General features: G+C 44.3%; 1 protein-coding gene and 1 long non-coding RNA gene across 8 annotated transcripts; one reads left to right on the top strand and one right to left on the bottom strand.

The window, feature by feature from the left end:
* Positions 1–51,816: 51,816 nt before the first annotated feature.
* Positions 51,817–226,181, top strand: LOC130283381 (alpha-2-macroglobulin-like protein 1). 6 transcript variants are annotated; one of them, XM_056532786.1, is made up of 32 exons: positions 51,817–51,939; positions 56,601–56,621; positions 57,389–57,548; positions 58,205–58,289; positions 59,300–59,399; positions 70,918–71,035; positions 96,532–96,641; positions 100,484–100,648; positions 112,310–112,507; positions 143,112–143,175; positions 146,356–146,501; positions 160,841–160,990; positions 182,477–182,593; positions 182,982–183,075; positions 188,423–188,543; positions 189,393–189,618; positions 195,157–195,283; positions 197,638–197,759; positions 197,916–197,967; positions 200,105–200,194; positions 201,504–201,680; positions 201,956–202,037; positions 205,781–205,937; positions 207,578–207,652; positions 208,010–208,172; positions 211,780–211,964; positions 212,035–212,250; positions 212,537–212,649; positions 214,413–214,503; positions 214,780–214,848; positions 224,798–224,900; positions 226,029–226,181. In XM_056532786.1, exons 3-32 carry the CDS (start codon positions 57,437–57,439, stop codon positions 226,064–226,066), a joined length of 3,666 nt encoding a protein of 1,221 aa, XP_056388761.1. In that variant the 5' UTR covers positions 51,817–51,939; positions 56,601–56,621; positions 57,389–57,436; the 3' UTR covers positions 226,067–226,181. The 6 variants fall into 6 exon arrangements, with proteins under 6 accessions (XP_056388761.1, XP_056388759.1, XP_056388765.1 ...); XM_056532784.1 differs by lacking the exons at positions 51,817–51,939; positions 56,601–56,621; positions 57,389–57,548; ... (1 more) ...; positions 59,300–59,399; positions 70,918–71,035 and adding exons at positions 79,820–81,067; positions 89,651–89,765; XM_056532788.1 differs by lacking the exons at positions 51,817–51,939; positions 56,601–56,621; positions 57,389–57,548; ... (1 more) ...; positions 59,300–59,399; positions 70,918–71,035 and adding an exon at positions 79,822–81,044.
* LOC130283383 (uncharacterized) lies at positions 147,289–268,451 on the bottom strand. Of its 2 annotated transcripts, XR_008846678.1 has the most exons (5): positions 268,325–268,375; positions 162,375–162,481; positions 160,819–160,934; positions 160,533–160,602; positions 147,289–147,948 (listed from the first exon to the last, which is right to left on the bottom strand). It is a non-coding gene; the product is annotated as an uncharacterized LOC130283383 (long non-coding RNA). The 2 variants fall into 2 exon arrangements; XR_008846677.1 differs by lacking the exon at positions 162,375–162,481 and having other exon boundaries at positions 268,325–268,451.
* Positions 268,452–288,358: the final 19,907 nt, after the last annotated feature.

Raw genomic sequence — 288,358 nt, 5'->3', positions numbered from 1 at the left:
CCCATTATTATAGCTCCACGGATCGTATCTCCATTATGCGCCCCTTTATTCATACGCAGTGGTATGCGCTAGAATCGCTTGCTGGAGCCTTAGGGGCCCTGAAAGTTCCTTGACAGTGGGCATAGAGGATTTGCCTCCCCTTGTATCAGATTCTCTGTGAAATACGAGATTATCTCACTACTTTGGAATTTTCCTTTCGGTCGTGTGTGGTCTGTGCGGAGCCAGTGGATCTATGTTATGGTTTATTGTTATTTTTAGTAAGTTTATTTGTTCTATATGATTTATACTATAGTATTCTGGATACTACTATGATTATCTAGATAGTCTGGGCTGCTTAGTGGCTGTATCTTGCTACCATTAGGAGGTCCTTTCACAGAAAGAACCCAACTACAGGCTATGTCGCACACATGGGATGTCAGACTGAATGTAATCAAAGTCCATTGACTTGTAGGAATTGCCTATAATGTATGACATGTCATATCCTATTTCTTTTTACTGTACTGTCATTATATGCTTCCACAATTTGTATTTTATTGGAAAAACTAATAAAAACTGTTTAAAAAAAATAATTCAAAGAGTGGGGTAGAGGATCTATATACCGTATTTATCGGCGTATAATACGCACTTTTTAGGCTTACATTTTTAGCCTAAAGTCTATGTGCGTGTTATACGCCGATACACCCCCAGGAAAGGCAGGGGGAGAGAGGCAGTCGCTGCCCGCTTCTCTCCCCCTGCCTTTCCTGGGGTCTAGAGCCCTGCTGCCGGCCCTTCTCTCCCCCTGGCTATCGGCGCCGCTGCCCGTTCTGTCCCCCTGACTATCGGTGCTGGCGCCCCATTGCCGGCACCGATAGCCAGGGGGAGAGAAACGGCGCCAACAGCCAGGGGGAGAGAAGGGGCAGCGGCACCCATTGCCGGCGCCGCTGCCCCGTTGCCTCCTCCCGGTTGCATAATTACCTGTTGCTGGGGTCAGGTCCGCGCTGCTTCAGGCCTCCGGTGTGCGTCCCCTGCGTCGTTGCTATGCGCTGCACGGCGCGGCGCACTGACATCATGCGCCGCGCCGTGCAGCGCATAGCAACGACGCAGGGGATGCACACCGGAGGCCTGAAGCAGCGCGGACCCGACCCCGTCAACAGGTAATTATGCAACCGGGGATGGGGGGAGGTAACGGGGCAGCGGTGCCGGCAATGGGTGCCACTGCCCCTTCTCTCCCCCTGGCTGTCGGCACCGCTTCTTGCCCCCTGGCTATTGGCGCCGGCAATGGGGCGCCGGCACAGAAAGTCAGGGGGACAGAACGGGCAGCGGCGCCGATAGCCAGGGGGACAGAAGGGCCGGCAGCAGGGCTCTAGACCCCAGGAAAGGCAGGGGGAGAGAAGCCGGCAACGACGGCCTCTCTCCCCCTGCCTTTCCTGGGGGTGTATCGGGGTAAACACGCGCACACACGCACCCTCATTTTACCATGGATATTTGGGTAAAAAACTTTAATTACCCAAATATCCTTGGTAAAATGAGGGTGCGTGTTATATGCCGATGCGTGGTATACCCCGATAAATACGGTACTTAACCCCTTAAGGACCATGGACGTACCGGTTCGTCCTTGGTCCTGCTCTCCTGATATAACGCGGGGTTACACAGTAACATAGTGAAGCCGGGACCCGCCTCTAATAGCGCGCAGCGCCGATCGCGGCGCTGATCGCGGCGCCGCGCGCTTTTAACCCTTTAGCCGCGCGCTCAGAGCTGAGCCGCGCGGCTAAAAGCCAAACCGAAAGTGGCCGGCTAGCTCAGTCGGGCTGTTCGGGATAGCCGCGGCTAATCGCGGCATCCCGAACAGCTGACAGGAAAGCGGGAGGGCCCCTACCTGCCTCCTCACTGTCCGATCGCCGAATGACAGCTCAGTGCCTGAGATCCAGGCATGAGCAGTCATGCGGCAGAATCGTTGATCACTGGTTTCTTATGAGAAACCAGTGATCAATGATGAAGATCAGTGTGTGCAGTGTTATAGGTCCCTATGGATTCCCTTTTGGGAATCCAAAATAACCCTAATTTCCCATATACTACTTATTGTGATTAAAATTCCCATAAGCTTTATTAGTTTCTACACATATGTATTAAAATCAAACAGCGCTGTTTGCTCCAATTATCCTTTTGATTGTTAGATTTTCAATGCAGACTTCTCTGCTAATTTCCTCCTTGTTTGTGAGTAAACTATCCTGTATGCCTGCAGGTCATACAGGGTTATTGCTTAGGAGCAGAAGCGCTGCCAGCGTTAAAATATCCACTCTGCCCCCCTCAACATGTTTCGCTACGACGTAGCGTTATCAAGAGGTAGCGGGCAAATGAGCGTGGATGCGATGTCGGTCATGTTTATAACCTACGTTTGTAACGTCACTGATAGACAGCAGGATGTGTTACACAACCAATGAGCTGCAATTGTCAAAATGCAGGCAGCTCATTGGATCAGCCCTTTTGATTGATGGGCTCTGGCTCCATTTAGAGTCCTGCTCCAAGGTCAGCCCTAATTTGTGACATCCTTCTCAGGTCCGTTAGCCAATCAATTCTTTTGTTTACTTACTACGTCAGTACATGACGTGAGTGGCGTAGTCTCGGCTGCGCGAACTCTTGATCTCTTTTCCTCGTCCCTGGGCTTATCATCACGTGTGCGCACTCTCGTGTGCGCGAACTGTTAGATGTCTTAAACACTGTATGCGCAAACTAGTGTGCGCAAACTCTTAGAGTCTTTTAGAGGTATATTACTCCATTATTCCATCTCTGCATTATGATCCTATGCTTTGATATTTAAATAGGATTACATTTTTTTTCCTTTTTTAATTATTTTATTGGATAGTTCTTGTCCAGAGTTATGTAATATCTTTCCAAATTTGGAAGGAGAAAGGGGAAGGGGAAAGGGGGGGGGGAGGGAAAAGAAGGAGAGGGGAGAGGAGGAGGGGGGGGTTGGTTTGTTTGTTATATAGGTGGGGGAAATTTCTTGATGTTTCCTTAGGTTTTTAATTTGATGACTGAATATTTTATTAAACTAGTTACCAAACAGGAAGATGAATTTTTTTGACTTATTCACTATTCTTTTACGAATTAGACTTCCTCTATCACCCTCCTCCACCATGGGGGCAAGGCACACCACCCTCATCGGACACCCCCATCAAGCTTAGGTGAGTAACTTGGGGGGGAGGGGGGTGGGAGGGAAATTGAGTAACAATATTTTTGTCTTTGTGTTACCTTTAACTAGATTGAACCTGCTCATCAACCAACCTCCAAGGAGAATATCGCACTCGAATCTATCCTCCCCACAGGTGAGTATTGAATCGGCTAGAATCATATTTTTTGTATATGCATATACACACACAACTAAGTACACATTCTGGACGAGAACGAGACAGCAGTCCGGTCGGCGGTGCTTCCACCTTTCTCTACTCTAAAACCTAAATGTAAAACAACACCAACATTCAATCAATTTAATAATATAGACACCTTTGTTAAAATGGTATGTTCGGAAATCGAAAAGATAACACCTAGTAGACACAATAGTAATCTCACTAAGAAAGAAAACCAAGCTCTTCAAGAACTAGAGAAAAATGACCAAATAGTCATTAAGCCCTCCGATAAGGGGGGCAACATAGTAATAATGATGAGAGATGACTATAAAAATATGGTGTTAAGACTCTTAAAAGATCAAAGTACCTATAGAAGGTTAGATTCAAATCCCACAAACAGATATGTCATAGAGTTAAAAAACATCCTAGTGGATGGTAAATTAAAAGGCATGATTACAGAAGATGAATACAAAGCAATGATGAATGAAAAACCTACATTGGCAACGTTTTATGCGTTGCCAAAAATTCATAAACAAAAGGATCCGATACCAGGACGCCCGATAGTATCGGGAAATGACAATCTAACAGAAGGGATAAGCCTCTATGTAGATCAGATATTATCACCTTTTGTGGCTTCCTTGCCCTCATATATAAAGGATACCAGAGACGCTGTCGCCAGGCTTGAAGAGATCACATTCCCATCTGGCACACAGATTGCGAGCCTCAATGTAGAGGCCTTGTACACAAATATTGAACATAATTTGGGAATAAAAGCAGTTGAACACTTCCTCACCACTAGAGGTACACAGTTCACTGATCACAATAAATTTGTTATCACTCTTCTTCACTTTCTACTTACACATAACTATTTCACATTCGATAGTCACTTTTATTTACAACACAAAGGCACGGCAATGGGCACGGCATGTGCACCTAATTTTGCAAATTTATTTTTAGGGTGGTGGGAGGACACGGTAGTTTTTTCAGATGAGCACGACGAGTTCACTAAGCACATTTTATTTTGGGGGCGTTATATAGACGATGTTCTTTTATTTTGGGATGGCACCACCACTTTATTTCACAAGTTTGTACAAAACCTCAATAACAACCAGATTGGTATGCACTTCACATCAGAAATTCATTCTCACTCACTATATTTTTTGGACCTAGAGATCTCTTTTGAACCTGGTGGCAGCGTCGAGACAAAAGTATACAGAAAAACCACATCTACCAACAGTTTCCTTAACTGGAAAAGTTTCCATCCGAGACCTCTGAAAAGCGGTATACCTTTAGGCCAATACCTTAGGGCAAAACGTAATAGCTCCAATGAAGTTGCTTTCTTGGAGGAGAGCAAACTTCTATACCATCGATTTATAGCTAGGGGCTACCCTAAAAAGATTCTGCATCGTGCGTTTGCGAGGGCTAGAGACACCCCAAGGGCGGACCTATTGAGACCGAAAAAGATTGGAGAACAATCACGAATAGTGAGATGTATAGGAACCTTTGATCAAAGCAACAAGCAGGTTCTAGAGATTCTCAAAAAATACTGGCCGATCCTCTTAGAGGACAATGACCTTAAGGAGGTACTTACCGTGGGTCCTAGTGTGACCTATCGCAGAGGCAGAAATGTGAGAGAGTGCCTGGTACACAGTCACTATAAAGAAGAAAAAACGGAAACAATGTGGTTAAAATCAAAAGTAAAAGGATCTTATCCATGTGGAGGATGCAATTTCTGTAAATTTATGCCCAAAAAAAAAAAGGAATTTGTTAACGTAACAGACGGACGTAAATATGAAATAAGAGATTTTATTAACTGCCAGACGACTGGAGTAGTTTATATAGTGGAATGCGGATGCCCTAAGATGTACGTAGGGAAGACTACGCAACAGCTGAGAAGGAGAATTTCTAAACACCTTAGTACAATTAGAACGGGTGTTGATACTCCTCTAGCTAGACACACCCGTGAGGTACATAGAGGTGATTTGTCAAATCTAAAATTTTGGGGTTTTCTTAAACCCAGTCTGGGCCCGAGAGGTGGTAACTTAGACAAAAAATTGTTAAGAGAGGAGGCTACATGGAGATATAGACTAAAAACCCTTAGCCCATATGGACTTAACGAAGGGTTTACTTTCTCCGCCTTCCTCTAAAATTGCCTGCCTATCATTCTATCAATATATATTTTTAACAATTAGTTTATAAATTCAACACTAGTCTACACAAGAGCAGATGTCGTGTTATGAGTAGAAAAAAGAAGAAGAAAAAGAACGATCAGAAAGCAGGTTGTGCCTATATCAATTTAATGTAGGTTCTGTTGGAATTAAACAAGTAAGCGCCCTGTAAACCTAAACATCATAATAACTATGTAATACTAATACCATTTAACAACGCCTAATAGAGATCCTTAGAGCATGGTTTATATATATATATATATATATATATATATATATATATATATATGTGTGTGTGTACTTAGTTGTGTGTGTATATGCATATACAAAAAATATGATTCTAGCCGATTCAATACTCACCTGTGGGGAGGATAGATTCGAGTGCGATATTCTCCTTGGAGGTTGGTTGATGAGCAGGTTCAATCTAGTTAAAGGTAACACAAAGACAAAAATATTGTTACTCAATTTCCCTCCCACCCCCCCCCCCCCCCCAAGATACTCAGCTAAGCTTGATGGGGGTGTCCGATGAGGGTGGTGTGCCTTGCCCCCATGGTGGAGGAGGGTGATAGAGGAAGTCTAATTCGTAAAAGAATAGTGAATAAGTCAAAAAATTCATCTTCCTGTTTGGTAACTAGTTTAATAAAATATTCAGTCATCAAATTAATAACCTAAGGAAACATCAAGAAATTTCCCCCACCTATATAACAAACAAACCAACCCCCCCCCCCCCCTTTCCCCTTCCCCTCTCTCCTTCCAAATTTGGAAAGATATTACATAACTCTGGACAAGAACTATCCAATAAAAAAATAAAAAAAGGAAAAAAAATGTAATCCTATTTAAATATCAAAGCATAGGATCATAATGCAGAGATGGAATAATGGAGTAATATACCTCTAAAAGACTCTAAGAGTTTGCGCACACTAGTTTGCGCATACAGTGTTTAAGACATCTAACAGTTCGCGCACACGAGAGTGCGCACATGTGATGATAAGCCCAGGGACGAGGAAAAGAGATCAAGAGTTCGCGCAGCCGAGACTACGCCACTCACGTCATGTACTGACGTAGTAAGTAAACAAAAGAATTGATTGGCTAACGGACCTGAGAAGGATGTCACAAATTAGGGCTGACCTTGGAGCAGGACTCTAAATGGAGCCAGAGCCCATCAATCAAAAGGGCTGATCCAATGAGCTGCCTGCATTTTGACAATTGCAGCTCATTGGTTGTGCAACACAACCTGCTGTCTATCAGTGACGTTACAAACGTAGGTTATAAACATGACCGACATCGCATCCACGCTCATTTGCCCGCTACCTCTTGATAACGCTACGTCGTAGCGAAACATGTTGAGGGGGCAGAGTGGATATTTTAACCATGGCAGCGCTTCTGCTCCTAAGCAATAACCCTGTATGACCTGCAGGCATACAGGATAGTTTACTCACAAACAAGGAGGAAATTAGCAGAGAAGTCTGCATTGAAAATCTAACAATCAAAAGGATAATTGGAGCAAACAGCGCTGTTTGATTTTAATACATATGTGTAGAAACTAATAAAGCTTATGGGAATTTTAATCACAATAAGTAGTATATGGGAAATTAGGGTTTTTTTGGATTCCCAAAGGGGAATCTATTGGAAATAAACATACAAATTTAACCCTCCATATGCTGGTCTTACCAGGTATGGTGAATAGGTCCCTATGGGACCTATAACACTGCAAAAAAAAAAAAGTGAAACAAAAAAGTGAATAAAGATCATTTAACTCCTCCCCTATTAAAAGTTTGAATCACCCCCCTTTTCCAATAAAAAAAAAAAAAACACAGTGTAAATAAAAATAGAAATAAACATATATGGTATCACCGTGTGCGGAAATGTCCGAATTATAAAAATATATCATTAATTAAACCGCGCGGTCAATGGCGTGCGTGCAAAAAAATTCCAAAGTCCAAAATAGTGCATTTTTGGTCACTTTTTATATAATTTAAAAATGAATAAAAAGCGATCAATAATTCCTATCAATACAAAAATGGTACCGTAAAAAACTTCAGATCACGGCGCAAAGAATGAGCCCTCATACCGCCCCATACACGGAAAAATAAAAAAGTTATAGGGGTCAGAAGATGACAATTTTAAACGTATTAATTTTCCTGCATGTAGTTATGATTTTTTCCAGAAGTCCGACAAAATCAAACCTATATAAGTAGGGGATCATTTTAATCGTATGGACCTACAGAATAAAGATAAGGTGTCATTTTTACCGAAAAATTTACTACGTAGAAACGGAAGCCCCCAAAATTGACAAAACTGCATTTTTTTTTTCAATTTTGTCGCACAATGATTTTTATTCCGTTTCACCGTAGATTTTTGGTCAAAATGACTGATGTCCTTACAAAGTAGAATTGGTGGTGCAAAAAATAAGCCATCATATGGATTTTTAGGTGCAAAATTGAAAGAGTTATGATTTTTTAAAGGCAAGGAGCAAAAAACCAAAATGCAAAAACGGAAAAACCCCCAGTCCTTAAGGGGTTAAAGGGGTACTCCGGTGGAATTTTTTGTTTTGTTTAAATCAACTGGTTCCAGAAAGCTAAACAGATTTGTAAATGACTTCTATATAAAAACCTTACTCCTTCCAGTACTTATCAGTTGCTGTCTAATACAGAAGAAGTTCTTTTACTTTTGAATTTCTTTTCTGTCTGACCACAGTGCTCTCTGCTGACACCTATGTCCATGTCAGCAACTGTTCAGAGCAGAAGCAAATCCCCATAGCAAACCTATCCTACTCTGGACAGTTCCTGACATGGACAGAGGTGTCAGCAGAGAGCACTGTGGTCAGACAGAAAAGAACGACACAACTTCCTTTGAAGTATACAGCAGCTGATAAGTACGCAAAGGATTAAAATGTTTAAATAGAAGTAATTTACAAATCGGTTTAACTTTCTGGCACCAGTTGATTTAAAAAAAAGTAATGTTTTCTACCGAAGTATCCCTTTAAAGGAGATCTGCAACCCTAGACACTTATCCCATATTCACAGGATAGGGGGAAAAGTGTCTGATCGAGAGGGGTCCAAATGCTGGTCCTGTGATCTCTTGTACAGGCCCAGACTCTGCCGCAGCCCTCCTGTGCAGGAGGCGTGTCGCCCCCTCCATGTATCTCTATGGCAGAGGCGGAGAAGCAGCGTTTGTGCATCCCCGCCTCTCCCATAGAGCTGTAAGGAGGGTGTGTGCCATTGACCTCAGTGAGGTCGACGACATGGGCATTTCCTATACGGGAAATCACAGGGGGGTCTCAGCGGTTGGACCCCCAGCGATCAGATACTTATTCCCTATCCTGTGGATAAGGGATAAGTGTCTAAGACTGCAGTACTGCTTAAAGACTTTTACATCTCATGGATTAAATATCAATTTTGAGATAACATATTTTTTGTACTAACTCTATTGGGTTTTATTTGCCTTCCTTGTGAGAAAGTGTTTAGTATTATAGTATAAGAGTTAGGAATGATGCTATTGGACAGAATGATCACGTGATCTTGTCAGTCTGCACATGCTCTATTACTTTGGTTGTGCTGCGGCATGTTGACCACTCTGACCAGATCCTGGGATCAGATTTGTTCTCTATGAAACTGTCATACATAGAGACCGAGGTGGCATCGTATTTATTGTTATACATTTGGGTTGAATATGTGATCGTTTTATTGCACAAAAAGGTTTTAAGTATTGTGACATGAATGAAAATTGTTTGACACTGATCTTTTAGGGCTCAATGAATATGTATAAAAGGGTGGGAGGTGACCGCATACAGACCAGGGCCCAGAAGAAGCCGACAAAGGGTAAAACCCCGGGTCAGCTGCTGTGTATGTGGATTTACATTTTATAATTTCTTGATATACGCAGATAATTGTGATGTTTGGGACTATATGAATAAAATGTAAACTATATTTCCCAGCTGACTGATCAATGCTATATCTGGCTGCTAATTTATTTTAAAGATTTTAGCTATGTTTCAAGCAGTACTGTACAGTATTCAGAAGATCCTATAGGAAATGCATTAAAGGGGTACTCCGGTTGAAATTTTTTATTTAAATAAACTGACTCCAGAAATTTAAACAGATTTGTAAATTACTTCTGTTTAAAAATCTTAATCCTTCCAGTACTTATCAGCTGCTCTTTACAAAGAGGAAATTAATTTATTTACAAATTTCTTTTCTGTCTGACCACAGTGCTCTCTGCTGACACCTCTGAACATGGCAGGAACTGTCCAGCGTAGGAGCAAATCCCCATAGCAAACCTATCCTACTCTGCTGACACCTCTGTGCATGTCAGGAATTGTCCAGAGAGCACTGTGGCCAGACAGAAAATAAATTCAAAATGAAAAGAACTTCCTGTGGAGCATACAGCAGCTGATAAGTACTGGAAGGATTAAAAAATTTTTTAATAGAAGTGATTTACAAATCTGTTTAACTTTCAAGCACCAATTGATAAAAAAAAAAAAAAAAACAACAACAACAACCTTGTTTTCCACTGGATTACCCCTTTAACTTGAATGTGGCATGCTATTTACGTGGATTACAAGTGCAGAAAAATGCAAATATCTTCTTATCTAGTGTGAACTAAGTTATAAATCGATAACTAAATCATTGTAAAGCTTTGGGCTGGCATATTATTAGCTGTATGCATTTCTGTTTTTTTTTTTTTTGTTCTTTTGGTCAGGTTGTCTATCCCGTGGACAACTTGCTTATCAGGTGTGTGTGGAGGTTTTGCATTTGTATTATTAATATATATTCATCTCTCTATTGTAGAAATTACATGCTACTAATCCCAGCTGAGCTGCACTATCCATCTACAGAGAAAGCCTGCCTGCTGCTGGACGGGAACATTCAAAGTTTGGTCTTTACGGTGACTGTAACCTTGGAAGTAACAGGGCAGAACATAATATTGTTCCAGAAACAGCCCAAGAGTGGTTTTCTTTGCAATAGCTTCATGGTAAGAGTTACTGTGTATAAACATTACATTACTTATCCTTTACTGATCCTTTGTTATATCCTGTATTATACCCCAGAGCTGTACTCACTATTCTGCTGGTGGGGTCACTGTGTACATACATTGCATTACTTATCCTGTACTGATCCTGAGTTATATCCTGTATTATACTCCAGAGCTGTACTCACTATTCTGCTGGTGAGGTCACTGTGTACATACATTACATTACTAATCCTGTACTGATCCAGAGTTATATCCTGTATTATACTCCAGAGCTGTACTCACTATTCTGCTGGGGAGGTCACTGTGTACATACATTACATTACTTATCCTGTACTGATCCTGAGTTATATCCTGTATTATACCCCAGAGCTGTACTCACTATTTTGCTGGTGGGGTCACTTTGTACATACATTACATTACTTATCCTTTACTGATCCTTTGTTATATCCTGTATTACACCCCAGAGCTGTAATCACTATTCTGCTGGTGAGGTCACTGTGTACATACCGTATATACTCGAGTATTAGCCGTTCCGAATATAAGCCGAGGCCCCTAATTTCATCCCAAAAACCTAGGAAAAGTTATTGACTCGACTATAAGCCTAGGGTGGGAAATACATCATTCCCCCCCCATGTCATCATCCCCCCCCCTGTCATCATCCAGACCCCGGTCATTAACACTGCCGTCATCATCCCCCCCCCCTTCATCATCACCACCTGTCAATCCCTTTCTGTGGTCTTCAACCAGCGGACCTCCAGATGTTGCAAAACTACAACTCCCAGCATGCTTTGACAGCCATCGGCTGTCCGGGCATGCTGGGAGTTGTAGTTTTGAAACATCTGGAGGTCCGGAGGTTAAAGACCACTGCGGCCATCGTCATCATCCAGACCCCCCTTTTGTTTTCTACTCACCACCCCAGTTTCTCGGTGGGAAGGAAGGGTGAGTTGGTCCGGGCCGTCCATCTTTGGCCATTTATGCTGCAGGGACTGTCCAGTGGGGAGGGTTAGTCGTTCTGGACTGTCCATCTTCACCGGGAGGCCCTCTTCTCCGCCCCGGGCCAGTCACGGACTAGTGACATTGCCTTGATGCTGCCACGCAGTGATGTCCCTGCGCATGAACGTGCCTGCGCGGTGGCGTCAATGCAGCATCACTAGTTCGGGGCCGGCCCGGAGCGGAGAAGAGGGCCTCCCGGTGAAGATGGACAGCCCGGAACGACTAACCCTCCCACCGGACGGTCCCTGCAGCATAGATGGCCAAAGATGGCTGGCCCGGACCATCCCCTCACAGCCAAGCCACACCTCACAGTTCACTCGAGTATAAGCCGAGGGAGGCGTTTTCAGCATGAAAAATCGTGCTGAAAAACTCGGCTTATACTCGAGTATATACGGTACATTACATTAATTATCCTGTACTGATCCTGAGTTATATCCTGTATTATACCCCAGAGCTGTACTCACTATTTTGCTGGTGGGGTCACTTTGTACATACATTACATTACTTATCCTTTACTGATCCTTTGTTATATCCTGTATTAGACCCCAGAGCTGTAATCACTATTCTGCTGCTGAGGTCACTGTGTACATACATTACATTAATTATCCTGTACTGATCCTGAGTTATATCCTGTATTATACCCCAAAGCTGTACTCACTATTTTGCTGGTGGGGTCACTTTGTACACACATTACATTACTTATCCTTTACTGATCCTTTGTTATATCCTGTATTACACCCCAGAGCTGTAATCACTATTCTGCTGGTGAGCTCACTGTGTACATACATTAAATTACTTATCCTGTACTGATCCTGAGTTATATCCTGTATTTTCCCCTAGAGTTGTACTCACTATTCTGCTGGTGTAGTCATTTTGTACATACATTACATTAGTTATCCTGTACTGATCCTGAGTTATATCCTGTATTATACCCCAGAGCTGCATTCACTATTCTGCTGGTGGAGTCACTGTGTACATACATTACATTACTTATCCTGTACTGATTCTGAGTTATATCCTGTAAATCTTTTATTGGAAAAATATAAATCATAACAAACACAAAACCAGCACAACTTTGCCATAACTGAAAACAACAACATGATGTCCCTGCGTGCGTCCCGCGTCCCAGCGCCACTTACCCCTGCCCACTCCGGCCCTCTCCTCTGCTTCCCGCTCACGTGACTCCCGTCGCGTGCGTCCCTGCACTATAGGGCGCGCGCGCGCCGGCAGTTTAAGGTTTAAAGGGCCAGTTTAAAGGGCATTGATTGGTGCCTGACCCAATTCGTTCTTTGTCCCTCCTATAAAGGTGTCCTGCCCCTTCCTGCCCTTGCCGGATCTTTGTTGCCTCAGTGCCCTAGAGTAAGCATTTTGTGTATATCCTTGCCTGTTGCCGATCCCGTTGCTAACGACTACCGCCTGAGAACCCGTGCTGCCTGCCCTGACCTTTGCTACGTCTGACTACGCCATTGCCTGCCCCTTCTGTACTTCGCCTGTCTCAGCTGCCAGTGAGGTAGAGCCGCTATCGGAGGATACGACCTGGTAGTTACCGCCACAGAAAGTCCATCCCGCTTTGCGGCGGGCTCTGGTGAAAACCAGTAACTGCTTAGAACCGATCCTCCGGTACGGTCCACGCCAATCCCTCTCTGGCATAGAGGATCCACCACCTGTACGGCTTCCTGCTATTAGTTCGGATCCTGACAATAAGATCCGGCCATGGATCCCGTTGAGGTGCCTTTGCCAAGTGTCACGGACCTTTCTACGATTGTGGCCCAGCAGTCGCAGCAGATCGCCCAGCAAGGCCAACAACTGGCACAGTTGACCGCCATGTTGCAGCAACTACTACCTGCGCAGCAGCAGCCGCTACCTCCGCCTGCACCAACTTCACCCCCGCAGCCTGCGGCCGCCTCCTCTTCTAGAGTCCGTTTGTCCATGCCGGCCAAGTACGACGGTGATCCCAAGTTGTGCAGTGGATTTCTGTCTCAATGCTCTCTCCATCTTGAGATGTTGGCGGACCAGTTCCCCTCTGAACGAGCCAAGGTGGCCTTCGTTGTTAGCCTGCTTTCTGGGAAGGCCCTGGCCTGGGCTACACCGATTTGGGACCGCAACGATCCTGCCACTGCCAGTGTCCAGAGTTTCTTCCAGGAATTCCGGAGTGTCTTTGAGGAGCCAGCCCGGGCTTCCTCTGCTAAGACTGCTTTACTGAACTTGTCCCAGGGGAGCTCATCTGTGGGAGACTACACTATTTGTTTCTGTACCCTTGCTTCAGAACTCTCCTGGAATAACGAGGCGCTCTGTGCTACTTTGAAGAAAGGCTTGTCCAGCGCCATAAAGGATGTCCTGGCCGCACGAGATGTGCCTTCCAACCTGAGTGACCTCATCCACTTGGCCACCAGGATTGACCTGCGTTTTGCTGAGAGACGAGAGGAACTGCTGCAGGAAAAGGGAAGTGCTCGCCCCAGATGTTTTCCTCGTCTGGCTCCTATCTTCCAGCATCCACCTCAACCCTCTACTGGGCCTCCCGCTGAGGAAGCCATGCAGGTGGATCGGTCTCGCCTGACCACGCAAGAAAGGAACCGCCGTAGAGACAAGAATCTCTGTATGTACTGCGCTAGTACTGAGCATTTCCTAAGGGACTGTCCTCTTCGTCCACCACGTCAGGGAAATGCCCGCACCTAGTCAACGTTGGAGAAGCGTTACTAGGTGTGAATATCTCTTCTCCACGCATTACAGTATCCGTGCGGATCTCTGTACCCGCCAAGACATCCTTTGCTGCCACAGCTTTTCTGGATTCCGGTTCTGCTGGTAATTTCATCGACGCCTCGTTGGTAAACAAGTTCAACCTCCCTGTGGTTCGCCTGCAAAAGTCCTTCTTCATCTCCACAGTCAACGGAGAGAGACTCGACGGCAAGGTGCAGTTCCGCACGCACCCCCTCCAGATGGACATCGGAGCTCTGCATTCCGAGCGATTGGAGTTTTTTGTGTTACCCCATTGCACCTCTGAACTCCTCTTGGGTCTGCCCTGGCTCCAGCGCCATTGTCCGGATCTGGATTGGACCTCCGGAGAGATCCGAAGCTGGGGCTCGGCTTGTCTTGGCAGATGCCTCAAGCCGGTACAAGTCAAGTCTGCACCAGTCGTCCTTCCTCCTCCTCCTCCCGGTCTGCCTGAACCTTATGTGGATTTTTCAGACATTTTTTGCAGGAAACAAGCGGAGGTGTTGCCTCCACATAGGCCATATGACTGCCCCATTGACTTGCAACCTGGTTCTTCGCCACCTAGAGGAAGAATCTACCCTCTGTCTCCTCCAGAGACTCTTGCCATGTCGGAGTATATCCAGGAGAATCTGCAGAGAGGGTTTATCAGGAAATCCTCTTCCCCTGCTGGAGCAGGATTCTTCTTTGTTTCTAAAAAGGACGGCACCCTCAGACCTTGCATTGACTATCGAGGACTTAACAGCATTACTATTAAGAACCGTTACCCTCTTCCCCTGATTGCTGAACTCTTTGACCGCTTACAAGGCGCCAAGTATTTTACCAAGTTGGATCTCAGGGGAGCCTATAATCTCATTCGCATCCGAGAGGGGGATGAGTGGAAGACGGCTTTTAATACCCGTGACGGTCATTTCGAATACTTAGTCATGCCCTTTGGACTCTGTAACGCCCCAGCAGTCTTCCAGGAGTTCGTAAATGACATTTTCAGAGACCTGCTCTATACCTGTGTCGTAGTCTATTTGGACGACATCCTCATCTTCTCTTCTAACTTGGATCAACACCGAAATAATGTCCGCTTGGTGCTCTCCCGTCTCAGGAAGAACCGCCTCTATGCCAAATTCGAAAAGTGCTTATTCGACCGCACCAGTCTCCCCTTCTTGGGCTACATCATCTCCGCCAAGGGGCTTCAAATGGACCCTACCAAACTTTCTGCCATCCTGGAATGGCCTCGTCCTTCTGGCCTCAAGGCCATTCAGCGATTTCTCGGATTCGCTAATTACTATAGACAGTTTATCCCGCATTATTCCACCCTTGTGGCACCAATTGTGGCCCTAACCAAGAGGGGGGCTAATCGGAAATCCTGGCCTCCTCAGGCAGGCTCCGGTTCCAGTTCTGTCCAGGCCGGACCCCACAAAGCCTTTCTACCTGGAGGTTGATGCCTCCTCTGTGGGTGCTGGTGCTCTGCTCATGCAAAGGACTCCGAAAGGCAAATCTAAAAACTTGTGGGTTTTTCTCTAAAACTTTCTCTCCCGCTGAGAGAAATTATTCCATTGGGGATAGAGAATTACTCGCCATCAAGTTGGCTTTGGAGGAGTAGCGGCATTTACTAGAAGGTTCTGTACATCCCGTGAACATCTACACAGATCATAAAAATCTTTCATACCTTCAGTCTGCTCAGAGATTAAAACCCCGCCAAGCTTGCTGGTCTCTAATTTTTGACAGATTTAATTTCCTAATCCACTTTCGTCCAGCGAGTAAGAACTTCAGGGATGATGCCCTCTCTCGTTCCTCTGATGTCTCAGGAGATGAGGCCAAGCCACGACACATTGTGCCGCCGGAATGTCTTGTCACCGTGGCGCCTGTAGACTTGCGCAATCTCCCTCCAGGGAAGACCTATGTTTCTCCCTGTCTTCGTCTAAAAATTCTTAAGTGGGGGCATTCTTCTCTACTCGCAGGGCATTCTGGCATCCGAAAAACGGTACAACTTATCTCCAGAAGATATTGGTGGCCGTCCTTAGAAAAGGACATCTCTGAGTTTGTGCAGTCCTGTTCTGTGTGCGCTAGAGACAAGACCCCTCGCCAGAGACGCGCCGGCTTTCTCCAGCCACTTCCTGTACCAGAGACCCCTTGGTCCCATATCGCTATGGACTTCGTTACTGATCCACCACCCTCTCACGGAAAAACTGTTATTTGGGTCGTCATGGACCTCTTCTCTAAGATGGCGCACTTCATCCCATTGCCAGCCTCACCATCTGCGCCACAGTTGGCCAAGCATTTTTTGCGACACATCTTCCTGTTACAAGGCCTCCCTTCGCATATTGTCTCCGACAGAGGGGTCCAATTTGTGTCCAAATTCTGGAGGGCCCTTTGTGGACGGCTTAAAATCAAGCTGGACTTCTCTTCATCTTACCACCCCCAAACCAACTGTCAAGTGGAGCGGGTAAATCAAATTTTGGGCGACTACCTTCGCCACTTCATCTCCTCCCGCCAAGATGACTGGGTCGACCTCCCCCCGTGGGTGGAGTTCTCGTATAACCACAAGGACTCTTCCGCCACCAACAAGTCTCCCTTCTTCGTGGTTTACGGTCGTCATCCTCTACCTTCTCTGCCTTTATCCTCCTCCTCCAAGAGTCTTCCTCCCACACCTGTTTCCGGTACCTCTGATGTCTTCTCCGTCCGGGAGATATTGGCCTCTAAGTTGGTCAGGGGGAGAAGATTTTTTCTGGTTGACTGGGAGGGTTGCGGTCCTGAGGAGAGATCATGGGAGCCAGAGGAGAACATCTTGGATCGCAACCTCATCCTCAGGTTCCTGGTTACCAAGAGGAGGGGGAGACCAAAAGGGTCCGGGTTACTGTAACGCTGAGCGCTCCGGTCCCTGTTCCTGGACCGGAGCGCTCGCAACGTCTGCCCCGGCGGGGTGCCCCGGTCGGACTCTCTGACCGGGGACACTCCGTCTCTGCTCCCGTCGGGGACGCGGTCCGCGCTGCGGGATGTCCCGCGTCCCAGCGCCACTTACCCGTGCCCACTCCAGCCCTCTCCTCTGCTTCCCGCTCACGTGACTCCCGGCGTGCGCGTCCCTGCACTATAGGCGCCATTGATTGGTGCCTGGCCCAATTCATTCTTTGTCCCTCCTATAAAGGTGTCCTGCCCCTTCCTGCCCTTGCCGGATCTTTGTTGCCTCAGTGCCCTAGAGAAAGCGTTTTGTGTATATCCTTGCCTGTTGCCGATCCCATTGCTAACGACTACCGCCTGAGAACCCGTGCTGCCTGCCCTGACCTTTGCTACGTCTGACTACGCCACTCCCTGCCCCTTCTGTACTTCGCCTGTCTCACCTGCCAGTGAGGTAGAGCTGCTATCGGAGGATACGACCTGGTAGTTACCGGCGCAGCAAGTCCATCCTGCTTTGCGGCGGGCTCTGGTGAAAACCAGTAACTGCTTAGAACCGATCCTCCGGTACGGTCCACGCCAATCTCTCTCTGGCATAGAGGATCCACCACCTGTACCACTTCCTGCTATTAGTCCGGATCCTGACAATGAAATAACATAAACCCAAACTTTACATTTAAAATAAAAAAAAAACATAAATCCTGCCTAACCGGCCAGCCCACTTTTCCTGAAAATCCTATGAACACACCTTACATAACCAAAATATCTAACAATACACTCACATGCATACTCAACTTGCATTACCAAAAAAGAAACATAAAAATGGCACTATTTAGTTGTAACTCAAAAACACCCAGGCTTAGGAAAATCACACATTGCAAATGCAAACAGAAAATACAACAAGCACTCCCACTACCCACCATTATTTATTTATTTATTTTTAATAATAATACTAATACTATGCCACACACATATCCATATCTATACCTAGACAGAAAGAAAATTTAATCTACAACTCAAGACTAATGTTTTAAAATCACGCATACAAACAGAAAACGCAAAAAGCACTCCCCCTACACACCATTTAAAAAAATATATAAATAATATTAATAATACTATACCACACGCACACACACACACACATATACATATCTTAACTATATTTTACCTACGGGACCAAGACCAAAGCAAACTAAATCCACAATGGGATACAAAAATACCAAAGAAAAACTACTACAAAAATAACAACTGGTTCGCCTGCCATATCTATCTCTACTATAAACACTATATAAAATAAACCAAAATATTAAATAAACAAAAATATAACATATTATACATACTATATACTGTGACGATCCGTCTTGGGGATTAGCTCTGGGATCGTCCTGGACCACGCCACAGGATGCGTTTCTTCTCAATAAACCAGCAAACAAACGCTTATAATGCAAATCTGGCACCTTGCCAGTTTTATTAGACAGGTTGCAGGGAAAGAAATAAACAAAAAAGCAGGAACAAACAAAATCCTAGACCGTCTGGTCACTGACTAAACAGATCAGCTTGTCCTGACTAACAACCGCTGAGCTTCCCTCAGCCGGTTAAACAGATGTCCCCTGCAACCTTCTATTCACACTTCATGTCACTCTCTTTGAGCCCCTCATAGCTCGGGCTGTGTACTCCTCAGCAGGCTCTGTCTCTTCCCTACAGCCCACATGCTGTCTCCTAGGAAGAGCCTAGATTAGACTGAGTCTCCATCTCATATACACTTCCCTTCCTTCCTGCCTCATTACCTAAGAAGCAGGTGAGAGCTTCTGCAGGGTGAGCCAAGGAAATACACCCTTTCCTTGCCACACTGCCACAATACCTATAAATTATATACATCTATAAATATACAGAAAACACACCTACAAATACAATAAAACAACCTACTCTAAACTGTCCCTTTACCCACAACACCCGCCCTCCTGTACATGGGTCAGAGTCCATACAGTTCATAGTCCTCAATGTCCAGTCCACAACTGACCCATGCCAGGTCCACCAAAAGAAACAATCACCACCACCCACAAATACACACAACCTAGAACCCCTCCCAACCAACTTTACCATTATCAGCTTTGTAACATACACAAACAAACAATACAACCCACTTTAGGCCCAAGTTCGCTGCCTGTAAGCCCTTCATAACCTTAACATCTGAAAACAAAACAAAAAGCTATGGTGCACATGCATTAGCCCACCACCAGGAAGGAGGATGGCAATCCTAATACATACAAAATTTACATTCTTTCCCTAACTCCACCCTACCTCTCACCCTAACATTATCCTTAAAAATAAACTGACCCTACTATCACCCTAACACCAACAACCAAAACAAGGGTACTGTACCCAAAAGGTTTAATACCTAGGGCATATCAAAACAAAACCCTCTCCATAGGAGTGAAGCCCTAATAGTACCAAGACTCCAAAGACCTGATTTTCCCGAGGTCACCGGTGATATTCCTACAGACCTCCACCTCGGAGAGGACTTTCCGCTGTGCAGACACTAAACACTGTGCGTTCCACGTGTAGTATCTAACCACTAAGATAACTAAGAATAATGTGCCCCGATCACGGCCACCCAGGCTCCTGAATGCCCCATAAGCCCACTCTGGATAGGTAAGGCTGGCAAGCTGACTCCAGCTAATGGAAGCGCCCACCCGGTTGTAAACCCCTATATTAAAGGGACAATGAAGCAGGAAGTGGTCCATGCTTTCCAGCATGTCCACACACTCTTCTCTGCGACATCCCCGGTCATCAGATCTCCCACACTTGAAATTGTCCCTCACATATAGCTTCCCTTGAAAGCAGTGCCAGGCCAAGTGATCTTTTTCATGTTTAAAAGATGCAACCCCACCCTCAGATCCCCACCTGGGCAGTCCCTGAGCGCCAGAGGCTTCTGGAAGTTCCTTCACTCGCCCTCTTGTCTCCCATTCCTGGAAGAAAAGCCTAAACCTCTCCCTGCAGGAGAGTGCCCATGGAGAAGCCCTCTCTGACCAGAGGTTAGCGATGTTAGCTTTCAAAAAGGTGTTCGTTAAGAACACCGCCGGGTTTACCATAGATAAACCCCCTAGTCTCCTCATGCGGTACATAACCTACCTCTTGACTACAGTTGGAAAAACACACTGTAGGTCCTAGTGTAGTAAGCCTCTGGCAAGATACATACACTGCCCAGAACGATAAGCAAGGGAAGCAGGTACGATTTGATCAGGTGTACCCTTTCCCTGAGGGTCATAGACCAATCCTTCCACTGGTCCACCTTCTGAGTGTCATCCTAGAGCTTACCATCCCAGTTTTTGGTGGGATAATCATCCCTGCCGAATGTGATGCCTAACACTTTTGCTGATTCTTGGGACCCTGGAAGGGTGTCCGGAAGATCAAACGTGGGATCTCCCCCTCCCAGCCAGAGACATTCACACTTATCCCGGTTGATCTTAGACCCGGATGCCTGCTAGTAGCGTTCCACCTCCACCATCAACACATCGACCTCCTCTCTCGAGGACACGAAAATGGTGACTTCATCAGCATAAGCCACTACGCTCTGGGCGACATCCAGCTCCGCCAGATTTATCCTGACTCCCGCCAACGGCCCACAATCTACCCTCTGGACGAAGGGATCGAGCACGAACACATATAAAAGCGAGCTCAAAGGACAACCCTGACAGACTCCAGACCCCTTCTCAAAAGAGCGGCCTGACCAACCGTTCACCAACGGGAAACTCTCTGCCCCTGCATACAAGATCTTAAGCCAATTAACAAAAGTACTCGGTAAGCTTTGGCCTAATCCAAGGACTGCATTTACCCCTTCCAGAGACCTGCCCTACTCCGCTCCACTGCCTCTCGGACACCGAGAACAGCACTTAAGGTGCTGCGGCTTGGAACAGTGCAGTGCTGGGCCTTCGAAAGGAGCCGGGGTGCAAACTTCACCAGCCGATTAAACAGTGTCTTGACCAGAAGCTTTCTATCTGTATTGAGAAGAGCTATGGGCCTCCAATTCTCAATACGACTCGGATCTTTACCCTTTGAGAGAAGAATCAGGGCTGACCTTCTCATTTACTTCGACAGAGTGCCCGATGAGAAACACTCATTGAATACCTCAGTCAAGAGGGGAGCTAAAGACTCCTCAACCCCTTGAGGACTCAAGACGTACTGCTACGTCATGAGTCTGATCCCGATCTATAACGCGGGGCCACGGACTCCGCGGCGTCCGATCGTTGAGCTACAGGCTTGAGCAATCGACCACCTATCTGACTGATCCCTACAAACTATGGCTTAGCAGGGATCAGCACAGAAGATCAGTGTGTGCAGTGTTATAGGTCCCTATGGGAGCTATAACACTGCAAAAAAAAGTGAAAAAAAAAAAGTTAACAAAGGTCATTTAACCCCTTCCCTATTAAAAGTTTGAATCACCCCCCTTTTCCCATAAAAAAAAAAACTGTGTAAATAAAAATAAACATATGTGGTATCACCGCGTGCGAAAATGTCCAAAGTATAAAAATATATCATCAATTAAATCGCACGGTCAATGGCGTGTGGGCAAAAAAATTCCAAAGTCCAAAATATTGTATTTTTGGTCACTTTTTATCGCATGAAAAAATGAATGAAAAGCGATCATAAAGTCCGATCAATACAAAAATGGTACCGATAAAAACTTCAGAACACGGCGCAAAAAATTCGTCCTCATACCGGCCCGAATGCGGAAAAAAAAAGTTATAGGGGTTACAAGATGAGAATTTTTAACATATAAATTTTCCTGCATGTAGTTATGATTTTTTTCCGAAGTACGACAATATCCAACCTATATAAGTAGGGTATCATTTTAACAGTATGGACCTACAGAATAAAGATAAGGTGTTATTTTTACCAAAAAATGCACTGCGTAGAAACGGAAGCTCCCAAAAGTTACAAAATGAAATCTTTTGTCGCACAATGATTTTTTTTTTTCATTTCGCCGGAGATATTTTGGTAAAATTACTAATGTTACTGCAAAGTAGAATTGGTGGCGCAAAAAATAAGCCATAATATGGATTTTTAGGTGCAAAATTGAAAGCGTTATGATTTTTGGAAGGTGATGAGGAAAAAATGAAAATGCAAAAACGGAAAAACGCTGAGTCCTTAAGGGGTTAAAGGTCCTGTACCATCGGATGTTAAGTCATCCGGACCTGGCGACTTCTTAGGGGCAAGCCCCTTGTTCACCTGTCTTACTTCCTCTTCCCTGGCCTACCCCTGGCTCAGGAATGGTTTCTGCCAGGAAAACCAACATCATGTCTCGATCCAGATCCTTCCTTCCCAAGAGGTGAGAGTAGAAGGATCAGACGACCTCAGGGATCCTTGATCTGGACCGATTGAGAGATCCCGTACTATCAATCAGTCCCGAGATGATCTTACTACTCGCTGACATTTTACAGTTTCTGTAAGGATACAGGCGATACCTGTTCAGGGACCTGAGGTTCGAGAGCTGGCGGAAGAAACCCGTAACCCGCTTCTTGAATATCTCCCACCATTCTTACTTACTACTACATAAGCCCAGTAAAGGTTACCTGACGAAATCAGCTTCCAATAACCTTTACCCATTCGAGGAGTTTCTGAAACATTTAGAGAAAATAAAATCATACATATGCTCCACCTCAACCAGGAACACTGCGGAAGAAATGGCTTCCTCCTACAAATAAAACCTATCTAACCTAGACCTGTAGCTACCTCGATGATAGGTGACATCTAGTCCCCGTGCTTGGGATCTGGTCCATAGCATGGGGACTAGAGGACTCCGACCTCTTCTTTCCCCCTTTTACTGCCTTTCATTTTTGGCCTCTCTTCACCCTCCTCATCCACATTTTCATAGTGGGAGGAAAAGGAAAGATCGGCCTTGCTGCCTTCTTCTCTATAGATTCTCTTCATTTTCTCATCCAGCACATTCTCCTCCAGGGCCTCAGCAGTTTCAGGACTAACCTCTGGAGCAGGGCCAGAAGCTACCCCTGCCACATGGGAACTCTACAGTTCCCTTCTCCGATTAGCCGCCCGCCTCAGCTTGGCAGGACCTTTCCTCCTCACTGACCCTGTTGCACCTTCACCCGTACCTGTGCCCTCCCCAGCTGAGGCAACATTACTGCTCTCCCCAGCCAAGGTGACCGTCGCAGGGGCAAAGGCGCTAGGACAATGGCTGAAAGGGTTCCCTAAGACACCACACAGATGACACCTGATCTGCCTACAGGATGCGGCAAGATGACCTACCCCACCACACAGAGCACAAACCTGCACGGTACAGGCTATGCTGAAGTGAGTGGGCCTGCCACACCTGTGACAGACCTTGGGCTCTCCCAAGAAAAGCAGCTGATGGGATGTGGACAACAGTGCTCCCCAAATGCTTCAGTTTGACCAGATCCCATGTTCGTCATAGTTCTTTTTTGGCATGTCCATCACATCCCCATATCGGCTGAGCCAGGTCATGATGTCATAGCAAGATAGCGACTTGTTACGGGTCAAAACGGTCCCTTTCTTGGCCAAATTCTGATGGGATATCGCCTTTATGATTAAATCCCGCCAGCCGGGCTTGCTTTTCACCACTTCATAGTTCGACCAGAAGAGTTCCAAACCGTCTGGCCGAACTAAGCTGATGTCAAACTCAGAAGTAGCGTAGGGGTGGATCAGGGCAAAGTTGTCACTTGCCCTGAATTCCATCTAAAGGAGGAGCTCAACCACCTTTCCCTAAGGCGGACATGCATCTTCGTCCCTCCACACTAATTGGACCCCATTCCTACGGCCACTTTCCTTCCCGGATGTCGGGAGAGACCAGACCACCTCCCCGTTATGTTCTCGGAAGTCGCCTAAGCCATGTCTTTCTATCCAAAAAGACAGGTCAACCTCACCCCTCCCCTCTACCTGGATTGACCTGTCTCTCCTACGTAGAGCATCCAGGAGGCCATGTAGCAAGTGACCCCCAGAGCCAGTCGTAGATGGGGATCCCTCTGATCAGTGGGCAGTCGAACCAGAACCTGACCTAGACCTTAAACCAGGACCCTTATTCTTAACCGAAGTGTCAGCCACCAAACCTCTCTCTGGCATTCCACCACCACTCCTCACCTGCATTTCACTTGCACCCAGGGCCGGATCATCATTGGCGCTCATGGAGCGCCTGCTCCGGGCCCCGGGTCCGCAGGGGGTCCCCGTCACATTCAGGACATCCCTGTGTCCCGAAAAATCTTTTCAGGACACAAGGGTGTCCCAGCGGCCACCTCTTTCCGCTGGCCCCCGCGTTAACTTTAAAAACACATGGGCTGCCGGGAAGTAGCGCATGCAGGGATGTCACTGATGTCCCTTCGTGCGCCCATACGAGAAAAGCGGAGCATCGAGGAGGACGCGCGCGCATGGTAAGTCACCAGCGGCATGTCATCTATAGTGTTCCGACCTCCGCTCCTTCGGTCCCGGGACCTAATGCTATGGCCCACAGGCAATAGCAGTAGATTGTGACCCCGGACCGGTGGAGCGTTGGTCGGAATACTGAAGTGGGACAGTAAACAGGCATACAGCCTCCAGCCATACACTGTATATGGCTGAAGGCTGTATGTCTGTGGGGGAACTGTACTGCACCTAATGTGGGGAACTATACTGCACCTAATGTGGGGAACTATACTTCACCTAATGTAGGGAGCTATACTGCACCTACTGTGGGGGACTATACTGTACCTAATGTGGGGAATTATACTACACCTAATGTGGGGAATTATACTGCCCCTAATGTGGAGGAACTATACTGCACCTAATGTGGGGAACTATACTGCACCTAATGTGGGGAGCTATACTGCACCTAATGTGGGGTAACTATACTGCACCTAATGTGGGGAGCTATACTGCACCTAATGTGGGGCAACTATACTGCACCAAATGTGGGGCCACTATACTGCACCTAATGTGGGAGAACTATACTGCACCTAATGTGGGGGAACTATACTGCACCTAATGTGGGGGAACTATACTGCACCTAATGTGGGGGAACTGTACTGCTCCTAATGTGGGGGAACTGTACTGCACCCAATGTGGGGAACTGTACTGCACCTAATGTGGGGGAACTGTACTGCACCTAATGTGGGGAGCTATACTGCAACTAATGTGGGGAGCTATACTGCACCTACTGTGGGGGACTATACTGCACCTAATTTGGGGAACTATACTGCACCTAATGTGGGGAGCTATACTGCACCTAATGTGGGGCAACTATACTGCACCTAATGTGGGGCAACTATAGTGCACCTAATGTGGGGGAACTATAGTGCACCTAATGTGGAGGAACTATACTGCACCTAATGTGGGGAACTATTCTGCACCTAATGTGGGGAGCTATACTGCACCTAATGTGGGGCAACTATACTGCACCTAATGTGGGGCAACTATAGTGCACCTAATGTGGGGGAACTATACTGCACCTAATGTGGAGGAACTATACTGAACCTAATGTGGGGGAACTATACTGCACCTAATGGAGGGGAACTATACTGGCAACCAAATGTGGGGGAACTGTACTTCTAACCTAATGTGCGGGGACTTATACTGCCAACCTAATGCGGGGGAACTGTACAGCCAAACTAATGTGGGGGAACTATACTGCTCCTAATGTGGGGAAACTGTTGGGGGGGGGGGGCATCATAATGAAGTGCTCCGTCTTCCAGGCAGCCTTAATCTGGCCCCGCTTGCACTCCTCTCATGCATACTACAAGCACCCCTCTCTTGCACCTCACTTGCACCCCTCTCTTGCACTCCACTTGCACCCCTCTCTTGCACTCCACTTGCACCCCTCTCTTGCACTCTGTTTGCACCCCTCTCTTGCACTCCGTTTGCACCCCTCTCTTGCACTCCGTTTGCACACCTCTCTTGCACTCCGTTTGCACACCTCTCTTGCACTCTGTTTGCACCCCTCTCTTGCACTCCACTTGCACCCCTCTCTTGCACTCTGTTTGCACCCCTCTCTTGCACTCCGTTTGCACACCTCTCTTGCACTCCACTTGCACCCCTGTCTTGCACTGCGTTTGCACCCGTCTCTTGCACTCCGCCTGCACCCTCCTCATCCACACTGCTACTACAACTCCTCCCATGCACACTACCATAACTCACATTCTGCACATTACCATTTTTAGTCACATTTTTGCTCTCACTTTTACTCTTGGCTGCACTCTCCCTTGGTGTGCTATAGGCTGGGCTGGCTAGATCTATTGCTCCATGTATAAGAGTTGCTGGTTTAAGGCGCTTCTGCGCTTCTGTCCAGTCTCCTGGTGCACAGACACAGGCTTTGCCTCCAGAATGGGTGGCCCTGCCCCCTCACACAACTCCATAGATTTTGGTGGGAGCTATCCCTCCGGATGCACTCTTGCCCCACCTACTGCAGCTAACATAAACAGAACCTCCTCTTCACAGGGGAGTGCCCCGCAGTGTCAGAACTGGTACCGACCGTATCACCTAGGGGACCACCCCCTGAACCAACAAGGTCCGGCGCCCAGACATTCCCCCCTCAAAGGTGAGTGCCCTGCAGCGCCAGGACCTGTACTTCCCATTTCAACCAGGGGATGGCCCCCCGAATGGGTGAATCTGCCGCGATTTTCTGGTGCTTGGACACCCTCCCCTGGTGCCCTGGTGCCCTTTTTTTTTCTAATGCACCCAGGGCCAATTTGGGTGCACTACTGTATCCCCCATGGTGGCTCCACTCCACTACAGAAACGGGGTCTGGCAAATTGGGGTACCAAGCACCCTGAACCGGCTTCTCAGCCGGCCCAGACTGCTGGAGGGGAGAGAAGTTTACTTTACTTGTCCTTCTGTTTTCTTTCTTTTTTTGTTCTTTTATTCATTCTCTTCTCCTCTGGGCCCAGATCGTCTCCAAAAGAAAAGTTGGGCAATTGTTATGAAAAGAGTTGGGGGACTCTTGCCTGCAAGACACCCCCATCTGCCAAGCCACTGCAGTCACTGCCATCCTCATTCTCATCCTCACTGGAAGGAGGTAAGGCCACCTGAGCTGGGTTCACATAGTCTGCACTCATGGTAAGTGGGGGTCAGGGGTAACAGTGGTGGTACACACACAGAACCCATATCCATATCCCCCTAACTAAAATCACCCTGCTCACCTCCTTCACCCTCCTCCATCTCTTCCTCCTCGCATGTGCAGTCATCTTGGTGACTTTTTCCTCTGGAGACCTGCATGCTGGAGAAACGATCTTCATTGAGAAGTTTCTCACTGAATATGCCGACACCCTCCACAATGTCAGATCTTATCCGCATCAGATCCTCCACTTCTTACTTGAGAGTTTTCACTCTAGCAGAAAATGCTGCCCTCTTGTTCTTAGCTACATGATTTTCCTGATAGCTTGCAAACTTTAGCTCCTCTCTAAGGCCTCGAAGCTGCTTGCCGAGCTGTTCATACTGTGCAATCTTTGCATGGATTCTGGATCCAAACGTTGCCAGGGATTCTCTTGGCTCCCTCACCCCCATTGCTGGGGTTCCAAGGAACCAGAGGTAGATGCCTTCACTCCACTCCTCTGCCTGGAAGAGATTATTTTCCTGGATACACTTCTGCTTGAAGCTTTGCTGCACCCAACTGGGGAATACTCAATATTCTGCTGGCGGGGGTCACTGTGTACATACATTACATTACTTATCCTGTACTGATCCTGAGTTATATCCCGTATTATACTCCAGAGCTGTACTCACTATTCTGCTGGTGAGGTTTCTGTGTAAATACATTACATTACTTATCCTGTACTGATCCTGAGTTGTATCCTGTAGATCTTTTATTAAAATTTCAAACATAACAATAAAAAATTACAAAACATAAACATACCATATCCGACAGAACATATCAATATAGCGAATCATAAAACCAAACACCATAGCATAAAATACAACACCGGTCCACCCCACACTCATTCCTGCACACAAACAAATATATACAATATTTACAAAAGACATATTCCTATAATACCCATTATACCCATACCATACTAATAAACTATATACACTAATATACACTAATACTAAATGTGAATTTCCTGGCCCAGTTGCAATACCAAAAACCCAATACCAGTAATATACCAAAAAGAATAACAACAACAACAATAATATATACAAAATAATAAAAACCAACACAAACAAAATAACACCACTTTTTTTTTTTTTTTTTTTTTTTTTTTGGCCCTGAGCTGGTCCCGCATCCCATGCCCCCAGTACATGTTACCAGACGTCCATGAACCAGTCCAGGATTTTCTGTATATATAAAAGTCCCATACAAACCCCCTCCCCCCTTTTTAACCCACCACCCAACCTAAACTAAACCCAAACCCCAGGTGGCATCACACAATATGTACAATATATACATTACATAAAATATACACAGACTAACAATATATACAATACATAAGTATACAAATAGACTACAACAATAAATACAATAACAAATACATATAACACTATAAGCCAAACAACAAACCCCTAAAGCTCAAGTTCAGCGCCTGCAAGCCCTATATTACCATAAACCAACTGCTCAAAACAAAAAGACTAATGTGCCAGCATCAGCCCACCACCAGGGGGAGACAACAGGCTAAGGCACTTTAAAGGCAGAGCCCCTCCATAGACGAGAGGCCCTGCCAGCACCCAGCCTCTCGTACTCCAGAGAACGCACCTTCACCAGGTCACCGAGAATGTTCCTATCCACCACATCCACAGGGAGGATTTTACGCTGCGTCGACAGTAAACACCGTGCGTTCCACGTGTAGTACCTAACCACTGAGCTGACTAGGAATAAAGTGCACCGGTCCCAGCCTCCAAGGTTTCTGAATGCCCCATAGGCCCATTCCGCATAGGAGAGACTGGCCAGCCGAGGCCAACCAATGGAAGCGCCCACCCTGTTGTAAACCTCTGTGTTAAAGGGACAATGAAGCAGAAAATGCTCCATGCTTTCCAGCATGCCTCCACACTCTTCGCGGGGACATCCCCGGTCATCAGAGCTCCTGCACTTCAGATTGTCCCTCACACACAGTTTCCCGTGGAAACAGCGCCAAGTCAAGTCCCAAAACTTCAAGGGGATCCTGATAGAATTCAAAAGCTCTAAACCCACCTCCAGATCCCGACTTGGGCAGTCCTTGAGCGCCAATGGCCTCTGGAAATGAGAAGACAGGACCCTCTTGTCAAGGAATTTCCTCGACAGAGTCCTAATCTCCCCCATCCCCAGACCCCACCGACGAATAACCTTCAGAACCGGGGTAGCATAAGCCGGGAGATGCCCGTGTGGTGTGCGAAGATCCTTCACTTGCCCTCCTGTCTCCCATTCCTGGAAGAAAGGCCAAAACCATCCCCTACAGGAGGATACCCACGGAGGAGCCCTCTCTGACCAGAGGTTTGCTATATTGGTCTTAAGAAAGGTATTCACTAGGAACACCACAGGGTTGACCATACACAACCCCCCTAGTCTCCTCGTACGGTAAGTAACCTCCCTCTTCACTAGGTTCAGTCTGTTCCCCCATAACATCTGGAAGAACACACTGTAGACCCGGGTCCAAAGAGGTTCTGGCAACATGCATACACTGCCCAAGTATATCAGTAAAGGGAGCAGGAATGTTTTGATCAGGTTAACCCTTTCCCGGAGGGTCAAAGACCAACCCTTCCACTGATCCACCTTCTGAGCGGCGATCTTAAGCCTGCTGTCCCAGTTTTGTTTGGGGTAATCCCCTTGGCCAAATTCGATGCCGAGAACTTTTGCAGATTCCTGGGGCTCTGGAAGGGCGTCCGGGAGATCAAAACCAGGATCTCCCCCTCCCAGCCAGAGACTCTCGCACTTATCCCGGTTGATCTTGGACCCGGATGCCTCCGAGTAGCGGTCCACCTCTGACATCACCCATTGGCCTTCCTCTTGTGAGGAGACAAACACGGTGACATCATCAGCATACGCTACCGCCCTCAGAGCCAAATCCGGCACCGCCAGGTCCATTCTCACCCCCGCCAACGGTCCACAATCAATCCTCCTAAGGAAAGGATCAATTGCAAACACGTACAGCAACGGGCTCAAAGGACAACCCTGACGGACGCCAGACCCAACCTCAAAAGAGCGGCCAATCCAACCATTCACAAGCGGGAAACTCTCTGCCCCTGCGTACAAGGTCTTAAGCCAATCAACAAACCCCCCCGGCAGGCCATATCTCAGAAGAACAGACCAGAGGTATTCATGGTTAACCCGATCAAATGCTTTTGCCTGATCCAAGGACAGCAAGTACCCCTTCCAGTGGCCAGCCCTACCCTGCTCCACAGCCTCTCGGACACTGAGCACAGCACTAAATGTACTGCGGCCCGGAACAGAGCAATGCTGAGCCCCCGAAAGGAGCCGGGGTGCAAACTCCACCAGCCGGTTAAACAACACTTTTGCCAGAATCTTTCGGTCCACATTGAGAAGTGCTATGGGACGCCAATTCTCAATGTGGGACGGGTCTTTACCCTTTGACAGGATGATCAGCGCTGACCTCCTCATTGACCTTGGCAGAGTGCCTGAGGATAGACACTCATTAAAAACCCCAGTCAAGAGGGGAACCAAAGTGTCCTTAAAGGTCTTATAGAACTCAGATGTTAAGCCATCCGGACCGGGTGACTTCTTGAGGGCAAGCCCATCAATAGCCATCCTGACTTCCTCTTCCCGGATCATCTCTGTCAAAACGTCAAGAGAGGAGTCTACTCCTGGTTCAGGGACGGTTTCAGCCAAGAAAGCTGATACCTTATCTCGATCTAGATCCTTCCTTCCCAAGAGGTGCGAGTAGAAGGATCTGACGACCTCCAGGATCCCTGATCTGGACCTTTTCAAGGATCCCGTACTATCAATCAGTCCTGAGACTATTTTACTATTCACTGACATCTTGCAGTTTCTGTAAGGGTCGGGCGAGCGGTATTTCCCGTAATCCCTCTCAAAAACCAAAGATGCGTGTCTGTCATACTGGCACTTCATCAACAAGGACTTCACTCTGGAGATATCGTCACGACTACCTCCAGTCGAGACAAGGTTCTCAAGTTTCTTCCTCAGGCCCTGGTACAAACGGTACCTGTTTAGGCTTCTGAGGCCCGAGAGCTGGCGGAAGAATCTCGCAACCCTTTCCTTGAAGATCTCCCACCACTCTGACTTACTGCCACAAAGGCCCAGCAATGGTACCTGGCTCTGAAGAAAATCCTCAAAGGACTGTCTTATCTCCGCTTCTTCCAAGAGAGACGAATTCAGCTTCCAATAGCCTCTGCCCATCCGGGGGGTCTCTGTGACATTCAGAGAAAACAAAATTAAACAGTGATCGGAGAACTCCACCTCAACAACAGACACTGCTGAAGAGACGGCCTCCTCCTTTAAAAAAAACCTATCTATCCTAGACCTACAACTACCCCTATGATAGGTGAATCCCGCGTGGCCTGGGGTGTGCCGGATGTGGACATCCACCAGGCGAGCCTCACTCGCTATGCTATTAAGGGCGACGCTATCATAAGTCAGCTTGTCTCTGGCACCTCCCCTGTCTTGGGGCCTCGTGACAGCATTAAAATCCCCTCCAAAGACCACCTGCCGACTTGTAAAAAGATAGGGCTTGATCCTCATAAAGAGACACTTCCGGTCCCACTTAGACTGTGGGCCGTAGATGTTAATAAGGCGAAGTTCTTGTCCCTTCATGAGGACATCTAAGATCAGGCACCTCCCCATTTCTAACTCGATAACCCGTCGGCATTCTACCGCTGCGGTAAAAAGGACCGCCACTCCGCTATACGGCTCGGCCCCAAGAGACCAGTAGGAGGGCCCATTCCTCCACTCTCTTTTAGCCTTGTAGATAGATGACATATCTGTTAGCCTGGTCTCTTGCAAAAATAAAATATCAGCATTAATATGGGCAAAAAAATCATAGGCCGCAAATCGAGCCGTATCTGACTTTATGCTGGCAACATTAATAGATGTCAGAGTCAACGGAGAGGGTGCCGCCATCAAGGGTGATTGAGTTAGACAGCTTTCTTTTTCCCACCATCCTTCCCATCCACCCCACCACCCTCCTCATCAGATGATGGTTTACCCCTTTTAAGTGAAATAGATGTGTCCATTTTCCCTTTATGTACATTTTCCTCGTCCCCTGACTCTGGGCCAGTCTCCCCCCCTGAAGACATAGATTCCCCAGGGAGAGAGGACTCAGCGTCTCCTGTGAGCCCCACCGCAACATCCGGAACCTCACCCCCAGCCCCCCCCCTCCTCCGAAGAGGAAATGTCGCGGAGGGCTCGGAACCGGTTGGAGAGACCAATCAGAGGGGGGTCAGTTGTACCTTCCTTTGGCATCTGGCGGGTGGGAGAAGATCTTACATCTCTCCTTTTCTTATTCTTCCGAGTACCCCGCTTTGTTTCTGCCCATCCCCCACTGTCCTCATCCGCGCTCCCACCATGGGAGGACAGTGAGGAGACAGCATCCCCCTCTTTGTGGATCTTCCCAATCTCCTCATCCAGTTCACTATCCCCCAGGGCCTCAGCAGTAAGACTGGCCGCAGGGACAGGATCAGGAGTCACCCCAGTTGGTTGATGCTCCTGTGAGTCCTGAATCTCCCTGTCCCTTTGACGCTTCTCGAGACGCCTCAGTTGAGCAGGCGTCTTCTGCTTACTTTTCTTCCCTGGCCCCTGCACCCCTTCATCCCCGACAGCCATCCCCCAGCAGAATCCACCTCACGGCTTACTCCCACCGGGGCAACAACCGCGTTGACAAAGGAACGAGGGCAGCGACTGAATGGGTGACCTAAGTCACCACACAGGTGACACCTAATCTCTGCACAAGATGTAGCGAGATGGCCTATTTCCCCACACAGAGTGCACTTCTGCACAGTGCAATTGGCACTAAAATGTGTGGGGTCACCACATCTGTGACAGAGCTTCGGCTGACCCTGGTACAAGATCTGGATACGATCCCTTCCGAGGAAGGTCGCAGATGGTATATGGGTAACAGTGTTTCCTGAACGCCTAAGCTTGACCATAAACGTCCAGGCCCCTGACCAGATGCCATATTCATCCCTGTTCTTTTTTGGGACCTCCACCACCTCACCATACCGACCTAGCCACGTCATGATGTCAATACAAGAAAGCGATTCGTTACGGGTTAAAACGGTCACCTTCTTGACATTATTTTGGCGAGACACTGCCTGAATGGCAAAGTCTCGCCAGCCGGGCTCATTCTTTACCAACTCATAATTCGACCAGAAGAGCTCAAGCCCCTCCGGCCGAACAAAGCTGATATCGAACTCATGGGTACCATAAGGATGTATTAAGGCATAGATGTCAGCTGCCTTAAAGCCCAACTTCAGCAGAAGCTCAACAACTTTAGCTCTTGGAGGACATGTATCACTGCCTCTCCACCTCAGCCGGACCACATTCCTTCGGAGACCACCTGGCCCGGCTGTTGGGAGAGACCACACAGTATCCCCCCCTCTTTCCTCTCGGAAGGCTGAAAGACCATGTCTTTCTATCCAAAAGGATAGATCAACCTCCCTACCCTCTACATTGATTGATCTCTCCCCTCTCCTTAAGGCCCCCAGGAGACGCTGCTGCAAACTGCTCTCCCCAGAGCCAGAGGACGAGGAAGCTGCCCCCCTTCCCCCAGCGGTGACATTCGCGTAGCTGCGGACGGGTGCTGCCACCGCTGGGGGTGCAACTGGACAAGGCCCTACATTCCCACCACTAATCTGTGCCCCTTCACCACCCTCCTCCACATAATCCATACCCAAACCATTGACCCCTATTTTAGCTGATGTGCCCCCCATACCTCCACCCGTGCTACAGCCCAAACCACCATTCAAAGCCCCAGAAAGATTTTTAGTAACAGATGAATTATTCCCCTCATTCACACCCTCAGTCACTCCAACATTAACCTCCACATTCATACTGGCTGGACCGGTGCGTTCTGGTGCAGATTTTGTACTATCAGCATCACTGGGTACCAGGGCTGGAGCCATCACCACAGGACAGGTCACCGGTCCCTTATACAAGGACCGGGAAGCCTGCCTAGCCTGTTTATTAGCGGCCCCAGCCCTGTTTTTACCGGTACCCTCCGCCTCATCCGTACTAGAATGTTCAGCTCCTGGGCGCCGCTGATCTGGATCAGCGGCGCCAATGCAAAACAAAAGTTTTTTTCTACTTTTGGGAGAATCTATTTTTCCCTTAGCCACCACGACTACCTCCGGCACTGAGTCCCCCCCCTCTCCCACAGGGGAGCGAACTACAGCACCGGAGTCTGCCTCTATGCCCACCGCTGGGCCGCCCTCACTGTACGGCCTTGCGGCCGATGCCTTCTCTGCTCCATCCCTGCTACTGCAAACAGGCATGGAGCTCTGCGCCCTTTTAGTATCTGTACTCTCCCCGCACCTTTGCACCGAGTCCACCACAGAACACGGGCTGGGCTGGGTAACGGGGCTTGCACAATGAGCTGACCCTGCGGCCGACTCAGGGTTTACAGGGAGGGGGGTGTAGATGTAACTCACCACTTCTTGCTGTTTTGGCTTGGTCTTCTTTTTCTTCTTACCCCCAGGTGCCTCATTTGGGAGCTCATCTCCAAACACCAGGTTCTGAGGACACACTGGGGATTCCAGCATGCGGATCTGGGCCATTAGCGCCCCTCCCTGGTAGCTGCTGTCACTGTCCTCCCCTGAGTCGGCAGGTGATACTGCTGGTTGCTGTGCAGGGGGCCCACTGTACGGGGCCTGCTGCTGTTGCCGCAGGCCACCAGGTGGATCTGCCTGTTGTTCTTCCTCCATCTCCTCCGCATCATCCACCTGGCTCTCAGGTTGCAGCCCCACCAACCTTTTATTTTCCTTTTCCTTCATTAGCTTGAATCGTTCTCCATTTTCCAATTTTTCTTTAAATGGCCCACTCTTCGCCAGTAATTCTCCTCTCCTCTCCTCCAAAGCTTGTATTTCAGCCATAAGTCTCTTTATCTGCCCCTGGATCTCCATCTTTTTCTTTTTTGGAGTTACCTTAGCCCTGGCACGGGCACAGCGCAGTTCCTCTCCGAGCCTCCTGATGGCCTTACAGGCGTCTTCATACTCACGGAGGTGACTTTTTACCCGGGAGGTATAGGTGGAAATAGACTCCCGGGTCCTCAGCACTCCCCAGCCTTCCTCACTGAGGTCGGCTTCACCTCCGTGAGCACTCTGCCTTCTTTTTGATGAACCCAGCTTTCCGCTGGTAGCACCCAGCTTTCCTGAGGTGGATCCAGCCTTGGAGCTTCTCACCTCTGTGGGGGGAGTTGAAGCAGCATTGCTGCGACTCCTGGTGGAACGCCTCACCCCCAAATCCTCCGATGTTCCGGCCGCTTGCTGGCTTCTACTGCTCCCCTGCGGCCTAGTCCGAGGAGCAGAAGCCTGGGCCTCGCCTCCCTCACTCATGCCTGGAAACCCACTCCCTCCCTGGGGAGGAGGAAGCAGGCCCCAGGTGGAATAGATGGTAATTCCCTGGAGCTCAGGAGACACAGCAGACACACAGCACAGCTGAAGCACGACCACACCCGCAACTAATTGGTCAGCACTCCAGAGCTGTACTCACTATTCTGCTGGCGGGGGTCACTGTGTACATACTGTGACGATCCGTCTTGGGGATTAGCTCTGGGATCGTCCTGGACCACGCCACAGGATGCGTTTCTTCTCAATAAACCAGCAAACAAAAGCTTATAATGCAAATCTGGCACCTTGCCAGTTTTTATTAGACAGGTTGCAGGGAAAGAAATAAACAAAAAGCAGGAACAAAACAAAATCCTAGACCGTCTGGTCACTGACTAAACAGATCAGCTTGTCCTGACTAACAACCGCTGAGCTTCCCTCAGCCGGTTAAACATATGTCCCCTGCAACCTTCTACTCACAATTCATGTTACTCTCTTTGAGCAACTCATAGCTCGGGCTGTGCACTCCTCAGCAGCCTCTGTCTCTTCCCTACAGCCCACATGCTGTCTACTAGGAAGAGCCCACATTAGACTGAGTCTCCATCTCATATACACACCTCCCTTCCCTCCTGCTAGTGTTGCTCGCGAATATTCGCAATACGAATATCGCATATTTGCGAATTCACGAATATTCGCAAATATAGCACTATATATTTGTAATTATGAATATTTTTTATTTTTATTTTTATAAAAATTTTTTTCCACAATACACATCACAGTGATCATCCCTCTCTGCTTCCAGCTTGTGTAGTGTAAAGAAGGCTCTAATACTGTGTGAGACTGGCGTGCGAATTTTCGCATATGCGAATATTTGCGCATGCTAATTTTCGCATATGCGAATTTTTACATATTCAAATTTTTGCATATGTTAGTTTTCGCGCACACGAATATTTGTATACGCAAAAATAAAACGCGAATATTCGCGAATATATGACGAATATTCGTCCATATATTCGCGAATGTTCGCGAATTCAAATATGGCCTATGCCGCTCAACACTACCTCCTGCCTCATTACTTAAGAAGCAGGTGAGAGCTTCTGCAAGGTGTGCCAAGGAAATACACCCTTTCCTTGCCACACTGCCACAATACATTATACACTTCTCCAAAGAACAGAAAAATCAGCTGCACCAGTAACTTATATCTGAATCCACCAATGGACCAAGGGCAGCTATGGGAGTCTGAGTTAAAAAAAAACGCGGCGGTGCTAGGACAAAGAGTCGATTTCAGTATATAGTACAATCAAAGAAAAAACATAGCCTGCATTCACTGCACAGTACGGGTATCGCGGCCTCGGATTCCACACCTCCTTTAATGGCGTGGGAGTAACAGCCGCCGCTGACAGCGCTCAGAAATGGGCAACAGCCGTCGGTTTTGCGTTACAATCAACGCTTCTTCCGGCTTCTTGGGGCAGGAAGAAGCGTTGATTGTAACGCGAAACCGCCGGCTGTTGCCCATTTCTGAGCGCTGTCAGCGGCGGCTGTTACTCCCACGCCATTCGAGGAGGTCAGGAATCCGAGGCCGCGATACCCGTACTGTGCGGTGAGTGCAGGCTATGTTTTTTCTTTGATTGTAGTGTACATACATTACATTACTTATCCTGTACTGATCCTGAGTTATATCCTGTATTATACTCCAGAGCTGTACTCACTATTCTGCTGGCGGGGGTCAATGTGTACATACATTACATTACTTATCCTGTACTGATCCTGAGTTGTATCCTGTATTGTACTCCAGAGCTGTACTCACTATTCCGCTGGTGGGGGTCACTGTGTACATACATTACATTACTTATCCTGTACTGATCCTGAGTTATATCCTGTATTATACTCCAGAGCTGTACTCACTATTCTGCTGGCGGGGGTCACTGTGTACATACTTTACATTACTTATCCTGTACTGATCCTGAGTTGTATCCTGTATTGTACTCCAGAGCTGTACTCACTATTCTGCTGGTGGGGTCACTGTGTATATACATTACATTACTTATCCTGTACTGATCCTGAGTTATATCCTGTATTATACTCCAGAGCTGTACTCACTATTCTGCTGGCGGGGGTCAATGTGTACATACATTACATTACTTATCCTGTACTGATCCTGAGTTGTATCCTGTATTGTACTCCAGAGCTGTACTCACTATTCTGCTGGTGGGGTCACTGTGTACATACATTACATTACTTATCCTGTACTGATCCTGAGTTGTATCCTGTATTGTACTCCAGAGCTGTACTCACTATATCTGCTGGTGGGGTCACTGTGTACATACATTGCATTACTTATCCTGTACTGATCCTGAGTTATATCCTGTATTATACCCCAGAGTTATACTCACTATTCTGCTGGTGAGGTCATGGGGGACATACATTACATTACTTATCCTATACTGATCCTGAGTTATATCCTGTATTATACCCCAGAGCTGTACTCACTATATCTGCTGGTGGGGTCACTGTGTACATACATTACATTACTTATCCTGTACTGATCCTGAGTTATATCCTGTATTATACCCCAGAGTTATACTCACTATTCTGCTGGTGAGGTCACTGTGTGCATACATTACATTACTTATCCTGTATATTTACTATAAAAATCTTATTTCAGTAATGGGTCATGTTGTGAGGATACATCCCCTTAATGGTCTATTCACACGTACAGTATTCTGCACAGATTTGATGCGCAGGATTTTCTGCTGCAGATTTCAATGTAAACTGAATGACCGGACATAGCTTCAAATCCTGCGCATCAAATCTGCGCAGAATACTGTACGTGTGAATCGACCCTTAAATGTAACTCTGAGTGATGCACCAATGTGTTATCACAATGCTCAGAAGAAACATATATACATATATTGTTTTATTCTGAGGAATTTACTATCCATAGTGTTATATAAACTGAAACGCAAACATGTGAGTGGACATTTCCTATATCGCTGGGTTCACACTGCATGGAATTATGGATGTTCTTTTTTTCTTCAAGCCTGTGCAGCCACTTCTCCATATAAATTAGTAGATAAAAAAAACTGGACTGTTTATACCTATTTTGGTTCTGATTTTACTAAATAAGACAGACACAATGAGATAATTTACACTCCAGTGAAGTTAAGGTATTGTAGTGATATTCATATATTTTCTTCTTCAGGTTCCTGCCCCCAGTGGTGGCCTTTTTGAGGTTGGAACCATAAAAATTGTCGCTGAAGGTGATGTCAAATTTATGGAGACAAAAAATGTGGTAATTCAGAGAATATCACCGGGGATCGTGGTGCAGACGGATAAACCGAGTTACCGGCCAAGTGACACTGGTAATGTAGGGTCCAGGCTCTGGGTAAAGATTTGCATTAAAAAGTTCATGGCTTCTACCTTTTTTCTTATTTTCTTTTTCAGTGAAATTCCGCATTGTGACATTAAATGAGGACTTTCTGTGCACCAAGTCGAAGGTACAAGGAGATGGGGAAATTAACTTATATCAGTAAAGTGGTGTCCATTTTGGAGAGGAACTTTGTTTAAAGGGGTACTCTGCTGCTAAACATCTTATTCCCTAGCCAAAGGATAGGGGATAAGATGTCTGATCATGGGGGTCCCAGTGCTGGCTTTCTAAACAAATGGTGGGCACCTGGGGCAGTGGTCGCGACGTCACACCACGCCCCCTCCATTCATGTCTATGGCAGGGGGTTTGTCGGCAGACATGAATGGAGGGGGAGTGGTGTAACGTCACGTGGGACATGGTCGCGACATCACTATCACGGCCTCCAGCTCCGAATGTTCGGAACAAAATGTTCAGAACACTGGAGCACTGGAGTACCCCTTTAAAGAGTACCTATGGAAAACTAAACTTTTCCTAATACCCTCCCCCCCAGCTGTCCCTGATTCTATCCCTGCTCTTTTTTTTTTTTTTTATTTGCGAAAAACCACTCAAAATACAATTTTTACTATGAGCTAAGCTGCTCATTCTGCCATCTGTCAGAGAGAGAAGAAGGGGGAGTGGCCCGGCAGGCTTGACATCAGCTGATGCCTGGCCAGGCTCACTTATGCCCTTCCTCCTCTATGCTGCGATCCCTCTCGGGAGCACGCATTGAGTCTCAGCAGAGGGCAGGCACGGAAGCTCTGAAGATCGGAGGACAGAGTTGCCGAGCTTGTAGCAGTAAAATAACAATGGTGGGTGGCCGGCCGAGTCAGAAGCGCGCTATGGCAGTAGTAGGAGCTGAGTGCAGAAGTACGCTCGCTCCCGCCTGTCTGATTGACAGACAGGCAGCTGAGCTGAGCTTGTACGTGTCCTGGTTGCAGTGTGATTTCTGACTCATGCCGTGGGTCCGAAATCAATAGAAATGCTTGCATCCAGGACTGCTAAGGAGACCCCTAGTGGTGAATTTTTAAAACTTAAAATACACATAAAAGTATTCAAAATTTTAAATTAAAAGCAATTAGTCAGTTATTCATTAGGGATTGATCTTTAATATATAAAAAGTTTTTTTTGATGATTGGTACCCTTTAAAAACAAGGCGCTCACTGCTCAGGGGTGAAGCTCAGGGGAGGTCCCAAGCATAAAGGGGGTGGGAAGGGAAGAGCCAGGGCAGACTGTATCATTGTCCTTGTTGGAGTTCTTAAGATCTGAATCTCTGAATTTCATTTATTTTTATTTTTTTGCCTTACTATAGTGCGAAAATATGACAATTAGGTTTGTGGTTTTGCCACTTAACATACTGACCTAGTTTCAGTTTTGACAGCTGAGACCGGCAAATTTAAACCTGTAGAGGGGGATTTATCAAAACCTGTCCAGAGGAAAATTTGCTAGGCTGCCCATAGCAACCAATCAGATCACTTCTTTCATTTTTGAAAAGGCGTCTGAAAAATGAAAGAAGCAATCTTATTGGTTGCTATGGGCCACTAGGCAATTTTTCCTCTTGACATGTTTTGATAAATCTCCCCCTCTATTTTTAATAAAATTATACATACCTGTCTTCCATTACTGCGATGTCTGCGTCTCTCTCCTTTTTCACTGGCCTGCTCCCAATAATGGCTCCTTTATTTATAAATTTTATAAAAATTTGTTCTGAAACAAATAAAATTTGTTAGCTATAATTTCTAGCATCTCTTCACTTCACTAGGATTCTGCAGCCGAACTTCACACAAATTTAGGACAGGACCTTTCTTTTTGCGGAATGCAGAATTTCCGCAGTGGAAAGACCAATGCGGAAATTCTGCAGTGTGAATGGGACTGCAAAATCCCATTAAAGGAAAACTGTCAGCCAGTTCACCCACGCTAAACTCAATACACTGTTTTATAGTATGGGTGAACAGGAGTCCATTCACGGATCACTTACTTTTTTAGGTTTTCTTGCTGCCGAATTGTCATCTGCTAAAGTCTGGTAATTTTGGCCCTCATTTGCTTTCAGAAGGCGGGTACCCTGCCGGCAGCCTTGCTTTGGGTTCTGGAGGAAGGTGCCGTAGACCGCCCCCCCCTTGTTTGCATATTCATTTTCCCCCCTGAGCGCAGTGCTCAGTCTGCAGAGTGCATGCGCTAAAGATTTTAGCCAGCTCTCGCGTCCTGATGACGTGAGAGCTGTGCGTTGGTAGAGCACTCTGTACAGTGTAACTGCGCATGCGCCAGTCCCTCGCTACACCCAGAAGTCGGAGTAGTGAAACTTCTGAAAGAGGTACTCCCGGGTGTAGCGAGGGACCGGGGCATGCACAGTTACACTGTGCAGAGCACTCTCCCGACGCACAGCTCTCACGTCATCAGGACGCGAGAGCTGGTTAAAATCTTCAGTGCATGCGCTCTGCAGACAGAGCGCTGCACTCAAGGGGAAAATGAATATGCGAAAAAGGGGGGGTGGGCTAAGGCCCCTTCCTCCGGAACCCAACGCAAGACTGCCAGCGGGGTACCCGCCTTCAGAGCGCAAATGAAGGCCAACATTACAGAACTTTGGCGGACGACAACTCACCGGCAAGAAAACCTAAAAAAGTAAGTGACCCGTGTATGGACTTCTGTTCACCCACACTATAACCCAGAGTATTGAGTTTAGTGTGGGTGAACTGGCTGACAGTTTTCCTTTAAAGTGTATTGGATATAAACTGATGCAGAAATTAAATGTGGAATCACAAGCAGAAATTCGTGCGAAAATTCTGACGTGTGAACATAGCCTTAGTCTTTGTCAACCTTACAAAAAATGAACAGAGCTTACACTACTTAAGATTTAATTGGGATGTATTGTATAAAATTATTTTTTAAAATATATGAAAAAGTCAGATTAAACTACTGAAATTGGGATTTAGTAGAGACAGTCAATTATCCCTTACACTTCATTTAATGCCTGGCAAAATGAAAATCTGTCCTCCTCTAAGTGATGCCCCGTCTTAACACATAAACATGAAGAAAATCAAGTAGTGAAAGCTCTGATTATCTCGGTAATGTCTCTGGACAATTGAAAATGCAGGTATCATGTTATAGAGCAGGCGGATCTGAGCAGATTGATATATATATATATATATTTTATATATATATATATATATATATATATATATATATATATGTTTTAAGCCCACAGGGCTGTATTTGTGTGAGGGACGGAAGTAATTATCACCTCCTGCATTTCCAGGTGGGGCTTATTGGGAACAGGTGGGGGACGTGTGTACATTACTCCCCCCTTTCCTACAGGGGCGGAGCTTGTGACGTTTTGTGGAAGTCCAGGGTCAGTGGCATGGCAGTGTCTGGTTTGAATTCTCCGCCTAAATCGTTGGGCATCCACTCACTGTGCCAGAGCTTCGCTATTCGTAAGCCTATCTGGGGGGTGCGTATTCAGTATCCCTGATAGCACGGCTGGTTGCCTCATAGTGGGATGCTGTGTTGCCTATGGACTGAAAGGTAATATATGTGCAGCATGCATCAGCTGCCGGTTGGCTTTGCCCGCAGTGGTGTCGGGGTCCAGGAGCAGCGGGCAGGGGAGCTATTACTGGAGGTGGTGCGGCCTCGGCACCTCGCGCAGCCCAGCAGCTACCTCATGGCGGAATTACTGGCCACCTGCCTCCAGTACACATGCATTAAGCAAACTCACCCTGCTCTGGAAATAACAGTAACCTGCCCACCGCTCATAGACAAACATATCAAGGTGTTCACAAGCACTTCAGTCACCGGGAGTTACGCCCACGATCTGGGCTTTCTGCTCCACGATGCACTCTCAGCTTTCCTCTCTTCCAGTTGTTGCTATGGCACATACCTTAGTCTCTGTACAGCTTATGCACTCGTGGCTTACTCTGCTTGGGAGATTGGTGCTGCGCTTTTACTCTTACTAGTCATGCACGCACCGTATATCTGTATACCAGTAAAATTATATGGTTTGCACGCTCGTAGCGGTTCTGTACATATGCTCAGAGCATAATCCATAGCAACCATACAACACACACCCCCATAGCTCTTGTAAGGCACGCACATTCCCAGTATAATAAAATGCACGTACCCACTCAGCATTGTACACTGCACACACGGTCTTTTGTATCGTACACTGTACGCGCGTTTACAGTAACTATACTACAGCGGAAAAAAAAAATTATTATACATTATACATTTTTTTTTGTTTGTTCTCATGCTCATTGCATTCATGGTGTACGTACACACATAGATTTATTCTGTTCATACACTTACAGCATTTGTGCCGCTCATAAGCTCATTGCAGTCAGGCAGTACATATGCTCTTAGTTTTCCTGTTATACACGTATAATAGGTATACGGTTCATACACTCATGGTATTAAATGCAGTATGTAAGATCATAACTTGTGCTGGTTATTTGCCTGTAGTATTGTTCATACATTCATCACTTTACGGCCATAGCTTGTGCTGTTTATCTGCTGTTAGCATTTATATGGTTCATACGTTCATGACATATATTATTCACATGCTCGTAGTCTCCACTGGCAGGGGTTTTTAGTGGTCTCAATGTTTACTCGCTCGTAGCAGTTACCATACATAACCCCTTAACAGTTTAGGTTCACACGCTTGTAGCATCGCTAAACGTCATACGTAGCATTTACCCATACATAGGTAGCTTATACTGTATATATGCTCATAATGTTATACTTTTTCACACTCTCGTTGCTGTCTACACTCTTACATTTGATACTGTTCATACGCTCATTGCATTCATGCAGTGCATACGCTTATAGTGTGTGGATTAACACTTATTGTATGATCATGGTATCCATACGATTCATAAGTTTTGGCTTATACTGGTCATACACACATTACTTTTATAATGTGCACACGGGTAGAGCATATTCACGTTGTGTAAACTCCATGACGTGCTTATCGTCCGTACGCTCATGGTTTAATTCATAAGCTTATGGCACACTACTCATACACTCATAGTAGTTATACAGTTTTATAGGCCATAGCATTTATACGGTACATATACTTAAGGACGATACATTCATAGCATTCATACTTGGCAAACTCGTTTATTCTGTTCACCTCATGGTGGTTGTTCTCCCACATGCTTAGTGTTCTTATACGGTCCACAAACTCTTGACTTTCATGCTGCTCATATGTTCTTGGCATGTACGTGGTCTTACATTTATTTCTTACGATGTTACGTTCATGAAAGCCTAACGCTTCATACTTTATTACTGGTTCACACGCTCAAACTTCATACTGTTCATTTGCTAAGGGTATTTCATACTGGTTGTGGCATTATACTGCCCATGCTCAATTATACGGTTCATACGTTCATGGCAGCTACTTTGTTCACACGGTCATGGTTTTATTTGTTATACACTCATGGCCTACACTCAGGGTTCACACACATAGTGTCATGCTTTTTCATGCAGTTGTGGCATGCGCTCGTAGCAGGTATACAGCATTATACTGCTTATAGTATTTATACCTCATAGAATCATACTGCATTCATTCCTAGCACTTAGGCTGTGTGTGATAATAGGCGTTATACTGTACGTATGCTCGTAGTAGTCATACTGCACATTCACTTAGCGTTATATTGCACATAGGCTCTTAGCGTTGATACCGCGAGTATACTCATAGCATTATACTGCTCATAGTATGATACTGCATATATGCTCATAGCATTTATATCACACATAAGCTTGTTGTATTTATATTGCACATATAATTGTAGAAATACACTACACACTCGCAGCATTTATTTCTGCTTATGCGATTGTAGCAGTCATTCTGCTGACACGCCATAGCATTTATTCTGTGTACTTGTAGCTTTTCTTCTGTTATATTCTCTGCCCGTTCTCTGCACTAACATCCATAGCGTTTTACTGCACGTTGGTAATAGTGTTTGTTCTGCATGTTCATTCTTAGCGTCCACACTACACGTATGCTCCTGTAGCTTTACTGTACGTATGTGCATAGCATTTATACTGTATATTCGTGCACAGTATTCATACAGGTTTGTTAGGAAGTTGCCCTATTGCCTGACTCCTCTTCAGGTTAAGGGGTTAATGTCGGTTGCTACTGACTCGTTCTCAGAGCAATTCCATCATTGTTTTACTGTCATGACCTGACACGTTCTCAGCTCAGAGACAACCTCCTCTGTTGTATTTCACGACTATGTTAGCAGTTAGTTACAGTACACATATTCAATTATCCGGCACAGGTGGCCGTCAGTTTAGTTGCACTAATCATCTATTCAATATCCGGTCAGGATCAGGGGTTGAACTGCGGTTGTTACTGTCTCATTGTCAGCGCATCCAATTTCACGTAGTTATGTAGGTAGTCTGGTTACGATCATGGCTTTAGTCTGCTGTTTTACATTCTTTACATTCATACAGTACATACGCTCATAGTGTACTGCTTAATTGCTGGTACGTTTTGTTGTTCATATGCGCTTTGCAGTTTTACCATACATACGCTCATAGCTCATACTGTTATACGTCATAATAGTCACACAGTTCATACAAGCTTTCCATCATGCAGTACATATGCTCATAGTGTTGAGCTGTTATATTGCTTGTAGCAGTTATGTTGGTCATATGCTCATTTAATTCATGCCGTACATACGCTCATAGTTTTATACTGTTTGTCTGCTGATAGCATTCATGACGTGCATACGTTCATCGCATTCATATCATACATACGCTCCTAGGTTCACTGGCAGGTGTTAAAAAAATTAATTAATAAATAAAAATACAGTGGATGGAGGTTGCATTTTGGTTGTGGTATTTGTCACAATTTGGTCATTGTTATTACTGACTAGTGTTGCTCGCGAATATTCGCAATACGAATTTTCTTCGCGAATATCGCATATTTGCAAATTCGTGAATATTCACGAATATAGCACTATAAATTCGTAATTACGAATATTCATTTTTTTTTCACAGTACACATCACAGTGATCATCCCTCTCTGCTTCCAGCTTGTGTGGTGTAAAGAAGGTTCTAATACTACTGTGTGAGACTGGCGAGCGAATTTTCGCACATGCGAAAATTTGCATATGCGAATTTTCGCTTACGCTAATTTTTTTATATGCTAATTTTCGCATATGCTAATTTTTGCATACGCAAATTTTCGCATATACGAAAATAAAACGCGAATATTACGAATATGCGAATTTAGCGAATATATGACGAATATTCGTCCATATATTCGCGAAATATCGCGAATTCGAATATGGCCTATGCCGCTCAACACTATATATACTGACACGCCTTCAGAGCAACACGCTAGCTCCACACTGGTTTTGTTGTCAGGAATACTCATGATGTTACCCAGTTGCCTGACTCCTCTTCAGGTTAAGGGGTCAATGTTGGTTGCTACTAGTGTTGAGCGGCATAGGCCATATTCGAAATCGCGAATATTCGCGAATATATGGACGAATATTTGTCATATATTCGCGAATATTTGCATATTCGTAATATTCTCGCTTTATTTTTGCATATGCGAAAATGCGCGTATGCGAAAATGTACATAAACGAAAAATTTGCATATACAGAAATTAACATAAGCGAAAATTTGCATATGCAAAAATTAGCATATGCACATTTTCGCATATGCGAAAATGCGCACACCGGTCTCACACGGTAGTATTAGAGCCTTCTTTACACCACACAAGCTGGAAGCAGAAAGGCATGATCAGTGTGATGTGTACTGTGAAAAAAATAAAAATAAAAAAAAACTAATATTCGTAATTACGAATATATAGGGCTATATTCGCGAATATTCGTGAATTCGCGAATATGCGATATTCGCGAATAAAATTCGCATTGCGAATATTCGCGAGCAACACTAGTTGCTACTGACTCATTTTCAGAGTAATTTTGTCGTTGTCATATGGTGATGACCTGACACGTTTCAGGTTAGATAAAACCTCGGTTGTTGTATGCTTGATTACGTTATCTCTTAGTTACAGTAGACATTTTCAATTATCCGGCATAGTTGCACGTTGTCTATTAATATGTCGTTGAAGTTGTACTTATAATGGTGTCGGACCATAAATTCATTCGTTCTTTACATTCTCACGGTTCTTACGCTCCCAGCTTGCGTATGACACATGCACCAGTACATAGCGTTGATGCACTCGACCTTAGTTTCTATGCGGGTAGGATTATTATGTGCATACGTTCCTAGTCTTGACTAGCAGTTGCGGCTCTTGCGTACATATATATAATACACAATTACAATATTCATATCGTGCTGAAGTTTATAGCAGCATATCAAGCACATATTCTTAAAACCTGCCACGTCTGCAAGGGGGATGCACCACACAGATTATTGTTACGTGTGTAGAACCAGAGCAATAACATCTCAAGTAGCCAGTGGGGTTGTGCATGATGTTAGCAGGTTATTCTATGCTTACAGTTAGCATGTTTCATGCTGTGTATACAGTGGACATAGGTTTCATTGGTAGGGCATTTGACACAATTGGGTGACTGTTATGACTGACACGCCTTCAGAGCAACACGCTAGCTTCATACAGGCTTATTGTCAGGAATACTTATGTTGTTACCCACTTATCTGACTCCTCTTCAGATTAAGGGGTTAATGTCGGTTGGTACTGACTCGTTTTCAGAGCAATTTCATCGCTGCTACATAGTGATGACCAAACACGTTCAGGTCAGATACAACCTCATTGTTGTATTCGTGATTACCTTATCACTTAGTTATAGTAGACGTATTCAACTATCTGGCATAGTTGCACGTTGTCTTTCAATATTTTCATTAAAGCTTTACTTATAATGGTGTCAGGCCATAATTCATTACGTCCTTTACATTCTCTCAGTACTTACGCTCCCAGCTTGGGTATGAGATATGCACCAGTACATAGCATTTGTTGCATACGACCATAGTTGTATGCGTGTAGTATTACTATGTGCGTACATTCCCAGTGTCGATTAGCAGTTGCATCTATTGCTGTACATATTTTTATAATTCACTATTACAGTATTCATATCATATGCTTACGTTCATAGCAGCTATATCGAGCATATATTTGTTAGCCTGCCAAGTCTGCAGGGGCGATGTGCCACATGGGTTATTGTTACGGATATGTCTTCAGAGCAATAACATATAGTAGTAGCGAGTTGTATTTGGGTATACTGTTAGCAGGTTATGCCGTATATACGGTTAACCTATTTCATGCGGTGCATACAGTGGACATAGGTTATTTGGTTAGGATATTGGATACAATTGATCATTGTTGTTACTGACACGCTTTCAGAGCAATACGCCAGCTGCATACAGGTTTCTTGTCAGGTATACTCGTGATGATTACCCATTTGTCTGACTCCCTTCAGGTTGAGAGGTAATGTTGGTTGCTACTGACTCATTTCAGAGCAATTTTATTGTTTATTATATTGTAATGACCTGACACGTTTTCAGGTCAGATACAACCTCATCTGTTGTATTTCTCAATTACATTATCATTTCGTTATAGTACACGGATTCAACTCTCCGGCATAGTTGCACGTTCTCTTTTAAGGATGACCGGTATTTAGTTGCAGATATATTGTCTATTTAATACTCAGTTTCATGAGGCTTTTTCAGGATTCGGGATTGAATCGTGGTTGCTGCTGACTCACTTCAGAACAACTGATTTTGACGTGGCGTGGAGGCAATCTGACACGTTTTCAGATCTCATACAATCTCACTATTGCATTTCACACTTATGTATTAGAAGTAAAAAAAAAATGGTTTACAAAGACCTGGTATGGTTACAGGCACGATGATTTCTCTAAGACCTATCATGTCTACAGGCTCGATGGTCTCACGGGGACCTGTGACGGGTACAGGCACGACAGTGTCACAAAGACCTGTCAGGTCTACAGGCATGATGGTCCATCTAAACACTGCCCACGTCTGCAGGTACGTTGCTCACACAGGGACCTCTCATCTGCAAGAGGTCATCACTCCCAAGTCCAGTTGGGTCAGTACATTGGCTAGTTAGGTTCATCTGTCGGTACAGTTTCAATCAGGTAAGGTGGCCTCGGGAACCTTTTCAGGTGACATGACCCACACGGTCTATCATGTAGATAGATATTTCTTGTCACTTACCTGTCAGCTAGTTTTGCCTCTTCAATTGCACGGGATTGGTGCATGTCACACCTGCCATGAAGTTAGCCCTTCAATGTCCAATTGAAACAGTCGTTACTACCACAGTTTCTAAGGTATGGTTACCACCTCTAGTAGCCACTAGTTGGTCGAGGCTGCTCTTTCAGCATACAAGGTATAGTCTACTTCGGGTATGTGAAGATTGATGCTGGATGTAGGATGTGTTATTTCAGGAATTGTATTCATCCTAGCATGGTTGCTTTTTGCCCTCTATAGGCGTGCCCTCCTTACACGGTTATGGCACAACTCAGACCACTATACTAGGGTTAGATCTTTGTATAGGTATGAAGGATACGTTTACTGTCACTAGTACATGGATGGAGCCTGAACACAAGTTTTAAGCCCGCAGGGCTGTATTTATGTGAGGGGCGGAAGTAATTATCGTCTCCTGCATTGATACAGTGCCACATAAAAGGTTGGTGCATAAAATGAGAGGTATTGGGCTGGGAGAGAATGTCCAGAGGATAAGTTGCCCAGTTGCCCTTAGCAACCAATCATATTGCTTCTTTCATTTTCAACAAGGCCTCTGCAAAATGAAAGAAGCGATCTGATTGGTTGCTATAGGCAACTGGGCAACTTTTCCTTTGCACAGTTTTTGATAAATCTCCCCCAATGTGTGTAAGTGAGTAAGTAACTGGCTCAGTGAATGGAAACAGAGGGTGGTTATTAATGGTACTTATTCTGATTGGGTGACTGTTACTAGTGGGGTACCACAGGGGTCATTCTTGGGTCCTGTCCTGTTTAATATATTTATTAACCTCTTCAGGACACAGGGCGCCCGTGGGAATTCCGGTCCTCGCAACTAGCCGGTCAGGGACCGGACTGTGATGGCTGCTGAAATCATTCAGAAGGCATCACGGCACATTGCCGAGACCCCCCCATGTCGGCAATCGCCAGAAATTTTCAGCGATTCCGGGTCATACGGGTCAGGGTCCCCCTGAAGGGATAGGAGTGAGGTGGCAGGGGTGCCACCCCTCCTATACCTGCTATTGGTCGGTCAAAAACAACCGACCAATAGCAGATCGGGGGCGGAGGGGTTAAAGTTTGGTTCCTCCGTTTTGCCCACCCACGGTAATCTGGGCAGAATGGGGGGACTGTAGCGTGACTGGCGGCGGCGGTGGAGGTCCCTTACAGCGATCGGTGGCGGGCGATCGGTGGCGGGCGGTGATGACGTGTGGCTACCTGGTGCGGCTCCCTGGTACAGACTACGGAAGCCGGTGAGTAGTTGCCTAGCAACATCTGGAGGGCTACAGTTTGGAGACTACTATACAGTGGTCTCTAAACTGTAGCCCTCCAGATGTTGCAAAACTACAACTCCCAGCATGCCCAGACAGCTGTTTGCTGGGTGGGCATGCTGGAATTTGTAGTTTTGCAAGATTTAGAGGTGTACAGTTTGGAGATCACTGTGCGGTGGTTTCTAAACTGTGGCCCTCTAAATCTTGCAAAACTACAACTCCTAGCATGCTCAATCAGCAGTAGGCTATCTCACCATGTAACCCCATTTCTTCTGAGTAAGAACATACCCCATATGTGGATGTAAAGTGCTCTGTGGGTGAACTACAATGCTCAGAAGAGAAGGAGCGCCATTGGGTTTTTGGAGAGAAAATTTGTCCGGAATTGAAGGCCCCGTGTGTTTACAAAGCACCCAATAGTTTCCCCCCCCCCCCACATGTGACCCCATTTTGGAGACTACACCCCTCAAGTAATATAATAAGGGGTACAGTGAGCATTTACGCTCCACAGGTGTCTGACAGATTTTTGGAACAGTGGTCCCTGAAAATTTAAAATGTAATTTTTAATTTGCAGAGCACACTGTTCCAAAGATCTGTCAAATGTCAGTAGGGTGTAATTGCTCACTGCATCCCTTATTAAATTCTGTGAGGGAAGAAGTTTCCAAAATGGGGTCACATGTGGTCCACTGTTCTGGCACCACGGGGGGGGGGGGGACTTTGTCAATGCACAAGGTCCCCGACTTCTATTCCAACAAAATTCTTTCTCCAAAAGCTCAATGGCACTCCTCCTCTTCTGAGCATTGTGGTGCGCCAGCAGGGCACTTGACGTCCAAACATGGGGTATTTCTATACTCAGAAGAAATGGGGTTACAAATTTTGGTGGGCATTTTCTCCTATTACCCCTTGTAAAAATGTAAAATTTGGGGATTTTAGTGAAAATATTTTTTTAATTTAAACATCCGACTAACAAAAAGTTGTCAAACACCTGTGGGGTGTTAAGGCTCACTGTACCCCTTGTTAAGTTCCTTGAGGGGTGTAGTTTCCAAAATAGTATGCCATGTGTTTTTTTCTGTTCTGGCATTATAGGGGCTTCCTAAATGCGACATGCCCCCCAAAAACCATTTCAGCAAAATTTGTTTTCCAAAAGCCAAATGTGACTCCTTCTCTTCTGAGCATTGTAGTGCACATGGAGTGCACTTGATGTCCACACATGGGGTATTTCCATATTCAGAAGATACCTGTATATTCACTTCTGACCAATGGCAGGGGATAGGAGGAGATCGCAGCACTGCGACCTCGCTCCTATCCCTCAGGATTATCGGGGCTGTCACATACAGCTCCGATCATCCTGAGGGATAGGAGTGAGGTCGCAGTGCTGCGATCTCCTCCTATCCCCTGCCATTGGTCAGAAATGAATTCTGACCAATGGCAGCGCAGGACAGTGGGTTGCCATGGAAACCCCCCTTTCTGCCCACCCCTGGATGTCAGGCAGAACAGGGGGAGAAGATGGAGGCCGGGTACCTGCAAAGAAGATGGTGCGGGGACCGCAGATCATCAGAGACATCAGTGCAGATCATCGGAGACATCAGCGGAGATCACGGTGCAGGTACAGAAGCGACAGTGGGGGGGTGGGGAAGGAAAGTTGCAGTAAAGCGATCTTTACTATGGCAACCACTAGGAAGGCCGCACTGCAACTCCCAGGCATGCTGGGAGTTGTAGTTTTGCAACATCTGGAGGGTCACAGTTTGGAGACCACTGTTACAATGGTGCCCAAATGGTAGCCCTCCAGATTTTGCCAAACTACAACTCTCAGTATGCCTAGACTGCCCAGGCATGCTGAGAGTTGTAGTTCTGTAACATCTGTCCCTTCAGATTTTGCAATTTTCATGAAATGTTAGAAAATTGATGCTCTACTTTGAAGCCTTCTAATTTTTTCAAAAAGTAAAAATATGTCCACTTTATGATGCCATCATAAAGTGGACATATTGTATTTGTGAATCAATATATAATTTATTGGGAATATCCATTTTTCTTTCAAGCAGAGAGCTTCAAAGTTAGAAAAATGCAAAATTTTCTACATTTTCATGAAATTTTTGAATTTTTAACCCAAAAAAGGATGCAAGTAACGACGAAAATTTACCACCGAAATAAAGTAGAATATGTCACGAAAAAACAATCTCAGAATCAGAATATTCGGTAAAAGCGTTTTAGAGTTATTAATGCATAAAGTGACGGTGGTCAGAATTGCGAAAAAGGGCTCAGTCCTTAAGGTGAAAAAGGGCTGCGTCCTTAAGGGGTTAAGATATAATGTTAATTAAATCGCACAGACAATAGTGTTTATAAAAATAGATACAATGTCCAGAATTGCATATTTTTGGTCACTTCATATATTATAAAAAATTCTAAAAGTCCCATCACAATAAAAATAGTAACAATAGGAACTAAAGATCACGGCACACAAAATAAGCCCTCATTTATGTATGTATGTATTTATGTATAGGGGAAAAAATTAAAAAGTTATAGGGGTGAGAAGAAGACACTTTAAAGCATTCTAAATTCTGTGCAAAAAGTTATACATTTATAAAAGTAGTAAAACAACATAAAACCTATATCAATTGGGTGCCATTGTTATCATATGGACCTACAGAATAAACACGTGGCCCTCATTTACTAAGAGTGTTTTGTAGGAGTTTTCTTTGCGTTTTTTTTCCCCGAAAGGTATTTTTCCATGGAGTAAAATGAAGACTTAATAGGTTCTTGAATTTTTTGTTAAATTCTGGCACACAACACTTGCGACACAAAAAACCCTACGAAATCTACTCGGAAAAGCCTTAGTAAATGAAGCCAAATGTGTTATTTTCACTGAAAAGTGCACTGTGTAGAAACTGAAGCCCCCAAAAGTTACAAAATGGCATGTTTTTTTTTTTTTTTCCAATTTCACCACCACAAATATATTTTTTTTGTTTCACCGAAGATTTGGTCGTAAAATGACTGACTTAATTACAAAGTACCATTGTTGGCACAAAAAACAAGCCCCATATGGGTCTGAAGGTGGAAAATTCAAAGTGTTATGGCTCTTATAGGCAAGAAGGAGGAAACAAAAGAGCAAAAATGAAAAATCTTTAGGCTATGTTTACGGAAAATTACTGTGAGGACATTCCACCGACAGCAGAGTACCGGAACACTCGGAAATGAGCCATCTCATAGAGGGCAATACATTTCCGTGTGGACTCTGAATAGACATGACTTTTTGCGGATGCCGGAATCTGAATTTCCGCGCCCGATATTCCTGGCGTGGAAATTCAGATTTAAATTCAACTGTCATGTGAACAGTGCAGCAGAATCCCATTAAGGCTGCGGAATGTCCATGCGGAATATTCATGCCGAATTCCGCACGGATACTCTGCCGTGTGAACATGGCCATAGGGGTTATAAAAAGGGTTAAATAATTGATATTAACTGATGTTAGGGATCCATTCAAATAAATTATTTTAAAAACCAGACAGTTGACATCAGTTTTAAATCTGTTAAGAATGAGGTCCATGTTACCAAAACTGATATATCATAATTGATTTCTCTAATGCTAATGTGAACATAGCCATAGATGAATAAATTACTAGTTATACTGAATCTTTTCCCATATATATATATATATATATATATATATTGTGACGAACCGTCTTGGTGATTAGCTCTGGGATCGTCCTGGTCACTTGCCACGGGACACGTTCCTCACAATAACACCGCAGACCACAGTTCCTCATACAAGTCTGGCTCCTTGGCAGCTTTATTTCCACAGGTTGCAGGTAAAAACAAAACATAAACAGGAACAAAATAAAGTCCTAGACCGTCTGGTCACTGACTATAACTCTCAGCATGCCCTGTCTATCAACTGGTGAGCTTCCCTCATCCAGTTAACCCCTTAATGACCAAGGACGTATATTTACGTCCTTGGCCGGCTCCCACGATATAACGCGGGGTCACGCAGTGACCCCGCGTCATATCGGGTCGGTCCCGGCATGTATCTGATGCCGGGGCTAATAGCGCGCGGCAGCGATTGCGGTGCCGTGCGCTATTAACCCTTTAGTTGAACGCCGCGTCTAAATCGAAAGTGAAAGCTACCCGGCTGCTCAGCGGGGCTGATCGGGACTACCGCAGTGAAAATGCGGTGTCCCGATCAGCTGGGACACGAGCGGAGGTCCTCTTACCTGCCTCCGGCGTGTCCCCTCGGCAATTGATTGCTCCAAGCCTGAGATTCAGGCTTGAGCAATCGACCGCCGATAACGCTGATTATTGCAAAGCTATGGCTCTGCAGTGAACAGTGCTGGCAATCAGTGTGTGCAGTGTTATAGGTCCCTATGGGATCTATAACACTGCAAACAAAAAGTGTAAAAATAAGTTCATAAATGTCATTTAATCCTTTCCTTAATGAAAGTTCAAATCACCCCCTTTTCCCATAAAAAAAACACCATGTAAATAAAAATAAATATAAACATATGTGGTATCGCCGCATGCGTATATGTCTGAACTATAAAAATATATAATTAATTAAACCGCACGGTCAATGGTGTACGCGCAGAAAAATTCCAAAGTCCAAAATAACGTATTTTTGGTCACTTTTTATAACATGAAAAAATTTATAAAAAGCGATCAAAAAGTCAGATCAAAACAAAAATCATAACGATAAAAACTTCAGATCAAGGTGCAAAAAATGAGTCCTCATACCGCCCCATATGCAGAAAAATAAAAAAGTTATAGGGGTCAGAATAAGACAATTTTAAACGTATACATTTTCCTGCATGTAGTTATGATTTTTTACAGAAGTACAACAAAATCAAACCTATATAAGTAGGGGATCATTTTAACCATATGGACCTACAGAATAAAGATAAGGTGTCATTTTTACTGAAAAATGTACTGTGTAGAAACGGAAGCCCCCAAAATTTACAAAATGGCGTTTTTTCTTCAATTTCGTCGCACAATGATTCTTTTTCCGTTTCACCGTAGATTTTTGGGTAAAATGACTGATGTCACTGCAAAGTAGAATTGGTGGCGCAAAAAATAAGCAATCATATGGTTTTTTATGGGCAAAATTGAAAGGGTTATGATTTTTTAAAAGGTGAGGAGGAAAAAACAAAAGTGCAAAAATGGAAAAACCCGTGGTTCTTAAGGGGTTAAAACCCGTGCCACCTGCTGTTTTACTGCCAGTTCACACCTGAACTTGGACCACTCGCAGCGCCTTCTGCGTGTTACCTAAACAAGGCCCGTGTGTCTCCCCCTCTAACAGCCAGCATACTGTTTCCAAGGGAACCCTTCCCTGCTGCCTCATTAATTAAGAAGCAGGTGAGAGATTCTTCAGGGTGAGTCAAGGAAATACACCCTTTCCTTGCCACCTTATCACAATATATATATATATATATATATATATATATATATATATATATATATATACATATCAATTTGCTCAGCTACACCTGCTCTTTAACATGATGCCTGCAGATTGGACTGCATTTTCAATGAGGAGACACCACTCTAGAGTGTCAAACAGACAAATGTTTGCTTTTTTCTCTTTAGTTTCCTCATTTGTATAATACAGACCTTACCATTTCTTGGTCAATGCCGTCAAAATAGTCGTCTCAAGATTACATATAATCTCCCAGAAATCCAAAATCAGTAAGAAGTACTCTATTATTAAATGAGGGGCTAAATATGAGGCTCCCCACCATATCAGATCCTAAATATGATTGGGGAGCGGATTACCCCCTTGACTTAAAACATTAATTTTAAGGACTTTGCAATTGCTAACCAATAGGTCTTTACGTAACTAGGGGCAGTCGATTCTAGGAGGGAAAAACTGATCCATCTTTTCTTTTGCCATTTAAATGTGACATTTTTGCTTTGTAGGTGGCAACAACAAGCACTTTAGATTTTTGGAAACCTAACATATTCAACTCAAGAGATTGAAGTCTATTTTGGTGTTGGTCACGATAGGCAGATGTTCTTAATAGGACGTAATGGGGAAGATTTATTTAAAAAGTTGCTGAGTTGCCCATAGCAACCAATCAGATTGCGTCTTTCATTTTTGAAAAAAGGCCTCTGAAAAATGAGAGAAATTATCTGATTGGTTGCTATGGGCAACTCAGCAACTTTTCCTCTGGACTGGTTTTTATAAATGTCCCCCATTAATGATTGTGTATAAATAATACTGCACCACCTCTTTAACTCCTGTATGATTTACATTAATTTGACTTTCTTTATCTCTTACAGTACTATGTTGTGGAACTAAAGGTGAGTTATGGTGATGCTGAATAATATGGAGAAATGGTCACCAACTACTGTCTCAAGCTATTGGGAAACTTTCAGTATATCAGGTGGCATAAGCATAATTGGCCTTTGCTCAGTGAGCAGGCACTTCTTCTGCAGGTTTAAAATGGGCATCACCCAGGTCCAGCCCTACCATGGTCCCAGGTGGCACTTTTTCATGGGCGGCACTTTGCTGCCACTTTTTTTTTGTGCCACCTGGATTCATGGTCGGGCCAGCCCTGCCAATGCACTGCCGCTGCTCACTGTTCTAAAGAGGCTGAGGCGCCGGCACATCCCAAGCTGCTTAAAAGTGCAGCGGCAATTTTAATACAGTGAGCCTGTGGCGGGCAAGTGATGTCCCTCCGCAGACCCGCGCAGGAGGACGTCAGTGACGTCACTCGTCAGGCCACTGCCAGAGAGGAGAAATACTGCGCAGGCCAGGTGAGTGTGCCTGTGTGTCTGTCTGTGTGTGTCTTTGTGTGTGTATGTATGGGGAACTGCTACCTAATGTGGGGAAACTGCTACCTAATGTGGAGAAAATACTATCTAATGTGGGAAACTGCTACCTAATGTAGGGAGTCTATGCTACCTACCTAATGTGGGGGAACTGCTACCCACCCAATGCTTTTTTTTTGGGGGGGGGGCAATATTTCACTCTTGGACCCAGGCATCACAATGTCTTGGGCCGGCCCTTGCACCACCGTGACTAATGCACTCCTTCACCCTTTATCTTCTCTATTCTTGCCCTTAAGGATCCTTTTAGTAACCGCATCTTTCAGTGGTTGGATGTGAAGGCCACAATGTGTATTGCAGACTTTAGCTTCAAATTGTCCTCAGAGCCCATTCTGGGCATCTATACTATCAATGTGGAGAACGGACTGGCACTGAAGACCTTTGTAGTGGATGAGACTGGTGAGTAGGTTTCATATAGCTGCAGATTTTACTAAGACACAGTCATGATACATGTAGGTACAAAGATACATGTAGATATTCAGAGTCTAACTTTCCTATATGGTCTTCTGGTGGATCTAGCTTCTTCTGATATGATAACAGGACCAAGAAGGTACTGTAGAAGGTCACCCCATCCTTTGGGCCCAGGTTAGCTCAGACCAACACATTAAAGTCATTAAAGTCTTTTTTAATGGACATACCCAACCATTTCAGCAAATTTTTGGGAGACATTTTCCGATTGTGGAGGCCAATAGACCACAGAGGCTTAGTGTCAATGGGGGTCTATTACAGGCCCAACTAATTTGTGTGTATGGATGGGACTTTTGGGTTCTCTCAGTTGCAGGGCCTCTAAGGCACTGCCAAAATGTTAAATCAATGGGTGTCTGAGGTTTCCTTGGTATTATATGACACAGCCTCCTCACAGATTCTGTAAAACGGGGTCATAGGAACACTGTAAAACTATAAAATGGGAACTCTAAAAAGTAAAGTTGTGACCTGTGCCTACCACTCCTTTGGATATGCCATGAATGTGTAAGATGAGAGCACTGCCAGTGTTTCTAAAACAGTCCCGGGCCATGACTCTTTCTCATGCTCAGATTGTTGCCTTCGTTTTTTAGTGCTTCCCCGTTTTGAAGTTACCATTGAAAATCCATCTACAATCTTTGCTGTCAATCTTACATTTCCACTAAAAGTTTGTTCAAGGTAAGGCCAATACATTATTTGCAATAAAGGTGTCAATGCATTTAAAGGGGTACTCCGCCCCTAAACATCTTATCCCCTATCCTTTGGGGATAGGGGATAAGATGTCTAGGGGTGGAGTACCCCATTAAACGGGGCCTTAAAAGAATTAAAAAAAAAAAGAAATAAAAAAAAAACATCAACAGCAAGAGCAAACAGCAGCACATCCATCCATCGGTAGTTCCTGGAAGTGCAGCTCATTGAAGTGAATGTGACTGAAGTGGTGTGCCACATACAACCTGTGGTCAGGTGTTGCAATGTTCCTGACTTCTTACCGACTTTAATTATGGAGGCAGCCATCTTGCCTGAGCAGATCGTTTGTAAACCGCAGTTCAGATATATGCTTTACAGCAGTTACATGGACATGGACGTGTAATACTGCACTGATATAGAAGTATCAGCCTTTATTGTATCTCATTGTGTCTCTATTTTCCTACAGAAGATTACAAAGGTTTATTCTATTGGGGTCCATTAGCTCCATCTAGTACCAGAGATATTAGAAAGCATTGCTTCCATGGGAGAAGATATGGCACCACATGGAGGCTGTACTATCTGGACCAGGGAGCTGTATGGTCTCAATGCACACACCATTTGCCTTTGTTAGAGTATATTTGATGAGTACATTCACTGCACCATTTCTTTGTTTTTTACATAGACACCTATAGATAATGCGTGCACCTGTATGGTATATGTACCTATGGCTATGGTATGGCCTCTTGCGAACAGTCCAGAAGTAGCATTTAGCTATTCTGCACTTTCAGAGCTCAGATCTGTAGCATCCCTTCCCTGTTTAGTGTCCTGACAGAGCTTGATTCACTGACTAGTAATATCTTATTTTGGATGTATCTAGACAGAATTCATAAATGGAGAAATGTCAGCTTCATGTCTCCAAACCATGCAGTACAAACCTCCTATTGGCTTGGACCATTCTAGCGACTCTTCTACATGACTTTATCATGATTACTTTGTTGCAGATATACTTATGGGAGAGGAGTACAAGGAAATGTGAATGCATCACTTTGTCGAAATCTTTATTTTGCCAAGAACATGGTCTGTACTATAGTCAATGGAAAGGTGAGCTCACATTAAAAGCTTTTTTGGATAAGAATGTTAACATTTTAGCAGAATTTTAAACAACCTTTTGAATAATGGATATGGCTGTTTTTGAAGATATTAAACAAGGGGGCTCCGGTAGGGCATTTGCTGGGTGCCAGGAGAGAACCACTTTGCTATGGTCAGACTATTTATATAGAGTTAGGACATCAGGTGAGGAAATGTTCTGCATTAAAAGAAAACATCCTCCAGCCTTGTCCTCTGCCAGCAGATACAAAGCTTTGGAAATGTTCTTTATTTGCTTCATATTTATACATCACATCATCAGCCAATTTTCAGTCACGTAGCGGTGACTCGTGTCTTGCTTCTCAGTTAAAGGGGTACTCCACTGCCCCAGCAGTCAGAACATTTTGTTCCGAGTGCTGGGTGCGGGCTGCGGGGTCGTGACTCATGGCCACCCCCCTCATGACAGCACGCCACGCACCTTCAATGCCAGTCCCATAGACTTACATTAAGGGGGTGTGGCCATGATGTCACGACCCGGAAGCCCGCACCCAGTGTTCGGAACAAAATGTTCCGTCCGCTGGGGCAGTGGAGTACCCCTTTAACAGAGAAGACAGACACGAGTTTGGCTCCACAATGGATGAAATTCCTTCATGCATTTCCCATGAATCCTCTTAATTTGCAGATAAAAGGGAGTGGAGTCTCATCACTGCACCTGGTGTTTTATATATATATAAACTGTCTAGAATCAAGCAGCCAGCAGCCTAAACTGCTGAGGCTCATAAGTGGGTTGGGATCAGTGACCAATGTGCACTTCTAAAGCATTTTCTTATCTAATATTATCTATAGAGTGTTTTTTAGAGACATATTGTCATGAGGAGAAAGTAATTTCACCTTTAATGACAATTAAGGTGTTTTATGAAGTCTTTAGTGTGTGTTCACTTGTTAAACTTTTATTGCATTTTTCACTTATTTTTACTTTGCTTTGGCTGTGTTTTTGCTGCAATTTTCCAAACCTGGACCAATTTTTTTTCTGTGATTTTGGGAAAATCATGGCAAAAACAGACAAAAACAAAAAAAAAAAAGCATAAAAAGCACCAGACCACTTCCTTAGACTGTAATGAAACGTATGGATGTGGTAGTACTGGATAAAACAGATTGCGCTGTAGTGGTGGTGAGTGTGCACTTATCCATACCACATCCACCACTACCATCACCATCCACCATTACTACCACATCCATACTGTAATGAAACGTATGGATGTGGTAGTAGTGGATAAAACAGATTGCGCTGTAGTGGTGGTGAGTGTGGCTTGTTTTCCAATTTTTTTCCAATTTTTTGAATCGTAATACCCAGCAAAAGTACCCACCCAAAATCAGGCAATGTACGGAGCTGGAAAGGTTTGCTATGGGGATTTGCTCCTGCTCTGGACAGTTCCTGACATGGTGTAAGCAGAGAGCACTGTGGTCAGGCAGAAAAGAAATTAAAAAAGAAAAGAATCTCCAGTGGATCATACAGCAGCTGATAAGTACTGGACGGATTAAGATTTAAAAAAAATGTTTTTTTGACTGGAGTACCCCTTTAAAGAAAGACTACCCTGGCACTGTGTTATCAAGCAGGAAAAGCTTGCCTGCTATGTTTGCTTGTAACACATCACAATCCAGAAAGTACTGTGATAGTGACATCTGGATTATCCCAGGGAATCATTTCACATTTTCCATGTAAAACATGAAGCTCGTAGTGGAGAAAGAAGATATTCACCCTGATTTATCATTGTAACCCCTACCTGTTTTGTTGGGTTGTGCACCAAAATGTTCCCCAGAAATTGGTGAATTGCATTACAAATTGTGTCTGCACCAGAATTTGTGACCAAAAAAATTTAAAAAACCTGACCAACTCTCCATTTTACTTAGAAAACCTGCAAAAGGTGGGATGGCCGTTAAGGAAAGAAGGCGTGGCCTGGCGAAAAAGGGGCGTGTTCTCATAATTTTTTCAAAAAATCTCAACATATTTACTAATGTTTCACAGAAAATGTGGTGGATTTGAGTTCTGGAAAACCTGACAGCTCAGAGCAGGTGTAAAAAAAAAAATGTAGGAAAAAGTGCAAAACGTAGGAAAATATTAGTAAATAACGTAGAAAAATACCTGTCAGGGGTTTAAACCCACAAAGAAAACTCCACTCCACTCTTAGTAAATCAGGACCTGTGTTTTAGAACCAAAATTACTCACATGAGTTTCCCTTATAGATGGGGCAATTTTTGCCGGGTATTAGAATTCAATCAGAGAAAAAAGTAGAAAAAACTAGCCACCCTAGTGTACATGATAAGGGGGAAAAAATACTGAAATTCTTCCTTTAGATGTCTTTACTAGATGTTCAGATTCTTTGGACAAGGGATATGTTTTTATAAAGTGCATAACCCCTGTACAGTGGACTGGCAAGCTCTCCTGCCCTGTCTGTTCTAGTACATTTGTGTATACACCAAAAATAAAGAATTCTTGAACGTGTTTTCTTATAACAAGTCTAGTACGTGACTTTATTGTGATCATTGTCACGATTCGGCTTACGGGTTGTGGATCCGCTGTGTCAGCGAGGGATTGGCGTGGACCGTGCTAGTGGACCGGTTCTAAGAGGCTACTGGTTTTCACCAGAGCCCGCCGCAAAGCGGGATGGTCTTGCTGCGGCAGTAGCAACCAGGTCGTATCCACTAGCAACGGCTCAACCTCGCTGACTGCTGAGAAGGCGTGGGACAGAAGGACTAGGCAGAGGCAAGGTCAGACGTAGCAGAAGGTCGGGGGCAGGCGGCAAGGTTCGTAGTCAGGATGGATAGCAGAAGTTCAGGTAACACAGGCTTTGGACACACTAAACGCTTTCACTGGCACAAGGCAACAAGATCCGGCAAGGGAGTGCAAGGGAGGAGATCAGATATAGCCAGGGAGCAGGTGGAAGCCAATTAAGCTAATTGGACCAGGCACCAATCATTGGTGCACTGGCCCTTTAAGTCTCAGAGAGCTGGCGCGCGCGCGCCCTAGAGAGCGGAGCCGCGCGCGCCAGCACATGACAGCAGGGGACCGGGACGGGTAAGTGACCTGGGATGCGATTCGCGAGCGGGCGCGTCCCGCTGTGCGAATCGCATCCCCGACGGCCATGACAGTGCAGCGCTCCCGGTCAGCGGGACTGACCGGGGCGCTGCAGGGAGAAAGACGCCGTGAGCGCTCCGGGGAGGAGCGGGGACCCGGAGCGCTAGGCGTAACAATCATTTTGTTGCAGACAAATCGACCTGATCCCTCAAAAAGGACCCTCCCCAAGCAGTAACACTTAGTTGCCTCTTTAATCACACCATTTAGGGAGGAACAACAGTGGAACGGCAGAACAAAAAACATGTTCAAGAATTGTTATTACGGTAGAATCTCCCAATAGCAAACGCTCACGGGAAAAAAGTGTACGCTATTGAGAGATGTTCCCTATTGGGGAAAAAAGGCTCAAAAATCTTTCTAAATGACAGAACACTGTCTTAGGGTGGGTTCACACTACGTTTTCTCCCATACGGGAGCGCATACGGCAGGGGGGAGCTAAAACCTCGCGCTCCCGTATGTCACCGTATGCGTTCCCGTATGTCATTCATTTCAATGAGCCGGCCGGAGTGAAACGCTCGGTCCGGTCGGCTCATTTTTGCGCCGTATGCGCTTTTACAACCGGACCTAAAACCGTGGTTGACCACAGTTTTAGGTCCGGTTGTAAAAGCGCATACGGCGCAAAAATGAGCCGACCGGACCGAACGTTTCACTCCGGCCGGCTCATTGAAATGAATGACATACGGGAGCGCATACGGTGACATACGGGAGCGCGAGGTTTTAGCTCCCCCCTGCCGTATGCGCTCCCGTATGGGAGAAAACGTAGTGTGAACCCAGCCTTATACTCACTCCAGAGTGTATTTACCTATAACACATGATAAAAAGCAATATTAGAGTAGAATCTCCCAGTACAATTTAATCACCCCTCATCAACCCCATACCACATCATTCCACATCATTTCCTCTTGATCCCCCCTGTACCATTTTCATTCACCATTTATTACTCTCTGTGCAAATTCATCACCCCCTCTTTACCTCGTACTGTGACAAAACATCCCCTTCTTACCCCTTGTGCCACATGACTTTTCCCCTTCCCTCCTCCCCCTGTAGTTCTTCTTAACTGGACAGCAGACTCAAGTGCAGGGGCTCACTGAGAGCAGCAGCGGCGGCTGCAGGCACTGACGAGTGACGTCAGGAGCATCACTCATCCGTGCCCACAGCCGCCACTACCTCTCAGTGAGTGCAGCGCAAAGGACGTCAGAAGAACGTCATACCTGCTGAGAGTCCCTGCACCTGAGTCTCCAGGTAAGAATAACAACAGGGGGAGGAGGAAAGGGGAAAAGTGATGTGGCCCAAGGGGTGAGGGGGGGGGGGGATGATTTGGCACAGGGCACAGTGGGATAAAGGGGGATGAAATGGCACAGGTGGAATAAAGGGGGGAAATAAATGACACAGGGTGGTAAAACAGGGTTAATAAATGTGCACAGAGGGTAATAAAGGGGGAATGAAATAACAGAGGGGGTACTCAAGAGGAAATTATGTGGCACAGGGTTAAAAAGGGGGGGGGATGATTTAACACAGGGGATCGGGGAAAGGGGCGAATGATGTGACCGGCAGATGTACAGAAGCAGGAGACCACTGTTTAAACAGCTGCTTTCTGATTTTGTGCTGGAGAGCCTGGGGTATTGGCTGTACCCCCCTGACAGCAGCCCTGTGAACAAGGAAGGGCCGGCACATCAGCCTGGTTGTCCTCTATTGGCAGCGCTTTGTACCCTGTTGGGTGTGTTTTTTCCCCTATTGGAAGTGTTTTGTCCCCTCTTGGGTGTGTCCGCTATTGGGAATGTCCCCTATTCGGAGGGTGCAAATACATTAAGTCTTATGGGACTCTGCTGGGGAATAAAAAAATATTGGGAGGTGTCTCCTATTGGGAGGTGTCAGCTAAGGGAGATTGTACTGTATAAGGAGGAATAAGTATTTACTAAAACAAACAGGTCAGAAGAGGTGTCAGGTTTTGTGATTTACACTGGCCAGTATATTTACAAGCACTCGTCTTACTCCCAGGGATGAACTGACAACACTCAGGGTCCCCAGACCAAATAAAGTGAAGGTCCCCTGTGAGACTCCAGCCTGGCCACACCTCTTCCCTTCCCCTATTCCACTCAAATCCCTCCGCATCAGGGCCGTTTGAAGGAATTTGGGGGCCCCAAGCAAAATAGACATGGAGCCCCCTCCCCACCCCCTCCCCACCTTACGCACGCAAAGCCTACAGGAACCACAGCATAGCTATACAGTTTAAGTTCACCCTTAGTACTCCCAGATTAACCCCCTATTACAGTTGCGCTCTGGTCGGACTCACTGGCCGTGAGCGCTTTCTGTCCCCGCTGTCGGCGGGGCTGAGATTCGCAATGCGGGATGGGCCCGCATGCGAGTCTCAGCCCGTCGCTTACCATCCTGCATCCTTGCTCCCTGATGTCCCCGCAGCTCCTGTGTGTGTGCCTCCGGCCCTTGGGCGCGCGCACCTGCCAGAGCTCTGTTTCTTAAAGGGCCAGTACCCTATTAGTCTAAGTGTTTTCACCTGTCCCCTGGTCTTTAAGTATCTGCTCCTCCCTGGTCCCTGGGCCAGATCTTGGTTGTCTGTCTTAGTCTTTATTTGCCCTAGCCTGAGTAAAGTCCTGTTCCAGAGTCTAGTCCTGTTCCAGAGTCTTGTCCTGTTCCTGAGTCAAGTCCTGTTCCAGTGTCTGTGTATGTGTCCCTAGTTCCGGCCTGTCCTGTTCCCATGTTCCTGTCTTTTCCTTCTGCCTTGCCAGTCATGTCCTGCCTGCCACGTCCTGCCTGCCACGCCCTGCCAGTCTCTGTGCCACATCACCCCCCAGCTACCTGTGTGGATGAGTCGTGTCGGGGGTAGCGACCTGGGTGCCACCGGCCGCAGCAAGACCATCCCGCTTTGTGGCGGGCTCTGGTGAAAACCAGTTGCACCTTAGACCCCGCTCCCTGGCACGGCTCAAGTCTCTATCCACACAGGTCCAGAGAATCCACCACCTGCTGTTCACCTGCCGTGATTCCTAACACCCCCTCCCACCAGTAGGCAGGTAGTACCCCCGTACTATCCGCCCCCTATTTCACAGAGTTAGGGAACATATCCATTCTTTGAAAATAAGAAAGGGATCTACCCGTTTTATAGAACATATGATGTCTGTACATAATGGAGACCCGAAAGCTGTGACATTTGCTGGTTTAGAAAGAGTGGAACAAGTGCATGGGGGAAAAAATAAAGCTCAAATTTTATTAAGCAAAGAAGCCAGGTGGATAATTCGTTGTAATGCGACAGGACCCCTGGGCTTGAATGATTACAATGAATTAAATGCATTGCTGTGAGTCTTCCTCCCCTGTACACTCTCCCTCTTTAGGAGTTTAAAATCCTGCTGCAACATATTCAGATTGGTTTTAAAAGACACGTTGGGTTGTCATTGGCACTCACAGGGTTAATTGTGCACAGTTTTTTGGGTGTGTTACTGTGAGCCCTCCCTCTGTCTTTTTGAATTTACAAACCTGAAGCACACCTGCCGGAAGGGGCCTGACGAAGAGCAAGTGAGCGACACGGACCATCGCCCACCGGCTGAGTCCACCTGCAACTGTTCCATCCTTCCACCTCCCTGCAACGTATTTTCAGCTTTAAATGTGAATAAAGCCATTGCTGCACTACAAACCTGGTGTCCGAGTGCTCCAAGACGTATTTTTCTTTGCTGTGATGAGATTTGTAAATTACTTCAATTAACAAATCTTAATCCTTTCAGTACTTATGAGCTGCTGAAGTTGAGTTGTTCTTTTCTGTCTAAATGCTCTCTGATGACACGTGTCTCGGGAACTGTCCAGAGTAGAAGCAAATCCCCATAGCAAACCTCTTCTACTCTGTGCAGTTCCCAAGACAAGCAGAGATGTCAGCAGAGAGCACTGTTGCCAGATAGAAAAGAACAACTCAACTTCAGCAGCTGATAATTATTGGAAGGATTAAGATTTTTTTTTAATAGAAATCATTTACAAATCTGTTTAACTTTCTGGAGCCAGTTGATATAAAAAAAGTTTTTTTCCTGGAATTCCCCTTTAACTTTGAAACTCTCTGCTTATAAGAAAAATAGACATACCAAATAAATGATATATTGATTCACATATACAATATGTCTACTTTATATTTGCATCAATTTGCATCATAAAGTTGAAATGTTTTTACTTTTGGAAAACATCAGAGGGCTTCAAAGTTCAGCAGCAATTTTCCAATTTTTCACAAAATTTTCAAAATCGAAATTTTTCAGGGACCAGTTCAGTCTTGAAGTGGATTTGAAGGGCCTTCATATTAGAAAGACCCCAAAAATTACCCCATTATATAAACTGCACCCCTCAAAGTATTCAAAATGACATCCAGAAAGTGTGTTAACCCTTTAGGAATTTCACAGGAATAGCAGCAAAGTGAAGGAGAAAATTCAAAATCTTCATTTTTTACACTCACATGTTCTTGTAGACCCAGTTTTTGAAATTTTACAAGGGGTAAAAGGAGAAAAAGCCCCCAAAATGTGTAACCCAATTTCTCTCGAGTAAGGATATACCTCATATGTGTATGTAAAGTGTTTGGCGGGCGCAGTAGAGGGCTCAGAAGGAAAGGAGCGAGAGTTGGATTTTGGAGAGTGAGTTTTTCTGAAATGTTTTTTGGGGGGCATTTCACATTTAGAAAGCCCCTATGGTGCCAGAACAGCAAAAAAACAATGACATGACATACTATTTTGGAAACTACTCCCCCTCAAGGAACGTAACAAGGGGTCCAGTAAGCCACAGGTGTTTAACGACTTTTCGTTAAAGTCGGATGTGTACAGGAATTTGATTTTTTTTTTTCATTAAACTGCTGGTTTCCCCCAAATTTTACATTTTTACAAGGGGTAATAGGAGAAAATGCCACCCAAAATTTGTAACCCCATCTCTTCTGAGTATGGAAATACCCCATGTGTGGACGTCAAGTGCTCTGCTGGCACACTACAATGCTCAGAAGAGAAGAAGTCACATTTGGCTTTTGGAAAGCAAATTTTGTTGAAATGGTTTTTGGGGGGCATGTCACATTTAGAAAGCCCCTAGGGGGTCCGGAACAGCATAAAAAACCCACATGGCATACTATTTTGGAAACTACACCTCTCAAGGAACATAACAAGGTATAAAGTGAGCCTTAACACCCCACAGGAGTTTACAAATTTGCACTAAAGTTGGACGTGAAAATGATGGACGTGAACAGTGGACCCCCCCACATGTGACCCCATTTTGGAAACTACACCCCTCACATAATGTAATAAGGGGTATAGTGAGCATTTACGGCCCACAGGTGTCTGACAGATTTTTGAAACAGTGGTCTATGAAAATGAAAAATTGAATTTTTCATTTGCACAGCCCACTGTTCCAAAAATCTGTCAAACGTCAGTGGGGTGTAAATGCTCACTGCACCACTTATTAAATTCTGTGTAGTTTCCAAAATGGGATCACATGTGGTGGTGTCCACTGTTCTGACACCACGGGGGCTTTGTAAACACACATGGCCTTCAATTTTGGACGCATTCTCTCTCCAATAGCCTGATGGCGCTCCTTCTCTTCTGCGCATTGTAGTTCGCCTGCAAAGCACTTAACATCCACATATGTGATATGTCCTTACTCAGAAGAAATGGGGCTACAAATTTTCGAGGGCTTTTTTTGCTATTCTCCCTTGCGAAAATGAAAAATTTAGGGTAACACCAGCATTTTTTTTTTAATTTTCACATTCAAATTTAACAAAAAATTGTCAAACACCTGTGGGGTGTTAAGGCTCACTATACCCCTTGTTACATTCCGTGAGGGGTGTAGTTCCAAAATTGGGTCATATGTGGGCATTTATTTTTTTGCGTTTATGTCAGAACCGCTGTAAAATCAGCCACTCCTGTGCAAATCACCTCAAATGTACATAGTGCAGAATGTATGCTCTCACTCCTGAGCCTTGTTGTGCGCGCGCAGATCACTTTAAACCCACATATGGGGTATTTCCGTACTCAGGAGAAATTGCGTTACAAATTTTGGGGGTCTTTTTTTCCTTTTACCGCTTGTGAAAATGAAAAGTCTGGGGCAACACCAGCATGTTAGTGTAAAAAAAAAATATTTTTGTAAACTAACATGCTGGTGTAGACCCCAACTTTACCTTTTCATAAGGAGGAAAAGGAGAAAAAGCCCCCCAAAATGTGTAACACAATTTCTCCCAAGTATGGAAATACCCCATATGTGGCACTAAACTGTTGCCTTGAAATACGACAGGGCTCCAAAGCGAGAGAGCGCCATGCGCTTTTGAGGCCTAAATAGGGGATTTGCATCCGCCACCAAAATACCCTACGGCAGTGTATTGCTGAATTGCTGTCAGCATTCTTACTCCAATGAATTTTGGAGTTGGCCCTCCTACTTCTGCTTAGTAATTGTGTTGTACTATTGCTGTGCATACCTTGCATTCCCTGACATCTATGTGATGCTTGTCCCCTGATAAAGTGTGGACGACTGATGTTATTAAGTCTTTTGCATGATAACGTGTTGGGACAGGGACAGGGATGATCTTTATTTATTATGATATTTAGGGAGACCATGTTTTGATCAATTGCACAACTGCAGTGCCTTACCATACTTGGCAGATATCTGTATTTATTGTAAATAAATAATTCAGTGTTTTCACATGGGAATTAACATGTTATTTAGTTTTGGTGAATTTTTATACTATCTAAATCTTAAAAGTTATGTTTTAATGGCAACTCTGTCTATGGGACACAATATATTGTTTGAGTAGATGCCGAGAGGTTTTCTATTGGGTTTGTGTGTGGCCTCATTCATACACATACATAACCAGTGTTTTGAGACCAATATTACCAATAATACCAGTATACAAGGAGGAATATTATCACTATACATATTACCATCATACTTTTGCTGACTAAATCCTGTATACTGAGACCAATATTACCAATAATACCTGTATACAAGGAGAAATATTGTCACCATTGTTACGCCTAGCGCTCCGGGTCCCCGCTCCTCCCCGGAGCGCTCACGGCGTCTTTCTCCCTGCAGCTCCCCGGTCAGTCCCGCTGACCGGGAGCGCTGCACTGTCATGGCCGTTGGGGATGCGATTCGCACAGCGGGACGCGCCCGCTCGCGAATCGCATCCCAGGTCACTTACCCGTTCCCGTCCCCTGCTGTCATGTGCTGGCGCGCGCGGCTCCGCTCTCTAGGGCGCGCGCGCGCCAGCTCCCTGAGACTTAAAGGGCCAGTGCACCAATGATTGGTGCCTGGCCCAATTAGCTTAATTGGCTTCCATCTGCTCCCTGCCTTTATCTGACCTCCTCCCATGCACTCCCTTGCCGGATCTTGTTGCCTTGTGCCAGTGAAAGCGTTTTGTGTGTCCAAAAGCCTGTGTACCAGTACTTCTGCTATCCACCCTGACTACGAACCTTGCCGCCTGCCCCCGACCTTCTGCTACGTCCGACCTTGCTTCTGTCTACTCCCTTGTACCGCGCCTATCTTCAGCAGCCAGAGAGGTTGAGCCGTTGCTAGTGGATACGACCTGGTCACTACCGCCGCAGCAAGTCCATCCCGCTTTGCGGCGGGCTCTGGTGAAAACCAGTAGTGACTTAGAACCGATCCACTAGCACGGTCCACGCCAATCCCTCTCTGGCACAGAGGATCCACTACCTGCCAGCCGGCATCGTGACAACCATACATATTACCATCATACTGTTACTGACCAAATCCTGTATAATAAGACAAATATTACCAATAATACCCATATACAAGGAGGAATATTATCACCATGCATATTACCATCATACTGTTACTAACCAAATCCTGTATAATGAAACCAATATTACAAATAATGCCAGTATATAAGAAGGAATATTACCATCATACATATTACCATCATACTGTTACTGACCAAACCCTGTATAATAACACAAATATTACCAAAAATACTAGTAGACAATGTGAAATATTATATAACAATACATATTGCCAACATACTGTTACTGATCAAATCCTGTATACGGAGACCAATATTACCAATAATACCAGTATACAAGGAGGAATATTATAACGATATATATATTACCATCATGCTGTTAGGCTATGTTCACACAGCAGAATTTCTGCACGGAATTCTGCATAAAAAATTGTGCAGTAAATTTCTCAGAAATTAATTGTCCATTCACTTTAATGGAATTCCTGCAGCGGAATTGGCTATAAATTGGCTATAATGAATTAAATGAATTGGCTATAAATTCATGCAGAATTCTGGTGTGTGAACATAGCCTTAGGCTGGTACAAGATCCAGCATTTTTATCTTAACTCATTTATCTCTATGGACTGCTTATAGTATTACAGGAATTGTTACTTTCCCTTTCTTACATGATGTCTTTACTTTTCTAGACAGATGTCACCGGCTGCTTCCAAACAATGGTAGATGGAAATGATCTGGAACTCACATCCTCTAATTCTGGTAATCCCACTGTTGCGATAAGCGCTGATGTGACAGAGGACGGCACAGGTGAGGGATTCTAGCTCCTGCTGTACACTTTGTGCCAGCAACATATTATCTGTAGTTCCTAGATCTGTACAGGCAGGATCCGGACATATAACAATCCATTAGGCCATGGATGCTATGTGACAATGGAATGAGAGAGAGAGATGAGGCTCAAACCCCAAGTCCAGTAAGAGCTGATAGAATAAACAATAAAAAACTATGAACATTTCTCAGTTATATTATATATCAATATATATTTTAGCATGCTTCATTTAGACATCTACATTTCTTCAAATTCTTTAGGGCAGGACGAAGGTCGCTGGAGAATGAAGCTACCATTTGCTTCTACCTGCTCGTTTTTCTGATCACAACTATTGACATGTCAAAAGTTTTTTTTTTTTTTAAATGACTGGTACAAAAGTTACAAAATAAAATTAACAATTTTCAAGCCAAGTGAACCACTGGCCTGTTGACCTAAGAATAATATTTTATGTCCTTAAATATGCAAACTATAGGCAAAAGTATATCCAATGTAAAACTTCTCCTTAAGTACAACAATGTAACTTCTATAATATTTCCTTTATGTACAAGAATATAATAAGTATAATACTGCCCCCTATATACAAGAATATAACTACTATAATACTGCTCCTATATACAAGAATATAACTATTATAATACTGCTCCTATATACAAGAATATAACTACTATAATACTGCTCCTATATACAAGAATATAACTACTATAATACTGCTCCTATATACAAGAATATAACTACTATAATACTGCTCCTATATACAAGAATATAACTACTATAATACTGTCTCCTATATACAAGAATATAACTACTATAATACTGCTCCTATATACAAGAATATAACTAGTATAATACTGCTTCCTATGTACAAGAATATAACTACTATAATACTGCTCCAATATATACAAGAATATAACTATTATAATACTGCTCCTATATACAAGAATATAACTACTATAATACTGCCTCCTATATACAAGAATATAACTACTATAATACTGCTCCTATATACAAGAATATAACTAGTATAATACTGCTCCTATGTACAAGAATATAACTACTATAATACTGCTCCTATATACAAGAATATAACTACTATAATACTGCCTCCTATATACAAGAATATAACTACTATAATACTGTCTCCTATATACAAAAATATAACTACTATAATACTGCTCCTATATACAAGAATATGACTACTATAATACTTACTGTCTCCTATATACAAGAATATAACTACTATAATACTGCTCCTATATACAAGAATATAACTACTAGAATACTGCTTCTATATACAAGAATATAACTACTAGAATACTGCTCCTATATACAAGAATATAACTACTATTATACTGCTCCTATATACAAGAATATAACTACTAGAATACTGCTCCTATATACAAGAATATAACTACTAGAATACTGCTCCTATATACAAAAATATAACTACTATAATACTGCCTCCTATATACAAGAATATAACTACTATAATACTGCTCCTATATATAAGAATATAACTACTATAATACTGTCTCCTATATACAAGAATATAACTACTATAATACTGTCTCCTATATACAAGAATATAACTACTATAATACTGCTCCTATATACAAGAATATAACTACTATAATACTGTCTCCTATATACAAGAATATAACTACTATAATGCTGTCTCCTATATACAAGAATATAACTACTATAATACTGCTCTTATATACAAGAATATAACTACTATAATACTGCTCCTATGGAAAAGACTAAACTTACTGTAGTACTGCCCCTTATAGACAAAAATATTAAAACTACTGTCATACTTCTTGAGGTCTGTATTATTGTAGTTGAAGTGTTAGTTCAGTGAATGCATGAATTGGTTAAAAAACAATAACTTTAATCTTCCACATTAAATTCCAAGTAAATTCTACAACTGAATTCACATTTTGCTGTTGGCTGTCACGATTCGGCTTCCAGGTAGTGGATCCTCTGTGTCAGCGAGGGATTGGCGTGGACCGTGCTAGTGGACCGGTTCTAAGAGGCTACTGGTTTTCACCAGAGCCCGCCGCAAAGCGGGATGGTCTTGCTGCGGCAGTAGCAACCAGGTCGTATCCACTAGCAACGGCTCTACCTCGCTGACTGCTGAGAAGGCGTGGGACAGAAGGACTAGGCAGAGGCAAGGTCAGACGTAGCAGAAGGTCGGGGGCAGGCGGCAAGGTTCGTAGTCAGGATGGGTAGCAGAAGTTCAGGTACACAGGCTTTGGACACACTAAACGCTTTCACTGGCACAAGGCAACAAGATCCGGCAAGGGAGTGCATGGGAGGAGGTCAGATAAAGGCAGGGAGCAGATGGGAGCCAATTAAGCTAATTGGGCCAGGCACCAATCATTGGTGCGCTGGCCCTTTAAGTCGCAGAGAGCTGGCGCGCGCGCGCCCTAGAGAGCGGAGCCGCGCGCGCCAGCAGATGACAGCAGGGGACCGGGACGGGTAAGTGACCTGGGATGCGATTCGCGAGCGGGCGCGTCCCGCTGTGCGAATCGCATCCCCGACGGCCATGACAGTGCAGCGCTCCCGGTCAGCGGGACTGACCGGGGCGCTGCGGGGAGAGAGACGCCGTGAGCGCTCCGGGGAGGAGCGGGGACCCGGAGCGCTAGGCGTAACAGTACCCCCCCCCTTAGGTCTCCCCTTTTCTTTGACCGGCAACTGCCTCCCCTGGGATGAGGACACCGGGAAAAAATGGAGGGTTTCCTCAACGGCAGGCAGTACAGCAGGAGTGGGAATGGGGAGGGAGGGCAGAGGGCGAAGCCTGGCACGGGGCAGTGTGACACCAGGACGGGGGCCATGAGGAGGCACAGAGGTTTGCCTGACGGGACTGGGAGGGGGGGAGAGGCACTTCCTATGGCAGGCAGAGTCCCAGTTCTTTATCTCCCCGGTGGTCCAATCAAGGGTGGGGGAATGAAGCCGGAGCCATGGCAGACCGAGGAGGACCTCAGAGGTACAACTGGGGAGAATGAAGAACTCAATCCTTTCGTGGTGGGGTCCGATAGACATCAGGAGGGGTTCTGTGCGGTAACGCACGGTGCAGTCCAATCTGGCTCCGTTGACCGCGGAAATGTAGAGCGGTTTGGCGAGACGGGTCACCGGGATGCTGAATTTATTAACAAAGGACTCCACAATAAAATTCCCGGAGGCACCAGAGTCCAAGCAGGCCACGGCTGAGAGGGAGGAGTTGGCTGTAGGAGAAATCCGCACGGGCACCGTGAGACGTGGAGAAGAAGACTTAGAACCAAGAGATGCCACACCCACGTGAGCTGGGTGCGTGCGTGCGTTTCCCAGGCGTGGAGGACGGATAGGGCAATCCACCAAGAAATGCTCGGTACTGGCACAGTACAGACAGAGATTTTCTTCTCTACGGCGATTCCTCTCTTCCTGGGTCAGGCGAGACCGATCCACTTGCATGGCCTCCTCGGCGGGAGGCCCAGGCATAGACTGCAAAGGATGCTGTGGGAGAGGTGCCCAGAGATCTAAGTCTTTTTCCTGGCGGAGCTCTTGGTGTCGCTCAGAAAAACGCATGTCAATGCGGGTAGCTAGATGGATGAGTTCTTGGAGGTTGGCAGGAATCTCTCGTGCGGCCAGCACATCCTTGATGCGACTGGATAGGCCTTTTTTAAAGGTCGCGCAGAGAGCCTCATTATTCCAGGATAGTTCAGAAGCAAAAGTACGGAATTGTATGGCGTACTCGCCAACGGAAGAATTACCCTGGACCAGGTTCAGCAAGGCAGTCTCAGCAGAAGAGGCTCGGGCAGGTTCCTCAAAGACACTTCGGACTTCAGCAAAGAAGGACTGGACTGTGGCTGTGGCAGGATCATTGCGGTCCCAGAGCGGTGTGGCCCAAGACAAGGCCTTTCCTGAAAGAAGGCTCACTACGAACGCCACCTTAGACCGTTCTGTAGGAAACAAGTCTGACAACATCTCCATATGCAGGGAACACTGAGACAAAAATCCACGGCAGAGTCTGGAGTCCCCATCAAATTTGTCCGGCAGGGACAAGCGGAGGTTAGGAGCGGCCACTCGCTGCGGAGGAGGTGCAGGAGCTGGCGGAGGAGATGGTTGCTGCTGTAGCAGAGGCAGAATTTGCTGTAACATGGCGGTCAACTGCGACAGCTGCTGTCCTTGTTGGGCAATCTGCTGCGATTGCTGAGCGACCACCGTGGGAAGATCAGCGAGACTTGGCAGCGGCACCTCAGCGGGATCCATGGCCGGATCTACTGTCACGATTCGGCTTCCAGGTAGTGGATCCTCTGTGTCAGCGAGGGATTGGCGTGGACCGTGCTAGTGGACCGGTTCTAAGAGGCTACTGGTTTTCACCAGAGCCCGCCGCAAAGCGGGATGGTCTTGCTGCGGCAGTAGCAACCAGGTCGTATCCACTAGCAACGGCTCTACCTCGCTGACTGCTGAGAAGGCGTGGGACAGAAGGACTAGGCAGAGGCAAGGTCAGACGTAGCAGAAGGTCGGGGGCAGGCGGCAAGGTTCGTAGTCAGGATGGGTAGCAGAAGTTCAGGTACACAGGCTTTGGACACACTAAACGCTTTCACTGGCACAAGGCAACAAGATCCGGCAAGGGAGTGCATGGGAGGAGGTCAGATAAAGGCAGGGAGCAGATGGGAGCCAATTAAGCTAATTGGGCCAGGCACCAATCATTGGTGCGCTGGCCCTTTAAGTCGCAGAGAGCTGGCGCGCGCGCGCCCTAGAGAGCGGAGCCGCGCGCGCCAGCAGATGACAGCAGGGGACCGGGACGGGTAAGTGACCTGGGATGCGATTCGCGAGCGGGCGCGTCCCGCTGTGCGAATCGCATCCCCGACGGCCATGACAGTGCAGCGCTCCCGGTCAGCGGGACTGACCGGGGCGCTGCGGGGAGAGAGACGCCGTGAGCGCTCCGGGGAGGAGCGGGGACCCGGAGCGCTAGGCGTAACATTGGCTATATGTGGAATTAAACATGAAATAAAGGAGTAATGCTTTTAACTGTATCAAGTATGAACTTGTTTACTACGAAAACTAATAAAATACTGTACCTTATGTACAAGAATATAACTACTATAATATTGCCTCCTATGTACAGAATATAACTACTATAATACTGCTCCTATATACAAGAATATAACTACTATAATACTGCCCCCTATGTACAAGAATATAACTACTATAATACTGCTCCTATATACAAGAATATAACTACTATAATACTGCTCCTATATACAAGAATATAACTACTATAATACTGCCTCCTATATACAAGAATATAACTACTATAATACTGCTCCTATATATACAAGAATATAACTACTATAATACTGCTCCTATATACAAGAATATAACTACTATAATACTGCTCCTATATACAAGAATATAACTACTATAATACTGCTCCTATATACAAGAATATAACTACTATAATACTGCTCCTATATACAAGAATATAACTACTATAATACTGCCTCCTATATACAAGAATATAACTACTATAATACTGTCTAGTGTTGCTTGCGAATATTCACAATTCGAATTTTATTCGCGAATATTGCATATTCGCGAATTCGCGAATATAGCGCTATATATTCGTAATTACGAATATTCGTTTTTTTTATTTTTGTTTTTTTGTTTTTTTTCACTGTACACATCACAGTGATCATCCCTCTCTGCTTCCAGCTTATGTGGTGTAAGAAGGCTCTAATACTACTGTGTGAGACCTGTGTGCGAATTTTCGCATATACTAAAATTAGCATATGCTAATTTTCGCATATGCGAATTTTCGATTATGCTAACTTTTGTATATGCAAATTTTCGCATATGTTAATTTTCACACACGCGAATATTCGCATATGCGAAAATAAAACGAGAATATTACGAATATGCGAATATGACGAATATTCGTCCATATATTCGCGAATATTCGCAAATTCGAATATGGCCTATGCCGCTCAACACTAATACTGTCCCCTATGTACAAGAATATAATGTACTGATATGTGATATTACACATCAAATTTCCTTTCACTGTATATCTTATGATATAATATATAGAGCACTGGTTGAAGGTGAGATGTAAAACTTAGCTTTTATTGGCAAAAAGAATAAAATTACTGAAATAAGAGTGCAAATAATTCAATCACCTTAACCCCTTAAGGACCAGCCATTTTACACCTTAGGACCAGAGCGTTTTTTGAACATCTGACCACTGTCACTTTAAACATTAATAACTCTGGAATGTATTTTGTTTAGGTAAATTGCATCCTTTCTTGGTGAAAAATGCTAAAATTTGATGAAAAATTGAAAATTTTGCATTTTTCTAACTTTGAAGCTCTCTGCCTGTAAGAAAAATGGATATTCCAGATACATTTTATTTTTATTCACGAATACAATATGTCTACTTTATGTTTGCATCATAAAATTGACGTGTTTTTACTTTTGGAAGACACCAGAGGGCTTCTAAGTTCAGCAGCAATTTTCAAATTTTTCACAAAATTTTCAAACTCACTATTTTTCAGTGACCAGTTCAGGTTTGAAGTGGATTTGAAGGGTCTTCATATTAGAAATACCCCACAAATGACCCCATTATAAAAACTGAACCCCCCAAAGTATTCAAAATGATATTCAGTCAGCATTTTCACCCTTTAGGTGTTTCACAGGAATGGCAGCAAAGTGAAGGAGAAAATTCAAAATCTTCATTTTTTACACTCGCATGTTCTTGTAGACCCAATTTTTGAATTTTTGCAAGGGGTAAAAAGGAATAATTATTACTGGTATTTGAAACCCAATTTCTCTAGAGTAAGCACATACCTCATATGTCTATGTTAATTGTTCAGCAGGCGCAGTAGAGGGCTCAGAAGGGAAGGAGCGACAAATGGTTTTTGGGGGGCATGCCGCATTTAGGAAACCCCTATGGTGCCAGAACAGCAAAAAAAAAACAAAAAAAAAAACACATGGCATACACATTTTGCAAACTAGACCCCTCGGGGAACGTAAAAAGGGGTTAAGTGAACCTTAATACCCCACAGGTGTTTCACGACTTTTGCATATGTAAAAAATAAATAAAAATTTACTTAAAATGCTTGGTTTCCCAAAAATTTTACATTTTTAAAAATGGTAATAGCAGAAAATACCCCCCAAAATTTGTAACACAATTTCTCCCGAGTACGGCGATACCCCATATGTGACCCTAAACTGTTGCCTTGAAATACGACAGGGCTCCAAAGTGAAACAGCGCCATACGCATTTGATGCCTAAATTAGGGACTTGCATAGGGGTTGAAATAGGGGTATTCTACGCCAGTGATTCCCAAACAGGGTGCCTCCAGCTGTTGTAAAACTCCCAGCATGCCTGGACAGTCACTGGCTGTCTGGCAATACTGGGAGTAGTTGTTTTGCAACAGCTGGAGGCTCCATTTTGGAAACAGTGGCGTACCAGACGTTTTTCATTTTTATTGGGGAGGGGGGCTGTGTAGGAGTATGTGTATATGTAGTGTTGTTTACTTTTTATTTTATTTTGTGTTAGTGTAGTGTAGTGTTTTAAGGGGACAGTCGCATGGGCAGGGGTTCACAGTAGTTTCCCGCTGGCAGTTTGAGCTGCGGCAGAAAATTTGCCACAGATCAAACTTGCAGCCGGATACTTACTGTAAACCTACGCCCATGTGAGTGTACCCTGTACATTCACATTGGGGGGGGGGGGGGGGGTTTAACATCCAGCTGTTGCAAAACTACAACTCCCAGCATGTACGGTCTATCAGTGCACGCTGGGAGTTGTAGTTTTGCAACAGCTGGAGGCATACTACTTTGTTTGGGAATGCTGGGGATTTTAGTTATGCAACAGCTGGAGACACACTGGTTTGCTACTTAACTCAGTGTTTCACAACCAGTGTGCCTCCAGCTGTCGCAAAACTACAACTCCCAGCATGTCCGGTGCCTGCTGGGAGTTGTAGTTTGCAACAGCTGGAGGCACACCGGTCGTGAAACACTGAGTTAAGTAAAAAAAAAAAAAAAAACTCTGTGCTTCACAACCAGTGTGCCTTCAGCTGTTGCAAAACTACAACTCTCAGCAGTCACCGACAGCCAACGGGCATACTGGGAGTTGTAGTTATGCAACCAGCAGATGCACCACTACAACTCCCAGCATGCACTTTAGCTGATGGTGCAAGCTGGGAGTTGTAGTTATACAACTGCTGAAGGTACACTTTTCCATAGAAAAATGTGCCTCCAGCTGTTGCAAAACTATAAGTCACAGCATGCCCATAAGGGAATGCTGGGAGTTGTGGTGGTCTGCCTCCTGCTGTTGCATAACGACAGCTCCAAGCATACCCTTTTTGCATGTTGGGAGCTGTTGCTAAGCAACAGCAGGAGGCTGTCACTCACATCCAACTGCTGATCCACGCTGCAGGTCAGTGCCACGCCACCGCCGCCACTCCTGGGGCCCCGATCCCAACAGGGATGCCGGGGATCGGGGTCCCCAGCTGCCGGGGTCCACGTCCCGCACCCGCTCACGTCCTCCGGAAGAGGGGCGGAGGGGGTTGCGGGAGTGACACCCGCAGCAGGTGCCCTGATTGGTCGGCCGGTAAACCGGCCGACGAATCAGGGCGATCATGAGGTGGCACCAGTGCCACCTCTCCCCTGCTGGCTATGGCTGTTCGGGGCAGTCAGAGGAGAAGTACAATGAGGGAGTACATAAAAAGTCAAGTTCTCCATATGCGAGGCTTTGACCTACATAGACAACCGTTCAGTGCAGTAAAGCACAGTACACCCCAGTCTTTCTCCATTGACTGTAGAGATGTACAAGGACTTTAACAGGCGAGATACAGGAAGATGATACCTATGTACTAGGGAGGCATCAATAAAATTTCCTGCGGAACCAGAGTCAAAGAAAGCAAGAACAGAGACAATCTCTTTGGAGGGTGGAAAAAGATGAACCGTCAAATTTAAGTGTGGAGACGTGGTATTCACACCTAGGGAGGCCTCTCTCACAAACCCTAGGTGCAAGCGTTTCCCTGTGGCTGTGGATGTAGAGGACAATCTTTTAGGAAATGATCCGCACTTGCGCAGTAAAGATTCTCAGTTCGTCAGCTAGTTCTTTCCTGCAGGGTCAGGACAGACCGATCCACCTGCATAGCCTCTGCTGCAGGAGGCAACGTAGAAGATTGCGGTGGTTGCTGGAAGACAGGTGCCATTCAAAGAAAGCGCCGAGGTCGTGCAGATTCCCTTTCTTGGCAAAATTCTTCACGTCGCTCAGAGAAACAAATGTCAATCTGGGATGCCAAGTGTATAAGTTGGCAAATCCTGGGCAGCAAGGGCATCCTTGATATGACTAGATAGTCCTCTCTTGAAGGTGGCGCAAAGAGCTTCATTGCTCCATGATAACTCTGATGCCAGGGTACGAAACTGAATGGCATACTCGCCCACAGAGGAGTTGCGCTGCGAAAGACTCAGCAATGCCATCTCAGCAGAGGAGGCTTGGGCTGGTTCCTCAAAGACACCCCGAAATTCCGTCAGGAAAGCCTGAAGATTGGTTGTAAGAGCATCACTGCGATCCCAAAGGGGAGTTCAATGTGCATGGAGCACTGCATCACAAAACCATGACAGGACTTGGGATCCCCCTGATATTTCTCAGGACGAGACAAGCGGAGTTTTGTTCTGGAGGGGACTGCAGCAGCGGGAGGCAGCACGGGCACAGGAGGAGGCTGTGGTTGTGGCAGTTGCTGCTGAGCAGTTAGCAACTGCTGCATCATGGCGGATAACTGGCTCAACTGCTGTGCCTGCTGGGCCAACTGCTGTGACTGGAGCGGCACAATAGAAGCGAGATCCAGATTATCTGGTAGAGGAAACCCAGTGGGATCCATGACCGGATCTTGCTGTTACGGAGTTGGATGTGGATTCTCTGTGTGGCTGATGACTTGGACCGTATTGGGGAGCGGAGTCTAAGCTGCCGCTGGTCTTCACCAGAGCCCGTTGCAAGGTAGGATGGGCTTGCTGCTGAAGGTGAGACCCAGGTCGTTATCCCCGACACAGCTCGACCACACAGGGAGCTGGGCAACAAGAGGTACCGAAGGATAAGGCAGCATTGTAGTAAAACATAGCAGAAGTTAAAGGCAGGCGGCAAATGTGCAAAGTCAAATAATGTATCAGGAAGGTCTGGATACACGGGTAAGGCAAGCAGGCAATATGGAACGCTTAATCCCAGGCTAGGGGCACTGACGATCCGGCAAGGAAGTGTGGGAGGTGCAGGGAATTTATAATGTAGTGTCAGGTGCAACAACTAATTATGAGCGCATTGGCCCTTTAAATTTTAGAGCTCCGGCGCGCATGTGCCCTAGGAGACAGGGACGCACACGCCGGAGCTGAGACACAGAGGAGGAGGCAGCAGTGGAGCGTGGCGAGTGACAGGGACACAGGGACACTGCGCTCACGGCCGGAGCTTGTGGCCGGAACACAGAGTTTAACACATATCAGAAATCCCAGCACAATTCATATTATTTATTGCCCATACAAATTATTGCACAGAGAGATGTATTATTGCACTTCCCCTCAATGATATGCTACTTGTATTTGTTGTATTCAGACAGTACAATGTGAACACAGAGTGATATATTGATAAAGAAACCTGTAAATCCTAACGTGCTTCATTCATCCGTTGGAGTTGCCACCTGCTGGCTACATCTTTCTCCTTGATTCAGCAAGTTTTTCCGCTTTTGGGTTCATCAGGAATCATTTAAAACAGCATTTGTTTAGGGCAAGATACTCCTGCTGTAGCGTGTAGTGAGACATGACTCTGATGGCTGCCATGACAAGAATATAACTACTATAATGCTGCTCCTATGTACAAGAATATAACTACTATAATACTACTCCTATATACAAGAATATAACTACTATAATGCTGCTCCTATGTACAAGAATATAATTACTATAATACTGCTCCTATATACAAGAATATAATTACTATAATACTGCTCCTATATACAAGAATATATAACTACTATAATACTGCTCCTATATACAAGAATATAACTACTATAATACTGCTCCTATATACAAGAATATAACTACTATAATACTGCTCCTATATGCAAGAATATAACTACTATAATGTTCATCAAGAAGGCGGAAATGAAAGAATGCACTCACCCGGGGGTCTTGATAGCAGAAGACTTTATTGCATCAACGGTAGGACACGCAGGCGGGAAGGCGCAGAGGAGCAACCTTGCAGTGACAAGCTGTTTCCTGCGCACAAGGCGCACTTCTTCGGGCTCCTGATCAGCAACCCGAAGAAGTGCGCCACCTGCGTTTCCTACCGTTGATGCAATAAAGTCTTCCGCTATCAAGACTGTGTGCATCCTTTCAATTCTGCCTTCTTGATGAACATTTGTCTCTACTACCTTGTGGATTGCACCTAGTGTTGCTCACGAATGTTCGCATTTTGAATATTCGTCGCCAATATCGCATATTTGCGAATTCGCGAAGATTACGAACTTCGCGATTAAAATTCGCTATTAAGAATATTCATCTTTTTTCAAACTGTTCTAAAAACTGAGCACATTGTAGGGATCTCCTTCGACTGATAAAAGCAATGCTTGTATCCTTTCATTAAAGACCCAGGGATGAGACTGTGAGGCGAAAGGTTCATGCATGTGAATATTCGCATTGCGAATATTCGCAATACGAATATTTGCAATGCGAATATTCGTGGAAATTCCGCCCTACTTATGCCTGTGAGCCAATGAGAGTTCTGCAAGCACAGTTTTCAGAGCTTAGAAACATCCCTAGCAACGTCCCTCGCATGATGTTAGAGAGCGCATGCGCAGACAAGCAAAATTTCGCTATTAATTTCTCATTCGTAATAGCGAAATTTCGCAATTCAAAAAGACGTCACGAATATAACTAATATTCAAATTTCACGAATATGGGACGAATATTCGTCCTCATATTCGCGAAATATTGCAAATTCGAATATGGCATATGCCGCTCATCACTAATTGCACCCCCGGTACCACACGGACTGTGTGAACTGTTTGCACATTGTTTGCTGGGATCGGTTGCTGTTGGGCAGCAGTGCCGGATGACATTTTTCGCTATTTGTCTATAACTACTATAATACTGCTCCTATGTACAAGAATATAACTACTATAATACTGCTCCTATGTACAAGAATATAACTACTTTCTTCTACGACATCCGGCAGCACAGAAGGGATATTCCCGGCCTCTTTTATTCCCAATAGGACCGCCCACCTAAAAAAAAAAAAACTCAAACATGCATCAGCCAATGGTACGTGGACATACCTTACATATCACTTGCACACCTGTACACGCTTGTGTTTTTTTCTGTCCTCTTTTCTTCTTGGTAGGTGGTGTTTTCACACCCCTCTGCCCACCTTTTAATCCTTTTTTTCTCTTTCTTCAGGTCTAAAGGAGAAAAGAAGAGTATCTTTTAGAAAATTGTGTTTTGCACCAGTGCCTCCAGCTGTTGCTGAGGACCAATGTGGGTAACCCTGGTCTGCCTGGTGTCCTGCGTTTCCTTGCTGCCCATGAGGGTGACCCGGGCAATAGTAAGAGTGCCCCTTTTAGTGGCTTAAGCAGGTGTTGTGCTCCTCCTTAAACTTTTTGTGGTCTGGAGGTGGTGGATGAGTGCCTTTGGGGTGACGGTTCCCCCTTTTTTATAGGCCGGCACAACAGGAGGAGCACCTGATGTTGGGGCCCGGTAAGTAGTTTGCCCCCTGCGCTCTCTCCGGGAGCGCTTTACATCTTGGGGTGACGGTTCCCCCGTTTGGATGTGCCCCAGTAGTGCGCCGACCCGTCCTTCAGCGTTGGTAAGTAAATACCTGTTCGCTCCTGTCCTCCGCTGCGGCGCCCGTGTCTGCGAGGGCGCTTCCGGTTTGCGTCTGTACTCTGTAGCCGAAACCGGAAGTGAGGTTCCGGGAGACCGGAACTGCCAGTGGTGCACCGCGGCTGAACTCCGTGGATGGGCGGCATATTTAAAAACAGGTAGAAGCCGGCAGCCGGTCTCCTAGATCGGAGGCAGCCGGACTTCTTGCCTGTTAAGGTAAGATTTCTCTAGCACTACTGAGCGGTATGTTGGAGGGACATATGGTGTCAGCACGGTCGCTGTCTGTGCTATAGGGGAGTTGCAGTACGGCGCTTCCTTTAGCTTAAAAATGCCTATATGTTAATGATGCGCTCTAGGTGCAGGTGCTTTTTGCTCCTTACCCTGTTAAATGTTCTATTGTAGTGGAGGGTAGAGTTGAAATGGGCAATGCTCTTGTGTCATTAGCCAATTCCCCTATGCTCATGCCTTGTTTTATTATAGATGTCAAGCCGCAAAAGGAAGTCCAAGTCCAAGCATAGGTTGTGCAGATCCTGCGACCAGCCGCTTCCTGATGACCTGAGAGGTGACTTTTGTGACATCTGCAAGGACCACCTGAGACCTGTTTCGGAAGGACGCAGTCCCAGGTGCGTGAGCTGTTTACAACGTCTACCCCCTGACGCGAATTCTACTGTATGTGAGAAATGCACTAAGCCCCGTGAGACATCAGAGTTTTTGGAGGTAGCTAAGGATTTTTTCTCATGGTTCAAAGAAAAGTTTGGCTCCACTTCTAAGTCTGCTGCCAAAAAGCGCAAGACAAGTGATAGAATAGAGGTCCAGGAATCATCCTCATCTGGCTCTAGTAGCCCCTCCCACACGTCAGAGTCTGAACCAGAGGAGTCGGTTGCAGAGGATTTTTTTCTTTTTAAAAAAGAAAACGCGGATAAGCTAATCAGAGCTGTAAAAGATATTATTGAAACTTCTAAGGAGAAGTCTAACTCTCAAGATAAAGAGGCACTATATTATTTTCCGAGAAAAGTGTCTAATGTCTTTGCAGGTCATCCGGTCCTAAAATCCATTATGGCGAAGGAGTGGAGAAAGCCGGATCACAGAATGGAGATGGGTTCCAGATTCCGTGCTGTGAATAAGTTGGACCCAGCTGACTCTCAGGCATGGGAAGAACCGGCAAAGGTGGATCCGCCGGTGGCTAGGCTGTCAAAGAAAACTCTTCTACCAGCGGATGATTCCTCTGTACTAAAGGACCCGTTAGACAAAAAGGTAGACGTCCTTTTGAAGCGTACATACTCCAACACGGCTGCACTAACTAAGGCAGCCATGTCTGCTGTTCCAGTGGCTTGTGCCCTTAGAGTCTGGCTAAGTCAGCTCAGCAGGGATATTGAAAGGGGAGTCTCTAGAAGTGATCTCCTTAAAGAGGTGGCTACTCTCAAAACTGCAGCGGAATTTTCCTGTGACTTTCCGTTGGATGTTACAAGAATTTGTGCAAAAAATTTGGCGGTGTTAAATTCTGCTAGAAGGGTGATTTTTTTTGAAGCCTTGGAAGACTTCAGATACGTCATCCAAGACCAACTTTTGCGCATTACCATTTGAACCTGGTTTGTTAATAGGCGCCCAGCTAGAACAAATTCTGGCACCTGGTAAAGAGAGGAAGGAGATGGTTTTTCCTGTGGAAGACAAAAAGAAACCTTTTCGTCCCTTCAGGTTTAGGAAGTCAAACTTCAGAAGAAGACCATTCCGTGATGGAAAATACAATCGTCGCTACCAGGGTGGTAGCAAGAAGAGACAGCCTGATGCAAAACAGTCTGTCAGAGTTCTGACGCCAGGTCAGACGACACAGTTGGAGGCAGGCTGCTCAGATTTCAGCAAGCGTGACAGAAGATCACCATGGACAGCTGGATCCTAGAAATTGTCTCAATAGGGTACAGTCTAAATTTTCTTTCTCCCCCACCAGAGAGGTTTCTGGTAAACAGAGCCAGTACAGTAGTAGAGTCTCTCCTTCAAGACTTCATAAAGAAGAACGCCTTAGAACCCGTTCCTCTAGATCAGCGCGGTCAGGGGGTTTACTCGCCAGTTTTCTCAGTCCCCAAGCCAGGCGGAAAGTGGAGGCTAATAATCGATTTGAGATTCCTAAATCGCTTTTTAAAGAAAGAAAGGTTCCGCATGGACACTGTAAAGTCTGCCACAAATATCTTGCAGAAAGACGACTGGATGGTTTCACTCGACCTTATGGACGCATATCTGCACGTCCCCATAAATGTGCATTCAAGAAGGTTTCTAAGAGTCGCGGTCGTCCAGCAAGGAGAAGTGCAACACTTTCAGTTCCGCGCTCTACCCTTCGGCCTGTCATCTTCTCCGAGGGTATTCACCAAAGTGGCGATCGCGATTGTTGCAGCTCTCAGACTTCAGCAGATCCAAATCATACCCTATTTGGACGACTGGCTACTGATTGCAGCTTCTCAAGATCTAATAGCCAGTCAGCTCCAGACTACTCTCAGCCTTCTTCAAGAGTGCGGTTTTATACTGAACGAAGCAAAGTCAGATCTGGTGCCAGCAAGACAGAAGCGTTTTCTCGGTCTCATTCTAGATTCCGTCAGCCAGAAGGTTTTTCTACCTCTAGAGAAACAGACCACTATTATCCAGCAGGTGACCTATTTGATCCAGACACCGACGGTCACTGTCAGGTCAGCCATGAAAGTCTTGGGCCTCATGACATCGGCCATAGAAGCTGTGCCTTGGGCGAAAGCGCATATAAGAGAGCTTCAAGCAGAGATTCTAGCAACTTGGGATCGCTGTCCGAATCATCTTTCAGCACCGGTGTGCCTATCAAACCACACTCGTCTAATGGTTCGATGGTGGCTAAAGAAAGAGAACTTGTCTCGGGGCAACAGTTTCAGGTTGGTGGAGTCGTGCATCATCACGACAGACGCCTCCAAGAAGGGCTGGGGAGCCCACTACAACGGCCGTTGGGTCCAACAACAGTGGTCTCCAAAAGAACAATGTTTCTCTTCCAATCTGAAAGAGCTGAGAGCCATCAGGTTAGCAGTCATGCACTTCACACCCTTGCTCAAGAATCATCCAGTGCTGATACAGTCAGACAACTCTGTGTCAGTCTACTATCTACGGAAGCAAGGAGGCACAAGGTCTCCAGCTTTGCAAAACGAGTGCAGAATGTTAATGACCTGGGCCGAGGAGCATCTCTATACCCTGTCTGCAGTCCACATAAGAGGAGAATCAAATCTTCAGGACGATTTTCTGAGCAGACAAGTCCTGGACCCCAACGAGTGGGAATTGAATCCGAAGTATTTTTCTCAGATCATCAGCAAGTGGGGCTGTCCCCAGTGGGACATGATGGCCACCAGAGAAAACAGGAAGCTTCGAAAATTCTGTTCCCTTTACAGCCGGGATCATCCAGATCACCTAGATGCTCTCACAATGAGCTGGAAGGGGTTGTACATCTACCTCTTTCCACCAGTTCCCCTGTTGAGTCGAGTGCTGAACAAGATACTGCTGGACAAACCATCCGTTCTGCTCATAGCTCCCTTCTGGCCTCGCAGGGATTGGTTCCCACTTCTGCTCCGCCTGTCCGGCGGGAATTTCTGGAAGTTGTCTCTCCATCAGGATCTACTGCTCCAGAGAGACCTTTTCCATCCACATCTCGATCGCCTCCATTTAACAGTATGAAATTTGAGAGGCAGAAGTTTAGAAACAGAGGCTTATCAGAAGAGATAATTGAGACACTGCTGTCTGCTCGCAGACCTTCTACAAACCTGCTTTATTCTAAATTGTGGAGAAAATTTCTGTCTTGGAAGGTAGAAAAAGGAGACCCTGAGATCTCTTTACCAATCATCCTCCAGTTCTTGCAAGATGGATTCTTAAAAGGGTTAAAACCAAATACACTACGTGTGCATGTGACAGCCATAAATGCCTTCACTGATGGAAGATTTGCCAATCAGCCACTTATCGCTAGGTTCTTCAAAGCTCTTAAGAATCTTAGACCAACTGTAAAGAACCCAGTTGCTTCTTGGGATCTTGCTCATGTGCTAAAGAAGCTTACTCAGCCTCCGTTTGAGCCAATTCAAGAAGCAGATATTAAATGGGTTTCCTGCAAAGCTCTGTTTCATGTTGCTGTCACCTCTGCAAAACGCCTGGGAGAACTGCAAGCCTTATCTTCCAAGTCTCCATACACTAAATTCACTCCACAGGGGGTACTACTCAGAACCGTACCCTCCTTCGTGCCTAAAGTGTCGTCAGATGCAAACATAAACAGGGAAATTTTTTTGCCAGTTTTTTCCCCTGCTGAGGATGAAGATAATCTTCAGTCGCTCGATGTCAAAAGAGTTCTGTTATGTTATCTGAACAGAGTGGAGAATTTTCGTCAGGAGGAGAATCTCTTCGTCCAGTTTGCCGGTCCGAGGAAAGTTAGGAAGGCGGTTAAAGACACCTTGGCCAGGTGGATTAAGACCACTATAATGGAAGCCTACAAGTCAGAAGGTTTGGATCCCCCTTTTCCTTTAAGGGCACACTCCACGAGGGATACTGTAACTTCATGGGCGGAGAGAGCACAAGTGCCGCTGGTCGACATCTGCAACGCTGCTTCCTGGTCGACGTCCTCCACCTTCATCAATCACTACAGGCTTGACATCCAGGTCCAGCCTTCAGTTCTGGGGTTTTGTTTGCGGTGTTACAAGATTAAACCCTCCCAGTTTATGTTGTCTGCTAGCGAACATCCCTTCTGTGCTGCCGGATGTCGTAGAAGAAAGTGAAAATTGTATACTTACCGTAATTTTGCTTTCTTCGAGACAGAAGGCAGCACATATATACCCACCCAATAAATGTATTATTGCAAATCAGAAAAGTGTCTAGTTATTAACACAAGCGTGTACAGGTGTGCAAGTGATATGTAAGGTATGTCCACGTACCATTGGCTGATGCATGTTTGAGTTTTTTTTTTTTAGGTGGGCGGTCCTATTGGGAATAAAAGAGGCCGGGAATATCCCTTCTGTGCTGCCTTCTGTCTCGAAGAAAGCAAAATTACGGTAAGTATACAATTTTCACTATAATACTGCTCCTATATACAAGAATATAATTACTATAATACTGCTCCTATATACAAGAATATAACTACTATAATACTGCTCCTATATACAATAATATAACTACTATATTACTGCCTCCTATATACAAGAATATAACTACTATAATACTGTTCCTATATACAAGAATATAACTACTACAATACTGTTCCTATATACAAGAATATAACTATTATAATACTGCTCCTATATACAAGAATATAACTACTATAATACTGCTCCTATATACAAGAATATAACTACTATAATACTGCTGCTATATACAAGAATATAACTACTATAATACTGCTCCTATATACAAGAATATAAATACTATAGTACTGCTCCTATATACAAGAATATAACTACTGTATTACTGCCTACTATATACAAGAATATAACTACTATAATACTGCTCCTATATACAAGAATATAACTACTATAATACTGCTCTTATATACAAGAATTTAACTACTATAATACTGCTCCTATATACAAGAATATAACTACTATAATACTGCTGCTATATACAAGATTATAATTACTATAATACTGCTCCTATATACAAGAATATAACTACTATAATACTGCTCCTATATACAAGAATATAACTACTATAATACTTCTCCTATATACAAGAATAGAACTACTATAATACTGCTCCTATATACAGGAATATAACTACTATAATATATGCAAAGAAGAAAAAGAGGGACGTCACTCACCAGGATACGGTGCAATTTTCTTTATTTCAACGGTGCAGAGACATGGAGCACGGACGCTTGTAGGTAGGACTAGCTCATCAGTGAAAAGCTGGGTGACAGCTGTTGCGCATGCGTATCACGCTTCTTCAGACCCTACCTGTTCCGTAATGCATCACCCTTAAGAGCACACCTCCCCGGGTGACGCACACGGAACAGGTGTGTGCTAACAAGAACATTTAAAAACATTGAATTAAATAACAACACATAATGTATAGGACTCTCTGCAAGTATCAAAGATTTTTTTCTTTTTTCTTTCCAGATATCACAAATATAAAAAGATGTAAAAAAGTACAAAAATGACAAAAAAAAATTTTCTAAAAATATATATAGAAAAAAGAAAAAACTGAAAGAAAAGAAAAACACTAAGGTTTTAACAAACCTATAATATAGGAATATGTATTACAAAAAGACACTGTAGTCCACTCTTTCATTAAGACCCAGGCTGCCGGCAGCATTTAGTTTAATAATCCATTTGGCTTCTGTTTGTAATAGAAGCTTTCTTTTGTCTGAATTTTCTTTGCTGCGGACAACCTCAAGTCCCTGAAAGAGTAGATCATTACAGATGCCTTTATGCTCACTGTTCATGTGTTCGATAAAGCGGGTGCACCTTTTTTTGTTTTTACTGAGTACACATGTTCCCTGAATCTTGTGTTTAAGGTGCGTTTTGTGCTCCCGATATAAAACCTTCCACATGAACAGATCATCGCATACACAACCCACTGGGTTCTACAAGTGATCAAGGTGTTGACATGTATGATTTCTCCACCAATTTGGGTACTCTTACCAATTTTCATATTGGGACACCAGATACATGTACCACACTTGTGATTCCCTGTGGGGCCAGATCTTGAGAGCCAGTCGGTAGTTTTAGGGTTGGAACAGAAGTTGCTACTAGTGACTACGTCCCTGAGATTTTTACAACGCTTGAACGTGATAAGAGGTCTATCGTGTACAAGTTTACCTAGTTCAGTGTCACTTTTTATCAAGGACCAGTTATTGTGTACTGCTCTTTTTATGATTTTTTCAAGGGGACTAAATTTGAAAGAAAAGGAAAACCTAGGTACTAAATTATCAGAAGATTTTTCTTTAGTTTTTTCTTCTTTCTTAGTTTTTCTACTCTTATAAGCTGCAAGTAGGTTATTCCTATCCTGTACTAAGGCTCTCTTTAGAGCTGTATTGATAATAAGTACAGGATAGCCCTGAGCCAATAGTCTCTGCTTCAGTTCTTCAGCCTGGACAAGAAACTTCTCATATGTGTCATTAATGCGTCTCAATAGCAAAAATTGTCCACAAGGTAAAGCGTTTTTTGTGTGTTGAGGATAGCTTGATAACTGAAGCAGAGAATTAGAGGCTGTGGGCTTTCTATAACCTGATGTGCGGAGTTCTCCTTCTGCTTCGATAAGAACATCTAGGAATTCCATTTTTTTAGCATCAACTTTGTAAGTGAATTTAAGATTCATATGGTTTTTTTCATTAAGGAATTCTACAAAATCCCTGAAGTTCGTCGCTGTGCCATCCCAGGCGATGAACACGTCATCAACGAACCTGAGATAGCACAGGACGAACTTCAGGAAGGGATTGGAGGCCGTAAACACATATTTTTCCTCAATTGAAGCAACGTACAGATTTGAAAATGTGCAGGCCACGGGGGTGCCCATAGTCACACCCCCGATCTGTCTGTACCACACTTCATCGAACAGGAATGCATTATTCTTTAATACGAATGCCAAGGACTCACAAATAAATTGAATCACTTTTTCAGATTTTCCGGAGTGTAACAAAATTTCCCTAATACACTCCACCCCTTTATCTTGTGGAATGCTAGTATATAGATTCTGTATGTCAATGGAGGCTAACAGCATGTTGTCTGACCAAACTAAATCCTGTAAAAACAAAAGAAATTGGTTGGTATCCTTTACCAGCGATGGCACTTCCTGCAGAAGGGGTCGCAGTAGCCATTCCAAATATTTGGACACTGGCTCTGTGACTGAGCCCCTCCCCGAGACAATAGGTCTCCGGGGGGGGGGGGGGGGCTACCAAGGTCTTATGTACCTTCGGCAGGAAGTACCATCGCGGGCTAGAAGGAAAAAAAGGAATCAATTTCTCAGCTCGTTTTTTAGAAATTATATTGTTTTCTACTGCTTTTCTAAGTAGACCCTGTAGTTTCTCTCTGATCTTAGGGACAGGATTAGTCTGTAATTTGACGTAGATGAGAGAATTGCCTAGCTGTCTTAAGGCTTCTTTAACATAATATTCTGTGGTCATAACTACCACGTTGCCGCCTTTGTCGGCTTTTTTTATGACAATGTCATTTCTTTTTCTAAGACAGTCTAGCGATCTTCTCTCACCTAGGCTCAAATTACAGGGGTCTTTTTTGTAGAAAAGAGACTTCACCTCTCGAAGAACATTATTATGAAAAGGTCAATATTGCTCACCCTTAAAGTCCTCAAATGACAATTCAATAGTGACACAGGGGTCCTCGGCCGTATCCTACAAATCAATCAAGTGGTCACGACATTCGAGCTCGCTGGTTGTAGCGTCTTTTAAGACGCTGAACCCAAGAGGGCCAACTACTGCTGGGATCTCACCCTCTAGTGGACTGGTGGCTATGTTTTTATTAGCAAATATTTTTTTCAGATTTAATTTTCTGATAGACTTGAATAAATCTACTTCAATGTCCACTATGATGAAGTCCTCCGTAATACAGTAGTTGAGTCCTCTGCTCAACAGAGATATAGTGTCCTGGTCGAGTGTTATGTCCGTGAGATTGATGACTGAACAGACGTCTTCTACTTGTTCCAGGACACTTTTTTGTTCCTCTGAACACTCCTTTTGGGACGACCCGGGTCCTCCTCTCCCTTTCCTTCTAGGTCCCCTTCGTGTTTTCCGCCTAAAGGGCCACTTGTTTTTTTATTATTAGAGTCCATCTTTTTACTGTTAGATGCGGTTTCTTGGTCTTTTTTACCTTGATTTTCTTTTGAAATTTTTTGTTTTTCACTATCATCTTTTTTAGACTTACTATTCGAATCCTCATTCCCACTCGAATCAGACTCGGTGGTACAATAATCAGTTGTTTTTCGTCTGACTTGCCCGCCTCTGGGTCGTCTCGGGCATTGTTTTTTCGGACCACCTACGGGAAAAACTTTTTCGGACTCATAATCTTGTCAGTCTCTAATAAACTTGTCCTTTTTTGATCTTTAATGATGGATTGTAATGCCACTATTTTTTTCTCCATTTTTTTTGGAAAATGTTTGAAATAACTACTATAATACTGCTCCTATATACAAGAATATAACTACTATAATACTGCTCCTATATACAAGAATATAACTACTATAATACTGCTGCTATATACAAGAATATAACTACTATAATACTGCTCCTATATACAAGAATATAACTACTATAATACTGCTACTATATACAAGAATATAACGACTATAATACTGCTCCTATATACAAGAATATAACTACTATAATACTGCTCCTATATACAAGAATATAACTACTATAATACTGACCCCTATATACAAGAATATAACTACTATAATACTGCTCCTATATACAAGAATATAACTACTATAATACTGCCCCCTATATACAAGAATATAACTACTATAATACTGCTCCTATGTACAAGAATATAACTAGTATAATACTGCCTTCTATATACAAGAATATAATTACTATAATACTGCTCCTGTATACAAGAATATAACTACTATAATACTGCTCCTATGTACAAGAATATAACTACTATAATACTGCTCCTATGTACAAGAATATAACTACTATAATACTTCTCCTATATACAAGCATATAACAAATATAATATGTAATAATAGAATGTAGGCAAATCACACTCACCCTCTGTAGTTGCAGTGAAAAAAGGAGAATTTTATTCCAAGGACATGTACAAAGGAATAGCAGGCATTAGACGTGGGGGAGTCCATTCTCTGCACACATAGTCCAATATTATCGATATGTGGACAAGATTCTAATTATCTGGAATAGCACGGCAAAAAATGTTGATGATTTCATGGACTATATTAGTTATAACAACATGAATATGAAATTTACTAAGAAAATAAATAACACATCCATGGAATTTTTCACAAAGGGATACCGCAAACCTACCGCCTCTAGTAATCTGTTACACTACGATAGCTTTCATCCAAACACAATAAAACAAGCTCTTCCCTACAGCCAATTTTTAAGACTCAGAAAAATAAATAAAAAAGACACCGACTTCCAAGCTAACGGCCTTGTGCAGCGTTTTTGCAAGAGAGGCTATCCCATGAACGAACTGCATATAGCCTTAGAAAAAGCAAAAAAAAATTCCCTACATGATCTGATCACAAAAAAATATAAAAAAAGAAACAAAAAAAAGAAAAATCGGAAGTAGAAACGGTCCTCGTTTTATTTTCTCTTTTCAATGCAATATCATGGCAGACACGGTAAAACAAGTCATAAAGGATAACTGGTTTACTATTGAAAATTACCTATTTTTTATTTATTTTTTTAAAGCTGCAAGAGTGGAGAAACCTATGGTGTCTTTTAGAAAAAGTTAACGTGTAAGCAATTTATTGGTACGTAGCACCCTTCCCCCCAACTCTAAAAAAGAAGAAGGAAAAAACTGGCTATTAACAGCTAGCCCAGCAGGTAATCACAGGTGAGGTAACTGCCCGCATTGTAGATTTTTTTCTCGAGGCAAGAATTATCAGCTTGGAGGAATTGATAAAGTAGTCAAAGACTTTATATGTTGCCGAACTGAATCGGTGGTGTATGCCGTCGTCTGCCCCTGTATAAGATTCTATATTGGCTCTACCATAAGATCACTGATAGTAAGATTCCGGAAACATCAGAGGTCTATTCACACAGGGCATGGATGCGCCCGACTAATCGTGCACATCAGATCCACACATGGAGTGAGTGCAGAGACTCTAATTTTCCACGGTATTCAAAGAATAAAAGAGTACTCACCAGGAATCAACCGTCATAAAACGCTCTTCCGTTGTGAAGAAAAATGGATTATGCGCACCAGAGCTATGGACAGATTGGGTCTCAAGGACCGACAAGATCTGAGCTTGTTTCTATGACTTTCTTTATTTTTTTCCCCTTTTTTTCTTTTTGTGATTATTTTAAAAATCCCCATTCTTTCTTTCTTTTTCTTTCACTCATTTTTTCTCTATTCTAATGCTTTTCCAATTTTTTTCCCTCTTTTTCCTGCTTGTTATTATTGTGAAATAACTTTCTGCCAAGCTTGTATGTGTATTGCAGCCTACTTAGCATGTATTGGTTACGTCATTCAATGCTGAGATTAAATCCTACCCCTTCCTCCCAGACATTGTTCACAAGCCAGAGGAAGCGCCTTCCAGCACAAAACTAGTTGTTTGCTCCAGGACTCCCCCACATCTAATGCCTGCTATTCCTTAGTACATGTCTTAATAAAATTCTTCTTTTTTCACTGCAACTACAGAGGGTTAGTGCAATTTGTCTACATTCTATTATTACATATTATGTTCTGCATCTATGCATATAATCTGGACCCCCTGGTATAGCATTTAAGATAAAGTGCCTCCTTCCACATCTGTCTATTATCTACACTAGTATTAGATCCACCAGCAGTGCCACTTCGTTGTCTACTATTTTTATATAACTTCTACAATACTGCTTATATGTACAAGAATATAACTACTATCATACTGGTCCTATGTACAAGAATATAACTTCTATAATACTGTTCCTATGTACAAGAATATAATTATTATAATACTGCCCCCATGTACAAAAATATAACTACTATAATACTGCCTCCTATATACAAGAATATAACTACTAAAATACTGCTCCTATGTACAAGAATATAACTACTATAATACTGCTCCTATGTACAAGAATATAACTACTATAATACTGCTCCTATATACAAGAATATAACTACTATAATACTGCCTCCTATATACAAGAATATAACTACTATAATATTGCCTCCTTTATACAAGAATATAACTACTATAATACTGCTCCCATATACAAGAATATAACTACTATAATACTGCTCCCATATACAAGAATATAACTACTATAATACTGCTTCTATATACAAGAATATAACTACTATATTACTGCTCCTATGTAAAAGAATATAACTACTATAATACTGCTCCTATGTACACGAATATAACTACTATAACAATGTTCCTATATACAAGAATATAACTACTATAATACCGCCTCCTATATACAAGAATATAACCACTATAATACTGCTCCTATATACAAGAATATAACTACTATAATACTGCTCCTATATACAAGAATATAACTACTATAATACTGCTCCTATAGACAAGGATATAACTACTATAATACTGCCTCCTATATACAAGAATAGAACTACTATAATACTGCTCCTATATACAAGAATAGAACTACTATAATACTGCTCCTGTATACAAGAATATAACTACTATAATACTGATTCTATATACAAGAATATAACTACTATAATACTGCTCCTGTATACAAGAATATAACTACTATAATACTGCTCCTGTATACAAGAATATAACTACTATAATACTGATTCTATATACAAGAATATAACTATTATAATACTGCTTTTATATACTGTACATGATGATATAAAGGATTAGAGACTGATTAACTTCAATATTTATTTTATTTTAAGCCAATTTCTGGTTATTACATCACTTATCTCTAAGTTTATGCTCCATCTCATGTCACCTGCCGAACACTAATCCAGAATCTGCTCTTCTTTTTGTAGGTGTCAAGTTATCAGCCTTCAAAAATGTTAATATTTTATATACAGTAGGAACTCTAACTTTTGAAGAAATGGATTCCTTTTACAAACCTAGATTCACATACGGTATAACGGTGAGGAATAATTCAATTACCCAAAACTTAAAGGGGTACTCTGTTTCTAGAAATCTTATTCCATATCCAAAGGGAACTCCCGCGATCTCTGTGCAGACACCTGGTGTTCTGAACATTTTGTTCAGAACGCTTGGTTTGGGAGGCCTAGGTCATGACGTCACGCCATGCCCCCTCCATTCATGTCTATGGGAGGGGGCGTGGTGGCTGTCCCGTCCCCCTCCCATAGACATGAATGGAGGGGGCATGGTGTGATGTCACGAGGGGGCGGGGCGTGACATCAAGACCACAGCTTTCCAAACCCAGCGTTTTTCTCTCCTAAACCTGCCGCTGGGAGCCCTGTGATCAGACATCTTATCCCCTATCCTTTGTATAGGGGATAAGATATCCTTTGCATACTCACCTCAACTCTGTCCAGTGCCAGTGTTTTGTTCCTCCCTGGCCTCTCTGTATACTTACCCTAATGACATGGCCATAGATCTCCTATATAGATCCATTCCACCGTCTTGTACAGTCTGGTTTGCATAATAGTACCCTATGGGGACTAGAAAAAGTGTAGAAAAAAAAAAAAAAAGTTAATAAATGTGAATAAACCCCTCCCCTAATAAAAGTTTGCATCACACCCCTTTTCCCAAGAAAAAAACAAACATGAACATATGTGGTATGGCCGTGTTAGTAAATGTCCGATCTTTTAAAATATAACTTTAATTAAACTACACGGTCAATGGTACACATAAAAGAAAAAATCCTAAATTGTGCCTCTTTGGTCACTTCATATACCAGAAAAAAATGAATAAAAAGTGGTTAAAAAAGTCCCATCAATGGCAACTGTGGGACTTGCTCAACGAAAATCTGGTTACACCATAGTCCTTGGGGAGGATTTGATTGGAAATGGGGCTGCGGGGGCCCGTGCTCTATTCTGTCCAATTCTCTCCACTATCCTTCTACCTTTTCCTTGTTTATACCGTTCTCCATACTTGTTCTATGTTAAGACTTAGGATTACCCATATACCCTAGAGGGTCAATCATTTACAGTGCTTGATAGCTGAGGCCAACATGTATCTTTATAGAAAGAGGAATTCTCCTAAATTTTGTCTATAGACCACCTTAGCCGGCCTTCTTAGACATCGTTACGAAGCCTATATACTAAACCTCCCAGCTTAAAGCGTACTTTTCAGATCACCTGAAAAATAAATAAAAAAGACCTACACCTGACCATGTAGATGTAATTTTTAAGACTCTAACATCTATATTATTATAAAAATACCTATTCTCATTAGCTCATAGTGTTATAAATCCTCTCAGGGGAAGGGGGACGTGTCCCTCCTTTGTGGTGGAGGGAGGGGATTGATGTGTGATGGGAGGGGGCATGTCCCTCCCTTGTGGTGGTAGGAGGTGATTGAAGTGTGATGGGATGGGGCGTGTCCCTCCCTTGTGGTGGAGGGAGGGGATTGATGTGTGATGGGAGGGGGCGTGTCCCTCCCTTGTGGTGGTAGGAGGTGATTGGTGTGTAATGGGAGGGGGCATGTCCCTCCCTTGTGGTGGTAGGAGGTGATTGAAGTGTGATGGGAGGGGGTGTGCCCCTCCCTTGTGGTGGTAGGATGTGATTGGTGTGCGATGGGAGGGGGAGTGTCCCTCCCTTATGGTGGTGGGAGGTGATTGGTGCCTCTGCTCATGCAGCCTTGTCCATGAGTCATCTCTTGTCCACGACTCATGGACAAGCTGATGCTGCTGCAGGACTGGTTAGTGTCCCAGTAGGTATGGGGACCCCTAGTGGTGGGATTTTTAGGGACCATTTTCTTTATTAAATATTCAAAAAACTGTAAACAACCATATTATCAAAGGTCTTTAATATTCATTATTAACAACATATAAAAAGTTGTTGGATCTGACAGTGCCCATTTAAGACAGACATGTTTCTTTAGAATTTAGTATATTTAAGCAGATTTAGAACCTTACTACCTAATGCAATGATTGTGCTTTATCATGGGAACGTTATCGCTGTCTCAGCAAAAGACACTATCTTGAGTCTGCACAATTTGCTTGTTTGTTAAGATGTATACTTGTCCTATCTACACGCTTTCATCTTACTAATGCTTGTCAATTCCAGGTATGTATACCACAGGTCTCCTTCTGTTCTATTTATTTTTCTCCTTGTTGTATTCTCTTTGAAAAATTGTAAACATGTTTTTCAGAAATAAACAGTTATATAGAAAAAAGTTCCATAAAAACAAACAGTATCAATAAAAACACAGATCACTGCACAAAAAATGAGCTCTCATATGTCCCTGTATAATGAAAAATAAGAGCTATATAGGGTCAAAAGAGGACAATTTTAAGTATACTAATTTTTGTACAAAAAGTTATAATTTTTTTAAAGAAGTAAAATAAACAAAACCTATATAATCGTATGGACCTACAGAATAAAGATAATATGTCATTTTTACTGAAAAGTGCACTGCATAGAAAGGGAAGCCCCACAAATTAGCAAGATGACATTTTTTTATTTTTACTGTTTTACCTTAGATTTTGTAGTAAAATGAGTGATGTCATTACAAAGTACAATTGGTGGCGCAAAAAGAGGCCCTCATATTTTTCCATTCACAGACCCATATAAGGGCTTTTTTTTGTACGACCAATTGTTCTTTGTAATGACACTTTTTATTTTCCCATAAAATATACAATGAAAGTTTTTTTTGTGTTTTTACACAGTGTTCTATATGGTAAAACATGTTCTCTTTACACTGTGGGTCAATGCGATTAAAACAATACCTATGTTGGCATGCTTTCTTATTGTTGTTCTACTAGAAAAAAAATTCTATAGAAATTAGTGAAACAAAAAATTATAACTTAAAAAACAAAATCCATATACACTGTACGAGGGCTTTGTAGTTTCTACCATTACCGCATTTGTCTATATGTGACTTTTTGATCATTTTTTATTTCTTTTTTTTCTGGAATGTGATGTGACAATAAATGTTGGTATTTTTTTCTGTTTACACTGTTCACTTAATGAGATCATTAACATTATCTTTTAATAAATTAGACATTTCTGCACGCAGCAATACCAAATATGTTTGCTTATTTATATTTTAAAAAAAGTTCAATAGAAACAGCACATCCAAGAAAATGCAAAAAAGGAGCTGGGGTGCACGCATGTTCTGAACCTTGGCCCACTGGTTCTCCAATCCATAGAAAAAATGCAGGCAGCACACCACGACTTGTGTCAAAAGGAGTGAATTTATTCCATGATGTAAAAGAGACTAAGTTTCTCCAGCCTCACGCACTTGAGAAAGCCAGCGTGAGGCTGGAGAAACGTAGTCTCTTTTACATCATGGAATAAATTCACTCCTTTTGACACAAGTCGTGGTGTGCTGCCTGCATTTTTTCTATGCTTATTTATATATATATATATATATATATATATATTTATTTATTTATTTTTTAAATATGGGATCATTTTTTACAAAGACAAGGCTTTCCCAGTGGTCCTAGTGCCAGAGGAACAGGCAAATGTGCGGAATGTCCACCTGTGTTTTCCGGTGTGACTTCAGCACCTTTATCTCTCTCATGAACATTGCCCTAAACTTTATTTGGCCATTCTTAGCCCCAACTTCTTCATATCCCATTGTAACAGTGCACTGTCCTCTATTGTGTTACTACTTTACATTGTTTAGTAAAATGTGCAAAAATAAAAAATTTTTGTTGATGATTCCTCTACATAGTAAATAAACAAAAGAGATTAGGGCCCTAATGTTAACCCAATCTGAGAACATACTATTAATAGCCACTCTGTGTTTTCTATCACTATTACCCTTAAGTGATATATATTTCTTCTATTTTAGCTGGTAATGAAGGGTCAGGACGGGGCCCCACTCCAGAATATTAAGGTTTCTCTGGGCTTAACATTTGGTAGCAGCACGGTCAAAGTAGATGGAAAAACTAATGAAACGGGGCGAGCACGCTTCATTCTGGACACATCACAATGGAACGGGCAAGTCACAATATCGGTAAGAGACCCTGATGTCTTCATATGTCTTTTTTTTTCTTTATCCATTAGACATATATAACAATCAGATCACGACTATGTCCATATGGTCCGCTCTAGCTCAGACATTAAATTAATAAAAAGAACATAGAGAAAAGAGAGAAGAAACAGCATTTCTTAAAAATGCTCAAACTCGCCTATGTATTAGGCGTCACACCACTCCCATAGACATGAATGAAGGGGGCATGATGTGATTTCACTCACATGGAAGCAAAACCTAGAACCTGTTTCTGAAACTTCCTGTGGAGAAACTTTAATAGAGAGTTTAGATATGGTAATGGAGAGAGTTGTAAGTTTGATTCGCGAAGATCAGGTTCTCCACGAATCGGCAATGCAAGCCTTAAATCACATGTATAGTGTATAACAACACTGCCTAAGAGCTCTAAAGTTCTGTATTACACCTCGGAATGTATTCAAGTAGTTTAAAAGAGATTTTAAAGCTAAGTAAATGTAAAAGTTACGGCAACATGCAGGAACACATGGTAACTAACAGCTTGTTTAGAAACACACTGCACTAGTAGATTTTGTATGCTTTTTAACACCAAAAATAAAGGTGCATAAAGTGTCCATTTTTGTTAGCAGATGCCTGCTGATGTTGAAATGCACACGGAGGTATTGGAAGACACAATGTTTTTTTTTCAAGCGTTACAAAAGTTGCAACAGTATTGGTGTCCCAAAATAGTGAAAAAGAAATAGCTTTTGTATAAAAAGGCAAAAAAATGATCCCCTTGTTTGGAAAACATGGGTTGTGTATATGTAGGCCTGGCTGGAAGTAGCAGCAGCAAGCTTGATTGACTGGTGGTAGTTGTAGCCAGCAGACAACAGGCTGTAGTGGACTTGGGGAAGTTGTAGCCTGCGGACAGCAGGGGAGGTGGTGCTACTATCTATGGTATCTGGCACAAGAGTTTTATATTCCTCAATGATCCATGTCTGATTCACTTCAACGAAAGTGAGCTTTTTCACATTGCTGGCAGACAATCTTGTTTGCTTAGGGCCGACAACACCATCAGCCTCGCTGAACACTCTCTCTCTGATGCTACACTGATGGGTGCACAAGACAGAACACCCATGGCAAACTGGGCAAGTTCTGGCCAATAATATAATCTGGTGACCCAGAATTCCATGGAGTTTGAGCTCATGATGTCTGTTAGAAAAAAAGCACAGCTTAGGTATGTGTCAACTTGGTTGTTCAAGTGGTGGTGTATGGTGTACATCCCTTGGTAATGATTCATGTCAAGTTGGAATACTGGATCTAAAAACTTCTATATCATGTTCTCCAACATGAAGATGTTGTTGCTACTGCTCTTGTTTTTTGCAGGGGTAATGCTGGCAGAGGGAGTGGAGTATTGAGTGGAGAGACAACCCCTGTTCGGCAGGTATTTGGTACTTGAAAGCTGTGTTAAGCTGGCTACATAGCTTTACCCTATAAAAATCCAATTTACCCTCCTTTCCAGGAAGTTAAAAACTTTTTTTTTTCCAATTTGGCTGTATATTGAGGGTTTAAGGGCATGCTCACACGTCCGGAATTTCCAGGCGGAGATTTAGGAGTAGCAGAGTCCCGTTGATTTCAACTAAAGTCTGTTGCACTGTGCACACGGCTGGAACTAACCTGTTCATTCTTTGCGCGGACACCGCATGGAATGCATAGCCGTCTATGAGATGGCACACCCCCATACGGTCCTAGTGCCGTCATGTCATGCAGGCACCTGAACTCTCCGGATTGTCCACACAGAGATTTTCCATGCGGACATTCCAGAAGTGTGAACATAGCCTTAGGGTATGGCTATCCATTACTCATCTCTTTCCTTCTAGCGCATAATACGCTTGTCACTGCACAAGCAAGAAAGCATACACCTCGCCATTGTTGTCAGCTTTGCCAAGGCCCGGACTTGTGCTGCCTTCATACCATACTGCTAAGGTTGATCCCCTAAATGTTTTCATCATCATCACTGTCACCTTGTGTAGGTTCCTTGTCCCTTATCCCTTTGACAGATTTAATCTTCAAATCCTCCTCCTCATGTCCAACTTCTTCATCCTCCTTATTCAACTTCCCCTCAAGAAGAACATTTATACTGCTGCCAGCCAAATGTAACCCTTCTACCATCCCTTCTTGCTCAGTCATCACCTAGAACGTTTCCTCCAGAAGGAATATCAGTGGCATAACATCACTAATTCCACTGTTGTCCTTGCTGACAAATCGTGTTGCCTCTTTGAAAGGCCCGAGCATGTGACAGGTGTTTCTGATTAAATGCCAATGCCTTAGCTTAAAGTCACACTGACCCCAAAAACTGTCTGTCTACTGCTATAGGTAGTCTGTCACTACTTTGCACTGCTGGTATAGGCGGTCTAACATGTGTAATGTTGAGTTCCACCTTGTTGGAATGTCGCAAATGAGATGGTGTGGAGGAAGACTATTTTGGCACTGTAGGTCTAGGAGGGTATATTAAAAAGCATAAGAAAGGCTAAACCTAACGCAAATTTTTCTGCACATAGCCAGCACATCACTGAGACTGCTAAAATAACCTAGACACAGCGCAGCCACAATTGCCCTGATTCACTAAAATCAGAGTGTTCTTTCTGGAGTGTTTTAGATTTCACTCCTCTTTTTCTGGAAGCACGTATCGGTTCATTTTCAGTTTTTTTTGTGTAGCACGGAAAAATGTGTTGCACATACTACTTGTTAAAAGAAAAAAACTATAAATCATGGGTACAGAATACAAATCATCAATAGCATGTGCTGAACCAAAAAAAAAAACAACCCCCCCCCAAAAAAAAAAAAAAAATGTATATATATATATATATATATATATATATATGTGTGTGTATATAAATATTATATATACGTATATATACAATTAAAGGCATATTTTAAAGTTTAAAATGCATTGCATATTCTAAAAATCCTTGTGTAGAACTGTAAAATAGTGAAAAAAAAGGTAAAAAAAAATAGTTTAAGCTCTCCCCACCACGCTAAGCTGTGCCTTTGCCAAAATCAATCACTTTTGGTAGTTTTTACACATCCTCTTGGCTGTCGGTTATTCTGTGAGCCAAACTCACTTTTTCAGGAGTGCTTTTGGAAGTACTCCCAGTAATTTCTGCTTTTTGTCGGAAACACGCCCATTTTTTGGTTAACCACGCCCATTTCCTTGTAATAAAAAAAACACTCTGCCTGCTTTCAAAAGTGTAGGTTGTGCAGTGTAAAATTTGGGTGCAGAATTAGTCGCACGGATGGTGTGACAAAAATATAGGCACATAAACCGAGAAAAAAAATCAGTTGGACTTTAGTAAATCAGGGCCAATGTTGTATTATTGGTGACCACATTTTCTTAATCTAAGATTTTGAGTAGATGTGTGAAATTCCTTCTGCGGTTGCATTCACACATACAGGATCCTGCGCAGATTTCACGTGCAGGATTTGTAACTGCTGATTAGAACCTGTGCTCAGTCATTTAGTTTACATAGAAATCTGCAACAGAAAATCCTATGCATCAAATCCTGCGGATCAAATCTGCGTACGTGTGAACAGACCCTGCAACACCTCCACTGTGTGTTTTTTCTCGCTCAGTTTTACCAGATGTAATACGTAAATGAAAGACTTTGCATCAATGAAAGGAGGATGAAAAGCTATGCTCTTCCATTATATTTGGTGGCTTATAGCAAACCCCTATCAGAATTTTTTTTATTTTTATCTCCATATATTTCTACCCATAATGACTCAACATTATCGTTTCCATCCCATGTATCCTCCCGCAGTGCGGCCTTCAGACTGGAATTTACATAAAGACAAATTCCTACTCGTTTTGTCCGATCCTTCATGAATAGACTATAACCCTGTATGTGGACACCCAGTCACAGCTATCGTCCAACTAAGTCTCTGTTATACCCACTATGTCATAATTCTCCTCCTTATCAACTCCAGTTCCAGTTCCAGCTTTATTGGACAGACTTCTGGCATTAGTCAACATGCAATTTAATGGTGTATGTTTTTTCTTCCTATGAAGCCTATCCCTATTAACTATTCTAACCCCTCCCTCCACTCCACCCCCAGATACATTAATAAGTCCCCCCTCTATATCTACACAATCTTCCCCCTCTAAGTTTTAGGTTCCCTCCCCCCAGTCCCTAGTTTAAACACTCCTCCACCTTTCTAGCCATCTTCTACCTAAGCACAGCTGCACCCTCCCCATTGAGGTGCAGCCCGTCCCTACAGTAGAGCTGGTATCTGTCAGGATTTGGCAGGCTGGAGGTGGATCCTCTGTGTCAGAGAGGGATAGGCGTGGACCGTGTCGGTGGACCGGTTATAAGTTGCTACTGGTTTTCACCAGAGCCCGCCGCAAAGCGGGATGGTCTTGCAGCGGCGGTAGCAACCAGGACGTATCTACCGGCAACGGCTCAACCTCTCTGACTGCTGAGATAGGCGCGGTACAAGGGATTAGGCAAGAGCAAGGTCGGACGTAGCAGAAGGTCAGGGCAGGCAGCAAGGATCGTAGTCAGGGGCAACGGCAAGAGGTCTGGAACACTGGCTAGGGATACACAAGGAACGCTTTCACTGGCACAATGGCAACAAGATCCGGCAAGGAAGTGCAGGGGAAGTGAGGTAATATAGGGAAGTGCACAGGTGAACACACTAGTTCAAAACCATGCGCCAATCAGTGGCGCACCGGCCCTTTAAATCGCAAAGAACCGGCGCTCACGTGCCCTAGGGAGTGGGGCCGCGCGCGCCGGGACAGCACAGACGGGGAGCGAGTCTGGTAAGCGGGTTGGGATGCGCACCGCGAGCGGGCGCGTCCCGCATCACGAATCGCATCCCGGCTAGGAACATTATCGCAGCGCACCCGGTCAGCGGGTCTGACCGGGGCGCTGCGAACAGGAGAACGCTGTGAGCGCTCCGGGGAGGAGCGGGGACCCGGAGCGCTCGGCGTAACAGTACCCCCCCCCCTTGGGTCTCCCCCCTCTTTTTAGAACCTGAAAATTTGTAGATAAGGTCCTTGTCAAGGATGTTATCTTCGGGTTCCCATGACCTCTCCTCCGGTCTGCAATTCTCCCAATCAACGAGAATTTTTTTTTTACCTCTGACCGTCTTGGATGCAAGAATTTCTTTAACCGAGAAGATGTCTGAGGACCCGGAGACAGGAGTAGGAGCAACAACCTTAGGAGAGAAGCGGTTAAGGATAAGTGGTTTAAGAAGAGAGACATGAAAAGCATTGGGAATACGGAGAGAAGGAGGAAGAAGGAGTTTGTAGGAAACAGGGTTGATTTGGCATTTGATTTTAAAAGGTCCAAGATAACGTGGTCCCAGTTTATAACTGGGGACACGGAAGCGGATATACTTGGAGGAGAGCCACACTTTGTCTCCAGGAGAAAAGACAGGAGGAGTTCTTCTTTTTTTGTCGGCATGTTTCTTCATCCGGGATGAGGCCTGTATGAGAGATTTTTGAGTCTCTTTCCAGATGGTGGAGAAGTCCCGAGTCACCTCATCAACAGCGGGCAAACCAGAAGGCGTGGGAGTGGGGAGGGGGGAAGAGGGTGACTGCCGTACACCACAAAGAATGGGGATTTAGCGGAGGACTCAGAGACTTTGAAATTGTACGAGAATTCGGCCCATGGTAGGAGATAGGCCCAATCATCCTGGCGGGAGGAAACAAAATGTCGCAAATAGTCACCAAGAACCTGATTAACTCTCTCCACTTGCCCATTGGATTGGGATGATAGGAAGACGAGAAGTTTAATTTGATTTTAAGCTGATTACAGAGGGCCCTCCAGAATTTCGACACAAATTGAACGCCTCTATCCGAGACGATATGCGTAGGAAGCCCGTGAAGGCGAAAAATGTGCACAAAAAATTGTTTCACCAACTGTGGCGCAGAAGGAAGAACTGGAAGAGGATCAAAATGTGCCATCTTGGAGAAACGATCAACGACCACCCAAATAACTGTGTTGCCATGGGATAAAGGTAAGTCTGTAATAAAGTCCATAGCAATCTGAGACCAAGGTAGCTCAGGAACAGGCAGAGGATGAAGGAGACCAGCAGGCTTCTGGCGAGGAGTCTTGTCCCGGGCACAGACTGTACAAGCCCGAACAAAATCAGCAACATCTGTTTCCAGGGTAGGCCACCAATAAAAACGAGAGATGAGCTGGACGGATTTTTTGACGCCAGCATGGCCGGCGAGGTGTGAGGAGTGTCCCCACCTGAGAATCCTGAGGCGCTGGCGTGGAGTGACGAAGGTCTTTCCAGGAGGAGTTTGTCTGATGGAAGCTGGGGAAGCAGAGATCAGACAGTCAGGAGGAATAATGTGTTGCAGGGAGGCTTCCATTTCAGAGGCATCCGAGGAACGAGACAGGGCGTCAGCCCTAATGTTCTTGTCAGCGGGGCGAAAATGAATCTCAAAGTTAAAACGGGCAAAGAACAACGACCACCTAGCCTGGTGAGGGTTCAGCCGTTGGGCAGACTGAAGATAAGAGAGATTCTTGTGATCAGTGTATATAATAACTGGGTATTTGGACCCCTCCAGCAGGTGCCTCCATTCCTCGAGGGCCAGTTTTATGGCCAGTAGTTCTCGATCACCAATGGACTAGTTTTTCTCCGCCGGAGAGAAGGTTCTAGAAAAGAAACCACAAGTAACACAATGTCCGGAAGAATTTTTCTGTAGGAGTACAGCTCCAGCTCCCACGAGGAGGCGTCTACCTCCAGTGAGAAGGGTTTAGATGGATCAGGTCTGGAGAGTACGGGAGCAGAAGAAAAGGCAGTTTTGAGACGGTTGAACGCCTCGTCCGCTTGAGGAGGCCAGGACTTAGGGTTGGCGTTTTTCTTGGTTAGGGCCACAATTAGGGCCACAATGGTGGAAAAATGTGGAATAAATTGTCTATAATAATTGGCAAACCCCAAGAAATGTTGGATAGCTCGGAGTCCGGAGGGGCGTGACCAATCTAACACGGCTGACAGTTTGTCCGGGTCCATTTGGAGTCCCTGGCCAGAGACTAAATATCCTAGGAAGGGAAGAGATTGGCATTCAAAGAGACATTACTCCATCTTGGCATATAACTGATCGTCCCGGAGTCTCTGAAGAACCATGCGGACATGCCGGCGGTGTTCTTCTAGGTTAGAAGAAAAAATCAAAATATCGTCCAGGTAGACCACAACACAGGTATATAATAAATCACGAAAAATTTCATTTACAAAGTCCTGGATGATGGTAGGGGCGTTGCAAAGCCCAAAGGGCATAACCAGATATTCAAAGTGTCCATCTCTGGTGTTAAACGCGGTCTTCCACTCGTCCCCTTCCCTGATGCGGATGAGATTATATACACCTCTTAAATCCAATTTGGTAAAGATGTTGGCGCCACGTAGGCGTTCAAAGAGTTCCGAGATAAGAGGCAGGGGATAGCAGTTTTTTATAGTGATTTTATTAAGACCGCGGTAATCAATGCATGGTCGTAAGGAACCGTCTTTTTTGGAGACAAAGAAGAACCCTGCTCCGGCAGGGGAGGAAGACTTGCGGATAAATCCCCTTTTTAAATTTTCTTGGATGTACTCCGTCATGGCTTGTGTTTCAGGAGCAGACAGGGGATAGATTCTGCCCCGGGGTGGAGTAGTACCAGGGAGGAGGTCAATAGGACAGTCATAAGGCCTGTGAGGAGGCAAAGTCTCTGCTTGTTTTTTGCAAAAAACATCAGCATAGTCCAGATAGGCCTTGGGGAGACCTGGTATCGGAGGAGCCATAGGGTTTTGACTGGCAGGACTGGGAGCAGACATAAGGCATTTTTTGTGGCAAGAAGTACCCCAGTTCTTGATTTCCCCGGTGGTCCAGTCAAGGGTAGGGGAATGGCGTTGCAGCCAAGGTAGTCCAAGAAGAATTTCAGAGGTGCAGTTAGAAAGTACCAGAAATTCAATCTTTTTGTGATGGGGTCCAATGCACATTAAGAGGGGTTCTGTGCGGTAACGCACAGTACAGTCCAATCTTTCACCATTAACAGAGGCGATGTAGAGGGGTCTGGCGAGACTGGTCACTGGGATGTTGAACCTATTAACGAAAGAGGCCAAAATAAAATTACCTGCAGATCCGGAATCCAAGAAGGTCACAGCTGAGAAGGAGAAGTTAGAGGAAGAAATCCGCACAGGCACAGTAAGACGTGGAGAAGCAGAGTTCACAGCTAGAGCTGTCTCACCTTTGTGCGGAATCGGAGTGCGTCTTTCCTGACGTGGAGGTCGGATAGGACAATCCTTCAAGAAGTGTTCGGTACTGGCACAGTACAGGCATAGGTTCTCATTGCGGCGGCGTGTCCTCTCTTGAGGTGTCAGGCGAGACCGGTCTACTTGCATAGCCTCCACGGCGGAAGGCACAGGAACAGTTTGCAGCGGACCAGAGAAGAGAGGAGCCGGGGAGAGAAAACCGCCTCGTGCGAACAAAGTTCATATCCTGGCGGAGCTCCTGACATCTTTCGGAAAAACGCATGTCAATGCGGGTGGCCAGATGAATAAGTTCATGCAGGTTAGCAGGGATTTCTCGTGCGGCCAGCACATCTTTGATGTTACTGGATAGGCCTTTTTTGAAGGTCGCGCAGAGGGCCTCGTTATTCCAGGACAATTCGGAGGCGAGAGTACGGAATTGGATGGCGTACTCGCCTACTGAAGAATTACCCTGGACCAGGTTCAGCAGGGCAGTCTCGGCAGAAGAGGCTCGGGCTGGTTCCTCGAAGACACTTCGAATCTCCGCGAAGAAAGAGTGTACGGAGGCAGTGGCAGGATCATTGCGGTCCCAGAGCGGTGTGGCCCATGACAGGGCTTTCCCAGACAGAAGACTGACCACGAAAGCCACCTTTGACCTTTCAGTTGGAAATTGGTACGACATCATCTCCAAATGCAGGGAACATTGCGAGAGAAAACCACGGCAAAGTTTAGAGTCCCCAACAAACTTGTCCGGCAATGATAAACGGAGGCTGGATGCGGCCACTTGCTGCGGAGAAGGTGCAGGAGCTGGCGGAGGAGATGGTTGCTGAAGCTGTGGTAGAAGCTGCTGTAGCATCACAGTCAGTTGAGACAGCTGGTGGCCTTGTTGCACTATCTGTTGCGACTGCTGGGCGACCACCGTGGTAAGATCAGTGACAACTGGCAGCGGTACCTCAGCGGGATCCATGGCCGGATCTACTGTCAGGATTTGGCAGGCTGGAGGTGGATCCTCTGTGTCAGAGAGGGATAGGCGTGGACCGTGTCGGTGGACCGGTTATAAGTTGTTACTGGTTTTCACCAAAGCCCGCCGCAAAGCGGGATGGTCTTGCAGCGGCGGTAGCAACCAGGTCGTATCTACCGGCAACGGCTCAACCTCTCTGACTGCTGAGATAGGCGCGGTACAAGGGATTAGTCAAGAGCAAGGTCGGACGTAGCAGAAGGTCAGGGCAGGCAGCAAGGATCGTAGTCAGGGGCAATGGCAAGAGGTCTGGAACACTGGCTAGGGATACACAAGGAACGCTTTCAGTGGCACAATGGCAACAAGATCCGGCAAGGAAGTGCAGGGGAAGTGAGGTAATATAGGGAAGTGCACAGGTGAACACACTGATTAAAAACCATGCGCCAATCAGTGGCGCACCGGCCCTTTAAATCGCAAAGAACCAGCGCGCGCACCCTAGGGAGCGGGGCCGCGTGCGCTGGGACAGCACAGACGGGGAGCGAGTCTGGTAAGCGGGTCGGGATGTGCACCGCGAGCGGGCGCGTCCCGCATCGCGAATCGCATCCCGGCTAGGGACATTATCGCAGCGCACCCGGTCAGCAGGTCTGACCGGGGCGCTGCGAACAGGAGAACGCTGTGAGCGCTCCGGGGAGGAGCGGGGACCCGGAGCGCTCTGTGTAACAGTATCCAACATAGAAGTCAGACAAATTCTCCATGAACCCAAACCCCTCCTTCCTACACCAGCTTCTGAGCCACTTGTTTACCTACCTGATCTCCCGCTGCCTCTCTTAGTTCTCTCTCCAAGATTGCAGCTGCAATGCAGCGCATAGGTTTTATCAGGTTCTTAAACCCACCTCTATGCTTTCTCTTAATTGGCCTAGGAACTATATATCATATAATGCAAGTAATTTTTGGCTAACCTGGGGTCATGTGATCTTCTCAGTCACACCCCTTTGTGATGTCACATCACACCCCCTCCATACATGTCTATAGGAAGGGGAGTGTCACCTGACACGCCCCCTCCCATAGACATTAATGGAGGGGTGTGTGGCGTGGCGTCATAAGGGGGTGTGGCTGTGACATCATGATCATGGCCTCAAACTCAGAGCATTCTGAATAAAATCTTCAGAGCACTGGAGTACCTTTTTAAGGGTACCTTCACACAGGATCTGCTGCATATTTGTGCTGCACATTTTGTTCAGGTGATTTTGCTACCCAGCTGCAGAAAATATGCATTTCAGCACTGTACTCATGTATCTCTGGCTCATTCGATGTCTGGAGGGGAAGTGGCCACCCAGCTCTTCGCACAAGGAAAGCCGGAGCAAGCACTGTGCAGTTGATCGTGGGGAGTCCTACTGGTCGGACCCCCTGTGATTAGACACTTACCTGCTATCCTTTCGATAGGCGATAACAAGTAAAGAGCTGGACCTTTTTTTTAAGATTTAGCATGTGTGGTGTCCAGGCACCGTATTTCATACTGTGCCTTGTTTGGGGGGTCCCCAAAGTCAGAGTCCCTAGGACTGTCGGGGTCCGCTTCCCTAGTTATCCCCTAGTCACCCCTTAGTAAGTTAATATTTATAACAATTATAATTATAAATATGTATATTGCATTACTCACTTTTTTTGCGTCACAGGACCTTAAGTCATGTGACCCATTACTTAGAACTCTATGGTATGTTGAAGGACCTTAGGTGGTTCACATGTTCACCCACAATGCCGTGTAACGGCAAGTGACAGTTGTTATGGACCAATTCAAAACAGCCAGCCCCTGCCCACATAAGGGAGCTGTGGCCATTATTTGCTCTCTTGGGTTGCTGTCACTGAAGGAGGTAGGACCTCCGCAACTTTCAAGTACGTTTTCTAGGCCAAAGCCTTGCGGCCTTGGCCTATATCAAAGCAGTTATACTTCAATCAGTCACTGCCACTCTCCGCAAGATCACTGGACCTAAATGCACCCCTAAATCCACCTGATCGATGCTACGGAATATTCTAATAGCTAAATTGAGCTTATCTGATCCCAACCAACTGTCAATCGCTGTTCAACTAGAAATAGACTCTGTTATCTGGACTGTTATTGCTATTGCCTGCTTCAGAAAATCTTCAGTGGTTGTGGACAATCCATTTATTACGCACTCACCTATCGCTCTTGGGAAGAGTGGCGATAGGCCCTAGCAACATTACAGTATTTAACCCTCACCCTGGCGTTACGAGTGACAAGGGTTAACAGCGCCCTTTATTATCCCGAACAGCAACACCCCAACTACCCTACACCCCACCAAGGCACCACACATCTTTTGAAACAAAAAAAAGTGAGAAGAATTTTGACTAAATGTATGAGTACAGATTTAGATCAGGGAAAGCTAGCCGCCATGTATTTATTATTAAGATAATAGCTTTGTCTCTATTGTCACCTTTATAGGTTCAGCTAATATGTTCTCTCTCTCACAACCCATTTTCAGGGATATATAAGCTCTGGAAATATTGCTAATGCGGTGCAGATTGTGCGTCCCTATTACAGTGAAGCTATGAGCTTGCTAAGACTGGAGCCCATCTTTGGAACTATTTTATGTGGAATAAAAATCAACATACGAGTGGAATATAACATAAGCAGAAGCGACCTGATGAAAGGCTGGACAAGCGTCATATTCTATTACGTGGTAAGAAAGCTATCTCCTAGCATATTCTCCTATAGGGGGCACATAACTTGTTATACAGTACTGTATGCTAAAGAACAATTCTAACCATTCAGAAAGATAAAACAGTGCAAACAAATTATTGCCATAAGTGAGCATTCTAAAAGATATAATTCTGTCTTCTTCTACATAGGAGCAGTATTAGGCTCGGATTCCACTGAGGTTTTTTCCCACCAGCAAAAAACCCAGGAAAAACTGCCACAGTTTTTTTCCTGGTGTGTGCGCCCAGTCCACAGAGTGTAAGCATCTCTTCTCACCTCCCCTGGCCGTATAGTATATATATATATATAGTGTACCCATGTATACTATACAGGAGCTGGGAATTGTGTCACCAGACTGACAGGACTCCCTGCTCCTCTATCCCCTTTGGGCAGTATACAGGATATACAGCTATCTATAGATAGCTGTATATAGTGTATGCAGAAGACAAAGTCCCCTTACCTCCCTCGCTCCCTGCCCCTGCCATGTCTGTATAGCTCTGTCCCCAAGTGATGACATAATTAGGGGGTGGAGCTACAGACAGGAGGCAGAGTGGTAAGTATGAGGCTCTGTTCACATTGTATGTTTTGTATAATGTGAACAGACCCTTCTACCAGTGTCTTCCCAGACAGGGAGACTCCATCTGTTGCTAAACTACAACTCTCAGCATGTCCAGACAGCTAAAGGCTGTGTGGGCATGCTGGGAGTTGTAGTTTTGCAACAATTGGAGGCTCTCTGTTTGGGAAGACATTACACAATGGGTGCTCTCCCCAGCGGTGTTTCTTTTTTCTTCTCGTTTCAGATCCGTGTATGCAGAGGATTGTGGCAGATTTGGTGGATTACGGCGATAAACTAGATTTATTTATTTTATGAATTTTAATGCTTAGCAGTGGAAGCTGTCTTATTGACGAAATCCATTACTAACCCGGGGCTTAGCGTTAGCCCCAAAAACAGCTAGCGCTAACCTCCAATTATTACCCCGGTACCCACCGCCACAGAGGTGCCGGGAAGAGCCGGTACCAACAGGCCCGGAGCATCAAAAATGGCGCTCCTGGGCCCAGGCAGTAAATGGTTGGCGTTATTTAGCCTGGGAAGGGCCAGTAACAATCGTCCTTGCCCACCCTGGTAACGTCATGCTGTTGCTGCTTGGTTGGTATCTGGCTGAGAATTAAAATATAATGCGTTTTTTTCAAATATTATTTATTCATGGAAATAGATGCGGCCGGCAGCTCTTCTCTGGTCCCCTGCACTGCCATATATATATATATATATATATATATATATATATATATATATATCCCTATTCATATTTCCCGAAGAGGGTTGTGATTGGCTGGAACCATCCAGCCAATCACAGCTTTCTGTGGGAAATAGGAATCTTTCATGTGAATAACTTCACATAGCAGAACATAGTGCAGGATTGCTGAGAAGAGCGGCCGTACCGCGGCTTCTATACATTATATAGGAGGATCGCAAATGGGTGTCAGAAGTGACACCCGGGGCGATCTGTCTATTAGTACAGGTACTACTACTCCCATCATGGAACAGTCTGTTTCATGCTGGGAGTAGTAGTTCTCCTTAAAAAAAAGTTTAAAAAATAAAGAAAAAAAGAGAAAAAAGTTAAAAATATACACAATTTATTAAACACATTATTAAATTACATTACTAATAAAAAGTTTCACAAAATAAATTTGAAAAAATATATCATTTTTACATTTAAATGGCCCCTTTCTACATTTTTATTTTTGTCGGCTACATTTTTAGTTCCCTGCCCACCCACATGAATTGAAATTAATAAAAATTTCATTATAAAAAATATACATTTTGTTAAATACAAATTTTTCCATCACTACTATATCTTTATTTTTTTTTTTTTTTTTTTTATGGTACCCTACGAAATTTTTATAAAAAGGTATCTCCATCCATTTTAGGGATCGCTAAAGTCCAAAAAAAGAATAAAAACCGCCTACAAAAACTCCAAATTTAAAACCCACATGATGTTTTTCTTGGTGTGTTTCACTCCCATAGACTCCTATGGGAGGAAAACGGCAAGATTTTCCGGAAAAAAATGCCATACTCCTAACTTGAGGACATTTTTGAAAACCAGCCTCTGAGCCCAAAAGAGCTGAAAAATGCCCAAAGATTAAAAAAAACGACAACATGAAAAACGCTTAAGGATCTGGCATTTTGCAGTTCACTATTGACTTGCAGCTAACATCTAGCTGTGGCTTTTTTTTTTCACAGAAAATACATAAGGACAGTATTATTGTAGTTAAATTCTTATATATAGGAGGCAGAATTATAGTCATCATATTCTTGTGTATAGGGGACACTATTATAGTAGTTATATTCTTGCATATAGGAGCAATATTATAGTAGTTATATTCTTGTATATATTAGGCAGTAATATAGTAATTATATTTTTGTACATAGGAGGCAGTAATATAGTAGTTATATGTCCATAGAAGATAAGAAAAAGGAGATTTGTTAATACTTACCGTAAAATCTCTTTCTCGAAGGATCCATTGGGGGACACAGACTGTGGGGTGTATGCTGCTGTCTCTAGCAGGTGTGTGACACTATAGCAACAAAAACAGTTGGCTCCTCCCAGCAGGATATATCCGCCTTCAGGCTCTGAGCTAATCAATTTAAGTTCCAGAGCAATAGGAGGAGATTAACAGGTCAAGAAAAACCCAAAACTGTCCGAGAACCAGAAGAAAAAACATAACTGAACACACCCTCGGACAGAGAACCAAGGAAAATCCCAAAAGGGTGGGAGCTGTGTCCCCCAATGGATCCTTCGAGAAAGAGATTTTACGGTGAGTGTTAAAAAATCTCCTTTTCTCTATCGGCTCCATTGGGGGACACAGACCGTGGGACGTACCAAAGCCGTTTCTTGGGTGGGCAGATAAGCAGTCAGACAGACGGCCTTTCCACTGCCGCCTGAAACACTTTACGGCCCAGACTAGCATTAGCCGATGCAAAGGTATGAACTCGGTAGAACCTCGAGAAAGTGTGCAAAGACGACAAGGTAGCTGCCCTGCAAATCTGCGAGGCCGAGGGTCTATTCTAGAGAACCCAGGATGCCCCAACAGAACGGGTAAAATGAGCCACAACCCTGAAAGGAGGAATCTTCCCCTTACAGCGATAGGCCTCTGAAATGACAGACCGAATCAACCGAGAAATGGTGGCCTTGGAAGCAGGTTGTCCCTTGCGACGACCTTCCGTAAGGACGAAAAAGGAATCACACTGACGAAACGAAGAAGTGATGGAGAGATAAGACCGAACAGCCCGAACTACATCCAGCTTGTGTAGTAAGCACTCCTTAGGATGAGAAGGAGCAGGACAAAAAGACGGGAGGACAATGTCCTCATTGAGATAAAAGGCCGAAACCACCTTAGGCAAAAAGGAGGGATCTGGCCAGAAAACAACCTTGTGGATCACCAGAAACAGAGAACGGCAGGAGAGAGCTGCCAATTCAGACACCCTCCGGATGGGGGTGATAGCACCAAGAAACACCACTTTCCAAGAAAGGAGGCGGAGAGACACCTCTCTAAGGGGCTCAAAGGGTGCACCCTGGAGGGCACTCAGAACCAAATTCAAGTCCCAAGGGGGAGAGGGTGACCGATAAGGAGGAACAGCATGCGTCACTCCTTGAAGGAAAGTCCGCACATGAGAATTAGAAGCCAGGGGCCGCTGGAAAAGAACAGTAAGGGCCGAAACCTGACCTTTAAGGGAACTGAGAGACAACCCTAGTTCCAACCCCGCCTGCAAAAAGGAGAGAAGACGGGGAACCAAGAAGGTTACCGGGGAGAAGTCTTGAGCTTCACACCAACAAAAATAAGACCGCCAAGTACGGTCACGAGCCTTGAGCATGGTGTGAATGAATTGGGAAGAGAACCCACAGGCCCTCAAATCCGCGGTCTCAACCACCACGCCATCAAATGCAGCGACTGTAAATTGGGGTGGCAAAGAGGACCCTGAGAGAGCAGGTCCGGATGGAGCGGAAGGCGCAGTGGAGTGTCATCCAGGAGCCTGACTACGTCGGCGTACCACGACCTTCGGGGCCAATCTGATGCTACCAGAATGGTGGGGACGTCCTCTGCCTTGAGATTCCTCAGCACCCTGGGAAGGAGCGAAAGAGGAGGGAAGAGATAGGGTAGGGCTAGGGCGTCCACGGCCAGAGCCTGAGGGTCCCGGGACTTGGACACAAAAGGAAGGATCTTCCGATTGTGCCGGGACGCGAAGAGGTCCACGTCCGGAATGCCTCAGAGGTCGCAGAGTTGTGCGAAGACCTCTGGATATAGAGACCACTCGCCGGGGTCAGGTGAGGACCGACTGAGGAAATCCGCTTCCCAGTTGAGCACCCCCGGAATGTGAATCGCCGAAATGGCCGGAACCTTGCTCTGCGCCCAGGTGAGAATCTTGGTCACCTCGGCCATGGCTGCCGAGCTGCGAGTGCCATCCTGTCGATTTATGTACGCCACGGCCGTGGCGTTGTCCGACTGAACGCGGACAGGACGGGACTGAAGACGGGACTCCCAATGAAGAAGACAAAGAAGAATTGCCCATAATTCTAATATGTTTATCGGAAGAAGGGTCTCCTGGGGAGACCAGAGTACCTGAACCGTCCAATCCCTGAACACGCTGCCCCAGCCCGACAGGCTGGCATCCGTTGTAACAACCTGCCAGTGAAGGGGAAAAAACGACCGCCCTTGGGGAAGAAGGGGGGGAGCGGAGCCACCAGAGCAGAGACTGATGGACCCTGCGAGGGAGAACAATCTGACGATCGAGGGACAGAGGAGACTTGTTCCATCGGGAAAGAATCGCCAGTTGAAGGGGGCGGTAATGAAACTGGGCAAAGGGTACGGCCTCCATAGTTGCCCCCATCTGACCCAGGACTTCCATACAAGTGCGGATGGATACTGATACCCGGGACCGAAGGGAGCGGACCCACGACCGGAGCGCCAGACGTTTGTCTGGCAGAAGACAAATCCGGGCAGAGGCTGTGTCGAATTGAAGTCCCAGGAAGGTTAGAGACTGGGTAGGACGGAGGACTGACTTGTCCCGGTTGACCATTCACCCGAAGCGAGTCAGAGTGTGAAGAGTGACGTCCAGATTCTCCAGAGTCTGGGCTCTGGTTGGAGCCTTGATGAGAAGGTCGTCTAGATAGGGTATCACCGAGATTCCCCTCGACCGTAACAGGCCCATCACTGGTGCAAGGATCTTTTTAAAGACCTGAGGAGCCGTGGCTAGTCTGAAGGGGAGAGCTACAAATTGAAAGTGCCCCTCTGGAACCGCAAAGCGAAGGTACCGATGATAGCCTGGGAATATTGGCACATGGAGGTAGGCATCCTTGATGTCCACTGATGAAAGGAACTCCCCTTGTTCCAGGGATGCCACCACCGAACGGAGAGATTCCATTCAGAAGTGGCGGATGAGAAGGTGATGGTTGAGACGCTTGAGGTCCAAAATTGGACGCACAGAATTGTCCTTCTTGGGAACCACAAAAAAATTTGAATAGAAACCCCGAAACCGTTCCCCTGGAGGAACGGGAACAATAACCCCCTGAAGAAGCAGAGACTGGAGAGCCGCTCGAAATTGCTTTGCCAGAGGAGGAGATCGGTGGGCCCGGGAGCGAAAAAAGCGATCCCTCAGAAGGGAGGCGAATTCGATCCGGTAACCGTTGGACACCACATCCCTGACCCAAAAGTCCTGAATGTGAGAGGTCCAAATGTCTCGAAAAATCAAGAGACGACCTCCCACCCTAGAATAAACCGCGGGTGGGGGCCTCACTTCATGCAGAAGTGGGCTTGCGGTTGCCTGATTTGGGCGCAAAGCGGCCAGACTGGTTGGAGTCCGACTTCCAAGACGGGCGTGGCCGGAACGAGGGAGCCTTCCTGTCCCACAAGGGCACCTGCCCGGACCCTTTACTGGAGCCAGAGGTCTGAAAGGACCGAAAGGAAAAGGGCTTCCTTTGGGAAGTAGGGCGAGCCTTATTTTGAGGTAACAAGGAACTCTTACCTCCCGTTGCCTCAGAGATAATTTCATCAAGGCGTTTGCCAAAAAGATGGCCGCCCTCAAAGGGAAGCTCAGTGAGAGACCTTTTGGAAACAGCATCCGCATTCCAAGCTTTAAGCCACATAGAGCAGCGGAGAGCCACTAGGTGACCCACAGCAAAAGCAGAACAACGGGCTGCCTGCATGGAAGCTGTGAACAGGAAGTCCCCAACTTTAGAGCATTGGAGAGCAAGAGCAGATAGATCCTCCGGGGGGGATCCCGTTAAGATTTCCTGATGGAGCTTTTGGCACCACTCCGCCAGGCCCTTGGACACCCATGTCGAGGCGAAGATGGGAAGAAGAGAAGAGCCAGCTGCTTCAGTGGCAAACTTTGCTAAGGATTCTACCTTATTATCTGTGGGATCCTTGAAGGCAGTGGCATCTGCCAGAGGCAGTGTAGTCGCCTTAGAGATCCGGGAAATTGGTGGATCCACTGAGGGAGGGGAAACCACCTTAGTGACAAGGTCCTTGTCAAATGGATAACGTTCTTGAATTGTCTTGATTCCCGGAAACCTCTTGTCTGGATGCTTCCATGCGTTTTCCAGAATGTCGTCAAAGTCGGCGTGAGAGCTGAACCTTTGAAGTGCCGGCTTAGCACGATGAAAGGATACTCCTGGATTGACATCCGAAGATCCTGGGTCCTCTAAGTGAAAGGTGTCTCTTAGGGCTGTCACCAAAGAGTTCACCGTTGCAATTGAGTCCGGGCAGTCCTCTGAGTCAGATGCCGGCTCGGAAGCCTCGTCCACCAGTTCACCAGGGGAATGAGAATGAGTAGAGGCAGTCCTGGAGGGGGGCGGCCCTGATCGAGTACGCGGCTCTGGCATGGCAGAGCGGCGACTCCGAGAACGTCCTCTAGAGGAACGACATTTGTGCCCAGATGACCGGGGGGGGGGACCCACAAGGGGAACACTCACGTCTATCTGAAGACTCAATGAAAGAGTCAGACGAGGCACCCCTAGGATGCTTGTGAGAGCGTGAAGTATGCGTAGACGAGGAACGGGCCCTTCCAGAGGTCCTGCGCAGGGAAGACCCCTTCAAGGAGGACACCACTTCCCGGGAGGCATCAGCCACCGAACTGGAGACTTTGGTCAAGTCAGCCATATACTGGGACAGGGAAGAAACCCAGGCTGGAGGAGCGGCTGAACCCACCGGGACCGAAGGGACATCAGGGGGGTCTGGGGGAGCAGTGGAGCAGGCAGGGCAAGTGGGTTCAGCAGAGCCAGACATCTTGGTATTACAAAGCTTACAGAGATAGTAAGTCACGGAAGTTACAGGTTTCTGTTTAGAGGAAGGAACAGCTCTGGATACGGACATAATGTAGAAAGAAAAAAGGAGATAGGAAACTTTCTCACCCTAGTTTGTGTCCCCTGTCAGCTGCAGTGAGGAGAACTCGCTCTGAGCAGCTAAAAAGAGAGTGAACAGGCCAGCCAATAGGAAGAGAGGGGCGTGCCTGAAGCAAGGCACTCATTAACTGACCCCTTCTAACTGAAAATCGCGCCCATGGCGCTGATTGGATGCTGCTTTGCGCCTCTGAGAGCTCCTAGCCCTGTGGGCGGAGCTATAGACGGCCTTAAAGAACTGTCATGGCGCCCGCTCCTTGTCCCGAGCGCACCTGACGGCCGTTTATGCACCCGGGGGAAGAGAGCGGGCGGACAAAGCGTTGGCAGAGACTGCCGGTGAAAGAGAAAGTAAGCCAGCGCTAAAGCGCCCGGCTCACGGCAGCGCCACGGCTTTTAGCCGCATATAAGGCGCTGCCTACAAAACTAAAGTAAACCGGCGCTGAGAGCGTCCGGCCCGATACAGCGCCGCGGCTGACAGCCGCATATAAGGCACTGACATGGTAACACAAGCACACACGCACACACATATAAGTGAAGTGCACCAAGCACACACACACATAAGTGTAGTGCCCCATAAAAAAATGCCCCCTCAGGTGCCACTGCTTCCCCAGAATAAAGTACAGCCCTTGCAAAGGCTAGCCCATAAAGTGTATGTGGGCCAAAACAGGGGGTCTCCAGAGGTTGCAAGTCCGTAAAAGGGGGGAAAGTACTTACCTCAGTCAGAAGAACTTACCTAATGGAGTCTTCAGTGAAGTCTTCAGTCAGCTTTAGTTACCTGCATCACGCCTGGCTGCTATGCGCAAGCGAGGCGAGCAGGTAAATAGGGGGACCCGGACCCATGAGGTATCACCCAGGCGCTGACCGTTGGCGAGGGGGGGTTAACAGTGCATATGCGCAATGTCTGTGCCCCCTCACTCGCAATGGGGAAACGGGGAACCGCAGTCCCTGAGTCCCCCCCTGAAAACTGAAAAGAAAGGGAATAAAAAACTAACACGTCCCTACAGGAAAACAAAAAAACAGGAGACCTGGTCTGGAGCAGTCCAGACCATGTCCACCTCCTTCAGACACTAAGCTTAAACTGATTAGCTCAGAGCCTGAAGGCGGGTATATCCTGCTGGGAGGAGCCAACTGTTTTTGTTGCCATAGTGTCACACACCTCCTAGAGACAGCAGCATACACCCCACGGTCTGTGTCCCCCAATGGAGCCGATAGAGAAACCGCACTCACCCACTGTAGATGCTGAAAAACTTGTAAACGTTATTCCAGGATCATCTGTATGACCAATACAGGTGAGGGACGTGGGGGAGCAAAAAAAAAAAAGAAGCAACCAATTTGGTGCCCTTAGGTGCTTTGTCCAGCTAAGACACAGCATCTGGGAGGAGGGAACAGGGATTTCAAACATCCAGCGTTACTGACTTGACAAATGCAAATTAGGTACAATTAAACACATGAGCATATGTCATTCAAGAACTCATAGAAAAAAGAAAAGAAAGCAAAGAAGAAAAAACAAAAATTGTGATGGATGAAGGGAATGGAATTTTCCTGGAACAAAAAACCTGCAATGTGAACAGTGTCTGCATTGAAAATTGCCAACTGGGATAGAAGAAAATAGCCAAACGTTTTCTTTATTTTCTGTGGGGAGGGTACTTCTAACCAACATATTGCTTAGGCTTTTACTTCTAAAAGAAATCAGTGGTTTTGCTGCAGCAGACTCTCGAAAAACAGGGTCATTCTCAATAATGAACCAGTTATTTTTAATTACTTGCTTCACAGGATCGGCCATGATATTGAACTGGAATGAAAATACAAAGCGCCGAGTATCTTTTTTCTTTCTCTTTGTTTTTTTTCTTTTAGTTTTTGGTCACCAAATCCAATCTAGTAATTTTTTTTGTTTTTTTCTAGAGCCTCGTTCAGTTCATTTATGGGGTATCCTCGAGTGAAGAAGCGTTGATAGAGTTTTTTGGGCTTAATTTTTTTAAACGTAGAAATTGGATGTAAGGTAATGCCAGTTTGGTGTGGTGAGGGTGAAAACTGTTATGATGAAGTAGATTACTGGATGCGGTGGGTTTACGATACCCTTGGGTTATGAATTGACCATCTTCAATGACTAACAGGACATCTAAAAATTCCATCGTTGTTTTGCTGATCTTATTAGTGAATTTCATATTAATATTATTATTGCTTATGTACTTTATGAATTCATCAAACTTCTCAAGTGTACTGTTCCAAATAATGAATATGTCATCCACATAATGATAATATTTGACAATGTATGGCAGGAGTGGAATAATTTAGCAGTAAATTTTAGTGGCCTTAAAGATGAGAAGAAAAATTATGGAAAGAACATGCCACTGGGATCCCCGTACATTGGGCAAACCAATTGTTTTGGAATGTGAAGCAATTGTTTTGCAAAATGAATTTAAAGGGGTACTCCGCCCCTAGACATTTTATCCCCTATCCAAAGGATAGGGGATAAGGTGTTAGATCGCCGCGGTCCCGCTGCTGGGGCCCCCCGGGGATCGATGCTACAGCACCACGCTATCATTACTGTGCAGAGCGAGATCGCTCTGCATGTAATGACGGGCAATACAGGGGCGGAGCATCATTACGTCACGGCTCCGTGATGTCACGGTCCGCCCCCGTCAATACAAGTCTATGGGAAGGGGCGTGGCAGTCGTCACGCCCCCTGCCATAGACTTGCATTAAGGGGACGGGCCGTGATGTCATGAGGGGCGGAGCCATGACATCACGCTGCTCCGGCCCCTGTATCGCCCGTCATTAAGCACAGAGCGAACTCGCTCTGTGCAGTAATGATGGCGGGGTGCCGCAGCGGCGATCCCCGGGGTCCCCAGCAGCGGGACTGCGGCGATCTAACATCTTACCCCCTATCCTTTGGATAGGGGATAAGATGCCAGGGGCGGAGTACCCCTTTAAGTGCTTCACATATATACAGTATATACTCGAGTATAAGCCGAGTTTTATTCCATTAACTTCTGATCCCACCAACAAAATTGCAAATAAAATAAAAACCTTCTTAAGAACATATACTGAGAATGGATTTCAGAAAAAAAGAAATACTGAAAAATTGCTTCCACAGCATTCCATCAGTGTACGATGGTACTTCTTACCAAAAATGCATATGAACATAACCCCCCCCCCCCCCGGAAGACCCATCATGGCCGGCATTGGTGCAGTTACAGAAGCACTCTCACAGTAGGTGTAATGGTTATTACATCCTGTGTTGGTAGAGATACCTTCATATATCAAAGACACTGACGATCTCCTCCTGTCCCTAGAAACTGTAGTGTGGCAAAACTCCTACATGTTGATGAAAAACTGTATTTATTTATATTATATGAAATATAGACTTTTATATGTGAAGCTCTTAAACTCATTTTGCAAAACAATTGCTTCACATTCCAAAACAATTGGTTTGCCCAATGTACGGGGACGGCGATGGGGACCCCAGTGGCATGTTCTTTCGCCATCATTTTTCTTGCCATCTTTGAGGCCACTTACATTTACTGCAAAAATAATCCATTCCTGCCATACATTGTCAAATATTATTGTTATGTGGATGACATACTCATTATTTGGAACAGTACATCTGAGAAGTTTGATGAATTCATAAAGTACATAAGAAATGATAATATTAATATGAAATTCACTAATAAGATCAGCAAAACAACGATGGAATTTTTAGATGTCCTGTTAGTCATTGAAGATGGTCAATTCTTAACCCAAGGGTAACTAAAACCCACCGCATCCAGTAATCTTACTTCATCATAACAGTTTTCACCCTCACCACACCAAACTGGCGTTACCTTACATCCAATTTCCATGTTTAAAAAAATAAATAAAAAGGAGAAATATTTCTCACTAGGATCAACGCATCCTCACTCAAGGATACCCCATAAATGAACTGAATGAGGCTCTAGAAAAAAACAAAAAAATTCCTAGATTGTATTCGGTGACCAAAAACTAGAAGTAAAAACAAAGAGAAAGAAAAAAAGATACTCAGCTCTTTGTATGTTCATTCCAGTTCAATATAATGGCTGATATTATGAAACAAGTAATTAAAAATATCTGGTTCATTCTTGAGAATGACCCTGTTTTTCGAGAGTCTGCTGCAGCAAAACCACTGATTTCTTTTAGAAGTAAAAGCCTAAGCAATATTTTGGTTGGAAGTACCCTCCCCACAGAAAATAAAGAAAATGTTTGGCTATCTTCTTCTATCCCAGTTGGCAATTTTAAATGCGGACACTGTTCACATTGCAGGTTTTTTGTTCCAGGAAAATTCCATTCCCTTGGAGGTACTGAAATCTGGATCAAGGACTTCATCTGCTTTAGGACTGAGTATGTCATCTACACAGTAATTTGTCCGTGCAAGCGATTTTATATCGGGTCCACAATCTGCCCCCTAAAAATCAGATTTCGTGAACATTTAAGGTCCATTCACATCGGCCATGGCTTTATACGTCTGATAGAACATGTCAGATCAGTGCATGGGGACAATGCAGAAACGCTATAATTTTTTAGTATACAAAGAGTTAAAGAAAACTTACCAGGCATTGATCGTCACAAAATCGATTGTTGCGAGGAGAGATGTATCATGTGCACAAGAGTGCTTGAAGGTTTAGGTCTTAATGACCGTCAAGACCTTAGTGTGTTTTTGTAACAGACATTTTTTTATCATTAGGCATTTTTCCATTTTTTTATAATATCCTTTCTGGCTTTTGTTTCTATTTCATCCTTCACAATTTTAGTTTTTTCCTCTTTGCTTTCTTTGCTTAAAATTTTTTTTCTATGTGTTTAATTGTACCTAATTTGCATTTGTTACATCAGCAGCGCTGGATGTTTGAAATCCCTGTTCCCTTCTCCCAGACGCTATGTCTCAGCTTGACAAAGCGCCTCAGGACACCAAACTAGTTGCTTCTTTTTTTTCTCCCACCACGTCCCTCACCTGTCTTGGTCATACAGATGATCCCGGAATAAAGTTTACAAGTTTTTCAGCATCTACAGTGGGTGAGTGGGTTTTTCTTATCTTCTATGGACTTCTAACTTGCTGCACATTACCGGCACCTCCAAGTATTTGCACATGAACTCAGTTGTTTTCCTGAAAGCCCGGTTTCTTTATTTGTCTGTATATTGTTACTCTTTGGGATTTCTACCAGCATTGCCACTCTCTTTTGCCTTTGTTAATATAGTAGTTATATTTTTGTATGTAGGAGCAGTATTATAGTAGTTATAACTGAAAATAAGAATGCACGGTCGACACCACTACCCCAAAGAAGTCTCCTTCTTCTCTTACTCAGCGGCACAGTAATCACAGTACGATTCCTGGATTATACACAACAGTTCCGTGAAAGTGCTGGCAGACACTGTACACTATGTGGTTCCAAGTCCCTTCAGACAACAGCAATCTTGATCATATAGCAAAAAGAAAAAGTAGGGAAGTCACTCACCAGGATACTGTGCAAGATTCTTTCATTTTCAACGGTGCAGTAACATGGAGCACGGACACTACAGGTAGGACTAGCTCATCAGTGAAAGACTGGGTTACAGCTGTTGCGCGTGCGTATCACACTTCTTCAGACCCTACCTGTTCTGTAGTGCATCACCCTTAAGAATCCTCCTCCTCTGGGTGACGCACACGGGACAGGTGCATGCTAATTAGACAGATTAAAAACATTAAATTTCATAATAAAAACAACAAAAATGCAAAGGACAAACTGCAGGTAACATGTCAAAATAGACAGGATTGGATTTAACATTCAAAAAGCATAAAAGTACTTGTGATAATGTTCCCATATTAGTATAGATAATATTCTTATAATTTTAAAAATACACTGTAGTCGACTCTCTCATTCAACCCTAGGCTGCCCGCAGCAGTTTTATTATCCATTTTGCTTCCATTTGTAATAAAAGCTTCTTTTTATCAGTATTTTCTTTGCTGCGGACAACCTCGAGTCTCTGGAAGAATAAATCGCTGCAGTTTTCACCATGCTTCATGTGTTTGATAAAACGCGGTGCACCTTTTTTGGTTCTAACAGAATAAACATGTTCCCTAAAATGTGTTTTTAAAGTACGTTTTGTGCTATCGATATAGAATCTACCACATGAACAGATCATGGCATGAACAACCCACTGGGTTCTACAGGTGATCAAGGTGTTAATATGAATAACTTCACCTCCAATATGGGTGATTTTACCAATTTTCAAGTTAGAACACCAAATGCATGTACCACATTTGTGGTTACATGTGGGGCCAGATCTTTTGAGCCAGTCAATGGTTTTTGATTTGGAACAGAAGTTGCTACTACTAACCACATCTCTAAGATTTTTGCTTATTTTCTGTGAGTCTGAGCACACCCCATACTCCTAGTTAGCAAGCTATCTCAAACACACTATGGAATCTGAAGATTCGTCTGACAGTACCTCTGAAGTGCCGGACGGTGCAGTAGGAGCCGGACGAAAGGATGTTAGAGACTTTTTTCATCAATGTAATGTTAAGGACACTCTGCAAGTTCTAAGCATTAAAAAATTTGAATTTAAGGTTCTCATGTTAGCTGAAAAAGAGACTCGGCTCTTTTGGACAGTTAATTCTCTTATGCTGAATGTGAAAGGGTCCCGAGAGGGTTAAAAGCATACAAAGAACCCTCCCAATTCGGGGAAGACCCAGAATTTGTCAAAATGTGAAAAATATCCATCAAGAATATTGCCTGCAGATGTTAAGAGCCGTCATTGATAAAAATGAAAAAGAATATTAAAAAATAACAGAAGAGCTATTAAGAACAAAAACGGAATTAAGAGCATGTTTGGATGAAGAAAAGTTTCAATCCTTCTCCAAAAAAATGGAAAAAAGAATTGTTGCTTTACAATGGGTCATAAAAGACCAGAAGAAGGATAAATTTATAAGAGATCATCTAGACTATGAAACCGACAAAGCTTCCCTATAGGTGGCCCAAAAAAACAACGCCCAAGATGACCAAGGGGCAGTCAACCCAGACGAAAAACTACAGACTATTGGACTACAGAGTCTGATTCAAGTGGGAATGACGACTCTAGTAAAAAAAAAACATCAAAAAGACGGGTGTGAACAACAGCAAAAAACCCAGAAGGAAAGTTTCAACACAAAAAGTCAAGAAACTACATCTAAAAACACCGATCCAAAAAAAGGAAGTGGCCCTTTAGGAGGAAGACAAGAAGGGGACCTAGAAAGAGGGGGAGAAGAAAATCGGGTGCGTCCGAAAAGGAGTGCTCTGCGCAACAAGGAAGTGACATGAAACAAGTAACATCTGAAAAAGACGCTTGTACAGTCATTAACCTTACAGACATTGCCTTTGATCGGGACATTCTATCCTTACTTAATAGAGGACTTAATTACTGCCTTACCGAGGATTTCAATATAGTGGACTTTGAAGTGGATCTTTTTAAGTCCATTAGAAAATTGAATTTGAAAAAAATCTATGCAAATAAAAATCTGTCATATAGTCCACTAGAGGGAGAAATCCCAGCATCAGTCGGTCCTCTGGGGTTCAGTGTCTTAAAAGACGCAACTAAGAGCGAGCTAGAATGTCTAGACCATCTTATCGACTTACAGGATACAATAGAGGACACAAACGTTTCCGATGATACTCTTTGGTCACTTGAGGATTTTAAGGGTGGGATAAAATCCTCCTTTTGTCCCCAAGTGACACTGGGGATCAATCTCGATATTTTTCATAACAATGTCTTATGTGAAGTGAAGTCTTTAATCTATAAAAAAAGATCCCTGCAATTTAAGTGAGGGTGAGAGAGCTGCATTAGATGGTCTCAAAAAGAGAAATAACTTAATAAAAGTAATTAAAAAAAAGCCGATAAAGGCGGAAACGTTGTCATAATGACTACTGAATATTATGCTACTGAAGCCTTGAGACAGCTATGTAATTCTAACACCTACCAAAAATGTCACGGAAATCCTGTTTCAAAGATAAGGGAAAAACTGCAAGGTTTATTAAGAATAGAAGTAGAAAATAATGTACCTTCTAAAAAAAGAGCCGAAAAATTGATACCTTTTTTTCCTTCAAGCCAGCGATGGTACTTCCTGCCAAAGGTTCACAAGACCCTTTTGTCCCCCCCCCCCCCCCCCCCCCCCCGGTAGACCCATTGTCTCGGGGAGGGGCTCAGTCACAGAACCTCTTTCCAAGTATTTGGAATGGTTACTGCGACCCCTTTTGCAGGAAGTGCCATCGCTGGTGAAGGATATGAACCAATTTCTTTTATTTTTGCAGGATTTAGCGTGGTCAGAAAATGTTATTGGCTACTATAGACATAGAAAATTTATACATTAGCATTCCACAAGAGAAAGGTGTGGATTGCATTAGAGAAATTCTTTCCCACTCTGGAAAATCTGAAAACGTAATTCACTTCATATGTGAGTCCCTAGCATTTGTATGAAAAAATAATGCTTTCCTGTTTGATGAAATTTGGTATAGACAAATAGGGGGTGTGGCCATAGGCACCCCCGTGGCTTGCACATCTGCCAATCTTTATGTTGCTTCTTTTGAACAAAAGTATATTTTTACAACTGAGAATCCCTTCCTGAAGTCCGTCCGATGCTATCTCAGATTTGTTGATGACGTGTTCATCGCCTGGGATGGCACCGAGACAGACTTCAGGGATTTTGTAGAATTTCTTAATGTAACAAATGAAATGAACCTTAGATTCACCCATAAAATTGATCCTAAAAAGCTGGAATTCTTGGATGTTCTGATTGAGGTGGAAGAAGGTGAACTTCGGACGTCTGGATACAGGAAGCCCACGGCCTCTAATTCTCTGCTCCAGTTCTCGAGCTATCATCCCCAACATATCAAAACGGCATTGCCATATGGACAGTTTCTACATCTTAGACGTATTAATGATTCAGATAAAAGGTTTTTGGTGAAGGCTAGAGAACTGAGGCAGAGATTACTGGTACGGGGCTACCCTGAAGAAATTCTAGATACAGCTTTAAATAGAGCTTTCGAACAAAATAGGAATCATCTACTTTTGTCAAATAGAAGAAGAAAAGCAAAAGAAAAACCTTTCCAGAACGTCTTACCGAGATTTTCTTTTTCCTTCAAGTTCAGTCCCCTGGAAAAAATCATTAAAAGGGCAGTACATAATAACTGGTCTCTGGTCAAAAAGGATGTAGAATTAGGTAAATTAGTACATGACAGACCTCTCATAGCATTTACACGTAGCAAAAATCTTAGAGATGTGGTTACTAGTAGCAACTTCTGTTTCAAATCGAAAACCATTGACTGGCTCACAAGATCTGGCCCCACAGGTAACCAAAAATGTGGTACATGCATTTGGTGTTCTAACTTGAAAATTGGCAAAATCACCCATATTGGAGGTGAAGTTATTCATATTAACACCTTGATCACCTGTAGAACCCAATGGGTTGTTTATGCCATGACCTGTTCATGTGGTAGATTCTATGGCCCAGATTTATCAAACTGTGTGAGAGAAAAAGTGGAGAGATTTTCCCATAGCAACCAATCACAGCTCAGCTTTCACTTTACCACAGCTCGTTAGCTGAGCTGTGATTGGTTGCTGTGGAAAAATCTCTCCACTTTTTCTCTCACACAGCTTGATAAATCTGGGCCTATATCGGTAGCACAAAACGCACTTTAAACACACGTTTTAGGGAACATGTTTATTCTGTTAGAACCAAAAAAGGTGCACCGCGTTTTATCGAGCACATGAAAATGAAGCATGGTGGAAACTGCAGCGATTTATTCTTCCAGGGACTCGAGGTTGTCCGCAGCAAAGAAAATACTGATAAAAAGAAGCTTTTATTACAAATGGAAGCAAAATGGATAATAAAACTCAATGCTGCGGGCAGCCTAGGGTTGAATGAGAGAGTCGACTACAGTGTATTTTTATAATTATAAGAATATTATCTATACTAATATGGGAACATTATCACAAGTACTTTTATGTTTTTTGAATGTTAAATTAAATCCTGTCTATTTTGACATGTTACCTGCAGTTTGTCCTTTGCATTTTTGTTGTTTTTATTATGAAATTTAATGTTTTTAATCTGTCCAGTGTGCGTCACCTGGAGGAGGATTCTTAATGGTGATGCACTACGAAACAGGTAGGGTCTGAAGAAGCGTGATACGCATGTGCAACAGCTGTAACCCAGTCTTTCACTGATGAGCTAGTCCTACCTGTAGCGTCCGTGCTCCATGTTACTGCACCGTCGAAAATGAAAGAATCTTGCACAGTATCCTGGTGAGTGACATCCCTACTTTTTCTTTTTGCTATATTATAGTAGTTATATTCTTGTATATAGGAGGCGGTATTATAGTAGTTATATTCTTGTATGTAGGAGCAGTATCGTATTAGTTATATTCTAGTACATAGGGGGCAGTATTATAGTAGTTTCATTCTTGTACATAGGAGCAGTATTATAGTAGTTATACAGTAAGTAGAGAAATGGTGCTTCTGCACTCACCTATTTTGATGCATTCCTTTATTTCCACAACATCGCAAAAACAGCTGGCCGGTGGTGGGGAGGGTAGGAGAAGATGCCGCATCCAGAACTGCGGTGGTAAAGGCAATTAGTCTCGCAGCTAAACCGCTTCCTCGGACCTTCAGAAGGCCGGAGGAAGCAGTTTAGCTGTGAAATTAGTTGCCTTTACCACCGCAGCTCCTGTTGTGGCGTCTTCTCCTACCCTCCCCACCACTGGCCAGCTGTTTTTGCGATGTTGTGGAAATAAAGGAATGCATCAAAATTGGTGAATACTGAAGCATCATTTCTCTACTCGCTGCATGTATGGACATTGTTTTTTCTTGCTTCATATGGCACCTCTATTGTCCACGTACTACTACCCTCCCTATCAGTGATCACACTCCTGGATACAGCATGCGAGTAGTGGTGCGGTCTCTCTCTTCTCCTCCGGTGCACATCATAGTAGTTATATTCTTGTATATCGGAGCAGTATTATAGTAGTTATATTCTTGTAAATAGGAGCAGTATTATAGTAGTTATATTCTTGTATATAGGAGCAGTATTATAGTAGTTATATTCTTGTAAATAGGAGGCAGTATTATAGTAGTTAAATTCTTGTACATAGGAGCAGCATTATAGTAGTTACAGTCATGGCCGTAAATGTTGGCACCCCTTAAATTTTTCAAGAAAATGAAGTATTTTTCACAGAAAAGGATTGCAGTAACACATGTTTTGCTATACGCATGTTTTTCCCTTTGTGTGTATTGGAACTAAACCAAAAAGGGAGGAAAAGAAATTGGACATAATGTCACTCCAAACTCCAAAAATGGGTTGGACAAAATTATTGGCACCCTTAATTTAATATTTGGTTGTACACCCTTTGAAAAAAATAACTGAAATCAGTGGCTTCCTATAACCATCAATAAGCTTCTTACACCTCTCAGCCGGAATGTTGTACCACTCTACCTTTGCAAACTGCTCCAGGTCTCTCTTATTGGAAGGGCGCCTTTTCCCAACAGCAATTTTAAGATCTCTCCACAGGGGTTCAATGGGATTTAGATCTGGACCCATTGATGGCCACTTCAGAACTCCAGCGCTTTGTTGCCATCCATTTCTGGGGGCTTTTTGACATATGTTTGGGGTCATTGTCCTGCTGGAAGACCCAAGATCTCGGAAGCAAACCCAGCTTTCTGACACTGGGCTGTACAGTGCGACCAAAAATCCAATGGTAATCCTCAGATTTCATGATGCATTGTACACATTCAAGTCACCCAGTGCCAGAGGCAGCAAAACAACCCCAAAACATCATTGAACCTCCACCATATCTCACAGTAGGTACTGTGTTCTTTTTCTTTGTAGGCCTCATTCCATTTTCGGTAAACAGTAGAATGATGTGCTTTACCAAAAAGCCAGAAGGATTTTGGCTTACTCAAGTTCATTTTGGCAAAATGTAGTCTTGCTTTTTTATGTCTCTGTGTCAGCAGTGGGGTCCTCCTGGGTCTCCTGCCATAACATTTCATTTCATATGTCAACGGATAGTTCTCACTGACACTGATGCTCCCTAAGCCTGCAGGATAGCTTGAATATCTTTGGAACTAGTTTGGGGCTGCTTATCCACCATCCAGACTATCCTGCATTGACACCTTTCATCTATTTTTCTCTTTCGTCCACACCCAGGGAAATTAGCTACAGTGCCATGGGTTGCAAACTTCTTGACAATGTTGCGCGCTGTAGACAAAGGCAAATCTAGATCTCTGGAGATGGACTTGTAACCTTGAGATTGTTGATATTTTTCCACAATTTTGGTTCTCAAGTCCTCAGACCATTCTTTTCTCCTCTTTCTGTTCATGCTTAGTGTGGCACACACAGACACACAATGTAAAGACTAAGTGAACTTCTCTTCTTTTTATCTGCTTTCAGGTGAGTTTAAAGGAGCATCACATGCTTGAAACAATCTTATTGTTCCACAATTTTGAAAGGCTGGCAATTATTTCGTCCAGCCCATTTTTGGAGTTTGGTGTGACATTATGTCCAATTTGCTTTTTTTCCTCCCTTTTTTTGTTTAGTTCCAATACGTAAACGTGTATAGTAATCCTCAGGGTGCCAACATTTACAGCCATGACTGTATATTCTTGTATATATGGGGCAGTATTAAAATAGTTATATTCTTGTACATAGAAGCAGTATTATTGTAGTTAAATTCTTGTGCATAGGAGACAGTAATAGGCTATGATTCCACTTGTTTCTTTTTTCCTGTGTGTTTTTCACAGAAAAAAACGCCAGAAAAAATGCCAGTACAATTTCCTGCATTTAAGTGGAGGCTGCATTTTCGGCCACTTTGGCGTTTTTTTTTTTTTTTCTTTCAAAATTTATTGGGTACAGAAAAAAAAATGCAGTAGGGACGGGAAAAAAATTATTTTACAAAATATATATTTTTTTATAACAAAATTTTTATTCATTTTTAATAGAGTCTGTGTTTCACTTTTTTTCTCTCTTTTTAAATTTTTTTTAATTTTTAGGTAGTACTTCTACTCCCAGCATGGAACAGACTGTTCCATGATGGGAGTAGTAGTACCTGTGCAAATAGACATATCGCCCCGGGTGTCATTCCTGACACCCAATCTGATTGTCCATATTATAGCAGAGATGCGGAGCGGCTCTATACAGCGCTCGCATCTCTGCACTATACTCCGGGCCGGCCAGTGATGTGCATAGAACCTCACTCATTCATATTTCCCGCCCAGAGTGGGGATTGGCCGGATGGTTACAGCCAATCCCCGCTCTCAGAGGGAAATATGAATGAGTGATGTTCTATTCATATCACTGGCCAGCCAGAGTATAGTGCAGAGAGGCGGAGCGAAGGAGAAAGCCGCTCCACATCTCTGCAATAGATGGGACGATCGCATCAGGTGTCAGGAGTGACACCCACTGTTATCTGACCTTAATTGCAGGTACTACTGCTCCCAACATGGATCACACTCTGCTCCATGTTGGGAGCTGTAGCACCTGAATTAATAAACAGATCACAGCAAGTGTAACTTCTGACACCTATTGCAATCTGTCTACAAATGCAGGTACTACAACTCCAAGCATGGAGCAGAGTGTGCTTCATGTTGGGAGCAGTAGTACCTGCAGTTAAGGAAAGATCACAGTGGGTGTCACTCCTGACACCCGCTGTGATCCTCCTGTATAATGTATAAAGGCGGCCGTCCACTCTTCTATGGTCACCTGCACTGACTTATATATACACCTATTCATATTTCCCTCAGAGAGTTGGCTGGAACCATCTGGCCAATCACAGCTCTCTGTTGGAAATATAAATAAGTATATATATATATATATATATATATATATATATATATATATATATGTATATATATATACGGCAGTGGAAGGGACCATAGAGGAGCGGCCAGACGCATCTATAAATTATACAGAAGGATTGCAACAGACGCGGGGCGATCTGTCAATTAGTACAGGTATTACTACTCCCATCATGGAACAGTATGTTCCATGCTGGGAGTAGTAGTACTACCTAAAAAAAAAAAAAAAAACACACACATACACACACACACACACACACACACACTACATTTTTATTATTGTCAGCTACATTCTTAGTTCCCTGCCTGCCCAAATAAATACAAACATACAAATTTTTCCATCACTATCACCATCTTTTTTTATTTATTTTTTAATGGTACCCTATGAAATTTTATTAAAAAAAAGGTATCTCCATCACTTTTTTGGATCGCTAAAGTCCAAAAAGAATAAAAACTGCCTGCAAAAACTAAACTTAAAACCCACATGGTGTTTTTCTTTCCATTTTTTTTACTCCCATAGGATACTATGGGATAAAAACGCCACGATTTCAGGGGGAAAAAATGCCATAGGCTCAACATGCTGTGATTTTGCTGACAAAGAGTGAAAAAGATGCCAAACTGAAAAACGCAAAGTGGAAAAAGAATTTTGCGTTTTTTCATTGATTTACAGCTAACATCTGGCCGCAGTGTTTTTTGGCTGAAAAAACGCCATACGGCAGAATTGGCGTTTTTTTGGTGTTTCCCCCTCCAAAGAAAAAGTGAAATTCCAGCCATATAGTAGTTATATTCTTGTACATAGGAGCAGTATTATAGTAGTTATATTCTTGTATATAGGAGGCAGTATTATAGTAGTTATATTCTTGTACATAGGGGGCAGTCATATAGTAGTTATATTCTTGTATATAGGAGCAGTATTATAGTAGTTATATTCTTGTACATAGGAGGCAGTATTATAGTAGTTATATTCTTGTATATAGGAGGCAGTATTATAGTAGTTATATTCTTGTATATAGGAGCAGTATTATAGTAGTTATATTCTTGTATATAGGAGCAGTATTATAGTAGTTATATTCTTGTATATAGGGGGCAGTATTATAGTAGTTATATTCTTGTATATAGGAGCAGTATTATAGTAGTTATATTCTTGTATATAGGAGGCAGTATTATAGTAGTTATATTCTAGTACATAGGGGGCAGTACTATAGTAGTTATATTCTTGTATATTGGAGCAGTATTATAGTAGTTATATTCTTGTATATAGGAGCAGTATTATAGTAGTTATATTCTTGTATATAGGAGCAGTATTATAGTAGTTATATTCTTGTAGATGGGGCAGTATTATAGTAGCTATATTCTTGTATATAGGAGCAGTATTATAGTAGTTATATTCTCGTACATAGGAGCTGTATTATAGTAGTTATATTCTTGCACATAGGAGGCAGTATTATAGTAGTTATATTCTTGTATATAGGAGAGGATAGATGTGTGCTGGTGAGCTCCCTGTGGGGAGGAGGCATGGCTTCTGACCCAGGAGGTGGGGATGGAAGCTAGGCAGAGGATCCTGGGAGAGGCCCAGGTTTGCAGTGCGGCCTGCAGCATGGAGCTGGTGAAGATTTGGAGATGGTGGCTGGTGAGTCATCTGAATCTTGTAATGTTACTGGATTGAGGACAAAAGTGACCAAGAAAAGTTTGTTTAAGATGGAAATGCAGATTTGTAAGCTAAGAGATAAAATTAAGAAGGAGACTGATCCTAAAATAAAGCTGATGAAATGTGAGCGGCTGGATGATTGTATACGGGAGCGCACCATACTGCAGGAGAGGCTGGAGGGGGGCACAAAGATGGTGCCCAAAGTGCAAAACTGGGGGAAAGAAAGAAAGAGGGAGACCAGAGCCCAGAGTGGGAGGAGGAGAGAAAACATTGCAAAAACAGACATTGTGGAGCAGGAAAAACCCATAAGACATGGGGGTGCAGATACTAAGGGGTCACTGCACCCAGATATAACATGTGAGGGGTCTGAGAGCGCTGGTGATACTGCAGAGGATTTTGAGCCAGCCAACAAGGGGTTAATTGCTATGGACTCTAATGGCACTGCAAATGGTGCTGCTGTGCAAGAAAGTGCTTCATGTACGGACTTTGTATATGATACTGCTGTATGTGAGCCCCAACAAATACTGGAGCCAGCTATTCAGACTGCAGCAGATAATGTACATAGCAATCAGCCACCTGCAGTGAATGGAGAGCAAGGTGTAGAGCTGTGCACAATGTCAGTGAATGGAATGAAGGATGCAGAGCAATCAGCAGTTCACACAGGTGCAGGACATCCAGGTGCAGCTGAGGAGAGGCCCAGGACTGCGCCCCCTGCTGACAGACCTCAGTACAGGAGACTGTTCTCTAATGTTGCAGGATCAGCTAACCCCACACCACAGAGGAAAAATGAGGTCAGGATCCGATATACAGGTCCAGAGGAATCCATCCCCTCCAGACTATTTATTGGGAAAGTATTAGTAAAGGAGTTCATGAGTTTTGAGGCCTCTGAGGTGTTTGCCCTGATCCACATCCCCTCCAGCCGCATCTATGATGTCAGTTTTAAGCTGCAGTAATGACACCAAAGGACACAAGATCTGGGAGAACCGGCAGGTGATCCAGCTGTCTAAGCCCCAGGTAGTGACGGTCTCCATCTTGTTCCAGTCTGAGGTGGTGGCTCTGGCGGATCTGATGCTCTGGCTGAGCAGACAGTGTGTGGTGAAGAGTGAACCAGCCAAGATCTATGATGAGGAGGACATCTGGAATGGAGGATATACTGTGAAGATCCAACTACTTCAGCAGAACAATATGACCAGACACCTGCCGCACTCCTTCTACCTGGGCTCAGAGCGGGGGATATGTTTCTATCTTGGTCAGCCCCGTCTGTGCCATAGATGTGGGGGCCGCCATCTCGCTATTAACTTCTCCCGGGTCAAGTGCTCTCTATGTGGACAGTTCGACCATGTAAAGGATGACTGTACTGGACCAGTGATCTGTAACCTGTGCTCAGGACCGGGGGAACACTTCCAGAGGGTGTCCACATGCAGAACATAATAAATGTGGTGAGACCCTCACAGAGGCCATGGAGGAAGAACAGGAGGACATCCCCACGTGTGTGGATATAGTGCCAGAAACTGCCCGTCCACCTGCAGATGTTCATCAGAGTACCAGAAACCTTGTTACAAAACCAGTGATAACAGTGGCACTACAAGTACCAGCAGACAGTGAAGAGCCTTGTGTAACAACTCTGGATGCAGCAGAAAAAGAATCACCAGCCACTGCAGAGTCTGAAGTATCCATGAATCCTGAACTACAAGTACCAGCAGCCACTGCAGAGCAAAATGTAACCCATATGGATGCTGCAGTAGAAACCTCACCAGCCACTGAAGTAAGAGATGATCCAATAAGTGAAGTGTCAAACAAATCTCACTAAATCCCTCAATCGTCTAGTCCTAGTCCAGAACCATCTGACCTGATCACAGGGACCAGTGTAGAGGAGAACAGGTACCAGTTTGTAAAATGGCAAGACACTGGAGCAGCTACATTCAGAAAAGTCATGTCTGCAGCGAGATCAGCCGCACGTCCATCAGTGGAGATAACATTCGGGCGTTATAGTGTGCTGGGGGAAGAAGATACAGATACAACAATGGAGCAGGTCCCCTCAACCTTCCCTGATGATGAACTTAAAGAAGATGTTCCTGGACCCTTAGTGTCCACCAAGAGATGGGGCACTACAAGCCACAGCAGGGCAAGTAAGAAAAAAACTAAGAAGCCTAAGGGATCTGGATGAGGCTGAGATTTAAGTAACCGATATAATGTGAAGTGGAGGAATAGTTATGTTATGTTTTGTTTAGTGTTTAAAATATCAGTGAGGAAACTTTATTTACTTTTTTTATAATTTTATTGTAAATATATTGTAATATTTTGTTGCAAGTTTTAAATAAAAAGATCATTATAGTAGCTATATTCTTGTATATAGGAGCAGTATTATAGTAGTTATATTCTTGTATATAGGAGCAGTATTATAGTAGTTATATTCTTGTATATAGGAGACAGTATTATAGTAGTTATATTCTTACACATAGGGGGCAGTATTACAGTAGTTATATTCTTGTATATAGGAGGCAGTATTATAGTAGTTATATTCTTGTATATAGGAGGCAGTATTATAGTAGTTATATTCTTGCATATAGGAGCAGTATTATAGTAGTTATATTCTTGTATCTAGGAGCAGTATTATAGTAGTTATATTCTTGTATATAGGAGCAGTATTATAGTAGTTATATTCTTGTACATAGGAGCAGTATGAGAGTAGTTATATTCTTGTATATAGGAGGCAGTATTATAGTAGTTATATTCTTGTATATAGGGGGCAGTATTATAGTAGTTATATTCTTGTATATAGGGGGCAGTATTATAGTAGTTATATTCTTGTATATAGGAGGCAGTATTATAGTAGGTATATTCTTGTATATAGGAGCAGTATTATAGTAGTTATATTCTTGTATATAGGAGACAGTATTATAGTAGTTATATTCTTGTATATAGGAGCATTATTATAGTAGTTATATTCTTGTATATAGGAGCAATATTATAGTAGGTATATTCTTGTATATAGGGAACAGTATTATAGTAGTTATATTATTGTACATAGGAGGCAGTATTATAGTAGTTATATGCACGGTGAAAGGCAGGAAAGAAAATCGCACTCGCCCTCTGTAGTTGCAATGATGAGGTTTTATTTTCCAAGATGTTCATTGGGAAAAGAAAGGCATGAGGTGTGGAGGGTTTGAGAACCAGAGGAAGCACCGTTCAGGTGTGAAACTTGTTGTTTGTCTCGGAACCCTCCACACCTCATGCCTTTCTTTTCCCAATGAACATCTTGGAAAAATAAAACCTCATCATTGCAACTACAGAGGGTGAGTGCGATTTTCTTTCCTGCCTTTCACCGTGTATTATTACCTGTAATCCAGTTATAATCTGCACCCCTTGGTATTGCATTTATACTGAACTGCCTCCCCTGAAGTGGATTTTACATTTGTCTCAAGTACAAAATCGGGAAGCTGTGCCACCATTTGTCTACTGTGGTTTATAGTAGTTATGTTCTTGTATATAGGAGCAGTATTATAGTAGTTATATTCTTGTACACGGGGCAGTATTATAGCAGTTATATTCTTGTATATAGGAGCAGTATTATAGTAGTTATATTCTTGTATATAGGAGGCAGTATTATAGCAGTTATATTCTTGTATATAGGAGCAGTATTATAGTAGTTATATTCTTGTATATAGGAGCAGTATTATAGTAGTTATATTCTTGTACATAGGAGCAGTATTATAGTAGTTATATTCTTGTACATAGGAGCAGTATTATAGTAGTTATATTCTTGTACATAGGAGCAGTATTATAGTAGTTATATTCTTGTATATAGGAGCAGTATTATAGTAGTTATATTCTTGTATATAGGAGCAGTATTATAGTAGTTATATTCTTGTATATCGGAGAAGTATTATAGTAGTTATATTCTTGTATATAGGAGCAGTATTATAGTAGTTATCTTCTTGTATATAGGAGCAGTATTATAGTAGGAGACTATAGGATAACTCAGCTCACCCTTCCAACCAGACGCCTGTCGCACAGCACCGTGTGAACCAACACCAGAGTAGCAATGAAGCAATGAACATACTGGAGTTTACAGGTAGTACAGGAGAACATGTAGATAACATGCATAGTGTTGCAATTCATGTATTGTTGTATTTTGTATTTTTTTCCGGTAGAATAGAAAGCCAGTTATGTTTGTTACCCAATACAGTAGTGATTATAGTACCATCTGTCGCCTAGTCCACAAATATATGCCTATTATTACAGGTGATCCATTATACAGTTCCATTATGGACTCAGGCTATAGATGTGTTTCTAGAAAAGCTCCCACTCTGGGACAAAAATTATCCCCAAGTCTTTTTACAAGTACCAGGTCTACTGTACAAACATGGCTAACTACCAAGGGCTCATATAAGTGTGGGCACAAAGTATGCATTTGTTGCAAATTCATGCATAATGTTGTTGAATTCAGCTCCTATTCTACCGGAAAAAAAATGCAAAATACAACAATACATGAATTGCAACACTATGCATGTTATCTACATGTTCTCCTGTACTACCTGTAAACTCCAGTATGTTGGATGTACCTCCAATTCTCTCAAAACTAGGACCGGGAAGCATATTTCAGATATTGCTCATTTTAACTCCCGACATACATCAATGGTGACCCAACATTGTGCCCGGGTACACCAGGGAGATTATTCTTCTATGGTCCTATGTGGAATTGAAAGGGTTATTCCACCCAAAAGAAGGGGCAATTTCAGGCAAAAATTGCTAGATCGCGAGGTATACTGGATTATGGAATTAGACTGTAGAATTCCTAGGGGTCTTAATCGTAGACAGGATGTGATTTTACATTACTAATATTGATAAAATTTTATTATAAATAGGAATTACAATAATTGATGGTACCCCTGTCTACGATTGCGACCTTACGGTTTTCAATGCCTCTCCTTTTTATGGTTTTATGGTTATTGTAATTCACATTTATATACCTTTGCATATATTATATATACTTATATAATTTATTTTTTCTTATTTGGGAATTTATACCCTTTGTTATACATGTACATATATATGCCTTTAACCAGTCCAGGCCATTACTATAACTATTATTATATCAATTTTTATAGTTATATTCTAAAAAGTGTTTTTTGTAACTATGTTAGTATTTTATATTGTGTCTATTTCTGAATTGTATACACATGCTTTTGTATTTCCACTGTGGGATCTGGTGGGCATGATTACACCAGGTGTTCACCTGGGAGTTTCCTTCCACCACTTCCCATAAAGGAATGGCCATTTCTTTTGTATCTTTGTATGAGTAAGGCTGGTTTTTCCGTCTGAAACGCGCAACCCTGTGTCCTGCTATCCTATGGCTTGAATCTACAATAAATGTTGGCTTTTATTGCACGTTATCCTGCGCTGGACCATCTATTTCTTCATCAGTATTATAGTAGTTATATTCTTGTTCATAGGAGCAGAATTATAGTAGTTATATTCTTGTGCATATATAAGAGCAGTATTATAGTAGTTATATTCTTGTATATAGGAGCAGTATTATAGTAGTTATATTCTTGCACATAGGGGGCAGTATTATAGTAGTTACATTCTTGCACATAGGAGGCAGTATTATAGTAGTTGCATTTTTGTATATAGGAGCAGTAATATGGTAGTTATATTCTTGTATATAGGAGCAGTATTATAGTATTTATATTCTTGCACATAGGGGGCAATATTATATTAGTTACATTCTTGCACATAGGAGGCAGTATTATAGTAGTTATATTATTGTATATAGGAGCAGTATTAGAGTAGTTATATTCTTGTACATAGGAGCAGTATTATAGTCATTATAATATTGTACGTAGGAGCAGTATTATAGTAGTTATATTATTGTATATAGGAGCAGTATTAGAGTAGTTATATTCTTGTACATAGGAGCAGTATTATAGTAGTTATATTCTTGTATATAAGAGCAGTATTATAGTAGTTATATTCTTGTACATAGGAGCAGTATTATAGTCGTTCTAATATTGTACGTAGGAGCAGCATTATAGTAGTTATATTTTTGTATATATAGGAGCAGTATTATAGTAGGTATATTCTTGTATATAGGAGGCAGTAATATAGTAGTTATATTGTTGTACATAGGATCAGTATTATAGTAGGTATATTCTTGTATATAGGAGGCAGTAATATAGTAGTTATATTCTTGAATATAGGAGGAAGTATTATAGTAGTTATATTCTTGTATATAGAAGCGGTATTATAATGGCCCACATTTATCAAACAGTGTGAGAGAAAAAGTGGAGAGATTTTCCCATAGCAAACAATCACAGTTCAGCTTTCACTTTACCAGAGCTGTGATTGGTTGTTGAGGAAAAATCTCTCTACTTTTTCTCTCACACAGTTTGATAAATCTGGGCCCATGTGTTGAAGAAAAGAAGACACAGAGGTCTAAAGTGTTCTCAGGCAGCTCCCAGGGAGCCAAAAGGCAACATGCAAAATAACATTTTTATAAATAACACTTAATATGGCTAAAAACTTGCACCATGCACTGATTTTTGACACACATGTTTTAAGTGTTACTTTCCTTAAAAAACAAACAAAAAAAAAACTCAAGTAGAAAAGAAAAAGGCAGAGCACCTAATAGGATGACAATGTATAATATAAGATTGTCCGTGCACAATAGGAAGGTTCTCACCTCATTGGGTTGTGTGAAGACCCAAAACTTATAACAGGTTGAGATGCCAGACCCCAGTCGCAAGTTGTCGTAGATAAAACGTGCAAAACGTGAACCCAACTGCAATGTGAAAAGAACATAATACCGTCTTCATGCGACGTGGCAAACGAAAAAGATTGGTTTAGTACACTTCACTAGATATTATTTTGTCATATGGTCTTTTTTTATAGGGTCACATGGTTTACATGATATGTTGCCTGTGTTAAGGGGCGGACTAATAAGTAAAGTTGGCGCCCTTTCTTTGATAATTTCCTGAACGTATTTAAGGACCCAGCACAAATTGTGCTGTTAGTCTTGTCTTTTACCTGAGGATGGAGAGTTTTCTCCTCGAAACATCTTGTTTTGAGACAATACAGATCTACTGCAAAGTTCCATACCTTAAAGGTTACAACTATGTATCCATGGTTTTTCAGTTTTTTTGGAAGCATTCTTGTTATTTAGAAAATTTTAGAAATTACTAGAAAGAGCCCTGTTTAGGTAGTTTGTCCCCAATAGGTAAAACCCACCTGTAGGAAGTTTGCCCCCCCTAGTAGGACTCCCGTGAAGGTAGTTGGCCCCATGTGGGTAGGACCCACCTGAAGGTATTTTGACACTTGTACGTAGTACTCCCTGTAGGTAGTTTGTCCCCTTTAAGGTAGTTTGCTCCCTGTAAGTGAGACCCCCCAAAGATTGTTTGCCCCCTTGTAGGTACAACATGGTTTGCTTCCTGTGGATAGGATCCCCCGTAATACTGCTTGAAAAAAAATTGCACTTCCTGCGGCCTAGAGATGTGAAAGCCTGGGTGATCTAAGACACCAGTTGTGGTGCTAAACCACAGGTATCCTAGCATGTCCTGTCATCAGCTTGCCAGAAAGAATGCCACAGCACCCAGTTGGGAACAACTCTAATAAGACTGCACCGGGGAAATCCCCCCCCCCCCCCCCCCCCCCAAATAAAAAAAAAAAATTATATAAATGCTACAACAAGTAAAAATTGTTCTATACACATCTAATGTTATGTTTTTGTCTTACAGGTTATAGGTAAAGATGGGATCATTCTAAATGGACAACAAACAATTGTTTTGCGCACAGAGGCCTGTAAGTGCAGACAGAAAATTATCATATAAAGGGTGTTGGGCCAATACTATTGTAGAATAAAAAAGGGTCAAGAGAAAAGAAAACGCATAATTGTGGAGCGGAGGGGCCACATGACAGGAGGCGGTATAGAGTGTAGGCAGGTAGTGGAGTAAGGGGTAAAGCAGCGGAATTGAGCAGAGTTAGATTAAGGGTTTGGGGGGTGGCCGGTAGGGAAGGTGTTTAGGGGATGTGGGCCAGACGGTGGTCAGTGGGAAAGTGCAGGGAAAGAGTTGCCTGCCCTTTTTTTGGTTTTGGGTTTCCTGTTGTGATGTTGTGTTGTTGTTTTCTTTTGTCATGGCGGAAAGATGATCCCCTGTGTTGGGTCCAGGAGGAAGCACTGATGCGGAGGCCTGGATGACTGGAGAAGCAGCTGCCTGGGGCTTACAAAGCTTAGGTGGCTCCGGACCACCTTTATTATAAGAAACCACAAAATGAAGCACAGGAAGGGGAAAAAAATAAGGGGAGGGTAAAATAAAATGCATATATAGAATGACTTTTACAGTAAGTACAATAAAAAGAAACAGTAATGACATTGGTCAACTGAAAAGTGCACACTAAAATTAGTGTCTGTACCGAGATACTGAGTTACAGTAAAATCAGAAAATAGCTGAAAATCAGATCTCAAGGTGCAGACAGAAATAATGAATTATTTAGCCTCTTTGAACTATATCTTATAAAAGAATAGGATGTAGCTGGTTTCTCTATAATCACATGTTTTTCTTAATGATAAAAATCATATAAAAAGCATAAATATAAAAAGCTCAAATCCGAGCAGGGCCCTTGCTACAGATTCATTAAGATATATATATATATATATATATATATATATATATATATATATATATGCGATAAAATGATAAAATTGTACACAACATATAAGATAATAGTAATTATTGAACAGTGTGAAATCCCTGAAATGCGTCTTCAATTATACACCCTATTACATTGATCAGTATTGCCACCATTCTGCATTCATCTACCTTTGGGTCCATACCTCAGAAGCACTGCAGTCTCTGCTAACCAGGACCACCGCTGTGTGTGATTGAGCGCTTCAAGTTCTAACTGCCGCACAAGGACGCCTTGGATCATCAGTGCTACCACTACCACAGCTACCCCACTTCTGTCCCCTCGAGCCGGATGCCAATCCGTGCCATTGAGCAGCAGAGAGAGCCTGCGCTTTAACGCTGCACAGACAGTCAGCGCAACCTAGCAAAGTCCGTTGCTAGCAACGATCCCCACTGACCTTCTGGAATCACAGGTATCACGTTCCCTAGGCCGGGAGCTACCCGTGCCAACCTGTGGGAACCCACAGCACGGACACCACTTACATTTTTCAGCGGCATTTCTGTTACTAAGACTTATTCTATGGATCTATGATATATATACAATCCAAGATTGTTACTAATGAGACATCCACAATGCAACCTTATTAGCCACACTGCCGGCATTAATTCTTATGCAATTTTAATTGAGATTAACTGACTCTTAGATCAGCAAGGTGGTATTTCACACTGTTCAATAATTACTATTATCTTAGATTTTGTGACCAATTTTATTGTTATCGCTAATTAATATATATATATTATATATATATATATATATATATATAACAACTGAAGGTAGAAGCGGCACTCCAATCTTGATTTTTTATTCACACATCTGTGCAAAACAGCTCAGATTCCAGCTTTATATATATATATATATATATATATATATATATATATATATATATGCTTTTTATATGATTTTTATCATTAATAAAAACACGTGATTATAGAGAAACCAGCTACATCCTATTCTTTTATATGATATAGTTCACAGAGGCTAAATAATTCATTATTTCTGTATTTCTGTCTGCACCTTGAGATCTGATTTTCAGCTATTTGAAAATAATACAGTCTGAAAATAATACAGTGTTTATGGGTAAAAGGACAACACAATAATAAAGAGATTTTGATGTCTCTCTCTCATTTTCTGTAAAAATAGAAAGAGGTAAAGATAGGGGGTTGTGGTCTAATTTATATCCGGTGACCTTAAATGTAATATCTATCACCTTGTCCCAAAAGGAATGGATGGAAGGACATTTCCATGAAATGTGGTGAACTGCTGTTTTCTTACATGGAAATTTTCATGTTTGCCAATTGTGTCTTACAGGTGGAGCGCCCTGTTTAGTGTGAATTGTAGGCTACTCTTATATACGCGGGGTGACTTGCATGGGGTCGTTCGTTGGGACAGACAACAGTTGAGGTTTTCCAGGGCAGAAGTGCAGGTGCGGTGGCTGGGTGAAGGGGGCCTGCTTTGGTCGGGTTTGCTCCTTTTTGTGCAGTATTATGTGGAGATGGATAGGGCATGGATGTTTTGGTTATGAATGCTGGGGGGAAACAATCTTGAGGTATGCACTTCCAGGTCATTCATGAGGGACATTAAGCTGAACCTCTTGAGGAATTGTCTTCCTTTGCAGGTATCTTGGTTATTTGACATTGTGGTGTACCTTGTGTGGTGTCAGGCGTGGCCAGTCGGCAGTTTAAACAGGGCCAGGGGTGGGTTGTTTTGTGGTCTGTAAGGGTGGTCTGGTGGCATAGAGAACTGGAGGTGGCTTCCTCAGAGTTTTTTAGGGTCCGATGGAGTTCACCTGAATGCCTTTGTGGAATGGATTTGTGGACACTGTCCATCTGGGATGCCATAGAGTGAGTGGTTCATTGGTGGGTGGATGGCCGTGTGTAAGGGGTAACATGTGGTCATTGTGGTAGGAGCTAGAGGGGGATTTTGAGGCACTTTAAGATACAGTATATGGCACTCAGATATAATGGTTTTGTGAGGTTGGAATGATACTAAGCCGATTGGGGTATATCCTTGTGGGTAAGGCCCCAAAGTAGCCTCTGAATGAGTTGCCCTTGGATCAGGTGCTGAGACACTTTTAACAATTTCTCAGTGTTTCCTAGAAATCTGATATTTAAAGGAAAAAAAAGTAGCTGCATTTACAGAAATATCCTTGACTGCATTCTGTTTCAAAACCCAACCTAAGAGGCAAGAAATATTCTTCCATAAATTATCAGATTTACCCCTCTTCTTCTCCCCATTTTAATCTCAGTCTACTCTATCCAATGACATATCTAACTTTACCCATTCATCTTTTCCTAGCACTTCGAGGATTTTTAAACATCCCAATCACCTTCACGTCAATGTTTGGACCAGGTCCAAAAATGTTGGGATTTCTGTTGCTAAAAGATGGATCTGTGGCTGCTGACAGACTGCTCTTTAATGTGGAGAAGTGTTTTCCAAACCAGGTGGGACCTCGGTCATTACTGCATTTAATTAACTATTTTGGGACATTAATATTTCGCTTATAACTTTGGCTATAATGTAGGAAACAATATGAGAGGTGGATTGAGAAATTGAAAATAGAGGGATGAGATTTGGAAGCAATTTGGCAAGGCCTTCGACTTTTATTTTCTTTTAGTACCTGCTGAAATTTTTGTATACCTAGTGCCCCTGGCAACCCTGGTGAGGTGCTATATCAGACCCCATAATGCGTCCTGCACAGTAAAAGTGTGTAGAATAGTAGGTCCCCGTTTGAGAAAGTAGGTATGTCCCACAGCAGTTTGTTCACTTATTACGTAGTCCCCCTCATAGGCAGGTATATAAGCAGGTAGGTAAATACATCCTTAGGTAGGTAGATCGATCCCCCAAGTTGGTAAATATCTTGGTAGGTAGGTAGCCAGCTATCTAAGTAGCTAGAAAGGTAGATAGCCAGGTAGATAGCTAGCTTTGTAGGTAGAAAAAAGCAAAATAGCAGCACACAGGTACTTCGGTGAAAAAAATGTGGTTTTTATTCACCCTTCATCAGAGGCGACGTTTCGGCTGCCTCTCGCAGCCATTGTCAAGCAGCAAATGGTTGGAAGTGCTCAGTATAAATAATGTGAAACATGTGATCATTTACAGTACAATAATGAAACAATAAACAATAAAATACAGTCATCGTGCATATTAAGATTGCATGACAAGGTTCAGATTTACACACATCAACACCAATAAGGAGCCGGCATCATGCAAATGTATAAAAGTGTAAAATTGCATTAAAAACATGACTGTATGTGACTTACAGTAAGTGTAATTAGATACGTGAATTGATTAGTCCTGGATACTTCTGCGTCCCAGGGGGGTGGCTGCGGCCTGCGTGTTACCGGGTCATCTCCGTGGAACGCTTCGACAGGCATCTGTTCCGGTCAGGCCAAGTTTCCGGTCTAACACCGGAAGTTAACTCCCATGTTGCTTTGACGACCCACGGCGTGTACAGGCGCATGCGCACTGCGGGTGTTAGATGTTAGTACGCCATCTTGCTTGATGGCAGTCTTCCTTTGCTGTCAGTGATGGTAGAACTGGGCATCCTAGTGCATCGTGGAAAGTGGGGACACTCACCTGGGGCGAGCTAGTCTTCCTGCAATATGCTAAGGCAAAGGCGGTTACCGTCCCCACATCCCGGGAGACCTGGCTTGGCATAACCCCGCCCATCTCACCTGACGGGGAACGCCTCCCAGTACGCTTGTCTCTGTGGTGATGTCCGTGCATCCACTGTTCCACCTTTGCATTTGTGAAGGTACATGTTGTAGCAGGGGTGTCATAAGAAAAAGGGTTCCTAAATAGATGTGATTGCCGACACGGGTGTCGATGCCCGGTCGATTCGTCCCAACAGAGTATAATCCGGCTTCACGCACCCCACAAATCCGCCGTCCCCTGCAATGTAGAAGAACCAGATGTGAGAAAAAGTGCTTAAAAAATAAATATTAAAATTCAAAAACCAACTTCTACATCAGTCCGGAATACAGAGTAAGGTCCTGGGTGTGTTAACGTAGACAATTATAAATTACAGATCATGTGATTAATTTTGAACTCCACGTTCATTCCTTTGGGCTTTAAAGCTTGAAGGGGGACAGGGTGAGTCACTTGAAGAGGAGGGAGTTAAATTGGATTTACACCCTTCAAGCCTTAAAACCCAAAGGAATGATCTTGGAGTTCAAAATTAATCACAAGATCTGTATCTAGCTTTCATAAGCTGCCCTACAATGTCTGCATCTCTTCCATTTCCATTTAAGTATACAGAAAATAAACACTATTGTTGTAGCTGTTTATTTTTTATTATTTTTATAACAGCTGAAATGAATAGGAGTCTCATAAATCTCTTTACAGTTAGAATACAGCGCCCTACCCCAGACACCAAGGGGGGTACATATAGATCCTTTGCTTTGTGTAAACTGTTATTATCCTGCCATATCTAGGCCTATGCAGTATAATAGAACAGTCATTACCTCTCCTGTCCTCTAATATTAAGGAACTAACTCTGCTCATTCTGTCTCAGTCTACATAGCACTGCTAACAAGTGAGCTATAGAAAACATTAATATCAGATTTTATAATAATTTATAATCACATAAAGTTAGAACAAAAAGTTACTCATTTTGCTAGATATAGAAAAGGCCTTTGATACGGTCTTGTGGCCCTACCTGTTTCAGGTACTGTCGAAATTTGGCATTTCGGGTCCCTTTGTTAGCATGTTGCGTGGCATTTTTTCGGCCCCAACTGCCTACTTGAAGCTGCCCTCCACTTCGCCCTCATCTATATCTATAGGGAGGGGAACGCGCCAGGGATGCCCCCTCTCACCTGCGCTTTTTGCGCTCGTGATGGAGCCCTTGGCAGTTGCTATTAGAGACAATGTTGACATTAAGGGCCTTGTGGTGGGTTTGCTGGAATATAAAACTAGTCTATTTGCAGATGACCTTTTCCTGACGTTAACGAATCCTTTAGTTTCTTTACCTAATTTACTCACTCTCTTGGATAGGTTTGCTGGGCTGTCGGGGTTGAAGGTGAATGTGGCTAAATCGGAGGTTATGTATTGCAATGTCCCACCTTTGACACGTCAATTGATTTCATTAAATTTTGGGTTTCATGATTCCTCCCAAGGCCTGTCCTATCTAGGGGTTACTCTTACTACATCCCTTAAAGCTTTATATGCGGCAAACTATCCTCCACTATTTCGCTCTATTAGAGCGGATCTCACTAAGTGGACGGTACCCCATATCTCGTGGATAGGTCGCATAAATGTATGCAAAATGGTTATTCTTCCACGCATCCTGTATTTGTTCCGCTCCCTTCCCATCCCGGTAGTGAAAAAAGACATATGCTCTCTTCAACACACTATTTCCCATTACATCTGGAATGGGAGATGACCCCGTATTAATAAGACTGTTATGCATTATCATAAAAGGGTGGGTGGCCTATCGGTTCCCAACCTGCTGAAATATTACTATGCTGCTCGCCTAGCCCAATTGGCCCTCACACACGCCACGCAAAATGCCCCTAGATGGGTGGGGTTGGAGGCATCCCTTATCTCTCCCTACTCTTTTTCCGCCTTGATGTGGTCCTCTTGTCCTGTCTCAGCTCTTCTCTCCTCTTTGGCGCGAATCACTCTGTTTTCCTTGTCTCTTTGGCGTCTGGTTCGCTTCAAATTCCGTCTGCAGTCTCCTATACCTCCCCTCCTCCCCTTTCTTTCTAATCCCTCTTTTCAACCTGGCATCTCCACCACTTTATATTCTTGGTGGCGCTCTGCTAAACTAACTAAATTATCTGACCTGCTGGTGGGTAAACAATTGATCACCATAACACAACTCTGCTCTATACATACACTCCCGCCTGGGGAATATTTCCGGGCCCTTCAAATCCTATCATATTACTCCTCGTTGGGACCTAAAGGCTTTCAGGTACATACTACATTCTATGAAGCAGCCTTGCTTTATGGTCCTACGTTGCCAGGCATGCTTTCTCGCATTTATGCTCATCTAAATGCTCCCCCTACTGATATTAAACTGCGCTTCATGGTAGCCTGGGAACGTGACCTCCGTGTGACCCTATCTTTGCCCCAATGGCATGCTTGTTGCACGGCTATTAGTAAGGGTAGTTGGCAGGTCTCATTGATGGAGACATCTATTAAAATCCTACATAGAGTCTATATGGTCCCTTCTAGATTGCACACACTATACCCATCGGTGTCTCCTCTCTGCTTCAGGGGATGTCAGACTGCTGGTTCTATGCATCATATTTGGTGGAGCTGCCCTACGGTAGCGCAATTGTGGAGAAGGGTTCATGCGGTCCTGGTAGATTTATTTGGTGACCGCATGCCCAGTTCCCCATCTTTTTGTCTTTTAAGCAACAGACCCAGTAGGATGCCATTCCGCACCTTTCGAATGGCTCAATTCATTCTTATGGCCACCAGGATTCATATAGCGGCCCAATGGAAATCCCCGTTATTGTCATTTCAGAAGGTTGTCGATAGAGTTAACTTTATTATGCTTTGTGAAAAATTGTCTGCCATTCGTGAGAACAGGGTGGAATATTTTGATAAATTATGGGAAGAATGGCAGGCCTCCTCTTATTGCCCACCTATGCAGAATTGCCTTTCTCTATATTGAACTGGGGGGCGGGGAATTTTTCTAGGTATTATATGTGCTCGAGGCGACTGTTTGGGACGACCGATCCTACCATTGCCCTGTATTTATACTGTTTTCCATGCATATGTTCTTTGCTTCTGTGCGAACCAACGAGATGATGTAACCTCCATGTTCTCTGTTTTATCTGTTACTATGTGATTTTATGCCTGAAAAGGCATTTTACTATTTAACTTTTGCCTTTTGTACTGCTATCATTATTCTTTTCAATAAAAGATTCTTGGTTTGACTGTTAAAAAGTTACTCATTTTGCCTGGTTCCTGCAATGTTGCAGTGATTGGCTTGAGTATCTATCCAACCAGATGCTTTATCCACTTCTTCGCCGGCTCTGTCCTCTGCCATGACCCTGCTGTTTTGGGCTGTGGTTTTCTCGCTTTATCTGCATAGCTGTTAAAGCAACCTGTGCCCCAAACTTACATCTGACCCGTCAGCCTATTTAAAGGAGACTCACACTGATAAGCATTGCCCATTGATTGTGGCTTCTTGCATGTCCTGGATCTCATTCTCTGCGCTATTGTTAATGGTTTGACTTCTTATTGACTCTGACCCTGACCTTGACTCTGTTTCTGGATATTGCTTCTGTTCCTTGAAGTATTAATCTGGTTCTTGTTGTTCTGCTTTTGACTTGGTTCCTGTGTTCCCTTCTACTCTGGCTCCTTGCATCAAGACTGTCCTCCTGATAATAACTAGGGATGAGCGAATCGATTCTGATGAATCCAAATTCGTTACGAATTTCAGGAAAAATTTGATTTGTAATTAATCTGAATATTGCCGTAATTAATCTGAAACAAATTGCTTCATTAAACTCCATTTAGTGTTGTCCAGGCTCCAGGGCATCTAAAATGGTGGATCCACATGTGAGGACATGGGGCAAGGAACTCTGGGAAGGTGGGTAGGAGGGATGACCCTGAATCACATGCAGCATGCAACCTATCAGCAGCCAGCCAGCCCTGTGATGTCACAGACCTATATAATCGGCAGCCATATTGCGGCCAGCCATTCCAGCGCTTTATGTCAGAGAGAGTGTTTTATTGCAGAGAGATAGAGCAGTGTGTGTGTTGAACAGAAAAAGCAACGATTCACCACAAGCCCAAATCACTGCAGGAAAGCACTGACAGGGAAGGGAGAGAGAGAGATAGAGAGAAAGTACACTTTTGGGTGTACTACACAGCGACTCTGTACTGCTGCAATGGGGTGTACAACAAATCTAAAGCTTATAGGGACCAGTTAGGCTCAGCACACTAAAAGCCATTGTCACCTGCTGTTAGTGCATAATAATACTGTACTGGGCTGTACTACCCAGTTACTCTGTACTGCTGCAGTGGGGGTGTACTACAACTCTAAAGCTAACAGGGGCCAGTTAGGGTGAGCACAATAAGCCATAGTCACCTGATTTTAGTGCCTAATACAGGTTGCGTAGTGGAGAATATTGTCCTCTCATAAGTGTAACCTGTGCGTACATAAGTGGTGTAGGTTTTTTTTTCCCTGTCAAACTAATTTGGGCCTACTTACTGTTTGTTACGAGTCGCACCGCGGTCAGACATGCTGGTCGCAGACATACTCCTTCTCTGCTGACTGGCGCCGTCCTTACTGCGATTCGCATCCCACGATGCAATTGCACTCTGCCCACTGCTCCTTACCTCCCCCCTTCATCCCCGTGTCTTGTCTGTGCTTCCTGCTTGCCAGCGCGTGTCCCTGCCTCTTAGGGCATGTGTGTGCCGACTCTGTGAAATTTAAAGGGCCAGTACACACTTAAAGTACATCTGCAGCGTGATTAACACTTATCCCCTATCCACAGGATAGGGGATAAGTGTTTGATCGCGGGGCGTCCGACCGCTGGGACCCCCTGTGATCTCCTGTACGGGGCAGCGGCTGTCTCGTGCATTGGGCGTGTTGGCCGCAGCATGACGTTGCAGTCGGCATGCCTCCTCCATACATCTCTCTGGGAGAGGCGGGGAGTCAGCGTTAGTGCCTCCCCGTCTCCACCATAGAACTGTATGGGGACGGGGAGGAGACGGGGCGTCACCGTCTACCTCTATGTCGACGCTATGTGCCTTAGCGCTCACCATGAGCGCTAATGGCGGCGCCCCGTTAGGGAGATCGTGGGGGGTCCCAGCGGTCAGACCCCCGCAATCAAACACTTATTCCCTATCCGGTGGATATGGGATAAGTGTTAATCACGCTGCAGTTGTCCTTTAATTGGTTCTTGTTGCTCCACGACCCTATAAGTATGAGCACTTCATTTTGACCCTTGCTGGATCTTTGTGCCCTTGTGCCTTGGAGAAAGTGTTATCCAAATTGTGTCTTGCCTTAACGTGTACCAGTTCTGCCTGCCTCGTTCCCTGAACACACTCCTTTGCCGCCAGCCTCTGACCTCCTTGCTACGTATCCTGACGTTGTTGCTGTACCACCTGCCCTGACCTAATGCCATGTCCCTGACTATGAGTTTGTTTCATCCTTCTTTACCACACATCACCTCGGCTGCCTTAGTGGACAAGTCGTATCAGGGGTAGCGACCTGGGATCTGCCTGCCGTAGCAAGTCCATCCCACTTTGCTGCGGGCTCTGGTGAAAACCAGCAGCTCCTTAGACACCATTACCTGGTATGGCCCAAACCATCATCCACACAAGGTACAGCGGATCCACATCTCCAGTTGTAACACTGAGAAAGGCCAGCCAAAGCTACACACTTGTTTCTGTGATCTAATACAGTTTTAAGCATAGTAGAGCGCATAGTCCTCCTCTCATGAGTGTAAACTGTATGTACACCTACGTAATGTCCTTTATATATTTTCCTGTTAAACTAATTTGGGCCTAGTTACTGTGAACATAGTAAAATAGTTCATAAGGCTGAAAAAAGACCAGAGTCCATCAAGTTCAACCTATATCCCTTGAGTCCCTACTGATTTGATCCAGAGGAAGGCAAAAAAAAAAACATCATACTAGAGGTAAAAATTCCTTCCCGACTCCAAATATGGCAGTCAGAATAAATCCCTGGATCAACGTTCTGTCCTTATAAATCTAGTATACATAACCAGCGATGTTATTACTCTCCAAAAATGCATCCAGACCCTCTTTTTTACAGAGTTCCCCATGACCACCTCCTCTGGCTGAGAGTTCCTATAGTCTCACTGCTCTTACCGTAAAGAACCCCTGTCTGTTCTGGTGTAGAAACCTTCTTTCCTCAAGACGTAGAGGATGCCCCCTTGTTATGGATACAGTCCTGGCTATAAATAGATCATAGGAGAGATCTCTATATGGTCCCCTGATATATTTATACATAGTTATTATTATTATTATTATTATGTCGCCCCTAAGCCTTCTTTTTTCTAAACTAAATAACCCCAATTCTGATAATCTTTCTGTATACTGTAGTCCTCCCATTCCCCGTATTTCCCAGGTTGCCCATCTTGGAACCCTCTCCAGCTCCACTATATCTTTCTTGTACACTGGTGCCCAGTACTGTACATCTATGTGTGGTCTGACTAGTGAAAGGCCAGCCAAAGCTACACACTTGTTTTTGTAGCCTTATACATTTTGTAGCGGAGCGTATAGTCCTCCTCTCATAAGTGTAAACTGTACATACACCTGCCTGGTGTCCTTTATATTTTTCCTGTTAAACTAATTTGTGCCTAGTTAATGTGAAAGGCCAGTCAAAGCTACGCATTTGTTTTTGTAGCCTTATACAGTTTGTAGCGGAGAGTATAGTCCTCCTCTCATAAGTATAAACTGTACTTACACCTACGTGGTGTACAAGGGCCTAGTTGCTGTGAAAGGCCAGCTAAAGCTATACACTTGTTTTTGTAGTCTAATACAGTTTTAAGCGTAGTGGAGAGCATTGTCCTCCTCTCATAAGTGTAACATATATACACACTCAGTTGGTGTATGAGTTTGTCACAGAGAAGTGCCAGGACATGCACAGAGGCCTAAATTCATCAGGCCCAGGCAGAGGTTGCAGCACAGTAGGGGCGTGTCGCAGCGAGAGGTCTAAGCTCCTGGTGTCAGCTAGCAGTTGTGTCTCTACCAGCCACCCAGCAGCCGTGATTAATTGGTTCACTCGGTCATCCACTTCATCCCAAGTGACATCCGACACCCCAGTCAAAAGACGGTGGATTTCTCAGACTCCATTCTCAGTTGACATGGCCCTCATGCTGCGGCTGCCACCTCCAGGCTCTGTCATTGTGCCGCCATATGGTCTCCTCACACTGATGCTGCCACCTCCAGGCTCTGTCATTATGCTCCATATGGTCTCCTCATGCTGATGCTGCCACCTCGAGGCTCTCTCATTGTGCTGCCATATGGTCTCCTCATGCTGATGATGCCACCTCAAGGCTCTCTCATTGTGCTGCCATGGATATTGCCAAACATAATTAAGGTGCTGCTCCCCAGTTACAGAAATTCATACGCATCAGACCACAAGTAAGTATTGGGGATATGCATTAGCTACAACTTAACTTTACTTAGGATAAAATATATGGACCCAAAATTTTTTTAAACTAACAAAAGGAAAGGTGTGCAAAAAACACCATGTGCCACCTACACACCAAGTATTGATGCAATGCAATGCAAAACCTCTAAAAGGTGGAAGGGAACAACATATGGTCCATTGTTACAGGTGGGGGTAAAACTTCCCCTATAAGGCCCTACTCTCGCACTATTAATTCTCTTCTTTGTACTTGGTACGTGCACTAAAAAGGGGCGAGTAACACTTGCCAAAAAGGGAATTAAAAGGGCAAGAGTAGGGCCTTACAGGGGAAGTTTTCACCTCTACCTCCTACAATGGACAATACATTGTTCCCTTCCACCTTTTGGAGGCAAGTGTTACTCGTCCTAAAAAGGGCAGCCCCACACAGGAACCTCTCTCTATTTCCAACTAAAAACCCTGGGAAATGGCAGTGTTTTTAGGTGGAAATTTACCCCCACCTGTTACAATGGACCATATGTTGTTCCCTTCCACCTTTTAGAGGTCTTTGCATGGCATCAATGCTTGGTGGTGTAGGTGGCACATGGTGTTTTTTGCACACCTTTCCTTTTGTTAAAAAAAAAAAATTGGGGGTCCATATATTATATCATAAGAATAATATTAAAAGTTAAGTTTTACGTAATGCATATCCTCAATATTTACTTGTGCACACCAACACTTTGACAAAAGAGACCGTTTTCTTCTGCCTACCTGCCTATGCTACTATTCTGATCCTGCCACCCGCCTGATGCCACACATCTTATGCCAAGTTCTCCTTCTTTCACCCACCTTCGTCACCGGGTACTGGTATTAACACCCACCACCCCACTCTGTCACGGGTCACTTTCAGGACTCCTGATGCTGCTGATGTCACCTCCAGGCTGTGTCATTCTGCCATCATATGTTCTCCTCATGCTGATGTTACCTCCAGGCTGTGTCATTGTGCCGCCATTTGGTCTCCTCATACTGCTGCCACATCCAGGCTCTATCATAGTGCCGGCATATGGTCTCGCCATGCTGCTGCCACCTCTAGGCTCTGTCATTGTGCCGCCATGTGATATCCTTATTATATTGATCTTGTAGTTTGACAGTATTTTTTTCAAAGTAAGCACTTCGGGCACCCGGGACACTCAGTCATAAGCATGAGGGGGGGGGGGGTAAAGGCAGGGGCTGTGACTGCCAGGGACTCCGCCTCCTCATCCTCCACCATTTCCTCAGCCTCCCCTGTACAGACAAGTCTCAGTGCCCCTCCAGCATACCATGTGTGCAGGGCATGGTGGTGTCACGCTGTTCTTCACATGGTTTTCCTTGGCATTTAACAAGAAATCGAATCATGGCTTACTCCACGAAAACTGTAAATGGGAATCATGGTGACCGACAATGGGAAGATCATCTAGTCTGTGCAGCGTCAAGGAAGCCTGAGCCATGCGCCTTCATGGCACACGTGTTCAATCTGTCAAGCAGTTTCTGAAGTGTTCCCCCATCTGCAAGACATCCTAACAATGGGAAGGAAACTTTGCATGCACTTCAGCCACTCGTACACTGCAAAGCACACCCTCCTTGAGCTTCAGCGTCAGAACGGCATCTCCCAATATAGTCTGATTTGCAACATTTCCACACGTTTGAATTCCACCCTCCGTATGTTGGACAGACTATATGAACAGAAAAAAGCCATCACCGATTTCTTGATGATCCAAGCGGATAGGGGGACTCCCCTGTGTAACTTCAATGTCAACCAGTGCCAGCTTATGTGTGACACCTGCAGTTTCCTCAGGCCCTTTGAGGAAGCCACATTATGATTCAGTTGCCAGGATTACGGGATTAACAATGTCATTCCACTGCTTCATTTCCTACATCACGTGATGGAAACAATGGCTAGTCAGGGCATGGGTGACGTGATGCCTACATCTCATGGCCACATGAGCCCTGTAGGGCTGAACTGAAAGAAAAGTAAGAGGGAAAGGGGGACAGTAGAGCACAGGCAAGGTTTTGTGAAATGGGTGGTTTGTATAGTCATCTGACAGGAGAAGAGGAGCAGGAGCAGGCTATGGAGCTACAGGGTGATAAGGAAGATGAGACAGAGGACCCAGACACACCTTGGCCATATGGTCTCCTCATGTTGCTGGCATATTAAATAAAACTTTTTATGTTAATCTATTTTAAATCTTCAATTTAAATTTTGAAAAATATCTTTAATCTTTTGAATTGTGAAGCTCTATGGTCTCGTCAGGCTGCTGCCACCTCCAGGCTGGGTAACTCTGCCACTATATGGTCTACTCAAGCTGCTGCCACCTCCAGGCTGTGTCATTCTGCCACCATATGGTCTCCTCATGCTGTTGGCACATTAAATTAAACTTTTAAAATTTTTATCTATTGAAATCTTCAATCTAAATAAAAAAATATATCTTTAATCTTTTCAATTGTGAGGCCCCATGGTCTGGTCAGGCTGATGCCACCTCTAGGCTCTGACATTTTGCCACCATGTGACTCCTTGTTATATTGTGTTTTGTGGTCATACAGTATTAGTTTTTAAGTAAACGCTTTGGGTACCGGGACATTAAACCAGCTCGATTTTAAGATACAAGTACCGGCTTTTTCACTGAAGCAACTTCTAGTAGTATGCACCCACTTATCCAACAGCACAGATGCTGAATGTGCTCCTGTCCAAGTTGTTGGTACTGCAGTCCTTTTCAAGTGGACACTCAGAGCATAAGGGTGCACTGAGAGACAAGGGCTGGGGCAGGCGGTAGCTGGCCTTGCAGCGGACCGCCGGCTCTGATTTAAGATACAACTGGGAGCTTTGCCACAGTTTACACTGCAGCAATTATACAGTATTGGAGCTGGAATTACCGCGGCTGGGCTGCTGGCGCCAGACTTGCCTTCCAATGGGTCCTCAAGAAAGAAGTTAAAGTTTGCTCATTCCAATTACCAGGCTCTGTCATTGTGCCGCCATGTGATCTCCTCATGCTGCTGACACATTAATCTTGTGAATCTATTCAAAGTCTTCAATTTAAATAAAAAAATTCTATGTAACCTTTTCAAGACTGAGGCCCTGTGGTCGTCTGCATATATTACCTCTGGAACTACCACAAGTATCCAATGAAACAGGTTGGAGTGGTAAAAATGAACCATAATTGATTAAATGAAACATTTCCAGTTCCACACAGAGTAAGACAGTCGGGGGGGGGGGGGGGGGAGGGAGGGCTGTAACAGATGGTTGCTCGCGGCGGACCGCCAGCTCGATGCTCATCAGAATGGGTCTTCAAAAAAGGATTTAAAAAAATTAAAATACATTTAAATTAAATAAGGATTAAAATCTATTTAATCTGTTCAATTGTGTCTCCATATGGTCTCCCGACCCTGCTGCCACATCCTCAATAACAGTATTATTTCACTAACACAGCACACTCCCTATGTGTGTTACGACAAGGCAAAGTGTTCTACACCCCTATTGAGGCTCTCTGTAACCCAGAAATAGCCGTTCTTATTAGTGATTCGCCGTGAATAAATTCGGACCGAACCAAATTTTTTCGGGGAAATTCGGCAATCGGCCAAATCAGATTTTCCAAGAATTCGCTCCTCTCTAATAATAACCCTTGGCTCCATTTCTGACTACATTAGTACTGCTGTATCAATGAGACTGCTCTAGCCTGTGATTATACTGGGAATTATGACTTTGGAATTCTCCTGCAGATATACCTATATACCGTATATGCCGGCGTATAAGACAACCCCCAACTTTTACAGTTAAAATATAGAGTTGTAGTTCCCCCCACATTAGGTAGGCACTATAGTTCCCCCCACATTAAGTTGGCAGTTCCCCCACATTAGGTCGGCAGTTCCCCCACAATAGTAGACAGCTCCCCCTCAATAGGTCGGGAGTTACCCCACATTAGGTCAGCAGTTACCCCACATTAGTAGGCAGCTCCCCCACATTAGTAGGCAGCTCCCCCCACATTTGTAGGCAGCTCCCCCCACATTAGGTCAACAGTTCCCCCACAATAGTAGGCAGCTTCCCCCACATTTGTAGGCAGCTCCCCCCCACAATAGTAGGCAGCCCCCCCCACATTTGTAGGCAATTCCCCCCACATTTGTAGGCAATTCCCCCACATTAGGTCAGCATTTCCCCCCCAATAGTAGGCATTTCCCCCCCAATAGTAGGCAGTTCCCCCACAATAGTAGGCAGCTCCCCCCACACTTGTAGGCAGCTCCCCCCCCACATTTGTAGGCAGCTCCCCCCACATTTGTAGGCAGCTCCCCTCACATTTGTAGGCAGCTCCCCCCACATTAGGTCAGCAGTTCCCCCACAATAGTAGGCAGCTCCCCCCCCCCCAACAGACATACAGCTTCCAGCTGCAGGCTGTATGTCTGTACTGGTCTCCCCCCACAGTGTTCCGATCACCGCTCCTCCGGTCCGGGTCACCATCTACTGCTATGGCCTATGGACCATATCAGTAGGTGCCGGGACCGGGGAGCGGTGATCGGATCACTTAAGATAGCACGGCCGGTCACTCACCAGGCCCCGGTCGGCGCGCGTCCTCCTGCGGTCCTCCTGGTCCTGCGCTCCTCTGCCTCTATAGTTGTGTACAACCATAGAGACGGAGGACCGGACCGCAGGAGGATCGCAGGAGGGCACGCGCCGCCGGGGAATGGTAAGTGACCGGCGGACATCCTTATGTTCCGAAAAGATTTTTCGGGATACAGGGATGTCCGGCATAGGAATACCTATGATTATCTGCCCGGGCCGGCTCCCGTGTGGGGCTGCAGGCGGGGGCCGGCCAGAGCAAGTAAAAACTAATACTGTATACTAAAAACCAGGGGGCCTCCAGCTGTTGTAAAACTACAACTCCCAGCATGCCCGGACAGCCTTTTCTGTGCTGGGAGTTGTAGTTTCACAACAGCTGGAGGCACCCTGGTTTTTAGTATACAATATTAGTTTTTACTTGCTCTGGCCGGCCCCCGCCTGCAGCCACACACGGGAGCTGGCTTGGGCAGATAATTAGAAGTTTTCCTATCCCCGACCTCAATACCCGGCGTATGAGACGACCCGCGACTTTTCAGAAGAACATTCGGGGTTAAAAAGTCGTTTTATACGCCGGGATATATGGTATATATTTGCAGGGGTAAAGTGTAAAGATTTAGTGTAAGGAGATTCCTTAGGGTATGTGCACTAAATTTCTACTTAGAAATTTCCACTAGGAAATTCAGCCTGGATTCTGCATACAGCAGCCTCACATTGCTGTGAAAAGGAGGCTGCAGCTCAGTTCACAAATCCATGAGTAAAGTCCTCATGGATTTGTGAACTTTGAATTTTGTGGCTTTATTTTAGTGGCAAATTCCATACAAAATAAGCACATACCCTCAGACACCGCACCCATGTCCAACCAGCACCGAATACAGGGTAGGAATTTCATTTCCCTGGTACGTGACTGTAAAACAGCATAAAACATGTAACGACATTTGTTGATTAAAATAAACAGTTAAAATGCTTTTTATTTTATTTATTGTGTTTTTTTTTCTATGTTTTTCTTCACTTCTTAACATTCCCATCAAAGCCTCACTGGTTTTCTAGCAATTTGTTCAATATGTAAATCTTCACTATATCACATAAAGAGACTTTACATTATCTTCTTAACCCTTCATACCTGTTGTCTTCTTCTCTGGCAGGTCTTGTTGAAATTTGCACAGACAGAAGCCAGCCCAAAGGATCAGATATATATCAATATCAAAGCCTCAGCCGGATCTTGGTGCTCGATCCGAGCTGTGGATAAAAGTGTTCAGATCAACAATGAAGACAAGGAGTTGACTACAGATACAGTTAAGAGCCAAATCTAAAATAAAATAGAATTGTATACTATTGTGCATACACTAAGTCAATGTGCCATAACATAGAAATAGATATACTACATGTTAGAAAACACATTAGCCTCAGGCAATCATGTCAGACAGCACTTTCACAGGGTTATCCGGCCAAAGAGCAGCATCCACATTAGAATAGAATGCAGGTGCTGCGCTTTGGCTGGATAACCCCTTTAAGCTACTGATACAAAGTTAGCTGTCGGACAAAAAATGGTCCCTGACCTCCCTATTAAAAAAAAAAAAAAATATGTGATAAAACGCACCGTGATAAAGACTCTGTACATTTATATTAATGGTTCAATGAAATATGCATTATATTTTAACATTATATCTTCCTTTTTTGTTAAATAGCCGCAAAGTAAAAGGAGCGTGCATCTGCCCTGTTAATACAGTTTTCGTGAATATTATTGGTTTTATCAAACACGTATTATAGATTCCTAGTTGTATGATAGCAGCAAAGTAAATAGCGCCTGCAAGTGACACTCGTTGCTCTGTACACAGAGTTTTGTGAATGTTATTGGTTTCAAGAAACAAAATCTTTTACAATTCTCAAAACATATGTCGGGTAAAGGAAATGTTGGTCCTAGATGCTCTGTTTTCAGATCTCTGTCTCTACTTCCCCCCCCCCCCCCCCCCTACTGCTACGCAGATGGAAAGCACTAGCCACGAGGAGGAGTTGTGTAGCGGTCAGCCTTTGGAGCGTGTTGCTGAGGTGGTGGAGGGGGGTGCAGTGGCTGAGCATAGCACTAGTTGCAGTAGGCATAGTGGGCATACTATAAGGCATCATGGTGGATGTGATGAGATGGAACAAGGAGGCCATGATCACACATCAGTGGTGGGGATGATGTAGAGGCTTTAAAGAGGAGGATGTCAGCAGACCTTTTGGTCTGAGCAGCTCAGGGGCATGTGACGTCGACGCTGGTGCATGATCTGCAGGCTTAAGAAAAAATGTTTTAGGAAATTCTTTCTATTGTAATCCCCTATGGGTGTGAAGCCACTGTGCCACAAGTGGCAGCCGGTCAGGCAGAATGGGGCAAAACTGACACTTAGAGATAGTGCCAGGCACAGCAATGCTAATAATGGTGTTTATTTACAAAGTGCAAACAGAGTCCAAGACAAAAGGCAAATCCAATAACAGGCAGGTTACAGAGACCTTAGCAGTTCAGGTAAACTCCAGGATGAGCAAACAAACTTGCTGAGGCCCAGAACAACAGGTGTGGCCTCTTTAAAGGCTTGCTGGGACTTGCAGTAGTTAGACAGACTTTTGTGCAGGCCACGGTGATTAAACAGTAGACTTGACTTGACTGACTTGATGACTGACAATTAGATGACTTTGGCTTACTTGCAATTGACAGGTGGCTGCAGACTTTAGGCTTGAGGCCTCCAATGCTCTAGACATACACAGGAGCCCATAGGTCACTTGGGGGATCACCTGGTCACTAGTGCCTCCTGAGTAACAATCACATGGTATAACAATTAAAGAAACAGTACATTATTAATATCAAAACTTGTATATACAGAGGATAATACATAAAAGCGGCCCTGGGGACATGGAGAGACTCTGCCCTGAGAGGGCAGGAAAATTACGGGGAAACACCATCCCGTACTGGGCTACCACATTTATAAAGTGCAATAAATGTTTATTTACAAAGTGCATATACAAAGGCAAATCCAATAACAGGCAGGGGTCAGAAGACGACCGGTATCAGGACAGGCAGCTTACAAAGATGCGTGGCCCCTAGTGGACAGAACAGCAAGACACAGATCATATCAGGCAATACAACAGGAACATGGCACCCAGAATGCTGCACGGCGCTGGTAAGACAGCACATGGTACGCTGGTAGTTGCTAAACAGCAAGGTTACAACTATGTTACCAGATGCATAAAGTAGGCACACTGCTATATCTGCAGAGAGAAAGTAAGGCACAGGCAGGGTCCAAATTTAGGAATCAGGCCTCTACGTCAGCACATGAAGAGGCATCACAAAGCTTGGGTAGAAGCATACCTAGGCCACCAATGCCTGCCTAGCCCACCAATGGCTACAGGTAACACTACCTCACCACCGCCTGCTGTCCCCAATGTGCACAATCATGTGAGTTGTCGGTGTGCAGCACAATCCATGCTATGCAGAATTTGACTACTTTTTTCCAGGCCTGGGCCACCTAGCAGGCAAAATTTTAATCAAATCTGTTTTTGAACCTCCTGCTGTCCCCAGGTTACTACAAGTCTTATCACATGATGGCTCACTTATGTGAGCCATCATATTAGAGGACACTATAGATAAAGGACATGCAAATACTGTATAACAAGTGCAGACACAAAAACACACAAAGACCCACAGGTCTAAACAATGACCAAGATCAGGATACACAGAAGTAATTTACACTAGATACAAAAACCAAATTAACTCCTATGTTAGGGACAAAACAAAGCTCAGGAAATGAATCTAACAATAGGAGAAACTGGAATAACTACAAAACCAGACTCCGAACATGGAGGGACAAAAAATAGAAAATCCAAATAGACTACAAGTTAGGGGCACACAACACTATGTGAGACAGGATCTAACCTTGGAGAAATATGCAAAATACAAATACATTTACCCTTTTACTCCTTAGCCTGCTTTGACCTTAAAGGGATACTCCCATGGAAAACTTTTTTTTTTTTAATTAACTGGTGCCTGAAAGTTAAACAGATTTATAAATTACTTCTATTAAAAAATCTTAATCTTTCGAGTACCTTTTAGGGTCTGTATACTACAGAGGAAATGGTTTTCTTTTTGGAACACAGAACTCTCTGCTGATATCATGTCAGGACATAATGGTGGGTGGAGAGGAGTCCTGTGGGGGGAGGTTAAGAGCAGTGGATAAGGAGATTCATGCGTTACAAACCAGCTGTAAAAATAAATGTAGCCCGAAAAATTGTAATCCCAATAATTCAAAAAATTCCATTAGCCCCAATAACTCAATAACTACAAAAAGCCCCATTAACTCAAAAAATACCGTTAGCCCCAATAACTTAAATAACAACGTTAGACACAATAACGCAAAAAATCCCATTAGCCCCAATAACTTAAATAATAACGTTAGACCCAATAACTCAAAAAATCCCATTAGCCCCAATAACTTAAATAGTACAATTAGCCCTTATAACTCAAATAATAACATTAACCCCAATAACTCTGAAAATCCCATTAGTGAGACTATATGTGTAAAACTTAATGGAAATGTAAAGTGTATGTTCACAAATGCCAGAAGCCTAGCAAATAAAATGGGGGAGCTTGAGGCCTTGATACTGGAGGAATATATTGATATAGTTGGGGTCACTGAGACATGGCTGGACTCCTCGCATGACTGGGCTGTCAATCTGCAGGGGTTTACATTGTTTCGCAAGGATAGAATGAACGGAAAAGGTGGTGGAGTCTGTCTGTATGTAAGAAGTGGTATGAAAGTCAGTGTGAACGATGCCATAGTGTGTGATGATTCTGAGGAGGTGGAATCACTGTGGGTAGAATTACAAAAGGAGGGAAATACTGAAAAAATAATACTTGGTGTAATCTACAGACCCCCTAATATCACTGAAGAGATAGAAGGTCGGCTGTATAAACAAATAGAGAGGGCCGCCCGAGCAGGTACAGTGGTAATAATGGGAGATTTTAACTATCCAGATATGGATTGGGGCCGGGGGCTGGCTAAAACTACAAAGGGGAGAAAATTCCTAAATTTATTGCAGGATAATTTTATGGGCCAGTTTGTGGAGGACCCAACAAGAAGTGATGCCTTGTTGGATCTGATCATTTCCAACAACGCAGAGCTGGTTGGTAATGTAACTGTGAGGGAAAACCTTGGTAATAGCGACCACAATATAGTTACTTTTGACTTAAAATGTAGAAAACAAAGACAGGCGGGGAAGGCAAAAACATATAACTTTAAAAAGGCAAATTTCCCTGGGCTGAGAGCTGCACTACAGGGCATAGACTGGGGGGAGGTGTTCTCAAATACTGATACAGAAGGTAAATGGGACATCTTTAAATCAACTCTAAATAACTATACAGCTAAATATATACCAAAGGGGAACAAATATAAACGGTTAAAACTAAATCCTACATGGCTGACAAATGAGGTGAAAAGAGCAATAAACAACAAAAAAATAGCCTTCAAAAAATTCTAATCTGATGGGTCAGCTATAACATTTAAACAGTACAAGGAGCTTAATAAAATCTGTAAAAATGTAATAAAAACAGCAAAAATTCAAAATGAGAGACAGGTGGCCAAAGAAAGCAAAACTAATCCTAAATATTTTTTAAATATATAAATGCAAAAAAACGAAGTACAGAGCATGTAGGACCCCTTAATAATGATAATGGGGAGGTTGTCACGGGCGATCAAGAGAAGGCGGAGCTACTGAATGGGTTCTTTTGTTCTGTATACACTATGGAAGAAGGAGCTGACATTGGCCAGGTCAGTGCTGGTAACACATCATATAATGTATTGAACTGGCTTAATGTAGAGATGGTACAAGGTAAGTTAAGTAAAGTAAATGTAAGCAAATCTCCAGGGCCGGATGGACTACACCCAAGAGTTCTTAGAGAGGTAAGTTCAGTAATATCTGTACCCTTGTTCATGATATTTAGTGATTCTCTGGTGTCTGGTATTGTGCCAAGGGACTGGCGCAAGGCTAATGTGGTACCAATCTTCAAGAAGGGCTCTAGGTCTTCGCCAGGCAATTATAGACCGGTAAGTCTAACGTGCATTGTGGGTAAATAGTTTGAAGGACTTATAAGGGATTACATACAGGAATACATAGGGGATAATAGTATTATAAGTGATAGCCAGCATGGGTTTACTAAGGATAGAAGTTGTCAAACCAATCTAATTTGCTTTTATGAAGAGGTGAGTAGAAGCCTTGACAGAGGAATGGCTGTGGATATAGTGTTTCTGGATTTTGCCAAAGCATTTGATACTGTCCCTCACAGACGTCTGACAGGTAAGTTAAGGTCCTTGGGCTTGGAAACTTTAGTTTGTAACTGGATTGAACACTGGCTCATGGATCGAACCCAGAGAGTGGTGGTCAATGATTCGTACTCTGATTGGTCCCCGGTTATTAGTGGTGTACCCCAAGGTTCAGTACTGGGCCCGCTGTTGTTTAATTTATTTATCAATGATATAGAGGATGGTATTAACAGTTCTGTTTCTATCTTTGCAGATGACACCAAGCTTTGTAGCACGGTACAGTCTATAGAGGATGTGCATAAGTTACAAGATGACTTGGATAGACTAAGTGTCTGGGCATCCACTTGGCAAATGAGGTTCAATGTGGATAAATGTAAAGTTATGCATCTGGGTACTAATAACCTGCATGCGTCGTATGTCTTAGGGGGGATTAAACTGGCAGAGTCACTGGTAGAGAAGGATCTGGGTGTACTTGTAGATCACAGACTACAGAATAGCATGCAATGTCAGGCTGCTGCTTCCAAAGCCGGCAGGATATTGTCATGTATCAAAAGAGGCATGGACTCAAGGGACAGGGACATAATACTCCCCCTTTATAAAGCATTGGTACGGCCTCACCTGGAATATGCTGTTCAGTTTTGGTCGCCTGTTCATAAAAGGGACACTGCGGAGTTGGAAAGAGTGCAGAGACGCGCGACTAAACTAATATGGGGCATGGAACATCTTAGCTATGAGGAGCGATTAAAGGAGTTACAATTGTTTAGTCTTGAGAAGAGACGTTTAAGGGGGGATATGATAAACGTATATAAGTATATAAATGGCCCATACAAAAAATATGGAGAAAAACTGTTCCAGGTTAAACCCCCCCAAAGGACGAGGGGGCACACCCTCCGTCTGGAGAAGAAAAGGTTTAGTCTAAAGGGGCGACACGCCTTCTTTACCGTGAGGACTGTGAATTTATTGAACGGTCTACCTCAGGAACTGGTCACAGCAGGAACAATTAACAGCTTTAAAACAGGGTTAGATACATTCCTGGAACAAAATAACATTAATGCTTATGCAGAATTATAAAACTACATCCCTTTCCCTTATCCCCTGTTAGGTTCAACCCCAATGGTTGAGTCGTCTTCTGCCGGTGGATACCCAATAGTGCTTCCCAATAAAGATACAACACACACAGGTTGTAACTGAAATGAAAGCAGAAGCTGGACTGACTTCTCTTTCTCAGTGTATTGCTTATATACATGATATTCAATTGGACTTGCGTAGTAGATTTTAACAATGAAAGGAAGAAGGAAGCAATAAATCTTTACATAATCATTAGACTTAGTAAAAACAAAATACGTTTGTTGGTTGAAGGTTCCCCTAAATTGTCTTCTGCTACAGATGTGAAGGAAAAGATAAGAAGTCTCTTGCTCAGCATTCTCTCCAGGATCTTGAATATATAAATCACTGAGTGTCTCTTTAGTCAAAGTTCAGAAGAAGGACACAAGTCAAAATTAAAGTCTTATATAGAATGGAGATGAAGTCTATAAAGAATCAAAATTGATTCTCCTCTGGCTTGGACCTATCATTTCCCCCTTTGACATCATCATCTGAAAGAACTGGATCCTCCAGGTCAGGTGTATAGCGGGTCTTTCCTCAGGTACTATCCCAGACCGCGAGTTGTCTGAGGGAACCAAGTCTTCTTAAATTGGCTCCGTCCCCTGAGTAATGGACCGGCATCCTCACCTAGGAAGAGTGTTTCAGGTGTGATGTCAATCTAAAAACAAACGAAAAAGAGAAGAGACATGAGAACCTGAAAACAAATGCTGGTCATTATTCCTTCTACATCCTGGGAAAACAACATAAAATGTTTATGTTAACCCATTCATTTGAAGTAAACAATACTCAGTATTTACCGATTCTATATTTGCAGCGACTTATGCATATCATCAAAAGCTTAATAACTAAATAAGATAAAAGAATAACAACTGCGACTTGTAATATAAAATGTATGGCACCTCCTACCCATCCCCCAATACCTTTCAACCAGGTGGCTGGGTTCATTATGGAGAAAGTATCCCCCCACCATTTATCTTTATTTTGGTCATTGTCTTTAGCGTACTGTTCCCTTAGTTTTTGTACGTTCTCAAGTTGGTAGTGCATCTGGATGGTACTTGTGGTGTCTGTAGTGACAGCAAGTGGGGCCTATAATCTGGCACATTCCCCCTTGAGCAGCTGTAAGGTAATCAAGAACTATTGTGTGCTGGTTAGTTGTACAGACACAGAGGTGTTAGAGATTTCCAGAATGTTATATATTTGGTCGTCAAGGTAGTCAGTGGCCTCAACTAATTTGTCCCACATTTGCATCATCATGGGGTATACAAAGAGAGTGCTGAAGAGTTTATTGGCTGTTCCCATCTGAACTACGTGTGGTCTTCCATTTTCTCTTTCCTTGTTGTCAGCTGCTCTCTGGTATAGCATGTGTCTTGGGACTGCTCTCATGTCAACGTCTTTGTTGGGTATCACAAAAGTCGAGGGAGTGAGTCTTGCTAGGGTGCATGTACCATTAACCCCTACTGGTAACCACTTGTAGGCCCCCCCCCTTCCGCATACCCAATATGTGCCTCTTGGGAGTTCCCAATACAAGGAATGTTGATTTATCAGTTTGTTAACTAGTCTTGAGGCGTTAGTCATGTAGCACCATCCAGGTTTCTGTCCCAATGTACCACAGTAACCAATATCTGGGTTATTACATGTCGGGTCATAGGGCTGGTAATATGAGGATTCATTACATTTTTGGTGTCCTGTCATGTTATGACTCTTCTTTGGTACCTTGAGGAAAAAGTATATTATTCAGCCAGTTTTTGTCATGTAAGCACCTCTCTATTTGACTAGGCTTAAATGTATCAGTACTTACAGATGTTCTGCTAAAACTGACCTTTATCCCCTGTGTGGGTATTCGTCCTAGGTCTAGTATTTGTGTGACTTCACGTGCTACCCAGGAGCCCCCCTTAAAGGTCAGTATCTGCTGTGGTCCTTGTCCAAAACTGCTCAGGTTTCCCTGCCACCAGGGTTGCCCAATCCATCCCACTATTGGAATCCCCACTGAAGTGTACCAATGTTTTGTGTACCGTGGCTTGTTGCTTGCTAATGTGTCGAAGCAATTCCCCTGGAACATCTCATGTGGTGGCACAGGGATAGCCAAATAAGGCATACTCTGGGCAGATGTAAGAGCATGTGTGCATATCCAGCAATCTTTCACTGTGAGATTTTTTGCCAACATTAAGTGGTGTTTCAAGAATTTGTTATCTAGATGCTTTTCTAGCTCATCATGTAAGGTTGTGATGTAACATATTAGACAGTTGTCATGTTGTCATGGTCAGATACCGTCTTTTGCAGTGTGATGCATGAATCCAGCTGGCTGTAGTCAAGAGGACTTGATATAGTCCTTCAAATCAGGGCTCGAGGGACTTCTTGGTATGTTTCTTTACATACACGTAGTCTCCAGGCTGTAGCGTGTGGGTTTCTTCAATGCTGTCCGGATCTGGGAAGGAAAGACAACACTTGCCCACATGTTAGTTTCAGATACTTTCACAAGAACTGCACATATGAGGACAGATTCTCATACTAAATGTTATAACTATAATACATGCTCCCCATGGGGTAGGCCTCAGGTCAGCCTAAAGAGATCAACACACACCAAGACAAACACATAGCCTGAACAAGGGGTCAAGCTTATGTAATCTACCTGGACTCTCTAGAGCAGACTGAGTGGCTTTGGGTATACTTTCAGGGGGCTGGTATAGTCCTCCCTGGATTGTATAAAGCACAGGTCATACAGGCTTGAAGAAAAGCTACTACGGTAGTGGAGATACCAGGGGCTATCCAGGATTTGTCTATGACTTGCAGCATGGCCCCTTTGGACAAAATGTGTTTTACCATGTATTACTTGGACTATCATTGGGAAGCAGAGTTCTAGGCAGGCAGACTTTTGCAGAAGTCCCCCATATGCCGTCTTTTCTCCTCTGTCCCTTAACATCCTCCAAGATTCTTTTGGAATATCAGCAACATCTGCCTGGTGTGAGGGTTTTTTTTCCCACGCTCACCTTCACGTCTCTGACAGATATCACTGGCAGTGCGGCGACTGCCTCTGTAGTGGTGTCAGCCAACTCATTATTTTTGGCTTCTAAGGTACCAGTCTTCATATGGGCCCTATTCTGACAATTCCCACCTCCTCTGACATTAGCAGACCCCTCCATGAGTGCTCCAACTCTCTGCCTCTTTTATTGGTCTGCCTGAAGAGGTGAGAAAAGTCTTCCAGATAAGTCTGTTAGCGGTTTTACCCCAGCCAAGTCTTTAAGTTTCCAGTTAGTGCAGCCAAATCATTACCTTATTGCCCTGGGCAAGCAGGTAGAGAGTTTGTTCTTTTGACTACTTGGTGTCATGCAGAATACATACCCCATCATGTGAGAACCCTGCTGTCTCCTGTAATATTAACTCTATACAGGCATTCATCATCATCATCATCATCATCATCATCATTATTATACACAGAGTTTGTAATAAATGATGCCCCTCTCCCATCATCTCTTCCCCCCTCTGAATCCAGTCATTCTCCACCAGAGAGCAATGAAGCTGGATTCAAGGGCACAGTTATCTAGTGTAGAGAGGAGTGTAATGGATTGGAAAGAAGACCAGACTACCAAGCTGCTATAAGTCAGTGAATGGAATCAACAGGTTGACTCCCTCTCACAAACCAAAATGTAATTCTGAAATTATCTCAATCTTTCACAAGAACAGAATTTTAACCCAATAAGACAACAAGGTTTCAGCACTATGGCAAAATTACGCAAAATAAAAGGTGACTTAATATTTTTATCATAAGAGATAAACTACATTTAAATAATCACAAGAAAAACAAATGAAAACAAACTAGGAATGCCGCTCTCACACAGAAAGTCTTGAGAGATAAAGACAGGAAGGGGGGGCTGCTCCCCTCTGCAGCGTCGAGCTGTTCACACACAGGTTAGAATGCTGTGTCAGCTTTTACACGGACGGACCATAAAGACTCAAAAAATACAAACACAAAAAGGGATTCACATAGCAATAAATCACAGATTGCATGACAACTAGCCACCAGCCTATTCCTGAACTACAATACAAGGGTGTTAAACAGAACAGCATAAGCAAGAAGAGGCAAGGGTTAAATGACTAATCCAAGAATGATCTGTGACATACAATTAGATAGGGAACAATAAAATATTAAACAGATATCAAGACACAGGATCAGGATTAGTAAACAAAAAAGTCACAAAGACCTAGTGTTCAAACACAAACATTGAATATTATCTTTGGAGATCAGAAATCACAACCAAACAAACCTAATAGTGACACAAATATATATATATATATATATATATATATATATATATATATATATATATATACTCGGACGCAAAAAGCTTATCAGTAGCCATCTAAAACAGTCTCACTGAGAGATTATTTTCTGCTTCATTCAACTAAAACATTGCATACTCCAGAATTTCCACTAATCCGGCAACTTCCACATGTACTAAAAAGTATTCACAAACTATCCCATAAGGTAAACACTTATTTCTTTGTCTACAGTATGTGATGTACAAGCTCCTCCTCTTGGAATTTTTGGCGCTGGCTAGTCCCTAGACGCCATATTTAGACCATAAAGGTATCATACCTCACATAAGAGAAAAAAAGAGTTTCAATTCACGTTCTCTACCATCACAAGACTCACGTAAAAATGTAGCATATTAAACACACCATGTCCTGCATACACAGTGGACAACACAACTTGACAAAACAATTTGTATGGAAATAACAAACATACACATAGATTTCACAGAAAGCTTCTATTTCCTTCACTTAGCTTTAGTCAACTCAACTTGTTAACATTCCCATAACCTGCTATCTTTCCAAACGCTGATTACTCAGTATTCCATCACTGTCACATTCTGATTTCATTCTTAACTCCGTACATCCCTTTAGTCCTGCTTGTCACTCCCCTCGTCAGCAATACGTTTTCTGCAGGTTTTTTTTATGTGTCCTGACTTGCCACAATAATAACAAATTGGGGGTTTCCGCGGTCTGTCTCCTTTGTTATTCTGACCCCCACCTTGGGATTTTTCAGAGACATATGCTATTGTAGTCTTTTTAGGGGCTCCCCGTAGGTCAGATCCTACCCCCTGGGCTTTCAGTTGTTCCCTTCTCTGGGGTCTTAAACCGTCCACAAAAGCACCTACAAACAGTCTCTGTATTACGTCACTGTCCATGTCTAATCCTTCGTCTATGTAATGTTGCTCTAGACCAAGGTAATAGTCAGATACAGTCTGGGTCGGGGTTTGAGTGCCCACTGTTACCGTCCCCCTCTCTCTCTGTCTTTGCGTGCAAAAGGTTTTAAGAGAGTTAGTAAACGTCTGTCTGGAGGCCTCTCCCCTGGGTTCATTGGGTCTAGCTGCATGAGTGACAGTTATAAATTGAGAGAACATGGTGGGTGGCATTTTTAACCTGCAAAGGTTTTCCCCATCCTGCCATGTGGCATTATGAGATTCCATGACCTGAGTCAGGTACCTACAAAAACCCAAAGGCTTAGTAAGTGGGTCAGGGGCATTTTGCACAAGAGCCATACATTCCGCAGGACTCCATGGTTTATACAGGTGCCTATTTAAAGGTACTGTCTGATACTGGTTATCTCCTATCATCTTTCTAACCTCGTCCCTCAGTAGGTGTACAGGGGCTAGGTTGACAACCTGTCCTTGCCTTGTAATTCTTCAAGGATTGTTTTAAGAGCGTGTATCTGGGGTTCTCCGTCTGCATTCTTGGACTTTTGCTGACCCATCTCTAGCCGACCGGTCCTAAGTAGCTTATTGGGGGGAACTTCGGAAAGTATGTCCCCCTCGTTGCCTTCTCCTTAGGCGGCTAGTAGGTTAAAAGGGCTCTTTTGGCCTTTTTACCTGATTAAAAGGCTCTCCTGGCCTTTACCTGTGATGCATGACAATTCTGTATTAGATATTAGCTAACTCATACTAGCCGTCCGTTCCTAGGTAGCTTATTGGGGAAACCCTCGTAAGGTGTCTTTCCCTCGTTGCCGTCCTCCTAGGCGACTAATATGCTAAAAGGCTCACCTGGCCTTTTCACCGTCATCCACATCACTCTTATAGGGTCAGTGTCCGTCTAGGTGTGTTTTTTTTGTTTTTTTCCGCACCTTATTCCCCCAGAATACACGGGCCTATCACACAACACCTGTCCTGGACTTATGATGTATTCCAGGCTCATGCTAGCAACCAGATAATGGTTTATGTGATAATACGGGATTTAAGCATAATCTGTGACCCCGTTAGGCGCTTTCACAGATCAGTTCGGCAATACCCTCATAAAATCACATACCATCCTCTCTTGGCTCATACATTCATTCCATGTCTCCCTGCGGAGAAACACTGTACTTATCCAACCGACAGAAGGTATATGGGTTCATTGTCTATTCAAATAGACCCACTATCACAGGAGTTTAGCTATTCTAAAACCCAGTCTAAGTGCAGGACCCACAGCCACAGATCTCAGGAGGGCACAGATATAAGAAAAATAAATATTTTTCTTACCTGGCCAGGTTTTGTGTAGTCTGTGGTCTCCGGAGGCCCGAGCCATAGTGGTCCCGCACTATATCTAAGATGCTCCTTGTGATTCGGCAGTGGGTCCCTGTGAGTCGAGCGCCAAATAATGTTAGGTTCAACCCCAATGGTTGAGTCGTCTTCTGCCGGTGGATACCCAATAGTGCTTCCCAATAAAGATACAACACACACAGGTTGTAACTGAAATGAAAGCAGAAGCTGGACTGACTTCTCTTTCTCAGTGTATTGCTTATATACATGATATTCAATTGGACTTGCGTAGTAGATTTTAACAATGAAAGGAAGAAGGAAGCAATAAATCTTTACATAATCATTAGACTTAGTAAAAACAAAATACGTTTGTTGGTTGAAGGTTCCCCTAAATTGTCTTCTGCTACAGATGTGAAGGAAAAGATAAGAAGTCTCTTGCTCAGCATTCTCTCCAGGATCTTGAATATATAAATCACTGAGTGTCTCTTTAGTCAAAGTTCAGAAGAAGGACACAAGTCAAAATTAAAGTCTTATATAGAATGGAGATGAAGTCTATAAAGAATCAAAATTGATTCTCCTCTGGCTTGGACCTATCACCCCTTACACCCTTCCCTTCAATTGCCTGGTTGGACTTGATGGACGTATGTCTTTTTTCAACCATACTAACTATGTAACTATGTAACTATGTCGACAGTGCTCTCTGCTGACATCTCTGTCCATTTTAGGAAATGTCCAGAGCAGCATATGTTTGCTATGGGGATTTTCTCCTACTCTGGACAGTTCTTAAAATGGACAGAGATGTCAGCATAGAGCACTGTGCTCATGATGTCAGCAGAGAGCTCTGTGTTCCAAAAAGACAATAATTTCCTCTGTAGTATTCAGCAGCTAATAAGTACTGGAAGGATTAAGATTTTTTATTGAGTAATTTACAAATCTGTTTAACTTTCTGGCACCAGTTGATTTAAAAAGAAAAAAGTTTTCCACAGGAGTACCCCTTTAACCTCTTAAGGACGCAGGGCGCACCTGTATGCCCTGTGCCCAATCCCGGTGTTTAAAACGGGGTGACCCGCCGTGACCCCACATCACACCGGGTTGGTCCCGGCTGCTAGTCATAGCTGGGACCCTGGGCTAATAGTGCATGGCACCGACTGTTGTGCCGCGCGCTATTAACCCTTCAGACGCAGGGATCAAAGTTGATCGCCGCGCTGAAAATGAAAGTAAGCGCGATGTCCTGATAAGCTAGGACGCGACCGGAGACACCCTTACCTTGCTCCATCACGTCCAATCGGTGTTTGATTGCTCCAAGTGTGAGCTACAGGTCATTTAAGCCCTTCCCTAATAAAAGTTTGAATCACCCCCCTTTTCCCATAAAAAAAAAACTGTGTAAATAAAAATAAACATGTGGTATCGCCGCGTGCGTAAATGTCCAAACTATAAAAATATATCTTTAATTAAACCGCAAGGTCATTGGCGTATGTGCCAAAAAATTCCAAAGTTCAAAATAGCGCATTTTTGGTCACTTTTTATATCATAAAAAAATGAATAGAAAGCGATCAAAAAGTCCGATCAATGCAAAAATGGTACCGATAAAAACTTCATAACACGGTGCAAAAAGTTAGCCGGCCTGTACGTGGAAAAATAAAAAAGTTATAGGAGTCAGAAGATGACAATTTAAAACGTATACATTTTCCTGCAGGTAGTTATGATTTTTTTCAGAAGTACGACAAAATCAAACCTATATAAGTAGGGTAGTATTTTAATCGTATGGATCTACAGAATAAAGATAAGGTGTTATGTTTACCAAAAAATACACTCCGTAGAAACAGAAGCCCCCAAAAGTTACAAAATGAAATTTCTTCTTCAATTTTGTTGCACAATGAATTTTTTTTCCATTTAGCCGTGGATTCTTTGGTAAAATCACTGCAAAGTAGAATTGGTGGTGCAAAAAATAAGCCATCATATGGAATTTTATGTGCAAAATTGAAAGCATTATGATTTTTAGAAGGTGATGAGGAAAAAAGGAAAATGCAAAGGGTTAAGGACCAAGGCAAATTTTCAAAATATGACACGTGTCCACTTATTTGGTAATAACTTTGGAAAGCTTTTACTTATGAAAGCGATTCTAAGATTGTTTTTTTCGCGACATTTCGTACTTTACACTAGTGGTACGTTTTGATTGATAAATTTTGCATTTTTTCATTTCATTTTTTGCTCGTACAATAGTCCTGCCGCACCAAATTAATCAATAATTCACATTTATAATATGTTTACTTTTTGATCCTATCATTTGATAAACAATCTTTAACTTTTTTGGAATGTTAGAGGGTTTATAAGTTTAGCACCAATTTTCCAGATAAAAATTTCTAAATCTGATTTTTCAGGGACCAGTTCCTTTCTGAAGTGGAATTGAGGGGCCTGTATGTTAGATACCCCCCATAAATCACCCCATTTTAAAAACTGCACCCCTTAAAGTAGACAGACTGACAATAAAGAAGTTTATTAATGCTTTAGGCATTTCACAGAAATGAAAGCAAAGTGGAGGCCAAATTTTAAAATTAAATTGTTTTGCAGATGCAAAGCAGACACCGTGTAAAACAGCCAAAAATAGCCCACAAATGGGGAAAATATTTATAATATAGGAAGAAAATGATAACAGGGAAGAAATAATAATGAAAACAATAAGAATAATGATAAAATTTGAGGTATTAAAATCACAATAGCAAGCAGCAAGAAAGAGAAAGATGCAGTTAGGAGCAACAGTTTTATGGTCTATGCTACATAATGATTGGATGCCTGTCTAGCCTTCATTTGCATATTCATACTTTTTTCTGTTATATGATTGGTTGCTGCTGGAGTAGTAAAAATAAAGTGATTTGCATAATGTGAGCCTCTTGCCCTGTGATAAAATCCATTTTGTATGTAACACAGTAATTGTTGACAAAGAAATGCAACTCCAGATTTATTTCCCGAATTCTGACTATTTAGAAATATCCCATATGTGGACTTTGTGTGTCTCTCACACAGGACTCATACATGAAGGCGTGCTGTGTGAATTTTGGGGCCTCCTTTTAGCTTAGGATAGTTTTTTGGCATTATGTAAAATTGTGGGGCCTTGGGGTGCAAATATTTTTGGGAGACAAGTTGACGCTTTTATTGGTACCATTCTGGGGTACATCATTTTTATTAATTTTTTTTATGGGGTGGTATACATTTAAAAAATCTATTCTGTGGATGTTTTTTCTAATACATTTTTTAGGTCCTTTGTCATGCAGTATAAAGGACATGTTAACTTTACTTTGCAGGTTCATACAATTATGGCGATACCAAATTTATTTACTTTTTTTTTACATTTTAGTCCATTTGATAGCATAAGAACTATTTTTGTAAAAAAAAAATCATGTTTGTAAGTCACCGTATTCTGTGAGCCATAACTTTTTTTATTTTTTTTTATATGACACAATTGTGTGAGGACTCTTTTTTTGAGGGACATGTTGACATTTTTGGGGGACTATTTTTGGGTGTGTTTTGGGGTGTATTATAAATATTTATTTAATTTTTTTCACATTATTTATTTTTAATTTTTTTTTAAAATGTTTTACATTTTCTTACCTTTTTCATATTTCTTTTTTTTAACTAATATACACATAATTCAATGGAGTACACATTTGTACTCCATTAAATTATGCCTATGTCTGTCCCAGTTGACAGGGACAGGGAGCTCCCTCCTTCTGTTACCCTAATAGACGCTGCGGTCACAGTGAACACAGCATCTACAGGGTTAACTCAGGATCGGAGCACAGCGACTGAGGAGAGGGGGAAGGAGGAGACTCCCGCCAGATCCCTGCTATTGGTCAGTCTGTACTGTCGGACAAATAGCAGCGATCATCGGTCAGGGACTGCTGCGATTGGTCCCTGGCCGGCTTCAGGGAGGCTTGACTGTGCAGCATAGCTAAGCTCAATAAACTGTCACAACACCTGGAGGTGCTGTGACTTTTTAAATCCATCAGGTACATGTATGTGGTGATGCGGGAAGTCATCCTTAATCACCACATACATGTACCTGAAATTGCGGGAAGCGGTTAAACACGGATAAAGATTCAGGATTCACAGAAACAGGTGTGAACACTAATAAAGACACAGGTTCACAAAACAGACACAAAGCTAGAGATGAAAACACTGACCACTGTACAGACAAAACACTGGTAAAAGCCATAAAAGACTAAACTAATAAGCTATGGCTATGCAAAGTACGGTACATATGCACAAACACAGACAAGAGTGCAAGGTGCAATAAAATCAGCAGCCAAGCCACAAAGGCTGGAGTCCTGGAAATATAACCCACCAGCTGCTCATTGGTGAAAGACTGTGACTCTTACCTGACCAGGGAGAAAATACACAGACTGGTCAGGTGCGCTCATTACAGCTACTCCCAAAAAGGTAAAGTTTTGGAACCCTTGGAAAAAATCAATACCGTCTTCTTCGCTGGGCAGACTAAAAAGCTGTTTTGGAATCCGTAAAGAAAAAAACCAAAAAAAAAAAAAAAAAAATGTAAATCGGTTGTACTTTGGCATACTAAAAAGCTGTTGATTGTTTAATATTTTTTCAAAATCCACTTCATTACTGTGTAGAGAGTCAATAAAGGGGTTATCCACAAGGTGATTTTAAAGGGGTACTCCGGCACTTAGACATCTTATCCCCACAGGGCCGGCGGTGTGTGACGTCACGCCCCCGCCCCCGTGTTATGTCACGCTCCGCCCGTCAATGCAAGCCTATGGGTGGGGGCGTGGCAGCTGTCACACCCCCTCCCATAGGCTTGCATTGAGGGCCAGAGGCGTGATGTTACACGCTGCCGGCCCTGTGGTCGCCGGTTATCAGACCCGGAGCGAACATGCTCTGGAGGTTGATTTTAACTGGGGTGCTGCGTACAAGATCACGGGGGTCCCCAACGGCTGGACCCCCGCGATCAGGCATCTTATCCCCTATCCTGTGGATAGGAGATAAGATGTCTAAGCGCCGAAGTACCACTTTAATACTTACCTTCCAGATCTGGGTATTTCCTGTTGGATTTCGTTTTCTAAACTACACATCCCACAGTTCCATGCTTGAAAGTTTGAGGTCATTTTCCTTCCTCCCACACAACCATTGAAACACAGTGTTTTCTAACTAGGGGGTCTACAGCTGTTGCAAAATTGAAGCAGGACAGGCTCCCTCTGATCCCCTGACTATTAATTTCACGTCTCGACGCACTGCAACCTGGGAAATCCCGAGACATGAGTAATTTTGTATGCTGTTAAAAATTAATATTGGGGCAATAATCACAAAGAAATTGTAAGACCTTTGTCACACACAGGTACAGACACTATATTTTGAACTACACTAACTTATAGCCCCTGTAGCATAGTCAAATAAAAAAAAATCCTGGAATACCCCTTTAATTTCAAGAATACAGCCACTCCCCTAAAAGGTACAATTTTATGTTTTTTTTTCTACATTTAAAAACCTTCTTTTAAAAATTGAAAATGTAAAAATTTTCAAGTAAATTTCTTTATTTTCAAGTAAATGTGGTGTACCGGTACCGTATTACATACCGCACCTTGTATGGTGGTCCCCAAAGTCAGAGTAACTACGCTCAGGTAGGGTCCCCCCAGGTGGGACAGCCCCTAGTCGAGTCTCTTCTACTGTAATTTCATAATGTTTACATGTACATATTTAATAATAATGTATATTTAATATAATGTATAGTATGTTTACCTGGTTAGCGTCGCAGGACCTTCGGTCATGTGACCATGTTAAATCCTCTATGGTATGTTAGAGGACCTTTGGAGGTTCTTGGGTCACATGTTATCCTTAATCCTATGTGAAGGTGATTGACAGCAGTATTGGACCAGTTAGCACTAGTCCAGCCCCTGCCCATATAAGGGAGCTGTAGCCAATTATCGCTCTCTTGGGTTGCTGCTCTCGTGGATGCCAAACTAGCAGGATGGATCTGCGAAACTTTCAAAGACAAGCTAGGCCTGAAAACCTGCCGGCCTCAGCACAAAACTAAACCGTGAGTTCTAAACTGATCCCCGCTAAAGCTAGCATGACTACTGGACCGCAACAAATTCCCCTAAATCCAGTGGAACAGCGCATACTAATCTTAAGACTCAATTGCTTAAGGTCCCAACCTTTGTCAATCTCCTTAGAGACTTTGCATATATATAGAGACTGTTCCGGTTGTAAAGATTGCATAAAATCTTCAGTAAAGTTCCGACAAGTTTCTGTAAAACTCTTCGGTTGTGGACATTCAATTATTCACTACCTCCCTATCGCTCTTGGGAAAGGTGGCGGTAGGATAAGCATTACAGAGGAGCCCTCACCCTGGTGTCACGAATAGAAAGGGTTAACAAGGGCTAACCCTTTAGTAACCACACAGCTACACTCCCTACACCCAACTCCCCCAGGCTATCACATAAACATTACCCTAAAGAGTGAATTTTAGGATTTATTTTTATTATCACAATTTAAAAACAACTTCATTCAAAAAATGTCAAACTTATCTTAGATTCTTCTCTGTTTTATGCTAGCATCCCCAATCCTATTGCTACTTCCAAAAAGGGCTTATTTTTAGATTGCAAAAAGCCACTGTGTCTTCCAATACCTCTGCGTGCATTTTAACACCTGCAGGAATCTACCCAAAAACAGGGATACTTGATGCTGCTTTATTTTAGTGTGAATAAACCTAAAAAAATCCGTAGAAGCTGTTTATTACCATGGGTTAACACATGTTGCCATAACTGAGCCTTAACCCCTTAAGGACCCGGGGTTTTTCCGTTTTAGCACTTTCAGTTTTTCCTCCTTACCTATAAAAAAATAATAACTCTTTAAATTTTGGGCCTTAAAAATCCAAATGATGGCTTATTTTTTGCGCCACCAATTCTACTTTGTAATGACATCAGTCATTTTACCCAAAGTTCTACTGCGAAACGGGGAAAAAATCATTGTGCGACAAAATTGAAGAAAAAACACCATTTTGTAACTTTTGGGGGCTTCCGTTTCTACGCAGTACATTTTTTGGTAAAATTGTACCTTATATTTATTCTGTAGGTCCATACGATAAAAATGATACCCTACTTATATAGGCTGGATTTTGTTGTACTTCTGGAAAAAAATCATAACTACATGCAGGAAAATTTAAACGTTTAAAATTGTCATATTCTGACCCCTATAACTTTTTTATTTTTCCGCATATGGGGTGGTATGAGGGCTAAATTTTTGTGCCGTGATCTGAAGTTTTTAGCGGTACCATTTTTGTATTGATCGGACTTTTTGATAGCTTTTTATTCATTTTTCATGATTTAAAAAGTGACCAAAAATACACTATGTTGGATTTTGGAATTTTTTTGCGCGAACGCCATTGACCGTGTGGTTTAATTAATTATATATTTTTATAATTCGGACATTTCCGCATGCGGCGATACCACATTTGTTTTTATTTACCCTTTTTTTTATGGGGAAAAAAAAAAGTTATTCAAACTTTTATTAGGGAAGGAGTTAAATGATCTTTATTAACCTTTTTTTTCCACTTTCTTTTTGCAGTGTTATAGCTCCCATAGGGGGCAATAGCACTGCACACACTGATCTTTTACACTGATCAATGGTTTCTCATAGGAAACCATTGATCAATGATTCTGCTGCTTGACTGCTCATGCCTGGATCTCAGGCACTGAGCAGTCATTCGGCGATCGGACACCAGGAGGCAAGGTAAGGGACCCTCCTGCAGAGTCACAGCTGTTTGGGATGCCTCGATTTCACCGCGGCCATCCCGAACAGCCCCCTGAGCTAACTGGCATTGTTTTACTTTCACTTTAGACACAGCGTTCAACATTGAACGCCACGTCTAAAGGGTTAATAGCGCGTGGCACAGCGATCAATGCCCGATCCGCTATGACGTTATAGAAAGGGAAAGGACTCAGGACGTACCGGTACGTCCTTGGTCCTTAACAGGTTAAAGGGGTACTCCGGTAGAAATACAAAAAAAAAAAAATTATCAGCTTGTGCCAGAAAGTTAAACAGATTTGTAAATTACTTCTATTTAAAAATCTTAATCCTTTCAGTACTTATCAACTGCTGTATGCTCCACAGGAAGTTCTTTTCTTTTAGAATTTCTTTTCTGTCTGACCACAGTGCTCTCTGCTGACACCCCTGTTCATGTTAGGAATTGTCCAGAGCAGAAACTAATCCCCATATCAAATCTGGTGGTGTCAGCAGAGAGACAGAAAAGAAATTCAAAAAGAAAATAACTTCCTCTGTGGTATACAGCAGCTGAGAAGTACTGGAAGGATTAAGATTTTTTATATAGAAGTAATTTACAAATCTGTTTAACTTTGTGGCACCAGTTGATTAAACATTTTTTTTCCACTGGAGTACCCCTTTAAAAACACTTTAAAACTACTTAAATACATTACTAGTAGTGTTATACAGGGATCTGTTAGGCAGCTCATGTTCAGGGGATTATTTTATTGCTGGTTTATGTTGAACTGAATCAATACGGCAAAACAAACAAGTCAAACTATAAAAAAAATTTGCTCAACACTAGAAAAACATATACTATATAATTAGGGAGAATTGTCACAGTACACTGCACTTTTGTCTCACACTAAAGAATAAACGATCATAATATGGACTAAATGTAGTCGCTCATAGATTATGTTCACTATGTTACTCAATGGGCCCTCTGCAAGTATGCCACTGTATCGTGAATTGGTTAAATTGCAACCTAGTAAAGCCAAGGGACAAGATGTATGGGAGATGTAATTGGGGCCATCTTTGCCTGCTTTCCTGGAATCTTCATTGATAATCCTAAAAGATAAACATTGTTTTTCCGTCCTTTCAGGTTTTTAATTTGTTTAAATATTCAGTAAGAGGAGGATATCCGGATAATGTGAATGAAGAATCGCCCTTTCGTTGCAGGAAGCCGAACCAGTTTATTGATGTGCTCGCTTTATTTAAAGTATGTCCTGAATACTGTCTACCCTTTCTGCTCCTTCCATTTTGTTTTCGGTCTTCTCTTCTGACACTTGCACTGATCTACCATCGTAAAGGGGTACTCCGCCCCTTGATAAGATGTCGATCGTGGGGGTATGGCTGCTGGGACCCCCACGATCTCCCTTCAGTCACACAGCGTTCTGAACATTATGTTCAGAATGCTGGGTCCGGAGGGCAGTGGCCGCGAATCACGTCAGACCCCTGTCCTTGACTATATAACAATGAATTTCTCCCTAGTTGAAAAAGCAAAACAGATTGCATGCTTTCTACTTCATCTAACAGGTGCACATTAAATAGACTTTTAAATAATTCTTCCTTTGTTCCTCTCCATTTTTTTGTATCACCTATAACAGGAAATTGGTATGAAGATACTGACAAACACTCGCATACTGCAGCCAGTGGAAAAACAGAGATGCGTACTGCCTCTAGACGTGTTGGAAATTCCCTGTAAGAAACTGTACTCTGACCTCTTTGCTATTATGCGCTTCCATAGAACCATTTGCATTTTAATCACAAGCAGGGCTGCCATCAGAAATTTCGGGGTCCCTCACACAGCTCAATGCCTGGGCCCGCCCGTGGCCTGCCCCCAATTTTTTATTTTATTTTCTAATTATATATTTCTAATTAGATTAGAGCAGAGTGCGGTGTTGAATAACACTGTGCTATTAAAGGAGTTGTCTGGTAAAAAAATAACTTATCCCCTATCCAAGGATAGGGCATAAGTTATAGATAGCGGGGGGTCCGAGCATTGGGCCCCCCGCTATCTACTGCACGGCTGGAAGGGGGGCATGCCGTACCCCGCACGGAGCGCTGGCCGACACACTCCTTCATGTACCCCATAGAGATATACTCTGCGGGGTACAGACGTTAGCTTCCAGCAAACTGCCAGGGAACTGCACCTCTTATGACCCCCATAACACCCCTGCATCTTTCATGACCCCCATAACACCCCTGCACCTCTTATCACCCCCATAACACCCCCCTGCACCTCTTATCACCCCCATAACACCCCTGCACCTCTTATCACCCCCATAACACCCCTACACCTCTCATGACCCCCCATAACAGGCCCATCCCACCTCTTATCACCCTTGCACCTCTTATGACCCGAATAACACCTCTCCCCTGCACCTTTTATCACCCCCATAACACCCCCCCCCACACACACACACACCTCTCTTCATCATTGTAGTCCCCTAACCACCATATGCGCCCAAAAATACCCCCCCCCACCCCTGCCCCTGGGCCCCCTGTGCCCCCCGCACCAGTTTACTTCCCTTGCTGGGGATCGATGCAACGGTGTGAGGTTGCTGCTCCTAGTCCTGTCACTGCACGAGGAGGATGCTGGTGATCGCGTCGGGACGTAGGCAGGGACAGGTCAGGTGATTGGAGTAGACATGCTTGCCTGCGTGGAGCATGTGACGTCTCTTCTCCCATCAGCCCCTGACCTGTCCGGCCCTGCTATGTTTCTTAAGGGGCCCGCGCCCTACAAAAAGGTAATTTAATAGAAATGTGCGGGCCCCCCCCCGACTATGAGGCCCGGTCATAGTCCTGGGGGCACCCAGCGGTCAGTGAGTTACAGTCGCAGTCACTCACTGACAGGCCAATTTAAAAAAAAAAAAAAAAAAAGGTCCAGGGACGTCTGGGCCCCCTAAAGCTCTGGGCCCCATATAGGTGTATGGGATGAACCCCCCTGACGGCGGCCCTGATCACAAGAATGTTTTTGAACAATTAGAAAGGAAGTTCTTAATTAAAGGCAAACAATTTTTTTGATTTCTTCACCATTTAGTAAAACTAGGAAGCCGTACATTGGATGTAGCTAAACTATAGTCTGTTGTAAAAAGTAGCTAGAATCTTAAATAAGCAAATCAAAATGATAACTTCAAATATGCAAAGCAGCTCTTCTACTATTGGAGGAAACATCCCTCAAGACAATGCTCATAACCTTCAGGAGTTTTGGAATATGACTGGGAATTGTGGGCCAAGGTAGAATCATTCTCAAAAGAAAGAGATTCAGTATATATACAAAAAGAAACAGAAACACATGCGCAATTATGTGCCATTACTCCTTAATCGAGATAATGCTCTGGTAATAACAAAGATGCGCTCACTTTTATGTGTTGTACATCAACACCAACAAAAGCCTGTAACCAACTTCTGTAGTTAGATCATTAGAGCGCAGCCAGCATCGTTCCCATCCTTGGAATCCCTATAAACGGCCTGAAAGATACTTGATCGAGGTCCTGTGTACACAGTTAAAAGGCCTATGCTTCCAAGCGGTCTCTCAATGCAGGGTTAGAATAATTAACCGAACCGGAGAAAAAAATATTAAATACATATTGAGTTTATTCACCAATGTACGGACAACGCATTTCAAGGGGTGGGACCCCCTCTTCATGAACTCATGTATTATTTTCTTGTCTGGTTTTGTTAATTATTCTAAGCCTGCTTTGAGAGAGCGCCTAGAAGCATCGGCCTTTTAACTGTGTACACAGGACATTGATCAAGTATTTCCGTGCGGACATTCTGAGGTCTGAACAAAGCCTTACCCATCTGCCCCAACCCCAGTACAGTTTCTAAACTCTTAAATTCCATGTTTGAAGACTCTTAAAGTGGTCGAGAATTGACTTGCTGTGACTCTACCTCCAAAAGGTGATGCCAGAGAGCCACCTGGAGGAAAGGTTCTTTACCCATTTTTTGACAGGGAGCATTGTATAGCCTATGGCTGACATTTATCACTGTCTTTAGACAGTTTTTTGTGTCTACAAAAGGCACAAAAAAGCCGCAAGCAGGGCTTATTTGCGCCTTTTTTCCCTCAAATAAATGTTTATTGTATTTTCACTCAGACAAGCATAAAACAAAACATAGCAATGAAAATGCAGTATTACTCCAGAGTGGTAATCCAATGACAGAAGTAACAAGTGTAAGATCAACAGACATATTACTATTGGTGTAAATAATCCGAGCTACCGAGTATCCACTCGCGTGGGGGAAAAAATGGGGGGGAGGCAATTGAGAAGGAAAGCTGGGGGGGGGGGGGGAGGGAAAGTGGGTAGGAGAGGGGAGAAGGAAAAGAGAAAGGAAAGAAAAGAAAAGAATCGAAGCAGGGAAAGGGAGGAAGTGAGGAAGAAAAGAATAGAAGAAAGGGAGGGAGAGAAGTAATGGAGATAGAAATACAGGAAGAAAAAAAGAGAAGTATCCACATCATAGGCACAAATAAAGTCCAAAGAACAACTTACCATCCCTAGGCGGTCCCGGCCCAGAGCTCACCCAGCGCTGTACCCAGGCAAGTCGTCCACATGAGACAGCAAGGAGAAAGGGCATGAAGGGTGATTTTAGGGTGCAACAACAGGAGATTGCATGTGCATGGTTGTGAATTTCGGTGAGGTGAGCAATGCTAACTATGGGGACCAGACTGCAGTATATTTGCGGAGAGAGCAATGGGAGTCTGCAAGAAGCTCCTCCATCCTATGCAAGTAAGATACTTCCTGAAGCCAAAACAAAAGGGTCGGTGGGACAGAGGAACTCCAAAGATGGGGGATTACCGTTCGGGCCTCTAAAAGCAGGAAACATAGAAGGGGCATAATGCCTCTCGCTACTGAACTCGGTAATATCTAGAGGAGGAGGGTGGTCGGGTCAAGGGTGAAATGGACCGCAGTCATACTGTGAATAGTGTCTAGCACCTGGGACCAGTAAGAGGAAAGGGAAGGGAAGTTGATCCAAATGTGTGTGATAGTCCCTCCCGGGGCCCCACATCTCCAGCACACATTGGGCACCAAGGGGTAGAAGCAGGAGAGGAGATCCGGCACGCTATACCACCTCGTAAGGAGCTTATAATTCGTTTCTTGCGCCTTGCAGGATGTAGAGGTTGCGTGGCACCACTTCACTGCAGTCGCCCACTCCTCGTTCGTTAGCGAGCATCCTATGACCATCTCCCAAGTGCGTCTAAAAGGGAGCGCATCTCCTGAGTGAGTCTAGATGAAGGCTATATAACACTCTGATCTTATGGCATATGGAGGATGTGGAGACACAGAGCCGCTTGAAAGGAGTCAGCGGGCGATGCAGCTGCAGAGACACCTTGGAAGCCCTGTAAAAATGGAGCAATTTTGCATACTGGAAACTGTCCGCAGGGGAAGGATCGACACCTTCCAGGATCGCGGAAAGCGGTTTTAAGTCAGAGGCGTCCAAGAAGTCTCTGAGCAACACACCCGGGTTTCTCTTCCTGCCTAGGAATGACGTAGCTGAGATGGCTGGGGAGAAGGCCACATTACCAAATACAGGAGATAGGGGGCCATTTGGTGACACTATGGGGGACCGTCGGAGGTACGATCGCCTCAACAGAGCAATTGAGGCCATTACCGGGGGTATGGAGTTCAGGGTTGCCCTAGGAATAGCATTATCAGGAAGCCAAAGAAGGGCTCCGGGGTCTATCTGGGTCTCGGATGATTCTAGGGCAATCCATATGTGGTAGCCCTTGGGGGGTGTTGGTAGTGGGGATATTGTTTCAGTAAATGAAGGGTTAATGTTAACCCTATAGTTTGTGACGCCAGGCTGAGGGCTAGTATGCTGAGGTAATTCTCCGGCCTATCGCCGCCCTTCCCAGTAATGATAGGTGCATGTAATAGAATGACTGAAGATCCACAAAGTAGTTGAACTTTAACTTTGAGAACTTTACTTAGATGATTGCGGTACATCCAATGAACAAATACAGTCTCAGGCAAACAGTCTCTATATATCTCAATGACTGACAATTGTTGCAGACCTTGAGTAAAATTTAAGTCTCTGAATTTAGGGTAATTGTTGCAGATCCGTCCAGATTTAGGGGATAGATAAGGTCCGGTGATCCTGCAGAGTGCTTAGGGATTGATGCACTCGCAATCCTAGATATATCAGCTGTTGCCGCAAGGCTCAGGCCTAACTCACTGCGATAGACAGCTGCGCAGATCCTGCTCGTTTGACAGCTCGGGAACAAGAGCAATGCTTACTGCTTGGCTGCACAGGAACAAGAGAGAGAACAATGGCCGCCGCTCCCTTATATGGGCAGGGGCGGGGCAGGGCGAATCTGATTGGTCTGAACATCTGCCATTCACTGTTACACAGTGTGAAGGGATTGACTGCGTCACAAGGACCTCCAAAGGTCCTTAAGCAGAAATACCATAGAGGTCACGTAACCACGTGACCCACAGGTCCTGCTATGCTATAGACAAGTAATTAACTATTTATAGGCATTGATATAATATTTACATGCTTCCTAAGTAAGCTATTAGTGCAATAACTATCTGGATGAGAGGTAACCAGGGGTGAACTAGACAATGGGAACCCCAACGTCCTAGGGACTCTGGCTAAGGGGACCCACACACGCACGTTCCGGATAGGATGTGGTACCGGGACACCACACACAGATTCCGGTCTCTGTTATGAAAGCTGTCAAGAACTCTTGCAAGATCGCAGAAAGGTAATAGCACTGACAGTCTGGGAGCTCCAGACCGCCATCTGTCTTCCTGCGTATCAATATTGATCGGGCAATACGTGGGTGTTTGCTAGCCCAGACAAAACCAGATAGGAGCTGATTCACCCTCTGAAAGAAGTGCTTCTTCAATGAAAAACATTAACCCATCGGTCCCATGATACTTTCTGAATTATTCAACTTTATGCAGCTTTAATTCATAAAATTTAGGAAAAATTCTAGATAATTAGTAATTTTCAAAGTAAGATACTTATTAATTAGAATTGTTTTGTATTCATTTAATGCTTGAACTGGAACTGAAGTTTACCATCAAATCTTTTTACTCAGTATTTGAAAAGCGGACTGAAGAATTTGAAAAGCGGACTCAAGAATTTGAACTCAAAATTAGAAAATTTTTCCCTGACACCTGGCTCTGGAACCTTGTCCTTATTGGGAATCCTGTGGATAGGTAATGTTTTCTTTGTAAAAACCTGTTTTACATAATAGAAATTGTGAGTTTATCCCATCACATATTGCGAGTTTATCCCATCACTTTATGTTGTTGGGCACTGGAGCACCCACTGACTGGAAAAGTGCAGGGGATGTAATTCTGATATAGCACTGCATCTTCTTTTGAGCTTTTCTGGATGACATGAAGAAAATTGATGCAATTTTTTGGGGGGGATCATTCGGAATGATATGATCTACTTACTTATTGCATTTTAATATGATGTTTCAGCACTACCTGAGCATATTATTAGGCTATTCCTTCTATCAACGTATTGAACATAGAACAATAAATAGCACTCCAGGCAAAGTAAATGCTCAGTGAAATCCAAATGTCACAATCGTCCGTGCTCAGAAAATCCAGTCGGTTTTGTAATGAATTTGTACTGTATAGCAAATAGCAACGTTTGGGGATAGGCCTGTGCAAATTGCATGAGGGATAAACGCCAAAGAAAGGATAGGGGATAAGATGTCTGATCACGGGGGTCCCGCTGCTGGAGCCCCTGCGATGTCCATGCAGCACCCGAGCTCTAAACAGTAAGTTTAGAGTACTGGGTTTCTGCGGCCGGAGACGTGACGTCACGCCAAGCTCCCTTGTGACATCCCACCATGGCCCCTCCATTCATGTCTATTCAAGTGACATAATAACCTATGAATAAACTCATTTTATATAGATTACCGTTTTGCTTTAGCTAGTGGATGTGTCTCGAATAGCAAGTTTATTTTGGTTATGTGTAATTTCTAGTTTTTAATACTAAAAAGTATCTTATTTCATGATTGTTTATCTTTATTTCTTTTTTTTTTTATATAGTAAACTTAGCCTAACAAGCATCCAAGTCACGGTCCCAGACACCATCACACAATTTAATGCTGGAGCCTTCTGTATGGGTAACGATGGTTTTGGCCTTTCCCCACAAGCTTCTTTGACTGTCTTTAAACCGTTCTTTGTAGATCTTGCTTTGCCTTATTCCATCATCCAAGGAGAGACGCTCTCTATCAAAGCGAATGTCTTCAATTATCTCAACCAGTGTTTAATGGTGAGTTATGAAAAGATGCCTGCAAAAATGTTTTAGGAAGCTTTGTGAGTATTATATTTCATTCTGTTTTTTTTTTTTCATTTGAAAGTTTCATATTATAAACAGTACATAAGCACGACAACAGGAGTCCCATCGACCCTAATAATGTTAACAGTTGAAGAAGGAATCTCAGAGATTGACAATTAGTAATGGCAAAGGTGGGAGACTATCACCAATATATATGAGCAAGTTTCAGCCATATGTAGTAAGGACCGGTCTTGCCTTAGGTCAGGGTGTTCCAAGATCCGATAGAAGAGTAACTACAAAACAGAGGAGGTGAGTATGAACAGGAAGGGGGGGAAGAAGTCTGTAAGGGGGGGGGGGTTAAGGAGTCACAGCTGCCATATGGGAGGCACGAGCAAGAGTAGCTCAACTTGCGTCTTCAGTTAGGAAGGTAGGGGACGTAGGCAGTGAGGGCAAGGTGGAGTGAAGTAAGGGAAGGTCCGCCATGGTGACTAAAGAGTCAGAAATGTTTCATATATCCTGTTGGACCAGCTAATTCATTCCTTGAGCCTTCAGATGTCATTGACTTTACTCTTCCACTCAGATATGGTTGGAGGGGAGTTTGTCTTCATTTTAGAGAGATGGAGTGCTAGGTTGTATTTAGAGGGATAAAAAGATGGGGAGGGCACACTGAGGGCAATAACGGCCATGGACAGGACAATCTGAGTGGAAGTAATTTCTCTCATTGCCTGCTCGATCCACCTCCAATAGGGGGGCAACGGTAGGGCAGTCCTACCAGATGTAGGAGAACCCCAGTTATTCTCATACCCCCAGCACAGATTAGTTTTTGACAATTTATAGGTTAAAAATAACACTCATGGGTCCTCTACCATCATGACAGCAGTTTATAATGGTTCTCCTGGAGTCAAACACACCTAGAGTAGCCATGCATATGAGTAAGGATTTGAGTAATCTTTGACTTGGAGAGGGTAATGCCTAGTTTCTGCTCCCATTAGGGAATGTATGGAGACTCATTCGCTGATCATGGATTAGTGATCATTTGGTAAAGAGACAAGATTTTACACTTTGAAGTGGATGAGGTAGAGATAAGACCCTCAAAAACACTAACTTGCACCATTGTTGGAAGGTGGAGATGTGTAAAGAGGTCGGAGAATGGTGTTAGAATGGTTTGTATTGTTTGTGTGTCTGGCGTCATCCCATTACTGCAGGACGCTCAGAGGTACTGAACCCAACAAAGACCACATGGGCAAGAAAGTCATGGAGGGGGCCCGAGTCAGCTAGGGAAGGAAAGAAAAAGGGATATAAGAGGAGGGGAAGGGGCCAGAGTAGGTGCCATGACTTTCCAGGTGGACATTAGACCAGAAAACATAGCAGGAGTAGAATTTCCAAAGTGTGGGCAGACAGGAGGGAGCCACAGGGCCTTATGGGTGTCATTTAGGAGGGCATGCACTTCTGAAGGTGCAATTGGGGCCACCATGTCAAGCCAGCGGTTTAACTGGATCGCTTTACAGTATCTGGGTGGCCTGTCCCTACTCCTGGCCAGGAGGGTGTGGGCAAGACATGGGCCCTTCTGTTTCCAAACAAATTCTGGGATTTAAGATCGGAGGGAATGAAAGGTAGGATTTCGGAGCCGTTGTTATGGTATACAATATCTTTGGGACTATATTTTTGCACAAGATATTTTCTGCCTAGCCAGCAAGGATAATAGTGGGACAAAATTCGTCTGCCAAAGCAGGCGGTAGATGGACATGCTAAAAATTGGAAATGGCACCAAAGTAAGTTAGAATTTCTTCAATTTGTGGGAGGGTAGTTACAGGTTGGGTAACAAGGAAAAGCAAATCATGCGATTGCTATAACTTTAAAGTTGGACTGGCCTATCCAGACGCCATGGACATCTTGGGGATTCCCTACTTTTCTGTAGGAGAGTCTCCAAGACTAAAATAAAGAAGCAGGGGGACCCTGCCTTGTACCGTTAAAGATGCTTAAGCTAGGGGAGAGGTAGTCATTTACTTTCAATTTGACATGAGGTTGACCATATAATGAAAGTATACTCTGAGTGACCTGCCTGGAAGGTCAAAGGCTTCTAGATTAACTTTCATGAAATTCCATCCCACCCCATCAAATGCCTTTTCGGCATCAATTCCTAGAACTGCCATAGGTATCCCAGGGGTCTTTGCATGATAAATTGTATGGAAAAGTTTGGCCGTGTTGTCCCACCCTTCCCGCCCAAGAACAAAACAAGCTTGTTTAGTTCAGAGCAGTGAGGGGATGATACCATGTATAAGAAGGAAAATAATTTTTGCCCATATTTTGAAATCTAGATTTAGGAGGGAGATAGGCCTTTGTGGATCCTTTCCTTTTTTGTGGATAAGCGTTGTGTGCTTCTTGGGTTTGTTTGGGTAGAGGGAGTTGCATGTACAGGGAGTTGCATGTACAGAGTAAATGAGGGATTAGGACAGTTAAGAATTTCTTATATTATAATAGGGGTGTCCGTATGGGCTGGGGCTTTTACCTGGCGGGAAACTGTAGACGACCTTGGTCAGTTCAGATTCAGTGATTAGTATGTGAAGGTTCTCAGCAGAGAGGTCCAGGGTGGGTAGAGTAAGTGAGGAGAGGAAACTATGAATAAGGGCTTCTCTGGCAAAGGGTGGAAGGAGATGCTCAGAATGTTTGAGGTTATACAGCTCAGAATAGAAATGCTGAAAGGCTGCAGTGATAGAATCGGTAATATGGTTTGTGTCACGCATGTGGTCTTGGATGGCATGGATATGTGCCCTATCCCTTGTCTCCTTGATTAGAGAGGGCATGACCCTGCCTTGTTGCCATGGGCAAAGTTACATTGTCAGGAGTATAAAAGTGCCTTAGCTGATCGTGTGTATTAAATATTTCACAATTTCTCCCTCAGCAATAGAAGGTCAGCATGAGTGTACATCATTCTAGAGATTTTTTTAAACTTACATTTTATTGAACATTTTCAAGTTTTTACAAAAAATATTAATAAATGCATTTTGTGTACAAGATTCAAGGGAAGTGCACCAAGGCACCTCTTAGTATACTGCAAAACATCACTGTAATAAATAGGATTTTATGCATGTATTCCAAAGCAGCTATTTGGGCAAGGATAGAATCAATCGCTTTCTGTGCCATGCGTTTTACCCTAGACCCCTAAGGGATAAAGATTCCCCTAATGTAGGCCTTATGTGTCTCCCAGACCAGAGGGTATGAATGTGTAGACCAAACATTGTCGGAGAAGAACGTAGAGATATGCGCAAACATATGCGCAAGATATCCTCATACACTGAGTCTCTGTCAAGAAGCGTCTTATTAAGTCGCCACCTTCACTTCCTGCCCGGGAGATGAGCCATATGGAGAGTAATAACCACAGAAGCATGATTTGATAAACATATTGTCAATGTATGCCTAAGTTAGGGTAGGTAGAACACTGGAGCGAAGTAGGACATAATCAAGCCTTCGGTATAAGTTGTTTACTGTTGAGAAAAATGTTTAGTCTAGCATGGAGGGGTGCAGTGTCCTTCACGAGTCAAGTAGACATGCCTCATGTAGGGATGTGTGTAACCTGCGTAGGGCTCATTATGAAATTAAAGAGCGCTTTGTCGTGGAATCAACCAGGTTAAAGTCGCTGCCTAGGACTATTGGGCCCTCGCAAAGAGCTTAAGCTCCTCCAGTGTTTTTAGCAGCCAGTGAACCTGGCCCTAGTTCAGGGCATATATGTAAGCCAAAATGTATGCACTAGAGGCAATAGAGGCTCACTCATCCAAGTCGAAGTATTTACTGAGGAGTTGAAAGCGGAAACCTTTGTGGATTGCTATCGAGACCCCTTTGGAGGTGGGATTGGTGGAGTATTACCAGTGTGATAAGTATCTCTTTAGGAACAGCAGTATTTAGCGGACCGAAATGGGTTTCCTGAAGAAATGCTATGGAGGTTTTGAGTTTGCGCAGAACAGCAATGACATGATGTCTCTTGTTAGGACTATTCAGCCCTTTAACATTATAAGTAATTCCTTGGTTGAACTTGATGGACGGATGTCTTAACTATGTAACTATGTAAGTAGAGGTCACAGTCATCTGTCACAGTCGCCGCAGTCATCTGTCACAGTAGCCGAGTCAGAGCGTGGGTGAGAGCGAGGTGAGACAATGAGAGGGCAAAGAGTCACTAAGGAGCTGCTGAGGAGTGGAGGCAATAATATACAATCCAGTGATAACATGGCATAACTGCAACACAGCAATGTGAATAACTGAAAGAAAACAGCCTGATACAAAGCAGTGCAACCTCACAGTAGGGAGGACCGGGAGGAGGAAGAAGTGGAAGGTCATCTTCGGTTTTCCATTTTCCCGGCGAGTATAAACTTTCCAGGGTTCGAAAAACAGTAGTGCAGAAGATCTTCTGAGGTGGCCATGGGTAGTGAGGACGGCTAGACCAAAGGGTACAGCCAGGCGTATTGAACATTATGAGTTGTGGCAGGTCTACCAAAGGTTTCATGATTCTTCTCTTTGCAAGAATAGACGGTGCAATGTCCTGATAGAAGGCAAGTTGTGTGTTGCCATACATCATCGGATGTTGCCATACAACATATTGCCGCAGTAGTGAAGATTTTTTGTTTGTCGCCTTTTTTTTTTCTTGTCCTCTTCTGTTTTCCATTAGTTATTGACTATTTTGTCTCCCTCTTTTTTATTTTTTATTTTTTGCTCACGATGGTTTAATTTTTTTCCACAAAGGAAGAGACAAAAAAAGTGAATAAACAGTGGCTCTTCCGGTCAGTGAGCAACTGAGGAAAGAGAAAACACCACACCACAACAACCAGACAGAGGTATCAGCAGAGAGCACTGTGGTCAGGCAGAAAATAATAACTAAACTTCCTCTGTAGTATAGAACAGCTGATCATTCCTGGAAGGATTAAGATTTTTTTAATAGAAGTAATTTACAAATATTTACATATATTTAATTTACAAATCTGTTTAACTTTATAGAGCTAGTTGATGTGAAAAAAAAATTGTGCTCCACCAGAGTACCCCTTTAAATTTCAGTGCCAAATGTGCTTTGAACCATGGCAATTTTATTTAAGAAATAACAAATAGATGGTGTATGGTGGGAGGGGATGTGTCCATCCTTGTGGAGGTGGGAGGTGATTTGTGTGTCTGCTCATGCAGTCTTGTCTATGAGTAATCTCTTGTCCATGAGTCATGGACAAGAGATGACTCATAGACAAGACTGCATGAGCAGACACACAAATCACCTCCCACCACCACAAGGATGGACACATCCCCTCCCACTACACACCAATTACCTCCCACCACCACAAGGAGGGACACGCCCCTTCCCCTGAGAGGATTTATAACACTCTGAGCTAATAAAAAGAGGTATGAAAATTTGATGTACATGGTCAGGATTAGGTACAGTTTTTGTGGGATCTGACAAGTACACTTTAAAGTTGGTTTATCCATTTAAACATTAGATTTTCTTCAAATTAAAGTGAGATCCTGTGTTCTCAGCAGCTCATGTGCTTTGTTGCTTAGGTCCAGGTAACCCTGCTCAGCTCTACAGATTTCTCAGTGAAGAATTGCCAGGGCTGCCTGAGGTCTATTTGTGTCTGCGCCGGTCAAACAGCTGCCATTAGCTGGAGTATCACTCCCAACATCATAGGTAATTTCCACAAGGCTTCAGAATCGGGTACAATAATATGAAACTATTTACTTTAATTATATTTTAAAAGCCCAGCACGCTTTCATTCATTTTGAGGATGAAAAATGCTTATTTATGGACAGTGATAAAAATACAGATTCATAGGACAGACATATACCGATATGATTATGTAAGACATGCCTAAGGGTAAGTTCATAGGCACTTCATGGCAGATTTTCTCTCTTTGGATTTTCTGACACAAAATCTGCAATACAGAGGAATCAAAACAGATGAGATTGGAACAAATCCCACTGTGGGAACAGACCTACGGTGTATATTTCTTAGTCTACAGTTTTATTGCGGAAGCATTGTCAATTGAGTGTAGATTTTCCCTATTGACATTAATGGGGAAGTAAAATCTGCAATGAATTTGCAGTGAAATGTATTGTTGCAGATTTTGCTATGGATTTCCTTTAGCATTCACAGTGTATCAACAACATAAATTGACATCTACTCCGCAGGTCAATTTCCACATGGGAAATTTAGTGTGTGGTGACCTGTGGAGCATTTTATATGTTGGCCCACCAGGAAAAATCCTTCATTTGATCAGGCTGACTGTTACAAGCTGCCTGTAGATTAGATCACTTGCTGCTGGGATTTTTAGTCTTTACTGATGCCCAATTTATGAGTATAAAAGTGTTACTGTAAATATGTACTTCCATATAACTCATTTGGGGCCTACCTGGAGATCCATAGAACAACACTACAAGCAGTGCATTGATGGGTCCTCCCCAGTCCTGTTACCGATGTTTGAAGCACACTTATGCCCTGAGTGTGCTTCATACACAGTGGGTCCTGGCTACTATCAGCAGCCAGGACCCAGGGTTAATGCTGGACATCTCCGATTCGGGCCAATGCCCGGCATTAACCCTCTAGATGCCGCAAGCAAAGTGGATCGCGATGTATTAAATATTAAAATAACGATCCCGGCAGCTCAGCGGAGCTAATCGGGACTGTCGCAGTGAAATCGCGATGTCCCGATCAGCTAAGTGGATGGCGGGAGAGCCCTTACCTTGCTGTCCGATTGGTGCTCTGATGTCCCGAGCCATGGCAGGCTGGAGCAGCAGAGCACCGATTACACTGATCAATGCTTAGCCAAAGCTTAGCATTGAACAGTGTAGGCAATCGAAATAGTGTAAAAAAAAAAGTTAATAAATGTGAATAAGCCCCTCTCCTTATAAAAGTTTAAATCACTCCCCCATTTCCCATTTTTAAAATAAAATAGTGTAATCAAAAATGAACATAAACATGTGGTACCGCCACGTGCGTAAATGTCCGAACTATTAAAATATAAGGTTAGCTAAACTGCACGGTCAATTCCATACACGTAAAAAAATACCAAGGTCCAACATTGTGCATTTTTGGTTACTTCATATACCCTAAAATAAAAAAAAGCGATCAAAAAGTCCTATCAAAACAAAAATGGCACAGATAAAAACTACAGATCACAGAACAAAAAATTTGTCCCCATACACATCTCCGTATATGGAACAATAAAAAGATTATATCGGTCAGAAGATGACAATTTTAAACATACCAATTTTGGTGCATGTAGTTAGGATTTTTTTAAAAGTAAAACTAAACTAAAACCTACATATATTGGTATCCTTGTAACTGTATGGATCTACAGAATAAAGAAAAGGTGTCGGTTGTACCAAAAAGTGCACTGCATAGCAATGGAAACCCCCTAAAGTTACAAAATGGTGTTTATTTATTTATTTTTTCTTTCACCTCACAAATAAGATATTATTTTTTTTGCTTTGCCACAGATTATGTTATGAGTGATGTTATTACAAAGTACAATTGGTGACACACACAAAAAAAAGCCCTTATATGAGTCTGTAGGTGCAAAATTGAAAGCGGTATGATTTTTAGAAGGGGAGGAAGAAAGATGAAAATCAGTCTGGACTTTAAACATCTTAACCCCTATCCAAAGGATAGGGGAAAAGGTGTTAGATCATGGGGGTCCCCAGCGGCTGCGACACCCCTGTCATTCGGTGCACATAGTGAACTCTGCTCTGTGCCCGATGACTGGTGATGCCACCCGCCATGCCCCCTCCATTCACGCCTATGGGAGGAGACGTGAAGGCTATGATCTTGCCATCAGGCCTCCTCCCATAGACATGAATGGAGGGGGCGTGGCGTGACATCACGAAAACGGAAGCTGCAAGCTTCCATGCTCCGTATGCCGCCTCTGCTAGCCTGGAGATCGCGGGGGTATCCACATTTTATCTCACATGATGTTTACAGCGGAGCACCCCTTTAAGGCCAAAATGGGCTGTGTCCTTATATATATATAATTATGTGTTCCCTAGGATCGTTGACCCTGACAGTGAGAGTAGAAGCAGTGACCAGCAAAGAATTATGCAATGGGAAGGTACCATACGTGCCCGCAAAAGGAAATATAGACATACTGCAAAGACAACTTCTTGTCAAGGTAAATTTCAGAAATCTATAGTAACACTGTATAAACATATGTTCAAAATAATGTATGTCCCAATGGGATTGACTTATAAGTTATATGATTTTTTGTTCATAACTAAATTTGCCTTTAGCGTTTCTTTCTTTCTTTCTTTATTTTTATCTCATTTAGCCTGGAGGCATCAGGAAAGAAATTACTGAAAATATCTACCTATGTCTGAACGGTAACACATATTTATTTTGGAGTTGGTTAGTGGAGAGTTTGTTGGATAGATTTAACCCTTAATTTACCAAACACCGATTAGCCATAACATTACAACCTAATGCCTCATATTGCATTGCTCCCCCTCGGCTCCACAAGACTTTGGAAAGTGCAGACCCTGTGAGTCCTGTAAGGTGTGAGGTGCGACCTTATGGATGGGACTTGTTCCTCCAGCACATCGCATAAATGATCAAACGGGTTGAGATCTGGGAAATCTGAAGGCCGAGTCACCACTTTGATCTTTTTTTTCATGTTCGGCATTCCTTGACAATTGTGTGTGGTTGGGGAATTAACTTGCTGACAGAGGCCACTGCTATTAGGGATCCCGCTAGATACGTGCCACAGTAATATTGACATGACGCCAGGACCCAAGTTTTCCAGCAGAACATTTGAGGGTGATATACAAAAACCGGAAGAGAAAAAGTTGACCTGTTGCCCATAGCAACCAATCAGATTGCTTCATTTATATTCTAGAAATAAAAAAAGCAATCTGATTGGTTGTTATGGGCAACATGTCAACTTTTCCCTTGCACAGATTTTAATAAATCACTCCAATTGCACAGAGCATCACACTGCCCTTAGGTCTGTCTTCTTCCTCTGATCTATAAAAGTGCCATCTTTTCTCTAGGTAAGCGATGCACCCAGCCGTCTATATAATATTAAAGGGGTTATCCACCATGAGGTAATTTTAGTACGTACCTGCCAGACAGTAATGGACATGCTTAGGAAGAATCCGTGCTTGTCTTGGGGCTAAATGGCTGTTGTGAGATTACCATAACACTGTGGCTAGCTTTTTGTGAACTGACTGTTTCCTGTTGAAGTTCGGTCTTTTAAACTACAAATCCCATTGTTCCTTGTTTGAAATTGAGAGGTCACTTTCCTCCCTCCCACAAATGAGCCACCCCACCCACTGAAACACAAATGAGCTGCATTCCATTCAAAAGACCAGTGTTCTCTAACTAGGGTGCCTGCAGCTGCTGCAAAATGATCTCTCTCCCACCCAGCGGTTGCTCCACCCATTGGAGCAGGGCAGGCTCCCTTTGCACACCTGACTGGTAATGTCATGTCTCGACACACTGCAAACTGGAAAAATCTGAGACCTAAGTTTGCTGCTAAAAATAAATATTCGGGTGAAAATGACAGAAGAATTGCGAGACCACGGTCGCACACAGGTACAGACACTATATTATGAACTACACTAACTTTACAGCCCCTGTAGCACAGTCAAATAAAAAAAAATTAAAAATCCTGGAATACCCCAGAAAATGAATGAATTATCAGAATGGGCCACCTGCTTCCACTGCTCCATGGTTCAGTATTGATGCTGATGTGTCTATTGTAGGTACTTTCCTTGGTGGACAGAAGTCAGGATGGACACACTGACTGGTCGGAGGCTATTCAGCCCCATGTACAGCAAGCTGCTATGCTCTGTGTGACCTGACGCCTTACTATCATAGCCAAAACAACATTTTCCATCACATTGCTTTACTAAAGCTGTGGGATCCGACCAGATGGGCTAGCCTGTATCCTCTCCTGCATCAATGATGTTTTGGCAGCCCCATCTTCCTTTTGGAGAAGACCTCACATGACCATTGCAGCAAATAAGCAGCATCAGTGGTCAAGTGGCATACTCTGGGCATCACCAGTCAGTGATGGGAGTCGATGACGATGCCTGGAGTATGGCATGTGACCACTGAGGCCGCTGATTCATTGGAAGGTCACTTGACATTCACTCCATAATGAAGAGTGGTGTGCCAACGGGCTACTCGGGATAAGCACTGCATTGGAGATGTGAGGAGATGCGGGTTTGTTATTTTAATGCATTTAGGACACAAAAAAAATAATAAACAAATAGAACCTGGATAACACCTTTAATATATTTTATCCCTGACAGGTGATATTGCCACTTGATAATCCATGTTATTCTCTTCACATTTCAGTAGTTTTAATGTTATAGCTGATCTGTGTATAACCCTTGTAGACCTGTATATAAGACTTTTTTTCTTGGAAAATTCTACCATATATGAACCACCAGGATAGGACTTCTGGAAGAGATAAAATATGTTGTCTAAAAATTTTATTTCTCGATTTCTTTCTAGCTTCCGTGAACAGCATACAGAGACTATTCTCACTTACGCTTCCAAGTATATGGGTGAAAAAATCAGAGAGCGCCTATATATCTGTGCTGGGTAAGAGAAAAAAGTCACTACTGAAATCTTAAACGGGTGGAAAACATTTTTTTTTAAATCAACTGGTGCCAGAAGGTTAAACAGATTTGTAAATTAATTCTATTTAAAAATCTTAATCCTTCCAGTACTTATCAGCTGCTATATGCTACAGAGAAAGTTGTGTAGTTCTTTCCAGTCTGACCACAGTGCTCTCTGCTGACACCTCTGTCCGTGTCAGGAACTGTCCAGAGTATCAGCAGAGAGCATTGTGGTCAGACTGGAAAGAACTACACAACCTTCTCTGTATTATACAGCAGCTGATAAGTACTGGAAGGATTAAGATTTTTAAGTAAAAGTCATTTACAAATCTGTTTAACTTTCTGGCACCAGATGTTTTCCACCAGAGTACCCCTTTAAAGGTAAATGATGGTAAACAAGAGGGGGATTTACTAAGAACAGCGCTTCATTTGCTGATTTACGCTTTCCCTAGTCAACCTTGCTGGATTTATTGAGAGGCACACGCATCTGAGGATGTCCTTTTTAACTAAATTTTTTGTCCTTTAGCAAGCATATGTTGTAATGAACTCCTCATGCAGGGAGCCAAGCCTCCTTCACGCAGGGTCGAGCTTTCTTCATGCTGAATTTACTTCAGGTCACTCCAAACATTGATTAGAAATATCCCAAAGATGATCAAGAATGGGAGGATGCAACAAATGACTCGGCACTCAAGATAATGCTTATGTGGGGTTTATTTCATACGCAATCCAAGTAGATAACGTTTCGGTCAGGTATTGACCTTCATCAGATCTGGATTGCTGCGGAGTATAGTGCTTGAAGATGCAGCTAAAAAACGCTGTGATATAGGTCCTTTGTAGAGCGACCGTAGTCTACTACGTTCTCTCTACACAGGACCCATATCACAGCGTTTTTAGCCGCATCTTCAATCACTATACTCTGCAGCAATCCAGATCTGATGAAGGTCAATACCTGACCGAAACGTTATCTACTTGGATTGCGTATGAAATAAACCCCACATAAGCATTATCTTGAGTGCCGAGTCATTTGTTGCATTTAAGTAAGGATTGGGACCCTACTCGTGCACCCATCATCTGGATTAAGAGTGCCATATTGTGTTACTAGTTCAAGAATGGGAGGAGCCAGCGCTAAATTTCAAACATTATAGCAAAGGGTCTGAATACTTATGTCCATGACACATTTTTATGTTTAATAAATTAGCAAAAATTCTCATTATGGGGCAACAAAATGTGAATAAAATGAAAGGTTCTAAAAACTTCCCGAATGTATTGTATATGTGAACATTTTGTCTCAGGTGACATTATAGGGACAGCGCTGCAGAACCTCGATAGACTTATCGTAATGCCGTATGGCTGTGGAGAACAAAACATGCTGACCATGGGACCCACTATATATGTGCTGGATTATCTCAAAGCCACCGGACAGCTGGACACTACTCAGAAAGATAAAGGCATAGGTTACCTGCAAAGCGGTGAGTTATAACTTTTTTTTTCCCATAAGGTTTAATAGTGTTGGAGCTGATCTGTATGAGATCTTCCATGTACATATGGTATATGGACCCTCTAGTAAGGATCTGATATTAGATTCTGTATAAAGATATACAGATCACCAATGATTTAAATAGATGAAAAGTATTCATTTGGTACAATTTGTGCTTTGTGAAAGTTTGAATTTGTTCTTAAGCCTTCAGCAAAAACTAAACTAAACATCTTTACCATCTACCATTGTAATGTTCCCTGCTACCAGGATACCAGCGACAGCTCTCCTTCAAACGCTCTGATGGCTCATACAGTGCATTCGGAATGAGCGATGCCGAAGGAAGTACTTGGTAAATATTTTAAACCCTCTTCTTTTGTTCCTTTTTTGTGGCTTTAAAGGGGTACTCCGGTGGAATTTTTTTTATTTTTTCAAATTAACTGGTGCCAGAAAGTTAAACAGATTTGTAAATGACTTCTATTTAAAAATCTTAACCCTTCCAGTACTTATCATCTGCTGTATACTACAGAGGAAGTTGTATTTCTTTCTGGAGTTCTTTTCTGTCTGACCACAGTGCTCTCTGCTGACACCTCTGTCCGTATCAGGAACTGTCCAGAACAGGAGAGGTTTGCTATAGGTATTTGCTTGTACTCTGGACAGTTCCTGACATGGACAGAGGTGTCAGCAGAGAGCACTGTGGTCAGACAGAAAATAACTCCGTAAAGAAAAACAACTTCCTGTGGAGCATACAGCAGCTGATAAGTACTGGAAGGATTAAGATTTTTATACAGAAGTAATTTATAAATCTAAAAGTAAACAAGAAACAACAGTGGCACCGATACCTTGGGCCTCCTAAGACCACGAGATGGAGACGGCGTCCCGCTAGACTGGAAATCCACCCTGGCAACGGAGGTGCTAGGACAATAAAGACCGTAGTCACCAAATAGTAGTAAATGAAGAAAAAAGGTGTCCTGCACTCACCGCTTCTGTCCAGGTAATCCTGCTCCCATCTCGGGTCACGACTCGAACACGGAGGGCATGGGTTGTGGAGCGCTCAGAGGCGACTGCCGGCGGTTTCACGCATAGGAATGCGCTTCATCCGGCCTCGTTAACGTCATCGCGCTGTGCGAATTATAAAGGTGCAGCTGGTGAGTCACATGATTCCAGGTGAACTCTCACCCCGTGTTACATTCAGAAGTGAACGGACTGAAAAGCCACATAAGGAAGCAAAAAGCAAGTTAGGTAAGTACATAAATACTAATAGACCTAGATATGCCCTGAATAAAGAGAAATTTATAAAAAAGGGGAAAAATCTAATTTATCATTTAACCCTAACGGCCCCTGTGCGTCAAGGCGCAATATCCATCGCGCCTCAGCACGCAGGAGCAGACGACGTCTATCTCCTCCAGAAGGGTGACAAGGGATTGTTTCAAGACCTCCAAATTTTAACGTGGTGCAATTTCCACCATGTATGGATTGCATATGCTGAACAAATCTTGGGGATCCACCTCCTTTTCGAACCGAGTACATATGCTCACGTACTCGGGCCCGGAGTTGTCTCTCGGTTTTTCCAATATAAAAGAATTGGCAACTACAAAATAAAAAATATACAACAAAGGTGCTCCGGCAGGTGATGAGGTGTTTTATTTCAAAAACATAACTCCCTAATTTAATAGAAATCGCATTAATGTTGTGAGGGCATTGAGGACAGAAACCGCACTTCTTATTCCCTTTCGGGGCTATACCAGACAACCAAGTCTCCTTGGGATATGCTTCTCTATTCAACTTCTGACCCTTCAATAAATCAGCGATCGTCTTGTTTTTTCTGAAGGTCACTATAGGTCTATTCTGTGCTGTATTCACAATATCTGGATCTGCCATGAGTAGATGCCAGTTCTTAGTGATGGCAGATTTAATAACGTGATTCAGAGGGCTGTTTTTAAAAGCAAACGTGAATCTTGAATTTTGTTCAGTGGTGGACTGAAAATCTTTTTTCTTATTTTTTGAATCTATAAGTAAATCCTCTCTGTTTTTAGTTGCACCTCTCCTGTAAGCTCGGCCAATACTTCATTAGGATACTGGCGCTGTCTAAAGCGTGTAAGTAAGTGTCCTGCTTGTTCCTCATAATCAGACTGCTTGCTATTATTTCTTTTTAGACGTAAAAGCTGGCTATACGGAATAGAATTTTTAGTTTCAATAGGGTGGGAGCTCTTATAGTGTAAAAGAGCATTTCTTGCCACTTCTTTCCTATAGCCTTGTGCCAGAAGCTGGTTATTCTCCACATATAGTTTAAGATCCAAAAATTCGAGACTATCTCCCCCAAACACACTCGTAAATACCATGTTCATGGCATTGACATTAAGATAGGCTACAAAACCTCAAAGGAGGTGGATCCCCAAGATTTGTTCAGCATATGCAATCCATACATGGTGGAAATTGCACCACGTTAAAATTTGGAGGTCTTGAAACAATCCCTTGTCACCCTTCTGGAGGAGATAGACGTCGTCTGCTCCTGCGTGCTGAGGCGCGATGGATATTGCGCCTTGACGCACAGGGGCCGTTAGGGTTAAATGATAAATTAGATTTTTCCCCTTTTTTTATAAATTTCTCTTTATTCAGGGCATATCTAGGTCTATTAGTATTTATGTACTTACCTAACTTGCTTTTTGCTTCCTTATGTGGCTTTTCGGTCCGTTCACTTCTGAATGTAACACGGGGTGAGAGTTCACCTGGAATCATGTGACTCACCAGCTGCACCTTTATAATTCGCACAGCGCGATGACGTTAACGAGGCCGGATGAAGCGCATTCCTATGCGTGAAACCGCCGGCAGTCGCCTCTGAGCGCTCCACAACCCATGCCCTCCGTGTTCGAGTCGTGACCCGAGATGGGAGCAGGATTACCTGGACAGAAGCGGTGAGTGCAGGACACCTTTTTTCTTCATTTACTACTAATTTATAAATCTATTTAACTGTCTGGCACCAGCTGACTTGAAAAATATTGTTTTCATCTGGAGTACACCTTTAATTTCTTCTCTCGGTTAAACTCTACAGGGAGATTTTTTTTCCTGTAAATTCCCCTCTTATTTCAATTACATTTTTAGATTTGTTTAAAGAATAGAACATTGTCACAGTCATAACTACAAAGGCAGTAATAGTAATGATGCTGTCATGCATGGAAAGGGATACAAGGCACTCTAGCTCTTACCCAGGTCCCTGTCCCTCCCTCCCTGTCCCTCCCTAGAAGACTGTCTCTACTCTGGAATAAGTGCTTGGATGTCTCAGGTCAAAACAACAAACTACACAAAATACAGCAAAGGTCATGGAGAAACAGTCAGGACACAATGGATTTACATGCACAGTATACTATACTCAGAGGGAGACAAACAAAAAGCCAAGCAAACACACATACAACAGAAGTTCCTGAATCAAATAGCAAAGGGTTAACCAATATTAACGCGAAAGTCACAGAACCAGAACACAGAATCAGATGCAGGATATAACTAGCTACAGAGTACAAGCTCTTTCACAGGCAGTGTCTAATAGGACAGTGCAAACTTAAATATCCAGAGCTAGCAGGGTGTGGATGTAAAAGCGACTCCTCATTGGCCAAAGAAACAAGACAGCATAGGCCAGGGCATTGCTACAGCAACCACAAGCTTTGCGCAAGTCCAAAAAAGTTTAACACTTTGGGCACAACTAGGTCAGGTCATTACAAATGCCACATAATTGTAATGTCACATAATTGCTCTTGTAGGAATAACATGAATCTGTTCACATATTACCTAATTCTGACATTACATAACAAAAAAAAAGTTGCAATCTGTGGCAAATAAATATTAAATGTATTGCAGCCACAAATTGTACATCTAAGCAGATGTTTGAAATTGCATCCCCTACTACCATTTTTCATTGTTTTTTTCTATATTAGACTAATGAAATTAATTATGTTCTGAACATTTACACAACTTTTTGGCTATATTTTCTTCACGCCAGGATCCGAATTTAATTTTTGCTTTTTCCCTTGGTTTGCCATTCTTTCCAAGTCTGAGGATTTACATCCTACTGGTCACTAATAATAATCTCTATGTCCCCAGGCTCACTGCTTTTGTGATAAAGTGTTTCTCCCAGGCTAAAAACTACATATTTATTGATGATAACGTCCTGAGCCAGGCTGTGACTTGGCTTGGTCTACAGCAGGGAGTTGATGGCTGCTTCATCAGTCGAGGGAAACTATATCACTCAGCCATGAAGGTAAAATCTACATCTGCACTGGATGAAGAATGTAACTATTCTTATAGTAGAAATTATTAATATAATACTGCCACTATGTACAAGATAACTACTACAATATTGCTCATAAGTACTAGAATATAACTACTATAATACTGCTCCTATATACAAGAATATAACTACAATAATACTGCTCCTATATACAAGAATATAACTACTATAATACTGTTCCTATATACAAGAATATAACTACTATAATACTGCTCCTATGTACAAGAATATAACTACTATAATACTGCTCCTATATACAAGAATATAACTACTATAATACTGCCTCCTATATACAAGAATATAACTATTATATTACTACTCCTATATACAAGAATATAACTACTATAATGCTGCCCCTAGGTACAAGAATATAACTACTATAAGACTGCTCCTATATACAAGAATAGAACTACTATAATACTGCTCCTATATACAAGAATATAACTACTATAATACTGCTCCTATATACAAGAATATAACTACTATAATACTGCCCATATATAGAAGAATATAACTACTATAATACTGCCCCATATATACAAGAATATAACTACTATAATACTGCTCCTATATACAAGAATATAACTACTATAATACTGCCTCCTATATACAAGAATATAACTACTATAATACTGCCCCTATATACAAGAATATAACTACTATAATACTGCCCCATATATACAAGAATATAACTACTATAATACTGCTCCTATATACAAGAATATAACTACTATAATACTGCCTCCTATATACAAGAATATAACTACTATAATACTGCCTCCTATATACAAGAATAGAACTACAGTAACCCCCCGACATGCGATGGCCCCGACATATGATAAAATCGACATACGATGCTTTTATATATCGGGGCCATCGCATTAACTGCTATCCGACAGCGTAAAATGCTTAAGCTGCTGTCGGATAGCAGTTTAAGCATCCCAGACAGGTTCGCTTACCTATCCCCGCTGCTCCGGGTCCACTTCGGGATCCTCCGGCGTCTTCTGTATCTTCTCCAGGGTCCGGGCCTTGCTTTCCGGCATCGTTATTACATCACTACGCACGCCGTGTCGGCGCAGCAGCATAATATCGTCACCAGAAAGCGAGGCCCGGACCCTGCAGAAGATGCGGTAGAAGCCAGAGGATCCCGAAGAAGACACCGGAGCAGCGGGACAGCATCGGGAGCGGTGAGGATGGGGTCTGGAGCGGCGGGGACAGGTGAGTATAACTTCCTATACTTTACATTGCATGAACCCCTTCACATACGATGGATTCGACAAACAATGGGTCGTTTGGAATGAATTACCATCTTATGTTGAGGGACCACTGTACTATAATACTGCCTCTATATACAAGAAAATAACTACTAGAATACTGCCTCCTATGTACAGAACATAACTGCTATAATACTGCCTCCTATGTACAGAACATAACTACTATAATACTGCCTCCTATACACAAGAATATAACTACTATAATACTGTCTTTTATGTACAAGAATACAACTACTTTTATTCTGCTCATAATGTACATGAATATAACTACTATAATACTTTCTCTATGTACAAAAAATATGCCAAAGCAAGACTGCAATACTTTATGTTTATCAGGGTGGAGTAAATGATGACATTTCCCTCAGCGCTTACATCACATCGGCCCTTCTGGAACGTGGCACCCCAGGGAATGTGAGTAAAGAGCCAACTATGGCTTGTAGATAGTAAAGATCGGTGAACATAAATCTCTTAGTTATTGATACATTTTACACCAATTACTTGTATATGTTTACCATGCCTGACCATATGGTATATGTGTCATAGCTCATACTGAATTATGTGTCATAGCTCATACTGAATTATTGCCCACTGTTAAATGGATTTATGTTGACATATAGCAGTCGACCTGAGCAGTTGTTCATTGGTTTCAGATAAAAGTAATACCGACACATTTATTCCTCCGCATTATGGATGCAAGTCATGATGGAACTGATAGCATCACATATCCACGTCTAAAACTAACCATAATATATCTTCAAAATCTTCCAGGACTCTATGCTGGTTCGTGCTCTCGCTTGTCTGAAAAATAATATAACAAAGACTACAAACCCGTACACCATGGCACTACTGGCGTATACTTTCGCCTTGGCCAATGATTTGGCAACCAAGCAGATACTTGTGAACAAACTTCTACTGCTCGCGGTGTCCTCAGGTAATATAATTATCATCTATGGCAGAGAAGAGAAGTACTGAATTAAAAAAAAAGCTAAAGGGGTTGTCTGAAAAAAAAAATTACTTGTGTATCGTGTCAAAAAATGTAAAAAAGCAACCTGCTAATATAATGTTATTAGCCATAGTGCAGACATCTTCCATTATCATCTGAGCTGTGTGGCTTTTGGCTCTGACATCACATCACACTCTCTAAAAGCAGAGTTCCTTTCCCTGTCCCAGATTAAATTTACTGTAGTAATGGGACTGTTAGGTAAAATTCCGTGTGGACATGCCCCCAACAGCAGAGCACCGGAAGAACATGCTGGCACTAGGACCACTCGGAAATGCACCGTCTCATAGACGGCAATGCATTTCTGTGCGAAATCCGCAGAAAGAATAGACGTGTCTATTTTTTCTGCGGACTCCAAAATCGGAAATTCTACCTTGTGCACAGTGCAGCAGAATCCCATTAAAATCAATATAGCAATAAACACAAATGCTAACCCTTCAAACCACCTGTAAAGAATAATATTCCAACCCTTCTTTTCAATACAATACTATACAAGCAAATGATTAATCACATTGAAAATTGAAATTCGCTTTATCCTACTGACCAAACCTCAGACATGCTATCCAAAGCCCCCCCCCCATATTTAGAATTATCTCAATCAACAATAAACAAAGTTAGACAAACACAGTACCAATTGATGTCATAGTGAAAGGCCAAGGCAATCATGTTAAAGTGTACCTGTTGTTAACAAACACTTTTTATATAATGTAGACAATACCATTATATGTATATTTGTACTATACATTGGTTAAAAAATGTGTACATTTTTGTCCCTACAGCTATTGTCTATGTGTCTCTGTGAGGAGTCTAAATACAGGAAGTGTGGGGGGACAAGCGGGGTTCTGTGCACTGAGGACAAGTGGGGTTCTGTACACCGAGGACAAGCAGGGCTCTGTACACTGAGGACAAGCAGGGCTCTGTACACTGAGGATAAGCAGGGCTCTGTACACTGAGGACAAGCAGGGCTCTGTACACCTAGGACAAGCAGGGCTCTGTACACCTAGGACAAGCAGGGCTCTGTACACTGAGGACAAGCAGGGCTCTGTAAACTGAGGACAAGCATGGCCCTGTGCACTGAGGACAAGCAGGACTCTGTACACTGAGGACAAGCAGGACTCTGTACACTGAGGACAAGCAAGGCTCTGTACACTGAGGACAAGCAGGGCTCTGTGCAGTGAGGACAAGCTGGTCGCTGAAAACTGAGGACAAGCAGGGTTCTGTACACTGAGGACAAGCAGGACTCTGTGTACTGAGGACAAGCAGGTTTCTGTGCACTGTGGACAAGCAGGGCTCTGTGCACTAAGGACAAGCAGGGCTTTGTACACTGAGGACAAGCAGGGCTCTGTACATTGAGAACAAGCATGGCCCTGTGCACTGAGGACAAGCAGAACTCTGTACACTTAGGACAAGCAGGGCTCTGTACACTGAGGAGAAGCAGGGCTCTGTGCAGTGAGGCCAAGCAAGGCTTTGTGCACTGAGGACAAGCAGGACTCTGTACACTGAGGACAGGCAGGTCTCTTAACACTGAGGAAAAGCAGGGTTCTGTACACTTAGGACAAGCAGTGCTCTTTACACTGAGGACAAGCAGGTCTCTGAACACTGAGGACAAGCAGGGCTCTGTACACTGAGGACAAGCAGGGCTCTGTGCAGTGACGACAAACAGAGCTCTGTTCAGTGAAGACAAGCAGGGCTCTGTACACTGAGGACAAGCAGGGCTCTGTACACTGAGGACAAGCAGGGCTCTGTACACTGAGGACAAGCAGGGCTCTGTACACTGAGGACAAGCAGGACTCTGTACACTGAGGACAAGCAGGGCTTTGTACACTGAGGATAAGCAGGGCTCTGTACACTGAGGACAAGCGGGGCTCTGCACACTGAGGACAAGCGGGGCTCTGCACACTGAGGACAAGCGGGGCTCTTCGCACTGAGGACAAGCGGGGCTCTGCGCACTGAGGACAAACGGGGCTCTGCGCACTGAGGACAAGCGGGGCTCTGCGCACTGAGGACAAGCGGGGCTCTGCACACTGAGGACAAGCGGGGCTCTGCAATCTGAGGACAAGCGGGGCTCTGCACCCTGAGGACAAGCGGGGCTCTGCACACTGAGGACAAGCGGGGCTCTGCACACTGAGGACAAGCGGGGCTCTGCACACTGAGGACAAGCGGGGCTCTGCACACTGAGGACAAGCGGGGCTCTGCACACTGAGGACAAGCGGGGCTCTGTACACTGAGGACAAGCGGGGCTCTGTACACTGAGGACAAGCGGGGCTCTGTACACTGAGGACATGCGGGGGTCTGTACACTGAGGACAAGCGGGGCTCTGTACACTGAGGACATGCGGGGGTCTGTACACTGAGGACAAGTGGGGCTCTGTACACTGAGGACAAGCAGGGCAGGGACACTGAGGACAAGTTTGATTTCTCAAACTCGACAAATAATTCAGTGGCTTTAAAGATACATGTATATGAAAAACATACTCTATTAACAAAAAAATAAATTAAAAAAGCAATCAATTGTAAAAATAATGCATTGCAGCAGCAATATAACCATTCAGCAAAATGGTACAGAACTGATAGCAGAGGAGAGCAGTATGTCTGTGGCCAATTGTAGCACCATTACCTTCCCCCATAGATGTAGCAAGACATGGCTAAGATTTTTTGCAGCTTTCTCACCTTGTTGCAGGGGTGTAGCTATAGAGGTAGTGGAGGAAGCAGTTGCACTGGGGCCCTGGTCCATAAGGGGGCCGCAGAAGCTAAAAGCTACGCCTCTGCCTTGCTGGTCACAGCTTTCCATAGAGACAATTTCCACAAGAGATGTGCCTGTATCATATTTGCCAGCACTCCCAATTTATGTGGAGCAATCCTGAAAAGCAGATTAAAACAGAGGTAGGATGTATGCAAATCCCACCCAAAAGTAGGCATTTTGGGGCTGTTCAAGTTCGGGGCTCAAATTAAACACTTTTACCACATAAGTGTTGGTAAGAATGCTCTAATGCTCTAGGGGGTCCAGAAGGGGCAACTGAACATCGACCCTGGTGGCTGAGGAAGCCCTAAGGACTCTCTGTCACTTAAAGGGATACTCCGCCCCTAGACATCTTATCCCCTATCCAAAGGATAGGGGATAAGATGTCTGATCGCGGGGGGTGGGGGTGGGGGGTTCCGCCGCTGGGACACCAACTGCGATTTCCCTACAGCACCCGGCGTTCGTTTAGAATGCCGGCTGTGACTCTTGAGGCTCGTGACATCATGGCCATGTCCCTCAATGCAAGTCTATGGGAGGGAGCATAGCGGTTCAAGCCCTGGCGCCGCATCGCTAGTCATCCGGCACGGAGCAAAGTTCGCTCCGTGCACCAGATGACTGGGGTGCCGCACCAGAGATCAGACATCTTATCCCCTATCCTTTGGCTAGGGGATAAGATGTCTAGGAGCAGAGTACCCCTTTAAAACGTAAATTATATAAGAATTATAAATGGTGGCAGGTATTATACATGTTATACGTTGTGCACTGGGGTCCTGACATCTTTGTTGAATTTCTCTCTTAGGAGGTAACCTGTACTGGACGTCCTCTAGTAGCTCAGTATCGGTCAGTGTAGAGTTATCCGCATATGTCCTCCTGGCGCTGACTACTGCCCCGATAGTATCACCAAGTGATATCCTAAAAGCTTCCCAGATTGTCACCTGGTTGATCAAACAGCAGAATCCCTACGGGGGTTTTTCCTCTACACAGGTAAAGCATCTGGCATTGTTCATGTCTGTGGCATCTTTTGCATCTTTTTACACACCTCTGCCTATTACAGGATACAGTGGTGGCAATTCAAGCTCTGGCCAAGTACACGAGGCTAACGTTCAGTCCTAAAGGCATCTTGTCAATCACGGTTTCTAAGAACAGCAAGACTTTGAAGGTATTCAAGGTGGATGAAACCAATCGTCTTCTCCTCCAGACGGCTCCCCTACCAGACATTCCTGGGGAATACAACCTGCTTATTAAAGGGACTGGCTGCGTGTTCATTCAGGTGACTTACTATGGGGTTTATATACATTATATAGGTTAGAAAAACATAATCAAAGTAAAAAATAAAGAGAAAAGCCAAGACCAGCAAAAGATGAATGGTATCAGGGCAGCAAAGCCACTGAATGGTTGAGCAGAACAAGATGTGTGTCCCTCAATGCTGAGAATGACAGTTTATGGTAAACTTTATATCTGATCTGTGTGGAAAATTCTTCTTTTATGGTTGTTGTCCTTTTGTCCTTAATGTTCAGTTAATTTGAGACCTTTTTTTTTCTTCTTCTTGCTAACAGATCGTCCTAAAATACAATGTTCTGCCACAACCAGCACCATCTGCCTTTAATATTAATGCAAAAATAGTACGTTGTGACAATACAGGAATATTTCTTCTTCAGATAACAGTCAGGTAATCATTGAAAAAATTATTATCTATCTATCTCCTATTTATCTATCTATCTCCTATCTATCTATCTATCTCCTATCTCTATCTATCTATCTATCTCCTATCTATCTATCTATCTATCTCCTATCTATCTATCTATCTATCTATCTCCTATCTATCTATCTATCTCCTATCTATCTCCTATCTATCTATCTATCTATCTCCTATCTAGTCAAGTAGAAGCAGTGGCACTCCAAGCTGGTGAAATAAAGTGATGTCTTTATTTACTCCAAAGTGAGCTACGTTTCGGCAGCCTCCCGCTGCCTTTGTCAAAGGCAGCGGGAGGCTGCCGAAACGTAGCTCACTTTGGAGTAAATAAAGACATCACTTTATTTCACCAGCTTGGAGTGCCACTGCTTCTACTTGACTACTTCACTTTGGATCTCTGACCCAGATCAACAGCAGTCAGGCACCCGTTCACTTTTATCGCAGGAGTGCTGCTTCCCTCCTCTACTACTATCTCCTATCTATCTATCTCATATTTATCTATCTCATATCTATCTATCTCATATCTATCTCCTATCTATCTATCTATTTATTTATCTATCTATCTATCTACAAAGATGATCCAGCTGGCTGGATCAACATGTGCAGCTGGATCATCGTTGTGGATTTATCTATGCAGTCTGCGACTGGGACTGCTTTTGCTTGCCCGCACCCTGCTACTACTACTCATCTCCTTGGTTCTATCTATCTATCTATCTATCTAGTTGTCTATCTATCTATCTCATATCTATCTATCTCATGTCTATCTATCTAGCTATCTATCTATCTCATATACATCTCATATCTATCTATCTATCTATCTACTTATCTATCTATCTATCTATCTAATATCTATCTATCTATCTCATATCTATCTATCTAATATCTATCTATTTCATATATATCTATCTATGTCATATCTATCTATCTATCTATCTCATATCTATCTTTCTATCTCATATCTATCTATCTCATATCTATCTATCTATCTCATATCTATCTTTCTATCTCATATCTATCTATCTATCTATCTATCTATCTCATATATATCTATCTAATATCTATCTATCTATCTCATATCTATCTATCTCATATCTATCTTTCTATCTCATATCTATCTATCTCTCTATCTCATATCTATCTTTCTATCTCATATCTATCTATCTCATATATATCTATCTATTTATCTCTTATCTATCTCATACCTATCTATCTATCTATTGTCATATCTACCTATTTAGCACTGAACAGGAAACTCCGGTATCTTGTGCAAAAAAGAGATTTTAAGATTTATTGGTTTCCAAAGAAAACATGCAACATTTCAGCTACATATTAGCCTTCAAAAACAAAGCTCCTAATCTCAGCTCATTATCTGTATAGAAGACACCTGGGAGCCAGAAATCTTGTTGATTGATAGGGAATCAAATACACATTTCATAATCAATTCATAACTTATTTGAAATGCATTCTTCTGGATATTTTTGTTGTTATTCTCTCTCCTACTTTTCAAATAAACCGACTATTATAATTATAGACTTATCAGTACCAGAACCTGATATACCAAACAGATACGCAACAGCACTCTGGATATCCGGAGTGCTGCTGCGTATTTGTTTGGTATATCCATCTTTCTACCTTATATCTAGCGAGTAATTTTTCTCAGATTGCATATAACTAAAGTTTCCATTGTTTTTATCACTGTAATTTTGCGTATTTGCTCCGGCCCATCTCTTTTATTACAGTTACATTGGAAAGAGACGTGTTACTAATATGGTCCTTATTGAAGTGGAAATGCTCTCAGGATTCCAGCCGTTTGATGACCTAGGAGACCAGGTTAGATGGCAGCATTGTACCATCTGTTGTGCAGAGGCTATTTTCTTGATACACTTTGATAAAATGTTCTCCGGGGTTTGTCTGACAATTTTATTTTATATTGATGTCTTCTGTGGAATAGGATTTTAATATTTTAATATTACGGTATATAACGTTCTACACAGTATTGTGGGTTTTTGGGAACTGATTGTATAAAGTAGTGACAATGAGGACATAATGATATCAACATTCCTTGAATTGTAAATTCATTTATTTTTTCCAATCTTCATTTTTTAGCCTGGGACATCACCCCTGGTCATGAAAATTAACAACAAAAGAGATTCTATTACTATTTACCTTGACGAGGTCAGTGGATATGTCTTGTCGTGTGAGCACGGATTATACATTTTGTTGTGTTAGTTTTCCAGGAAAAAAAAAAAGGATAATTTCACTTGATTGGAAAATATTAGGACTACCGTATTTATCGGTGTATAACACGCACTTTTTAGGCTAAAATTTTTAGCCTAAAGTCTATGTGCGTGTTATACGCCGATACACCCCCAGGAAAGGCAGGGGAGAGAGGCCGTCGCTGCCCGCTTCTCTCCCCCTGCCTTTCCTGGGGTCTAGAGCCCTGCTGCCGGCCCTTCTCTCCCCCTGGCTATCGGCGCCGCTGCCCATTCTGTCCCCCTGACTATCGGTGCCGGCGCCCCATTGCCGGCACCGATAGCCAGGGGGAGAGAAGCGGCGCCGACAGCCAGGGGGAGAGAAGGGGCAGCGGCACCCATTGCCGGCGCCGCTGCCCCGTTGCCTCCCCCCATCCCCGGTGGCATAATTACCTGTTGCCGGGTTACCTGTTACCTGTTGCGTCCGCGCTGCTGCAGGCCTCCGGCGTGCGTCCCCTGCATCTTTGCTATGCACGGCGCGGTGCATGACGTCAGTGCACCGCGCTGTGCATAGCAACGACGCAGGGGACGCACGCCGGAGGCCTGCAGCAGCGCGGACTCGACCCCGGCAACAGGTAATTATGCCACCGGGGATGGGGGGAGGCAACGGGGCAGCAGCGCCGGCAATGGGTGCCGCTGCCCCTTCTCTCCCCCTGGCTGTCGGCGCCACTTCTCTCCCCCTGGCTATCGGCGCCGGCAATGGGGCGCCGGCACCGATAGTCAGGGGGACAGAACGGGCAGAGGCGCCGATAGCCAGGGGGAGAGAAGGGCCAGCAGCAGGGCTCTAGACCACAGGAAAGGCAGGGGGAGAGAAGCGGGCAGCGACGGCCTCTCTCCCCCTGCCTTTCCTGGGGGTGTATCGGGGTATACACGCGCACACACGCACCCTCATTTTACCATGGATATTTGGGTAAAAAACTTTTTTTACCCAAATATCCTTGGTAAAATGAGGGTGCGTGTTATAGGCCGGTGCGTGGTATACCCCGATAAATACGGTAGTTAAAAGTAATTTCTTTAAGTTTTTCTTGAAGGCAGGAAAAATGGGTATACGTATAAGGATCTGAATGACTATGACAAGGGCTAAATTATGATGGCTAGATGACTGGGTCAGAGCATCTCCAGAACAGCTGGTCTGGTGAGGTGTTCTTGGTATGTAAGGGTCAGTACAAGAGATGAGCGAATTTTTTAAAAATTTGATTCGGCTGACTCGCTGAATTTTCTGAAAAAATCTGGTTCGGCCCAAATTTTTTCGCTGGCGAAGCACTATTAAAAATGGCTATTTCTGGCCTACAGAGAGAGCCTCACCATCCCTAAGATTAATATATGAATTTTCCAAATTAAATTGAAGATTTATAGTAGCTATGGTACCATAAAATTTTTTAGGTAATGTCCCAGGCCCAGCAGCATCGGTAAAGCATATAGTGGCTGAATGACACAGCCTGGTGCTGGCGGCAGCATGAGGAGATCATAGAGTTTCACAATCTCTAAGATTAAAAAATGATATTTCAAATTGAAAATGAAGATTTATGGTAGCTAGTGCTACCATTAAAATGTTTAGGTAATGTCCCAGGCCGAGCAGCACGAGTAAACCATATAGTGGCTGAATGACACAGCCTGGAGTTGGTGGAAGATGAGGAGACCATATAGTAGCTGAAGTTGGCGGCAGCATGAGTAGAACATATAGTGACTGAAAGGCACAGCCTGGAGGCGGCAGATAAGGAGACTGAATAGTGGCTGAAAGGCATAGCCTGGAGGTGGCAGTAGCATGAGGAGACCATACAGTGGCAGAATGGCACAGCCTGGAGTTGGCTGCAGATGAGGAGACCATATAGTGGCTGAATGGCACATTCTGGAGTTGGCAGCAGCATGAGTAGAACATATAGTGGCTGAATGGCATAGCCTGTAGTAGGCAGCAGACGAGCAGACCATATAGTGGCTGAATGGCACAGCCTAGAGTTGGTGGCAGCATAAGTAGGACATATAGTGGCTGAATGAAACAGCGTGGAGGTGGCGGCAGCATGAGGAGACCATATAGTGGCTGAATGGCACAGCCTGGAGTTGGTGGCAGATGAGGAGACCATATAGTGGCTGAATGGCACAACCTGGAGTTGGCGGCAGCATTAGGAGAACATATAGTGGCTGAATGGCACAGCCTGGAGTTGACGGCAGCATGAGGAGACCATATAGTGGCTGAAGGGCACAGCCTGGAGTTGGCATCAGCATTAGGAGAACATATAGCGGCTGAATGGCATAGCATGGAGTTGGTGGCAGCATGAGTAGAACATATAGTAGCTGAATGACACAGCCTGGAGGTGGCAGAAGTATGAGGAGACCATATGGTGGCAGAATGAGACAGCCTGGAGGTGGCAGCAGCCTCAGGAGTCCTGAAAGTGACCCAGTGACAGAGTGGTGCAGTGGGTGGCAATACCAGTACCCGGTGACCAAGGTGGGTGAAAAAAGGTCTGATGCGGAGGAATGTTTGCAACTGGGGAGCAGCGCCTTAAATCTGTTTGGCACTATCCATATTTGTGAAGTGTTGGTGTGGCACCATAGTCAATCTACTCTGATGCATCAGGCATTGGTGGGTGGAAATCGTTACTGATCCATGCCTGATTCATCTTCACAAAGGTCAGTCTCTCCACATTTTTCATGGACAGACGAGTTCTCCTTGGGGTGACTATGGCCCCCGCAACACTAAACATCCTCTCTGATGGCACACTATTGGCCGGGCAGGACAGCTTTTCCAGGGCAAACTCTACTAGTTGTGGCCACAAATCAAGTTTGGCTGCCCAGAAGTCCAGTGGATCTTCAAGGTGTGTTGGCATGGCCATGTCAAGGTATGCCACTACCTGCTGGTTCAGGTCCTGCTCCAGGTTTACCTGCTGCTGATGAATTGATTCACTATGTGGGTGAAGAAAGGTATTCATCAGCGACTGTAGACTCAAGCTGCTGCTGATGGAGCTGGTACTGCTCCTGCCACCCCACCCCTCCCCAGCTGCCATGGCAGTCAGTGGAAGGTAAGTTCAGAGGGCCCCCCAAATCAGAACTGCGAGAGGATTGACGATGGCGCAGATAGGCATCGGCCAACTGTCTCTGTAGTAGGTCAGTTTGACCTCTCTCTAAGTGGGTGTAAAAAAGGCCCCCATTTTGTGGCGGTAGCAAGGGTACAATAAGGTGGCGGGCCAGAAGTCATCCCGCTGCCGAAAGGTGACAATTCGGCGGTCGCTACGCAAGCAAGTGAGCATGCATCGTGCCATTAGTGCAATTGACTTGGATGGACTCCCTAACTCCATCTCCACTGCATACTCCCACGGTGCGTCTGGGTCCTCTGTCTCGCCTTCTTCATAACCCTCTAGCTCCTCTGGCTGCTCCTCCTCTCCTGTCAGATGACTAGAAAAAACGCTCATCTCGTGAAACATAAACTGTGCTCCACTGTGCCCCTCCCTTTCCTCCTCCATCTCCAGTTCAGCCCCCACAGGGATCACTTGGTCATGAGATGTAGGCGCCATGTCTCCAGTGCCCTGATCAGCCATTGTTTCCAATACATGTTGTAGGAAATGAAGCAGTGGAATGACGTTGTTCATCCCATAATCCTGGTGACTGACTAATAATGTGGCTTCCTAAAAGGGCCGGAGCAAACGGCAGGTGTCACGTATGAGCTGCCACTGGTTGACATTGAAGTTACACAGGGGAGTACCCCTATCTACTTGGATCATCAAGAAATTGGTGATGGCTTTTCTCTGTTCGTAAAGTCGGACCAACATATGGAGAGTGGAATTCAAACGAGTGGCAATGTCGTAAATTAGACTATGTTGGGGGATACCGTTCTTAATAGTGTTGGGTGTGAATATTTGCATTTCAAATTTTTATTGCGAATATCGCAAATTTGCGAATTTGCGAATATATTCGCTATATATTTGAAATTGCGAATATTAGTGTTTATGCATATGCGCATATGTGAATATTTGCATATCCCTTCTTTTCACTTTTGGGACAATTAGAATGATACAAATACACTTGTCAGAGGTTATCAACAACATCCCTAGCAACCAATAGTAAAGTTACCCACCCCCTCACTGTATTCTTCCTCGAATACGCGAATGTTCAAATATTCACATATGCTAATATTCTCATATGCGAATATATAGCGAATATGCGAAATTTGCAAATATAGTGGGAATATTCGTCTATATATTCGCAAAATATATCGCAAATTCGAATATGGCCAATGCCGCTCATCACTAGTTCTGATGCTGCAGTTCAAGGAGGGTGTGCTTTGCGGTGTACGACTGGCTGAAGTGCACGCAAAGTTTCCTTCCCATTGTTAGGATGTCTTGCAGATGTGGGGAACACTTCAGGAACTGCTTGACAACCAGATTGAACACGTGTGCTATGCAGAGCGCATGGCTCAGCCTTCCTTGTCGCAGCACAGACAAGATGTTTTTCCCATTGTCGGTCACCATGGTTCCCATTTTCAGTTATCGTGGAGTAAGCCATGCTTCGATTTTTATTATGAATGACTGTGTGACTCAGTTCGCCAAGGCAAACCATGCGAAGAACAGCCTGACACCGCCTTGCCCTGTACACATGGTATGCTGAGGAGAAAGCAGCTGTGTGACCTGTCCAACTTGGTGCTGTGGCTGTGCAGGAACCACATTCACCCAGTGAGCCGTAAAGGACATGTATTGTCCCCGACCATAGTTACAGCTCCATACGTCGGCTCTGCCGTGCACTTTTTTACATACCGACAGGCTCAAGGACTGGCTCACCTTCTCTTCCACAAAATTGTGCAGGGGTGATACTGCCTTCTTTGAAAAGAAATGACGGCTTGGGACTCTCCACCTTGGCTCGGCACGAGCCATCAGTTCTCTGAAAGGTGCAGAGTCCACCACTTGAAAAGGGAGGGAATGCAACACCTGTAACTTGGACAGGAGTACATTCAACTTCTGCGCCGTTGGATGAGTGGCTGCATACTGTTTTCTTTTGGACATGGCTTCGCTGATGGATTGCTGGCGGAAGGACTGGCTAAACGTAGGAGGAGAAAGGGCATCTGGAGTGACAGAAGGAGGGTATGACACACAGATCTCTTCGGCTGAGGTGGTGGAGCCTAGGCTGGCTGAAAATGGGAGCGGCGTGGCACTGGGGGATGCAGCAGGCTGGACCACTACATCAGAGCCATGGTTCTCCCAGGCCGCTTTATGGTGGCACAGCATATGTTGACGCAGGGCCGTGGTACCAACATTGGGACCCTGGCCACGCTTCACCTTCTGTCGACAAACGCTTCACCTTCTGCCGCTATGTTAACCTCCTCCGTTCCACACTAATTGACTATGCTAACCTCTAAAAGTCTGCACTAATTGACTTCTACTGCCGCCATCTCCAGGAACCCTTGTTCCACTACCTCCTGGGAAGGCAGGCTGCCGCAAAGCAGGTTGTCTCCCCCTGGCATGTTTGGCTCCAGAATTTCCACCTCTGCCACCATGCTGACTGCCAACCAAGCTACCACCTTGCTGGCTCAGCTGCTGCCTCACAGGCAACCTGCAACCCTCTTCTCCTGATGATGATGAAGTCCCATCTGCACCCGGCTCCCAATTGCGATCGGCTTCATCATCATCAATAAGTGTCTGCACGTCACTGATGTTCTCCTTAGGTTCCCCAACAGTTTTTGCTTCAGGACCCTGAACGCTGGCAACATCGCCTCCCACATCACTCTCCTCATCACTTGCCCGCCCAAGCGGAGGAAGCGGCGGTTGTCTCCTACATTTCTTGGCTGGGCAGTAGCTGGTGACTGTCCTCTATTTGATTATCCTCACTGAATAGTCGAGCTGAACCCACAGCATAAGATACTTCTTCTGTAGGGGAGGGAATAGCATAGGACAGAGGCAATGGGAGGACAGGGACTGCTCCCGGGGCATACCAACTGAGGGATGTGTCTGAGGAACACACCGACTGTTGACTGGGGGTATCAGATGTCACTTGTGTTGAAGTGGATGACCGTGTCAACCAATCGATGAGGGCAGATGGGTTGCTGGTCGAGACATGACCGCTAGCTGATACCGGGAGCTCAGGCCTCTCGCTGTGACTCCTGCTGCCACTCGCCCCTAGTCTGCTGTGACCTCTGCCTATGCCTGATGAATTTAGGCCTTTGCCACTCCTCTGTGCACGTCTTGACACTTCTCTGCCTGACATACTTAGTGCTTATATAAGGGGAATACCATACGCTTCACTACGCTTAATCCCTTAAGGACCACAGGTTTTTCAGTTTTTGCACTTTAGTTTTTTCCTCCTCGCCTTTTAAAAATCATAACCCTTTCAATTTTGCACCTAAAAATCCATATGATGGCTTATTTTTTGTGCCACCAATTCTACTTTGCATTCACATCAGTCATTTTAGCCAAAAAATCGACGGTGAAACGGAAAAAAAATCATTGTGCGACAAAATTGAAGAAAAAACACCATTTTGTAACTTTTTGGGGCTTCCGTTTCTACGCAGTACATTTTTCAGTAAAAATGACACCTTATCTTTATTCTGTAGGTCCATATGATTAAAATGATACCCTAATTATATAGGTTGGATATTGTCATACTTCTGGAAAAAATCATAACTACATGCATGAAAATTTATAAGTTTAAAATTGTCATTTTCTGACCCTTATAACATTTTTATTTTACAGCGTATGGGGCAGTATTAGGGCTAATTTTTTGCACCGTGATCTGAAGTTTTTATTGGTACCATTTTTGTATTGATAAGACTTTTCGATCACTTTTTATTCATTTTTTCATGAATTTTTTTGCGCTTACGCCATTAACCGTGGGGTTTAATTAATGATATATCTTTATAGTTCGGACATTTACGCACGTGGCGATACCACATATGTTTATATTTATTTTTATTTACATGTTTTTTTTATGGGAAAAGGGGGGTGATTTTGACTTTTATTAGGGAAATGGTTAAATTACTGATTTTGCACTGATCTTATACTGATTTTGCACTGATCTTATACACTGATCACTGCAAAGCCATAGCTTGGCGGTCAATTACTCAAGCCTGCATCTCAGGCGCCGAGCAATCAATCGCCGAACAGACGCGCCGGAGGAAGGTAAGAGGCATTTTCACTGTGGTGGTCCCGATCAGCCCCACTGAGCAGCCAGGAAGCTTTTACTTTTGTTTTAGATGCGGTGTTCAACTTTGAACGCCGCGTCTAAAGGGTTAACCTTTAACCACGATCGCTTCTGCGCGCTATTAGCCCCGGATCCTGGCATGAGTTACATGCTGGGACTGACCCGATATGACACGGGGGGGGGGGGTCACCGCGTGACCCCGCGTTGTATTGCGGGAGCCGGCCAAGGACGTAAATATACGTCCTTGGTCATTAAGGGATTAAAACAGTAATTGTCTAGAACAGCAGAAGGTGTGTATTTTTGGCTGTCCTTTCACAGTATATAGGCCCTTGACAGATTAACAAAATAGTACACTACTCAGATGTATGTATGTGGTATGCACTTATGAGGGCTGCAAAATGCACTATAGTATGCTTAAAAATTTATTGGAGTAAAACACTAGCCGGTGATTACTTTTGCCTGGACTTTCACAGTATCTAGTCCCTTGACAGATTAACAGGTACAAAATAGGGATCGACCAATTATCGGTATGGCCGATATTATCGGCCGATAATCACGATTTTGGGCATTATCGGTATCGGCAATTACCTTGCTGATAAGCCGATAATGCCCCGCCCCCACCGCACCGCGACCGCCCCCCCTGACCCGCCGCACCGCATCGCACCTCCCACCGCACCGCCCTGGCCCCATTGCCTCCCCCGGTTTTGTAATTACCTGTTCCCGGGGCCCACACTACTTCTTGCTCCTGCTGCGTCCTGCGTTACGCTGTGCGCAATGACGAGTGACGTGATGTGCGCGACGTGACGTCACCGTCAGTGCGCACAGTGACAGTTCAGGAGGACGCCACCGGAGCCAGATGTAGAGTGGACCCCGGGAACAGGTAATTATAAAACCGGGGATGGGGGAGGAAATGGGGCCGGTGCGGTGCGGCGGGTCGGGGGGGGGGGGGGGTTGCGGTCGCGGGTGCGGTGCGGCGGCGGTCGCGGTGCAATGCGGAGCGGTGGCAGTGATAGGTCTCAGGACCCCCAGACAGGCAGGGGAGAGAAGCGGGTGGCGGCGGCGGTCTATGGCACCGCAAAAGCCACTGCAGTGCATTGATTTAAATCGCCCGCTTTAAATCAATGATCTGCAGCGGTGTCGCGGGGGGATAAATAGCCAATAACTTATACCGGAATATCGGTACAAGATATCGGCTATCGGCCCTAACCTCCACCGATTATCGGTATCGGCCCTAAAAAAACGATATCGGTCGATCCCTAGTACAAAATAGTACACTACTTAGATGTAGGTATGTGGTATGCACTAATGAGAGCAGAAAAATGCACTACAGTACGCTTATAAAAGTAAAAGAAAATTGTGATCTCTCACAGACTATGAGGAATGGATTATTTGACTATCACAGACCATTTGTTGTGAAACAAAGAGGGCAGAAATGCACTGAAAATTATTCCATCTTCCTCTGCTAAGGTTTCTCAAGCTGAGACAGCTTGTTCAAATGTATAAGGCAGCACACAGCTCTCTGCCCCTCACCGTAATATACTGTAGAAAGTGACTGGGAGGTTAATGGCTGCAGTAAAAATTATTTTCAGTGAAAATTGCACTACTCTCTGTCCACCAGAACGCTGACATGACTAGGAGATGAAACGGTGCTGGAAATGACTAGGAAGTGACTAGCCAGAATATGGCTGCTGATTATATGGGGCTGTGACATCACAGGGGTGACTGGCTGCTGATAGGCTACATCCTGCATGTGATTCAGGGTCACCCCTCCTACCATTGTTCCCCCTTCCCAGAGTTCATTGCCCCATGTCCTCACATGTGGATCCACCATTTTAGATGCCCTGGAGCCTGGACCGCACTAAATGGAGTTTAATGAGGTGATTCATTAATAGATAGACGAATGGTGATATTCGCATTCGTTGCGAATAAAATTTTTCATGAAATTCGTAATGAACTCTCCTTCATGGCAGCGAGATTCCCAATGACAGTGGCCTTTTTCAGCAGGATAAGGCCCTGGCCACACTGCAAAAATTGTTTTGAAATGGTTTGAGTTAGATGACCCAAAGTTCAAGGTGTTGACTTGGCCTCTATTTCCTCAGATCTCAACCTAATTGAGCATCTGTTGTGTTACAGGAGAGCTCATCTTCCAACTCGACAACTAACATCTTGGTGTAGGATACCACAGAACACCTTTTTCAGGTTGTGGGGAGTCCAGGTTTGGGGCACAAGGGAGACCTTCACAAAATGAAGCAGGTGGTTTAATGTAATGACTGCTCAGTGTAATTTGCCTGGTATAAAAAACCAAAATCTCCCATAGAAAAAAAAATGACTGGGGAAATAAATAAGGGCCATTAAACTATCAATAGCTTGTAAAATTATACTGACACATGGGAGGTGACAGAAAAATTCAGGAGAGGAGTACACTGGTGTCAACAGAGTTACATAAGGGGCAGGATGTGGTGTCCAGGGTAGGAAAGTAGCATTTTAATAGTAGTCAGATAAATAAAATCTGTAACAGTGACAAAAACCTACAATATTAACAAGAGTAGTAAAATTAGATAAGGCAAACAAATAGCTGTATAATTTTCTAGTACTTGTCGATCATCAGGGGTGGGCACTGACCATTAGGGGCTCCAGTTAGGGAACAGTATTTGGCCCATTGCTCTCTACTTGTTCTAAGCCAGATCTTTTATATAAAATTGTTCACTTTACAAACAAATCATTAAATATTGATCTGTATCTTTCTTAAGCTTGATCGTACATCATTTCAATACACTCTTGTGATACAGCAAGTGAACCAGGTCCAGGACTTGAAACCGGCAAATGTAAAAGTATACGACTATTACCAAACAGGTAAGAAAGAGAATGGCAACCTATCATTGGGTTAAAGAGGTTCACTACTGTGGTCAATCCCTCTTTGTTGCAATAAGCTGATTGCAAAGAAATTCACTTCTGGGTCCCCAGTGGTCAGTTGTTATCTGTGAGGAAATGTGGCAGTAAGTGGTCAATTTTCCTGCAGTGCCACCACAGGCGGAAATAGGAATTACACATTGACCCTGGTTGCCTAAGTAATACAGGGAAAGATAAGTCCCTCACAGAGAGATGCCCTATGTATGCTCTGGCTAAGGGTCATATAAGATATAATATACATTGTACACGAGCCCCAATCTGGTTTACAAAGCCTAATACATGAGGAAACCACGCCTGGCAAGTGCTGGCTGCCATTTACAGCTGATGTCTGCTGGTAATAATGGACATTTTACATCACTATGATGTCCACCATTTAACTGGTCAGGTGCCATGATCAATTGAGAATGCAGCATTTAAACAATTTTTAGATGCATGCTTGATAGTTCAGTGACCAATTGCCCCCCTCCCCCCCTATAATGTAATCTCGGGGAGTTAATGGGTTGCCAGGGCAGCACAAGGCCTTAGCTTGTCCTCAGCACCTGCCATGGCTCAGCTATTAATACAGCCTGCCTATGACAGACTATAGCAATAGAACACTGGTCTCATAGATCAATGTAATGCTTATACGGTACATTACAATGATATATGAGACCAAACAAGCAATTGCTTATAACAGGCACCAGTTTTATAACAATTTTAAAAATTCCACCCTAATAAAAATCCAAATCGCCCTCCTTTCCCATTTTATAAATAAACAAAATGTTAAAAAAGAAAATTAAATAAATATATTTGGTATCATAGTGTTTGGAATCATTTGAATTATAAAATTTTTCCATTCCTGATCCTGCACGGTCAATGTCGTAAAAATAAATAAATATAGATTCCAAATGCCATAGTTGAAGATTTTTGGTCACATTACAAAAAATGTAATAAGAAGTGATAAAAAAAAATCAATAGTATGTAAAAGAGTAATAAGTAATATATTTGCAATGTGTATGTTATATATTTACTGTATATCAATGTGTATTTGTGCTACGTTTCATTTTAGATTTTTTCTTGTTTTTATTACAGAGGAGAGCGCTGTAACTACCTACAAAGGCTGCCAGTAACCAATCTACAGCTCCTCCCTCCATGGACAGTACAGGACGCTATTCTTGATTTATGGAATTAATATATCTACAGAATCTGACCACACTTGATGTTTGAATAGATGTCACTGTTACAATATTACAGTAAACTACATATAAAAAAGTACAGTTTTGCCTCATTGTTTATGACTTTAGTAAACAATATGTACATGGTTACTGTCATCTCAAACATTTTTCCTCCATTCAATAGCCTATATGATTCCTAACCTATTTGCAAATCACTTCATTCACCAAAAATGACTCCTGAAAGGATAAGGGATAAGATGTCTGATCACGGGGCGTCCGGCGTTCTGAATATTTTTGTTCAAAATGCTGGGTTTGGGCGGGCGCGGTCGTGAAGTCATACCCCCGTTCATCTCTATGAGAGGGGGCCTGACTTCTGTGGTCCCATAAACATAAATGGAGGGGGTGTGGCGTGACGTCACAACCACGGCTGCCCGAACCCAGCATTATAAACAAAAATTTTCAAAATGCCGGAGTGATGCCCAAAGATTGCAGGGGTCCCAGTTGATCAGACAACTTATCACTCTTATCTCCTATACTTTGGATAGAGGATAAGATGTCAAGGGGCGGAGTACCCCTTTAACACTGAAAGCAATGCTTTAATGTCTTGTCTACTAGTTGCAGAAGTATTGGAGGAAAAAAGCTGCGTTGGCGCTCCCAAGGAAGTAACCCAAGTCGTGGGTATTGATGCAAAATAATTTATTCTTACAGCATAAGAAATCAATGAAAATAATAAATAAATATAAAGCAAGACGCCTTTCGGGAGTCACAGCTCCCTTTTTCAATTGCAGGTGGTTGCTGTATGGCAAGGTAACAGGTATATGTGTTTAAATACATGAGAAAATGGCGCCAAAAACAGGTGAGCTGGTGACATCATGTGGGGTAGATGCCGGGGCCAGGTAGGGGTCGGGCATTAAAGACCTAAATAATAAAACATATTCAAAGAAGGGGCATGAAAACCACATAAAACATGTAAAAATCATAGGTATAGTCTTTTACAGGAGTATTTGGAAGTTCAAACTGAACCGCGAGTAGTGTCCGTGGTGGCGACCAATCAGGAAGCTGCCGGCGTCCGTGGGACCAAACAGGAGGCAGTAGGAGGAGGCTGTCATCGCTGTGCAGGGTAGCCGCTGTGGGGAAATGAATGGAGATGAGCCTTTTGAAGCTGATTGGCCGCTTGCTGCGAGAGGTGAGGAGGGGGCCAATCAGGAGCGAGCCGTACTACGCTGAGTACAGTTACGATGTCATCGGGTAACATGAGCCGTATGGGGATAAGTCCAAAGAGAGTGGGCGGGATGCTGATTGGCTGTCCGAGATCTTAGATGAGCCAATCAGAGGGGGGACGTATAGGTCCGGGTTGCAAGTCTTTGTCGCTGGTGGCGGTGGAATAATGTTCAAAAAAAGTTCAAAAAAATTCAAAAGAATTAGCCAATCGCTGTTGGATCGGTCCGGGTGGCTTCCAATCAGAATGAAGACGTGTATATCCTCTACGGGAGATTCCTAGAGGCGTCGGCGGCAAATCCATTTTGAATAATACCACCAATAGCTGCTGGGCAGGTCCCGGCGGCGACCAATCATGAAGAAGGATGTGTTGTAGTGCTGTCAAGATGCCAATGTCAGACTTTACCATCGTCCGGGCGGGCTGTCATCTGATCTCGAATTCCGGAGCACACTGGGAACTTGTCATGGAGGAGCAGGAAACCTGTAAGGGAGTAAGGAGGTAGACGGGGAAGGGAGAGACAGTTGGTATTGGCGGCGTCTTGCTGTCAGCTTGTCCCGCATTGAGGAGGCCTCTGGTATGGCTGTGAGGAGGCATCTGGTACGGCTGTCATCGAAGCCCGGAACACACTTGGAACTTGTCATGGAGGAGCTGTAAACCTATAGGGGAGTAAAGAGGTAGAAAGGGAGGGGAGAGACAGGTGGTTTTGGCGGTGGCTTGCTGTCAGCTGTCAGTTGGACAGCATCCTCTTCATCCTGCAGAACAACACGTTCCAGTTCAACGGCAGCATCTACCACCAGTGCTGTGGCACAGCGATGGGGAGCCGATTCGCACCTAGTCTCGTTAACCTCTTCATGGGGCACTTCGAAGATACAGTACTGTACAGACGAACTGTTCAAACACTGCATACTGTACAAAAGATACATAGATGACATCTTCATCATCTGGGACAGCTCCAAGGAAAACCTTAACAACTTCCTCACGTCCCTCAATGAAAACTCCTGGAACATCCAATTTACCTCTAACCACTCAGGGCACTCCATTGAATACCTGGGTGTCATTGTCTACCACACTGAGGACAACCAGGTCCAGACTAAGACGTACTTCAAGTCAGTGGATGGGAACAGCTACCTCAACTATGACAGCTGCCACCTTAAGAAGTGGACTCAGAACATCCCCTTTGGTCAATACAAAAGAATCAGAAGAAACTGCACTGAACCCTCTGATTTTGTGGACCAAAGTAGAATCCTGGACCAGCGTTTCAAATCCAAAGGCTACCCCACCTCACTCATCAACCAGAGCAAACTCAAGGCTAGCAAATTTTCACAGAAAGAGTGTTTAAAACCTAAGGTCACCAACAATGACCCACCTGAACATACCCACTCCTTCAACTTCATCACTACTTACGATGACCACAAAAACATCAAGAAAATCATCACTAACCACTGGAAAACTCTCTTGCTGGACCCCTTCCTCAAAGACATTTTGACACCCAGACCTAATATTACTTTCACGAAGAACAAGTCTCTCAAGAATATGCTGGCACCCAGTAAACTCAAAGCACCAAAGAAACAAACTACCCTGCTGGACACCCCACCTGTCACCGGCTCATACAAGTGCATCAAACCCCTCTGCAAATGCTGCAACAACATTGCGAACAAATGCACCAAGTTCACCTGCAAGATTACCAACATCACTTACCCCATCAGGAGTTTCATAAACTGCAGCACATCCTACATGATCTACCTCCTTGAGTGCCCCTGTGGTCTTCAGTACGTCGGCGTACCATCCAGCCACTGAATCAGCGCATTAACAAGCACAGATCCAATGTCACCAAGGGGTACTAACTCCACAGTGTCTCCAGGCATGCAGCGGAAAAGCACAGCAGCAACTTTACGGGTCACACCATCACACCCATTGAACACATCTCCGCTGACACCGCCCACCGCTTTGCAGTACTGAGGAAACGTGAAAACTTCTGGATCTTCACCCTCAAAACTTTGACACCCTCTGGTCTGAATGAATACATCGAAAACGTCACATAATACATACGTCGTGATGACATAATGACATCCGCATCAGATGCCTCCTCACTGCGGGACAAGCTGACAGCAAGCCACCACCAAAACCACCTGTCTCTCCCCTCCCCTTCTACCTCTTTACTCCCCTATAGGCCGTACCAGATGCCTCCTCACAGCCGTACCAGAGGCCTCCTCAATGCGGGACAAGCTGACAGCAAGACGCCGCCAATACCACCTGTCTCTCCCTTCAGCATCTACCTCCTTACTCCCTTACAGGTTTCCTGCTCCTCCATGACAAGTTCCGAGTGTGTTTCTGACTTCAAGATCAGATGACAGCCCGCCCGGACGATGATAAAGTCTGACATCCGCATCTTGACAGCACTACAACACATCCTTCTTCATGATTGGTCGCCGCCGGGACCTGCCCAGCAGCTATTATTCAAAATGGATTCGCCGCCGATGCCTCTAGGAATCTCCCGTAGAGGATATACACGTCTTCATTCTGATTGGACGCCACCTGGACCGATCCAACAGCAATTGGCTAATTTTTTTGAATTTTTTAGAACTTTTTTTAACTTTATTCCACCGCCACCAGCGACAAAGACTTGCAACCGGACCTATACGTCCCCCCTCTGATTGGCTCATCTAAGATCTCAGACAGCCAATCAGCATCCCGCCCACTCTCTTTGGACTTATTCCCATACGGCTCATGTTCCCCTATGACATCGTAACTGTACTCAGCTTAGCACGTCTCGCTCCTGATTGGCCACCTCCTCACCTCTCGCAGCAAGCGGCCAATCAGCTTCAAGAGGCTCGTCTCCATTCATTTCCCCACAGCGGCTACCCTGCACAGCGATGAAAGCCTCCTCCTACTGCCTCCTGATTGGTCCCACGGACGCCGGCAGCTTCCTGATTGGTCGCCACCACGGACACTTCTCGCGGTTCAGTTTGAACTTCCAAATACTCCTGTAAAAGACTATACCTATGGTTTTTTACATGTTTTATGTGGTTTTCATGCCCCTTCTTTGAATATGTTTTATTATTTAGGTCTTTAATGCTTGGCCCCTACCTGGCCCCGGCATCTACCCCACATGACGTCACCAGCTCACCTGTTTTTGACGCCATTTTCTCATGTATTTAAACACATATACCTGTTACCTTGCTATACTGAAACCATCTGCAATTGAAAAAGGGAGCTGTGATTCCCGAAACGCGTATTGCTTTATATTTATTTATTGTTTTCATTGATTTCTTATGCTGTAAGAATAAATTATTTTGCATCAATACCCACGACTTGGGTTACTTCCTTGAGAGCGCCAAGGCAGCTTTTTTCCTCTAATACTTCTGCATTACTCTACGGACTCTCCTCTGGGCTCCGTCCTCATGCTGCTGGCCTGCATACCAAGCTACCATCACCGGCAAGGAACACGCAACCCCCACCTGGGTACCCACCTATACCAGATAAAGACCTACACCGCACCCATCGCTACCTCCGCTTTTTCCCTCCATTTTATTGCTTGTCTACTAGTTGACTCACTCCCCCTCAATCTGCTACTCACTGCTTGCTGTTAGGCTCAGTAGACCAGGAAAAAGAAGAAATTTTTTTATTGGCCAAACATAACGTGTTTCAAGGTATAGGAGCCTCTTCATCAGATGAGCTGGCGTGTATACACGCCAGTACATTTAGCCCTGAAACATGTTATGTTTGGCCAATAAAGATATTTGTGATAAACGCATCACTCTCTGACTGGTGGATCACGCTATAAATTCAGCCTTTTCTTCTCCTGATCTACTATTCCACTTGGCCAGAAGGATTCTACGGCGATACCGAGAAGGCTGCACCACTCTTAACCCCTTAAGGACGCAGCCCATTTGGGCCTTAAAGGGGTGTTCCAGGCCAAAAGTTTTTTATATATATCAACTGGCTCCGGAAAGTTAAACAGATTTGTAAATTACTTCTATTAAAAAAATCTTAATCCTTCCAATAGTTATTAGCTTCTGAAGTTGAGTTGTTGTTTTCTATCTAACTGCTCTCTGATGACTCACGTCCCAGGAGCTATGCAGTTCCTATGGGGATATTCTCCCATCATGCACAACTCCCGGGACGTGACATCATCATTGAGCAGTTAGACAGAAAACTTTAGAAGCTATTGGAAGGATTAAGATTTTTTAATAGAAGTAATTTACAAATCTGTTTAACTTTCCAGAGCCAGTTGATATATATATATATATATATATATATATATATATATAAAAAAAGGTTTTGCCTGGAATACCCCTTTAAGCCCTTAAGGACCAGGCCATTTTACACCTTAGGACCAGAGCGTTTTTGGCACATCTGACCACCGTCACTTTAAGCATTACTAACTCTAAGATGCTTTTACCGAATATTCTGATTCTGAGATTGTTTTTTCGTGACATATTCTACTTTATTTTGGTGGTAAATTTTCGGCGTTACTTGCATCCTTTTTTTGTGAAAAATTCCAAAATTTCATGAAAATTTGAAAATTTAGCATTTTTCTAACTTTGAAGCTCTCTACTTGTAAGGAAAATGGATATTCCAAATAAATTAGATTTTTATTCACAAATACAATATGTCCACTTTATGTTGACATCATAAAATGAACATATTTTTACTTTTTGAAAACATTAGAGGGCTTCAAAGTAGAGCAGCAATTTTCAAAAATGTCATGAAAATTGCAAAATCTGAAGGGACAGATGTTACAGAACTACAACTCCCAGCATGCCTGGGCAGTCTAGGCATGCTGAGAGTTGTAGTTTCACAACATCTAGAGGGCTACAGTTTGGGCACCACTGTAACAGTGGTCCCCAAACTATAACCCTCCAGATGTTGCAAAACTTGTTGCCTTTGGCTGTCTGGGCATGCTGGGAGTTGCAGTTCGGCCTTCCTAGTGGTTGCCACAGTAAAAATCACTTTACTTTCAGTTTCATTTCTCCCCCCCCACCGTCGATTCCCTACCTGAGCCGGGATCTCCGGTGAATATCTGCGACGATTGCCGGGCCCTGCAAGTCTTCTCCTCCAGGTACCGGCCTCCATGTTCTCCCCCCGTTCTGCATGACATCCAGGGGTGGGCAGAACGGGGGGTTTCCATGGCAACTCACTGTCCTGCTCTGCCATTGGTCAGAATCAGTTCTGACCAATGGCAGGGGATGGGAGGAGATCGCAGCATTGCGACCTCACTCCTACCCTGCAGGATGCTGGGGCCTGTCACTCACAGGTCCGAGCATCCCTATTTTCCGGGTGATTGGGTCACCAGAGACCCGATCAGCCCGGAATAGGAGAAAATCGCATGTCTGAATTGACATGCGATTTTCTGCGATCGCCGACATGCGGGGGTCCCGGGACCCCCCTCGGCATTTGCACGGCATGCCTGCTGAAAGATTTCAGCAGAAATGCCGTTCCGATCTCTGCCCGACGCGCGGCAGAGACCGGAAATAAAACAGGACGTTCTCTAACGTCCTTGGGCATTAAAGCCCAGGTAGCGGGGACGTTAGAGAATGTCCTATGTCCTAAAGAGGTTAAGGACGCAGACAATAAAATTTTTACGTTTTTGTTTTTTCCTCCTCGTCTTCAAAAAATCATAACTCTTTTATATTTTCATCCACAGACTAGTAGGAGGGCTTGTTTTTTGCACAACCAGTTGTCCGTTGTAATGCCATCACTCAATTTACCATTAAATGTATGGTGCAACCACAAAAATACTATTTGTGTGTTGAAATCAAAAAGAAAACCGCAATTTTGCAAATTTTGGAAGGTTTTGTTTTCACGCCGTACAATTCACGGTAAAAATGACATGTGTTCTTCGATCTTTGGGTCAATAAAATTAAAATGATACCCATGATAATGTACTTTTCTATTACTGTTGCGTTTAAAAAAAATCACAAACTTTTTAACCAAATTAGTATGTTTAAAATCCCCCTATTTTGAAGACCTATAACTTTTTCATTTTTCCGTATAAGCGGCGGTATGAGGGCTCATTTTTTGCACCGTGATCTGTACTTTTTAATGATACCATATTTGCTTATATAGAACTTTTAATCCATTTTTTATAAAAATTTTTGGGAATAAAATGTTATAAAAAAGCATCTATTTTGGAATTTTTTTATTTTTACGTTCACGCCGTTCACCGTACGGTATCATTAACATTTTAGTTTAATAGTTCAGATATTTACGCACGTGGCGATACCAAATATGTATATAGCATTTTTTTAAACACTTTTTGGGGGTGAAATAGGGAAAATGGGACAATTAATGTTTTTATTGGGGGAGGGGGTTATTCACATTTTTTAAACTTTATTTTTATACTTTTATTTTTACACTTTAATAGTCCCCATAGGGGACTATTTATAGCAATCATTCAATTGCTAATACTGTTCAGTGCTATCATCTTCTGCTCTGGTCTGCGTGAAGGCAGATCAGAGCAGAAGATGCCGGGAGACGGCCGGAGCCAGGTGAGGGGACCGCCGGCTGCCGTGCTGGATGATCGGATCGCCGCGGCAGCGCTGCGGGCGATCCGATCATCCATTTTAGTGACCGCAATGCTGCAGATGCCATGATCTGTATTGATCACGGCATCTGAGGGGTTAATGGCGGACATCCGCAGGATCGCGGGTGTCTGCCATTACGGGCGGGTCCCTGGCTGCGATCAGCAGCCGGGACCTGCTGCGCATGATCCGGGCATCGCTCCGATGCTCGCGGTTATGCTTAGGACGTACGTGCCAGGACATACATTTACGGCGCTCGTCGTTAAGGGGTTAAATGGATTATCCAGAATTAGAAAAACAGATGATTTATTCAACCAACAGTGCCACGCCTTAGGTTGTGTGTGGTATTGCAGCTCAGTTTGATTAAAGTTAATAGAGCAAAGTTGTAATACCACACACAGCCTGAGGACAGGGGTGGCACTGTTTTTTTTTTACTCGTGGATAACTCCTTTAAGCAATCAGACTTATTTCATATATTTAATAAAGAACATATAAATCAAATAATAAATAAGGTACTGATTAGACTTGGCTAAGTATTTACACATACATCACTCTCGATAAAACCTTCAATATTATATGATTTTACTATCAAAAGTTAAAGGTAAAGAGCTTCAAATACCAGCTCATTGTCAGCAATGGACATTATCAACTACAGTGATCCCCCGACTTATGATGGCCCCGACATATGATCATTTCAACATATGATGGCCTCTCAGAGCCCATCGTATGTTGAAGGCAGCCTCGACATACGATGCTGCTGTGTGTCGGGGCCATCGTACAAACAGCTATCTGACAGCGCTGATAACTTCAGCAACTGACAGATAGTTGTTTAATGTGCCCCGTGTGCCCCGTTCTGCCTCCTGTTACTCACATGCTGTCTTGCTAACTCACGGAGGCTTCCACTGTGAGCTCTGTGTAAGCCCCGCCCCCCCAGTGCAGCCATAGCCAATAGCCTGCAGAATCTTGCTGCAGGCATCCAATGAGCTGCTCCCCTTCCTTTCCTATAGAGCTGTAGTCGGCAGGATCGTAATGGAGGACATTCTGTCTCCCCTGAAGGTATTTAAAGAACTGTACAGTACTGTATGCGATGTCACACATCACATACAATACATATACACACAATACACCCCATACATCAATGTTTCCCTATCAGTGTGCCTCCAGCTGTTGCAAAACTATAACTCCCAGCATGCCCAGACAGTCAATGGCTGTACATGCATGCTGGGAGTTGTAGTTGTGCAACAACTGGATTTGTTAAACACTCCCCATACACTCCACATACAATGGTCATCCCAGAACCAATTAGCAGTTTCCCATAGAGATATGTATTCAACATACAATGGTTCCGAGGCCCCAGAACCAATTACTATTTTTACATAGACATATGTACTCGACATATGATGGTTTCAACATATGATGGTTCTCCTGGAACCAATTAATATCATATGTTGAGGGACCACTGTATATATGTTTAGGTTACAAATCTGACATTGGACCAATATAGTTATACGTTCACAATGCAGATGTATCATACATAACCCCCTCTATAATATTTTACAATATAGTCAGATTTTATTGTGTAAATTTAAAGATACGGTACCCTGAATACAATATCAGCCTATTGTTACAAACTGACTTTTTTCCAATACTTCTGAATAGGATAAAACCAGAATCGCAAATTGAACCGATATAGTTACAATGCCGATATGTCACACACACCCCTACATAATATCTCACAATATGGTAGGATTTTACTGTGTAAATTTGAAGATACAGTGGTCTCTCGAGTTACAATATTAATTGGATCCAGGATGACTATTCTATGTTGAGACCATAACTCTATGGAAACCAGGTAATTGGTTCTGAAGCCCCAAAATGTCACCCAAACATAGGAAAAGTGAGGATTAAAGAAAAAAGGTAGATAACTAATACAAATACAGCAAGTCCTTACATATAAAAGTAAGAAAGAGCTGCTGGGAGCTTTAAATCACTGTCAATGTAGAGGACAGGAGCTTCTTCAAGGTACTGTACTGTACACACAATGTTCTAAAGTAAAATGGAGCCGCCCCAACCTGGTGTCCAAAGGAACAGCTAACCCTGGTATAGGTAAAATAGAAGAACATGTAATACCTCCCTGTACAGTAGGGAGGCGCTACCAGACAGCCAGTCAGTGCATGTACTTCAGTAATACAGGTGTTTTACCATTGAAATGTCCATTCTGATTGGTCAGTTCTTCTAGCCATTGACACATTTTACAGATCTGGACTGTCCATAGCACTGTATGGTAAATATGGTCTCAAGTTACAATGCCCAGAAAAGACCATTGTATGTTGAAAATATTGTATGTTGAACCCATTGTAAGTTGAGGGATCACTGTATAGCATTCCACTTAGAGAACTGAGCACAGCAAACTCAGTCAGGATCGGAACTGAGGTGTGAAAGTGGTCACCAAGCGTTCTAACTTTTGCATGAGCCCGGATGCGGTGGTAATAATAGCATGTTTTTTGGCACCTGAATGAATGAAGTACTAGAAACTCTAATTTGATGTCATGATAGCCCGACATACTTTGCAGTGAGCAGCAAGATCGAATGACCCCAGGTTATTCAATCATTGCTTGTATTGATGGGAGAAACAGCTCCCAGGCCCATCAGGAGACAGCAAAGGGATGGGTTTGAGAGGCTAATAAAGCCATATGCACTGCATTGCATATGGCATTATGGAGAGAGAAAGCTGAGAGAGAGCAGGAACTACTGATTCCATAAAGCTACTGATCCCAGAAATCCAATATAATTTGAAAACAAGCTGAGCAAAGCATTGAGCAGTGGCTTAACCTCAGACAATGATCCCGTGTCACCTACTGTGTCCAGTCAGTGCACTGCAAATCCCAGCTGGCAGTGTCACTAAAAAAAATGAGCCCAAAAAACCTATCAAGCTGAACAAAGCCATCTAAGGACAAGTTACATTTATTTTCTGGGTTTAATTAAACATATAGGGGGGAATATACAAAGACTAGTGTTGTAAGTGCTCTTTATTTTGTGCATCAAAGAGTGTTAACTGTGCCTCATTTTTAGAAGTGTGTTTAGTCTTTTGAAAATTTGGTGCAAATAACACAAATAGCACATCATTTAATACCAGGTAAACTTGTTATTAACTATGACATTTTGTGCACCAGAAAGTGGTGCTAAACCTTTGAAAATAGGGTGCTAATAGCACAAAAAGCCTAGTTATGCCCTAATCATGCCTCTTTAAAAAAAAAAAGAGAAAGTTGACAAATCACCACAAAAACATAAAACTAACTTCAGAATCTTTTTAAATAAATAAAATAATAATTGTCTGGTAAAGAAATTGTTGCCTTGTCCTCTGCAAGTAAGAATGTTGGTGGCAGTACCAGCAACAGTATAGCAGCAGCAGCCAAGTGCCTGGTGGTAGTAGTAGCAGCCGTGTAAGCAAGCAAAAGTTCTCACTGTCTTCCAGAGGCTGCCTGAATTTGGAGAATAATACGGCCCCTGAGGATGGGTTGACTCACTTGGGTTCTCAGAAGAAGATAGAAGAGTTTGACAATATGACCATCATCCCCAGGTACATGGTGTGGTGGAAAGGTAAAAAATAAGAGTTATGGATTTTAAATGGAGAGGAGGAAAAAAAACAAAAAAACAAAAAAATATTTAATTTGTCCTGGCCCTTAAGGGGTAAATTTAAAGTGCAGGAGAGAAGACTAGATTGTTGACTATAAATTCAATGTAGACATTAAAGGGGTACACCGGTGGAAAACTTTTTTTTTTTTTTTTAATCAACTGGTGCCAGAAAGTTAAACAGATTTGTAAATGACTTCTGTTAAAAAATATTTATCCTTCCAGGACTTTTTAGCAACTGTATGCTACAGAGGAAATTCTTTTCTTTTTGAATTTCTTTTTTTGTGTTGTCCACAGTGCTCTCTGCTGACACCTCTGTCCTTGTCAGGAACTGTTTGCAATGGGGATTTTCTCCTGCTCTGGACAGTTCCTGATACAGGCATCAGGTGTCAGCAGAGAGCACTGTGGACAAGACAAAAAAGAAATTAAAAAATAAAAGAATTTCCTCTGTAACATACAGCTGCTAAAAAGTACTGGAAGGGTAAAGATTTTTTAATAGAAGTCATTTTCAAATCTGTTTAACTTTCTGGCACCAGTTGATTTAAAAAAAAAAAAAAAAAAATAAATAAATAAAAAGGTTTCTGTCACGATGCCGGCTGGCAGGTAGTGGATCCTCTGTGCCAGAGAGGGATTGGCGTGGACCGTGCTAGTGGATCGGTTCTAAGTCACTACTGGTTTTCACCAGAGCCCGCCGCAAAGCGGGATGGTCTTGCTGCGGCGGTAGTGACCGGGTCGTATCCACTAGCAACGGCTCAACCTCTCTGACTGCTGAAGATAGGCGCGGTACAAGGGAGTAGACAGAAGCAAGGTCGGACGTAGCAGAAGGTCGGGGCAGGCAGCAAGGATCGTAGTCGGGGGCAACGGCAGGAGGTCTGGAACACAGGCTAGGAACACACAAGGAAACGCTTTCACTGGCACAATGGCAACAAGATCCGGCGAGGGAGTGAAGGGGAAGTGAGGTATAAATAGGGAGTGCACAGGTGAACACACTAATTGGAACCACTGCGCCAATCAGTGGCGCAGTGGCCCTTTAAATCGCAGAGACCCGGCGCGCGCGCGCCCTAGGGAGCGGGGCCGCGCGCGCCGGGACAGGACAGACGGAGAGCGAGTCAGGTACGGTAGCCGGGATGCGCATCGCGAGCGGGCGCTACCCGCATCGCGAATCGCATCCCGGCTGGAGACGGTATCGCAGCGCACCGGGTCAGTGGAGCTGCCCGGAGCGCTGCGGTAGCGAGAGAGAAGCGGACGCTCCGGGGAGGAGCGGGGACCCGGAGCGCTCGGCGTAACAGTACCCCCCCCCTTGGGTCTCCCCCTCTTCTTAGAGCCTGAGAACCTGAGGAGCAGACTTTTGTCTAGGATGTTGTCCTCAGGTTCCCAGGATCTCTCTTCAGGTCCACAGCCCTCCCAATCCACCAAAAAGAACCTTTTTCCTCTGACCGTCTTGGAGGCCAGTATCTCTTTCACTGAGAAGACGTCAGAAGAACCGGAGACAGGAGTGGGAGAAACTAATTTGGGAGAGAAACGGTTGATGATGAGTGGTTTAAGAAGAGAGACATGAAAGGCATTAGGAATACGGAGAGAAGGAGGAAGAAGAAGTTTGTAAGAGACAGGATTAATTTGGCACAAGACTTTGAAAGGACCAAGATAGCGTGGACCCAGTTTGTAACTGGGGACACGAAAGCGGACATATTTAGCGGAGAGCCATACCTTGTCTCCGGGAGCAAAAATGGGGGGAGCTCTTCTTTTCTTATCGGCAAACTTTTTCATGCGAGATGAAGCCTGTAAAAGAGAATCTTGGGTCTCTTTCCATATGGTGGAAAGATCACGAGTCACTTCATCTACAGCGGGCAAACCAGAGGGCAAGGGAGTAGGGAGGGGGGGAAGAGGGTGACGGCCGTACACCACGAAAAATGGGGATTTGGAGGAAGATTCAGAGACTCTAAAGTTATACGAGAATTCGGCCCATGGTAGAAGATCTGCCCAATCATCCTGGCGGGAGGAAACAAAATGTCGTAAATAATCACCCAAGACCTGGTTAATTCTTTCTACTTGTCCATTGGATTGAGGATGATATGCAGAAGAAAAGTTTAATTTAATCTTGAGTTGTTTACAGAGAGCCCTCCAGAATTTTGACACGAATTGGACGCCTCTATCCGAGACTATCTGTGTGGGCAACCCGTGAAGACGAAAAATGTGTACAAAAAATTGTTTAGCCAACTGAGGCGCTGAAGGAAGACCAGGAAGAGGGATGAAATGTGCCATCTTGGAGAATCGATCAACGACCACCCAAACAACAGTGTTGCCACGGGATGGGGGTAGGTCTGTAATAAAATCCATACCAATCAGAGACCAAGGCTGTTCGGGGACAGGCAGAGGATAAAGAAAACCAGCGGGCTTCTGGCGAGGAGTCTTATCCCGGGCACAGACAGTGCAGGCTCGCACAAAGTCCACGACATCCGTCTCCAGAGTCGGCCACCAATAGAAGCGAGAGATGAGTTGCACAGATTTCTTGATGCCTGCATGACCTGCGAGATGGGAGGAGTGACCCCATTTGAGGATTCCGAGGCGTTGGCGTGGAGAGACGAAGGTCTTTCCTGGAGGAGTTTGCCTGATGGAGGCTGGAGAAGTGGAAATCAGGCAGTCAGGAGGAATGATGTGTTGCGGAGAGAGTTCAACTTCCGAGGCATCCGAGGAACGAGAGAGAGCATCGGCCCTAATGTTCTTATCGGCAGGCCGAAAGTGAATTTCAAAATTAAATCGGGCAAAGAACAGAGACCACCTGGCCTGGCGAGGATTCAGCCGTTGGGCAGACTGGAGATAGGAGAGGTTCTTGTGATCGGTGTAAATAATAACTGGAAATCTTGATCCCTCCAGCAGATGCCTCCATTCCTCAAGTGCTAATTTAATGGCTAGAAGCTCTCGATCCCCGATGGAGTAGTTCCTCTCCGCCGGAGAGAAGGTCCTAGAAAAAAAACCACACGTAACAGCATGCCCGGAAGAATTTTTTTGTAGAAGGACCGCTCCAGCTCCTACAGAGGAGGCATCAACCTCCAATAGGAAGGGTTTAGATGGGTCCGGTCTGGAGAGCACGGGAGCCGAAGAAAAGGCAGACTTGAGCCGTTTAAAGGCGTCTTCCGCTTGAGGAGGCCAAGACTTGGGATTGGCATTTTTTTTGGTTAAAGCCACGATAGGGGCCACAACGGTAGAAAAATGTGGAATAAATTGCCTGTAATAATTGGCGAACCCCAAAAAACGTTGGATAGCACGGAGTCCGGAGGGGCGTGGCCAATCTAAGACGGCAGAGAGTTTGTCTGGATCCATTTGTAGTCCCTGGCCAGAGACCAAGTATCCTAGGAAAGGAAGAGATTGGCATTCAAACAGACATTTCTCTATCTTGGCATAAAGTTGATTGTCACGAAGTCTCTGAAGAACCATACGGACATGCTGGCGGTGTTCTTCTAGATTGGCAGAAAAAATCAGGATATCGTCCAGATATACAACAACACAGGAGTATAAGAGATCACGAAAAATTTCATTAACAAAGTCTTGGAAGACGGCAGGGGCGTTGCACAGGCCAAAGGGCATGACCAGATACTCAAAGTGTCCATCTCTAGTGTTAAATGCCGTTTTCCATTCATCCCCCTCTCTGATGCGGATGAGATTATAAGCACCTCTTAAGTCCAGTTTGGTAAAGATGTGGGCACCTTGGAGGCGATCAAAGAGTTCAGAGATGAGGGGTAGGGGGTAGCGGTTCTTTACCGTGATTTTATTAAGACCGCGGTAGTCAATGCAAGGACGTAGAGAGCCATCTTTTTTGGACACAAAGAAAAATCCGGCTCCGGCAGGAGAGGAGGATTTACGGATAAAGCCTTTTTTTAAATTTTCCTGGATGTACTCCGACATAGCAAGAGTCTCTGGGGCGGACAGAGGATAGATTCTGCCCCGGGGTGGAGTAGTGCCCGGGAGGAGGTCAATAGGACAATCATAAGGCCTGTGAGGAGGTAGAGTCTCAGCTTGTTTTTTGCAAAAAACATCCGCAAAGTCCATATAGGCCTTAGGGAGACCGGTTACAGGGGGAACCACAGAGTCACGGCAAGGGGTACTGGGAACCGGTTTTAGGCAGTCCTTGAAACAAGAGGGCCCCCAACTCTTGATCTCCCCAGAGGACCAATCCAGGGTTGGGGAATGGAGTTGAAGCCAGGGTAGTCCAAGGAGGATTTCGGAAGTGCAATTGGGGAGGACCAAAAATTCAATCTTCTCGTGATGAGGTCCGATGCACATTAGAAGGGGCTCCGTGCGGAAACGTATGGTACAGTCCAATCTTTCATTGTTTACACAATTGATGTAGAGGGGTCTGGCGAGACTGGTCACTGGGATGTTGAACCTGTTGACGAGAGAGGCCAAAATAAAATTTCCTGCAGATCCGGAATCCAAGAAGGCCATAGTAGAGAAGGAGAAGGCAGAGGCAGATATCCGCACAGGCACAGTAAGACGTGGAGAAGCAGAGTAGACATCAAGGACTGTCACACCTTTGTGCGGAGTCAGCGTACGTCTTTCCAGGCGGGGAGGACGGATAGGACAATCCTTCAGGAAGTGTTCGGTACTGGCACAGTACAGGCAGAGATTCTCCATGCGGCGTCGTGTCCTCTCTTGAGGTGTCAGGCGAGACCGGTCGACCTGCATAGCCTCCACGGCGGGAGGCACAGGAACGGATTGCAGGGGACCAGAGGAGAGAGGAGCCGGGGAGAAAAAACGCCTTGTGCGAACAAAGTCCATATCCTGGCGGAGCTCCTGACGCCTTTCGGAAAAACGCATGTCAATGCGAGTGGCAAGATGGATGAGTTCATGTAGGTTAGCAGGGATTTCTCGTGCGGCCAGAACATCTTTAATGTTGCTGGATAGGCCTTTTTTAAAGCTCGCGCAGAGGGCCTCATTATTCCAGGATAATTCTGAAGCAAGAGTACGGAATTGTACGGCGTACTCGCCAACGGAAGAATTACCCTGGACCAGGTTCAACAGGGCAGTCTCAGCAGAAGAGGCTCGGGCAGGTTCCTCAAAGACACTTCGAATTTCCGAGAAGAAGGAGTGTATAGAGGCAGTGACGGGGTCATTGCGGTCCCAGAGCGGTGTGGCCCATGACAGAGCTTTTCCAGACAGAAGGCTGACTACGAAAGCCACCTTAGACCTTTCAGTAGGAAACTGGTCCGACATCATCTCCAAGTGCAGGGAACATTGGGAAAGAAAGCCACGGCAGAATTTAGAGTCCCCATCAAATTTATCCGGCAAGGATAGTCGTAGACCAGAAGCGGCCACTCGCTGCGGAGGAGGTGCAGGAGCTGGCGGAGGAGATGATTGCTGAAGCTGTGGTAGTAGCTGCTGTAGCATCACGGTCAGTTGAGACAGCTGTTGGCCTTGTTGCGCTATCTGTTGTGACTGCTGGGCGACCACCGTGGTGAGGTCGGCGACAACTGGCAGAGGAACTTCAGCGGGATCCATGGCCGGATCTACTGTCACGATGCCGGCTGGCAGGTAGTGGATCCTCTGTGCCAGAGAGGGATTGGCGTGGACCGTGCTAGTGGATCGGTTCTAAGTCACTACTGGTTTTCACCAGAGCCCGCCGCAAAGCGGGATGGTCTTGCTGCGGCGGTAGTGACCAGGTCGTATCCACTAGCAACGGCTCAACCTCTCTGACTGCTGAAGATAGGCGCGGTACAAGGGAGTAGACAGAAGCAAGGTCGGACGTAGCAGAAGGTCGGGGCAGGCAGCAAGGATCGTAGTCGGGGGCAACGGCAGGAGGTCTGGAACACAGGCTAGGAACACACAAGGAAACGCTTTCACTGGCACAATGGCAACAAGATCCGGCGAGGGAGTGAAGGGGAAGTGAGGTATAAATAGGGAGTGCACAGGTGAACACACTAATTGGAACCACTGCGCCAATCAGCGGCGCAGTGGCCCTTTAAATCGCAGAGACCCGGCGCGCGCGCGCCCTAGGGAGCGGGGCCGCGCGCGCCGGGACAGGACAGACGGAGAGCGAGTCAGGTACGGGAGCCGGGATGCGCATCGCGAGCGGGCGCTACCCGCATCGCGAATCGCATCCCGGCTGGAGACGGTATCGCAGCGCACCGGGTCAGTGGAGCTGCCCGGAGCGCTGCGGTAGCGAGAGAGAAGCGAGCGCTCCGGGGAGGAGCGGGGACCCGAAGCGCTCGGCGTAACAGTTTCCACTGGAGTACCCCTTTAACCCTTTAACCTCTTAAGGACCAATGACATTGTGGAACGTCATGGCACCCTGGGCTTTAAGGACCAATGACGTTCCACAACGTCATGGCCTTTTCCGGTCTCTGCCGCTCGCCGGGCAGAGATCGGAACCGGGTGCCTGCTGAAATCCTTCAGCAGGCATCCAGGGCAAACGCCGAGGGGGGCCATGTAGGCCCCCCATGTCGGCGATCGCCGAAAATCGCAAGGGAAATCGCCCTTGCGATGTGCGGCGATACCGGGCTGATCGGGTCTCTGGGACCCGACCGCCCGGTAATTTTGCATGATCCCGGCTGTCACAGACAGCCAGGACCATGCTGGAGCCTAGGAGCGAGGTGGCAAGCCTGCCACCTCCTCCGATCCCCTGCGATCCGCCGGTTAACTAACCGACCAATCGCAGGAGGGGGGGCGGTTACTTCCTCCCGTCCTGCCCGGCCCCTTGAAATCCGGAGAGGACGGGAGGAAGACCGGAGGACGCGGCGGGGGACGGGGAAGTGCTGGTCGGGCCCTTTACAGCAATGCACGTCGCCGTAAAGCGACATGCATTGCTGTAATGGGACCATGTATACTACAACTCCCAGCATGTTCAGACAGCCCTTGGCGTCTGGGCATGCTGGGAGTTGTAGTTTTGCAACATCTGGAGGTCCACAGTTTGGAGACCACTGTGCCCTTCCAGATGTTGCAAAGCTACACATCCTCAGCATACCCTTCCTGTCCAGGCATGCTGGGAGTTATAGTTCTGTAACATCTGGCCCTTCAGATGTTGCAGAACTACAACTCCCAGCATGCCTGGACAGTTTTGGCATACGGGGAGTTGTAGTTTTGCAACATCTGGAAGGGCACAGATTGGGAACCACTGTATTAGTGGTCTACAAACTGTAGTCCTCCAGATGTTGCAAAACTACAACTCCAAGCATGCTGGGAGTTGTAGTTCGGCAACATCTGGCTCTAAAGATGTTGCCGAACTACTACTCCCAGCATGCCTGAGAATGTTTGGGAGTTGTGGTTTTGCAACATCTGGAGGCACACTTGTTGGGAAACATTGTCTGTTTCCTAACTCAGTGTTTCCCAACCCGTGTGCCTCCAGCTGTTGCAAAACTAGAACTACCAGCATGCACTGATGGACTGTGCATGCTGGGAGTTGTAGATTTGCAACAGCTGGAGGTCCCCCCCCCTGTGAATGTACAGGGTACATTCACATGGGCAGGGGGCTTACAGTGAGTATCAGGCTGCAAGTTTGCGATGCAGCAAATTTTGCGCGGCAGCTAAAACTCGATGTAACCCCCCTGCCCGTGTGACTGTACCCTAAAAACACTACACTACACTACCACAAAAGAAAATAAAAAGTAAATAAACACTACATATACACATACCCCTACACAGCCCCCCTCCCTCCCCAATAAAAAATGAAAGCGTCTGGTACGCCACTGTTTCCAAAATGGAGTCTCCAGCTGTTGCAAAACAATAACTCCCAGTATTGCCGGACAGCCGTTGACTGTCCAGGCATGCTGGGAGTTTTGCAACAGCTGGAGGCACCCTGTTTGGGAATCACTGCTGTAGAATACCCCTATGTCCACCCCTATGCAAATCCCTAATTCAGGCCTCAAATGCGCATGGCGCTCTCACTTTGGAGCCCTGTCGTATTTCAAGGCAACAGTTTAGGGCCACATATGGGGTATCGCCGTACTCGGGAGAAATTGCCTAACAAATTTTGGGGGGCTTTTTCTCCTTTCACCCCTTATGAAAAGGTGAAGTTGGGGTCTACACCAGCATGTTGGTGTAAAATAATTTTTTTTGTTTACACTAACATGCTGGTGTTGCCCCATACTTTTCATTTTGACAAGAGGTAAAAGGGAAAAAAGCCCCCAAAATTTGTAATGCAATTTCTCCCGACTACGGAGATACCCCATATGTGGGCGCAAAGTGCTCTGGGGGCGCACAACAAGGCCCAGAAGGGAGAGTGCCCCATGTACATTTGAGGTGATTTGCACAGGGCTGGCTGATTGTTACAGCCGTTTTGACAAACGCAAAAAAAAAAAAAAAACCCACATGTGACCCCATTTCGGAAACTACACCCCTCACGGAATGTAATGAGGGGTGCAGTGAGAATTTACACCCCACTGGTGTCTGACAGATCTTTGGAACAGTGGGCTGTGCAAATAAAAAATTTTGTACAGCCCACTGTTCCAAAGATCTGACAGACACCAGTGGGGGGTAAATGCTCACTGTACCCCTTGTTACATTCCTCAAGGGGTCTAGTTTCCAAAATGGTATGCCATGTGGGGGTTATTTTGCTGTCCTGGCACCATAGGGGCTTCCTAAATGCGACATGCCCCCCGAGCAAAATTTGCTCTCAAAAGCCAAATATGACTCCTTCTCTTCTGAGCATTGTAGTTCGCCCGTAGTGCGCTTCAGGTCAACTTATGGGGTACCTCCATACTCAGAAGAGATGGGGTTACAAATTTTGGGGGGTATTTTCTGCTATTAACCCTTGCAAAAATGTGAAATTTGGGGGTGAAACACACATTTTAGTGAAAAAAAAAAATTTTTTTTACGTATGCAAAAGTCGTGAAACACCTGTGGGGTATTAAGGCTCACTTTATTCCTTGTTACGTTCCTCAAGGGGTCTAGTTTCCAAAATGGTATGCCATGTGGGTATTTTTTGCTATCCTGGCACCATAGGGGCTTCCTAAATGCGACATGCTCCCGAGCAAAATTTGCTCTCAAAAAGCCAAATATGACTCCTTCTCTTCTGAGCATTGTAGTTCGCCCGTAGTGCACTTCAGGTCAACTTATGGGGTACCTCCATACTCAGAAGAGATGGGGTTACAAATTTTGGGGGGTATTTTCTGCTATTAACCCTTGCATAAATGTGAAATTTGGGGGGAAACACACATTTTAGTGAAATTTTTTTAAATTTTTTTTACATATGCAAAAGTCGTGAAACACCTGTGGGGTATTAAGGCTCACTTTATTCCTTGTTACGTTCCTCAAGGGGTCTAGTTTCCAAAATGGTATGCCATGTGGGTATTTTTTCCTGTTTTGGCACCATAGGGGCTTCCTAAATGCAACATGCCCCCCAAAAACCATTTCAGAAAAACGTACTCTCCAAAATCCCCTCGTCGCTCCTTCGCTTCTGAGCCCTCTACTGCTCCCGCCGAACAATTTACATAGACATATGAGGTATGTGCTTACTCGAGACACATTGGACTACAAATATAAGTTTACATTTTCTCCTTTTACCCCTTGTAAAAATTCAAAAATTGTGTCTACAAGAACATGCAAGTGTAAAAAATGAAGATTGTGAATTTTCTCCTTCACTTTGCTGCTATTCCTGTGAAACACCTAAAGGGTTAAAACGCTGACTGAATGTCATTTTGAATACTTTGGGGGGTGCAGTTTTTATAATGGGGTCATTTATGGGGTATTTCTAAGATGAAGACCCTTCAAATCCACTTCAAACCTGGAAATTGGAAAATTGCTGCTGAACTTAGAAGCTCTCTGGTGTCTTCCAAAAGTAAAAACTCGTAAATTTTATGATGCAAACATAAAGTGGACATATTGTATATGTGAATAAAAAAAAAAAAAATATTTGGAATATCCATTTTCCTTACAAGCAAAGAGCTTCAAAGTTAGAAAAATGCAAAATTTTCAATTTTTTCATCAAATTTTGGAATTTTTCGCCAAGAAATGATGCAAGTATCGACAAAATTTTACCAATAACATAAAGTAGAATATGTCACGAAAAAACAGTCTCGGAATCAGAATGATAGGTAAAAGCGTCATAGAGTTATTAATGCTTAAAGTGACAGTGGTCAGATGTTCAAAAAACGCTCTGGTCCTAAGGTGGAATATGGCCTGGTCCTTAAGGGGTTAAGGCCCAGGCCATTTTAGGCTGGGTTCACACTACGTTTTGTCCCATACGGGAGCGCATACGGCAGGGGGGAGCTAAAACCTTGCGCTCCCGTATGTGACCGTATGCGCTCCCGTATGCCATTCACTTCAATGAGCCGACCGGAGTGAAACGTTCGGTCCGGTCGGCTCATTTTTGCGCCGTATGCGCTTTTACAACCGGACCTAAAACTGTGGTCAACCACGGTTTTAGGTCCGGTTGTAAAAGCGCATACGGCGCAAAAATGAGCCGACCGGACCGAACGTTTCACTCCGGTCGGCTCATTGAAGTGAATGACATACGGGAGCGCATACGGTCACATACGGGAGCGCGAGGTTTTAGCTCCCTCCTGCCGTATGCGCTCCCGTATGGGACAAAACGTAGTGTGGACCCAGCCTTACACCTTAGGACCAGAGCATTTTTTGAACATCTGACCACTGTCACTTTAAACATTAATAACTCAGGAATGCTTTTAGTTATCATTCTGATTCCAAGATTCTTTTTTCGTGACATATTCTACTTTAACATGGTGGAAAATTTTTATGGTAACTTGCATCCTTTCTTTGTGAAAAATTCCAAAATTTGATGAAAAAATTGAAAATTTTGCATTTTTCTAACTTTGAAGCTCTCTGCTTGTAAGGAAAATGGATATTCAAAATAAATTTTTTTATTCACATATACAATATGTCTACTTTATGTTTGCATCATAAAATTGACAAGTTTTTACTTTTGGAAGACACCAGAGGGCTTCAAAGTTCAGGAGCAATTTTCCAATTTTTCACAAAATTTTCAAACTCACTATTTTTCAGGGACCAGTTCAGGTTTGAAGGGTCTTCATATTAGAAATACCCCATAAAGGACCCCATTATAAAAACTGCACCCCCCCCCCCCCCCAAAGTATTCAAAATGACATTCAGTCAGCGTTTTAACCTGGGGGAGGGGTTAATTGATTAACTGCTCTCAGGTGTATAAAACTAACTGGGAAACTCTGTGAGCCCTGCTCTGACTTAGTCTAGCTGAAGCTGGGTCTGTATTCTAAAGTGTTGTATTATTAAGTGTTATATCTGAGAAGTTTTATAAGCAGATGTTTAAAAAGCAGGAGTTGTAAGCAGGACCCACTGTAACTGTAAGTATTACTCTCCCTTCATACAAGTAGTTTTTCTTAATAGTTAATAACAGCTGTTTGTCACCAAGGATATGGACAGCAGGATTGGAGGTTTTCTTCAGTGCACATTGTGCCACATGTATACATCTCTGGAGCAGCAGCTTCAGGGTGAATACCGCTGTGACAAATGTGAGCATGTTGCCCACCTGGAAGTTCATATTAGAGATCTAGAGGAGCAAAATGCAACATTGAGGGCGATTGACAATCTTACAGAGCAAGCAGTTAGTGGGGTAGAAATGGAGGTTGGAGAAACTAGCCAGGAGGCCCAAGTAGGGAGCTGGGTTAATGTAGTTAGAGGGACTGGAAAGGTGGCAAGGAAAAGGAAGGTCACTTTTGCTTCTGATCTCCCAAGTAAAATTGCCAAGTTGGGAGGTGATGCGAGGGCCTCAGTATCAGAGATGGCAACCCTAGTGTATACTGGTCTCCCTAACAGCCGGGGGAACAGCTCAACTAGTAGTGTGGGGGATGGTAACGCAGGTAGGCCAAGACAGTTAGTTGTGGTAGGGGATTCTATAATTAGGAAGACTGATAGAATAATTTGTCGCCAAGACCACCTCAAACGAATGGTTTGCTGTCTCCCTGGTGCCAGGGTTCGGCATGTGGTGGAAAGGGTGGACAAATTACTAGGGGGGGCTGGGGATGACCCAGCTGTCGTGGTCCATGTGGGAACCAACGACAGAATACATGGTAGGTGGAGGTCCTTGAAGAATAATTACAAGGAACTAGGTGCCAAGCTGAAGGGAAGGACCTCTAAGGTTGTGTTCTCTGGAATACTTCCTGTGCCATGCGCATCGCAGGAAAGACAGCGGGAGCTTAGGGAGTTAAATGCATGGCTTAAGTCGTGGTGTGAGGGGGAAGGGTTTGGGTTTTTAGAGCACTGGGCTGACTTTTCATTGGGGTACAAACTCTATTCTACGGATAATTTGCACCTGAATGGAAGGGGGTCTGCTGTGCTGGGGGAGAGAATCCTGGAAGGGGTGGCTGAGTATTTAAACTAGGTGAGTGGGGGAGGATAATAAAGCAAAGAAAGCAGACAGTGGGATGGATAGGTTAGAGAGGGGTCAGGACATAATGGTGGGTGGAGAGGAGTCCTGTGGGGGGAGGTTAAGAGCAGTGGATAAGGAGATTCATGCGTTACAAACCAGCTGTAAAAATAAATGTAGCCCAAAAAAAATTGTAATCCCAATAATTAAAAAAATTCCATTAGCCCCAATAACTCAATAACTACAATAAGCCCCATTAACTTAAAAAATACCGTTAGCCCCAATAACTTAAATAACAACGTTAGACGCAATAACACAAAAAATCCCATTAGCCCCAATAACTTAAATAATAACGTTAGACCCAATAACTCAAAAAATCCCATTAGCCCCAATAACTTAAATAGTACAATTAGCCCTTATAACTCAAATAATAACATTAACCCCAATAACTCTGAAAATCCCATTAGTGAGACTATATGTGTAAAACTTAATGGAAATGTAAAGTGTATGTTCACAAATGCCAGAAGCCTAGCAAATAAAATGGGGGAGCTTGAGGCCTTGATACTGGAGGAACATATTGATATAGTTGGGGTCACTGAGACATGGCTGGACTCCTCGCATGGCTGGGCCGTTAATCTGCAGGGGTTTACATTGTTTCGCAAGGATAGAATGAACAGAAAAGGTGGTGGAGTCTGTCTGTATGTAAGAAGTGGTATGAAAGTCAGTGTGAACGATACCATAGTGTGTGATGATTCTGAGGAGGTGGAATCACTGTGGGTAGAATTACAAAAGGAGGGAAATACTGAAAAAATAATATTTGGTGTAATCTACAGACCCCCTAATATCACTGAAGAGATAGAAGGTCGGCTGTATAAACAAATAGAGAGGGCCGCCCGGGCAGGTACAGTGGTAATAATGGGAGATTTTAACTATCCAGATATAGATTGGGGCCGGGGGCTGGCTAAAACTACAAAGGGGTGAAAATTCCTAAATTTATTGCAGGATAATTTTATGGGCCAGTTTGTGGAGGACCCAAAAAGAAGTGATGCCTTGTTGGATCTGATCATTTCCAACAACGCAGAGCTGATTGGTAATGTAACTGTGCGGGAAAACCTTGGTAATAGTGACCACAATATAGTTACTTTTGACTTAAAATGTAGAAAACAAAGACAGACGGGGAAAGCAAAAACATATAACTTTAAAAAGGCAAATTTCCCTGGGCTGAGAGCTGCACTACAGGGCATAGACTGGGGGGAGGTGTTCTCAAATACTGATACAGAAGGTAAATGGGACATCTTTAAATCAACTCTAAATAACTATACAGCTAAATATATACCAAAGGGGAACAAATATAAACGATTAAAACTAAATCCTACATGGCTGACAAATGAGGTTAAAAGAGCAATAAACAACAAAAAAATAGCCTTCAAAAAATTCTAATCTGATGGGTCAGCTATAACATTTAAACAGTACAAGGAGCTTAATAAAATCTGTAAAAATGTAATAAAAACAGCAAAAATTAAAAATGAGAGACAGGTGGCCAAAGAAAGCAAAATTAATCCTAAATATTTTTTTAGATATATAAATACAAAAAAACCAAGGACAGAGCATGTAGGACCCCTTAATAATGATAATGGGGAGGTTGTCATAGGCGATCAAGAGAAGGCGGAGCTACTGAATGGGTTCTATAGTTCTGTATATACTATGGAAGAAGGAGCTGACATTGGCCGGGTCAGTGCTGGTAACACATCATGTAATGTACTCAACTGGCTTAATGTAGAGATGGTACAAGGTAAGTTAAGTAAAGTAAATGTAAGCAAATCTCCAGGGCCGGATGGACTACACCCAAGAGTTCTTAGAGAGGTAAGTTCAGTAATATCTGTACCCTTGTTCATGATATTTAGAGATTCTCTGGTGTCTGGTATTGTGCCAAGGGACTGGCGCAAGGCTAATGTGGTACCAATCTTCAAGAAGGGCTCTAGGTCTTCGCCAGGCAATTATAGACCGGTAAGTCTAACGTGCATTGTGGGTAAATTGTTTGAAGGACTTATAAGGGATTACATACAGGAATACATAGGGGATAATAGTATTATAAGTGATAGCCAGCATGGGTTTACTAAGGATAGAAGTTGTCAAACCAATCTAATTTGCTTTTATGAAGAGGTGAGTAGAAGCTTTGACAGAGGAATGGCTGTGGATATAGTGTTTCTGGTTTTTGCCAAAGCGTTTGATACTGTCCCTCACAGACGTCTGACAGGTAAGTTAAGGTCCTTGGGCTTGGAAACTTTAGTTTGTAACTGGATTGGACACTGGCTCTTGGATCGTACCCAGAGAGTGGTGGTCAATGATTCGTACTCTGATTGGTCCCCGGTTATTAGTGGTGTACCCCAAGGTTCAGTACTGGGCCCGCTGCTGTTTAATTTATTTATCAATGATATAGAGGATGGTATTAACAGCTCTGTTTCTATCTTTGCACATGACACCAAGCTTTGTAGCACGGTGCAGTCTATAGAGGATGTGCATAAGTTACAAGATGACTTGGATAGACTAAGTGTCTGGGCATCCACTTGGCAAATGAGGTTCAATGTGGATAAATGTAAAGTTATGCATCTGGGTACTAATAACCTGCATGCGTCGTATGTCTTAGGGGGGATTAAACTGGCAGAGTCACTGGTAGAGAAGGATCTGGGTGTACTTGTAGATCACAGACTACAGAATAGCATGCAATGTCAGGCTGCTGCTTCCAAAGCCGGCAGGATATTGTCATGTATCAAAAGAGGCATGGACTCGAGGGACAGGGACATAATACTCCCCCTTTATAAAGCATTGGTACGGCCTGACCTGGAATATGCTGTTCAGTTTTGGTCGCCTGTTCATAAAAGGGACACTGCGGAGTTGGAAAGGGTGCAGAGACGTGCGACTAAACTAATATGGGGCATGGAACATCTTAGCTATGAGGAGCGATTAAAGGAGTTACAATTGTTTAGTCTTGAGAAGAGACGTTTAAGGGGGGATATGATAAACGTATATAAGTATATAAATGGCCCATACAAAAAATATGGAGAAAAACTGTTCCAGGTTAAACCCCCTCAAAGGACGAGGGGGCACTCCCTCCGTCTGGAGAAGAAAAGGTTTAGTCTAAAGGGGCGAAACGCCTTCTTTACCGTGAGGACTGTGAATTTATGGAACGGTCTACCTCAGGAACTGGTCACAGCAGGAACAATTAACAGCTTTAAAACAGGGTTAGATACATTCCTGGAACAAAATAACATTAATGCTTATGCAGAATTATAAAACTACATCCCTTTCCCTTATCCCCTTACACCCTTCCCTTCAATTCCCTGGTTGGACTTGATGGACGTATGTCTTTTTTCAACCATACTAACTATGTAACTATGTAACCCTTTAGGTGTTTCACAGGAATAGCAGCAAAGTGAAGGATAAAATTCACCATCTTCATTTTTTACACTTGCATGTTCTTGTAGACCAAATTTTTGAATTTTTACAAGGGGTAAAAGGAGAAAATTTATACTTGTATTTGTAGCCCAATTTCTCTCGAGTAAGCACATACCTCATATGTCTATGTAAAGTGTTCGGCGGGCGCACTACAGGGCTCAGAAGCGACAAGGGGATTTTGGAGAATACGTTTTTCTGAAATGGTTTTTGGGGGGCATGTTGCATTTAGGAAGCCCCTATGGTGCCAGAACAGCAAAAACAAAAACACATGGCATACCATTTTGGAAACAAGACCCCTTGAGGAACGCAACAAGGAATGAAGTGAGCCTTTATACCCCACAGGTGTTTCAGGAGTTTTGCATATGTAAAAACAAAAAAAAATGTTTTCACTAAAATGTGTGTTTCCCCCCCAAATTTCACATTTTTGCAAGGGTTAATAGCAGAAAATACCCCCCAAAATTTGTAACCCAATCTCTTCTGAGTATGGAGGTACCCCATAAGTTGACCTGAAGTGCACTACGGGCGAACTACAATGCTCAGAAGAGAAGGAGTCATATTTGGCTTTTTGAGAGCAAATTTTGGTCGGGGGGCATGTCGCATTTAGGAAGCCCCTATGGTGCCAGAACAGCAAAAAAAAAAACACATGGCATACCATTTTGGAAACTAGACCCCTTGAGGAACGTAACAAGGAATAAAGTGAGCCTTAAAACCCCACAGGGGTTTCACAACTTTTGCATATGTAAAAAAAAAAATTAATTCACTAAAATGTGTGTTTCGCCCCAAAATTCACATTTTTGCAAGGGTTAATAGCAGAAAATACCCCCCAAAATTTGTAACCCCATTTCTTCTGAGTATGGAAATACCCCATGTGTGGACGTCAAGTGCCCTGCGGTCGAACTACAATGCTCAGAAGAGGAGGAGCGCCATTGAGCTTTTGAAGAGTGAATTTGTTTGGAATGATAGTCAGGGGCCATGTGCGTTTACAAAGCCCCCCGTGGTGCCAGAACAGTGGATCCCCCCACATGTGACCCCATTTTGGAAACTACACCCCTCACATAATTTAATAAGGGGTGCAGTGAGTATTTGCACCCCACTGGCATTTGACAGATCTTTGGAACAGTGGGCTGAGCAAATGAAAAATGTTATTTTTCATTTTCACGGACCACTGTTCCAAAAATCTGTCAGACACCTGTGGGGCTTAAATGCTCACTGCACCCCTTATTACATTACGTGAGGGGTGTAGTTTCCAAAATGGGGTCACATGTTGGGGGGTCCATTGTTCTGGAACTATGGGGGCTTTGTAAACACACGTGGCCTTCAATTCCGGACACATTTTCTCTTCAAAATCCCAATGGCGCTCCTTCTGTTCTGAGCATTGTAGTTCGCCCGCCGAGCACTTTACATCCACATTTGGGGTATTTTCTTACTCAGAAGAAATGGGGTTACAAATTTCGGGGGGCTTTTTAGTGAAGCATTTTAGTGGAAAAAAAAAAAATTATTTCATTTTCCCATCCAACTTTAACGAAAATTTGTCAAACACCTTTGGGTTGTTAATGCTCACTATACCCCTTGTTACATTCCGTGAGGGATGTAGTTTCCAAAATGGGGTCACATGTCGGTATTTATTTTTTTAGGTTTATGTCAGAACTGCTGTAAAATTAGCCAACCCTGTGCGCTCTCGCTCCTGAGCCTTGTTGTGCGTCCGCAGAGCATTTTACGCCCACATATGGGGTATTTCCGTACTCAGGAGAAATTGTGTTACAAATTTTGGGGGTCTTTTTTTTCCTTTTACCTCTTGTGAAAATAAAAAGTAAAGGGCAACACCAGCATGTTAGTGTAAAAAAAATATTTTTTACACTAACAGGCTGTTGTAGACCCCAACTTTTCCTTTTCATAAGGGGTAAAGGGAGAAAAAGCCCCCAACATTTGTAGTGTAATTTCTCCCGAGTACGGAGATACCCCATATGTGGCCCTAAACTGTTTCCTTGAAATACGACAGGGCTCCGAAGTGAGAGAGCGCCATGCACATTTGAGGACTAAATTAGGGATTGCATAGGGGTGGACATAGGGGTATTCTACGCCATTGATTCCCAAACAGGGTTCCTCCAGCTGTTGCTAAATTCCCAGCATGCCTGGACAGTCAGTGGCTGTGTTGTTGTTTTGCAACAGCTGGAGGCTCCGTTTTGGAAACACTGCTGTAAAATAAGTTTTTAATTTTTATTGGGGGGGGGGGGGGACAGACAGTGTAAGGGGGTGAATATGTAGTGTTTTACCCTTTATTATGTGTTAGTGTAGTGTTTTTAGGGTACATTCACACTGGCGCTGGCGAAAAATTTGCCGCAGCTCATACTTGAAGCAGAAAACTTACTGTAAGCCTGCCCGTGTGAATGTACCCTGTACATTCACATGGGGGTTGGGGGGGGGGGAGTAAACCTCCAGCTGTTTCAAAACTACAACTCCCAGCATGTACTGACAGACCGTGCATGCTGGGAGTTGTACTTTTGCAACAGCTGGAGGCACACTGGAAAACCTTCAGTTAGGTTCTGTTATCTAACTCAATATTTTCCAACCAGTGTGCCTCCAGCTGTTGCAAAACTACAACTCCCAGGATGTACTGATCACCAAAGGGCATGCTGGGAGATATAGTTATGCAACAGCTGGAGGGATCGCAACTACAACTCCCAGCATGCTGGGATTTGCAGTTTTGCAACATCTGGAGAGCTACAGTATAGAGACCACTGCAAACTGTGGACCTCCAGATGCTGCAAAACTACAAATCTCAGCATGCCCAGACAGCAAACAGTTGTACGGATATGCTAGGAGTTGTAGTTTTGCAAGATCTGGAGGGCTATAGTTCAGAGACTACCATATAGTGGTCTCAAACTGTAGCCCTCCAGCTGTTGCAAAACTACAACTCCCAGCATGCCCAAACAGCTGTCTGGGCATGCTGGGAGTTGTAGTTTTGCAACATCTGGAGTGCTACAGTATAGAGACCACTATATAGTGGTCTCGGACTGCAGCCCTCCAGATGTTGCTAGGCAACTTACCGTCTTCCGTCGGATCCAGGGAGCCGTCCTCTTCTGCCACACGACATTGCCCCCCGCCGATCTGGGTATGTGGACTCCGGCGCCGGTCCTCAGTCATTTCTCCGTCCTGCCCCGCCTATTGTGGGGGAGCAGGACGGGGAAAACGAAAGTTAACCCCCCCGCCCCCGATCTGCTATTGGTGGTCGCGTCTGGACCACCAATAGCAGGGATAGGAGGGGTGGCACCCCTGCCACCTCACTCCTATCTCTTCAGGGGGATTGTGGGTGTCTTAGACACCCGCGGTCCCCCTTATATTCCGGGTCACCATAGACCCGTAATGACTCGGAATTGCGCAAATCGCAAGTGTGAATTCACTTGCGATTTGCGGCGATCGCGGACATGGGGGCGGGGGGGTTTCCCGGGACCCCCCTCGGCGTTTGCCTGGGACGCCTGCAGAATGATTTCAGCAGGCGTCCGGTTTTGCAACCCGTCCGGCACGCGGCGGGATGCGAAATTCAGTGGGACGTATGAGTATGTCCCTGGTCCTTAAGACCCAGGGCGTAGGGACGTACTCATACGTCTGTGGTCCTTAAGGGGTTAAATGACATCCTCTGGTGATGGCTCCGAGAAGACACCAAGGAGACTAATAATAACTACCAGAAGACAATGGTGAATCCTCTAGATAACGCAAATTAACATCTAATAGACAGAGCATCGGGAAGATAGAAAGCCCAATAAAGATTAATATGTGCTGTTAAAGATATAAATATTGGATATGATATACACTGCTCAAAAAAAAATAAAGAGAACACAATGTAACTCCAAGTCAATGACACTTCTGTGAAATCACACTGTCCACTCAGGAAGCAACACTGATTGACAATCAATTTCACATGAAGTTGTGCAAATGGAACAGACAACAGGTGGAAATTGTATGCAATTAGCAAGACACCCCAAATAAAGGAGTGATTCGGCAGGTGGTGACCACAGATCACTTCTCAGTTCCTCTGCTTCCTGGCTGATGATTCGGTCACTTTTTAATGCTGGCAGTGCTTTCACTCTAGTGGTAGCATGAGACGGAGTCTACAACCCACACAAGTGTCTCAGGTAGTGCAGCTAATTCAGGATGGCACATCAATATGAGCTTTGGCTAGAAGGTTTGCTGTGTCTGTCACCGTAGTGTCTAGAGCATGGAGGCGCTACCAGGAGAAAGGCCAGTACATCAGAAGATGTGGAGGAGGCCGTGGGAGGGCAACAACCCAGCAGCAGGACCGCTACCTCTGCCTTTGTGCAAGGAGGAGCAGGAGGAGCCCTGCCAGAGCTCTGCAAAATGACCTCCAGCAGGCCACAAATATGCATATGTCCACTCAAACGGTCAGAAACAGACTCCATGAAGGGGGTATGAAGGCCCGACGTCCACAGGTGGAGCTTGTGCTTACAGCCCAACACCGTGCAGGATGTTTGGCACTTGCCAGAGAAAACCAAGATTGGCAAATTCGCCACTGCCGGCCTGTGCCTGAGCACATATGACAGACGTGACAGAGTCTGGAGACGCCGTGGAGAACGTTCTGCTGCCTGCAACATCCTCCAGCATGACCAGTTTGGCGGTGGGTCAGTAATGGTGTGGGGTGGCATTTCTTTGGGAGGCCGCACAGCCCTCCATGTGCTTGCCAGAGGAAGCCTGACTGCCATTAGGTACCGAGATGAGATCCTCAGACCCCTTGTGAGACCATATGCTGGTGCGGTTGGCCCTTGGTTCCTCCTGATGCAAGACAATGCTAGACCTCATGTGGCTGTAGTGTGTCAGCAGTTCCTGCAAGAGGAAGGCATTGATGCTCTGGACTGGCACGCCCGTTCTCTAGACCTGAATCCGATTAAGGACATCTGGAACATCATGTCTCGCTCCATCCACCAACACCATGTTACACTACAGACTGTGCAGGAGTTGGTGGATGCTTTAGTCCAGGTCTGGGAGGACATCTCTCAGGAGACCATCTGCCACCTCATCAGGAGCATGCCCAGGTGTTGTAGGGAGGTCATATGGGCACGTGGGGGTCACACACACCACTGAGCCTCATTTTGACTTGTTTTAAGGACATTACATCAAAGTTGGATCAGCCTGTAGTGTGGTTTTCCACTTTGATTTGGAGTGTGACTCCATATCCAGACCTCCATGGGTTGATAAATTTGATTTCCGTTGAACTTTCAACTATGTAAAGATGAAAGAATTTCACACGATTAGTTCATTCATTCAGATCTAGGATTGTTATCTTAGTACTTTTCAGCTGCTGTATGCTCCATAGGAAGTTGTATAGTTCTTTTCTGTCTGACCACAGTGCTCTCTGCTGACACCTCTGTCCATGTCAGGAACTGTCCAGAGCAGGATAGGTTTTCTATGGGGATTTGTTTCTACTCTGGATTGACAGAGGTGTCAGCAGAGAGCACTGTGGTCAGACTGAAAATAGCTACACAACTTCCTCTGTAGTATACAGTAGCTGATAAGTACTGGAAGGATTACGCTTTTTATAGAAGTAATATACTAATCTGTTTAAATTTCCAGAGACACGTAAGGTGTGTGTGCATTCACTATTCTGCGGTTACATCATATTTTATCCTCCAGTCACCTCAAGAGCTGCCATTACTATTCTGCTGTTACATCATATCTTATCCTCCAGTCAGCTCCAGAACTGCAGTCACTATTCATCTGTTACATCCTGTCTTATTCTCCTGCTCCCTTCTTAATTGTACTCACTTTTTTGCTTTTGCATCCTTTCTTATACTCTAGTAACCTCCAGAGTTCAAATTCTGCTGTTACGTCATGTCTTATAGGGGTACTCTGGCCCTAAGACATCTTATCCCCTATCCTTTGGATAGGGGATAAGATGTCTGATCGCGGGAGTCCCGCTGTTGGGAACCCCCGCTATCTCGCATGCAGCACCCACCTCTGGGAGCTGCATGCAGCGCTGCAGCCTTGGAGTCTGCCGGGTGATGTCACGTGGGGGCTGAGTCGTGACTTCATGATACTCCGACCCATAGTCGTGACCCGACAGACTCCGAGGCTGCAGCAATGCATGCAGCTCCCAGAGGTGGGTGCTGCATGCGAGATAGCGGGAGTCCCAAGTGGCGGGACCCCCGCAATCAGACATCTTATCCCCTATCTTTTGGATAGGGAATAAGATGTCTTTGGGCCAGAGTACCCCTATAACCATGGGCCTTCACCACTGTGGGATCTCAGCATATACAAAACATTGTCAGCTTTGCAGGGACTGGTAGATAGATATCCCTATTAGATAGCTCACCCCAGTAGATAAGTAGGTGCCCCCAATTGTTTCCCTCTTGAGGTAGCCAGGTCCCATCATTACTTTCCCCATTAGGTATCCAGGTCCTCTCAGTAGTTTCCCCCATTATGTCCCCAGGTCCCCTCAGTAGTTTCCACCATTCGGTATCCGGGTCTCCTCAGTAGTTTCCCCCATTAGGTCTCCAGGTACCATAATTACTTTCCCAATTAGGTATCCAGGTCCCCTCAGTAGTTTCCCCCATTAGGTACCCAGGTCTCCTCAGTAGTTTCCACCATTAGGTATCCAGGTCTCCTCAGTAGTTTCCCCCATTAGGAATTCAGGTCCCATCATTACTTTCCCCATTAGGTATCCACGTCCCCTCAGTAGTTTCCCCCCATTAGGTACCGAGGTCTCCTCAGTAGTTTCGCACATTAGGTATTCAGGTCTCCTCAGTAGTCCCCCCCCCCCATTAGGTACCCAGGTCTCCTCATTAGTTTCCCCCATTAGGTACCCAGGTCTCCTCAGTAGTTTCCCCCATTAGGTATCCAAGTCTCCTCAGTAGTTTCCCTATTAGGTACCCAGGTCTGCTCAGTAGTTTCCCCATGAGGTATCCAGATCCCCTCAGTAGTTTCCCCCATTAGGTACCCAGGTCTCCTCAGTAGTTTCCCCCCATGAGGTATCCAGATCCCCTCAGTAGTTTCCCCCATTAGGTATCCAGGTCTCCTCAGTAGTTTCCCCCATTAGGTACCCAGGTCTCCTCAGTAGTTTCCCCCCATTAGGTACCCAGGTCTCCTCAGTAGTTTCTCCCCATTAGGTACCGAAGTCTCTTCAGTAGTTTCCCCGAGTAGGTATTCAGGTCTCCTCAGTAGTTTTCCCCCATTAGGTATCAAGGTCTCCTCAGTAGTTTCCTCCCATTAGGTACCCAGGTCTCCTCAGTAGTTTCCCCCCATTAGGTACCGAGGTCTCCTCAGTAGTTTTACCTATTATGTATTCAGGTCTCCTCAGTAGTTTCCCCCAATAGGTGTCCAGGTCTCCTCAGTAGTTTCCTCCATTAGATATTCAGGTTTCCTCAGTAGTTTCCCCCATTAGGTATCCAGGTCCCCTCAGTAGTTTCCCCCCATTAGGTATCCAGGTCTCCTCAGTAGTTTCCCCCCATTAGGTATCCAGGTCCCCTCAGTAGTTTCCCCCCATTAGTTATCCAGGTCTCCTCAGTAGTTTCCCCCCATTAGGTACCCAGGTCTCCTCAGTAGTTTCCCCCTATTAGGTATCCAGGTCTCCTCAGTAGTTTCCCCCCATTAGGTACCGAGGTCTCCTCAGTAGTTTCCCCCATTAGGTATTCAGGTCTCCTCAGCAGTTTCCCCCCATAGGTGTCCAGGTCTCCTCAGTAGTTTCCCCCATTAAGTATCCAGGTCTCCTCAGTAGTTTCCCTGATTAGGTATTCAGGTCTCCTCAGTAGTTTCCCCCATTAGGTATCCAGGTCTCCTCAGTAGTTTCCCCCCATTAGGTACCCAGGTCTACTCAGTAGTTTCCCCCATTAGGTACCCCGGTCTCCTCAGTAGTTTCCCCCCATTAGGTACCGAGGTCTCCTCAGTAGTTTCCCCCATTAGGTATCAAGGTCTCCTCAGTAGTTTCCCCCCCATTAGGTACCCAGGTCTCCTCAGTAGTTTCCCCCCATTAGGTAACAAGGTCTCCTCAGTAGTTTCCCCCCATTAGGTACCGAGGTCTCCTCAGTAGTTTCCCCGATTAGGTTTTCAGGTCTCCTCAGTAGTTTCCCCCATTAGGTATCCAGGTCTCCTCAGTAGTTTCCCCCCATTAGGTACCCAGGTCTCCTCAGCAGTTTCCCCCTATAAGTACCCAGGTCTACTCAGTAGTTTCCCCCATTAGGTACCCCGGTCTCCTCAGTAGTTTCCCCCCATTAGGTACCGAGGTCTCCTCAGTAGTTTCCCCCATTAGGTATTCAGGTCTCCTCAGTAGTTTCCCCCATTAGGTATCAAGGTCTCCTCGGTAGTTTCCTCCATTAGGTATTCAGGTCTCCTCAGTAGTTTCCCCCATTAGGTATCCAGGTCTCCTCAGTAGTTTCCCCCATTAAGCATCCAGGTCTCTTCAGCAGTTTCCCCCATTAGGTATTCAGGTCTCCTCAGTAGTTTCCCCCATTAGGTATCCAGGTCCCCTCAGTAGTTTCCCCATTAGGTTTCCAGGTCTCCTCAGTAGTTTCCCCCATTAAGCATCAAGGTCTCCTCAGCAGTTTCTCCCATTAGGTATTCAGGTCCCCTCAGTAGTTTCCCCATTAGGTATCCAGGTCTCCTCAGTAGTTTCACCCATTAGGTATCCAGGTCCCCTCAGTAGTTTCCCCATTTGATACCCAGGTCTCCTCAGTAGTTTCCCCATTAGGTATCCAGGTCTCTTCAGTAGTTCCCCCCATTAGGTTCCCAGGTCTCCTCAGTAGTTTCCCCCATTAGGTACCTAGGTCTCCTCAGTAGTTTCCCCCTATTAGGTATCCAGGTCTCCTCAGTAGTTTCCCCCATTAGGTACCTAGGTCTCCTCAGTAGTTTCCCCCTATTAGGTATCCAGGTCTCCTCAGTAGTTTCCCCCATTAGGTACCTAGGTCTCCTCAGTAGTTTCCCCTATTAGGTACCCCCGTCTCCTCAGTAGTTTCCCCCTATTAGGTATCCAGGTCTCCTCAGTAGTTTCCCCCATTAGATATTCAGGTCTCCTCAGTAGTTTCCCCCATTAGGTATCCAGGTCCCCTCAGTAGTTTCCCCCCATTAGTTATCCAGGTCTCCTCAGTAGTTTCCCCCCATTAGGTACCCAGGTCTCCTCAGTAGTTTCCCCCTATTAGGTATCCAGGTCTCCTCAGTAGTTTCCCCCCATTAGGTACCGAGGTCTCCTCAGTAGTTTCCCCCATTAAGTATCCAGGTCTCCTCAGTAGTTTCCCTGATTAGGTATTCAGGTCTCCTCAGTAGTTTCCCCCATTAGGTATCCAGGTCTCCTCAGTAGTTTCCCCCCATTAGGTACCCAGGTCTACTCAGTAGTTTCCCCCATTAGGTACCCCGGTCTCCTCAGTAGTTTCCCCCCATTAGGTACCGAGGTCTCCTCAGTAGTTTCCCCCATTAGGTATCAAGGTCTCCTCAGTAGTTTCCCCCCCATTAGGTACCCAGGTCTCCTCAGTAGTTTCCCCCCATTAGGTAACAAGGTCTCCTCAGTAGTTTCCCCCCATTAGGTACCGAGGTCTCCTCAGTAGTTTCCCCGATTAGGTTTTCAGGTCTCCTCAGTAGTTTCCCCCATTAGGTATCCAGGTCTCCTCAGTAGTTTCCCCCCATTAGGTACCCAGGTCTCCTCAGCAGTTTCCCCCTATAAGTACCCAGGTCTACTCAGTAGTTTCCCCCATTAGGTACCCCGATCTCCTCAGTAGTTGCCCCCCATTAGGTACCGAGGTCTCCTCAGTAGTTTCCCCCATTAGGTATTCAGGTCTCCTCAGTAGTTTCCCCCATTAGGTATCAAGGTCTCCTCGGTAGTTTCCTCCATTAGGTATTCAGGTCTCCTCAGTAGTTTCCCCCATTAGGTATCCAGGTCTCCTCAGTAGTTTCCCCCATTAAGCATCCAGGTCTCTTCAGCAGTTTCCCCCATTAGGTATTCAGGTCTCCTCAGTAGTTTCCCCCATTAGGTATCCAGGTCCCCTCAGTAGTTTCCCCATTAGGTTTCCAGGTCTCCTCAGTAGTTTCCCCCATTAAGCATCAAGGTCTCCTCAGCAGTTTCTCCCATTAGGTATTCAGGTCCCCTCAGTAGTTTCCCCATTAGGTATCCAGGTCTCCTCAGTAGTTTCACCCATTAGGTATCCAGGTCCCCTCAGTAGTTTCCCCATTTGATACCCAGGTCTCCTCAGTAGTTTCCCCATTAGGCATCCAGGTCTCTTCAGCAGTTTCCCCCATTAGGTATTCAGGTCTCCTCAGTAGTTTCCCCCATTAGGTATCCAGGTCCCCTCAGTAGTTTCCCCATTAGGTTTCCAGGTCTCCTCAGTAGTTTCCCCCATTAAGCATCAAGGTCTCCTCAGCAGTTTCTCCCATTAGGTATTCAGGTCTCCTCAGTAGTTTCCCCCATTAGGTATCCAGGTCCCCTCAGTAGTTTCCCCATTAGGTATCCAGGTCTCCTCAGTAGTTTCACCCATTAGGTATCCAGGTCCCCTCAGTAGTTTCCCCCATTAAGTACCCAGGTCTCCTCAGAAGTTTCCCCCTATTAGGTACCCAGGTCTACTCAGTAGTTTCCCCCATTAGGTACCCCGGTCTCCTCAGTAGTTTCCCCTCATTAGGTACCGAGGTCTCCTCAGTAGTTTCCCCCATTAGGTATCAAGGTCTCCTCAGTAGTTTCCCCCCCATTAGGTACCCAGGTCTCCTCAGTAGTTTCCCCCCATTAGGTAACAAGGTCTCCTCAGTAGTTTCCCCCCATTAGGTACCGAGGTCTCCTCAGTAGTTTCCCCGATTAGGTTTTCAGGTCTCCTCAGTAGTTTCCCCCATTAGGTATCCAGGTCTCCTCAGTAGTTTCCCCCCATTAGGTACCCAGGTCTCCTCAGCAGTTTCCCCCATTAGGTACACAGGTCTACTCAGTAGTTTCCCCCATTAGGTACCCCGGTCTCCTCAGTAGTTTCCCCCCATTAGGTACCGAGGTCTCCTCAGTAGTTTCCCCCATTAGGTATCAAGGTCTCCTCGGTAGTTTCCCCCATTAGGTATTCAGGTCTCCTCAGTAGTTTCCCCAATTAGGTATCCAGGTCTCCTCAGTAGTTTCCCCCATTAAGCATCCAGGTCTCTTCAGCAGTTTCCCCCATTAGGTATTCAGGTCTCCTCAGTAGTTTCCCCCATTAGGTATCCAGGTCCCCTCAGTAGTTTCCCCATTAGGTTTCCAGGTCTCCTCAGTAGTTTCCCCCATTAAGCATCAAGGTCTCCTCAGCAGTTTCTCCCATTAGGTATTCAGGTCTCCTCAGTAGTTTCCCCCATTAGGTATCCAGGTCCCCTCAGTAGTTTCCCCATTAGGTATCCAGGTCTCCTCAGTAGTTTCACCCATTAGGTATCCAGGTCCCCTCAGTAGTTTCCCCCATTAAGTACCCAGGTCTCCTCAGAAGTTTCCCCCTATTAGGTACCCAGGTCTTCTCAGTAGTTTCCCCCATTAGGTACCCCGGTCTCCTCAGTAGTTTCCCCCCATTAGGTACCGAGGTCTCCTCAGTAGTTTCCCCCATTAGGTATTCAGTTCTCCTCAGCAGTTTCCCCCCATAGGTGTCCAGGTCTCCTCAGTAGCTTCCCCCATTAAGTATCCAGGTCTCCTCAGTAGTTTCCCCGATTAGGTATTCAGGTCTCCTAAGTAGTTTCCCCCATTAGGTATCAAGGTCTCCTCAGTAGTTTCCCCCCATTAGGTACCCAGGTCTCCTCAGTAGTTTCCCCCATTAGGTACCGAGGTCTCCTCAGTAGTTTCCCCCATTAGGTATCCAGGTCTCCTCAGTAGTTTCCCCCCATTAGGTACCCAGGTCTCCTCAGTAGTTTCCCCCCATAAGGTAACAAGGTCTCCTCAGTAGTTTCCCCCAATTAGGTACCGAAGTCTCCTCAGTAGTTTCCTCGAGTAGGTATTCAGGTCTCCTCAGTAGTTTTCCCCCATTAGGTATCCAGGTCTCCTCAGTAGTTTCCTCCCATTAGGTACCCAGGTCTACTCAGTAGTTTCCCCCCATTAGGTACCCCTGTCTCCTCAGTAGTTTCCCCCCATTAGGTACCGAGGTCTCCTCAGTAGTTTTACCTATTAGGTATTCAGGTCTCCTCAATAGTTTCCCCCAATAGGTGTCCAGGTCTCCTCAGTAGTTTCTTCCATTAAGTATCCAGGTCTCCTCAGTAGTTTCCCCCATTAGATATTCAGGTCTCCTCAGTAGTTTCCCCCATTAGGTATCCAGGTCCCCTCAGTAGTTTCCCCCCATTAGTTATCCAGGTCTCCTCAGTAGTTTCCCCCCATTAGGTACCCAGGTCTCATCAGTAGTTTCCCCCTATTAGGTATCCAGGTCTCCTCAGTAGTTTCCCCCATTAGGTATTCAGGTCTCCTCAGCAGTTTCCCCCCATAGGTGTCCAGGTCTCCTCAGTAGTTTCCCCCATTAAGTATCCAGGTCTCCTCAGTAGTTTCCCTGATTAGGTATTCAGGTCTCCTCAGTAGTTTCCCCCATTAGGTATCCAGGTCTCCTCAGTAGTTTCCCCCCATTAGGTACCCAGGTCTACTCAGTAGTTTCCCTCCATTAGGTACCGAGGTCTCCTCAGTAGTTTCCCCCATTAGGTATCAAGGTCTCCTCAGTAGTTTCCCCCCCATTAGGTACCCAGGTCTCCTCAGTAGTTTCCCCCCATTAGGTAACAAGGTCTCCTCAGTAGTTTCCCCCCATTAGGTACCGAGCTCTCCTCAGTAGTTTCCCCGATTAGGTTTTCAGGTCTCCTCAGTAGTTTCCCCCATTAGGTATCCAGGTCTCCTCAGTAGTTTCCCCCCATTAGGTACCCAGGTCTCCTAAGCAGTTTCCCCCATTAGGTACACAGGTCTACTCAGTAGTTTCCCCCATTAGGTACCCCGGTCTCCTCAGTAGTTTCCCCCCATTAGGTACCGAGGTCTCCTCAGTAGTTTCCCCCATTAGGTATCAAGGTCTCCTCGGTAGTTTCCCCCATTAGGTATTCAGGTCTCCTCAGTAGTTTCCCCCATTAGGTATCCAGGTCTCCTCAGTAGTTTCCCCCATTAAGCATCCAGGTCTCTTCAGCAGTTTCCCCCATTAGGTATTCAGGTCTCCTCAGTAGTTTCCCCCATTAGGTATCCAGGTCCCCTCAGTAGTTTCCCCATTAGGTTTCCAGGTCTCCTCAGTAGTTTCCCCCATTAAGCATCAAGGTCTCCTCAGCAGTTTCTCCCATTAGGTATTCAGGTCTCCTCAGTAGTTTCCCCCATTAGGTATCCAGGTCCCCTCAGTAGTTTCCCCATTAGGTATCCAGGTCCCCTCAGTAGTTTCCCCATTAGGTATCCAGGTCTCCTCAGTCGTTTCACCCATTAGGTATCCAGGTCCCCTCAGTAGTTTCCCCATTAGATACCCAGGTCTCCTCAGTAGTTTCCCCATTAGGTATCCAGGTCTCTTCAGTTGTTCCCCCCATTAGGTTCCCAGGTCTCCTCAGTAGTTTCCCCCATTAGGTACCTAGGTCTCCTCAGTAGTTTCCCCCTATTAGGTATCCAGGTCTCCTCAGTAGTTTCCCCCATTAGGTACCTAGGTCTCCTCAGTAGTTTCCCCCTATTAGGTATCCAGGTCTCCTCAGTAGTTTCCCCCATTAGGTACCTAGGTCTCCTCAGTAGTTTCCCCCTATTAGGTACCCCGGTCTCCTCAGTATTTTCCCCCTATTAGGTACCCCGGTCTCCTCAGTAGTTTCCCCCTATTAGGTATCCAGGTCTCCTCAGTAGTTTCCCCCATTAAGTATCCAGGTCTCCTCAGTAGTTTCCCCGATTAGGTATTCAGGTCTCCTCAGTAGTTTCCCCCATTAGGTATCCAGGTCTCCTCAGTAGTTTCCCCGCATTAGGTACCCAGGTCTACTCAGTAGTTTCCCCCATTAGGTACCCCGGTCTCCTCAGTAGTTTCCCCCCATTAGGTACCGAGGTCTCCTCAGTAGTTTCCCCCATTAGGTATCAAGGTCTCCTCAGTAGTTTCCCCCCCATTAGGTACCCAGGTCTCCTCAGTAGTTTCCCCCCATTAGGTAACAAGGTCTCCTCAGTAGTTTCCCCCCATTAGGTACCGAGGTCTCCTCAGTAGTTTCCCCGATTAGGTTTTCAGGTCTCCTCAGTAGTTTCCCCCATTAGGTATCCAGGTCTCCTCAGTAGTTTCCCCCCATTAGGTACCCAGGTCTCCTCAGCAGTTTCCCCCATTAGGTACCCAGGTCTACTCAGTAGTTTCCCCCATTAGGTACCCCGGTCTCCTCAGTAGTTTCCCCTCATTAGGTACCGAGGTCTCCTCATTAGTTTCCCCCATTAGGTATCAAGGTCTCCTCGGTAGTTTCCCCCATTAGGTATTCAGGTCTCCTCAGTAGTTTCCCCCATTAGGTATCCAGGTCTCCTCAGCAGTTTCCCCCATTAAGCATCCAGGTCTCTTCAGCAGTTTCCCCCATTAGGTATTCAGGTCTCCTCAGTAGTTTCTCCCATTAGGTATCCAGGTCCCCTCAGTAGTTTCCCCATTAGGTTTCCAGGTCTCCTCAGTAGTTTCCCCCATTAAGCATCAAGGTCTCCTCAGCAGTTTCTCCCATTAGGTATTCAGGTCTCCTCAGCAGTTTCTCCCATTAGGTATCCAGGTCCCCTCAGTAGTTTCCCTATTTGGTATCCAGGTCTCTTCAGTAGTTTCACCCATTAGGTATCCAGGTCCCCTCAGTAGTTTCCCCATTAGATACCCAGGTCTCCTCAGTAGTTTCCCCATTAGTTATCCAGGTCTCTTCAGTAGTTCCCCCCATTAGGTTCCCAGGTCTCCTCAGTAGTTTCCCCCATTAGGTACCTAGGTCTCCTCAGTAGTTTCCCCCTATTAGGTATCCAGGTCTCCTCAGTAGTTTCCCCCATTAGGTACCTAGGTCTCCTCAGTAGTTTCCCCCTATTAGGTATCCAGGTCTCCTCAGTAGTTTCACCCATTAGGTATCCAGGTCTCCTCAGTAGTTTCCCCATCAGATACCCAGGTCTCCTCAGTAGTTTCCCCATTAGGTATCCAGGTCTCCTCAGTAGTTTCCCCCATTAGGTCCCCAGGTCCCCCCAGAAGCCATTATACCTGTTTATCAGCTGCAGGCCTCCAGACCTCCTGTTCTGAGGTGACTATGTCCCGCATTTATCAAACCATGTGAGAGAAAAAGTTGTCATTTCCCACAGCAACCAATCACAGCTCAGCTAAAGAGCTCTGGTAAAGTGAAAGCTGAGCTGTGATTGGTTGCTGTGGGAAATCCCTCCACTTTTTCTCTCACACAGTTTGATAAATCTGGGCCCATATGCTGTAAACCAATAGTGGAACAAATGCTCTGTTCACAAAATGTAACCTAATTTGGGGAGATTTATCAATACTTGTGCAGAGTAGAGGCCTTCAGAGAGATTTTTCAGAGGCCTTTGTAAAAATGAAAGACACAATCTGATTGGTTGCTATGGGCAACTGGGCAACTTTTCATCTGCACTAGTATTGATAAATCTCCCCAATTGTCTTATAGGAAAGCATCTTATTTGTTCAAATGAACTCAAGCTATTTCCTTCCTTTAACTCTTCTGTGTAGAAATGTATAGGGGCTCATTCACATTGCCGCCAAACTCTGCTAAAGAAAGCTCCATTGCTGAGTCTGTTGGAGGGACGGGTTGTACTGTGACCTGTTCAGAGTCTGTTCAGAACACAAAATAAAAAAAATGAACCGAACAGACCATGAATGAGTGAGAGCACGATGGTAGTGTGAACTTAGCCTTACCTGAAAAGGAGCAGGCTGTAGTAACATTATTTGTGCAGGGTCTGTCTCATAGAGGTCAGTCTCACATTCTGCGGTCCCATATTGTTGTCACAGTGAGCCCCATGATGATATACAAGCTGCGGTCCCATATTGTTAGGCACAGTGAGCCCCATTATAATAAACAAGCTGCGGTCCCATATTGTTAGTCACAGTGAGCCCCATTATAATAAACAAGCTGCGGTCCCATATTGTTAGTCACAGTTAGCCCCATTATAATAAACAAGCTGCGGTCCCATATTGTTGTCACAGTGAGCCCCATTATAATAAACAAGCTGCGGTCCCATATTGTTGTCACAGTGAGCCCCATTATAATAAACAAGCTGTGGTCCCATATTGTTGTCACAGTGAGCCTCATTATAATAAACAAGCTGCGGTCCCATATTGTTGTCACAGTGAGCCCCATTATAATAAACAAGCTGCGGTCCCATATTGTTAGGCACAGTGAGCCCCATTATAATAAACAAGCTGTGGTCCCATATTGTTGTCACAGTGAGCCTTATTATAATAAACAAGCTGCGGTCCCATATTGTTAGGCACAGTGAGCCCCATTATAATAAACAAGCTGTGGTCCCATATTGTTGTCACAGTGAACCCCATTATAATAAACAAACTGCGGTCCCATATTTTTGTCACAGTGAGCCCCATTATAATAAACAAGCTGTGGTCCCATATTGTTGTCACAGTGAACCCCATTATAATAAACAAACTGTGGTCCCATATTGTTAGTCACAGTGAGCCCCATGATGATTTACAAGCTTCTGTCCCACATTGTTGTCACAGTGAGCCCCATTATAATAAACAAGCTGCGGTCCCATATTGTTAGTCACAGTTAGCCCCATTATAATAAACAAGCTGCGGTCCCATATTGTTAGGCACAGTGAGCCCCATTATAATAAACAAGCTGCGGTCCCATATTGTTAGTCACAGTGAGCCCCATTATAATAAACAAGCTGCGGTCCCATATTGTTAGTCGCAGTGAGCCCCATTATAATAAACAAGCTGCGGTCCCATATTGTTAGTCACAGTGAGCCCCATTATAATAAACAAGCTGTGGTCCCATATTGTTAGTCACAGTGAGCCCCATGATGATATACAAGCTGTGGTCCCAAATTGTTAGTCACAGTGAGCCCCATGATGATATACAAGCTGCGGTCCCATTTTGTTAGTAACAGTGAGCCCCATTATGATATATAAGCTGCGGTCCCATATTGTTAGTCACAGTTAGCCCCATGTTGAAATACAAGCTGTGGTCCCATATTGGTAGGCACAGTGAGCCCCATGATGATATACAAGCTGCAGTCCCTTATTGTTAGTCACAGTGAGCCTCATGATGATATACAAGCTGTGGTCCCATATTATTAGTCACAGTGAGCCCCATGATGATATACAAGCTGTGGTCCCATATTGTTAGTAACAGTGAGCCCCATGATGATATACAAGCTGTGGTCCTTTATTGTTAGTCACAGTGAGCCCCATTATAATAAAAAAGCTGCGGTTCCATATTGTTGTCAGAGTGAGACCCATGTTGATATACAAGCTGCGGTCTCATATTGTTCGTTACAGTTAGCCCCATGATATACAAGCTGCGGTCCCATATTGTTAGTAACAGTGAGCCCCATGATGATATACAAGCTGTGGTCCCATATTATTAGTCACAGTGAGCCCCATGATGATATGCAAGCTGGTGTCCCATATTGTTAGTCACAGTGAGCCCTATGATGATATACAAGCTGTGGTCCCTTATTGTTGGTCACAGTGAGCCCCATGATGATATACAAGCTGCGGTTCCATATTGTTAGTCACAGTGAGCCCCATGATGATATACAAGCTGTGGTCCCATATTGTTAGTCACAGTGAGCCCCATGATGATATACAAGCTGTGGTCCTATATTGTTAGTCACAGTGAGCTCCATGATGATATACAAGCTGTGGTCCCATATTGTTAGTCACAGTGAGCCCTATGATGATATACAAGCTTCGGTCCCATATTATTAGTCACAGTGAGCCCCATGATGATATACAAGCTGCGGTCCCATATTATTAGTCACAGTGAGCCCCATGATGATATACAAGCTGTGGTCCCTTATTGTTGGTCACAGTGAGCCCCATGATGATATACAAGCTTCGGTCTCATATTATTTGTCACAGTGAGGACCATGATGATATACAAGCTGCGGTCCCATATTATTCACAGTGAGCCCATTGATGATATACAAGCTGCGGTCCCATATTATTAGTCACAGTGAGCCCCATGATGAAATACAAACTGTGGTCCCATATTGTTAGTTACAGTGAGCCCCATGATATACAAGCTGCGGTCCAATATTGTTAGTCACAGTGAGCCCCATGATGATATACAAGCTGTGGTCCCATATCGTTAGTCACAGTGAGCCCCATGATAAAATACAAGCTGTGGTCCCATATTGTTAGTCACAGTGAGCCCCATGATGATATACAAGCTGTGGTCTCATATTATTAGTCACAGTGAGCCCCATGATGATAGACAAGCTGTGGTCCCATATTATTAGTCACAGTGAGCCCCAAGATCATATGCAAGCTGTGGTCCCATATTTTTAGTCACAGTGAGCCCCATGATGATATACAAGCTGTGGTCCCATATTGTTAGTCACAGTGAGCCCCATGATGATATACAAGCTGCGGTCCCTGATTGTTAGTCACAGTGAGCCCCATGATGATATACAAGCTTCTGTCCCATATTGTTGTCACAGTGAGCCACATTATAATGTACAAGCTGCGGTCCCATATTGTTAGTGACAGTAAGCCCCATTATAATAAACAAGCTGTGGTCCCATATTGTTAGTCACAGTGAGCCCCATGATGAAATACAAACTGTGGTCCCATATTGTTAGTCACAGTGAGCCCTATGATAATATACAAGCTGTGGTCCCTTATTGTTGGTCACAGTGAGCCCCATGATGATATACAAGCTGCTGTTCCATATTGTTAGTCACAGTGAGCCCCATGATGATATACAAGCTGTGGTCCCATATTATTAGTCACAGTGAGCCCCATGATGATATACAAGCTGCTGTTCCATATTGTTAGTCACAGTGAGCCCCGTGATGATATACAAGCTGTGGTCCCATATTGTTAGTCACAGTGAGCCCCATGATGATATACAAGCTGCGGTCCCATATTATTAGTCACAGTGAGCCCCATGATGAAATACAAACTGTGGTCCCATATTGTTAGTTACAGTGAGCCCCATGATGATATACAAGCTGCAGTCCCATATTGTTAGTCACAGTGAGCCCCATGATATACAAGCTGCGGTCCCATATTGTTAGTAACAGTGAGCCCCATGATGATATACAAGCTGTGGTCCCATATTGTTAGTAACAGTGAGCCCCATGATGATATACAAGCTGTGGTCCCATATTATTAGTCACAGTGAGCCCCATGATGATATACAAGCTGTGGTCCCATATTATTAGTCACAGTGAGCCCCATGATGATATACAAGCTGTGGTCCCATATTGTTAGTCACAGTGAGCCCCATGATGATATACAAGCTACGGTCTCATATTATTAGTCACAGTGAGCCCCATGATGATATACAAGCTACGGTCCCATATTGTTAGTCACAGTGAGCCCCGTGATGATATACAAGCTGCGGTCCCATATTATTAGTCACAGTGAGCTCCATGATGATATACAAGCTGCGGTCCCATATTGTTAGTCACAGTGAGCCCCATGATGATATACAAGCTGTGGTCCCATCTTGTTAGTCACAGTGAGCCCCATGATGATATACAAGCTGTGGTCCCATATTGTTAGTCACAGTGAGCCCCATGATAAAATACAAGCTGTGGTCCCATATTGTTAGTCACAGTGAGCCCCATGATGATATACGAGCTGTGGTCCCATATTATTAGTCACAGTGAGCCCCATGATGATAGACAAGCTGTGGTCCCATATTATTAGTCACAGTGAGCCCCAAGATCATATGCAAGCTGTGGTCCCATATTTTTAGTCACAGTGAGCCCCGTGATGATATACAAGCTGTGGTCCCATATTGTTAGTCACAGTGAGCCCCATGATGATATACAAGCTGTGGTCCCATATTGTTAGTCACAGTGAGCCCCATGATGATATACAAGCTGCGGTCCCTGATTGTTAGTCACAGTGAGCCCCATGATGATATACAAGCTTCTGTCCCATATTGTTGTCACAGTGAGCCACATTATAATGTACAAGCTGCGGTCCCATATTGTTAGTGACAGTAAGCCCCATTATAATAAACAAGCTGTGGTCCCATATTGTTAGTCACAGTGAGCCCCATGATGAAATACAAACTGTGGTCCCATATTGTTAGTCACAGTGAGCCCTATGATAATATACAAGCTGTGGTCCCTTATTGTTGGTCACAGTGAGCCCCATGATGATATACAAGCTGCTGTTCCATATTGTTAGTCACAGTGAGCCCCATGATGATATACAAGCTGTGGTCCCATATTATTAGTCACAGTGAGCCCCATGATGATATACAAGCTGCTGTTCCATATTGTTAGTCACAGTGAGCCCCGTGATGATATACAAGCTGTGGTCCCATATTGTTAGTCACAGTGAGCCCCATGATGATATACAAGCTGCGGTCCCATATTATTAGTCACAGTGAGCCCCATGATGAAATACAAACTGTGGTCCCATATTGTTAGTCACAGTGAGCCCCATGATGATATACAAGCTGCGGTCCCATATTGTTAGTCACAGTGAGCTTCATGATGATATACAAGCTGTGGTCCCATATTGTTAGTCACAGTGAACCCCATGATGATATACAAGCTGCGGTCCCATATTGTTAGTCACAGTGAGCCCCGTGATGATATACAAGCTGTGGTCCTATATTGTTAGTCACAGTGAGCCCCGTGATGATATACAAGCTGCGGTCCTATATTGTTAGTAACAGTGAGCCCCATGATGATATACAAGCTGCGGTCCCATATTGTTAGTCACAGTGAGCCACATGATGATATACAAGCTGCGGTCCCATATTATTAGTCACAGTGAGCCCCATGATGATATACAAGCTGTGGTCCCATATTATTAGTCACAGTGAGCCCCATGATGATATACAAGCTGTGGTCCCATATTGTTAGTCACAGTGAACCCCATGATGATATACAAGCTGTGGTCCCATATTGTTAATCACAGTGAGCCCCATGATGATATACAAGCTGTGGTCCCATATTGTTAGTCACAGTGAGCCCCGTGATGATATACAAGCTGCGGTCCCATATTATTAGTCACAGTGAGCCCCGTGATGATATACAAGCTGTGGTCCCATATTGTTAGTCACAGTGAGCCCCGTGATGATATACAAGCTGTGGTCCTATATTGTTAGTGTCACGATGCCGGCTGGCAGGTAGTGGATCCTCTGTGCCAGAGAGGGATTGGCGTGGACCGTGCTAGTGGATCGGTTCTAAGTCACTACTGGTTTTCACCAGAGCCCGCCGCAAAGCGGGATGGTCTTGCTGCGGCGGTAGTGACCAGGTCGTATCCACTAGCAACGGCTCAACCTCTCTGGCTGCTGAAGATAGGCGCGGTACAAGGGAGTAGACAGAAGCAAGGTCGGACGTAGCAGAAGGTCGGGGCAGGCAGCAAGGATCGTAGTCAGGGGCAACGGCAGGAGGTCTGGAACACAGGCTAGGAACATACAAGGAAACGCTTTCACTGGCACGATGGCAACAAGATCCGGCAAGGAAGTGCAGGGGAAGTGAGGTGATATAGGGAAGTGCACAGGTGATAACACTAATTGGAACCACTGCGCCAATCAGCGGCGCAGTGGCCCTTTAAATCGCAAAGACCCGGCGCGCGCGCGCCCTAGGGAGCGGGGCCGCGCGCGCCGGGACAGGACTGACGGAGAGCGAGTCAGGTACGGGAGCCGGGGTGCGCATCGCGAGCGGGCGCTACCCGCATCGCAAATCGCATCCCGGCTGGAGGCGGTATCGCAGCGCCCCGGGTCAGTGGATCTGACCGGAGCGCTGCAGTGAGGAGAGTGTAGCGAGCGCTCCGGGGAGGAGCGGGGACCCGGAGCGCTTGGCGTAACAGTACCCCCCCCCTTGGGTCTCCCCCTCTTCTTAGAGCCTGAGAACCTGAGGAGCAGACTTTTGTCTAGGATGTTGTCCTCAGGTTCCCAGGATCTCTCTTCTGGACCACAACCCTCCCAATCCACTAAAAAAAAGGTTTTCCCTCTGACCTTTTTAGATGCCAGAATCTCTTTGACGGAGAAGATGTCCGAGGAGCCGGAAACAGGAGTGGGAGGAACAGATTTGGGAGAGAAACGGTTAATGATAAGTGGTTTAAGAAGAGAAACGTGAAAGGCATTAGGAATACGAAGAGAAGGAGGAAGAAGAAGTTTGTAAGAGACAGGATTAATCTGGCACAAAATTTTGAAAGGACCAAGATAGCGTGGTCCCAACTTATAGCTAGGGACACGGAAGCGGACATATTTAGCGGAGAGCCATACCTTGTCTCCAGGGGAAAAAATGGGAGGAGCTCTTCTTTTCTTATCCGCGAACTTCTTCATGCGTGATGAAGCCTGTAAGAGAGAATTTTGGGTCTCTCTCCATATGATGGAAAGATCACGAGAAATTTCATCCACAGCGGGCAGACCAGAGGGCAAGGGGGTAGGGAGGGGGGGAAGAGGGTGACGGCCGTACACCACGAAAAATGGGGATTTGGAGGAAGATTCAGAGACTCTGAAGTTATACGAGAATTCGGCCCATGGTAGAAGATCTGCCCAGTCATCCTGGCGGGAGGAAACAAAATGTCGTAAATAATCACCCAAGACCTGGTTAATTCTTTCTACTTGTCCATTGGATTGAGGATGATATGCAGAAGAAAAATTTAATTTAATCTTGAGTTGTTTACAGAGAGCCCTCCAGAATTTAGACACGAATTGGACGCCTCTATCCGAGACGATCTGCGTGGGCAACCCGTGAAGACGAAAAATGTGTACAAAAAATTGTTTAGCCAACTGAGGCGCTGAAGGAAGACCAGGAAGAGGGATGAAATGTGCCATTTTGGAGAATCGATCAACGACCACCCAAATAACAGTGTTGCCATGGGATGGGGGTAAGTCAGTAATAAAATCCATACCAATCAGAGACCAAGGCTGTTCGGGGACAGGCAGAGGATGAAGAAAACCAGCGGGCTTCTGGCGAGGAGTCTTATCCCGGGCACAGATAGTGCAGGCTCGCACAAAGTCCACAACATCCGTCTCCAGAGTCGGCCACCAATAGTAGCGAGAGATGAGTTGCACAGATTTCTTGATGCCCGCATGACCTGCGAGATGGGAAGAGTGGCCCCATTTGAGGATTCCGAGGCGTTGGCGTGGAGAAACAAAGGTCTTTCCTGGAGGAGTTTGCCTGATGGAGGCTGGAGAAGTGGAAATCAGGCAGTCAGGAGGAATGATGTGTTGCGGAGAGAGTTCAACTTCAGAAGCATCCGAGGAACGAGAGAGAGCATCGGCCCTAATGTTCTTATCGGCAGGCCGAAAGTGAATTTCAAAATTAAATCGGGCAAAGAACAGAGACCACCTGGCCTGGCGAGGATTCAGCCGTTGGGCAGACTGGAGGTAGGAGAGGTTCTTGTGATCGGTGTAAATAATAACTGGAAATCTTGATCCCTCCAGCAGATGCCTCCATTCCTCAAGTGCTAATTTAATGGCTAGAAGCTCTCGATCCCCGATGGAGTAGTTTCTCTCCGCCGGAGAGAAGGTCCTAGAAAAAAACCCACAAGTAACAGCATGCCCGGAAGAATTTTTTTGTAGAAGGACAGCTCCAGCTCCCACAGAGGAGGCATCAACCTCCAATAGGAAGGGTTTAGATGGGTCAGGTCTGGAGAGCACGGGAGCCGAAGAAAAGGCAGACTTGAGCCGTTTAAAGGCGTCTTCCGCTTGAGGAGGCCAAGACTTGGGATCGGCATTTTTTTTGGTTAAAGCCACGATAGGAGCCACAACGGTAGAAAAATGTGGAATAAATTGTCTGTAATAATTGGCGAACCCCAAAAAACGTTGGATAGCACGGAGTCCGGAGGGGCGTGGCCAATCTAAGACGGCAGAGAGTTTGTCTGGATCCATTTGTAGTCCCTGGCCAGAGACCAAGTATCCTAGGAAAGGAAGAGATTGGCATTCAAACAGACATTTCTCTATTTTGGCATAGAGTTGATTGTCACGAAGTCTCTGAAGAACCATACGGACATGCTGGCGGTGTTCTTCTAGATTGGCAGAAAAAATCAGGATATCGTCCAGATATACAACAACACAGGAGTATAAAAGATCACGAAAAATTTCATTAACAAAGTCTTGGAAGACGGCAGGGGCGTTGCACAGGCCAAAGGGCATGACCAGATACTCAAAGTGTCCATCTCTGGTGTTAAATGCCGTTTTCCATTCATCCCCCTCTCTGATGCGGATGAGATTATAAGCACCTCTTAAGTCTAGTTTGGTAAAGATGTGGGCACCTTGGAGGCGATCAAAGAGTTCAGAGATGAGAGGTAGGGGGTAGCGGTTCTTAACCGTGATTTTATTAAGACCGCGGTAGTCAATGCAAGGGCGTAGAGAGCCATCTTTTTTGGACACAAAGAAAAATCCGGCTCCGGCAGGAGAGGAGGATTTACGGATAAAGCCCTTTTTAAAATTTTCCTGGACGTATTCAGACATGGCAAGAGTCTCTGGGGCGGACAGAGGATAAATTCTGCCCCGGGGTGGAGTAGTGCCCGGGAGGAGGTCGATAGGACAATCATAAGGCCTGTGAGGAGGTAGAGTCTCAGCTTGTTTTTTGCAAAAAACATCCGCAAAGTCCATATAGGCCTTAGGGAGACCGGTTACGGGAGGATCCACAGAGTCACGGCAAGGGTTACTGGGAACCGGTTTTAGGCAGTCCTTGGAACAAGAGGGCCCCCAACTCTTGATCTCCCCAGTGGACCAATCCAGGGTTGGGGAGTGAAGTTGAAGCCAGGGAAGTCCAAGGAGAATTTCAGAAGTGCAATTGGGAAGGACCAAAAGTTCAATCCTCTCGTGATGAGGTCCGATGTGCATTAGAAGGGGCTCCGTGCGGAAACGTATGGTACAGTCCAATCTTTCATTGTTTACACAATTGATGTAGAGGGGTCTGGCGAGACTGGTCACCGGGATGTTGAACCTGTTGACGAGAGAGGCCAAAATAAAATTTCCTGCAGATCCGGAGTCCAAGAAGGCCACAGCAGAGAAGGAGAAGGCAGATGCAGACATCCGCACAGGCACAGTAAGACGTGGAGAAGCAGAGTAGACATCAAGGACTGTCTCACCTTTGTGCGGAGTCAGCGTACGTCTTTCCAGGCGGGGAGGACGGATAGGACAATCCTTCAGGAAGTGTTCGGTACTAGCACAGTACAGGCAGAGATTCTCCATGCGGCGTCGTGTCCTCTCTTGAGGTGTCAGGCGAGACCGGTCGACCTGCATAGCCTCCACGGCGGGAGGCACAGGAACAGATTGCAGGGGACCAGAGGAGAGAGGAGCCGGGGAGAAGAAACGCCTCGTGCGAACAGAGTCCATATCCTGGCGGAGCTCCTGACGCCTTTCGGAAAAACGCATGTCAATGCGAGTGGCTAGGTGAATGAGTTCATGTAGATTAGCAGGGATTTCTCGTGCGGCCAGAACATCTTTAATGTTGCTGGATAGGCCTTTTTTAAAGGTCGCGCAGAGGGCCTCATTATTCCAGGATAATTCTGAAGCAAGAGTACGGAATTGTACGGCATACTCGCCAACGGAAAAATTACCCTGGACCAGGTTCAACAGGGCAGTCTCAGCAGAAGAGGCTCGGGCAGGTTCCTCAAAGACACTTCGAATTTCCGAGAAGAAGGAGTGTACAGAGGCAGTGACGGGGTCATTGCGGTCCCAGAGCGGTGTGGCCCAAGACAGGGCTTTTCCAGACAGAAGGCTGACTACGAAAGCCACCTTAGACCTTTCAGTGGGAAACTGGTCCGACATCATCTCCAGGTGCAGGGAACATTGGGAAAGAAAGCCACGGCAAAACTTAGAGTCCCCATCAAATTTATCCGGCAAGGATAGTCGTAGACCAGAAGCGGCCACTCGCTGCGGAGGAGATGCAGGAGCTGGCGGAGGAGATGATTGCTGAAGCTGTGGTAGTAACTGCTGAAGCATAACGGTCAGTTGAGACAGCTGTTGGCCTTGTTGCGCTATCTGTTGTGACTGCTGGGCGACCACCGTGGTGAGGTCGGCGACAACTGGCAGAGGAACTTCAGCGGGATCCATGGCCGGATCTACTGTCACGATGCCGGCTGGCAGGTAGTGGATCCTCTGTGCCAGAGAGGGATTGGCGTGGACCGTGCTAGTGGATCGGTTCTAAGTCACTACTGGTTTTCACCAGAGCCCGCCGCAAAGCGGGATGGTCTTGCTGCGGCGGTAGTGACCAGGTCGTATCCACTAGCAACGGCTCAACCTCTCTGGCTGCTGAAGATAGGCGCGGTACAAGGGAGTAGACAGAAGCAAGGTCGGACGTACCAGAAGGTCGGGGCAGGCAGCAAGGATCGTAGTCAGGGGCAACGGCAGGAGGTCTGGAACACAGGCTAGGAACACACAAGGAAACGCTTTCACTGGCACGATGGCAACAAGATCCGGCAAGGAAGTGCAGGGGAAGTGAGGTGATATAGGGAAGTGCACAGGTGATAACACTAATTGGAACCACTGCGCCAATCAGCGGCGCAGTGGCCCTTTAAATCGCAAAGACCCGGCGCGCGCGCGCCCTAGGGAGCGGGGCCGCGCGCGCCGGGACAGGACTGACGGAGAGCGAGTCAGGTACGGGAGCCGGGGTGCGCATCGCGAGCGGGCGCTACCCGCATCGCGAATCGCATCCCGGCTGGAGGCGGTATCGCAGCGCCCCGGGTCAGTGGATCTGACCGGAGCGCTGCAGTGAGGAGAGTGTAGCGAGCGCTCCGGGGAGGAGCGGGGACCCGGAGCGCTTGGCGTAACAGTTAGTCACAGTGAGCCCCGTGATGATATACAAGCTGTGGTCCCATATTGTTAGTCACAGTGAGCCCCATGATGATCTGCAAGCTGTGGTCCTATATTGTTAGTCACAGTGAGCCCCATGATGATATACAAGCTGTGGTCCCATATTGTTAGTCACAGTGAGCCCCATGATGATATACAAGCTGTGGTCCCATGTTGTTAGTCACAGTGAGCCCTATGATGATATACAAGCTGTGGTCCTATATTGTTAGTCACAGTGAGCCCCATGATGAAATAAAAGCTGTGGTCCTATATTGTTAATCACAGTGAGCTCCGTGATGATATACAAGCTGTGGTCCTATATTGTTAGTCACAGTGAGCCCCGTGATGATATACAAGCTGTGGTCCTATATTGTTAGTCACAGTGAGCCCCGTGATGATATACAAGCTGTGGTCCCATATTGTTAATCACAGTGAGCCCCATGATGATATACAAGCTGCAGTCCCATATTGTTAGTCACAGTGAGCCCCATGATGATATACAAGCTGCGGTCCCATATTATTAGTCACAGTGAGCCCCGTGATAAAATACAAGCTGTGGTCCCATATTATTAGTCACAGTGAGCCCCATGATGATATACTAGCTGCGGTCCCTTATTGTTAGTAACAGTGAGCCCCGTGATGATATACAAGCTGTGGTCCTATATTGTTAGTCACAGTGAGCCCCGTGATGATATACAAGCTGTGGTCCCATATTGTTAGTCACAGTGAGCCCCATGATGATATACAAGCTGTGGTCCCATATTGTTAGTCACAGTGAGCCCCATGATGATATACAAGCTGTGGTCCTATATTGTTAGTCACAGTGAGCCCCGTGATGATATACAAGCTGTGGTCCTATATTGTTAGTCACAGTGAGCCCCGTGATGATATACAAGCTGTGGTCCTATATTGTTAGTCACAGTGAGCCCCGTGATGATATACAAGCTGTGGTCCTATATTGTTAGTCACAGTGAGCCCCGTGATGATATACAAGCTGTGGTCCCATATTATTAGTCACAGTGAGCCCCATTATAATAAACAAGCTGCGATCCCATATTATTAGTCACAGTGAGCCCCATGATGATATACAAGCTGTGGTCCCATATTGTTAGTCACAGTGAGCCCCATGATGATATACAAGCTGCGGTCCCATATTATTAGTCACAGTGAGCCCCATGATGATATACAAGCTGTGGTCCCATATTGTTAGTCACAGTGAGCCCCATGATGATATACAAGCTGTGGTCCCATATTGTTAGTCACAGTGAGCCCCATGATGATATACAAGCTGTGGTCCTATATTGTTAGTCACAGTGAGCTCCATGATGATATACAAGCTGCGGTCCCATATTATTAGTCACAGTGAGCCCCATGATGATATACAAGCTGCGGTCCCATATTATTAGTCACAGTGAACCCCATGATGATATACAAGCTGTGGTCCCATATTGTTAGTCACAGTGAGCCCCGTGATGATATACAAGCTGTGGTCCCATATTGTTAGTCACAGTGAGCCCCATGATGATATACAAGCTGTGGTCCTATATTGTTAGTCACAGTGAGCCCCATGATGATATACAAGCTGCGGTCCCATATTATTAGTCACAGTGAGCTCCATGAGGATATAGAAGCTACGGTCCCATATTGTTAGTCACAGTGAGCCCCATGATGATATACAAGCTGTGGTCCCATATTGTTAGTCACAGTGAGCCCCATGATGATATACAAGCTGTGGTCCCATATTGTTAGTCACAGTGAGCCCCATGATGATATACAAGCTGTGGTCCTATATTGTTAGTCACAGTGAGCTCCATGATGATATACAAGCTGCGGTCCCATATTATTAGTCACAGTGAGCCCCATGATGATATACTAGCTGTGGTCCCATATTATTAGTCACAGTGAGCTCCATGAGGATATAGAAGCTACGGTCCCATATTGTTAGTCACAGTGAGCCCCATGATGATATACAAGCTGTGGTCCTATATTATTAGTCACAGTGAGCCCCATGATGATATACAAGCTGTGGTCCCATATTGTTAGTCACAGTGAGCCCCGTGATGATATACAAGCTGTGGTCCCATATTGTTAGTCACAGTGAGCCCCATGATGATATACAAGCTGTGGTCCTATATTGTTAGTCACAGTGAGCCCCATGATGATATACAAGCTGTGGTCCCATATTATTAGTCACAGTGAGCTCCATGAGGATATAGAAGCTACGGTCCCATATTGTTAGTCACAGTGAGCCCCGTGATGATATACAAGCTGTGGTCCTATATTGTTAGTCACAGTGAGCCCCGTGATGATATACAAGCTGTGGTCCCATATTGTTAGTCACAGTGAGCCCCATGATGATATACAAGCTGTGGTCCTATATTGTTAGTCACAGTGAGCTCCATGATGATATACAAGCTGCGGTCCCATATTATTAGTCACAGTGAGCCCCATGATGATATACTAGCTGTGGTCCCATATTATTAGTCACAGTGAGCTCCATGAGGATATAGAAGCTACGGTCCCATATTGTTAGTCACAGTGAGCCCCATGATGATATACAAGCTGTGGTCCCATATTGTTAGTCACAGTGAGCCACATGATGATATACAAGCTGCGGTCCCATATTATTAGTCACAGTGAGCCCCGTGATGATATACAAGCTGTGGTCCCATATTGTTAATCACAGTGAGCCCCATGATGATATACAAGCTGTGGTCCCATATTGTTAGTCACAGTGAGCCCCGTGATGATATACAAGCTGTGGTCCCATATTATTAGTCACAGTGAACCCCATGATGATATACAAGCTGTGGTCCCATATTGTTAGTCACAGTGAGCCCCATGATGATATACAAGCTGTGGTCCTATATTGTTAGTCACAGTGAGCCCCGTGATGATATACAAGCTGTGGTCCTATATTGTTAGTCACAGTGAGCCCCATGATGATAGACAAGCTGTGGTCCCATATTGTTAGTCACAGTGAACCCCATGATGATATACAAGCTGTGGTCCCATATTATTAGTCACAGTGAGCCCCATGATGATATACAAGCTGTGGTCCTATATTGTTAGTCACAGTGAGCCCCATGATGATATACAAGCTGTGGTCCTATATTGTTAGTCACAGTGAGCTCCATGATGATATACAAGCTGCGGTCCCATATTATTAGTCACAGTGAGCCCCATGATGATATACAAGCTGCGGTCTCATATTATTAGTCACAGTGAACCCCATGATGATATACAAGCTGTGGTCCTATATTGTTAGTCACAGTGAGCCCCATGATGATATACAAGCTGTGGTCCCATATTGTTAGTCACAGTGAGCCCCATGATGATATACAAGCTGTGGTCCTATATTGTTAGTCACAGTGAGCCCCGTGATTATATACAAGCTGTGGTCCCATATTGTTAGTAACAGTGAGCCCCATGATGATATACAAGCTGCGGTCCCATATTGTTAGTCACAGTGAACCCCATGATGATATACAAGCTGTGGTCCCATATTGTTAATCACAGTGAGCCCCATGATGATATACAAGCTGTGGTCCCATATTGTTAGTCACAGTGAGCCCCGTGATGATATACAAGCTGTGGTCCCATATTGTTAGTCACAGTGAGCCCCGTGATGATATACAAGCTGCGGTCCCATATTGTTAATCACAGTGAGCCCTATGATGATATACAAGCTGTGGTCCTATATTGTTAGTCACAGTGAGCCCCGTGATGATATACAAGCTGTGGTCCTATATTGTTAGTCACAGTGAGCCCCGTGATGATATACAAGCTGCGGTCCCATATTGTTAATCACAGTGAGCCCTATGATGATATACAAGCTGTGGTCCCATATTATTAGTCACAGTGAGCCCCGTGATGATATACAAGCTGTGGTCCTATATTGTTAGTCACAGTGAGCCCCGTGATGATATACAAGCTGTGGTCCTATATTGTTAGTCACAGTGAGCCCCATGATGATATACAAGCTGTGGTCCCTTATTGTTAGTCACAGTGAGCCCCGTGATGATATACAAGCTGTGGTCCCATATTGTTAGTCACAGTGAGCCCCGTGATGATATACAAGCTGTGGTCCCATATTGTTAATCACAGTGAGCCCCGTGATGATATACAAGCTGCGGTCCCATATTATTAGTCACAGTGAACCCCATGATAAAATACAAGCTGTGGTCCCATATTATTAGTCACAGTGAGCCCCATGATGATATACTAGCTGCGGTCCCATATTGTTAGTCACAGTGAGCCCCGTGATGATATACAAGCTGTGGTCCTATATTGTTAGTCACAGTGAGCCCCATGATGATATACTAGCTGTGGTCCTATATTGTTAGTCACAGTGAGCCCCGTGATGATATACAAGCTGTGGTCCCATATTGTTAGTCACAGTGAGCCCCGTGATGATATACAAGCTGTGGTCCTATATTGTTAGTCACAGTGAGCCCCGTGATGATATACAAGCTGTGGTCCTATATTGTTAGTCACAGTGAGCCCCGTGATGATATACAAGCTGTGGTCCCATATTATTAGTCACAGTGAGCCCCATTATAATAAACAAGCTGCGGTCCCATATTATTAGTCACAGTGAGCCCCATGATGATATACAAGCTGTGGTCCCATATTGTTAGTCACAGTGAGCCCCATGATGATATACAAGCTGCGGTCCCATATTATTAGTCACAGTGAACCCCATGATGATATACAAGCTGTGGTCCCATATTGTTAGTCACAGTGAGCCCCGTGATGATATACAAGCTGTGGTCCCATATTGTTAGTCACAGTGAGCCCCATGATGATATACAAGCTGTGGTCCTATATTGTTAGTCACAGTGAGCCCCGTGATGATATACAAGCTGTGGTCCTATATTGTTAGTCACAGTGAGCTCCATGATGATATACAAGCTGTGGTCCTATATTGTTAGTCACAGTGAGCCCCATGATGATATACAAGCTGTGGTCCTATATTGTTAGTCACAGTGAGCCCCATGATGATATACAAGCTGCGGTCCCATATTATTAGTCACAGTGAGCTCCATGATGATATACAAGCTGTGGTCCCATATTGTTAGTCACAGTGAGCCCCATGATGATATACAAGCTGCGGTCCCATATTATTAGTCACAGTGAGCTCCATGATGATATACAAGCTGTGGTCCCATATTGTTAGTCACAGTGAGCTCCATGATGATATACAAGCTACGGTCCTATATTATTAGTCACAGTGAGCCCCATGATGATATACAAGCTGTGGTCCCATATTGTTAGTCACAGTGAGCCCCATGATGATATACAAGCTGTGGTCCTATATTGTTAGTCACAGTGAGCCCCATGATGATATACAAGCTGTGGTCCCATATTGTTAGTCACAGTGAGCCCCATGATGATATACAAGCTGCGGTCCCATATTATTAGTCACAGTGAGCTCCATGATGATATACAAGCTGTGGTCCCATATTGTTAGTCACAGTGAGCCCCATGATGATATACAAGCTGCGGTCCCATATTATTAGTCACAGTGAGCTCCATGATGATATACAAGCTGCGGTCCCATATTATTAGTCACAGTGAGCCCCGTGATGATATACAAGCTGTGGTCCCATATTATTAGTCACAGTGAGCCCCATGATGATATACAAGCTGCGGTCCCATATTATTAGTCACAGTGAGCCCCATGATGATATACAAGCTGTGGTCCCATATTATTAGTCACAGTGAGCCCCGTGATGATATACAAGCTGTGGTCCTATATTGTTAGTCACAGTGAGCCCCGTGATGATATACAAGCTGTGGTCCTATATTATTAGTCACAGTGAGCCCCATGATGATATACAAGCTGTGGTCCTATATTGTTAGTCACAGTGAGCCCCATGATGATATACAAGCTGTGGTCCTATATTGTTAGTCACAGTGAGCCCCATGATGATATACAAGCTGTGGTCCTATATTGTTAGTCACAGTGAGCCCCATGATGATAGACAAGCTGTGGTCCCATATTGTTAGTCACAGTGAGCCCCATGATGATATACAAGCTGCGGTCCCATATTATTAGTCACAGTGAGCTCCATGATGATATACAAGCTGTGGTCCCATATTGTTAGTCACAGTGAGCCCCATGATGATATACAAGCTGCGGTCCCATATTATTAGTCACAGTGAGCTCCATGATGATATACAAGCTGCGGTCCCATATTATTAGTCACAGTGAGCCCCATGATGATATACAAGCTGTGGTCCCATATTGTTAGTCACAGTGAGCTCCATGATAATATACAAGCTGTGGTCCTATATTATTAGTCACAGTGAGCCCCTTGATGATATACAAGCTGTGGTCCCATATTGTTAGTCACAGTGAGCTCCATGATGATATACAAGCTGTGGTCCTATATTGTTAGTCACAGTGAGCCCCATGATGATAGACAAGCTGCGGTCCCATATTATTAGTCACAGTGAGCTCCATGATGATATACAAGCTGTGGTCCCATATTGTTAGTAACAGTGAGCCCCATGATAATATACAAGCTGCGGTCCCATATTATTAGTCACAGTGAGCTCCATGATGATATACAAGCTGTGGTCCCATATTGTTAGTCACAGTGAGCCCCATGATGATATACAAGCTGCGGTCCCATATTATTAGTCACAGTGAGCTCCATGATGATATACAAGCTGTGGTCCTATATTGTTAGTCACAGTGAGCCCCATGATGATATACAAGCTGTGGTCCCATATTGTTAATCACAGTGAGCCCCATGATGATAGACAAGCTGTGGTCCCATATTGTTAGTCACAGTGAGCTCCATGATAAAATACAAGCTGCGGTCCCATATTATTAGTCACAGTGAGCCCCATGATGATATACAAGCTGTGGTCCCATATTGTTAGTCACAGTGAGCCCCGTGATGATATACAAGCTGTGGTCCCATATTGTTAGTCACAGTGAGCCCCATGATGATATACAAGCTGCGGTCCCATATTATTAGTCACAGTGAGCTCCATGAGGATATAGAAGCTACGGTCCCATATTGTTAGTCACAGTGAGCCCCATGATGATATACAAGCTGCGGTCCCATATTATTAGTCACAGTGAGCTCCATGATGATATACAAGCTGCGGTCCCATATTGTTAGTCACAGTGAGCTCCATGATGATATACAAGCTGCGGTCCCATATTATTAGTCACAGTGAGCCCCATGATGATATACAAGCTGTGGTCCCATATTGTTAGTCACAGTGAACCCCATGATGATATACAAGCTGTGGTCCCATATTGTTAATCACAGTGAGCCCCATGATGATATACAAGCTGTGGTCCCATATTGTTAGTCACAGTGAGCTCCATGATAAAATACAAGCTGTGGTCCCATATTATTAGTCACAGTGAGCCCCATGATGATATACAAGCTGTGGTCCTATATTGTTAGTCACAGTGAGCTCCATGATGATATACAAGCTGTGGTCCCATATTATTAGTTACAGTGAACCCCATGATGATATACAAGCTGTGGTCCTATATTGTTAGTCACAGTGAGCCCCATGATGATATACAAGCTGTGGTTCTATATTGTTAGTCACAGTGAGCCCTATGATGATATACAAGCTGTGGTCCTATATTGTTAGTCACAGTGAGCCCCATGATGATATACAAGCTGTGGTCCTATATTGTTAGTCACAGTGAGCTCCATGATGATATACAAGCTGTGGTCCTATATTGTTAGTCACAGTGAGCCCCATGATGATATACAAGCTGTGGTCCCATATTGTTAGTCACAGTGAGCCCCGTGATGATATACAAGCTGTGGTCCCATATTGTTAGTCACAGTGAGCCACATGATGATATACAAGCTGCGGTCCCATATTATTAGTCACAGTGAGCCCCATGATGAAATACAAGCTGTGGTCCCATATTATTAGTCACAGTGAGCCCCGTGAAGATATACAAGCTGTGGTCCTATATTGTTAGTCACAGTGAGCCCCGTGATGATATACAAGCTGTGGTCCTATATTGTTAGTCACAGTGAGCCCCGTGATGATATACAAGCTGCGGTCCTTTATTGTTAGTCACAGTGAGCCCCATTATAATAAAAAAGCTGCGGTTCCATATTGTTAGTCACAGTGAGCCCCGTGATGATATACAAGCTGTGGTCCTATATTGTTAGTCACAGTGAGCCCCATGATGATATACAAGCTGCGGTCCTATATTGTTAGTCACAGTGAGCCCCATGATGATATACAAGCTGTGGTCCTATATTGTTAGTCACAGTGAGCCCCATGATGATATACAAGCTGTGGTC

The sequence above is a fragment of the Hyla sarda genome, chromosome 7, assembly GCF_029499605.1.
Source record: "Hyla sarda isolate aHylSar1 chromosome 7, aHylSar1.hap1, whole genome shotgun sequence".
Classification (NCBI taxonomy): domain Eukaryota; kingdom Metazoa; phylum Chordata; class Amphibia; order Anura; family Hylidae; genus Hyla; species Hyla sarda.
The sequence above is the reverse complement of the archived record's forward strand: the minus strand, read 5'-3'. Positions and strand labels throughout refer to the sequence as shown.

What these genes read in the sequence shown, in the direction of transcription:
- LOC130283381 (XM_056532786.1), top strand. Translation starts at nt 57,437, where the DNA reads ATGTGTATTGCAGACTTTAGCTTCAAATTGTCCTCAGAGCCCATTCTG. An exon ending in CTTTGTAGTGGATGAGACTG is followed by an intron (nt 57,549 to 58,204) that starts GTGAGTAGGTTT and finishes TTCGTTTTTTAG; the next exon opens with TGCTTCCCCGTTTTGAAGTT. An exon ending in ATACGACTATTACCAAACAG is followed by an intron (nt 224,901 to 226,028) that starts GTAAGAAAGAGA and finishes TTTTTATTACAG; the next exon opens with AGGAGAGCGCTGTAACTACC.